Genomic DNA, 288,358 nt, shown 5'->3' with positions numbered 1-288,358 from the left:
GTCCTGAGAGATCAGGTGCGGTGGCTCATGCTTATAATCTCAACACACTTTGGGAGAGCAAGGTGGGTAGATTACTTGAGGTCAGGGGTTCGAGACTAGTCTGGCCAACATGGTGAAACCACATCTCTATTAAAAATTAAAAAAAAAAAAATTAGCCAGGCGTGGTGGCAAGCCCCTGTAATCCCAGCTACTCTAGAGGCTGAGGCAGGAGAATTACTTGAACCCCGGTGGCGGAGATTGCAGTGAGCCGAGATCAGGTTGCTGCAGTCCAGCCTGGGCGACAGAGTGAGACTCTGTCCCAAAAAAAGAATGTCCTGAGAATAGGAGAATTTATTATGTAAAGTTACTCTTTCCAAGCAGTATATAGGCAGATCTTTAAAAAGGAGATACAGGTGGGGAGAATATGATGGGCATATGAAGTTTACTATGTATGTTTTTAATGTGACCTAAAGTAGACATGGGAGTAGAGAATCCATAAACCCAGAAGGGTTCACATTGTGTGCAAGATTTTTGTGGTTATGATTTGAATTCTCACCAGAGCATGTCAAACTATGAGAAGCCTGGAATTTTTTCATATATATACATGAATATACATCTATTTGAGAGTTGGTAATTAATCAAGGGGTCTCTAGGGCAAGGTCAGTGTAGAGGTTAGAGATTGTATTGGAAGGGGTCAGGATATCCCTGAGGAGGACTGAAGCAGAACAGCTGACATTCAGGCAGTTAAAAGACTTTGCTTACTTCACAATAGGAAACTGAGCCAACTCTGCACCAAACTCTGGAATTCTGTGCAGTAACCTTCCTTGTGGTTTGAGAATGTTATCAGCATCAAGATTCTTTCCCCAAAGAAATTGGAGCCAAGGGACAATCTGATAAGAAATGGAGAATGCAAGCCCCTTGGGTTGGCAGGAGCAGATAATTAGCATCTAATTTTCTACCAGAGCTAATTAAGCCCTCTCACTTGCTGCATTTCTCTTCAGCGCCCTTCTTTCTCAGAACTATGGTGCCTGTTGAGCCTGAAGCTTGAAGGTTGTGCTGTAGATGTTGCTTATCTTTATAGAGGAGTCCCTTTCCCCCTTGAAGTTAATGGAGTAAGTTAGGTTCCAATAGTACTAGGAATTTGTATGTGAGAGATTCCATTTCCAAGGGTGAAGCTTCTCTCCAAGATACAGCTATTTTAAGGAGTATGTGGCAAGAATACATATTAAAGGCAAATTTTATGCATAACTAAGGTTTATTGAATGCTTATTAAATATATGCTATTTCATGCATAAAATGGGAATAAAACTTAAAATGTATATGTAATAAACACTGTAGTAAGAGTTTCACAATCATTATTTTATTTAAACCTCATGACCATCCCATGATATAGGAATTTTCACTGCTTAACACTGTAGGAACAAGTTTGGTTAGGAATTTGCATCTTGAATTCAACCCCAAATCAGGGTGAGCTCAGAGGCAGTGCTGTATCCATTACACTATTTATTCTTGGAATAATTTTTATGTTAAACTCCCTTTCTCTGTGTTCTCTTTAATCTTAGATGGAGTGTCTGTTTCTCCCTTTCACTTTCCAGCTTATGATAAATAGGGGTACAGGAATTAGTAAATCTACTCTATCAAGCCCCATTGAAATATATGCATATATAGATTACATATATAATATATAATAGTTATATTTATGTATATATATATAATGATTACAATTTTAGGAGCAAGAAGTGAGAAAAATCACAGCTACAACAACAAACACTATTTTATTTCTTCAGTATGATCCAACTCATTCATTATCGTGATGCTAAGGCCTTCCCAGATATTTAATCATCAATGATTATATTAGATTCCTCAGAACTTAAGTATGATAAGGCAATTATGATTGTCAATCATAATTATTGGCAGATTTTTATAATTATCTCTTTAATATCCATATAATCTAATTATCATACTCCATTTCTAAACCATACCAGAAAATTAAAGTCTTACTGTATATGATTTGAACAATATGCTTAAAAGTCTTTCCTGTTTCTTCAACTAAAATAGCTATGTAGTACACGGAAACAAGTACATGTGTGGAGATATAGATAAGTAATGTGTGTGTGTGTGCGTTTGTGTGTATGTGTAATAATGATCAATTCCAGCTATAGAGTCCTTCATATCTGTCAGGCCTCTGAGCCCAAGCTAAGCCATCATATCCCCTGTGACCTGCAGGTACACATCCAGATGGCCGGTTCCTGCCTTAACTGATGACATTCCACCACAAAAGAAGTGAAAATGGCCTGTTCCTGCCTTAACTGATGAAATTGTCTTGTGAAATTCCTTCTCCTGGCTCATCCTGGATCAAAAGCTCCCCTACTGAGCACCTTGTGACCCCCCACTCCAGCCCACCAGAGAACAACCCCCTTTGACAGTAATTTTCCTTTATCCACCCAAATCCTATAAAATGGCCCCACCCTTATCTCCCTTCGCTCACTCTCTTTTCGGACTCAGCCCGCCTGCACCCAGGTGAAATAAACAGCCATGTTGCTCACACAAAGCCTGTTTGGTGGTCTCTTCACACAGACGCGCATGAAATTTGGTGCAGTGACTCGGATCGGGGGACCTCCCTTGGGAGATCAATCCCCTGTCCTCCTGCTCTTTGCTCGGTGAGAAAGATCCACCTACGACCTCAGGTCCTCAGACTGACCAGCCCAAGAAACATCTCACCAATTTCAAATCCGGTAAGCGGCCTCTTTTTACTCTGTTCTCCAACCTCCCTCACTATCCCTCAACCTCTTTCTCCTTTCAATCTTGGCACCACACTTCAATCTCTCCCTTCTTTTTATTTCAATTCCTTTCATTTTCTGGTAGAGACAAAGGAGACACGTTTCATCTGTAGACCCAAAACTCTGGTGCCGGTCACGGACTAGGGAAGGCAGCCTTCCCTTGGTGTTTAATCATTACAGGGACGCCTGATTCTTCACCCAGGTTTCAGAGGTGTCAGAGCACGCAGGGATGCCTGCCTTGGTCCTTCACCCTTAGTGGCAAGTCCTGCTTTTCTGGGGAAGGGGCAAGTACCCCAACCCCTTCTCTCCATGTCTCTACCCCTTCTCCACCTTTCTGGGGGGCAAGAAACCCTCAACCACTTCTCCCTCACCCTTAGTGGCAAGTCCCGCTTGTCTGGGGGAGGGGTAAGTACCCCAATCTCGTATCTCTGTGCCCCAATCCCTTATTTCTGCACCCCGACCTCTTATATCTCTGCGCCCTGATCCCTTATTTCCGTGCCCCAACCTCTTATATCACTGCGCCCCAATCCCTTATTTCCGTGCCCCAACCTCTATCTCTGCACCCCGATCCCTTATTTCTGTGCCCCAACCTTGTATCTCTGCACCCCAACCCCTTCTCTGCTTTTCTGGAGGGCAAGAACCCCTCACCCCTTCTCCGTGTCTCTACTCTTTTCTCTGGGCTTGTCTCCTTCACTATGGGCAAGCTTCCACCTTCCATTCCTCCTTCTCCCTTAGCCTGTGTTCTTAAGAACTTAAAACCTCTTCAACTCTCACCTGACCTAAAATCTAAGCATCTTATTTTCTTCTGCAATGCCACTTGACCCCAATACAAACTTGACAGTAGTTCCAAATAGCCGGAAAATGGCACTTTCAATTTTTCCATCCTACAAGATCTAAATAATTCTTGTCATAAAATGGGCAAATGGTCTGAGATGCCTGACGTCCAGGCATTCTTCTACACATCGGTCCCTCTCTAGTCTCTGTTCCCAATGCAACTCATCCCAAATCTTCCTTCTTTCTCTCCCGCCTGTCCCCTCAGTCCCAACCCCAAGCGTTGCTGAGTCTTTCTAATCTTCCTTTTCTACAGACCCATCTGACCTCTCCCCTCCTCCCCGGGCTGCTCCTTGCCAGGCTGAGCTAGGTCCCAATTCTTCCTCAGCCTCTGCTACTCCACCCTATAATCTTTTTATCGCCTCCCCTCCTCACACCTGGTCCGGCTTACAGTTTCGTTCCGTGACTAGCCCTCCCCCACCTGCCCAGCAATTTACTCTTAAAAAGGTGGCTGGAGCTAAAGGCATAGTCAAGGTTAACACTCCTTTTTCTTTATCCCAAATCAGATAGCCTTTAGGCTCTTTTTCATCAAATATAAAAATCCAGCCCAGTTCATGACTCATTTGGCAGCAACCCTGAGACACTTTACAGCCCTAGACCCTAAAAGGTCAAAAGGCCGTCTTATACTCAAAATACATTTTATTACCCAATCTGCTCCCTACATTAAATAAAACTCCAAAAATTAAATTCCAGCCCTCAAACCCCACAACAGGATTTAATTAACCTCACCTTCAAGGTGTACAATAATAGAAAAAAGTTGCAATTCCTTGCCTCCACTGTGAGACAAACCCCAGCCACATCTCCAGAACATAAGAACTTCCAAATGCCTGAACCGCAGGGGCCAGGCGTTCCTCCAGAACCTCCTCCCCCAGGAGCTTGCTACGAGTGCCAGAAATCTGACCACCAGGCCAAGGAATGCCTGCAGCCCAGGATTCCCCCATCTGTGTGGGACCCCACTGGAAATCGGACTGTTCAACTCACCTGGCAGCCACTCCCAGAGCCCCTGGAACTCTGGCCCAAGCCTCTCTCACTGACTCCTTCTCAGCTTACCGGCTGAAGACTGACGCTGCCCGATCGCCTCGGAAGCCCCGTAGACCATCACGAACGCCGAGCTTCAGGTAACTCTCACAGTGGAGGGTAAGTCCGTCCCCTTCTTAATCAATACGGAGGCTACCCACTCCACATTACCTTCTTTTCAAGGGCCTGTTTCCCTTGCCTCCATGACTGTTGTGGGTATTGACGGCCAGGCTTCTAAACCTCTTAAAATTCCCCAACTCTGTTGCCAACTTAGACAACACTCTTTTATGCACTCTTTTTTAGTTATCCCCACCTGCCCAGTTCCTTTATTAGGCCGAGACACTTTAACTAAATTATCTGCTTCCCTGACTATTCCTGGGCTACAGCTGCATCTCATTGCTGCCCTTCGTCCCAATCCAAAGCCTCCTTTGCGTCCTCCTCTTGTATCCCCCCACCTTAACCCACAAGTATAAGATACCTCTACTCCCTCCTTGGCGACCGATCATGCACCCCTTACCATCTCATTAAAACCTAATCACCCTTACCCCGCTCAATGCCAATATCCCATCCCACAGCATGCTTTGAATGGATTAAAGCTTGTTATCACTCGCCTGCTACAGCACGGCCTTTTAAAGCCTATAAACTCTCCTTACAATTCCCCCATTTTACCTGTCCTAAAACCAGACAAGCCTTACAAGTTAGTTCAGGATCTGAGCCTTATCAACCAAATTGTTTTGCCTATCCACCCCATGGTGCCAAACCCATATACTCTCCTATCCTCAATACCTCCCTCCACAATCCATTATTCTGTTCTGGATCTCAAACATGCTTTACTATTCCTTTGCACCCGTCATCCCAGCCTCTCTTCGCTTTCACTTGGACTGACCCTGACACCCATCAGGCTCAGCAAATTACCTGGGCTGTACTGCCCCAAAGCTCCACAGACAGTCCCCATTACTTCAGTCAAGCCCAAATTTCTTCCTTATCTGTTACCTATCTCAGCATAATTCTCATAAAAACACACATGCTCTCCCTGCTGATTGTGTCTGATTAATCTCCCAAACCTCAATCCCTTACAAACCAACAACTCCTTTCCTTCCTAGGCATGGTTAGTGTGGTCAGAATTCTTACACAAGAGCCAGGACCTCACCCTGTAGGCTTTCTGTTCAAACAACTTGACCTTACTGTTTTAGCCTAGCCATCATGTCTCTGTGCAGTGGCTGCTGCCACCCTAATACTTTTAGAGGCCCTCAAAATCACAAACTATGCTCAACTCACTCTCTACATTTCTCATAACTTCCAAAATCTATTTTCTTCCTCCCAGCTGACGCATATACTTTCTACTCCCCGGCTCCTTCAGCTGTACTCACTCTTTGTTAAGTCCCACAGTTACCATTGTTCCTGGCCCGGACTTCAATCCGGCCTCCCACATTATTCCTGATACCACACCTGACCCCCATGACTGTATCTCTCTGATCCACCTGACATTCACCCCATTTCCCCATATTTCCTTCTTTCCTGTTCCTCACCCTGATCACGTTTGATTTATTGATGGCAGTTCCACCAGGCCTAATCGCCACACACCAGCAAAGGCAGGCTATGCTATAGTACAAGCCACTAGCCCGCCTCTTAGAACCTCTCATTTTCTTTCCATCGTGGAAATCTATCCTCAAGGAAATAACTTCTCAGTGTTCCATCTGCTATTCTACTACTCCTCAGGGATTATTCAGGCCCCCTCCCTTCCCTACACATCAAGCTCCAGGATTTGCCCCCACCCAGGACTGGCAAATTAGCTTTACTCAACATGCCTCGAGTCAGATAACTAAAATACCTCTTAGTCTAGGTAGACACTTTCACTGGATAGGTACAGGCCTTTCCTACAGGGTCTGAGAAGACCACCGCAGTCATTTCTTCCCTTCTGTCAGACATAATTCCTCAGTTTAGCCTTCCCACCTCTATACAGTCTGATAACAGACCAGCCTTTATTAGTGAAATCAGCCAAGCACTTTTTCAGGCTCTTAGTATTCAGTGAAACCTTTATATCCCTTACGGTCCTCCATCTTCAGGAAAAGTAGAACAGACTAAAGGTCTTTTAAAAACACACCTCACCAAGCTCAGCCACCAACTTAAAAAGGACTGGACAATACTTTTACCACTTTCCCTTCTCAGAAGTCAGAGCTGTCCTCAGAATGCTACAGGGCACAGCCCACTTGAGCTCCTGTATAGATGCTCCTTTTTATTAGGCCCCAGTCTCATTCCAGACACCAGACCAACTTAGACTGTGCCCCCAAAAAACTTGTCATCCCTGCTATCTTCTGTCTAGTCATACTCCTATTCACCATTCTCAACTACTCATACATGCCCTGCTTTTGTTTACACTGCCGGTTTACACTGTTTCTCCAAGCCATCACAGCTGATATCTCCTGGTGCTATCCCCAAACTGCCACTCTTAACTCTTGAAGTAAATAAATAATCTTTGCTGACAGGACTATGCTGAATTTCCTTAGGAACTCTCTAATTAGATGTCCTGGGTCCTCCCAATTCTTAGACCTTTAGTACCTGTTTTTCTCCTTCTCTTATTCCATTTAGTTTTTCAATTCATACAAAACCGTATCCAGGCCATCACCAATAATTCTAAATGACAAATGTTTCTTCTAACAGTCCCACAATATCACCCCTTACCACAAAATCTTCCTTCAGCTTAATCTCTCCCACTCTAGGTTCCCACGCTGCCCCTAATCCCCCTCAAAGCAGCCCTGGGAAACATCGCCCATTATCTCTCCATACCACCCCCAAAAATTTTCACCATCTCAACACTTTACCACTATTTCATTTTATTTTTCTTATTAATATAAGAAGACAGGAATGTCAGGCCTCTGAGCCCAAGCTAAGCCATCATATCCCCTGTGACCTGCAGGTACACATCCAGATGGCCGGTTCCTGCCTTAACTGATGACATTCCACCACAAAAGAAGTGAAAATGGCCTGTTCCTGCCTTAACTGATGACACTGTCTTGTGAAATTCCTTCTCCTGGCTCATCCTGGCTCAAAAGCTCCCCTGCTGAGCACCTTGTGACCCCCCCCACTCCAGCCCGCCAGAGAACAACCCCCTTTGATAGTAATTTTCCTTTATCCACCCAAATCCTATAAAATGGCCCCACCCTTATCTCCCTTCGCTCACTCTCTTTTCGGACTCAGCCCGCCTGCACCCAGGTGAAATAAACAGCCATGTTGCTCACACAAAGCCTGTTTGGTGGTCTCTTCACATGGACGTGAGTGAAAATATCTCAGCATAAATTTCACTTCTACTACTCACTTGCTATGTAAACTTTAAAAAATTACTTACTCTCTAAGCCTCACTTTCCTAACGCTGTCAGAGTTGCCAGAAAAATCAAATAAAATAACTGCATGAAAAGCACTAATCATAATGCCCAAGTCATGATAAGCAAACCCTGAATAGTTGCTGTTATTAATTATGATTATGTCCCTGGATTCACAGTTTGCTCAACTTATCCATCTTATTCCCATTATAAGAAGCTAGAAAGAAGTACAAACAATTCTGAACTTTTTGTTTGTTTCATGGTTGGTCGTATTTCCCCTCATTTCCTTTATTCATCATTACTTTTGGTACTGAGGATTTAAAAAATTAAGTATGAGTGTATTCACCTTGTTATTTATTTTCTGTATTTTGACCTTTTGACATTTGGGGCCTTTCTATTCCAGCCCCTCCTGTGGTTTCTCTAGTTCCTAATTCCTAAAGATAGTAAACAACTCCACCAAGAGTGAGCTTTTCAAATGCAAACCAACCAATCCAGAGTTCACACTTCAACAAATTCCCTTACTGGGCCCTCACACTCTGGGCCACTATCCCACTCTCTGCTTGGCTAATCATTCCAGGGCCAGGTGCCAGACAATTAAGGATAGCTCCTCTGGGCCCCAGAGCCCATGGCAATTAAATCTACTTACCAGCCTTCCCAGGGTCCTTCTTCTGGGAATCACTGTTAAGGCTCTTGCCCACACTTTCCACCCTCATCCCCACCCTCTGATAGACCCCAGTGCTGCCATGTGTGACCACTCTCAGTGTGAGTCTATTTCTTGGGATCTGTGAATAAAACCTGTGAGCCTATTTCTTGGAATCTGTGAATAAAACCAACTACCATTTCAATGGCAATTGTCTCTTAATCTGTTGGCCTTGCCATACCTGACTAATAATAGAATCTATATTTTGAAACACAAGTAATTCCAGAATAAATATAACTATAGCTCTATAGCTATCTCCTCCATTTGACTGTAGAGTTCTTGAGAACAGATTTGTCTACACTAACCAATTGATTCTAAGTAAATATTTTTGAATGAATGAATTTATTGCATATCTAAAATGCACAGACATAACTTTATTTGGGAGAAATATCTGCAGTTTTAAAAGTTAATGAATATATACTCATGAATGTCTAATCAGACTGTTCATATATATTTAAACAATCAAGCAAATTCCTATTAGGGAACATACAATATGACTCTTCATTTTATTGTGAGAACTCCCATGTAGATGGGAAATTTCTCCTCTGCCCTCTTAGGGTCTCCAGCCGGGCCTACGACTTAAACTGAAATAATTCAGATGAATATGAGAAAAGTATGCAAGTTTTATTAGGATAGTGCATGTATATGGGAGTCACAAGAAAATGAAGACCCAGAGAAGTGACAAGAGCAGAAAGTTTATATACCTTTTAGAAAAATAATTGATAAATTTGTGAAGAAATGGCTTGAAGAAGGGGTTTGGGCTAGGGGCAAAAAAAAATGTAGGTGAGTCACTAAGAGATAGGTGCAGAAAACTAATGGAAAATATGGCTTTCTCACGAAATTTGTACAGATTCATTTCAGCATCCATTTTAATCTCTGATGATAAGGATGTTTCTCTCTCCTTGGTACTAGGAAGGCACTTTTCTCACGGGATGTGTTACAGCCTGTTTTTAAGTAGAAAGGGGAGGTCAAAAGGCCCTTCCTGCATCTGCTGTTTCTCATGTGCCTTCAGCTCAACATAATCAATATAGCAAAGTGGCATATTTTGGGATGGCATGTCCTAAACTTCTACACCAGCGGAGAAACTGTTTCCCAGAGGGCACAGTACTGGAACTCTGCAACACTGACAATGTAGGATAAAGAAAGGGCTCCAGGTTAGGTGTCCTGAAAGTTTTGATGGAGGACAGAAGACACATTATATTCTGTCAGCCCCCTAAGGCTGCTGGGAAGCTTTGTGAGTCTTGTTTCATACTAATGTGTGATTTTTAAAAAGTTTTTGGCTCAAACAATTTCCTTGTTATTAGAGAGCCTCTTTAACAAGATAGAAGTATTTCAAATGAGTGCTTGGCTCATGAGTACCAAGGAATTAGGTAGAGGATGGATGTTAGCTACCTTGTTGGAGTGTCAAGCAGTATGAAATAGCCTTCAGACCTACTTTTAGAGATTACTGAAACAGGGAACCCTTTGAAATACTAGAGAATAAATCCAATAGATCTTTCTGCTGTAACTAGCATCTGCTCTGGCAGGCTAAGAAATAATATAAAATAAACTTATTTTGCCCAGGTTAATTCTGTTTCTGCTCGGAAGTGCATTATTTACAACCTATACTCAATAAATGTATGTTTAGCACATTAATCAATGTTTAGATGTAATTCTTCTAGCAAAGTCACCTAGACAATACTTGATTCATTAAGCTTTTCTTCCTACGAAATCAAAATGCTTTTGAAGAAGCCAAATCTACATTAGACACATTATTTTTTTAAAAGCTCACATATACATTAGAATGTTTTCATAATACTATAAAGTTCAATTAAAACAAGACTCTAGTATAGGAAAAAAATGTGAAGGGCTTCAAAATGGACCAAAAAGATTACTGAGTGTTCTGTCTAGTACTGTCTCCAGGTTATCCTTGCTTTTCAGTGTTTTTGAACTATTTTATAACCTTATAAATTATAGAAAACTAATAATTATATAAAAAGTCAATTTTATAACAATGAAAATAGTGTACAATTGATTACTGCTCTGTGGAGACTGACCAGTTTTGCCAGTTTCGCATCTATTTAGCAAATTACTTCAGCATTCCTGAGGTAGCATTCCTACAGTCACCTTCCCTTTAGTCTTCCTTTGAGAATCTAAGGAAACATCTTACTGGTTTTCTTCTTGACTGAGTTGAATACAACTTTTGACATGTGGTCATTTTGTATCTATATGATTATACCCTCTTTTTAAAAAAAAATAAAAGTTTTTTTTAACACTATTACTATAATAAACAAAGCAACCCAAAATCTCTTGAGAAACTTAGATAAATTAGAGAGCCAAATCCTACAGTACTCTTGCTTATCTAAATGGCTAATTTGTTGGAGGCATGATCTCTCCAAGAACTAACTCAGGAGTGTTTTCTACTAGTAAATAATGAAGGTTTTCTTTTTTGTCTTTTTCTTTTAATTCTTCCAAGAGAAGTTAATTGTTTCCTCAATAGTTTGTTTCTAAATGACTCTGGAAATGAGTTCCTACAGCATCCCTCCCAGGCTGCTAGTAGCTTCTTTAGTGCTGCTTGAATCACTTCCTTCCAACCATTTGAACAATTTCTGCATTTACCTTGCAGTTATTTTAGAGAATCCAACTTAAAAAAATACACTGCACGACATTGTTGTGTGCAGTATGGCCTTTTCTACTTAAAAACAGGCCATAATATATCCCAAGAGAAAGGTTCCCTCCTAGTACCAAGGAGAGAGAAACCCATCTTTATCATCAGAGATGGGAATGGATGCTAAAATGAATCTGTACACATTTCCTGAGATAGCCATATTTTCCGTTAGTTTTCTGCATCCATCTCTTAGTGACTCACCCACATTTTTTTTGCCCCTAGCCCAAACCCCTTCTTCATGCCATTTCTTCACATATTTATCAATTATTTTTCTAAAAGGCATATAAGCTTTCTGCTGTGGTCACTTCTCTGGGTCTTCATTTTCTTGTGAGGACTCCCATGTATATGCACTATCCTAATAAAACTTGTATACTTTTCTCATGTTCATCCGAATTATTTCAGTTTAAGTCTTAGGCCCAGCTGGAGACCCTAAGAGGGCAGAGGAGAAACTTCCCATATACATGGGAGTTCTCACAAGAAAATGAAGAGTCATATTGTATGTCCCCTAGATTGTTCCCTAATAGGAATTTGCTTGGTTGTTTAAATATATCTAAAGCTTTACAGGTAAGACAAGAATTGCTAAATCAATTCCTTCAGTATGTTAGCTTTAGAGATGAAACATAGTTGTTTTTGTTTCTGCTTTTTATGGAGTTTTAAAATTGCTATTGTATTCCACTCAATTGTGCTTGTTCAGAGTGACTATGATGATCATTAATGCTTTATTAAGTGGTACATTATTTGTTCAATGAAATTCCAAATCTCTTCCAAACAACTTCAAATCAGAGGTGCCTGACTATCTGGAACACTAACAAATATCCCTGCCCTTGGCTAGTTAAATGTGTAATGAATGAGACTGCCATCTCTTGGCAGAATACACTACATTTTCCTAAAATAAGATGAGTTTTTGCCTTAAATAGGCTCAAATAATTGAAGATTTAAAACTGACAAGATTAAATGGGAGAAATAACAATGACTGCTGAAATGATACCCTAAAATAATGTGACTTATTTATTAGGTTGGTGTGAAAGTAACTGAGGCTTTTGCCACCACTTTAATGGCAAAACCGCAATTACTCTTGCACCAACCTAATATTATATTTTGGTTGAGAGGTAGTAGACTTTGGCATCAGATAACCTTATACACCCTCCACGTATCACCTCTCTTGGTATAGACAAGTTTCCTAACAACTTTAAACATCAGATTCTTTTTGTGTAAAATTAAGATTACAATATTAAATTAATGATGTTTTATGAGGTTTAATTTATAAGCCCCGAAACTACTTTTTTGATATATTAATTAAAAATTCAGAGTTTGAAGTCTCTTATTAGCTGTCTTATTTATTCCATTGATTTCCAGTACCCAGTTTAATGTCTTGTTCATAGTAGACAATGAATAGTATTTCTTGGCTGAATGATCTATTTTATTCCTGAAATTTTGTAAGAGGGCTAAGCACAATGTCATAATGACTGTGACATTGAAAGAGAGAGGAGTGCGAATAAGACAAAGTACATGTGAGAGAAGCAAACCAATAGGTGGAAATGGGGGGTTAATTTTCCTCAGTTACCATCACGGTAATTTTACGCATCAGGAGGAGTATTTTCAGAGAGCAGATATCAACAACGGTAAGAAGTAGGTGAAGGAGAAAGGAGGGAATGGAACACAAAGCATTTCTATTTTCTGGGTGAAATACTGAAATAGGCAGAAAACAAGTAATTAATAAATGCTTATAGACTGCAAGTGGAACAACCTTTGTGATGTCTAAATGAATTCATTGGGTAAATGAGCCATACTCATTAGAGCTGACAGAGTTAACAACTACATGAAAAGCCTTCTCCTGGGTTGGTCTCATAGTCATAAACTGACCAGAACACAGGTAGGATTTTAAATAAAGTGTTAACAAATTAAAAGACAAAAAATGAAAAGGACTTAGAACATGGGAATAAAAACTATGTGTTTTAAGAGAAAGTTGATTAAATGACAGATATTTAGCTTGAAAAAGAAAAGACCTGGGAAGATACAAGGTAGATATCTCTAAATGCCTGAAGTTCTTGATGAATAAAAATTGAATATACTTATTCAATGAAACTCTTGAGGGTTAATTGTGAATCATGGATTCAAATTACAAACAGGTGAATTTTTAAGAAAAAACATTATCTGACACTGTAATAAACCACCTCAGGGCTCAATGAGTTTCTTCTCATCAGAATGACTTAAAGCAGAGGCTGGACAATCATATTTTAGGGATATCAGAGAGCTGGAATGAATACATTTCAAATTCATTTCCAATTCCAAGTTTTCATGTTCTATTATTCCTTAGTTCCAGCCAGTGTTGTAATTTGGCAAATTTTCAGAGCTCCAGGATGGTTCTGCATGCATCAGAAAGCTCTGAGACACATTTATTAGGTCAGAATTTCCTCTACTTATTTCATGAAACAACAGAATTAAGTGGCCCCAAACTATATGGCTCCCACTTGCTTCGCTCTTTGTGGCAAAAATCAAATTGTCTATTAACAATGCTGCCTGGATCCTCACTAAGATCCTACTGTCATCGTTTCAAAATAGATAAAGTCTTACCTTAATATGAAAAACTAAGTTTTCCTTTCTCAGTCCACCCAGACCACAACCATTTTGTTTCTGTAGTTATTATTGGTTCTCCCAGAATCACTCAGCACATGGCTTAACTGCTTCTTGCCTGTTCCATATATATGATATTGTGTCCAGAGTTTCTTCCTTCCGGTGGGTTTGTGGTCGTGCTGACTTCAAGAATGAAGCCGGTGATCTTCACTGTGAGTGTTACAGCTCTTAAGGATGGTGTGTCCGGAGTTTCTTCTTTCCGGTGGTTTTGTGGTCTCTCTTACTTCAAGAAGGAAGTTGCAGAACTTCGCAGTGAGCGTCACAGCTCTTAAAGGTGTTGTGGACCCAAAGAGTGAGCAGCAGCAAGATTTATTGTGAAGAGCAAAAGAACAAAGCTTCCACAGCGTGGAAGGAGACCCGCAGGTTGCCCCTGCTGGCTGGGGTGTCCAGCTTTTATTCCCTTATTTGTCCCTGCACATATCCTGCTGATTGGTCCATTTTACAGAGTGCTGATTGGTCCATTTTACACAGCACTGATTCGTCCATTTTACAAACCTCTAACTAGCCACAGAGCGCTGATTGGTGCGTTTTACAATCCTAGCTACAGAGTGCTGACTGGTGCATTTTACAACCCTCTTGTAAGACAGAAAACTTCTCCAAGTCCCTGCTGGACCCAGGAAGTCCAGCTGGCTTCACCTCTCAATATTTTTCAATTTTTACATTTAAACACAGTCCAGGCTATATCATAAAAGTTTCTGAGGTCCAGTAACAATGAAACATTACCAGATATTAACTGCTGGTGAATAATATGAAACAAATTTGTGGCAGTTGATAATATTTGTAATGACAGGTGCAAGAGAGAACTCTGACCCTAGATATTTGAAGAAACTTAGGGTCAGACATTTCAATTTTCTAAACCTTAGCTTGTTTCTCTGTACTTCAGTATTGTCCAGGCTTTGCTTTTCATCGTGGGTAATTTTGATGTTTAAATGAGCCAGTATATTTGAAATCTTCCTTTAAAGTGTCAATTATTGCCAAAACATGAAGGATGTAGAAGATGATGATGATCTGGAATAGCAAGAAAGTTTACAAATGCATTTTGTAAAGTGTATATACAATTTAACTCAACAATATGTATATGTTTAATATTGTTGCTTCTTTTGAGTTGGGCTTGTTGACGGGTTTACATTAGGAGAATTACACGCCAATCCTAGGCCAACATCACAAATTCACTTTTCTTAGATTTCTCGCCTGTATCAAGGAGAAATTTGACGTTACCTTACGCAATTTTTATAAAAGTTAAGAAAGTCAATGTGAAAGCATATAAGAAGCACCCAGAAAATGATTGTAAAACTTGAATCTGAAGATTTAGCAGCAATAGATATTATTTGCAGCAGTAGTTGCGTTAAGTTCTTTAAAAACCCAAAGTTTTTTCACTTGATTGGAGGCAAGATATATTGATGCTACCTTAACTATTCTTCTCTGACATCACTAGGATCCTAAGGTTTCTGCTACTGATGTTTCATTTAGCTGGATAAATGACGAGATGACTTCTTAGAAGCACAATTAGCTTACTAGGTAGTTTATTGTGTCAGCAGCTTTCAGAAGACAAAGAAACTGTGTCTTACACATAGCCTCTTGTAGACACAATACTATAACTCGTAACGTAAATCACTCTGCTCCTTCTCTCCCACTTCTACCTTTCAATGCACATTGATTTCAGAGAAGTCTCTGTCAAGCATCAGGCTTCAGAAAGAAATGGTAAAAGGCCATGTTAACAATGAAAATATTGGCAGGATGTAAGACTACACCCTATTGTACAGGTAGAGAGGGTGGCTGACCTCTTGCTCCCTCTACTTTACTTCTGTAAAGACTACCACAGGTTGGCATGGGGAGAACTTTCAGTGCTAATAATAACTTAAGTATTATTCCCTGAAATGTGTAGGTCCCTTGGATTTCTTCTTTTTTATGGGGCAGGTCGCCTAGTTGGGTCTCCATTATATTTCCATTGCGTGTGTCTGGGCCCTAGTAGGAATGTAATTTTTATCGAATAAGTGAATGAATGAATGAATGAATGAATGAATGAAATGACAGTGTTTTGTTTCAAAACAGATACTGCAAGAAGAAGAAAACCTGTTCCAAATGGGCTCCAATAGCCACTGTCTACCATCAAATCAATGTTATTGAGTGGAGCTCTCTGACAAATTAAAGTACAAAGGAAAAGCATAGGACCTAAGCAAAATATGTATTACAGCCCACAAAAAGAGAAATATCCCAAATAATCATGTAAAACTTTGTACCTGAAAAATAGTTTGTGTAAGAACAAAAGGGGATGATACATGTCTGATTTATGAAATTAAAGTAAGCAGATGTGAAGTGCATGAAATCTATAACTGAAAAATACATTTGATGAATAACATAATTACTAAATTAAAAATCAAGAAGAGAAATCCAAGTAAATATAGAAGACAAAATTGATATATTCACTGAGATCTCAGAAGATAAAAATAAAGTGTTATAATACAGTAGTTGGAAGACATTAATAGATACTGGAATTCTAGTTTCTCTGTATGAAGATTTGATGGGGTTTGATGGGGGGCTGGGGGGAAGAAATAGTTACTGAAATCACAGAGCACACTTAAAATTTTCCTGATAGGAAGATTTAAATATGCAGATCAAAAAGGCTCACACAGGTAAAAAAATAATCAAAGCTAGGTATGTTGTTTTAATTTTATTTTAAATTCAAGAATAAGGAAAATTTAACAGGATTTTGAGAAATAAAAAAAGTTATCTATGTAGAAGAAAAAGCTCTCTTAGCCTTTTCATATACAGCATGAAACATCAGAAGGCAATGCAATGATATTGACAGTCTTGAGAAAAAAGAACTATAAATAACCCAAGAAGTCTATATTGATATAAATTGTCAACTATATGCAAATGTGCATGTGTGTGTGTTTTCAGAAATCCTGGGGGAAAACAAACCAGAAAAAAACAGTATCTTTAACAAATACTTTGTGATGGAAATGCACACACACATGCACACACACATGGAAACACACACACACAGAAATGTCTAAAAATGAATTTAAAAATTCAAGATTAGGAAAGCAATGGTATAAAACAATTGATAATCCTCAAGTAAGCCAATTAATCAAAATGCAATGATACACAACTAAATCTTGAGAAGTAACTGTTTAAAATTCAGGAGGTGAATGGAGAAGGAAGTCTCATTTCAACTTCAAGCTTAAACCATCTTCATCACCATTATCAGAAGCCCTGCAATGAGTGAGACAGACAGTACTCTTCCAGATTAATAAAGTAACTCTATTTTACATTTGGATTTTCATCCTTAATTATATGCTCACCTAACTTTACAATCCCACAGAGCAGGAGGATTGAGTGGTGGCTCCCTTAGCCAATTAAAATGGGACTGTTTTCTTGGAAACATAAATACACTGTCATTATTGAGTCAAACTCTTCTCTATTTCATTCCAGTGTTAATAGAAAAGCATCAATATTTTTTTCTAAAACAGAGTTTTAAACAATGTGTTTTCAAAATGTAGCCTTCTCAGCCTCCCTGAACCTAGGAGTCTTGCTGAGAGAAGGGCAATTTTGAAGGGTTGGAGACATTGAAAATACTACATTGGCCCTGCCCTCAGAAGAGCTGGTTCACTAGAGGTTATAAAACTTAGCCCATCAACTTTTCCAAATGTTTTGCATTCATGGCAACACCTTTCTAGGCTATAGATTGTGAGATTTGAATCTTCTTTGGTTGTGTTAAGAAATCTCTTATTGTTTTCAAACAGCTAAATAAATAGGGAGAGGTACACTAATTTCAGAATCCCAAGAAAGCAATTACTGCAAGGCTTCTGGCTTTTAACAGAATTGTTTTTTGTGTAGAAAAGAGAGTTGGAGGCAGGGGAGAGAGAGAGAGGTGCTGGGTAAAGAATGACAAGTCTTATTGGTAAAGGTGTGTATATATACATATATGTGTATATATTTTTAATTTACTATTAGACTATGCTTAGCAACAATCCAAAATAAATATTTTATTAAAATCTTTTTCCAAAGGTAACCTTATGTTTTATTTTTAAATTCATTTTAATATTTAATTTTTATGGGTATGTAAGTATATATATTTATGGGGTACAGTGGATATTTTGATACAGGCATTAATGTGTAACAATTATATTAGGGTAAATAGGGTATCCATCACCTCAAGCATTTACTCTTTCTGTTACATTCCAATTATATTGTTTGTTATTATATTTTTAAATGCACTATATATTAAATTTAAATGTATTTAAATTATTGTTGGCTACAATCACCCTATTGTGCTATCAAATACTAGATCTTATTCATTCTGTTTTTGTACCTATTAACCGTCCCCACTCTCCCACCCCATTACCCTTCCCAGCCTCTGGTAACCATCATTCTACTATCTCCATGAGTACAATCATTTTAACTTTTATCTCCCACAAATGAATGAGAACATGTGAAGTGTATCTTTCCATGTCTGGCTTATTTCACTTAACATAATGTCCTCCAGTTCAATCCATGTTGTTGCAAAGACAGGATCTCATTCTGTTTTATGGCTGAATACTACGACATTGTGTGTATATAAATGTGTTTTTTTCCATTAATCTATTGATGAAAATTTAAATTGCTTCCAAATCTTGGTAGTCGGGAATAGTGCTGCAATAAACATGGGAGTGCAGATATCTCTTTAATATTCTGATTTATTTGGGGCACATACATAGCAGTGGGATTGCTGGATCTATTGCTGTAATTCTACTTTTAGTTTCTTGAGGAACCTCCACATTGTTCTCCATAGTGGCTAGAATAATGTACATTTCCAACAAAAGTGTATGAGTGTTCCCTTTTCTCCACATCCCTGCCAGCACCTGTTATTGCCTGTCTTTTGGATAAAAGCCATTTTAACTGGGATGAAATGATATCTCTTTGTAGTTTTGATTTGCATTTCTCTGATGATCTATCATATTGAGCATCTTTTTATATATCTGTTCAATATTTGTATGTCTTCTTTTGAGAAATAGCTCCTCAGATCTTTTGCCCATTTCTAATCAGACTACTAGATTTTTTGGAGTTGTTTAAGCTCCTTATATATTCAAATTAGTAGTCCCTTGCTAGATATATAGTTTGCAAAATATTCTCCCATTCCATGAGCTATCTCTTCACTTTGTTGATTGTTACCCTGCAGTGCAGAAGCTTTTTAACTTGATGTGATCCCATTTGTCCATTTTTGCTTTGGTTGCTTGTGCTTATGAGGATTATTCAAGAACTCTTTTCCCAGATCAATGTCCTCGAGTGTTTCTCTAAAATTTTCTTTTATTAATTTCATAGTTTCAGGTCTTAAACCTAAGTCTTTAATCCATTTTGTGTCAACTTTTATGTATGGTGAGAGATATGGTCTAGTTTGATTCTTCTGCATATGAATATCTAGTTTTCCCAGCATCATTTATTAAAGAGACTGTCCTCTCCCAATGTATGTTCTTGACACCTTTGTGGAAAACAAGTTCACTGTAAATTTATGGATTTGCTTCTGGGTTCTCTATTCTGTTTCATTGGTTTATGTGTCTATTTTTATGCCAATGTCATGCTGATTTGGTTACTATAGCTCTGTAATGTAATTTGAAGTTAGGTAATGTGATTCCTCCAGTTTTATTCTTTTTGCTCAGGATGTGTTGGCTCTTCCAGGTCTTTCATGCTCTGTATACATTTTAAGATTTTTTGTTTTCATTTCTGTGAAGAATGTCATTGGGATTTTAAGTGGTATTGCATTGAATCTGTAGATTGCTTTGGGTAGTATGGACATCTTAACAACATTTATTCTTTGAATCCATGTACATGGAATACCTTTCCATTTATTGTGTGTCCTTTTCAATTTCTTGCACCAATGTTTTATAGTTTTCATTGTAGAGATTTTTCACTTTGATTAAGTTTATTCCTAGGTATTTTATTTTATTTGTAGCTATCATAAATACGATTGTTTTGTTGATTTCTTCTTTAGATTGTTCATTGTTGTCATATAGAAACGCTACTGATTTTTGCATGTTTATTTTAATATCCTGCCATTTTACTGAATTTGTTTATCAGTTCTATTAGTTTTTTGGCAGGGTTTTTAGGATTTTTCAAATATAAGATTATATCATCTGCAAACAAAGATAATTTGACTTTTTCTTTTCCAATTTGTATGCCCTTTGTTTATTTTTCTTGTCAGTTTGCTCTGTCTAGGACTTCCAGTACTATGTTGAGTAACAGTGGTAAAAGTAGGTATTCTTGACTTGTTCCAAATCTTAGAGAAAAAGCTTTATGTTTTTCTCCATTCACTACGACATTAGCTGTAGTTTTGTCCTATATCACTATTGTGTTGAGATATGTACCATCTACATCCAGTTTTTTTGAGGGTTTTTATCATGAAGAGATGTAGATTTTTATCAAATGATTTTTGTGCATCAATTTAAATGATCATATGGGTTTTTTCTTCATTCTGTTGATATGATGCATCACATTAATTAATTTGCATATTTTGAACTATCCTTGCATCCCTGGGATAAATCCACCTGATCATAATGAATGATCTTTGTAATGTGTTGTTGAACTCAGTTTGCTAGTATTTTGTTGAGAATTTTTGCTTCAATGTTCATCAGGGATATTGGCCTATAGTTTTCTATTTTTGGTGTGGCTTTTTCTGGTTTTGGTCTGTCTCCCTGCTGAGCTACCTGGAGCTGGGGGAGAAGTGACACAAGAACCCATATGGCCACTGAGCTGGGTCAGACTTGAAGTCAGCACAGCTCTGGGTCTTGCTGAAGGCCCATGGTGGCCACTGCCTGACTACTGCTGATGTTCACTCAAGGCCCAAAGGCTCTACATCCAGCAATTGGCAAATCCAGCCAGGCTTTGTCCTTCCCATCAGGGTAACAAGCTCCTCACTCTGTCCCCCTAGACCAGAGCATGTCCATAAATGTCTGACACTTGAATTCTTTCCACCATGCGTTTCTTTCTGCTGGGACAGGCAGCACTGAGTTCCAATTCAAAGCCCCAGTCACCACGCTCACACTCCCTGAAGCACACAGATTCTCTCTTTGCATCAGAGTGCTACTGCCATGGGATGAGGGAGGGGTGGTGTTGACAATGTAAGAATGTCTTTCCTACCCTCTTCAATTCCTCTTTTCCTGCTAGAATGTTAAAACCTTGTGCTATGATTACTTACTTCATTTTTAGTTAGTTCTTAAGAGTGTGCTTTCTTTGGTGGATAGTTATTAAATTTGGTGGATAGTTATTAAATTTGGTATTGGGTGAGAGTGGGGGGGACAATTGTTACAAGGTTCTATTTGGACATCTTGCTCTGCCTCCTCTTCCACAAACTTGTCTATGGTTTGTTTTTGTTGCTGTTCTTTAGTAGAAGCTTGAATTCATTTTTGATACTCACATTTAAGTCAAAGATCCACTTTTAAATTTATTTTTAAATTGACAACTAAAATCTATATGTATTTGTTGTGTGTAATGTTCTCTTTAAAAATATGTACACATTGTGGAAAGGCTAAATTAAGCTAGCTAACATATGTGTCACCTCACATACATATCAATTTTTTTGTAATGAGAAAACTTAAAATCTACTCTATTAGCTGTTTTCAAGTATACAATATATTGTCATTAACTATACTCACCATGTTGTACAATAGATCCTTTGAACTTATTCCTGCTGTCTAACTGAAATGTTGTACCTTTTGATCAACATCTCTTCAATCCCCAATTTAGTCCCTAGTAGGAACCAGTGTACTCTCTGGTTCTGAGTTTGACTTTATTTAGGTTCCACATATAAATGAGTTCATATGGTGTTTGTCTTTCTGTGTCTGGCTTATTTTACTCAACATAATGTCCCCCAGGTTCATCTATGTTATTCCAAATGATAAGATTTCCCAAAATTTTAAAGGCCAAATAATATTTTATTGTTTATATATACTTCATTTTCTTTATACATTGATCTATTATGGACACTTAGATTGATTTCATAGTTTGGCTATTGTAAATAATGCTGCAATGAACACGATAATATAGATATCTCTTTGACTTACTGATTTTATTTCCTTTGGATATGTACCCAGTAGTGGGATTGCTGTATTATATAGTAGTTCTATTTTAATTTTTGGAGAAACCTCCATACTGTTTTCCATAAAGCTGGGTTTCATTTAACACTATGGCAACCAAAATTTACTTAAGAGAATACACTTGTACGTGTGCACCCGCATGTGCGCGCGTGCACACACACACACACACAAACCTGAATGAAGAATAATTACACTGCATTTCATGTACTTAATCCTGTTAGTTTTAAATGTGGACTTTGAAAATTTGTTATAAGTCTTCTCATAAACTAGAAGGCTACAGCCATTCAATTCTGTCTGTTAGCATCTGCTAGATTTAGTATAGCCAAGAAATGCTGAGCTCCATGGCAAATGATATTGAAATTCCTCAACCTTTGAGACAACTGGCAGAAGAGCTCAACTTCTTTAATCTGGTGAGGGCTTATCACCATACTCTGAGAGAGGAGACCATTCTTCCTTCCATAAGCTCAAACTAGATCTGTCTTTTAAGGTCCATATCATGTGCATCTTCCTTATGAAGCTCTCTCCTACTCCTCCATCACACATGGATTTCTGCATTCTTTTATCACTTAGTTGCGGGTATTATTAGACTGATATACTTTAACAAGCAACTGAGCTCCCATTAACTCACAAGCGTTAGCCTAGTACCCTAGATTTGAATTTAATTTCTCCCATTTTTTATTTGTGATCTTGGGCAAACAACTAAGGATTTCTTTCTTTTCTTTTCCTTTTTTTTTTTCTTATTTCAGTGTTCTTTTTAGAAATATATATGTATTTATGTGTATAAATTGCATTGAGCCCAGTATCTGCTCAAGAGAGTGCAGGCTCCCATCTCCTTTTTCTATTCTTCTTTATCTTTCCTTTATCCTCAATAAAATGATAATAATTTATATATTTTAGTGCTGGGTGAATTGGGTTATTGATAGATATTTAAAATATATTTGCAGATTAAAATCTGAATGAATAAAAGATAAATGGCATTTTTAGAACAGTGAATCTTTCAAAAAAGGAACTAAGAAAGAATAATTGTACTATTTTCACAATAGTTTTTGTAAAATAGAAAAAAGAATAGAAAAATGAATGGTTTTTCTGAAGTAGTATTGTAACAATTGTGCCAAGAAGGAAATATAGAAAACTGTAGCTTCTTTTCTCACTCTGCCAAGCTAATGCCATGTATTAAATGCATGACTACAATCTAATTTAAACTTGTGGTCAAGGGAACTCAATAGAGCTAAGAGTACACTTTGCAATTTTAAAGAATTAAGGTACCTCTAGAGCTTTTTAGTACGATTTCTCCCTTTTATAAATTGCCATGTTTATATAAAATCTGAAATTGAGACTTCTCTTAGAACTAGAATCCTATCTCCCCCTATAGAGCACCTTGTTTTTGGTTTCTTTTGTTTGTTTGTTTGTTTTTGAGACAGAGTCTCTTTCTGTCATCCAGGCCGGAGTGCAGTGTCCCTATCACAGCTCACTGTAATCTCTGCCTTCTGGGTTCTAGCAATTCCCCCACCTCAGGCTCCCAAGTAGCTGGGATGACAGGTGCATACCACCACGCCCAGCTAATTTTGTGTGTGTGTGTGTGTTTAGAGACAGGGTTTTGCCTTGTTGACCAGGCTGGTTTCGAACTCCTGACCTCAGGTAATTCACCTGCCTCAGCCTCCCAAAGTTCTGGGGTTCCAGGCATAAGCTACCATGTCTGGCCAGAGTACCCTGCTTTTAGGGAACAAATAATTTGCTAAATGTTTCTAGTGAGAGGAGAGACCCTGAAGGAGTTTGCTCAAATAATGATGGATGGTTACTGAACTGCCTGTTTAAGGAGGTGACTGGTTAACTATAGGGCTTTAGCCTTGCTGAGCTGGGTATGCCATCAGCGACCAGAGCAGACTTGCTTGAAGCAATAAAGGAAGTTTATTGGCTATATGGGAGAAGAGCCGGCATGGAAAGTAAACAATTGTGGCTGTGGACAAAAATATTATAGAGTGAACACACATATCAGATCTGTATTTTTAGTAAGTGGTCAGAAACATAACATATGAGTCTCTTAGGTAACCTCTATATTAACAAAGCTTGGTTTGGCCTCTGTCGGGCAATCAGTCATGAAGGGTTTTGATACTTATATCCAAAGTTGTCCCCTGATATAGGAGAATTATGACCGTTGCCGTCTCCTTTATGTCTCTGTTTTTCAGAGATATGACAAAATGCTACTACTTCAAGATCAGTGCAGGCAAAAGCAGAAGCTGGCAATGAGAGGATACCCAATGCTAACAACAATGTGTCCAGGTCCACAGAAAAAATATAACACAGAAAACTCTATATAGAGTATCTTCTAGTGATAATCCTCCTGATACTCTTAGCTGCTTTTCTGTCTTTTTTTCCTTGTAGGAGATATATCTTCCTTATATTATTACACTACAACTAAGGAAGCTATTGATGATTATTACAATTGTTGTTAGAAAACTATTACTTACCGTTTGCTGGATACTGTTCTAAATGTTCTCCATGTGTTCGGATGGTTAATCCCTACCATTCTTTATGCCATTCTGAGCATCCTTACATGGGGTTTGGTGTTACACTAGGACGTTTTCTTTACTCCTTCCCTTACCAGAAAATCTATGGAACAAAAACAAGAGTAACCCAGGAATACATTTCCCAAAGATAGAGTTATTCACTCAGGAGTAATAACCCACAGAAGGGTTCAGCAGAAACATCTGAGTGAGGCTTCGCATCTCAGGTCCTGCAGACTTAGCTGTTGAGATGGTAAGCAGACTTCCTTAATACTACTGAGGAAATTTATAACCAGAAACTTAGTGTTTCCAATGGAAATGTTAGACAACAGAAAATAAACTATAAAACCAAGCCTTTGTTTTATATTTATAGCTGTGGCATAACTATAATTCTACAAAGAGACAGCAAGTAAAATTATAAAAAACAAATGTAACACGAATGAGAACATTCTCGACTTCAAAATTTGGTCCATAATTTTTCCATGTTCAAGGCTTCTTAATTATTCCTTCTTTGAGTATTTTCTAAAACTTTTCAATAAACTCAAAACAAAATAGTTGAAAGTGTTCTAGGGGAAAGGGGTAGCCAAATAGAATCTGACACTGTTTGAATTTCCTGAAAGATGTAGTGGTTTTAAACAAAATGAAAAGAACATCTCTGCCCTAGGATAAGCTTTACTTAATTTGTCCTGGTAGAAAGAAGCAAGACATTGTAAAGATGTAAGAACACAGGATGAAAAGGATATATATAGAGAAGGAATAACTTAAAACTTGCTATGTAATAACAATAAATAACATTTGTTTTGTATTTATTACATGACAGGGACAATACACTGAATCAGCTTATGGTCTGAATGGAAACAAATTCCTCAGTGTAGGCCATAGGAAACATTGTTCATCTCCTATAAGTCAGAAGAGCCCTTCAAAGTTAATTCATGTGGTTAGTATTTTCCAGACTCAAAGGGAGAACATCTGACCTATTTTTGGAAATATATCACTGGTCATCTAATATAAAACTGGCAATATCCACCTTAAAATTCTACTAAAAACCAATGGATAAGAATCACATTTAGGAACTCATGATTATTCAATAGAAAATTGTCTCTGCCCCCAGTTCTAGTATTTTTGTTGGCATCGATTATCCTTCAATCATTGAGTGTCATCATTTAAAAGAGCCTGGTTTTCTTGCTCAAACATATTGTGAATATATAATATCTAGAGGTAATACTAACTTTACTAGGTCAGTTTTATAGAGCTATATGATATCTCCTGATGGTTAATTTTATTGCTTGGTGAGGTCTATGGTTTACTCTAACATGATAATCCTACAGAAAATGTTATTAAAATTGACCCAGCTCATCCAATGATATTCTTGGTGACGATAAATAGGTCAGCTAAGATGCCTGCAATACAGTTCAGGAGATTTAAGAAGGCATAATAGAATCACCCCACCACTACCATACACACATACACACACACATATAAGAAGCAGTCTTCAATAATTGCATTTTTTTCCTTAAGACTATTCTGTAAATAATTTCATACACAGTGCAGTTTTAAAGGATGGGAAATAATTAAGTACATTCATATGAATTGGTCCCCTTTTTGATTCATGAATTAAACTGTTAGATAGCTTTTGATGCCCTCCAGATCATCTTTTCTTATTAAATAGACTTCTCTCGGTCTCCAAAAGCCTGACCTTTATGGATCCCTTGCTTCTTTCACTGGGTTGACAACTGGAAAGAGAGAAAGAGAGAGAGGATGTTCAAGGTATTTATTCTCCCAGCTCTGGTTTCTCCTTGGCCTGGCTGCATTCCTCAACAAAAGGTCAAATCTCCTCTCCAGGTGGCAGTCTCCATATGACTGTCTTAAGGAATTTTTATAATTGCTGTGTCCACTCACCCCTTCAGGAGTGCAAACAGTCCTGGAGATCACCCTTCCACATCTTTGCAGAGTCCCTTTATTTAACTCCCTTGAGTTATCCTAATTGGAAAGTGCCATCTGTTTCCTGCTGACATCCTGACTAACATGCACATGATCAGATCTCAAAAATGAGTAGCACCATGTCACTCCTGATGATCGAATAGCTTGGTTTGAACAGTTCAGAAATTAATTGCAAGAGGCTCCTGCTATTGACAAGTCACAGCCAGTGCAGCAAAGCTCTTCTAGGGTGGATTGATCTTCCAGTTTGATACTATCACCATGTTTCCTTTATTCTTGTTTTCTAAAAGAAGCCAGTCAGCTTCCATTTGAGATAATCATTGCAGCTAAAAAGTAGAACAAACTGTGCTTCTTTTAGATATTCAATAATTAGAGATTGTGTGAGGCAAAGATGACCAGATAGGACAAGTGAAAAATTGAAGAAAAAGCTTCAGCAGCAGCTTCGGTCCATAGAAAAGTACTAAACAGCTGGTCAACCAATCTAACTAAAAATATCAGGATGTGTCCTACTTTAATTGATATTCTTCCTTTAAAACAAAAAGAATTGGGAAGCTCTACTTCATGCCTTCTTAGACCATCCACAGGCCTAAAACATGAACACTCACAATTTAACTTAGCTTCTTTCTTCAGGATTCAGTTTTTATGTCTCTATTTTTGAAAAACTAAGGCAGACTGTCACAATATTGGGACATGTGCTATTTTCTGTGTTCCTTTAATATCTCGCTTTTATTCCAATGTATCATGCATTTAAAATTCTCTAAATATTTCCAATGTAAACAAAAGTTAGAAAATTTTTGTAATTTTTTAGTGTTCTCTAAGACAGAGGATTTTATAATAATGCTACATTCGAATTTACATTTAGTTAGTATGAAGGCCTTTTATAGGTACCCCACAGAGAGAAAAAATACAGTTTTATCATTGAAGTAGAATAATTGTATCTGAAATGACAACATCTTAATAAATACTAGCTGATTGATTAAAATATAAATAAATATCATTATTAAACTAAACTTTACCAATCACATCTATAGGCCTCACTTTATACATATATTTGTTTCATTTGACTTATAGAACATTTCAAAATAAGCATTATTATTTCAGTTTTGCTGATTAGGAATTTAATATTAACAAGGTTAATAATTCTATTCAAGGCACAATATTGGCAGTCATAGTACCAAGGTTTGAAACTATTGTCTACCTAAGTTCAGAACCCGTGCTCTTCCTGTTATCCACACTGCCCCTAGAGCACTAGAAATGGGTCATAAACTGGAGAGGTCCTGGTATCTAACATAAACAATAGATGCAAGTAAATGTTTTCCAAAGGACAGATTTCTTACTACTTAATAATCTGGTGAATTAAGAGGTCAGGACTCAGAGGTATAGAAACAAGAATAATAATAAAAAACAGCTAACTGCCTCTCATCACCTTACCATTTCAATAATGTTAGGCTCTTTTTTGGAATTCAGCTTGGTCACAGGTACAAAAAAATTAATAGAACTAATGGCAATGATCAATTCTACCTATATTCTTTTAGTTAAGTATAGTGTAGAAGACTGAGGTCTAAAGAAAAAAAGTTGGATTAATCTTAATGTGTCTTCACTCACCTGAGCAGAAACATCTTTTTTCCATAATCCAGAGTATGGAAGAAGCCATCCATTTGGGTGATGTTCTAGTGCAATTGGAGTTATTTCGTAGGATGGGAAATGAGTGACAGCAAGAAAGGGTTTCTGCAAGGCCCTAAGCTGACACTATTCAGCTGGAAAATCTGCAGAAGAGGTTGTGTTAAACTTGTTTCTGAAAGCAGTTAAACAGGTTATAAGACAGAATACTGCAATCACCTTTGAAGTAAATGAGCCCAAACTTTCTAAATATCCATGATGTCTGAGTTGGTCCTAGATACAGCTGGTTAGAAAATGTCTTAGTAATCTTCAGTTGGTTGCCCAGAAGGAGTTAAGGAACTAGAAATTATTGCTGAAGTAGAACAGCATTTGTGTATCGGCTGAAAAAATATAGCACTAAGAAGAACCAGCAATAGAAGCTAAATTTATTTTAGAGGTATACCTTCTGGCTGAGACTAACTCTTGCAATAGACAGAGATCAAAAGACGATGCAATAAAAGATGTGGCAAAGAAATTGTAGACAGAAAAATTGGTTAAACAGTGTGGCTTATATAACTTGAAGATGATAGCAAATATAAATGCTGATTTTATTTTATTAGAAATCATCTTTTCAAGTGACAGATGCATGTCAATTTTATGCTAGGTAAACCTTTTTTGCCATTACATTTGTCTTTTGAAAAAGCTTTAAGGTCAGCAATTACTGGATTTGAAGATGCCCTTGTGTTTCTTGAAAATATAACACAGTGCATGATTTGCAGGGATTTTGTATTACTTATTTATTCAAGATAGTTAATTTAATAAATTTCCTGGAAACCATCACACTCTGTGAGCTCTGCAAGGTAAAGAATCATGTATCACTAGCCTCTCCTCAAAGCTTGACACAATGTTGAACATGTAGAAAGTTTGCTTAACTATAGAATACAGGATTAAAATGCCTAATATATCACAGAAACAGGGTGTGTTGATTATTTCTTTTTTGACTTTTAGCTAGTCCCAGGGCTAAAGTTCTTAAGGACCCATTCATCAGCAAAGTCAAAAGGCATGGAGAAAATACATTACTTCTCTTAACTACATTTGTTTCTGTACAACCTTCATTTTTTTTTTGTATGGGTCATCAATGCTGCAACTAGTCAACACTAGTTGACTTAAAATGCAGTGCTTACAATATTCTAGTCACTGTTTTGAGCGTTTATTTATATTATGAAATTTAATTCTCCTATAATCCTGTGGGTAAATATCATGTTTATCTGGTCTATATAGTGGAGTTAAGAAGTTAAGAAACTTGTTTAAGTGGTAGAGTCAGAATTTATACTGGATTCTTACTAGAGTTTAAGATCTTAAATATTACATAATACTACTTCTCAATGTTGTCAAATTTTATATTTTTCTTAAACTCACTATGCACATATTTTTTTCCAGAAAAACTTCATTCACTGTGCTTATATATATACTAGTTACACATTTTCTTATTACTTCTTAAAGTAAAATAGTTATTAAAGCACATTTTAATATATATACTAGTTACACATTTTCTTATTCTTAAAGTAAAATATTTATTAAAGCACATTTTAAAAATTCTGTCTAAAATTAAACTCACATAGAACTAATGAAACATGTACCATATTTTAGAGTCATTTGCTTGGTAGAAAACATGGATTTCTGAATCACAAGAACTTTTTATTCTAGACCAGGGATCACAAGCCCAGGGACATGCATCAGAGAGTGGGTTGCCCATTCCTTAAAAGGCCATTGGCAGACACCAAGCAATCCTCCATAGTTCTGCTTCCCACTGAACACAGGTGAGGCTGCAGATTATTTCTTAATTCATAATTCTGGGAAATTATCACACACACAACAAAATTCATATGAAAGGTGTAACAAAATTATCCGTATTTTAGACCCAGTTCTGTTATAAGTCATTATGTTACTTTAAGCTAGATTTTCAATTCTAATATGCGTCAATTTCTCCTGCTGTATAACTAGAGGTTTGGTTAGGTTTATGATCAATTCGAGTTGTAGAAATTTGTTCTGTGACATTTTAGTTAATGGTCAGTCAAGAGCGGCCATAAGAGTAAACAAAGAAGAGACTCAGAAAAATAAAGTTTACTATGTAACCACAGGTCCTAGAGAGACAGAGTCACTACACACCAAGAAAAAGCCATAAGAGGAACACCTATGGAGTTGGTTCAACTAAGCAAGTAGAGAGCCTAAAGAGATAGAGGACCTGTGGGCAGTTGCCATTATTAGGGGTCAGTGTGGAGGACATATGAAAAGGCATGAGACTTCATTGGGGTTTTTGAATATTACTAGATCATAACCAGGGAAGGGCAGGAAGGGAAACTTGTGGCAGGAACCATCATTATCACAGTGGGGAAGGGTGTTCCCAGCCTGTTTGTGTAGATGTTGAGGCTATAGAAAAGAAAAATGAATATGAACTTCAAAAAAATTTATAATATAAATCCATAATGTTATCACTTTATTTCTCTGCCCCTTCTGTGTACTTATTTCCAATTTTCACCACAAATTCTTTATTTTTATTTTTATTTTACTTTAAGTTCTGGGATACATGTGCAGAACATGCAGGTTTGTTACATAGGTATACCTGTGCCACGGTGGTTTGTTGCACCTATTAACACATCATCTAGGTTTTAAGCCCCGCATGCATTAGGTATTTGTCCTAATGCTCTCCCTCTCCTTTTCCCCCATCCCCAACAGGCCCCGGTGTGTGATATTCCCCTCCCTGTGTCCATGTATTCTTATTGTTCAGCTCCCACTTATGAGTAAGAACGTGGTTTCACCGCAAATTCTTAAAAGAAGTTGGATGTCATAAACAAACGGACCTAACAGACATAAATTGAACACCCCAACCAGTGACAGCAGAATACACATTTTTCTCGAGTGTACATGGAACATTCTTCAGGAGACATCACATATTATGTCATAAAATAAGTCCTGATAGATTTTAAAAGATTGAAAATTATACAAAGTATCTTTTCTGTTTGCAAAAGAATGAAACTAGAGATCAACAACAGAGAAAAAATTTTAAAATACAAAAATATGTGAAAATTAAAAAAACACACTTTTAAAGAACCATTGCGTCAAAGAAGAGATCACAAGGGAAATTAGAAGGTATCTTCAGACAAATGAAAACAAAAACATCATTTTCTAAAATTTATGAGATGCAGCAAATTTATAGCTATAAACTCTTACATTAAAAAAGGAAATATTTCATATCTACTTTAAGAAACTACAAAATGTTTACAGCTTAAGGAACTAGAAAAGAACAAACTGCACCCAGAGACAGTAGAAAGACAGAAATAAGGATGAGAGCAGAGATAAACAAAATAGAGAACAGACCAAACAGAGAAAATCGATGAAACCAAGAGTCAGTTCTTTGGGTGGCTAAACAAAATTGACAGACTTTTAGCTAGGTTAACTTAAAATTTTAAAAAGAGAGAGAGAGAAAAGATTAACATAACTAAAGTCTGAAAGAAAAAGGGGAGATAACTATAGATTTTACAGGCAAACTTGGATTTTACGACCCAACTTTGTCTATTTGCAATTGGTGGTGCTTCCTTTCTCAGCATTCTAGAAAGGAATGTCATCTGTTTAAAAAATTTCTGAGAAAGCAGTAACTTTCCCAAAATAGTTAACTATGAATGTCCTGAAGAATCACTTTATCTTGTTTATGTAAATATTATAAAAATTATCTGGGGTTTTAGGCTGAACACCTGTTCCATTCAAGAGAAAAAATAATCTGATATCTCCAGACATGTGTCAGTCATAGCCCTTGACACTGTTTCTCCTGTTTAGAAACTTTAAACAAACAAAACAAAACAAAGTCATAAGTATAATTCGATAGATCATACTATACGATGCATTCATGATGCATACAGTATGCATCATGATGATGCATACTGAGCTACCTATAGCTGAGTTAATGTGGTTGATGGAGTTTTGACTAACACGTTAGAAAGTTTTATTTATCATCCTGCTATAAACTGTGAAATAGTTTTCAGAATTTGGTGAATCCAGCTTTATGGTTTATAATTTATTACCATAACACTGGGGGGGGGGGGACACTACGTTAAGCCATTTGAGTCCCTAGAAAATGTCCCTTAAGCAAAACAAAACAAAAACAAAAACAAAACAAAACAAAACATAAAAAAGAACCCGATGATTTCAGTGACTGTAATTTGCATAGGCCAAAAATATGTCTGTTTAAAACCCAGAAACGAAGGAATTATTGAACACTTTCATGTCTACATTTTGTTACCTTTAAATTTTGACCATTTGTGCATTAAAATGTATCCTTAATCAGTGGTGTTCATATCTATAGAAGGAGACGAAAGGGGAAAATGTATTTGCACTTGCAGTTTGCAGCCCCACAGTTAAAATAAGCTATCGATTAGAATTACTTCTTTGACAGCTGAGAATAATTACAATTGCATGAGTTTTTATCTATGAAATATTTGCTAGTGAAACATTGTATAATATTTACAATGCATAAATTTTCTTACAGTTAATACTTGTTTTGGTTAACATTGCCTAATGCCAGCACCAGGGAAGAGCAATTAGCAAACTTCCTTTAGGGTTCAGTTTTCCTTTCTGGTGAAAAATAAGTTTTTAAATATATTACATCTATTTATTGATCAATTATGATGGTTTGTACCTGTAGTATTATTTTAGTAGTAAAGATCCAGATTCAGGCTGTGTTTCTCATGCTGATGCCTACAATGCAGGGTAGGGCTTGGCTTATATTCACTCTTCATACAGGGAGAAAATCAGATAGTGCTAGATTTGAATTCTCACTCAGGTACTTAATAACTGTACAATCTTGGTCCAGTCACTTAAACTGTCTGTCTTCATCCATAAGATGAGAATAATAAAGCCCACTTTATAAGATTGTTATAAAGACTAAATAACAGCATATATATAATGTTTATAGCATAGTGTCTGACACATTACTAGTGTTCACTAAAATATGACTGCTACTATCATTGTCATTTTTTTAACCACAGAGGCATAAATAACTTAATAGATAAAGTCACTAATAGTCACAATTTTGGATATCACCTACAGAATGAATATTATATCCCTCTATTGATGAATTCTATAAAGAACCTCACTGGAAAGAAAACATAATAGAAGATTTCTGAGCCTCAGATTCTTCAATACGCTGCTCTGATTTGAATAGCAGTAGGCATTGGTTCCTCACAGCATGTCACATTGTATCATTATATGCTCATGAAAAAAACGATATACTTCATAAAGTCCACTTTGAAGAAGGAAAAAATTAAGAAATCAAATGGCTCTTTGCTGTCCCTACAATTTTAATGTGACAAAAGAAAGATGCTACTGAGGAACATGACTAACTTCAAAAATACAAATTAGCGTACAACTAATCTTATTGCTTTAATTATTAATTCCTTTTGAAATGAATGCTTTTGTTACATATTTTTAAGTTTTATTACATGTTTTATGTTGGGTTACTTTATGTTGTATTTTTAGTTGGCATAATGAAACATCCTGTCATAATACAGCATAAGGAAAAGTGACATTTTTGTGGGTGTTTCAGAAGTAAATCATAAATGATTGAAGTGAACATCTTGGTAGTTCACTATATCAATCAATGGAGGTATCCAAAATTATCTTATATTTTCTTTATTTGAAAACATATGAATGTAAACAGTTTTGTCAAGAACTATTTATGAATGTCAATAAATACAAAAACTCTGTCCAAAGATCTTCATTCACCTTAAGACTTAAGAAATTATTTCAGATATTTTTGACTGAAAAAGAAATGAAAAATGAAAGTATGGATTTTGAGAAATTTTTTTGATATTTCTTTTTTTCTTTGGAAAAAAAATGTTATCATTAACAGCATGTTCTATCAACTCTTTCTAAAAGCTCCTTGGAAATATTGTAGCTTGGGAATTATAAATATGAGGCCTCACTACTCACATAAAGTAAAATTGTTTTTTATTAATACTAACAGAGTTTTATTTACTTGGAAAGACTTGTAGAAATTTTACAGAAGAGAAAATTAGAGAAAAATATGGGTAGCTAAGAAGTATATTTAAAAATGTATAATGAACTACTTAAAAATGAGACTTTATGTCAGAAAATACATGATTTTCTTTAGAATAAATTAGCTTTTCTTAGAGGTATGACTCGGAGGTGTAAAAAAAATAATAAAAATACGAACTTAATAGTAAATATCTACTTTTCACTGGGATGTACAAAGCTGTAAGAGACTATGGGCTCCACTTTAATATAAAGAGCAAGCTAAAGAAGCTACAAAGTCAACATTAAAACAAACAAAGAAAGCAAATAAAACAAAACATCAGAGAGCTGAAGATGAAAACAAAACAACATCAAAAGTGTATGAACTCCACTTCAGAAAGTGATGGACCCTTTCAAAGGCAGAAGAGCCTCCCAGCTGCTTTGATTTCTGGTGAAGAAAGAGGAGGATAAGACATCTTCCTTAGAAAGGCAGAAGGAGGAATCAGCTGAACATTTAATACAGTTTTAATGGACATTTGTGGGCTGGTTTGATAGATTAGAATACTGAGGAAACCCAGTCACAAATTCAGTTGCATTCTTCTACTAATATTTTTTCTACTAGTCTTTCCTTAATCAAGCTGAGATAGGACAGGAGAATTAAGGGGAATCCCATCCCTGAGGTGCTGTCCCCATTGCAAGGCAGTGGCTTACTTTAGCTAAGCAGGGCAGGAGAGCCAGAGAACAACTACCTGAGACACAATGTGTCATTGTCAAATGCAGGTAACCGCTGTCAGCGATGGTGAGGAGGACAGGAAAGCTGAGATAAATCCTCCTAAGCCACTCTTCACCGTCTCTGTGTGTATTGAGGAAACCCTCCAAAGGCCGCACCGGTGAGGTAGGAACTCTGAGAAAGAGAAATCCTTCTTGGGCACCCCTGGTGTTCACTGAAAGCATTGCAGCTCTGTTTCAAAGGGTCGAATGGAGACCAGTTGAGGGAGGGAGATTCCCAGAAACCTTCCCAAGGATTAACCTAGACATGAGAGAGGATTTCTCAGTGGCCCAAAGGCCTGGTGCCGAGCTTAAATTAGAAAGTGACTTCCCACGGCTTGAAAGCTGGCATCCGGAAAGGCACATGAAAATTATTGACATTTTGCTGATGTTCAAGTCCCAAGCTTGGATGAAGAAAATGTCGTTGTTCTTTTCACCAAATGGTGGAAGCCAATGGTGAACAAAAGGAATAAAGCTGCAACGAAGTCCAGACCCAGGTAAAATATGGCTATACTCAGCCTCAATAGTAGAGACCTTACAGAAATAAGGGTGTACCATTTTCTAGGCTAAATATTGTTTTGCAAATGTACTAGATACTTTTATATTCAATATCTGATGTACGGTAAAAATTACTAAACATGTAGAAACAAGAAACTGTGGTCCATAGTCAAGGCAGGAAACAGTCTGGGCGCTGTGTCTCACGCCTGTAATCCCAACACTTTGGGAGGCATTCCAACACGTTTGGGAGGCCGGGGCGGGTGGATCACCTGAAGTCAGGAGTTCGAGACCAGTCTGGCCAACATGGTGAAACTGTGTCTCTACTAAAAGCACAAAAAATTAGCTGGGCGTGGTGGCGTGTGCCTGTAGTCCCAGCTATTTTAGAGGCTGAGGCAGGAGAATTGCTTGAACTTGGGAGGCAGAGGTTGCAGTGAGTTGACATTGCAACATTGCACTCCAGCCTGTGCGACACAGTGAGACTCCATCACACACAAAAAAGAGAGGAAACAGAAAATTCAAACAGATACAGAGATAGCCTAGATTTGAAAAATGTATGCATGGATTTAGTTGAAAAAAAATGTGTAACATTTAATAATAAACTGGATATTTCATCACAGGGATAAAAACTATAAAAATAAACCAAATGAATTCAATTGACAGATTTAGCAGCATGCTAGCAACTAAAAAGGAAAGTGTCAGCGAACTTGAAGTCAATTCTATAGGAATTATCCAATTGAAACACAAAGTATAAAAAACTTTTAATAAAAAATAGTTAGAAAAACTGGTTATTTGAACGGAAAAAATAATCTCAACCCCTTTCTCTGTAAGTATACGAAGAAGATATAAAAGCTAAAGAAAAGTGATCCTCAAGTAAAATATGGAGAAGTTAAAGGATGCATAGAAAGATTCAGAAGCAGAAATTTCACTCACTATGTGTGCTGGCTCTATTCCATTTTTGTTCTGTCAGTAAAATTGATTATTGCACACTTTGAAAAAGTCCTTTATTCACTTGTATTGCGTTATTATATTAGTATAGTACTTTGTACTGAATGAGCCCTAAGAATGAGGATACTAGTTGTCCAACACTGTTGACAAAATTTTATATTGTAGTATTTCTTTTAGCTATTCCAGCATTTATGGAATTATATCTTTTTGTAGCTTTAATTTATATTTCCCTAATGACTAATAATTTGAGTACTTTTACATGCTTATTGATCATTAATTTATCTTTCTTTAGATGTAGCCAAGTCTTTTATCCATTTTTAATTGGGTTGCTTGCCTATAGAAGTTTGTTATATAAGTTTTCTGTGTATTATAAATTTGAGCTTTTGCCAAACGTATGTATTACAAATAGTTCTTTTCTCAGAATGTGGCTTGTCAACTTATTTTCTTACTAATGTCTTTGATGGGCAGATGTTTTTAATTTTGATGAATATGACTTATCATTTTTTCTTGTATAGTTAGTACATTTTGGTCAAATCTAAGAAATACATGTGTACTCCAAGATTATGAAGATATTTGCTCAAATTTTCATTTAAAGTCTTTACTCTGACATTTATATTTATGTCTACGATAAATATAAAGAAAGATAAATGATCAAAAAAGGTACTAAAAATCATTAGTCATTAGGAGAATAAAAATTAAAGCTAAAAAAGATATAATTCCACAAAAAATGCTGGAATAGCTAATAGAAATACTACAATATAAAATTTTGGCAAGAATGTTGGACAAATAGTATCTTTATTCTTACTCAGGGTTCATTCAGTACAAAGCACTATATTAATAAAGTAATACAATACAAATGAATAAGGGGTTTTTCTGGTGTACAATAAGCAATTTAAATGATAGAACAAAAATGAAATTCAGCCAGCACACACAGTGACTGAAATTTCTGCCTCTGAATCTTTCTATGCACCCTTTAAATTCTCCATATTTTACTTGAGGATGAGATTTTCTTTTGTTTTCTTTTTCTTTTTCTTTTTCTTTTTTTTTTTTTAGCTTTCATGTCTTCTTTGTACCTCTAAAAGTGTTATTTATTCTTGGCATTATTCTGAACAAGGAACAGATTCTGGCCTGTATCGTTCACTATGTCTTTGTTTAAGCTCATATCATCATTTAATTTTCCTGGTCTTCTCATGTCCAATTTGAAACACTCAGAATCTCTTCTCTGCTCAATTGTGACCACAGGGATAAAATATATATTAAACACAGCACCTAGCCTCATATCCTCATCTGGCAAATGGCAATTGCAAAGATGGGAGCATGAGCTACGCAAGAAACCCTAAATGTATTTATTACAAAATTTAACCTCATAAGGTTTCCATGTAGAATCAATGAGAAAATGCATATAAAATACAAAGTAGAGTACCTTGCACACAGTAAGAAAATAATAGATCTTTTACTATTATCAAAACAAATCTTATAATAACAAAAAATTATAATTACATGCATCTTATGAATATATTATTATAGATCTTTTATTATTATTATTTGAAAATGTACCAGGACACATAGCATGCTGTGAACACTTTAGTAAGTACTTAAGACTTGTTTTTTTTTTTTAGTAAAGGGATATGCAACGCAAAGGAAATTAAATTTACTAATCACTATGTCTTTATGTCAACTTGACATTTATATTTTTGTAACACCATTTAAACGGTGAAAAATTTCAAAGTAGAGTCATGTCATTTATTCTAAATATTCTTAGTCATGTCAAATATATTGTTTATATAATAGAGCAATTAATCTAGAATAAACTGAAAGTGCTTGAATCTCCAAAACTATATAGTTCTGGTCTGTGTTATCATCATGAGATTGATTTACATAAAATTTATTCCAGGATTTATAAAATAGCATTAATGAATAGCAAATTCATAGCTGTGCAGAAGATGGTTTCTAGCTGAGCTACAGAAAATATTTTGATTATTAGATAACAATTTTCTTGAGGGCTGGAAATACACTTGATCATAACTTTATCTCACTATTTATCAAAGTGCCTAGTATAGAGTAGGTATCACTAACTATATCATCGTCACATAATCTTCAGATAGTGCATTTTCTTTTGGTGTACTTCACCTGTTCTGTGTGTTCGGTATTTTAGTGATACCTCATAATATAGAAAATATGATTTTGAGAAACTTATGAGATGACTTAACCCCTATTTTCTTGTACATATACAAATAATTTAATGTATTTTATTCAATGTTAATCTACTAGTAAATGGAAAACCTGAGATTAGAAACAGATCTGACTGCATACTAAATTTGCATTCCAAAGTGATATATATATATATAGAAGCATGAACATCAATTAAAATAGTTCAGTTTTTTCTAAAAAGAAATGTCTCCATTTAAATTTAACTAACTTCCCAAGATACCCCATAAAGTTACATTAATTGTAAGGAAACAGGCTGAAATAGAAACTCTTAATTTGAAAACTCCCTTATTAATATTAAGTGTGCTCACGAAAGGACTCAGTCACAGCATGTAGCACTTTAGAATAGCCAGATTAAATTTACTGAGCTGTAGGTTTATTGCTTTGATAAGTACAGTGTATATTTACTATTTCTGTCATATATTTTCTGTAATTAGTGCAACTGTTATCTCATTTGACAAATAGCAGACAAAATGTTCTTCAAAAAAGGGTTTTCACCGAATCCCTTTTTTTTTCTCAGAAGCTTTCAGTAATACACTGTGCTTAAAAGCCTAGCTGCTTAGCAAATCAAATCATCTCATGTTTTATGCCCAGCATTCGATGTCTTTCTTCAGTTACCCTCTAATTCTCAACCTGTCTATTCTCACTTTGTAAAACCTCCTTTATCAAGTCAAACCTTCTCTACTTTTGACTATATTTTGTACATGTTTTATTCTTCCTCTACTCCATTTCATGCACACTATTTTGACGCTCAGATGAAAAGTTACCCAATTTGAGATGAATTTCCTTGTTATTATTTCCATAGCTTCGAATTTTCTTACCTTCTTCGAAAAATCCGTATTCTGATTGCCAATATGGCAAGAACTGAGCTCCTTCCTACTCTTGATCCACATATTTCTAGGGAATCTGGTGACATTGGATGAGGCAATCTAGAAGAAATCCTGGAAGAGGAAATATTTGGTCTGAGACCTGAATGACGAGAAGGACTAGTTCTATGGAAATCTGAGGAGAGCATTCCATGCAGAGAAAAGAGAAGGGCAAGAGTTGGGGGTAGAAACAGACTTTGCTTTTTTATCAGCTGAAAGAAGACATAGTAGCTAAAGTATAATGAACAATGGGGACAGGAGTAAGAGATGAGATTGAAGGAGTTTCCAGGATGAGATCCTAATAGGGCCTTATATGCATAGAAAGAGTTTGGATTTTATGTTAAATAAATAGCATAAAGCTATTGGAATATTTTAACAAGAAAGCTCATATGTTCTGACACATATTTTAAAAAATCATTTTGTCTATTAAGGGGAAAATGAACTAAGGGTGTTACAGAGTAAGTCTCCTCTGTGGCCATGGGAAAATCCGATATGGACTTCCTCAGCTGTCAAATGGGGATAATAGCTTCACAGAATGATGGCAAAGTATGCTTCCTCATGAGAAAAATTTAGACGCAGGTATGATGAAAATAAAGATATTAGAGAAGATCTTCAAAAAGGAACATAGTCTATTTGAGAAATCAGAAAAGTGGAGAATAACAGCAATAAGTTACGCAAGTAACTAAAGGAGAAAAAGAAAATGTAGTCTCCACCGAGCCACCTTCCTGACTCATTGGTTTTATTGTCCTTGTTTTTTTCATTTGCTTACTTCACTGGTTAGCTTAGGCCCTTTTCTACTCTCAATGTAACTTTCATTATTTATTAAATATGTTGGGAGACAAGTATAGTGAAAGTGGGGAGTCGAATACAAAAGAAGAGGGCTCAAAACAAGTGCAATGATGAAGAAAATACTTGTAGCAGCTGTTTCCAAGCTGCTTGAGACATTCATCTAGCTATTTCATGAAATCTGTCTACTTTTCCGTTTTCTGCTCACGTCCAGGAATAGTCAATGGAATGTGCAGGGCAAAGAACAAAGAATGATGCTGCTGAATTGTTCCACATATCCACAACCGTGTCTGTGAATTAACATTGAGATCTTAATCCAGGCTTTCTTTAACACTAGAAACAAGTGATGCACAAATTATTTTAATAATTGATACTAACTTTGCTTATTTTCTCTACTGTTGAAGTCACTATGTGTGACAGTGTTAGAGCATTCACATCAGAAAGAACAATAAACACATCCCTTATCTTAACACATCCCTTATATCTTAACACATCCCTTATCTAAACACATCCCTTATATCTTATCTCTGTGTCTGAGGAAGCAAAGGCTTTGTTTGTCTACTTAAGGGAGCATTCTTGTTTCTTCATGATCATTAATATGGGAAACTTGTGAACTTTTCTGTTTGTTATTTTGGCAAGTTATTTTCAATCCACCTTAACATGCAAAATGTGCAGTGTTGCATAATGCTAGTTTGGATGCAAAAATAAAGTCATTTCTTTGACTTCAGATAATTCATTGCTCATCCAAAAAACGTTCCATTTTGTATTATCATTTTATTGTGCAAACAATAGATAGATACAGTCTCTTTATAGGAATTTTAACTTGCTTATAAGGCTGCAGTCCACTTTCCTCATTGCCCAGAAATATTAGGCAACTCTCTTTTCATTGTGAGGTAACTATCCTTCAATTTGTGAAAACTTCCATCCATCTTTACTTATATTTACATTCATGCAGTATATTCATGGATACAAAAATAAAATCACAAAATATATAATATTTTTCATAAATGTTATCAATCCTACATGTTTTCCTGAACTTTTTAAATAATTTAACATGGTGTCTTGAAAATAATCCCGTATTTCTATAGATTATTTTTAGCCATTGTGTAGTATATTGTTAATTTTTTTTTGTAAATGAGAAGAACCTAAATGCTATGACTAGGAAAAAAAATTAATATTTTCTATCCATTTTTAAATCAATACTGAGGCATCTCTCTTCTTTTTATGTGGAATCTCTGGAAATAGCTCAAGTTTCTAGAAATAAAAAGAAAAAATCAAATGTAATGATTTACTTTCCAGTGATGTATGCCCAGTGATAATGGAATAATATTGGGCTCTAATTTAGTGTTTTAAAAATGTATCACCTAGTCATGAGAGTTACAAAAGAAATTCAGTGAATTTTGCAGAAACTTTGTCTCCTCATCTGTAGAATGAATGGTTGTGCTATAGGATCTGCTGCCTTTGATACAGGAGAGGGGGCAGGGAAGTGATGGGTAGAGAAAGGCAGGGTCCCTGGCGAGGGCTCCACCTTTGCACCTGTGCCCACGGACCTAGGTGAGGACAGGAACTCCTGTTTTCATGCCTAAATATTGCATTTTTCAAGGCCACCCTGGCCCTCCACGCCCTCCATCCGATGCCTATAAAAACCCTGAGACCCTAGGGGGCACACACACATGCCTCTGTACATTGAGAGAAACACACCAGCAGAAGAACACACAGGTAGCTGGACGTTGAGAGGAGCAGAGAAGCAGAAGAGCACACTGACAGGCACCAGCAGATGCCAGTAGGCTATCAAAATGAGACCACGTGGAATTCGGTGGGAGGCAGGGGTTGGAGGAGATTCTGGCCACCGGATGGCCTGATTCTGGGGAAGCCCACCTTCCCACTCCATCCGGCTTCTAGCTCCCCATTCTTCTATTGAGAGCTACTTCAACCATTCAATAAAACCTTACACTCATTCTCCAAGCCCACGTGCGATCCAATTTTGCTGGTGCACCAAGGCAAGAACACTGGAGTACAGAAAGCCCTCTGTCCTTGCAGTAAAGCAGATGATCTAATTGAGCCTATTAACACAAGCCACCTACAGATGGTAAAACTAAAAGAGTGCACTGTAACCCCTGCCCACTGGGGCTTCAGGAGCTGTAAATATTCACCTCTAGACACTGCTGTGGGGTCAGATCCCTACAACCTGCCCATCTGCATGCTCCCCTAGAGGTGTGAGCAGCAGGGCACAAAAGAAGCAAGCAACACTCTCATCACACGCCCTGTGAGGGAGATAAGAAAACTTTCCCATTTCACTTTCATGGCGGTATTGTGAAGATGACTTGGAGTAAGTAATAGATGTGAAATCATTTGGGTGCTTTGTAGGGATTTATTAAAATGGCTAGCAGACATACATTGTTTGCTTCTTATTCTCTATCAATTGATATTATGTTATTGCTACATAAAAAACAACCTCCAAACTCAGTGGCTTAAAATACATTTATTATTTCTCATACATTTGCAATTTGCTTGGGTTTAGGCAGAGCTAGGATGGACTCTGCTGAGGTGACTCTCTCCTATGTGTCTCTCAATCTCCTTAGACTATCAAGCTAGCTAATAGGTGTTCTTCTCATGTTGATGCAAAGGTGCAAAGGCAACAAGTGGAAACATGCAAGGCCTCTTAAGTTCTAGATTCAGCACCAGCACACTGTCACTTCTCATCTTCTATTAGCCAAATAAGTTACATTACCAAAATGACCTCAAGGGTCAGAGAAATGTTCATCACCCATTTAGGGAAAGAATTTGCAAAATCACATGGAAAGAGTGTACATACAGGGAAAGCTGAATAATAGGGGCTATAGGTGCAACCCACAACATCAAATTGGTTTTTCTTTCCAACTTAGTGATTCCAAATTCCAATCACATCTTAATACCCTTATGAGTGTCTCCATATCTCTATAGGTAGCTATGCCATTACATAATTAATAGTTTAACCTATTTTGAACAAAAGCTTCAAATCACTATTGCAAAAATAACCATAAAATAAATATATACTTATAAACATTTAAAATGTTATTACAAACAACACCTCTTATCATTTTGCATAGCAGCAGCAGTGTACTACACCGTGAGAAACCCCTAGTATATCAAAACATCATAAAAAGTGGTCAATCTTCATGTTAAGTGCTGTATTTGCTGCATTACTTTCATAACTAATTCTTGGCCACAATTCAACATCATCATGCTGGGCTACAGCTTAGATGATCTTGCTGTAGAAGAAATAATTAATTCAGTTATTATACTATCTGTATCAAATGCTAGATTGTCATTAATTCATTGTTGAATTATTTGAGGACTCCAGAACTTCTCTTCAAATAAATTGTATCTCTAGATGGAAAAAAAATATTCCTGTCAGCAAAGTTTCTTTGTGAAAAGACCAACAAATGAAGAATATGGTAAAAAAAAAAAAACTTGGTTTAAAATGTGTCTCCTTGAGTGACAGCAGGATAGGGGACTGTTTTCAGATAGCAAAATGATTACAATAGTCTCTCTCCCTCTCCCTCTTTCTCTGTCTCCCTCTCTCTTTTTCTCTCAAAACACGTTATAATTAAAAGGGCTGAAAATATTTTCCTTCTTATAAGAATAAGAAGATAAAACAAGGAACTTTTATAGTATCCTTTTCAACAGATTTCTCTACTACCTTTCTGTGCCCAAGAGGGCAACATCATGTTGAACAATATCCATGCAGATATTATCAAAGATACATCCCATGTGCTCTTCCACAGAGAGGCCACCAATGTGGTCTGTAGCCACAAGCCCTGAGCAGTCACAAGAAGGTGAGACTTGGGTTTGCTGTGTATATATTAGAGAAAAATATGTGAGCATCATGTTTAGGAATACTGGGGTCTTCCCATTCCTTCATATCAAGTGGTTAATCTTTCCTTTTTCATCCTTTTTTTTCCTGTGTTCCTATGCAGTCTACCACCAAGTCAACCTGTTCCCCACTCCCTGTCCCATTTTAAACTAGGAATTGTGTGGTTGCACAGGTTATCTGCTCTCTGTGCCTTGCAATGAAGTCATCAAGTCAGCAACCTCACAGAGACTCTCCATGTGGAGGGCCTTTCCTTCCATGAGGCTCCAAGCCAATGGGGAGCTGGCATTTCCAAGTTCATGTTTGTTCCAGGTAGATTAATACCAGAGACTTTGACAATTCTTAAGCTGCATCTCTGCTGTTTCTATGCTACCCCACCATCCCGTTGCTTACTACAGCAATATTTCCCAAACATATACCACCCACTGCAACCCAACATCTACCCAGTTCTGTGTCTTCTGGACACTGGTTAATTTTTCAAAAATGCAGCAGTCTCTGCAAGCTGAGTTATCCCGTGGAAAGTATGGAAAGCTGGCATTGGTCAGAGCTTAATTTTCATGTCTCTGTATGTGAAATGATTTCATATGCTTTGCCTGGAGCATGGCCTGAAATCTATTTGAACATATTTTAGGAAAAAATAGCTGTGCTTCTGCTGAAAACTGTATTTTGTCTATAGCGCACCTTTCAGAGTTTTCAGAATTTGATTCTATGGCATCTATTTTAAAACACTGTAAAAGTTGTAGATAATTGACAGCAATGCAAAGTAATTACTGTCAATAAATACTGACAGAAAAAATTATCCTTGAACTCAAAAGACCTTTTTTCTATTGTACATAGGTAGGACCACAGAAGAAAAGGTTGAAGAACCAAAGATTAACCAGTTGGTATGAAGAAATGGGAAGTTCCCAGCATCCCTAATCATGATGCTAGCACCTTTTCCCCTGATACATACACAGCAAACCCAGGTCTCATCTTCTAATAATTTCTCAGGGCTTATGGCTTTAGAGCACATTGGTGGCCTTTCTTTGGAAGAACACATGAGATTTATCTTTGATAGTATCTGATAATATCTGCATGGATATTACTCAACCTGGCGTTGCCCTCTTGGGCAAGGTGAAGTTGGTGTTTCCTCCAGCTGTGCTTGATGACAACATGTAATTCTCCTTTTAAATTCTACTCGTATCTCACTATGAGTATGTTGAAAGCTTTAACATAGATATTATACCTATATTAGAATCATACTTTTACCCTCCCTTTTTTGATAATTGCTTGTAACAATGTGAAGATATTTCTTGCACAGGCTGCTAAATAGTGTATCCTTCTTAACCTCCAAGCTTTTCTGACATTTTCCTCAGCCCTCCCTTTTCCTAGGCTTCCTATTTGATATGGTTAGGCTTTGTGTCCCCACCCAAATCTCATATTGAATTGTAAACCCCAGGTGTTGAGGGAGGAACCTGGTGGTAGGTGATTGAATCATAGGGGCGGTTTTCCCCATGCTGTTCTGGTGATAGTGAGTGAGTTCTCATGAGATCTAATGGTTTTATAAGTATCTGGCATTTCACTTGCTTGCTCTTCTCTCTCTTATCCCCATGTGAAATAGGTCCTTTTCCCCTTTACCTTCTGCTATGATTTTATGTTCCTGAGGCCACCCTAGCCATGTGGGACTGTGAGTCAATTAAATCCCTTTCCTTTATAAGTTACCCAGTATCCGGTATTTCTTTATAGTAGTGTGAGAACGAACTAATGCGCTATTGTTTGGTGGGGAGAGCAGATACACAAACAATAATTTGACTTACTATATTCAGCACCCAGGATCCCAAATGTCCTGCTGTCAACAGCTAAAAATCTCCAAACACAAGCTCTTAGCACCCTCTCTGGGGATAAGATAGGGAAGGCAAGTAAGAGAGTGGCATATCTCCTTTCAGGTAGAGCAGTACAAAATTCCTGCTCATGTGCACACACAGCAATTCCCTGCCCAGGAATACTCTGTAGCTTAGGTATAAGAAGAGAAAGAGATGGACTTCTTTGCATCTTCATTAAGACTAAGCTAAGAGGTTGGGGTGGCAGTGCTCACTTCCCAACTCTTTTTTGTTTTGTTTTGTTTCGTTTTTTGTTTTTGTTTTGAGACAGATTCTCCCTCTGTCACCAGGCTGGAGTGCAGTGGCATGACCTTGGCTCACTGCAACCTCTGCCTCCTGGATTCAAGCGATTCTCCTGCCTCAGCTTCCTAAGTAGCTGGGACTACAGGTGTGCACCACTGCGCCCAGCTAATTTTTGGGTGAAAACCCAACAGAGTTTCACCATGTTGGCCAGGATGGTCTCCATCTCTTGACCCCGCGATCCGCCCACCTTGGCCTCCCAAAATGCTGGGATTACAGGCATAAGCCTCTGAGCCCATCCCCCAACTCTTTACTGGGGAAAAAACGAAGGGTCATAGTGCAAATTGCAGCTATTTCCAGCAAAAGAATCAGAGATAGAGATTTCCCCCATCTTCAGAGCTCAGGGCTTAGCCACCCTCAGACTTCCAATTTTCCCATGTGTGATAGAGGAAGCTACTAGTCTCTTATCTCCCTGTAAAGACTGTCAGAGAATGGCATCTCCTCTTAGGGCAGTTTATTCATATCTACCCCACAGTAGCAGAGTTCACAGACTTCAGGACAGTGGGGGCAGGCATAAATGCTTGAGCCAGAACCTGAAATTGGGCCTGCAGTACACTTTTTAAAAGTAGATTTCAAAAGACCCTGAAGGATTTTATAGTATTTTTTCTACATATTTTTTCCTTATGACAATATTATGAAAATACTATGTGTTTTAAAAACAGGATATCTGGCCAGGTGTAGTGGCTCACATTTCAGTAATCCCAGCACTTTGGGAGGTTGAGGCAGGAGGATTGCTTGAGCCCAGGAGTTCAAAAGTAGACCGGGAAACACAGAGAGACCCTGATCCCACAAGAAAAAAAATAATAAAAGCCAGGCGAGGTAGCGTGTGCCTGTAGTCCCAACTGCTTGTGTGGCTGAGGCAGGAGCATCACCTGAACCCAGGAGGTAAAGGCTACAGTAAGCCGAGATTGCACCACTGCATTTCAGCCTGGGAAACAAAGTGAGACTGTCTCATAAATAAATAAATAAATAAATAAATAAATAAAATGGCAATAGGATATCTGAGGAGGTGCAAATAAAATAAGCCAAGGATGGTAGTGGTGTCAACACCACTGCCATCCTCCATCCATGAACAAAGTCTTCTTTAGAAGCTGAAGCAGTCACTCAATAAGAGCTGAGTTTAACTCCTTGGTTCCTTTTAGCCCAAATACTCTAATTTAGTTTCTGAAATACACTAAAGTTTGGCGGAAGGCATGGCAGAGAAGGATGACATCACACTCGTATTAGAAGAAACAAATATATTTCGAAAAGAAAAACGAGCTTTTTAAAAGTCATGTAAGAATGATTCTAATAGAGGTATAATATCCATGTTAAAACTTTCAACATACTCATAGTGAGGTATGAGTGGAATTTAAAAGGAGAATTACATGTTGTCACCAAACACATGTGAAAACACAGTAAAAACAGACACCACTATTTACAGAATTTCCCAATGTAACATCTTTTATTTTTATGACTGAATTTTTTTTTTTTTGAAATATATTTTCACTTTTAAAAGAGATGGAGGAGGACTTTCAGGCAGGTTAGAAGTGACAAAGAGCAAAAGGCACAGCCAGGGCAATGGCACACGCCATCCGATCAACCTGGCATCCTGGACACTGCATGGTCCTGCCTGGGACACAGGCTAACTGGGAGGCATGGAATGAGGATGCCTAGGACACAATTGTTTTTGTTTGCTTGTTTGTTTTTAACAGACTTTATTTTCTATAGTATTTTTACATTTATAGAAAAATTGTAAAGATAGTAGAAGACATTACATAGTTCCTATATACCCTGAACACAGTTTCCCCTCTTATTAGAAGCTTACAAGGCTGGGAGCGGTGGCTCACTCCTGTAATCCCAGCACTTTGGAAGGCCGTGGCGGGCGGATCATGAGGTCAGGAGACCCTGACCATCCTGCCTAACACGGTGAAATCCCGTCTCTACTAAAAATAAAAAAAAAATTAGCCGGGCATGGTGGCGGGCGCCTCTAGTCCCAGCTACTGAGGAGGATGAGGCAGGAGAATGGTGTGAACCCAGGAGGCAGAGGTTGCAGTGAGCCGAGATCGCAACACTGCACTCCAGCCTCGGTGACAGAGCGAGACTCCGTCTCCAAAAAAAAAAAAAAAAAAAAAAAAAGAAGCAAAGAAGCTTACATTAGAATAGTATATTTGACAATTAAAGAACTAACATTTTAAAATTATTCTATATAATTAATTTAAATACGCAATTAGTTTTTACCTATTGTCCTCGTTTTATTCCGGGATCTCACCCAGTGTACCCCATTACAGTTGTCAAAATGTCTTCATAGGCTCCTTTGGATGTGACAGTTTGACTTTCCTAGTTTTTGATGATCTTGACAGTTTTGGGGAGTATTGGTCAAGTATTTATATTGGTCTGTATTTATATTAAGCTAAATATGAGTTCACACACAGTCTTCAACTCCAGTCTATTATCACATGAATTATTCTGGTATCCTGCCGTTGTTTGTAAAATCCCATTCCAATGATGAGAAAACTGACTCCATCATTTACCATTTGTTTTCTTAATTGTTCAAGTCCAGTATAGAGTCACACATTGCATAACAATGTTTCAGCCAACAATACGCTGTATATACAATGTAGATCCCGTAAGATTAGAATACCATATTTTTATTGCACCTTTTCTATGTTTAGATGTGTTTAAATACACAAGTACTTACCATTATGTTACAGTTGTCCACAGAATTCAATACAGTAACATGCTATCCAGGTTTGTAGCCTAGGGGCAATAGGCTATAACATATAGCCTAGGTGCGTGTAGGCTATACTATCTAGGCTGGCGTAAGCACTCTATGTTGTTTACATAATGATGAAATTGACTAATGAAGCAGTTCTCAACATGTGTCTCTGTTGTTAAGCAACAAATGACTATATATATGAAACATCAGAATTTTTAACTTGTATCTCCATGGGAAATAACTTTATCAACCAAAGTATAGTGCTATGTACAGTTTCTTTCGCTTCGGTTTTAAGGGGTCCATAGGTTTCCAGTTACTTAGGTCAGCACCTTTTTATCATTCTTTCAATGAGGTTGTTTTAGATATTTGTAATAGAGTTAGCCTTTTTTGTCACATACTATGTCTCCTGCTGGAATACCCCAATCTCCTAAATGGTAGATATTTTAATTTACATACTTTAAGACTCTCTCTTTGCACTGTACATTTCTGATTTTGGGCAATTATATAGTGTCATGTATTAATAATTACAATATCATATAAAATAGTTTCAATACCTTAAAAACTCCCCCATGTTTACCTATTCATCCCTTTCTTCTTCCATCCCCCAATTTTCCAGAAACCACTTCAATAATTTTGCCTTTTCCAAAATGTTATTGAAGAGAAATCACAGTGTAGAGCCATTTCACACTAACTCCTTTTACTTAGCAATATGCATATAAAATTTTTTTGTATGGCAAAAGTATTTTTAAAATTTTCAAATTTTAAATTCCAACTGCTAATTGCTGGTATGTAGGAAATTGGTTAACTTTTTTATATTAAACTGGTATCTGAATCTTTCTATATTTGCTTAGTTCAGGAGATTTTTGGTTGACTTTTTCTGATTTTCTAAATACATTAACAATCATGTTATCTGTGAAAAAAGACAATTTTACTCCTTTCTTTTTAACATATATATGTTTATTTCCTTTTCTTTGTTATATTGCATTAGCTAGTCCTTCTAATAAGATGTTGTGTCTGAGTGATTAAACTGGGCGTATCTTTTTACTGATATAATTTCTCACCATTAAATACGATATTTGCTGTAGGGTTTCTGTGCATGTTCTTTAAGTTTAGAAAGTCTTCTGTATTTCTAGTCTGCTGAAAGTTTTTATTATGACTAGGTGTTGGATTTTGTAAAATGCTCTTTCTGTATCTAATAATATGATCATATGGTTTATCTTCTTTAGCTTGTTGATGTGATGGTTACATTAGATTTTCAAATACTGAATTAGCTTTGCATATCTGAAATAAATCCCATTTGCTCATGGTGTATAATTTTCTTTGCCAACTCTTTTCCTGTAGAGCAAATACACATTTTGATTGCTTCAAACAAGTCTGCTCTGCCCCCTCATGGCACACCCTGCTCAGCAAAGCTGAAGCCCTGTAGTTAAACAGTCACCCCCTTAAACAGACAGTTCAGTGACAATCCATTATTAGTTGAGCAAAACCCTTCAGGGCCTTTCCTCTCACTACAAGCTTTTTAGCAAATTCTTTGTCCCCTAAAAGCAGATTGCTCTATGAAAGAGATACGAGAAGGGGATTCTGGTGCCAAGAGGAAAAGAGTCTATATTTCAGATTTTACATAAATGTGACAATGTATTCAAAGAAACAGTAATATTTGAATAGTCTAGAAGTACTTTAATTCTTTAAAACTCCAAAGTGTATTTTTAGCTAAATTGATTTCCCTTGACCACAGGTTTAAATTAGGCTGTTGCGGTGTGCTTAGTATATGGACTTAGCTTGGCAGAATGAGAAAAAAAAGTAAGCCAAAGTTTTAAAAATATACCTTTTTGACACAACTGTTATAATACTAATTCAAGATAACCATTCATTTTTCTGTATTTTTCCACATTAATAGAAACTATGGTGAAAATAGAACAGTTAATTTTTTCTATTTCGTGTTTTTTAAGTCAACGGTTCTAGAGAAAACACCATTTCTCATTTTCATTCAGCTTTTAATCTGAAAATATATCGTGTTTGTCAATAACTCAATGCACCTGTTATTGAAATAGATGAACTAGCATCTTCTTCAATTGAGGGCAAAGAAAAAAACAAATGGGAACTAGCATTTTTTGAACAGGAACTGGGCTTAATGCGATATATAAATATAAATGCATGTGTTTTAAAACAGAACAGTGAGATAAGAAATAATAGAAAAGGCAATGAAGGATCATTTAGATTAAGTAGTTTTCCCAAAGCCATGAAACTGGAGAGTGGTAGAGATTCAAGTTCAAATCAAGGTACAGATAACCCTCATAAATTAGTATAGCTGAAACCACATGTCTCCAGCGCTACTTTTTGGAAGTAATTTCATAATATCCAGAATTTTTTTCTGATCTACATGATTCCCCTCATTAAATTCAGGTCTTCAGAACATGCTTGAATCCTGCAGGTTTAGCCTTTATTTCTCTGCTTTGCACAAGGAAGAAGGCAGCCCAGTAATTACAGGCATGTTTAGTTAGCTATGTGATCTGTAAAGTACCTCTTTGAGTTGACTGTCTTCCCTGCATGAAGTCCATGCCTTAGACCCAGTGCACGCTGTGGGGTCAGGTCCATGACTGACATTGGTCTTGACTTTCAATATCTTCAGTATCCCCAGATTGGTTTGGTTGGAATAGGCCTGAACTCTGCTCAGATAGTGACATTGATGTATTTTGTTTCAGGGGAGCTTACTGACTTTTTCATTTTTTTCCTGGGGCTAATTCACCCTAGTTAATGATGTGTTCTTTATCTGACTTTACTTTTCTGAGGAGCCCAATCCTTTTAGGAAAGGAACTGAGGACATTTTGCTCAACAGAATGAATATCTGTTTGACTTCCTGTCCCTGGCCAAGTTGCTTGTCTTTCCTGTGGTGTGTAAAGTTCCCCAAACTTGGATCCCTTTCTATAATATATCCTTCCCGAATAGATTGTCTCTCAAGGCCTTTTTCTTTTTGGAGGGTCTAAATTAATGCACTGTCTTTTTTTTTTGGACATGAAAGCAAAAGGATGCTTGTTCTCGCTGACCCAGTGTGCACCCCCCTGTCCTCCAGCTCTCTAGTTCAGTCTCGTTGTGCCTGGTTTTGTCTTTGATGTGGGGCATGAGGGGTTGGTCCCTGGAAATTCATGTTTGATATCAAAGTGGGACCATCTCAAGTCTTTCTTGTCTTCCTCATCTATAGGGGAAAGTTCAAATAAAACATTGTCAAGAGTAGATAAGAACTTTTTTTGTGGCCAGGAGCAGTGGCTCACGCTTGTAATCCCAGCACGTTGGGAGGCCGAGGTAGGCAGATCACAAGGTCAGGAGTTCGAGACCAGCCTGACCAACATGGTGAAACCCCATCTCTACTAAAAATACAAACATTATCTTGGCATGGTGGTGTGCCTATAATCCCAGCTACTCAGGAGGCTGAGGCAGGAGAATCACTTGAACCCGGGAGGTGGAGGTTGCAGTGAGCCGAGACTGTGCGACTACACTCCAGCCTGGGTGACAGAGCGAGACTCCATCTCAAAAAAAAAAAAAAAAAAAAAAAAAGCAATTTTTTTTGTAATCACCTGTTCTCCATGAAATGCTTGACATTTTCCTATTAGAAGCTGAGAAACCATGGTTATGGAGTCTGCCCCTAAACCAAGCATGTCCAGTATGCCCTTCCCCGAGAAATAGACCAGGTTTGGACTTTTCTCATCCGATACAGTTTTCTGGATTCAAGGACCTTGAGAGTTAGGCCTCACCTCTGCGAACCACAAAATTATATCAAGTAGGCTTCTAGCACCTGTTAAGTCCTGAGATCAAGGAATGAAAGCTCCAAGAGGTATTGAGATGATGTTATTGACCCAATAAAATAGCACATTTTTGATTCCACATGTATATGAGACTTCTTATGAAGGGAGAAGATAGAGAGGGCTGCTATCCATGAAGAATGTATACCCTCATTGACATGCTCTGTCTTTCTGACCAAGGTTATGTTCTGGATGTTTTCTGGATGATTTCCTCTGGTTCTCCCTTAAATCATGAAAATAAGTCATTCACTGAGTGAGTCACTAAGTCACTTTTTACCTCCTTCTCAGCATTAGCTCCCTGACTCTTTATTAGGTATATTTCCAAGAGCCTTGAGAGGTTATACTTTGGACTTCTTAGGATATATGCCAGGTCCTTACGTCATTCTTTAGGCAGGTGTTTCTGGGCCTTCTCCCCTAGAAGCTTCTTGGATGCATCAACCCAGTCCTTTGAATCTTACTGCTTTGGCCTTAAACACAGAGGGCCATGAGAGGCCACGTTTCCTTTTTGATTTAGAGATCTCTGGTCATTTGCTATAAGGCTGCATGAATGCCAGATTTTCTGCAATTGTGCAGGCCAGGCCTATTTTGAATGTGATGCTAGGATTGTTCCCATATATTCTTGCTGACAGCAAAATTTTAAGGAATGCTAGACCCCATCACATAGAACAGAGAGGCCAGGCCATCCTGGGGAAGGCTGTGAGCTGGAAGACTAAGGCTTCCTGAGATCTCTGGACCTCTTAGGGTAAACTCCTGAACCTTTCCAGTTGCTTCCACCATAAGCACCATTTTTCTTTTCCAATAGTAATCATCATAAGAGACTGTGCTTCTTTCTGGATTCTAGTGAGCAATACTCCACAGACTCTAACATGTTGGAGAGGATGTTAGTAGAATTGGGAGATAGGTTTGAAGTGGGCCTGTGGCTATAACAGAGACAAATGTCTGGGCTGTAACTGAGATGAAGAGGAGGCCACAGCTGGAGAAGCAGTGGGGATTCTTGATACATGTTAGGCCCAGGGTTGGGCCTGGATATTGCTCTGAATAAGACAAAGGTAGCCGTGAGAGGAAAACAGCTACCAGAGACCAACACAGTGGCCACCAGCGACTTGCTTTGTCTGAAGAGGAATTTTTAGAAGAACAGAATCCATTTCTGTTGCAAATTGTCTTTAGAGCTTTTCAGATTTGGTAGACAGTAGGAACTATGCAGCTACTCTGATTACCCTGCAGTAGTTCAGGAGAGTTGGGGTAGGTGTATTTCTGCACCTCAAGTTATGCTAAGATATTAAGAGTATTCAGTTTATAGCTTGGTCTCAATTGTTTTAGAAATTAGACCTTTTGTTTTCCTCCAACCCTATCTGGAAGTTCACCTTCTTCAGGACTCAAATCTTCAGGTTATCATGGATATTGTGTCTACACAGCGAGAGGCTTCCATCTTCTATATTGCTGGTTGCAGAATTTTCACAGAGTCAAGTCTTGATATATGGAGAGAAAGATGGCCTTGTGAAGAACACAGTGCGGGAATGTTGAAAAGGACAAGTCTTTTGCACATATCTGCCACAAGAATGCTGAAATGGGCAGTTGTGAGTAGTCTGTGGTTGATAATATCAGAATAGCTGAGGCCAACAAATCTAGACATTCTGGAGATAAGCTCTTTAAGACATTGTTCAATAGAACAAGAATCATATAAGTTTGGGTGAGACTTCATATGGTATATGGTAGTTGTGGTAGGCATAGTAATGAACCCCAAAGATGTCCGTTTCTTAATTCCTGGAACCAGTGAATATGTTATCTTCCACGGAAAAAGAACTAAAGGTATAAGATGGAATTAGGTTTGCTAATCAACTGACCTTAAAATATAGAGGTCAACCTCAATTGTTTAGTTGGGACCAATATAGTCACAGGGCTCTTAAATGGGGAAGATGGAGGCAGAAGAGTCAGGATTAGAAATATGTGATTTTAGAAAGACTCAAATGTCCATTGCTGGCTTTGAAGATGGAAAGGGACAACAAACCAAGAATGCAGGAAGCTTCTAGGAGCTGGGAAGGGCAAGAAAGCAAACTGTCCCTTAGGACCTCCAAAAATGAGGTTGCCCTGCTGATACATAAATTGTAGCCTATTGAGAACCATTTCATCTTTCTGTAAGATACAAAATCTGTGTCATTTTATGCCATTATGTTTGTGGTAATTTGTTACAGCAGCCATAGAAACACAGTATTAGTGAAAGAGAGAGGGTTGGTGGTGGAGGAAGACAGGCAAGTGAATTAGCTGAATTCTTGGGGTGGTTGAGACTATGATAAATTAATATCCTTAGAGAATGTGGGATCAGCTGAGGACTTTCTATCTTGCTTCTGTGTGAAACAAGATGGCAACAAAAGTGGAACCAAACTGTCACTCTTCTCTCCCTAGGCAAGGTACAGAGCTTTATTACCTATGAATTATATGACTTTCTACATTGGGTTCATGGACTCTGTGTTTCTTTTCTGTTATTTATTTGTAAAGGTAGTAAACACACTTTATATTGCACCTTCTTTGTAAAACTCAAATAAAGAAGTGCTTTAGGCACATGGTTCTCTATTGAGATTCCAGTCAGAAGCCTTCTGCTGAGGACAGCTGCAGAATCAATGACATACATAGGTGTGTGTGTGCTCTGTCAGGTAGGATTCTGCTCCCTGAGGTCAGAGTTCAGTATTTAGCATCTGATCGGAGGCTTTCAGACACTCAGTCTTTATCTCCACGTCATCACAAAGACAGAGGCCAGGTCCAGAGGTGCCTCACGTAGAAAACAGAGTGCTGAACAATTGTATGATTCTGCTTCCCCACAAGTATGCTGCACTCTCTTAACAATCCACTCCACAGACACTGTATCACAGTGTTTCAACCTCATCTTGGAATTTTTTACAACACCAAGATAGAATTGCCCGTGAGCTTTTAGATAGAAGATTCAGTAATCACTTTAATCACTGTCTTGTCCAGCCTGTTCTCCTAGTAGAAAATATTTCCTATTTATACTGAGATGTTCCATCTCACATGTCTGTTGATTTAGTAGAACTGGAAGAAAAACATGAAAATAAAAGCAAGAACAATAAAATACAGCCAACCTTCATTGGTGGGCAAATCCAGAATTTTTAAAAATCTTATTTCTGTCCACTTTTTCTAAAAATTGATTCATCTGGAGGGAGTACATAAAACAGAAAAGAGTCTCTCACACTCCACAAAAAGAAAAAAGAAACAGGAAATGTCCTAGGAGGTTGAGTTTGAACTCATCCGTGGGTACTACAGCTGTTCAAGAAATGAAAGTTTTCTCTATTTTATACAGCACACTGCTATCTCAGGCCACTGGGCCCTGAGCATGTGCTCTATGGCCTACAGAGCTATGAGGGCCTTGAGTGTAAAGAGGGTGAAGAGGGGAGAAAAAGAAGGTGCATCCCCAATCCCATCCACACCATTCAACCAAGCAGATCCAGCCACTTATCCTGGGCTACCATATTTCTCCATCCTTCTCTTGGTCTTGCTAATTTCCAACCCTAACCATTTAGAAATGTCATGTATACTTCAGTACATTTTTAATATTTTTGTCAAATAAAACCAGATATTAACTTGGTCTAACTTTACTCCTTTGAGTTCTCAGCTTTGAAATGACCAATTTCACAACCTTGAAAGCCTGGAGTTTTCCCAGAAATGTTTGCTTATTCTCTGATCATTATACTTTTAGGATCTTCCCTATTATTAACTCCAGCTTCACAATATAAACGGGTCCTGCCTTTGATCAACCCTGACATAGAACTAAGAAACTTTTCAAGTTTACCTAGAACAATCTGCTTAAACCAAAAAGCATGAGTGAGCAATATAGCCTCTATTAAATATCTTGCAAGAGTGCAAAATTATTGAGAAAAATGTTAGCATACCCTATGGCAAATAATTTGATCACCTCTCTTAATCATTAATCATCTTTGTCTCTTGTAGGCTACTATGCCTCTGAGGTCTATTGTGTCTCTTCTTGAAGGTAAACTTCCCAACCTGCTGGTCCTTCACTTTCAGGTCTCCTAACATTTTAATTTTTCCCCTGTTCTCACACTGAGCAATTCAATTCTCACATATAGAATTGGCATCACATCCCTATGCCAAGCTGCATACCTAAACCCATCTTGATGTAGAGAGTGGGTGAGAACCTCTCCTTAGCAAAATTCAGTCTCTAATGGGTGCACGTGAAGTTACATAGAGCAGGATGTAAGGTAGTGTTGAATCACATCAAAGTTTATTCCTCTGTGAATGGTTTCACTATTTTTCTCTTCTATTCTCTAAATTTTTAGTTTAACTCAAACCACTATTGGTGGTTTTAAAAATATCTAAAATTTTAAAACATAATTAATGAGGAGATTTACTTGATGGTATATATTGATATAGATGTAGGCAGGTAGGTGTGTAAGCATATTCCCATGAGTATTTCTCCCTGTGTGATGTATGCCTATGACAGTTATAATATGGACAGCTTCATCGCTGAGATTAGAAATTGCTGAAGTCAAGCACTACATGATTTACTTGCTTTGATTTCTTCAATTCTCTTCTGATTCTAAAGGAACAGTCTTCGCCCAGAAAATCAAACCTTTCTCATTCATATTACAGAGATTTAGCAGACTTGGCAGCTTTTTTCTTTTCCTAGCTTCTTCTGTAACAACAACTTCTCCTTTGTCAGGTAACCCCTAAAAACCTGGAATTTAAGTCATGCCTCCTTCCGTTATTTACTCTGCCTTCAATGCAGAGAGTCCTTCTGTGTGGAAAATTTTCTCTGAACATCCTGGCATGTCTGGTATTGCCATATCTTTAATGTCATTTATGATTCTGGCCCTGGCTGGCTCTAAAGGCCTCAGCACTTCTATATGTAAAAATACTCTTTACAGTTTGAACAAAGGTATGCTTCAAACACACACTATCAAGGTGATATAAGGGGCTATAAAAGTAGTCCATCAACTTTATTCTTCAAAAATGTCAATATCGTAAAAGGCAAAGAAAGCCTGGGGAACCTTTACAAATTAAAGGAGTCTAGAGGCATATGATAGCTAAATATATTATGTGACCATAGACTAGAATCTATGACTATAGACTATAATTCATAGCCAATAAAATATGTAGTAGAAGAAATTCAATGCTGTAAAGGATACTCCAGGATGAATTGAAATGTGACTGGCAGATTTGATAAAATTCTGTACAAATATTCAATATAAAAAACTTGATAATTGTACTATGGGTACAAGTCTGTATTTTAGAAAACATCCTCTAAAATATTTAATGATGAAGGGCGATGATGTACTCAACTTACTCTCAAATGTTCAGGAAAATCTATAACATGTATATTATGTAAAGAGAGCAGAGAACAAAAATATTATAATTAGGTAAATCTGGGTAAAGGTATAGAGGACAATCCTAACTATTCTTGTAAGTTTGAAATAACTTATAATTTTAAAAATTTGTATATTTGATTTTGCCTCTATTTTGAGATTCTTTTAGTTTATCACGAAGTCACCAGTGCCAACAATTCCCAGAATTGTGCTATTCCAACTTTAAATCAGTTGTATCAGATCCTGTCCCAGGAAAAAATTGTATATATTTATGAAAACTGAGGTTTTAACATTTCAACTAGGTTATTCAAAAATACTAAAAAAGAGCAAAAATCAATACATACAACTTACAAGAATACAAAATAAATAGAAACATAAAAAGAACCATGTTTCTAGCCTATAGGGTTCAAATCCAAAGATTCTAAGTGTAGATTTGGTGTCCAACACAACTAAGTCCAAATCTTTGTTTTGATATTTACAAGCCTTGCGACTTGAACATTTTAGTTCTTTAATATTTGGTTTCCTTATCTGTAATGCAATGATAAAATTCCCTAGTATATGAAAAAATATATATGCAGGCAGATGATGAAGAGTTATGATAAAAAGAAAATAAGGAGGAAAAACCAGCATTATCAGAAAAGAAAACATAATATCCAGCCACCATGGTTAAAGCAACGTGGTACCAATACAGCACTAAACCAAAAAATAAATAGAAACAGAATAGAGTCCCCAAATTCATCCCGATAACCAGACAATTTTATCTTTGATACAGGAAGCCACTTACATAATTAGGAAAGAGATTGATTCAACACATTCTATTGAGATAAATGAATAGCTGAGGAGAAATGAATTTTCAGAATGATGGAAAACTAGTTGCTGAGATGCTGACCAGAAGCACCAGGGTACTGACCTCACCTTTCCCCCATAGGGAACTGGATGCTTCTATCATTTCCACACATTTGTCTGAATGAATGACAAAAACAGCAAGTATAAAATACGAAATAACTCAGTTTCCATATCCAGGAGATGAGGTCATCATTCAAGACTGAACATCAAGTGAATAACCAGTGAGAAGCTTTTTGTCTCCTTATGAACCGAGTGGCCACCTCTTTTGAAAATATTGTTTTTGTGTTTCTGTTTATGTGCTGTTTCTTCTCCTTAATCTGTAGGCCACTCAAGAACCTGTAGAAGACATGAAAATATCAGTCAACTCAAAGATTTAAATGTGGACAAGGAATGCCATAAAAAAGCCAACAGGGAATATTTTACTATATTTCCTTTCCCTCCCTGCCTCCCTCCCTCTCTCCCTCCCTCCCTTCCTTCCTTCCTTCCTTCCTTCCTTCCTTCCTTCTCTCCCTCCCTTTTTCTTTTCTTTTCTTCTTTTGAAGATACAGGGTTTCTCTCTGTCACCCAGGTTGCAGTCAGTTGGCGTGATCACAGCTCACTTTAGCCTCAATCTCCTGGGTTTAAGCAATCCTCCCACATCATCCTGAGTAGCTGGGACCACAGGTGCCCACCACCACACTTGGCTAAGAGTTTTGTTTTTTTAAGTAGTAGACACAGGGTCTTGCTTTGTTGCCCAGGCTGATCTGAAACTCCTGGCTTCAAGTGATCCTACTGCTTTGCCCTCCCAAAATGTTGGAATTATGGATGTTGAGCCATTGACCCTAGGCTTCTTTTTCCTTAATAACATCAGAATGGGAAAGTCTGTCCAAGTATTTTCCCAAAGCTATTATTGAAGTGACTGATAAATGCAGGAAAAAACACACCCATTTCTCCCATCTCTGACCCCTGGCCACCCAGTCCCTCTACTCAAAGACCACCAACTGTCCTGATGTTTGAATACAATTTGAAGTTGTCTATGCATGTAGAATAACAGAGGGACATGGAGCACTTAACATTTAACACAAATGTTAACAGACTACAAATTGTTCTTCTTCTTACTTTTTAAAAAAAAGATATTCAAAGTTCTAGATCAACAAAATAAAATTACCTAGTTCTTTATATATCATAGTTTTCCGTTGTATTACTCTGCATAACTTACTTAACCAGGAATGATTGATGTGTATTTTTCTTCATTTCAGTGTTTTGCTATCACTAACATGCTTTGATGACATTCTTCAATTCATATCAGTGAGTATATATTTTGAGTAAATCTTTAGAAACTTTATAAACATTCTAGTTTTTAAAATTACTGAAAAATTTATCTTATGGACATTGAAATCATGTATCCTCCACACCAATCAAAGGTGAGTGTTCCTGCTTCCCCAATACCCCGAGGAAGCTGTAGATTTACTGAACGACTTTTTTATCTTTACCAATCAGGCAGTTGAAATAGCAGTTTGTGGCTTTAAATGGCATTTAAAAAAATATTTTAAGTCAGATTGAACATTTTTTCAAAAATTTTAAAATTACTTTCCTTTTAAGTATGTTTGGTTGTTACTCATATTTATTCTACCTGAATTTTAATATTTTTTGTCTTAGAACAGCCATTTGTATATTAATAATATAAGCCATTTGTCTGTAGTATTAGATAGAAAATACTTTTTCCTAACCTAATTTCTTTACCATCTTCAGTCATATTTATTGGGTTTATGGGTGTGTGCACATATGTGCACATGCTCGTAAGCATAAGTGTATTTATCGCTCTCCTTAAAAGTTTTTTTTTTTTTTGAGGTGCTGCTTCTTTTCTTTTTCTTAAATTTGAGACGAAATCTCACTCTGTTGCCCAGGTTGGAGTGCAGTGATGCAGTCTTGGCTGGCTGCAACCTCCGCCTCCCGGGTTGAAGCGATTCTTCTGTCTCAGCCTCCCAAGTAGCTGAGATTACAGTCATGTGCCGCCATGCTCTGCTAATTTTGTATTTTTACTAGAGATGGGGTTTCACCATATTGGCCAGGCTGGTTTCAAACTCCTGACCTCAAGTGATCCATCCACCTCGGCCTCCCAAAGTGCTGGGATTACAGGTGTGAGATACCATGCCTGGCTAAGGTGCTACTTCTTAAATTGTTTAATTAATGACAAATCAGAAAATCAGACCATTCAAAACAATTCTCTTTGCTTTGCTTTGCTTTTACTTTTTAGCTGCAGGGTTTTGCTCTGTTGCTCAGGCTGGAGTGCACTGGTGCCATAATAGCTAACCATAGCCTTGAACTCAAGGGCTCAAACGCCCTTCTCAGCCTTTCAAATAGCTAAGACTACAGGTGAGTGTCACCTCACTCAGCTAATTAAATTAATTAATTAATTAATTTTTTGTATTGGCAGGATCTCCCCATGTTAATTAGGATGGTCTCAAACTCCTGGCCTCAAACGATTCTACCGACTTGGCCTCCCGAAGGGCTGGGGTTAAAGGCACGAGCCACCATCTTTAGTCTAGAACAGTTTTCAAGTTCACATGGAACAAAACTTCAGTTTTCTTTGTTTTTTTTTTGGTAAATAAAAGGATAACCAAAGCAAAACTATATTCTATTTTATTTATTTATTTATTTTGGAGACAGGGTCTCCCTCGCTGCTCAGGCTGGAGTGCAGCAGAGCGATCATAGCTCACTGTAGACTTGAAGTCCTGGGCTCGAGCAATCCTTCTGCCTCAGCCTCCCAAGTAGCTAGGACAACAGGCGTGCACCACCACCCCAGGGTAATTTTAAATTTTTTTGTAGAGACAGGGTCTCATCATGTTGCTTACTCTAGTTTTGAACTTTTGACCTTAAGCAATCCTCTCTACTCAGCCTCCCAAAGTGCTGGGAATACAGACATGAGTCATAGTGCCCAGCCTATATTCTCTTTCATACTGAACATACTGTACCGATGTTTTGTTAAGATATGTTTTTCATTAGGAAAATGCTTAGATTCTATCAATGCTGTTAACTTCTGAATCATGTTTCCATTCAAGGAAGGAAAGATTAATTGGAGTTTTATATTCTATAATTTCCACCATTTGTATTAGAAAAATGTACAAAGAACAAATGTAACTTAATCAGAAATATTCAAAACTGTCTACTTATTTTAATATTTTATTTAATATTTTAATTAGCTCACTTTGTAAAAATATTGGCTACTTCAGACACAAAATATTCTTGTAGGGATGTAATTAAATTTTAGTGCTGCTCATTTTTATTCATTAGCAAAGAGGACTTCATTTGAATTTTTATTGGTGAGTTAACTGAGTTAGTCTATGGCAAATCCAGCAGCCAGACCAACATCATCACTTAAACATGCCTGTATATATGTTTATTTACAGTGCAGGTTCTGTTACTTGAAGTATATTCAAAGACATAATTATTGTTTGAAGAAAGTGTTAAGGACACTGATTTATTTAGCAACCAGCTCTATACCAAAAGCTTTGCAAATGCTCTCTCCTTCTGTACCTCTCTCTGACACTCTCTCCTCTTATCTTTTGCTTTCTCTGTATATTCTCTTTTTTGTGGGAGGAATTACAAGAGAATTAATCAGAATTTACTATTGGAAGAAGGTGAGAAAATACAAATTTAGTTTTTATATTTTATACTATCATGCTATTTACATTTTTCTTCATAAATATATATTCTTTTCATTTATTTCTAGAAAATATGTTAACAGTGGATTTCCCAGCAAAGAGATTATCCATCCCCTCCTTGATTTTTATTCTATAGTAGGGAGAAGACAGCAACAGAAAATATGCATTCTTGCAAAAATATTTAAAATCCTGGATCCTATGCCATCATGGTCCATATGGGCATTTGCAGACACGGAGACAAGGTTCAAGGAAAGTGGTTTATTTGGGAGGTGATCCCAGAGGCACTGGCAGAGGAGCAGGGGAGTGAGACAGAGAAGGAAAGTGCATTGTTTCTCCAATTCACTGGATTTTCATCCCCACTAGGATGAAGCTGTAAGTCAGTGTGGCACATGTGCCTCAGAGTCATCCCATAGGAGGGTACACTGGCGAGGGGTGTGGGGCAGGGAGCTGCTACCAAGGAGTGTTAACTCTCTGGCCCTTCAAACCTGCCAGAGGTTTGGGGAGAGCAGGCTCTGGCAGCCAGAGAGAATCCTCAGGGAGCAGAAAGCCAGTTGTGCGTGACAGTCATAATGCCCTAGTGGGTACAGGCAGGAAGCTTCAAATCAGCCTCGCATTTTCTGACATGTACCCAGAGCAATGAGCGCTCCATCATAGCTTCCCGTGGTCTGAGGTTTTCACTGAGTCTTCTCTCTCTACTGCCCTCATCTGGCCACTACTGACCGTTAGGGGCTGCTCAGGACTTACAGACAGATCCTCTGGAAAAAAGTAACTCCTCTGAGGCCAGCTTGCAGGGCAGATGAACCTCACTTCACCTATGTAGCATTCATTGTGTTTGCCTACACAGAGGAGTCCGGCTTCTAAAAAACCCCTCAGTTTTCACTGGGAGATGCTCCTCCCTCATGCAAACAGTCTCAGTTTATGTGAATCAGGATGGACACATGCAGATTTAAATCTGTACAGTTTAAATAACGGCAGGTAAGTTCTAAGGTCTTTGTTAAGAATACCAGAAAAGGGGTCCACGTCTTTGTTCTTGAGCTGAAGTTGGAAAGATTTTGCCTTTGGTGTCTCTGTTTGCCATTGGGTGACCACAGGGAGAGACTCTCTGAGTGTGGGTTAGCACAGTAAAAGAGAGCTGAGTTCGAGAGAGAGGTAAGGTCCTGAGCCATCATTTGGGGGTGTCATCTTTATTCCAGGATTGCTTAAATGTCACACCTACCCCTGTGTTTCTTTAACCTCAGTAGATAAATCAGTTTAAGTAATGCATTTTGTTCATTTGTGTAGATGAGTTTCTAAAGTGCAGCATTAGGTAATCAGATCATTTCTGAATAAGGGTAATGAGATATGGGAAAGACTGAAAACAGTATCAACACAATAATGACTGTGTTGAGAAACAGCACTCCTGGATTTGCCAAGGAATTAGAGACAGGAGAAGTCAAGTCCTCATTTCTGAAAGATCTGGAAAACACAAGAGGGGACCAAGGAATGCAGGGTTTCTGCTTCAGGAAATAAGCCTGTCGGTTACTTACAACACAGGGCCCTCAAGAGAAGAAATCCTACAAAAACTGAGCTACTAAAACCAAGGATGTTGGCAACATAGATCTTCCTTTCTATTGAGCCTCTCTTTCCGGTTTTCTTGTCATCCTTCTCCCCTTTTCTGCTCTCCAGAACATTATTTGTACCAGGCTATGGGGATGGGCAGAATGCACGTAGTTCATCAATATTATTCTTGAATTCTGTATTTATGAATTCATCTACTCTCCAAAATTGATATGTAATCACCAAATTGATACAGCACTTTTACAGTCACTGGAGATGTGAAAAGTCCAGTGAAAAATTTGTTACCAGAAGTTCACATTCCCAAATGAGATTGAACTCTTCCATTTTGTTTCAGCTCTCATTCTGTAAACAAGTTTTCTTTTAGTGGTCAATTTAGTGCCACATTTTTCCCATTTTTGACTTTCTGTTGATGATTTTGTCATTTAAAATGGCCCCCAATCAGAGTGCTAAAGTGCTGTGTAGTGTTCCTAAGAGTAAGAAGGCTGTGATGTGTCTTAGGGAGAAAATGTGTGTATGATAAGGGAGAAAATGTGTGTATAGATGGAAGCTATAGTGCTATTGGCCATAAGCTCAGTGTTAATGCATCAATGGTGTATTACATGAGTTTTCTGTAAATAGAAACATGTAAAACAAGGTTATATATTTATCAGTTGAAAATGTCGGCCAGGCATGGTGGCTCACACCTGTAATCCCAGCACTTTGGGAGGCCAAGGCAGGTGAATCACCTGAGGTCAGGAGTTCGAGACCATCCTGGCCAACATGGCGAAACCCCATCTCTACTAAAAATACACAAATTAGCCAGGCCTGGTGGCATGTGCCTGTAATCCCAGCTACTGGGGAGGCTGAGGCAAGAGAATCACTTGAACCAAGGAGGTAAATGTTGCAGTGAGCTGAGATTGTGCCATTGCACTCCAGCCTGGGCAACAAGAGTGAAACACTGCCCCCCATCCCCCACGCCCGCCAAAAAAAGAAAAAGAAAATGTTGTGACCAGAGGTTTGTAGAAATTTCACCCTCCATTTCCCCCAGAAGCAATGGTTCAGTCCTTGCTAATTACATTTTTTAGAATGACTTTATATAGCATAACTACCACAAATAATGAGAATCAATGGTGTCTTTGCTCCTTTATTGATTTAACCTAAGTGTCATTGTTCAAAGTGCACTTGTCTGGATTTAGGCCAACCTGCATCCTCATATGCATCTGCTCATATGTTACTCTATGCACCTCACTTTCCTACAAATATGAATAATGATACCAACCTGATAGATTTGTTTTGGAGATTAATGTTAGTTAACATAAAGTGCTTATTTCAGTGCCTTGCAATATAAAAAATGCTCAATGACATTATTTTCAGGTGATGCCTTTTTAATTCTAGCACACAAGTGTAAGTGCTCATTATATTTTTGCTTAAACAGATTTCAGGTAGATCAACGTAGAAGTGGTGCCCCAAGGCGGCTGCTGTTCCTCATATCTCTTTGACTTCTTAAAGGGAAGCTATTTTTTTAATGGAGAAGTTGGGTTCCCTTCTCCTGCATCCTGACTATTTTACACCTTTATCAGGTTTCTCAACTTCTTCTGACAGATTTAACTTGACACCGCTCCCCTTACCTCCCTGCTCAGAGCTGTGGGCTATCACGACTGTCATCACTTGGCAGCTTAACTTGCTGTCCTGGACTGTTCTTTAAGGAATAGTTCAATGAGACTGCAGTGAACTTTTCAGTTTTAGAAAAATCACTAAGTTTTCTTACATGGCAAAAGTAATTTTTTTAAATAAAATGTTTAGTAGTCACCTAGCAAATCCTAAACAAAATCAGGGTGGCATAAACATCTGCCTAGTTATTTTGTTTGGAAACTGCTTCAGGAAGTTTTCAGTCTCTTAGACTTTAATTTTAAAGAGGCCTCTGGCCATATCTCAGGCTGTCTGTGGGTAGAACATTCTCTTTAACCAACAATACCGAGTGTCAAATTATTATGCTTCTCTCATCCCCCCTTAGAGGCAGGGCCTCTAAGATGGGCAAAAACTTGAGGTTTTGTGACCCCTTTGCATGTTAATGCCTATTTTGCTTTTTATTTGAAGGAGGACAAAGACAAAAGGGCTTGGATTTTGCATCCCATGTGTTTTCTGAAAACAGCTTGATTGGAAGTGAGGTGAAGTTTGTCTTGGGGGAGAAATCATTTTTTCCTCTCTATGCATTCCTCCTCCATTTCTGTGGCTCCTCTCCTGTATCCCTCCCTGCTGAGAAATTTGGAAGCATCCTTGTCTCAGGTTTACCTGTAGGTCAGTGTCTTTCCCTGACACTCCTATCACCCCTACTGAAGAGAAGCTGTCTACTCTGTTCTATGACCTTAGGGTCCTGTTTCCCATCCCCCCATTTTTCATAATCTTTTTGTTCAGCTTTATTGAGATATAACTGAAGACAATAAAAATTGCATGTATTTAAGGTATACAAGGTGATGTCTTGATATATGTATACATTGTGAAATGATTGCCACAATCAAGCTAATTAACATAACCATCACTTTGTATAGATGCCATTTGTGTGTGCCTGTGTGTGTGCGTGTGTGTGTGTGTGCGGTGAGAACACTTAAGATCTACTCTCTTAGCAAATTTCAAGTATACAATACATTTTACCAGCTATGGTCACCATGCTGTACGTTAGATCTCCAAAACTTATTCATCCTGTATAACTAATAGTTTCTTTTCTTTGATCACCATTGTTGGATCTCCGCAATCCCCCACCCTACCCTGGCAGCCACTATTTTACTCTTGCTTCTATGAATTTGACTTACCACATACAAATGATATAATGCAGTATTTAACTTTCTGTGCCTGGCTTATTTCATTTAATATAAGGAACTCAAGTTTCGTCCATTTTGGTGAAAGTAACAGGATTTCTTTCTTTCTTGAGGTTGAATAATATTTCACTGTGTGGGTAAGGGTGTGTGTGTGTCTGTGTATGTGTACATATGCATATATATACATGTACATGTATATACATATGTACATGTATATACATGTACACATCGACATTTACATGAATATATATATTTACATATACACACACAAAATATATACATGTGTCTAATAAATATTATCTATGTATCAGTCCATGAACATTTAGGTTGTTTTCATACCTTGGCTACTGTGAAAAATGCTATAATGAACATGGGAGTGCAGGTATCTCTTCCACACACTGATTTCATTTCTTTTGGATATATACTCAGGAGTGGGATTGCTAGTAGTTCATTTTTAATTTTGTGAGGAATTGTTCATAATGACTATACTAATTTACATTCCAACCTACAATGCACAAAGGTTCCCTTTCCTCCACATCCCTAACAACATTGGTTTTCTTTTGACTTTTTGGTAATTGCCACCCTAACTTGTATGTGATGATATCTCACTGTGGTTTCAGTTTGCATTTTTTAGGGTCCTGCTCTTGCTGCCTAATGAGTCCACTTAATTCATGCCAGTTTTCATGGTAATGGACATGAACAGGTTTAATATGTTATCCCATCTGTCAACTTTGCATCTCAATAGGGCCTTTATGGCTAAACTAATGTGATTAACTAAGTGGTAAATTTTAGAACTATTTACAAAATAGTAAAGGAAATGTTTTTGCCCTGTCTGGAGAAGGGTGGTTCCCTCCCCGTCCCATACCAGGTTTCTGTTACACAACAAAATGTTTAGTAACAATGATATGGTTTTGCTGTGTCCCCACCCAAATCTCATCTTGAATTGTAGCTCCCATAATTCTCATGTGTCATGGGAGAGATGTGGTGGGAAGTAATTGAATCATGGGGGTGGGTCTTTCCTGTGCTGTTCTCATGATGGTGAATAAGTTGCATGAGAGCTGATGATTTTATAAAGGGCAGTTCCCCTACCCACGCTCTCTTGCCTGCCACCATGTAAGATGCTCCTCATTCTCCTTCAGCCGTGATTGTTATGCCTCCCTAACCATGTGGAACTGTGAGTCAATTAAACCTCTTTCTTTTATAAATTACCCAGTCTCAGGTATGAATTTATTAGCAGAGTGAGAACAGAGTAATGCAAGCAGAATGAGAAGGCCATCGAGTTCATGATCCCCAGCCTGGAAACTTTGGAGCAGAATGCAACTCCTTCTCTCCAAATTTTATTCAGAAGGGAAAGAAGAATATGATTTGAAAAGGCAGATTCAATAAAATAATTGCTTTGATTTGCTTTTAGAAATAGTATTTATGTATTCAATAATATATATTTTTTGTTATTCTAAAAAAGCCGGGGGAGGGGGTGATGGCATGTGTTGAAAAATAAAAATAACAAACAAAGCAAAATAATCAAACAAAAACCCGAAGATAGTCTTGACTAGTCAGGGCAACTGTGAGAAGAATTGCCACTGCACCATAGTCATGGGGGTACATTTTTTGATTAGGGAGCCCTGCAGCCTCCCAGACCCATCTCTTCTCTCTCACACTAGCAAGCATAAGACCCTCAGAAATAACTAAGAAAGAAAGAACTGAAGAATAAAGTGTCCAAATGCCTTGTGAACAGTGCAATTTAAAACAAGTAGTAGACTCAGCCGGGAAAGCAGAGCTAGATCTCTGGTCAGCCCTTATTAGATCTTCAGATACTGTTTACAACATTTGCACCTCAAGGAGTCCTTCTATGACTACAACTCTAGGACAGACCCTGTCTGTTACCATCTCATACCAGCTTTCATTTTCCTTCATAAGGCTTCCATTATTTGTATTCAGATATATAATTGTCTGTCTTCCTCAGTTGAGTGTAGGCTCTTTGAAGATAGGAACCAAGTTTTGTAGACCTAGCAAAATGCCGGAAAATACAGTCAGTATTTATTCAATAAATAGATGTTAAATGATGTAATGGAGGCCAGGTCACCAGATTTATGCCCTCAGTGGTGCTACTTGAAGTAAAGAGAAGATCATTTAGATTATTGGTGGGGTCTTTGCATCATTTGCTACTTAACACGTAAATCAGTGGTTGCCAACTTGGAGCAATTTTGCCCCTTTCCATGGGGAACTTTCTGGAATATCTGAAAAATCTTTGGCTGTCATGATTCAGAGGGTTGGGGAGTCTTATTAAAGATGTGTAAAATGCACAGGATGGCCCCTCACAGCAAAGAATTATCCAGCTCCAAATATCAGGGCCAGTGTTAACAAACCTTGACCTAAAAGTGCTGTCTGCTTTTTCTCTTGAGTTCTTGTTCTCCAATTCCATTCATTACTCTCCCTGTAAACTCTCCCAGGTGAGTTTTAATTATGTTATTGAAAAGTACTCAGGGCCATACCTACAGCTCTTAGAATGCATTCATACAAAAAGGGCCAGATTTGAGAATTGGTTTTCTTAAACCCAGATAGAGATAATGAATTGTTCACCTCTTAAAAAAATCTGTCAGGAAGCATGTAAAAGGAGGAGACAGTTATGGGGCCAGACCTTTATTTAGAGTCCCAAGCCATTTGAAACTGTCAATGAGGTTAAAAAAAAGTGGAAGCCTAGAAATTACATAAAAAAGGAAGCTTAGCTTCTGCCAATGATTAAGAAATTTATAGCCTCTTTGTAAGCTTGATCTTAACACTGCCAAGCAGTATAAATGTCTCCACCTCACAGATTGGGGTTTCTATTAATCAACAGTAAATCTAACATGTCTTCCTCTTAGAAAGAATATCACATATTTTTACAGGCAGTTCTTAAGGAAATTTGAGTAACTTCCGACCCATCTCATTAGTTCACATGCAAAGAAATGAAGCTAAATATGAAAGCTTGAGTGTATGGCTTCACTACACTGAGAGTTGCTCAACATCTGACATCATCATGTATACATGTATGCATGCACACATACACACACTGCAATTCACAGTGAATATATATAATAGTCCAAAATGTAGAATGGGGAAAAATCATACCACAGTTGACCCTTGAACAACATGAGTTTAAGCCATGCTCGTCCACTTATATATGGATTTTTTTCAATAAACCTAGAAAAATTTTTGGAGATTGTGACAACTTAAATAAACTTGCAGACAAACTGTGTAGCCTAGAAATATTGAAAAAAATCAGAAAAAGTTAGAGATGTCATGAATATATAAGATATATGTATAAGACACTAGTCTATTTTGTCATTTACTATCATTAAATATACACAAATCTATTATATAAAGTTAAAATTTATCAAACTTATACACACGCAAACCATTCATGGCACCATTCTCCATCAAGAAAAAATGTAAACAAACTTAAAAGTGCAATATTAAATCATCACTGTATAAAATTAACTGTAGTACATACTGTACTACTAGAACAATTTCTCCTTTTGTTGCTATTGCAGTGAGCTCAGAGTTGTGAGTATACACTTAAAATGCCATATGATGCTAATCATCTCTGTGTGAGCAACCCTTCTCTCTAGTAAATTGAGCATTTCAGTAAAAAGGTGATCTCTCATGGTTCTTGCATTTTTTTTATTGTGCTTAGTACACTATCATAAACCTTGAATAACACCGTGGGACTCATACAAAATGCCACTAGTGATGATGGAAGTGCTCCCAAGAAGCAGAGAAAAGTCATGACATTACACGAACAAGCTGAATTGCTTGCTATGCACCACAGATTGAGGTCTGCAGCTGTGGTTGCCCACCATCTCAGACAGATGATTTATCTTGTAAACAGATGACTTAAACTTATGGTATCAATAAACAGTACAGTACTATAAATGTATTTTCTCTTCCTTATGGGTTTCTTAATAACAAATTATTTTCTCTAGTTTACTATATTGTAAAATAAACTACATAATACTATAACATACAAAGTATGTTAATCAGTTTATGCTATTGGTAAGGCTTCTAGTCAATAGTAGGCTGTTAGTAGTTAAGTTTTGGGGGGATCTAAAGTTACATGTGGATTTTTTACTGTGTGTAAGGAGGGGGGTTGTCACCCTTAACCCTGGAGTTGTCCAAGGATCAAGTGCACTCATCTGTAAGACTCATAGTGAGTATTACATAAACACAGTCTAAAGAACTGCACAGTTGCATACCCACCATATCATTCCAGCGATTGGCATCACGTGGACAAAGCCTCCTAATGAGAGCAGGCCTTAATTATGCTTCAAGATGAAGCATTTATCACTATTTACCAAGTAGAAGGTTACTATGTACATTCTATGAAAGCTGTTTAGTTACCGGATTTACCATAGTAATTTTAGTAGCTATAGATCAAACAGTAGTATGATTATCACAATGTCTAAGGGAGCCACTGGATGAAACTTTACCTGTAGAAAATGTAGTCACTAACAGCAACTCATCTTATTGAATATTTATTGTGTGTGCCACAAGTTGAGTTCCCAGGAAGCAACAACTCTGAGAAAAAGATTAGTATGGAAGACATCAACTAGGATCAATACTTATGAAAAGAAAGGAGTTTTGATCAGAGGAAGAAGTTGAGCTGTGATGCAGTCTCAGTAGATGCCTCAGCCGACCCCAAGAAGCCGCTCTAGAGCTGGGATGGCCCTTTGGAGTCTTCACAAGTTAGAGCAAGGGAATGAACCTATATATCCTGTGATTGGTCACTGATGCAGGTTGTCCTTGGAAGAAGGCATGATTTTGGGAGAGGAAGTTGGCCTCCTCTTAGGAGGCCATCTCCTAAGAGAGACAAAATAATTGTTAGCGCTCTTCAGCCAGCAGCCGAGGGAATATATCCATCATTTCTTCTTGAAGATGCTCCTCAGAGAATCTACCATTATGTTCCAGGAACTGGGATGAAAAAAAAGCATGTGTGTGTGTGTGTGTGTATGCATATATGTGTGTATATATAAGCGTATGTGTGTGTATATATATATATATTTATATTTCTATAAAACCTAACAATTATTAATTATGTAAATAATCATTTGGAATAAAATGTATGTAGAGGATTGAGTCGAATCAAATTAGTGCTTTCAGGGCTTGGATATATATTCTTGTTTATTAAGACAATCCCAGTGTGGTAGTTATTACTAGTATTGCCTTCACTTTCAAAAGTGTCCCAGTTTAGATAATAAAATGAAAAACTACCCTCGATAGGGCCAGCGTTGAGGCTGGCCACTGTCAGTGCACACAAGCTGAATATCAAGTTGGGAAAGCCAAGGCCAGAGGAGGACTCAAGAAGCATAGAAACAAACAGAAAAATCTAGGGGTTCTCAAAGTCAGATCTCCAGAGAAGCAATGCCAGCACCATCTGGAAATTTGTTTAAAAATGCAAATTATTGGGCCCCACTGAAGAGCTGTTGAATCCAACAGTTTTTGGGGAAGGGGGTCAGGATTCTGTGTTTTAAAGAATCTTCAGATAATTTCAATACTTTCTCAAGTTTGAGAATCACTGGGATAATTCATAGACTGACTTGGAGAACATGTTTCTAACATTTGTTTGTCCTTGGCTATGCTTTTGACTGTAGTCAAGAAGGACGGGTTTCCCAGCAAATGGAGGAGAAATTCCAGGGTGAAATGCAGGTTTTAAGGCTCAAAATTTTCCACAGTACTGTGACTCATCACACCTAAAAAGTCTTCACAGTTTTCTCCTTCTTGTTTGTATTAACTTGGAGAGTCAGCTATACCACCTCAAAATCCTATTTTCTGATATGGGTTCTGTCAGAGGCCTGCTGTGTGATGATACTTGTTATTAACCTCAGTCTTCTATATTCTTCTCTCTCTTTCTCTCTCTCTCTTTCCCTTCCCCTCCCCCATCTCTCCACTAATTTATTCTAAACCATATTTAAGGTGGAAGTTATATGACTTTATCCAAGATACCAAACATCTGTATGTCTCTATTTATATGTACAATGGAGGGATTAAACCTATTTTACCTATCCCAAAGATTTTTCATGAAGATTAAATAAAATAGCATATGAAGAGTTATTTATAAACTGTGCAGTCCTGTGCAATCATAAGATGAGAATGTAATAGTATAATTATTACTAGTTTTTTTAGCTTCCAGGAAACACAGTTTTTGCTTGATTAATTTATGTGTCATTTTTATAAAGCAACCTTATTAAAATAATAGCTTCTGTGAATGTTTGGGGTCAGGGAAGAGAAAGGAGAGTGAGAACAGCATAGTGCTTCAAAAAGGCATTGCTTTTCATGTTTGATAAATATAGTTTTCCCTCTGTCTGTGAGAAGGGGAGGTAAAACTTTAACAAATATTTAACCTGAAAAGATGTCTTCTGGTTTTTGTTTCCCTGTGGAATTTAAGAAGAAAACCAGTCTGGACAGGCAAGGATAGACCAATAAAGGACTGAAAAACAATTTCATCATGTTTTTGGAATTGCATGAGTGTTAGTGAAACCATCCAAGAAAATGAAACTGATCTCTGTGGACTCCTAAATCGATCTCTGTACTCACCAGCGCATCCACTGAGGCTTACATAGCAGCTTCACAGCATTAACTGAGTACAAATACAACAGATTCTGGCCCAGTGATGGAATAGGTAAGGGACAGTTCATTACTGCTGGAAGCCAGAACTATAATCCCAACTTTCCCCCCATATTGAGCCATCTGTGAAGATTTTACAAATATGTCAACTAGGGCACCGTGGCTGATGCCTACAATCCCAGCATTTTATAGGCTGATGCCGGGGAATCACTTAAGCCTAGGAATTTGAGAGCAGACTGGGCAACATAGTGAGACCCAGTCTCTACCAAAAATAAAGAGAAATAAAACAAATTTTTTTTTAATGTCAGCAAATTCTTTGAAACTCCTTTCTTGAACAGGGCTAGACTTATTGTTTTATTTCTAACAAAATGGGATTAATGATGTGTGACTGAGACAGGGCATAGAAATGTTGAGACGTCAGTGTGCTCTCTCTCTCTCAATACTGTCTCTGGGTGAAGTAGCTGCCATGTGGGAAGCAGGCCTGTGGAAAGGCACATGTGGGAGGGAACTGAAGCTTCTGGCCAACAACTGGTCTAACCTTGAGATGACTGCAGCCCCTGCCCAGTTTTGACGGCAACCATGAACCAGAACCATCCATGTAAGCTGCTGGATTTCTGACTCTCTAAAACTGTGTGAGATTTTTAAGTTTGTTGCTTTAAGCTATTAAGTTTTGTGGAAATGTGTTATATGGAAACAGAAAGCTAGCACAAGGTATCTTGTCACAACGAATGATTATTTATGTTAAAGTCCGTTGTCTTCAACTGAGCCCTAGAAGACCAGAGGGGTATTACATGAAGACAATAGAGATGGACACTTGTTTGTACCCAGTTTAAAGTTTTGTGTCTATCCAAAGTGTGGCTATTTGGCTATTTGAATCTTTAAAGCTAGCTTTTTTACTAACTGAGACCTGAAAAAAAAAAAAAAAAGATTCTTCTAAGTCACGTGTCACAGCCAAAACTTGGGCCTGAAGTTCATGGTTGCATTGCTTCAGCCAAAGTTTTAATTTTCTCTTTATATCCTATTATGTGGGGGGCATGGTGCTGGGCACTCAGGATCAGGCTGTGAACAAAAGAGCTTCTCTCAGCCATTCTATGTAGGCCATGATGTCTGATTTTCTACTTACTCACTGAATTCTTAGAAATTCTAAAATTATTTGACATAGAATCTGTATCACAGGCCACCCCCATTTTCTCTAACCCTACCTTCTAAGAAAATAGTCTGCAAGAGAGGAGAGAGGCCATATTTGTGTTAGCTAGAGAAAATGAAAGTCAGATGATAATGGAAAATGCAAGATTGGATTCTTGTAAAATGTCTTTTTACTGAATAGAGATGAAATAACGTTTACTTGCTTATTTTGTTACAAAAGCAATGTATATTCATCTTAAAAACATAAATTCAAAATAAAATGTCACATGTAACCACACTGAAAATGGTAATAATTACAAGCTTTATTCTTATTAGTCTCTCTCTCTTTCTGTATCTTCCTCCCTCTCTCACTGTGTATTTCTGTATAGTATATGACACACACATTGAGAAGAAGAGGAAGATACAGACAGATAAATAGGTGAGAGTTATTAATTATACACACACACCTATTTATTTTAGATAAAATATTCTGGTGAATCTTTGTATTCATATAATGCTTTATATTTTCAATTGCTCAATAAACAGATGAACTATTAAACCTTTAGAGACAGTGACCACATCTTATAAGTTTAAATGTTTACCACAGTAACCAACATGTAGCATGGATCTAATAAATGCTGAGAGCATTCTTTCTATTTTATATGGAGTAAAATAATTCAAAGAGAAAGAAAAAGGCCTATTCAAGTCATGCAGTTGGTTCTCAATAGGTTTGGAATTGAAATCCGCTATAATCCTAGTATGGCTTCCTCTTCTCTAAGAAGGCACATCACTCTTGTCTAAGAAGGCACCTCACCGTCCTCTGAGAAGGCAAACTGCCATCTAGGAAAATGGATTGGTGAAGAGAATGACCACTCTGAAGATCAGGGTGAAGTTACCTTTGAGTTCAGCTTTCTCTTGCAGTATTGAAAACCACCCGATTGTTTTACCTACAGACGGTCAAAGACCAAGTCCGGTCATAAGTTAAAGATTGTGGGAGAGAGACCACACCAGTGGAGTCTGCAAAATGTGTGGCTTCTGGAAACTGTGGTGGTTTTCTTTACCAAGGTGTTGTCTGCAGATGGTATACAGCAGAAAAACTTTGACTCTTTAATGTTTCCTTGACAAAAAAGCAATTTCAGAAATCATCTCAGTCATTCATCCACACCAGGCAGAAATTCTGTCAGAACTTGTCACTTTTATTTGAGCAAGGCCCTGACATCGAGCAGCTTTATTCTAATCATGCTCACATTTGATTTGACAGTTTCAGAATATTTTGTGTGTCCATTGTACATGCTCAGATAGATAATTTATCACCAAGCATTTCTCTTTTGGCAGCTCTGATAGATTCTCACCTTCTTTTAGCCCAATTTCTGGGAAGCAAAAAAGCCTATATTAGAAATATCACAGTTTTTTAGTTCTCTGGAGATAGTGTGAGAAAACATGTTACAGAAACAAACACAATTTATTATTAGGAGGAAGAAAAGTCAGTGAAAAATATCATAAAAAGTTGAAGAGCCCACAGAGAATTGAATCCTGGACTTTTAAATTTTCTCTTTAAATCTTATTTTCCCAAATAAATAGATTATATTAACTCAGCTGGTTTTCTTGTAGTTTACACAAACATCCTAACATGTAAATTTTAAATTATATTAATAATGATCTGCAAACTGAACCTTTTAAACACATCAAGTGTATCTTAAAAAGACTAAAATTTGTAGAACATTATTGAATAATCTGTTTTAATTGGTGGTGCACAAAAACATTGCCATAATACTACCATAACTATTTTTTTATTTCTTTAACACGTATTATGGCTCAAACATTCTACTTGCTTTATGTACATTATTTCATATAATACTTTCATCCACTATGTGAGGAATTGTTATCTCTATTTTGCAGCAAAGGAGAATGAACCTCAGAGCAGTCAAGCTTCTCATTTAAAGTTATTGTAAAGAAAGTTCATCTCAGAAAGATGGCCAACTATGAATTTTCAGTGTAGATAATTAGGTAACTCTACAGCTATTTTTGGAGGTGGAGAGGCACAAATGTGTATCTCCTTATGGCCTGGAAGACTGACCAGGACAAATGATACAACTGGACTTTAACCAGAAGCCTTCTCACAAGTTCCAACCAGCAACACACTTCAATAGATAAGGAAAGCTACAAATGGGCAGTGCCTCAGCTATGGCAACACCCACTTTGCACAGGTTGTTGAAATTAGAGTCCTCTGGCTTTTACATATATATCTGGAGTCTCTGGAGAGATTAAGTGTATTCAGTCATATACCTGTCTAAAAAAATATGAGGAAGAGGTCATTTATTCTCACAAAATATCCATGTCCTCCTCTCTGTTCATATTCTCCTTTGCAGTTGATTAGCATTGTGTAATGTGTTCTGGTCAATGACTCTGCGAAGTGATTTGTTTCACTTCCAGGCTAAGGCAGTCAGAGAAAAAAGACATTAGTGAACAAATAGACAAAATTCTAATAAGATGTGTAGTTTAGTTAGTCATTTTTTTACCAGTGTAATTTATTGGTTTTAATAATTGTACTATAGGAGATGTTACCATTAAGGGAAGCTGTACAGAACCCTCTGTACTATTTTTATAGGGAACCCTCTGTACTATTTTTATAACTTTGTTGTAAGTGTGAAATTGGTTCAAAATGAAAAGGTTAAAAACAAGTAGTGTGTTTTCTCTGTCTTTTTCTTCTCCTGTTTTTAAGCTCCTGAAATTACAAGATGGAGAAAAATCCCACTGCCCATGTGAGAATTTAAGTGAAGAATAAATGGCACTTTTATGATGCTAACTCTCTGAGATTTGGGAGTTTGCTGTGGCAACAAATGATAATTAGATACTAGAGATTATACTATTGGTTCCTTACCCCAGTGCCCTTCCTAAAAGGACCACAATTGTGTTCAGGTTTCCATTCCCAATGTCTATGTGACTGATGGGTTCCGTCACGTATATGTGATCCAATCCTTAAGCATGAGGAAAGACTCATGCAGAACTTCTGGGAATAAAGTTGCTGTCTTCTCTTCCTTTTCCTCTTTCTCTGGGAATAAAGGTGGCTCTCAACTGATGGCAGTTTTGACCCATCTTCCCACCAAAGGCCATTTATCACTGTCTAGAGACATTTTGGGCTTCATAACCAGGGGATAATTTGGAAAGGGGCTAATGAATTCTACTGAATAGACATCAGGGTTGCTGCTACATATACTACCATGTACAGGACAGGCCCCATGACAAAGAATTATGCAGAATATTGATAGTTCTCAGGTTGAGAAGCCTTGCTCTTAATGTTGATGCATCAGGATAGGAAATACAGATCTTCTGCTTCCTATGACAAACAGTTCAAGAGTAAAACCAAGATTAAGGATGGCAGAGAGATAAGATAGAGGTCTTGGTTCTTGAAGGCAAAACCAGGTAGTTGAATGAATCAGGCTAGAAATCTGTTCTACCTTTAGCTATCCTGATGTTTGCAGTAATCAGTTTCCTTATTGTTTAAACCTGTGTTTAAACAATAGAGTTTTTCATATTTGCAGCAGAATGTGTCTTAATAAAATAATGTAATCAGGTAAATCAGTATTTATTTAACTAAATATGTATGTCTCATGACTTTTATCACGGACCTCAATTTATAACTCTTATAGTTGGTGATATAATCACAAAACTAGTAGATAGAAAGGCTGAAACCCAATGTTTACTTACTCTATAGCCTTCACAAATAACTATCACACTTAATTTTATTTCAAATTTAAAAGGCAGCATGCCTGATAGTATTAGAATAATAGCAGTAATTAGTATTGATGGTATTGGCAGCAGCAACATCAGTATTTACTATTTCAGACACTGCCAAGCACAACCCAAAAATTCTATTTTTAAATTCTAGCTTTAATCTTTTGAGGAAATGTAACTTTTAACAAGCGAGAAATTGCTTCTTAATTGTTCATGGTATAGAAACATTCTCAGTGGACATACTTGGTTCTCTAAAAAAGATCACCACCAGATTTGGCTGGCACTAATATACTTGGAGTTCATATAAACAATGCAATTATAGCATTGTACCTCTTTTTTGATTTCTGGAACTTGCTGGTTTGGACAAGACTCATCTTTCTCATTTGTGAAATGAGGGAGTTAGATAATGTGTACAGTTCCCTTCAGAACTGGGTTATGTAACAGTAATATTATACTGACCCGTAAGTAATGATTGCTTTTCCTCTGTGTGTTCATGAGTATAAATGAGAGCTAGACTGATGGGCACAATCCCTTCCATATTAGGGGTTTACAACTGCAAACCTAGACGGTGGCAGTCGGTCAAGATTTCATATGCGAGTTTGCAAAAATAATGACACAGAATAATAATACATACTCTGCCATGTTAGAATGGACCCAAGGAAGCTGAAGTTCTATGAAGACTTTGATGATTTCCTGAGTCATACTGAAGTGAAAATCAAAAACGTTGATAAAATCAGTTTCTTGGCCGGGCATGGTGACTCACGCCTGTAATCTCAGCACTTTGGGAGGCCGAGGCAGGTGGATCATTGAGGTCAGGAGTTCGAGACTAATCTGGCTAACATGGTGAAACTTCGTCTCTAATAAAAATACAAAAATTAGCTTGGTGTGGTGGCATGAGGCTGTAATCCCAGATACTTGACAGGCTGATGCACAAGAATCATTTGAACCTGGGGTCGGAGTCTGCAGTGGGCTGAGATTGCACCACTGCACTCCAGCCTGGGCAACAGAGCAAGCCTCTGTCTCAAAAAAAAAAAAAAAAAAAAGGTTTCTTGACTAAGAATCATATCTTATATCTTGCTTCATAGTCCTACATTCAGCAACATGTGACTCCTCTGAATTTATGGGGTCTGGGAGTAAGGACTCAGGAAGAGATAGGAAGGGAATTCTGAACATCCACAGCCTGAGATATATATGTGAATGCCATTTTCTGTGGTCTATTTATTCTCATTTTTAGGCCTTTTGACCTTAGGATTAACCCTTACCTATTGAGCAGAGTGTCATGGAACAAACCTTGTAGATTGTGCTCTGCCAAATGTATAGAATTCCTTGTGGAATGAAGAGTCTTAGGCCATTTTTTATGTTGATTGTTGACAGCCTTTAAGCCTCACCATTCCGCTTCCTTTCTGTGCAATGCCTGAGAAAGCTCATAAGAAAGGCTGGGTATTTTCTTCTTTGACACCATCAGAATGTTCAAGCCATGGAATCTCTAGACTGTGCATTGGAAAACAGAACCCAACCTAAGCAACTAACCACCATTAAAACCAAGCATTTCCCTACTCTTTCAAGCCATTTCTGGACCAGCTGGAGAGCTAACCCCTGCTCCCTCCTAGAATGTCTTATTATGCAGGTAATAGCCATTTTCATGCCCTCTTGGTGTATGTGTAGGTAGAATTATCAGTCTCAACATCCAAATCAAATTTTAGGTGAGGGATTCATCCCATCTCTATGGGGTAACCAAAACATCATCTATGTTTTCTCTTATAAAATAGGGGTAATAACTTCATCTTTGAAAGTTTGTTAAGAAGGTAAACAGTAATTTAGAAGAAGCTAATGCATTTGCTGAAAGTTACATTTCTTACTGCAAAGGGACATAGGCATATTCAAGATCCCTGGGCTTCTCTTCTACTTATAAATAAATTATAAGTAAATTTAAAAAGGACATTTAATATTTAGAAAATGATTGGCAGGAGGAGATGAACAGCACATAGTAGGAGTCAACAATTAGAGACTATTTTTATTTCATTTAAAACCATAGAATAGAAGAATAGTAAGAATAATAGGCAAGTTTCCAAATTATGTCTGCATATTGGCCTTTGATGAAGTCTTTAACATAAAATTAATTTTCCAAATCCAGTGGTTGATTTTTACTTTCCATTACACGTAAAATACATATGTAATATTGTGTTTTTCCATTAATTTTGTTATAAGTCTACACAAAACTCCCTTCCTAAGAAAAGCACTAGAATGAACCAGAGGAAAAACAGCAAAACCTGATTCCACACAGCTAGAAAGCTCAAACCTCTTTCTTAACACCCTTGGGAAAATTATTATAAGGAACTAATTATACAATGACTTTTCACAATTATCTTTTTGGAAATATTGTATTAGTGGTGCAAAATATGTTATAGTTAATAAGTGAGGAAATTTACAACAATCTACTTGAAAAGTGGGCAGTGTGTATTGCAATTCTACAAGGAACCGTTTGGAAATCTTCAAAATTTCACCCAATGGATCACGCTGTTATTGCATAATTTATGATGCTAAGTAATATCATGCTTAGTAGCTCTAAAAAGCTAGGAAAATAGACAAATAAGCAGGGAAACTATTATAAGAAATGCAATATTCTTAAGCTTATTTATCTAATTCAATTAATATACTCTGGTTTATGTGTAACAAAGATAAACAAAATGATTGAATATATGGTTAAAGTAAAAGACAAGAACATTGACTGTGATCCAATCAATCAAAATGTAGGTACTATGTTTTCTCTAACTCCTATCTGAAATTACTTTTCTCAATAGAATTACATTTAATCAACCAATTTGAGGAATTTTACTCTCTAGTGTGGCATTACTTGTGATGAAATGAATGCAATTGTCTTCTAAAAACGTAACCTTTGGTACTATACTTCTAAAAATAAAGCATAGTCCTCTAAAGTAGATGTTTTCATGCAGGTGGTATGCAAAATTTTAAAGTAACCATGGCAGGACTAGATTGCCACTCTTACTCAGACAGACAGAGCAGTGTGTGGAGGCTCTCTCCATGAATTACTATTCCAGAACAACTACAGGAATAAATTAAGAAATCTGAGAGGACCCACAGGCCCCTTTAAGAAAGTGGATTGATCCTGCAGGACCCAGGAGACACCCCAAATACTGTGAGTGTCCAAACTGTGGAAGTGGGAAACATCCACCCCTGAACATCCGCCACCCTCGCTGAGGAAACTGAAGGCCTAGATTATGGGAGAAGATTTTGAACTTACCTAGAGCTGAGTCAATTTAAAGAGCAAAGCAAAATACAGGGGTAGAAGAAGCAGTGGGAAAAGCCCTAGGATCTTGTAGGGTCCCCTATCAAGCTGTTTTTGCTCGGCCATACAGGAGTTCTTTAGGAGGGTGGCCAGTGGTGCTGGGAAAAGACCACAGGGAGAGGGAAATCTCCAGCTGAACTTTATAGCAATTTGAACTGTTTGAGAAGTCTCCTGGTCAGAACTCGGGGAAAGACATGAATCCGGTGTCCAGACTTCACAGGCGGGGAAAGAAGGAAAGCCATATATGCTTTTGCTGCTGGTAGGCAGGTAGTCTGGGGTAAGTTCTCAGCCCTGCTTGCCCACTGCCTGGAAACAGACTCGGTGCTGTTTCAGGGGATATGGTGGGAGTAAGACTGGTGCCTTGGATTGAGTGGGAACTGGGTGAGGCCTGTGACTACCGACTTTCCCCCACTTCCCTGACAACCTAAATGACACAGTAGAAACAGTCATAATCCTCCTACGTACCCAGTTCCATTGACCTGGGGATGTCATCCCTATCCCCCACAGCAGCTGCAGCGAAACCCACCCAAGGAGTCAGCTCAGACACGCCTAGCCCTGCCACCACCCAATGGTCCTTCCCTACCCACCCTGGTAACTGAAGACAAAAGGCATATACTCTTGGGAGTTCTAGGGCTCTGCCCACCACTTGCTCCTCCACACACTACTGATGCTCTCTGGAAAGCACCACCTCCTGGTAGGAGGCCAACCAGCACAAAAATAGCGCATTAAACCACCAAAGCTAAGAGCCCTCACAGAGTCCATTTCACCCACCTGCCACCTTCACCAGAAAAGGTGCTGATATCTATGGCTGAGAGAACCACAGAGAGTTCACATTACAGGACTCTGGGCAGACAACCCCCAGTACCACCCCGGAGCCTGGTAGAATTGCAGAGTGGCTAGATCCAGAAGAGAGATAACAATCGTTACAGCTCGGCTCTCAGGAAGCCACATCCATAGGAAAAGGGGTAGAGTACTACATTAAGGGAACACCCTGTGGGACAAAAGAATCTGAACAACAGCTTTCAGCCCTAGACCTTCCCTCTGACAGAACCTACCCAAATGAGAAGGAACGAGAAAACCAGCTCTGGTAATATGACAAAACAGGGTTCTTTAACGCTCCCAATAAATCACACTAGCTCACAAGCAATAGACCCAAACCAAGAAGAAATCCCTGATTTACCTGAAAAAGAATTCAAGAAGTTAGTTATTAAGCTAATCAGGGAGGCACCAGAGAAAGGCAAAGCCCAATGTAAGGAAATCCAAAATATGATACAAGAAGTGAGGGGATAAATATTCAAGGAAATAGATAGCATAAATAAAAAACAATAAAAACTTCAGGAAACAATGGACACAGTAATAGAAATGCAAATTGCTCTGAAAAGTCTCAGCAATAGAATTAAACAAGTAGAAGAAAGAAATTCAGAGCTTGAAGACAAGGTCTTCAAATTAACCCAATCTAATAAAGACAAAGAAAAAAGAATAAAGAAATATGAACAAAGCCTGCAAGATGTCAGGATTATGTTAAATGACCAAACCTAAGAATAATTGGTGTTCCTGAGGAAGAAAAGCAATATAAAAGTCTGGAAAATATATTTGTGGGAATAATTGAGGAAAACTTCTCTGGCCTTGCTAGAGACCCAGACCTCCAAATAGAAGAAGCACAAAGAACACCTGGGAAATTCATCACAAAAAGATATCGCCTAGGCACATTGTCATCAGGTTATCTACAGTTAAGATGAAAAAAAGAATCTTAAGAGCTGTGACAAAAGCACCAGGTAACCTGTAAAGGAAAACCTATCAGATTAACAGAAGATTTCTCAGCAGAAACCCTACAGGCTAGAAGGGATTGGGGCCCTATCTTCAGCCACCTCAAGCAAAACAATTGTTAGCCAAGAATTTTGTATCCACTGAAACTAAGCTTCATATATGAATGAAAGATAGTTTTCTTCAGAAAAACAAATGCTGAAAGAATTCACCATTACCAAGCCACCGCTACAAGAACTGCTAACAGGAGCTCTAAATATTGAAACAAATCCTGGAAACACATCAAAACAGAACCTCTTTAAAGCATGAATTTCACAGGACCTATAAAACAAAAATACAATTAAAAAAAAAACTAAAACAAAGAACAAAAAGCCAAGGTATACAGGCAACAAATAGCATGATTAATGGAATGGTATCTCACATCTCAACATTAACAATGAATGTAAATGGCCTAAATGCTCCACTTAAAAGATACAGAATTGCTGAATGAATATGAATTTACCAACGAACTATCTACTGCCTTCAAGAGACTCACCTAACACATAGGGACTCACATAAACTTAAGGTAAAGGGGTGGAAAAAGACATTTCATGTAAATGGACAACAAAAACGAGCAGGAGTAGCTATTCTTATATTAGATAAAATGAACTTTAAAGCAACAGCAATTAACAAAAAAGACAAAGAGGGACATTATATAATAATAAAAGGCCTTGTCCAACAGGAAACTATCACAATCCTAAACATATGCTCCTAACACTGGAGTTCCCAAATTTATAAAACAATCACTAATATACCTAAAAAATGAGACAGACCATGGCATAATAATAGTGGGGGACTTCAATACTCCACTGACAGCACTAGACAGGTTATCAAGACAGAAATTCAGCAAAAAAAACAATGGATTTAAACTATACCCTGGAACAAATGGACTTAACAGATACAAACAGAACATTCCATCAAACAACTGCAGAATATACATTCTATTCAACAGCGCATGGAACTTTCTCCAAGATAGATTATATGTTAGGCCACAAAATGACCCTCATAAATTTAAGAAAATTGAAATTATGTTAGGTACTCTCTCAGACCACAGTGGAATAAAACTGGAAATCAACTCCAAAAGGAATCTTCAAAGCCATGCAAATACATGAAAATCAAATAACCCGCTCCTGAAGGAGCACTGGGTTAAAAATGAAATCAAGATGCAAATTACAAAAATTTTTGAACTGAATAACAACAGTGTCACAACCTATCAAAACCTCTGGGACACAGCAAAGGTGGTGATAAGAGGAGTGTTCATAGCCCTAAACACCTACATCAAAAAGTCTGACACAGCATAGATAATCTAAGGTCCCACCTGAAGGAACTAGAGAGACAGGAACAAACCAAAACCAAACCCAGCAGAAGAAAGGAAATAACCAAGATCAGAACAGAACTAAATGAAATTGAAACAAAAAAACTCACAAAAGAGAAATGAAACAAAAAGCTGATTCTTTGAAAATATAAATAAAATTGATGGACCATTAGCAAGAAAAGAAGAGAAAAAAATCCAAAGAAGCTCAATAAGAAATGAACTGAAAGATATTACAACTAACACCATAGAAATACAAAAGATAATTCAAGGCTACTATGAACACCTTTACGTGCATGAACAAGAAAACCTAGAAGAGATGGATAAATTCCTGGAGAAATACAACCCTGATAGCTTAAGTCAGGAAGAATTAGATACCTTGAACAGTCCAATAATAACCAATGAGATTAAAATGGTAATTAACAAATTACCAACAAAAAAAAAGTCCAGGACAAGACAGATTCACAGCAGATTTTTAGCAGACATTCAAAGAAGAATTGGTACCAATCCTATTGACACTATTCCACAATATAGAGAAAGCAGGAACCCTCCCTAAATCATTCTATGAAGCTACTATCATCCTAATATCAAAACCAGGAAAGGACATAAGCAAAAAAGAAAACTATAGTCCAATATCCGTGATGAATATAGATGCTAAAATCCTAAACAAAATACTAGCTAACTGAATCCAACAACATATCAAAAACATAATCCACCATGATCAAGAGGGTTTCATAACAAGGATGCAGGGGTGGTTTAATATACATGTCAATGAATGTGATACACCACATACACAGAATTAAAAACAAAAATCACATGATCATCTCAATAGATGCAGAAAAAGCATTTGATAAAATCCAGCATCCCTTTATGATTAAAACTCTCAGAAAATTTTGCATAAAGGGATATACCTCAAGAAAATAAAAGCCATCTATGAGAAACCCACAGCCAACATAATACTGAAAAGGGGAAAAGTTGAAAGCACTCTTTCTGAGAACTGGAACAAGAAAAGAAGTCCCACTCTCACCACTCCTATTCAACATAGTACTGGAAGTCCTAGCCAGAGCAGAGAAGAGAAAGAAAAGGCAACCAAATCGGTAAAGAGTAAGTCAAACTGTCGCTGTTTGCTGATAATATAATTGTTTACCTAGAAAACCCTAAAGACTCCTCCAGAAAGCTCATATAACTGATAAAAGAATTCAGCAAGTTCTCTGAATAAAAAATTAATGTACACAATGTAGCACTTCCTTACACTGACAGCGACAAAGCTGAGAATCAAATCAAGAACCCAACCCTTTTTACAATAGCTGAAAAAAAAAAACAACTTAGGAATATACCTAACCAAGGATGTAAAAGACCTCTACAAGGAAAACTACAAAACACTGCTGAAAGGAATAATAAATGACACAAACAGATGGAAACACATCCCATGCCCATAGATGGGTAGAATCAATGTTTTGAAAATGACCACACTGCAATCTAAAAATTGAATGCAATTTTCATAAAAATACCACCATCATTCTTCACAGAATTAGAAAAAAAATTGTAAAATTCATATGGAACCAAAAAAGAGCCCACATAGCCAAAGCAAGACTAAGTAAAAAACAAACAAACAAACAAAAACAAAAACAAAAAACAAATCTGGAGGCATCACATTACCTGATTTCAAAATACATTATAAGGCCATAGTCACCAAAACAGCATGGTATTGGTATAAAAATAGGCACATAGACCAATGGAACAGAATAGAGAACTCAGAAATAAAGTCAAATACTTACAGACAACTGATCTTTGACAAAGCAAACAAAAACATAAAGTGGGGAAAGGACACCCTGTTCAACAAATAGTGCTTGGATAATTGGCAAGCCACATATAGGATAGTGAAACTGGATCCTCAGTTCTTGCCTTGCACAAAAATCAACTCAAGATGGATTAAGGACTTAAATCTAAGACCTGAAACTTTAACATTATAGAAGACAACACTAGAAAAACCCTTCAAGACATTGGCTTGGGCGAGAAGAACCCAAAACAGATGCAAGAAAAACAAAGATAAATTGCTGGGACTTAATTAAACTAAAGAGGGTTTGTACGTTAAAAGTAACAATCAGCGTAGTAAACAGACAACCCACAGAGTGGGAGAAAAACCTCACAATCTATACATCTGATGAAGGACTAATATCCAGAATCTATAATGAACTCAAACAAATCAACAAGAATAAAGCAAACTATCCTATCAAAAAGTGGGCTAAGGACATGAATAGACAATTCTCAAAAAAAGATATACAAATGGCCAACAACCATATAAAAAAAAGTCTCATCATTCCTAATGATCAGTGTAATTCAAATCAAAACCACAATGTGATAATACCTTACTCCTGCAAGAATGGCCATAATCAAAAAATCAAAAAATAGTAGATGTTGGTGTAGACACAGTGAATAGGGAACACTTCTACACTGCTGGTGGGAAGGTAAGCTAGTACAACCACTATGGAAAACAGTGTGGAGATTCCTTAAAAAACTAAAAGTAGAACTATCATTTGATCTAGCAATCCCACTACTGGGTATCTACCCAGAGGAAAAGAAGTCATTATACGAAAATGATACTTGCACAGGCATGTTTAGAGCAGCACAATTTGCAATGGCAAAAATATGGAACCAGCCAAAATGCCCATCAATCAACTAGTGGATAAAGAAACTGTGATTGAGATACACACACACACACACACACACACACACACACCCATATATATATGATGGAATACTACCCAGCCATAAAAGTGAATGAATTGATGACAATCAAAGCGATGTGGATGAGATTTGAGAACATTTTTCTAAGTGAAGTAACTCAGGAATGAAAAACCAAGCATAGTACGTTTTACTCATAAATGGGAGCTAAGTTATGAGGCCGCAAAGGCATACGAATTACACAACGGACTTTGGGGACTCACGGGGAAAGGGCAGGAAGGGGGTGAGGGATAAAAGATTACAAATAGGGTACAGTATATACTGCTCAGGTGATGGGTACACCAAAATCTCACAAATCACCACTAAAGAACTTATTCATGTAACCAAACACCACCTGTTCCCCGATAAACTATGGAAATTAAAAAAAAATTTAAAGCCAATAAATCTGAAGGAAAAAGTAGAGAAATTAAAATCAGCTGGATATTTTAACATTTTTTCTATTTTCAGTTGATAGCACCCCCCCCCAAAAAAAACCCTGAATTCAGTAGGCTACAGAAGTGAACAATACTATTAATCAATTTGCTCTAAGTGACATGTACAGAACACTATACTCAACAGTAGAATGTACATTTTTATAAGTGCACAAGGAATATTGACCAAGATAGATCACACCTTGGGTTATAAAATAAATTTCTGTACAACTCTAAAGAATAAAATCTTACAGAATATGTAATCTGACCACAAAGGAGTTAAACTAAAAGTAAAACACAGCTAGAAAAAAAAATCATGCCATATTTCCCTGTTTCAATTTCACTTAAGTCGTTTTAGAAAAATAGGTAAATAAGTAAATAAGCCAAACACCCACGAGAAGGACTAAAATCTTGAAAAATGACAACTAATATTTTATGGATATAAAGTAACTGTAACTATCATATATTTTTGATGAGACTGTAAAATATTGCAATGTATTTAGAAAAAGTTCTGGTGGTTTCTTATAAAATTAAACCTATATCTACCCTATGAAGCAGCAATTCCGTTATTAGTTTTTTACACAAGATACATGAAACCATATGCTTAAAGGGATTTGAAAGTGGTGTTGTGCACCTGTAGTCTCACCTACTCACAAGGATGAGGCAAGAAGATCCCTTGAAACCAGAAGTTTGAGTTCAGCCTGGTAAACATAGCGAGCCCTCATCTCTTAAAAAATTGGAAAAATAATATTCCCAGTGGCTTTATTTATAATAGTCTTAAAATAGATAAAAATTCATTTTCCATGAAAGAAGCATGGTTAAAATAAAACTCTGATATATTTATATGATAGTATATGACTCAGAGATATAGAAGAACAACTACTCATAATGTGCAATAATGTGGAAAAAGTCTCAAAAACATCATCCTGTGTGAAAGAAGCCATACACCAAAGAATACATATGGTTTGTTTCCATTTGTATAACATCTAGAACAGGTAAAACCCACCTATAGTGAAAAAAATAAACAACAACAATGATTGCCTTTTGGGAGTTGACATTAGGAATCTCCTGGGAAGGGGTAGAAGAAAATTCTCTGGGGATAATGGTAATGTTCTATCTTGAAATTAGTTTGCATTACACAGGTGTATGCATTTGTCAACTGTCAGATAATGGTACATTTGGGATTTGTGCATTTCACTCTATAGACATTTTACTCTTAAAAATGAAAATGAATTAAAAGAATAATGGATAGGTTAATAGATATGTGATAAAACACATACAGCAAAATTAAAAATGTACCTAACTTATGACTGTATTGGTCCATTTTCATACCACTATAAGGAAATACCTGAGACTGGGTAATTTATAAAGAAAAGAGATCTAATGGACTCACAGATCCACATGGCTGGGGATGTCTCACAATCATGGCAGAAGGCAAAGAAGGAGCAAAGGCACGTCTGACATGGCAGCATGCAAGGGAGTGTGTGCAGGGGAATTGCCCTTTATGAAATCATCAGATCACGTGAGACTTGTTCACTTTCATGAAAACAGCAAGGGAAAAACCTGCCCCAGGATTTAATTACCTTCCACTGGGTCCCTCCTATGACATATGGGGATTATGGGAGCTAAAATTAAAGATGTAATCTGGGTGTGGACACAGTCAAATTATATCAATTATATATTAATGAAGAAAATGACAAATGGTTTTTAACATGGAATTAAGTAGAGTTATTACTAAAAATTGTCTTTTGTGATTTTAGTATCATTTTTCAAATTAAAATTAAAGCCCAGTAATTTATAGTTATATTCTTTATTGAAAGCATAGGCCTGTGTTTGAAATGAGGATTTTGAACCACTAACTTCATTTTATTTAGATATATTTTTAAGAGATGGGAGTCTCACTATGTTGTTCAAAATGGACTCAAACTCCTGGGCTCAAGTGATCCTCCTGCCTCAGCCTCCTGAGTATCTTAGATTAAAGGCATGCTGCACATCTCCTGGCTTGAAAGATTAGCTTTAACCAGCAATAAGTAAATAAATGAATAAATAAATAAATAAATAAGAAGAAAATTCTGATATTTCTAAAGATTTTGATGAGATTCACCCTCATAAAGAAAAGTTGAGAACAAAGGATACTGTAATAGCATTACATCAATCATGGCAAGATAATTTGTCTTTGTTTTAATAGCACCAGTTTGAAAAAAAAGAAAGTAAAAGAAGACCTTGTATTTAAATGCTTATTTAAAACTGAAAATGAGTCTACATTTTCATGTATCTTGTACATGAGAACATACCATTCATCAATTGTACAAGCTCATTTAACTTCTGATTCTGACACAGTTCTAGCTACGAACATCTTGAAATTCTGAATAACACAAATTAAAATTATCCTGTGGACAAACTTAGGCTTACAAAAGAAAGGAAATCCACAGGTGCTAGAAATAAAGATTAAACAACATCCAAGCAGCAAGAGGGGAGTGTAAAAATATCCACCATTTTAATCTAGCGGTTAAGGTTTTAACAATGACCCAAGAATAAGAGACAAATGTTACTGTATACAGGAATTAAGCTTCCTGCTTAAAGCCATGTCACACAATGAGTTATTTTATTGGCTGCTTGGAAATCTATATGTAAATTGTGTTAGTCCCTGCGTGATCTCAGGCATCTTATCTTTCTCATCTAATTCTTGCCTTGCTTATTTACAAAATGGAAATTATAGCTACCAACTCTTGGATAGTTTTTTACTGAAAGAAAAATCTATTATATTGGAGAATGGAAATACACCGGGTTTTTTTCTTTATCATACTTTAAGTTCTAGGGTACATGTGCACAATGTGCAGGTTTGTTACATATATATACATGTGCCATGTTGGTGTGCTGCACCCGTTAACTCGTCATTTACATTAGGTATATCTCCTAATGCTATCCCTCCCCCCTCCCCCTACCCCACAACAGGCCCAGGTGTGTGATGTTCCCCACCCTGTGTCCAAGTGTTCTTGTTGTTCAATTCCCACCTATGAGTGAGAACGTGCGGGAAATACACCAGGTTTAATGGGAAGATATAGAATGACAAATCCATAAATTTGAGATATATATATATATATATACACATACATATATATGTTTATATTCACATAATTACTTTAATATATATTTAAATATATATTTTAAATGTGTATGTGTATATATATTTTAGCATATACATTGTATTTAAGCTTATTCTTTACATATAAATATTATAGCCATACTTTAAATATATGTATTTGAGCATATGTATATTTCAGCCTATCTCCATGCTTAAATGAACACCATTACTTTAGCTGTTGGATATAGCGCATTGCATAGATCAGCCATACTTATAATAATCAATCCCTTCTTAATGTCTGTTCTGAACTTTACATTATTAACAAAATCGTAGCAATGCATTTTTTTTTTACCTTTCCTTCAAGAACTTATGTGGACATTGTGTTATACTGAAGTAGACCAATAAATCAATGAATTAGAACGGAAATTTTGGAAAGATATTTTTAGATGTATGCAAAATCATTAAATGAGGGAGGTTGCATACACTTTAAAGGGGAAAATGATTAATGAATAATTTTTGCTGGATTAAATAATTGTACATATGGAATAAGTTAAATTAGGTCCTACTTATAAAAATATAAAAATATGTACATAAATCAGTAGCTCTGCTACACACCAACAATGACCAAGCTGAGAATCAAATCAGGAACTCAACCCTCTTCACAATAGCTGCCAAAAAATAAAAATAAATAAAAAACATAAACAAAAAATAAATAAAATAAAAACTTAGGAATATACCCAACCAAGGACATGAAAAAGTTCTACAAGGAAAACTACAAAACACTGCTGAAAGAAATAATAAATGACATAAACAGATGGAAACACTTCCCGTGCTCATGGATGGGAAGAATCAATGTTACGAAAATGACCATACTGCCAAAAGCAATTTATAAATTCAATGCAATTTTCATCAAAATACCACCATCATTCTTCACAGAATTAGAAAAAAAGAATCCTAAAATTCACATGGAACCAAAAAGAACCCACATAGCCAAAGCAAGGCTAAGCAAAAAGAACAAATCTGGAGGCATCACATTACCCAACTTTATACTGCAAGGCCATAGTCATCAAAACAGCATGGTACTGGTATAAAAATAGGCACATAGACCAAGGGAACAGAATAGAGAACCCAGAAATAAAGCCAAATACTTACAGTCAAATGATTTTCAACAAAGCAAATAAAAACATAAAGTGAGGAAAGGACACCCTATTCAACAAATGGTGCTGAAATAATTAGCAAGCCATATGTAGAAGAATGAAACTGGATCCTCAGTTCTTGCCTTATACTAAAATAAGCTCAAGGTGGATCAAAGATTTAAATCTAAGACCTGATACTTTAAAATTCTAGAAGATAACATTGGAAAAACCTTCTAGACATTGGTTTAGGTGAAACTTTATGACCAAGAACCCAAAAGTAAATGCAACTAAAACAAAGATAAATAGATGGGACTTAATTAGACTAAAAAGCTTCTGCACAGCAAAAGAAATAATCAGCAGAGTTAACAGACAACCCACAGAGTTTGAGAAAATCACAATCTACATCTGACAATGGGCTAATATTCAGAATCTACAAGAAACCCAAACAAATCAACAACAACGACAAAACAATCCCATCAAAAAGTGGGCTAACACTTTTGATGACTTAGACTATTCTCAAAAGAAGATATACAAATGGCCAACAAGCACATGGAAAAATGCTCAACATCACTAATGATCATGGAAGTGTAAATCAAAACAACAATGCGATACCACCTCACTCCTACAAAGATGGTCATAATCAAAAAATCAAAAAATAATTCATGCTTGTTTGGATGCCATGATATGGGTACACCTTTTACACTGTTCATGGGAATGTAAACTAGTACAGGCACTATGGAAAACAGTGTGTAGATTCCTTAAGGAACTAAAAGTAGATCTACCATTTGATCCAGCAATCCCACTACTAGGTATCTACCCAGAGGAAAAGAGGTCATTACATAAAAAAGATACTTGTATGCACATATTTATAACAGCACAAATTGCAATTGCAAAAATATGGAACCAGCCCCAATGCCTATCAATCAACAAGTGGATAAAGAAAATGTTTTTTACATATATATACACACATATATATACACACATATATATACATATATACGTGTATATATATATACACACATGTATGTATATACATAACATTTTCTATGGTATTCTATGGTGTATATTATATATATATATACACCATAGAATACTTCTCAGCTGTAAAAAGGATGAAATAATGGCATTTTCAGCGACCTGGATGGAATTGGAGACTATTATTGTAAATGAAGCAACTCAGGAATGGAAACCCAAACATCATATGTTCTCACTCACATGTGGGAGCTAAACTATGAGGACACAACGGCATAAGAATGATACATTAAACTTTGGGAACTTAGGGGAAAGGATGGGGTGTGGTATGAGAATAAAGTCCACACATTGGGTACAGCGTACGCTGCTTGGGTGATGGATGCATCCAAATCTCAGAAATCACCATTAAAGAACTTACTCATGTAACCAAACACCACCTGTTCCACAAACCTATTGAAATAAAAAAATCAATAACTTGTATGAATGCAAAAAATATATATACAAATTAATTATATCTGGAATAATTACCTTAATATTAAAACGATGAAAACTACAAAAGTGTTACAATAAAATATATGAATAGAGTTTTATGTGTGGGGAAGACTTTCTGAAGGAAAAGCTTGTAATTTCAACTACAATGAATTAAAAAATTCTGTATGCCATAGAAATCATAAAGTTTAAAAAACAACTGGGTAGACTAAGAGAAGATATTTAAAACATCTATATATCTCCAATACAAGTAAAATAAGCAAAACATAAAACAAACACTATTAATGAATAGGACAAAAAAAAACAAGAAGAAAGAAATAAAAAACAACCAATGGTATGGACAATCAATTCAAAGAAATCTGAATGATCACAAACATAAGAAAGGATTTTGAATCTCATAAATTTGTAAAAATGCAACTTAAAACAAAACAGCATAATTCAAATCCTATGAATCAGAAAGAACATTAAAAAGTTTTAAATAATATTCATCAGCAGGAGTATGAGAAACATTATTCCCTTATATTTTTTTTGGTGGGATTCTAAACTGATGTGACTACTTTGTAGAGAAATGTCAGTGGATAGGAAAACTGATGAAGGCGACCACTGAGCATGTCTTTCAAACTATACAGACTGTGGGTTCTCCTTTGATCTGAGTTGAAAACATAATGCGCATAAATTCAGAGGATTACAGAATCCCTGAAACCTATCCATGAGTATTCTAGAGTGTCCATTAACTTCTGCACCAGTGATCCTTTGTGTATAATTATGTTGTTTGTAAACTAAATCATATAATACGTATCTAATGACTAGTAGAGATCTCATAGGAGCTGAGAACAACTTAGACATCTCAAAACTACCTGTAGAGCAAGGAATGGACCTTTCCCTGTTATAAATTTTTTCCTTGGTAGAATTCAGGCTGAGAGGCAAATCAATGACAATAATATTAATAGTTTTGGTATTGATTTGACTTAGTAAATTTATAGATTGAGAGCTGTCTAAAATGTCAATTAAGAAAATAAAACCTAATTCCAGGAAATTTTATATTTTATGTGTGTGTGTATATATAAAATTATATATTATTATTAATAATTATAATATAATAATATATAATATAGTATGATAATTATATATAATTATTATTAACTATTATATATTATAAAATATATTATATGTTATATTATTATCATGAATAATTAATATATATGATAATGTATAGTATATATTATACATTAATTATTATTAATAATTAATACATGTTATATATAAATATATTATACAATATATTACATATTATATAATATGTAGTAATATGCAATATATTATATATGATATATAATATATATACAAAACACAATATACAATTTCCTTGAATTAGGTTTTATTTCCTTAATTGACATTTTATATATATATATTACAAATATATATGTAAATTATATAGAATAAATTATTTATTAAGCCCACCAGGATGGCATACAAAAGGCATGTGCTACATTAGGCATATGTAATACCAAGCCCACATCCTTGACTCCCTGTCGTTTCCCATGCAATGCCAATCTCTCGGGTCACTTTATTAATTCAACTACATTTCAAGGAATCATATTTAACTTGCTAAAATTGGCACGTAAGATGTATAGTGGCTTAAATGATGGCCCTGGAAAACTAATGCAAGTGGAAACAACTTAACTTCTGAGGGATAAAATCTCCCAGCTTAACAGAACAGGAAATCTGTCCATTAGATGCTGATTAACTTTGCTTCATGCTCTAATAACTAATGCCGTGCAAATCCAATCAACTAGCCCTGACAAATTTGACTACAATGCAAACTATCAGTCATGGCCAGAGAAGATTCTATTCTAGAAATTGCGTAGACATTAGCAAGATATTTTGGCAAGGGCACGATATTAAACATGTCTTCCCTTCAGCTATGTACTGGATCCCATCACATTCAGTGTCCTTAAGGGTCTGGGTCATTTAATACAATTTGTTTTATTTTTCTCAGCCTTTTCTTCTCTATTAACCCCTCTCAACAGTATTAAAACCAATGAAAGTTTCTCCCATATTTAAAATATAAAAATTTTCCTTCACCTCTTTTGGACCCCTTGAAGCTATTCTCTTATCTTTCTCCTTCCCTTTACAACCAAGTGTCCTAAAGAAGTTGTCTGCAAAAAAATTGGCTGTGTCCATTTTTTCACCCTCTATTTGTGTTTCACACAACCACAACCTGGCTTCTGTCACCTCTGCTAGGCTGAAATAGTTGTAGATAAAATCACCATTGACTTCTTTGTTACTTCATTGAATGGAAATGTCTCAGCCCTAGTTTTAGTTAATCTTTGCTCAGAATTTGATGTGTTCATCAACCTTTCCTTACATTGTACTCTATTTTGGTGGGTGAGGGAGCATGTCACACCACATCCTTCTTACTGTGTTCTTCTCAGCCTCCTTACTAGAATTTTCTTTTGTTTTCCTCATGGTTACAACCTCTTTTTATTCTAAACACTTTTACTCAGTGAACCTATCCATTCCCTGATCTTCATGTACTGTTTTATATTTTAATAATTTAAGCTATATTTCCAGTGTAAGTTTTACTCCTTATCTCCAGTCCACATTTCGATGTATATATGGAATTATAGCCTGATGGTAACACTGTACTACTATTAAATGTAAGAATCATAATAATTGTGAACTCACTGCGGATGAGTCTTTCTGATAAATCCATTTGATGAATTATCAACCTTAAAAGGTAGTTTTAAATATTAACTCCCTTTAAAGATAAGTAAACTGAAGATTAGAGATATTTAATAAATTGCTCAATACATACAATTAGAATTGAGATGTGTCTTACTCCCAACCCTATGCTATCAGCCACTTTTCATTCTGCTTCTAGTGATTAATATGCAAGGGCTTCTCCACAAAAACTAAAATCCAACAGAACCTAAATTGAAATTTTCCATTTGATTTGTTATTGCAATAATTTGCAATTATTCATCAATTTATACACTCAAGAAATTGGACATTTTCTCTTGCAGATCATATGTAATAAATCATAAGTTTTGTAGCTTATCCTTTCTTAATACCTGAAATATACAGCCCTATCTCTCTATCCCTACTGTTCAAAACGCATTAACCTGCCCCATAATCACTGCAGCAACTTCCTAACTGGTGTCTCTGTTCCAGTTCATGACCCTTCCAAACCATTTTTCACAACGCATCCTGAGTGATTTTCTCAAGTTAAATCTGGTCATGTCCCTTTCTTGCTTACTTAAAGCCTGTCAATGTCATTCCACTGCCTTCAGGATAAGATCCAAACTCCTTAGTAAGGCATGCAAGGTCATTCATGACCCAGCATTTGTCTAAATCTGTGGCTTCTTCTATCCAAACTACTCATTTCATTCTAAGTTCCAACCATTGGACACTATTTGTAGATCTCCAAGCAGGCTGCACTTTATTTCACCCTTAAAATTTACAAAAAGGTTCTTTTCTACTGCCTAACAATGTGACCTTCTCTCTCATTCAGTAGGCTAACTGCACATCATCCTTCATGATTCAGCTTAGATGTTAACTTCCTCTTGTAAGCCTTCTCTCCCTCCCCAAGGTCTCCCTATGATCTCCCAGAGGATATAATCATTACCCTGATCATAGAATTTATCTATATTATAGATATGTATTATATATATAATTATATATTATAATATATATTATAATATTAATAATATATATTATTATATATTATTAATATTATAATATATATAATAATAATATAATAAATATATTATTTAGCAAGCAATAATATATATAATATATTATAATATATATATGTTTTTAATCATATGTACAGGTATATATACCCCCTTTCCACAGTGTCCTCTATTATCTCATGCATGGGTGCTGTGGACAGCAAACACACTATTTAATCATTCTTAATCAATCCACATTAGGAGACAGGAATGTTGCAACTTTCTTTCATCAGCCTCACAGCAGAATAGCTGTGACTAATTGGAGGAGGGCCACCATGACCCAGTTTTGGAGCCCTGGCACTTCTGCAACGTTTAAAATATCACTGTGGGATGGTGGAACATATTGACCAATGCCACCTGACCTCCTCCAATAATGGAAATGTAGAGACAACTCCAGTCTCTAGAGCTATTTCTCTCTTGCTTCTCATGAGCACTTTCTGTATTTTTCAGGAAAAAAAAAAAAAAAAAAGGAACTAAAAGCAGAGGTGTGGGTGTGGGAGGGGCTGAGCCTTCAAATAGCTCCCTGAAATGCCATCTGAAACAGGAAGGGTTTGGAGGAAAGGACAAAAGGAATGTGTTTAAACAACAACGGAAAGTAAATGCACTCAACTTCTGGTTTTTAGAACATTTGACATTTTTAAAAAATTTTATTTTTTTTTTTGTTGAATTTTATACGTAGCACTGCGGTCTACTTTGCTGGTAGTGACTTTTTTTGTATAATTTTTTTCTTTATATATATATTTTTTTATTATACTTTAAGTTCTAGGGTACATGTGCACAACGTGCAAGTTTGTTTTTTGTATAATTTTTGATTTGCTGAGAACAATCTTTCCCACACTGACCACATATATTTTTAAAAATCCAGATTTTTAACATAGTCATTTTATAATTTAAGAATATATCCATTTTCTGCTTATAAAATTAATTCGTGTGCACAATTAAAGATTTTAGAAAGCTCGGAGGGATATTTTTAAAAATAAAAATCACTAATGGTCTCTAATGTTCCAAACAGCATAAATATTATTAGTATCTTTTTTTCTGTCGATCTGGCTATCTATCATCTCTCTATCTAATCTATCCACAAAATTTGATTTTCTGATTGAAAATATGCTACGTGGTGTACTCAAAATTTACTTCGGGGACCCACAGTTAGGTTCCCAGAGAAGTTGCAAATAATGATTTGTTTTGAACATGAGTGATTTTTTGTAGTTCATTCTCGGATGGTAAAGGCTTGATGTTTTCCTTGCAGAACTCTCTTTGGGAGTTGACCTTCAAAATAGCTAAGATCTAGGCACAGTTTAGCAAACCATGTGACTCTGGTCAGGAAAGACAGGCTTACCATTCATAAAACAGTGATTTCAGGTCATCTGTCACAAATATAACCAGTTTTTATGTGCCTAGTTCTTGATTGGCCAGTGATTGTTACACAGATGAGTGTAAATAGCATGAAAGATTTTCTCATTTGGTAAGAGTTAATGATTCTCCATGGATATACATATAGGCATAATTTTCACAACATTTGAATTATTCTGTTCATACAACTTTTCCAACTACTGAAATAATAATGCAATTTATTTGACTTCTAGTTATATAGTTAAAACATGTGGTCAACTTATAAAATGCATTTTGTAAAGTGAACGAGAATAAATCTAAATAAACATAACAATGATCTACTGATACTCTAGAAACTGCGTTCATTATCTTTACCCTCTTTCAAAGGCAGTATCAATACCTGGGAGATCGATATGAAATTTCACATATAGCTTATGGAATATAAGGAACAAAAGTTAAAATTGGAGTTAATATAGTTCAAGCCCCTCATGAGAAAACTCTGGATATGCTATACTTTTTCCTGAGGTCACAATGCTTTTTTTTGAAAAACCAATATTTGAAATAAAACTAATCTGATTTTCTTTAAGATCCCTTATATTATGCCTCATGGCTTCACAACTAAGGTATGTACTTTAATTTATTATAGATGTATATTGTTTGTTGATAGATATAAAGAAATATATAATATGTATACCTGCAAACATACACCTTTATGCATTTTTTTTCAGACAGAATCTCACTCTGTTTCCCAGGCTGCAGTGCAGTGGTGTGATCTCAGCTCACTGCAACCTCTGCCTCCCAGGTTCAAATGATTCTTCTGCTTCAGCCTCCCGAGTAGCTGGGATTACAAGTCCCTCCCACCACACCTGACTAATTTTTTTTATTTTTATTTTTATTTTTTTACTAGAGATGGGATTTCACCATGTTGGCTAGGCTGGTCTCAAACTCCTGACGTCAGGTGATGTGCCCTCCTCGCCCTCCCAAAATTCTGGGATTACAGGAGTGAGCCACCGTGCCAAGCCATCTTTATGTATTTTTGAAGTTTCTATTGAAATATGTATATGTATTGAAAAGGGTACTTATCATATATTTTTCACAAAATAGGTGCAACCTATCCACCTATGCAGAACCCAGATCAAGAAAGAGTTTAATGGTGTTATCAACATCCCAAAGGCCTTCTCATGCTCAGCCCTTCCCTCCCTGCTCTCCTCCACAACACACACACACAAGAATTCTCCTCACATCTACAGGTCTTTCTCCGTCACCTGATCTGGAGCAGTGGCATGATCATAGCTCACTGGAGCCTCCTGGGCTCAAATGGTTCTCTTCCCTTTGCCTCCTGAGTAGCTGGGAATATAGGCACACACCTCCAAGACTTTGCTAATTTTTTTTTTTTTTTTAAGTAGAGACAGGGCCTCACAATTTTGCCCAGGTGGTCTTAAACTCCTTGCCTCAAGTGATCCTCCTACTTCAGCCTCCCAAAGTGCTGAGATTACAGGCGTGAGCCACCATGCCTGGCTCTTTCTCAGTTTTATATGAATGGAATCTTAGTGTCTTAGATCAGGTTGTTATAACAAAATATAACCTGGGTGATAATGATAGGAATACATTCTCATAGTTCTGAAGAATGGAATTCTGAGATCTCGGCACTAGGATAGTCAGGTTCTGATGAACACCCTCTCTGGATTGCAGATTGCCAATTTCTCATTGTATCCTATGTGAAAGAAGGAGAACAACCTGGCTTTCTAGCCTTATAAAAGTACTAATCCCATTCATGAAAGCTTCACCCTCATTACTTACTTCCCAAAGGCCCCATCTCCTAATATTATCACATTGAGATTAAGGTTTCAACTTATGAATTTTGGGGGCACACAAATATTTAGTGTAGTGCAAATACGATGTTCATTTTGCTCTACATTACAGATGTGAGATTCACGCACATTTTAGCTGCTTGCTGTACATTCTATATTACAGAATGTTATTATAAGAATACACCACAGCTTTTTTACCCACTCTGTATTTGATAGGCATTTTAGTGTTTTTGGTATTTGAGTAATTAAAAAAATAATATTCCTTGTCTTGAATGTACAAGCTGATAAAAATTGTGCTGTGACGAATATTTGTGTAACCATATTTTCGGTGAATATGTTTATGCTTTCATTAGGGGAATTTATAGGTCATTGGATCTGAATAGTTTAGTCAATTTTTCCAACACTCTTCAAAAATATTGTGCAATTTACATTTCCACAAGTAGAGTTTGAGGATTTATATTACTTCACATGTTTGCAACACTTGAAATTTTTTCTTTTTCAAACTGGTTTCAGTAGTTGTACATTGATTTGGCATTATAGTTTTAATATGCATTCATGATAGTTAAATAGATTAGTTGGTATCTCATGTGTAAAGAACTCACTTAATATTTGCCAATTTTTTATTGGGTTTTCTTCTTATTATTTATTTGTAGGAGTTCATCATACAATTTTAGTGAGACCTTTTCCTACATATGTATCAAAAATAACTCCTAGATCCTCTGTGTGTTGCTTTCTTTAATGTGTCTTTTGAAGAAAATAAATAATCCAATTTATCACTTGTTAACATTATGTTTAGCATTTTTTTTGGTATGTCTTGAATAAGAACTCTTTTCTCCTTCAAGTACTTCTTACATTTTTTAAGTTTTTATAAGTTATATAACAACATAGCTTTGAAAGAAAAAAATGTGTTAGGAGAAAAATTGAATAACCTTGAAATATGGCAAATATCTAAAATATCAATGTCCACAAAATAAAATTTATTGGAAAAAATGTGTATAAACATATAGAGAAACATCTTTTCTTTTTTATTTTCAACTTTTAAGTTTAGGAGTACACGTGTGAGATGTGCAGGTTTGTTACATAGGTAAACGTGTGCTATGGTTATTTGCTGCACAGGTTATCCCAACACGCAGGTATTAAGCCCAGAATTCACTAGCTGTTCTTCTTCATCCTCTCCCTCCTCCCAATCCCACCCTTTGATAGGCCTCAGTGTGTGTTGTTACCTTCCCTGAGTCCATGTGTTCTCATTGTTCAGCTCCCACTTATGAGCAAGAACATATGGTGTTTTGTTTTCTGTTTCTGAGCTAGTTTGCTAAGTAAGGATAATGGCCTCCAGCTCCATCCATGCCCCTGCAAAGAACATGATCTCATTCATTTTTATGGCTATGTGGTATTCCATGGTGTGTATGTACTACATTTTCTTTATCCAGCCCATCACTGATGGGCATTTAGGTTGATTCCGTATTTTGGCTATTGTGAAAAGTGCTGCAATGAACATACATGTGAACATGTGCATTTTTGTCATAAAATGATTTCTATTCCTTTAGGTATATATCCAGTAATGAGATCGCTGGGTCACATGATAAGTTTGCCTCTAGGTCTTTGAGGAATCACCACACTGTCTTACACAATGGTTGAACTAATTTACACTTCAACCAACAGTGTAAAAGTGTTCCTTTTTCTGCACAACCTCACCAGCATCTGTTATTTTTTCACTTTCTAATAATGGCCATTCTGACTGGTGTGAGATGGTATCTAATTGTGGTTTTGCGTTTCTCTTATGATCAGTGATGTTGAGCTTTTTTACATGTTTGTTGACCTCATGTACGTCTTCTTTTGAGAAGTGACTGTTCATGTACTTTGCTCTCTTTTTAATAAGGTTGTTTTTTTTCTTGTAAATTTGTTTAAGTTCCTTATAGATGCTGGATATTAGACCTTTGTCAGATGCATAGTTTACAAAAATTTTCTTCCATTCTGTAGGTTGTCTATGTATTCTGTTGATAGTTTCTTTTGCTGTGCAAAAGCTCTTTAGTTTAATTAGATCTCATTTGTCAATTTTTGCTTTTGTTGCAATTGCTTTTGGCATCTTCATCATGAAATCTTTGCCCATGCCTGTGTCCTGAATGGTATTGCCTAAGTTTTCTTCTATGGTTTTTATAGTTTGGGGTTTTACATTTATGTCTTTAATCCATCTTGAGTTGATTTTTGTATATCATGTAAGGAAGGGGTCCAGTTTTAATTTTGGCATATGGCTAGCTGGTTCTCCCAGAATCACTTATTAAATAGGAAATCCTTTCCCTATTGCTTGTTTTTGTTACCTTTATTGAAAATCAGATGGTTGTAGTTGTGCAGCTTTATTTCTGGGCTCTTTATTCTGTTCCATTGGTCTATGTGTCTGTTTTAGTACCAGTACAGTGGTGCTTTGGTTACTATAGCCCTGTAGTACAGTCTGAAGTCAGGTAGCGTGATGCCTCTAGCTTTATTATTTTTGCTTAGGATTGCCTTGGTTAGTTGGCTCTTTGTTGATTCTTGTACCAGTACAGTGGTGATGGGGTTACAGTAGCCCTATAGTACAGTTTAAAGTCAGGTCGCACAATGTCTCCAGCTTTGTTCTTTGTGCTTAGGATTGTATTGGCTATTTGGGCTCTTTTTTGATTCCATATGAATTTTAACTTTTTTCTAATTCTGTGAAGAATGTCAATGATAGTTTAATGGGAATAGCATTGAATCTTTAAGTTGATTTGGGTAGTATGGCCATTTTTCATATTGATTCTTCCTATCCGTGAGCATGGAATGTTTTTCCATTTGTTTGTATCATCTCTAAATTTCTTTGAGCCATGGTTTGTAGTTCTTGAAAAGGTCTTTAACTTCCCTTCTTAGCTGTCTTCCTAGGTGTTTTATACTTTTTGTGGCAACTGTAAATGGGAATTCATTCCTGATTTGGTTCTTTGCTTGCCTTTTGGTGGATATGCTAGTGATTTTTGCATATTGATTTTGTATCCTGAGATTTTGTTGGAGTTGCTTATCAGCATAAGAAGCTTTTAGGTTTAGTTAATAGGGTTTTCTAGATACAGGATTATGTCATCTTCAAACAAAGATAGTTTGACTTCCTCTCTTCCTATTTGAATGCGCTTCATTTTTTTATCTTGCCTGGTTGCCTTTGCCAGAACTTCCAATACTATACTGAATAAGAGTGATGAGAGAGGGCATCCTTGTCTTGTGCTGCTTTTCAAGGGAAATGCTTCCAGCTTTTGCCCATTCAGTTTGATCCTGGCTGTGGGTTTGTCATAAATGGTTCTTATTTTGAGTTACGTTCCTTCAATATCTAGTTTATTGAGAGCTTTTAACATAAAGTGATGTTGAATTTATCAAAGGCCTTTTTTGAATCTATTGAGATAATAATGTGCTTTTTGTCATTTGTTTTCTTTATGTAATGAATCACGTTTATTGATTTGCATATGTTGAACAAACCTTTCATTCTGGGGATGATGCCTACTTGATTGTGGTGGATGAGCTTTTTGATGTTTTGCTGGATTTGATTTGCCAATATTTTGTTGAGGGTTTTTGCATTGATGTTCATCAAGAATATTGACCTGAAGATTTCTTTTATTGTTGTATCTCTGCCAGGTTTTGGTGTCAGGATGATGCTTCCCTCATAGAATGAGTTAGGGAGGAGTCCCTCCTTTTCCATTGTTTGGAATAGTTTCAGTAGGAATAGTACCAACTCTTCTTTGTAACTCTGGTAGAATTCACCAGTGAATTTTCTGGTCCTGTGCTTTTTTTTTTTTTTTTTTTTTTCAGTTTGAAGGCTATTTATTCCTGCCTCAAATTCCAAACTTATTGTTGGTCTATTCAGGGATTCAATATTTTTCTGGTTCAGTCTTTGTAGGGTGTTTGGGTCCAGGAATTTGTCCATTTATTGTAGATTTTTTTCTAGTTTATGTGCATAGAGGTGTTTATAATATTCTTTGATGATTGTTTCTATTTCTGTGAGGTCAGTAGTAATATTGCCCTTATCATTTCTGATTATGTTTATTTGAATCTTCTCTCTTCTTTATTAGCCTAGTTAGCAGTCTATCTATTTTATTAATTTTTTTCAAAAAATCAGCTCCGTGAGTTACTGATCTTTTGAAGTGTTGTTTTGTGTCTCTATCTCCTTCAGTTCAACCATGATCTTGGTTATTTCTGGTCTTCTGCTAACTTTAGGGATTGTTTGCTCTTGTTTCTCTAGTTCTTTTAGTTGTGATATTAGGTTGTTAACTTGAGAATTTTTTAGCTTTTCGATATGGGAATTTAGTGTTATAAATGTGTCCCTCTTTTTTTTTTTTTTTTTTTTTTTTTGAGACAGATTCTCACTTTGTTGCCAGGCTGGAGTGCAGCGGCATGATTTGCTCACTGCAACCTCCACCTCCCTGGTTCAAGCGGTTCTTCTGTCTCAGCCTCCCGAGTAGCTGGGACTACAGGCATGTGCCAGCACACCCAGCTAATGTTTGTATTTTTAGTAGAGACGGGTTTCACCATGTTGGCAAGGATGGTCTCAATCTCTTGACCTCATAAGATGCCCACCTCAGCCTCCCAAAGTGCTGGGATTACAGGCATGAGCCACTGCTCCTGGCCTAAATTTCTCTCTTAACACTGCTTTAGCTGCATCCCAGAGATTGTGGTACATTATCTTTTTGTTCTCATTAGTTTCAAAGAACTTCTTGATATCTTCCTTAATTTTATCATTTACCTAAAAGTCATTCAGGAGCAGGCTATTCAATTTCTATGTAGTTGTATGGCTTTGAGTGAATTTCTCAATCTTGAATTCAGTTTGATTTTTCTGTGGTCTGAGAGACTGTTTGTTATGATTTCAGTTATTTTGCATTTGCTGCAGAGTGTTTTACTTTCAATTATGTGATAAATTTCAGAATAAATGATGTGGTGATGAGAAGAATGTATATTCTGTTGTTTTAGGGGAGAGAGTTCTATAGATATCTATCTGCTCTGTTTGATTCAGAGCTGAGTTCAGATTCTGAATATCTTTGTTAATTTTCTGTCCTGATAATCTGTCTAATATTGTCAGTGGGGTGTTAAAGTCTCCCATTATTACTGTGTGGGAGTCTAAGCCTCTTTGAAGGTCTTTAAGAACTTGCTTTCTGAATCTGGATGGTCCTGTATTGGGTGCATATATATTTAGGATAATTATCCCCTCTTGTTGAATTGAACACTTTACCATTATGTAATACCCTTCTTTCTCTTTATTGATCTTTGTTGGTTTAAAGTTTGTTTTGTCAGAAACTCGGATTGCAACCCCTGCTTTTTTCTGTTTTCCTTTTGCTTGGCAAATTTTCTCCATCCCTTTATTTTGAGCCTATGTATGTCTTCACATGTGAGATGGGTCTCTTGAAGACAGCATACCAATGGGTCTTGGTTCTTTATCCAGCTTGCCACTTTATGCCTGTTAATTGGGGCATTTAGCCCATTTACTCAGAAATTCTTCCCTCCACTTTGTCCATTCTGCTATTAATACTTATGAATGCATTGTGAAATTCTTGTAGTGTGTTTTTAGCTCTATCAAATCAGTTATGTTCCTCTCTACACTGGATATTTTGGCTGTCAGCTCCTGCATTGTTTTATCATGATTCTTAGCTTCCTTGCATTTGGTTACAAAGTGCTCCTTGAACTCAATGATGTTTGCTTTTAGACACATTCTAAAGCCCACTTCTGTCATTTCAGCTGTCTCAGCCACAGCTCAGTTATGAACCTTTGCTGGAGATGTGTTGTGTTCATTTGAAGGAAAGGGGGCACTCTGGCTCTTTGAGTTTATAGAATTTTTGTAATAATTCTTTCTCATCTTTGTGGGCTTATTTACCTTCTATCTTTGAGGTTGCTGACCTTCAGATGGGGTTTTTGTGTGTGTTTTGTTGTTGTTGTCGTTGTTGTTTTGTTTGTTTTTCTTTTAAGAGTCTGGCCACTGTTCTGTAAGGCTGCTATGGTTTGCTGGGGGTTTGCTCCAGACCTGAGTTGTCTTGGCTCTTCCAGTATCTGGAGGTATCACCAGTAAAGGCTGTGAAACAGCAAAGATGGTAGTCTGCCCCTTCATCTTGGAACTTCACCCCAGGAAGGGACTGATCCATTGTTGGCTTGAACACACCTATAGGAGGTGGCTGGAGACCCCAGGTTGGAGGTCTCCCCAGTCAGGAGGAATGGGATCAGGGACCTGCTTAAAGAAGTAGTCTGGCTACATTTTGGTAGAGCAGCTGTGCTGTGTAGGAAATCTCTTCAGCCCCTGATCAGTCTGGGCTCTCCAAGGCCCAAAGTCTGGACAGGCTGATATGCCCAAACAGCAAAGGTGGTGGCCCACTTTATGCCCTCTGTCCCAGAGAGAAATTAGAACTCTGTTTGCCATAGAACACAGGCAGGGGTTGCCAGAGGCCCCAGCTAGGAGGACTTGCCCAGTGAGGAGGAATGGATCAGGGTCTCATTTAAAAAAGTAGTCTGGCCATGCCTTGACAAAACAGCCATGCCATGCTGGGGAACTGCCTCTGACCAAGTCAGCTTGGACTTTCCAAAACCTGCAGACTGGAATGATGGAGTCATCCAAACAGCAAAGTCACAGCCTGCCCCTTCCCCAGGGTACTCTATCCCAAGAAGAGATCAGAGCTCTGTTCATAGAATACAGGAGAGGGGGAGGGTGTGGCTGGAGGCCCCAGCAGGGAGGTCCCACCCAGAAGAGGGATGAATTGGGATCCCACTTAAAGTAGCAGTCTAGCCATGTTTTGGTAAAGCAGCTGTGCTGTGCAGAGGTGGTGGGGGGGTCCCTTCCTTGTCTAAACTGTTTGGACTCACCAAAGCCCAGAGACTGGAATGACTGAAGTCATCCAAACAACAAGCTGGTGGCCTGCCTCTCCTCTGGCTCTCCATCCCAGGGAGAGTTCAGAGCTCCGTCTGTAGAATACAGGCAGGCAGGGTTGGCTGGAGGCCCTGTCTAGGAGGCGCATCACAGTGAGGAATGGATCAGGGTCCTGCTTAAAGGAGCAGTCTGTCGACATTTTGGTAAAGAGGCTGTGCTACACTGGGGAGTTCCTTCCTTGTCAGGATCGTTTGGACTCTCCAAAGCTTGCAGACTGGAATGGCTGAGTCGTGCAAACAGCAAAGACGGTGGCCCACCCCTCCCCTTGGGGGCTCTGTCCCATCTCAGGTCTCAGGCAGGTTCTACCCTGTTGCCAGTGGCTGGCTGGAATTTCAAGATAATGGGTCTTATCTTGTGTGGTGCCATGGAAATGGGGCCTGCAGACCAATCCTGCCCAGGCCCTGGATTCAGCCCCCTTCCTAGGAGTACGTACAGATGATACAAGACCTAGAAATGATTTAGGCAGATAGCAAGGGTAAGAGAGTCCTCAGCAAGGTTTCTTTTTAATAAAAACAGCCCGCAAATCATTTCTTTTCTAACAAGAAGCTGCCTGAAAAATCAGGCTGCAAGCATGGATAAGCAAGCCAAAATCTTGCATAGGTAAATGCTAGCAGCTGTGGCAATAGAAAAGGGATAGCTGGAAGCCAGGTATATTCAATATGGAGGTTTTCTCTTCTGTTTTCTTTGTTGCTGTGTGTGCAGTAAAAAAGCAGGCAACATAACACCGCATATTCTCACTGATAGGTGGGAATTGAACAATGAGATCACATGGACACAGGAAGGGGAATATCACACTCTGGGGACTGTTGTGGGGTGTGGGGAGGGGGGAGGGATAGCATCGGGAGATATACCTAATGCTAGATGATGAGTCAGTGGGTGCAGTGCACCAGCATGGCACGTGTATACATATGTAACCAACCTGCACAATGTGCACATGTACCCTAAAACTTAAAGTATAATAAAAAAAAAAAATTATTAAAAAAAAAAAAAAAAGCAGGCAACATGACACCAGCCAGGTAGAGACCCCCTCTGCATAATAAAAGATTGGGGTGAAATGGACAGCTTCTTCACGTGCAATGCAAATGGTACACCTGGTCTGACCAATTTCTTTTTTTTTTTTATTATAATTTAAGTTTTAGGGTACATGTGCACATTGTGCAGGTTAGTTACATATGTATACATGTGCCATGTTGGTGCGCTGCACCCACTAACTCGTCATCTAGCATTAGGTATATCTCCCAATGCTATGCCTCCCCCCTCCCCCCTCCCCACCACAGTCCCCAGAGTGTGATATTCCCCTTCCTGTGTCCATGTGATCTCATTGTTCAATTCCCACCTATGAGTGAGAATATGCGGTGTTTGGTTTTTTGTTCTTGCGATAGTTTACTGAGAATGATGGTTTCCAATTTCATCCATGTCCCTACAAAGGACATGAACTCATCATTTTTTATGGCTGCATAGTATTCCATGGTGTATATGTGCCACATTTTCTTAATCCAGTCTATCATTGTTGGACATTTGGGTTGGTTCCAAGTCTTTGCTATTGTGAATAATGTCGCAATAAACATACGTGTGCATGTGTCTTTATAGCAGCATGATTTATAGTCATTTGGGTATACACCCAGTAATGGGATGGCTGGGTCAAATGGTATTTCTAGTTCTAAATCCCTGAGGAATCGCCACACTGACTTCCACAATGGTTGAACTAGTTTACAGTCCCACCAACAGTGTAAAAGTGTTCCTATTTCTCCACATCCTCTCCAGCACCTGTTGTTTCCTGACTTTTTAATGATTGCCATTCTAACTGGTGTGAGATGATATCTCATAGTGGTTTTGATTTGCATTTCTCTGATGGCCAGTGCTGATGAGCATTTTTTCATGTGTTTTTTGGCTGCATAAATGTCTTCTTTTGAGAAGTGTCTGTTCATGTCCCTCGCCCACTTTTTGATGGGGTTGTTTGTTTTTTTCTTGTAAATTTGTTTGAGTTCATTGTAGATTCTGGATATTAGCCCTTTGTCAGATGAGTAGGTTGCGAAAATTTTCTCCCATGTTGTAGGTTGCCTGTTCATTCTGATGGTAGTTTCTTTTGCTGTGCAGAAGCTCTTTAGTTTAATTAGATCCCATTTGTCAATTTTGGCTTTTGTTGCCATTGCTTTTGGTGTTTTGGACATGAAGTCCTTGCCCATGCCTATGTCCTGAATGGTAATGCCTAGGTTTTCTTCTAGGGTTTTTATGGTTTTAGGTCTCACGTTTAAATCTTTAATCCATCTTGAATTGATTTTTGTATAAGGTGTAAGGAAGGGATCCAGTTTCAGCTTTCTACATATGGCTAGCCAGTTTTCCCAGCACCATTTATTAAATAGGGAATCCTTTCCCCATTTCTTGTTTTTCTCAGGTTTGTCAAAGATCAGATAGCTGTAGGTAAGTGGCGTTATTTCTGAGGGCTCTGTTCTGTTCCATTGATCTATATCTCTGTTTTGGTACCAGTACCATGCTGTTTTGGTTACTCTAGCCTTGTAGTATAGTTTGAAGTCAGGTAGTGTGATGCCTCCAGCTTTGTTCTTTTGGCTTAGGATTGACTTGGCGATGCGGGCTCTTTTTTGGTTCCATATGAACTTTAAAGTAGTTTTTTCCAATTCTGTGAAGAAAGTCATTGGTAGCTTGATGGGGATGGCATTGAATCTGTAAATTACCTTGGGCAGTATGGCCATTTTCACGATATTGATTCTTCCTACCCATGAGCATGGAATGTTCTTCCATTTGTTTGTATCCTCTTTTATTTCCTTGAGCAGTGGTTTGTAGTTCTCCTTGAAGAGGTCCTTCACATACCTTGTAAGTTGGATTCCTAGGTATTTTATTCTCTTTGAAGCAATTGTGAATGGGAGTTCACTCATGATTTGGCTCTCTGTTTGTCTGTTGTTGGTGTATAGGAATGCTTGTGATTTTTGTACATTTATTTTGTATCCTGAGACTTTGCTGAAGTTGCTTATCAGCTTCAGGAGATTTTGGGCTGAGACGATGGGGTTTTCTAGATAAACAATCATGTCGTCTGCAAACAGGGACAATTTGACTTCCTCTTTTCCTAATTGAATACCCTTTATTTCCTTCTCCTGCCTGATTGCCCTGGCCAGAACTTCCAACACTATGTTGAATAGGAGCGGTGAGAGAGGGCATCCCTGTCTTGTGCCAGTTTTCAAAGGGAATGCTTCCAGTTTTTGCCCATTCAGTATGATATTGGCTGTGGGTTTGTCATAGATAGCTCTTATTATTTTGAAATACGTCCCATCAATACCTAATTTATTGAGAGTTTTTAGCATGAAGGGTTGTTGAATTTTGTCAAAGGCTTTTTCTGCATCTATTGAGATAATCATGTGGTTTTTGTCTTTGGCTCTGTTTATATGCTGGATTACATTTATTGATTTGTGTATATTGAACCAGCCTTGCATCCCAGGGATGAAGCCCACTTGATCATGGTGGATAAGCTTTTTGATGTGCTGCTGGATTCGGTTTGCCAGTATTTTATTGAGGATTTTTGCATCAATGTTCATCAAGGATATTGGTCTAAAATTCTCTTTTTTGGTTGTGTCTCTGCCCGGCTTTGGTATCAGAATGATGCTGGCCTCATAAAATGAGTTAGGGAGGATTCCCTCTTTTTCTATTGATTGGAATAATTTCAGAAGGAATGGTACCAGTTCCTCCTTGTACCTCTGGTAGAATTCAGCTGTGAATCCATCTGGTCCTGGACTCTTTTTGGTTGGTAAACTATTGATTATTGCCACAATTTCAGCTCCTGTTATTGGTCTATTCAGCGATTCAACTTCTTCCTGGTTTAGTCTTGGGAGAGTGTATGTGTCGAGGAATGTATCCATTTCTTCTAGATTTTCTAGTTTATTTGCGTAGAGGTGTTTGTAGTATTCTCTGATGGTAGTTTGTATTTCTGTGGGATCGGTGGTGATATCCCCTTTATCATTTTTTATTGTGTCTATTTGATTCTTCTCTCTTTTTTTCTTTATTAGTCTTGCTAGTGGTCTATCAATTTTGTTGATCCTTTCAAAAAACCAGCTCCTGGATTCATTGATTTTTTGAAGGGTTTTTTGTGTCTCTATTTCCTTCAGTTCTGCTCGGATTTTAGTTATTTCTTGCCTTCTGCTAGCTTTTGAATGTGTTTGCTCTTGCTTTTCTAGTTCTTTTAATTGTGATGTTAGGGTGTCAATTTTGGATCTTTCCTGCTTTCTCTTGTGGGCATTTAGTGCTATAAATTTCCCTCTACACACTGCTTTGAATGCGTCCCAGAGATTCTGGTATGTTGTGTCTTTGTTCTCGTTGGTTTCAAAGAACATCTTTATTTCTGCCTTCATTTCGTTATATACCCAGTAGTCATTCAGGAGCAGGTTGTTCAGTTTCCATGTAGTTGAGCGGCTTTGAGTGAGATTCTTAATCCTGAGTTCTAGTTTGATTGCACTGTGGTCTGAGAGATAGTTTGTTATAATTTCTGTTCTTTTACATTTGCTGAGGAGAGCTTTACTTCCAAGTATGTGGTCAATTTTGGAATAGGTGTGGTGTGGTGCTGAAAAAAATGTATATTCTGTTGATTTGGGGTGGAGAGTTCTGTAGATGTCTATTAGGTCCGCTTGGTGCAGAGCTGAGTTCAATTCCTGGGTATCCTTGTTGACTTTCTGTCTCGTTGATCTGTCTAATGTTGACAGTGGGGTGTTAAAGTCTCCCATTATTAATGTGTGGGAGTCTAAGTCTCTTTGTAGGTCACTCAGGACTTGCTTTATGAATCTGGGTGCTCCTGTATTGGGTGCATATATATTTAGGATAGTTAGCTCCTCTTGTTGAATTGATCCCTTTACCACTATGTAATGGCCTTCTTTGTCTCTTTTGATCTTTGTTGGTTTAAAGTCTGTTTTATCCGAGACTAGGATTGCAACCCCTGCCTTTTTTTGTTTTCCATTTGCTTGGTAGATCTTCCTCCATCCTTTTATTTTGAGCGTATGTGTGTCTCTGCATGTGAGATGGGTTTCCTGAATACAGCACACTGATGGGTCTTGACTCTTTATCCACCTTGCCAGTCTGTGTCTTTTAATTGGAGAATTTAGTCCATTTACATTTAAAGTTAATATTGTTATGTGTGAATTTGATCCTGTCATGATGATGTTAGCTGGTTATTTTTCACGTTAGTTGATGCAGTTTCTTCCTAGTCTCGATGGTCTTTACATTTTGGTATGATTTTGCAGCGGCTGGTACCGGTTGTTCCTTTCCATGTTTAGCGCTTCCTTCAGGAGCTCTTTTAGGGCAGGCCTGGTGGTGACAAAATCGGTCAGCATTTGCTTGTCGGTAAAGTATTTTATTTCTCCTTCACTTATGAAGCTTAGTTTGGCTGGATATGAAATTCTGGGTTGAAAATTCTTTTCTTTAAGAATGTTGAATATTGGCCCCCACTCTCTTCTGGCTTGTAGGGTTTCTGCCGAGAGATCCCCTGTTAGTCTGATGGGCTTCCCTTTGAGGGTAACCCGACCTTTCTCTCTGGCTGCCCTTAATATTTTTTCCTTCATTTCAACTTTGGTGAATCTGACAATTAGGTGTCTTGGAGTTGCTCTTCTCGAGGAGTATCTTTGTGGCGTTCCCTGTTATTTCCTGAATCTGAACGTTGGCCTGCCTTGCTAGATTGGGGAAGTTCTCCTGGATAATATCCTGCAGAGTGTTTTCCAACTTGGTTCCATTCTCCCCATCACTTTCAGGTACACCAATCAGATGTAGATTTGGTCTTTTCACATAGTCCCATATTTCTTGGAGGCTTTGCTCATTTCTTTTTATTCTTTTTTCTCTAAACTTCCCTTCTCACTTCATTTCATTCATTTCATCTTCCATTGCTGATACCCTTTCTTCCAGTTGATCGCATCGGCTCCTGAGGCTTCTGCATTCTTCACGTAGTTCTCGAGCCTTGGTTTTCAGCTCCATCAGCTCCTTTAAGCACTTCTCTGTATTGGTTATTCTAGTTATACATTCGTCTAAATTTTTTTCAAAGTTTTCAACTTCTTTGCCCTTGGTTTGAATGTCCTCCCGTAGCTCAGAGTAATTTGATCGTCTGAAGCCTTCTTCTCTCAGCTCGTCAAAATCATTCTCCATCCAGCTTCATTCCGTTGCTGGTGAGGAACTGCGTTCCTTTGGAGGTGGAGAGGCGCTCTGCGTTTTAGAGTTTCCAGTTTTTCTGTTCTGTTTTTTCCCCATCTTTGTGGTTTTATCTACTTTTGGTCTTTGATGATGGTGATGTACAGATGGGTTTTCGGTGTGGATGTCCTTTCTGTTTGTTAGTTTTCCTTCTAACAGACAGGACCCTCAGCTGCAGGTCTGTTTGAATACCCTGCCGTGTGAGGTGTCAGTGTGCCCCTGCTGGGGGGTGCCTCCCAGTTAGGCTGCTCGGGGGTCAGGGGTCAGGGACCCACTTGAGGAGGCAGTCTGCCCGTTCTCAGATCTCCAGCTGCGTGCTGGGAGAACCACTGCTCTCTTCAAAGCTGTGAGACAGGGACATTTAAGTCTGCAGAGGTTACTGCTGTCTTTTTGTTTGTCTGTGCCCTGCCCCCAGAGGTGGAGCCTACAGAGGCAGGCAGGCCTCCTTGAGCTGTGGTGGGCTCCACCCAGTTCGAGCTTCCAGGCTGCTTTGTTTACCTAAGCAAGCCTGGGCAATGGCGGGCGCCCCTCCCCCAGCCTCGCTGCCGCCTTGCAGTTTGATCCCAGACTGCTGTGCTAGCAATCAGTGAGATTCTGTGGGCGTAGGACCCTCCGAGCCAGGTGTGGGATATAGTCTCGTGGTGCGCCGTTTTTTAAGCCAGTCGGAAAAGCGCAGTATTGGGGTGGGAGTGACCCGATTTTCCAGGTGCGTCTGTCACCCCTTTCTTTGACTCGGAAAGGGAACTCCCTGACCACTTGCGCTTCCCAGGTGAGGCAATGCCTCGCCCTGCTTCGGCTCGCGCACCGTGCGCACACCCACTGGCCTGCGCCCACTGTCTGGCACTCCCTAGTGAGATGAACCCGGTACCTCAGATGGAAATGCAGAAATCACCGTCTTCTGTGTCGCTCACGCTGGGAGCTGTAGACCGGAGCTGTTCCTATTCGGCCATCTTGGCTCCTCCCCCCTGGTCTGACCAATTTCTTGTACCCTATGTAAATCAGACACTGCCTCCTCAAGCTCAACTATAAAACCCTGTGCATTTCACCACGGAACCAGAAGACCCACTCGAAAACTGCTCTCTGTCTGCAGGAGTGAGAGCTTTTCTCTTTTCTCTTTCTTTCGCCTATGAAACTTCTGCTCTTATACTCACTCCCTGGGTTTTTCCACATCCTTCATTTCCTTGGCATGAGGGAAGTAACCTCGAGTATTACCCCAAACAAATGACTCTGCTTCACACACCTCCTGCCTTGCCTGAGTTGCAGTCACCTTTGTCGGAACCCTAGGGCCACAGTATGTGCATGCCTGATTAGCTGCTCTGCTGAGACTCCTCCCAGCTTTGTGTGTCGGACCAAAGGCCCTGGTGGAATGGCACATGAGGTGATCTCCTGATCTGAGGGTTGCAAAGATCCATGAGAGAAGTGTGATTTTCCAGGGTTGCACATTCGCTCACCGCTTCTCTTGACAGGAGGTAGGGGTTCACTTGACTCCATGTTGCTCCCAGGTAGGCCATTATCCTGCCCTACTTTTCATCATTCTCCATGGGTTGAGTTGTTTACCCTATCAGTCCCAATAAGAGTACCTGGATATTTCAGTTGAAGGTGCTGTATTTTCTTGGCCCTTTCTTTCCCCTCCATGAGTGCCATGCACTGTAGCTGCTTCTAATCAGTCATCTTGATCCTCCCGTCACATCTTTCTTAGCATATAATTTTGCCATTATTGTAATTAAAGCAGATATTTATTGAGTACCAGTGATGAGCAGCGTGTTGTGATTAAACTTTGTCATAAACAACAGAACATTTGGAAAATTATAAATAGTATTTTCTACTCAATATACAAATATAAATATAAGTGCTCAAAGTGTTACTAGTGATAATATAAAGACTAATGTAACTTTTGCAAATAAGAATGTTGTATCCCAATATGAAGAAATTATTACATTTGGAATTTTAGTTAAATTATTTCTAATAGTAATGAATTAATGGTCAGAGAAGTGTAAATTCCTATATCCTTTCCCCACTGTGTTATTTATTCCTCATTATCTCATCTTGCTCTTGGCCTTGGTCTTGCTCTTACTCTCACCCACTCTAAACATGTAAAAATGACCTATTTCTTTCATTTTATATAATGTATATAAAACCATCAAAATAAGTTTTTGAAGGATGTAGACATTAAACAGAATAACCAGAAAATTATCATCCTTTTATTTTTCTACCTTGGATTAAGTATTAAGACATTATGCAAAAAATTACAATAAACTTTCCAAATTGGGTTCAGTGAGGGCTTAAAGAAGTTAAGACAATTACGAATAATTGCTAACTTGTTGTATTAGTCCATTTTGTGTTGTTACAAAGGAATACCTGAGGCTGGGTAATATATAAAGGAAAAGAGTTTAATTGGCTCATGGTTCTGCAGGCTATACAGGAAGCATGGTGCTGATATCTGCTTGGCTTCTGGTGAGGCCTCAGGGAGCTTTCACTCACAGAAGAAGGTGAAGCAGGAGCAGCACGCCACATGATGAGAAAGGGAGCAAGATACAGAAGGAGGAAGTCCCAGAATCTATACAACAACCAGATATTTTGTGAAGTAGCTGAGCGAGAACTCACTTACCATTAGGAGGATGGTGCTAAAGCATTCATGAGACATTTGCCTTATGATCCAATAGTCTCCCACCAGGCCCCATATCCAACACTGGGGTTCACATTTCCACATGAGATTTGTAGAGAACAAACATCCAAACCATATTATTTATCAAGAAAGAAAGTAATTTTAGTCTTGACCCTTGTTAGAATTTTACCTGGCAAAATCTCATTTAAGGAAATGTGTTTCTTGTTTCTCCCCAAAACTAATTGAGTTGATTGGTTACCATTGATAGTTAATTGCTAAATAACAAATCTCGGTAAGTTGTCTCAAATTTCATGGGGATATTCAGTAGATACTGCCTTTGATGATACTCTCACATTAACATCTGAGGATTACTTTTGATTATGTTCATCAAGTTAATTGTACTCTTCTGGGGGAAGATTTGTGAAAGGATGCTTTAGAATGTTGTGATTACACACACACACACATATATATACACACACATATATATGTATATATATTTATATATATACACACACATATATGTATATATATTTATATATATACACACACATATATGTATATATATTTATATATATATATTCCTCCTTAAAAATAAAAAAATAGAATGGGTATTTTAAACAAAAACTTTACAAATAATAGTCCAGCACCATCCATTTGACAAACTGTACTTTAAAAACTTCATCTCTCAAGTGGCTATTATGGGTCAGGCACTGTGTTAGGCAATAAAGATTTAGAAGTGTACACTTTGGCCCTCACTTTGAGAAGCTATAGCTTTACAAGAAATGTTGCATCAAGTATGTATATTGCAAATGCATGGATATGCATGGTGCATGTATATTAGCTTAAAATGTACAATTATTGCTTATCATAGATCAATACAAGTTTGAAAGCCCCAACTTTCATGGTAGCAGCAAGAATTTATTACTTTAATAATAGGTACTAATTCCACAATGCCAAACTAGGGAAGTCAACTATTTAATATAAAACACCATTGAGAGCACTTTAAGATTCTCTATCATTTAGTCCCTTGGTAAAAGATCACTATGCCTGAAAACCAATGTGTTTTCAAAAGAAATACATGTTGCCTGTGTAATTTCATATACATACCTGAAAAGACATTTATAATGAAAAAAAACCTGATTCAATCCTCTAGCAGATACTAGCAATTTTTAAAAATGAAAAAAGTATTATCCTAAAGAAACCCCACAATCCACTACTTTATAGGTTTATTTTCTATATCTAAGAAATAAATCTATTAATATTAATTGAAGAATATCAGCTTAAGCCTACCCCATACATTTATATATACAGAATTTGGGGAAGGGTGAGGCTTTTGTGATCAGATGTTTACCTCTGCATTAATAATACTAACCACCCACTGAATTTCACATTTCTCACCTCTTTTTGCATTATATTGTAAATTCTGTAAGGATAGGGCCTGAGCCAATAATTTTTACCAAGATATCTCCAATGCATAGGGCAGTTCTTGGCATATGGTAGGCACTCAACATACTTATTGAATTGAATCACATCTTCATTGCCTCACAATGACATCAAGTCTTTTTGAAGAAAAAAAGAGATTGAAAGAATGAAAGGGGAGATACAGAATCAATGGAGGTTTAGAAGAGAATAGCTAAATTTAAGTGCCATGTAAAATTGTCCTTCTTTTTTGTTCAGCGGGGTTCACAATCTAGCCCTAATAAGGACTCAGTTTCCCCCATGACTTTAAGAGGATGGGAAGGCTGTCAATGAGAAAGTCATAGTCTTGTACACTATAAGAGGCTATGTTCAGAGTGTCCGTACTAAGCTAGTCTGTTTTCCAAATGGTTTGCTTTAGTCACTTTAGTTTAAGTTGTCCAAATTAAGTCATAATTGTCCTTACAGTCATTGTGTTTACAGAAATAGATCTGTGGTTTTGCTATTTTCAGCCTTGAACCCAGTATAGAATTGTACCCTTGGGCTCTCAGTGACTCAGAAGCCCTGTCCCTTTTTAAGTTCCGCAATAACAGATGAGAAATATTGGCTCAGAAGGTCCACCCTTTGTGAAAATAGCTCGAGGGTGCTGTGGCCTGCAAATCACTGACTGAATTGGCACCTTTGCCACAGGACTCACCAGAAGGGCATGTCTATTAACCCACATTAACTCCCAGAAAGTGTTGTATAAAGGCATTTGCTTTATAGTTTTAAAGCCTATTGAAAAGTTGTTCAGGTTGAACAGATTACCCAATATAAAATATATGGATCTGTAATATTCCATTGTAATAACTTTTAAAGACTACTTTTTCCATGGCATAGAAATCTATTTGAAAACCCTAAATTTCTTCTTTATTTCAGAAATTTATGTTAAGTAGGGTACAAGTAAAGAAGCTTTCTTTTGTACCACTTATGCTGATTTTTGGAGAGGTTTTCTGGATAATTTCCAGTCATTTCTCTGGATCCATTCTTCAGAGTTCTTCACCACATGGTGTGCCCCATAAGGCTGACCTCTGGCCCACCCTATCTGCATTTCCCTGTCCACTAGTTTCCATTTGCTTTGACCAATTGGATATACTTTAGGTAGGAGAAGAGAGAATTCTGATTACTTATTCCTACTCTCCCTCCTTGACTGGCCGCTCTTGGGCAGTGGTTGTATTACTTTAAAGTCACGGCTCCTGTTCTATAGCTCTTTCTAGGTCCTGTAACTGTCCCTTCCTTTTGTGCTTTAATGACTAGGGTAGTGTGGTAGGCAAAATAATAGGTCCCCAAAAATGTCCTTGTTCGAATCCCTGCAAACTGTACATATGATATCTTACATGGTAAAAGGGAGTTTGCAGGCATGGTTAAGGATCTGAAGACAAGATCATCTTGGATCATTTGGGTGGGTCCAATGTAATCTCAAGGGTCTTTGTAAGTAGGAGGCTTGAGGTCAGAGCCAGAGGAAAGATGAAGGAAAGGGATTGAGTGATGCAGTTGCTTGCTTTAAAGGTGAAGATGAGCCACAAGCCAAGGAATTCGAGAGGCCTCTAGAACATGGAAAAGTCAAGAAATTAATTCTCCCCTAGATCCTTCAGAAGGAATGCAGCCTTGCTCACATCTTGACTTCAGCCACTGAAATTTCTCACCTTCTGAAATTAATTATGATAATGAATTTGTGTTGTTCTAAGTCACTGAGTTCATTGAAATTTGTACGATGGATATAGGTAACTAGTTCGGTTGATAACTGCTAGACCTGTTGTACTAAACCATCCTATAATTGGTAGACTTTAACCTTGCCTAATCTTTGTAAGTAACCCTTCATTAATTTTTCTTCAATTACTCCTTGGAGTATACCATTTGTTTTCTGCCAGGACTCTAATTGTTAAATGCTTATACATTTTAATTCAGCAAAGCTCATGTTTTAGGGATATATTCTATGAAAATAGAGGAATATGTATATATATATATATGCCTGTGACAAAAATATTTTTGTAATATTACTTATAGCAACAAAAACAGTTTTGTAATATTACTTACAGCAACAAAAATAAGAAATAATGCAAATTTTCAGAAATAAAGGATTGACTAAATAAATTATGACACAGTCCTGTGATATAATAATAGAAAGCCAGAAAATGTTATGTTAAATATACTCACACACACATATATAATAGTGTGGAAAAATCAGACTTCAAAGCAGATGTATGTCCATATCTATACTTCTATTCATCTGTCTAATCTGTGTGTTTAAATATATGTGGGGAAAAAACCCTCAGCTGTAAATACATATGAAGGAAAACAAAAATAGAAAGATAAATACTATTTTAGTGATTAACTCTTGCTAATGGATTAAGAACAATATTGTTATGTACATGTACATAGTTTTCAAATAGTCTATAGGATTTTTATTATTAATTATAGAAAGGGGGATTTTGAGCAGTGATGGGACCTCCTTACATGTAGAGGAATGCTTTTTATACAGAGAAACCCTTTTCTGACTTCACTCACAGTTAGAATATGACTTATTCTATCTACAACTACTTGTGTGAAGCTCCATTAGAGTTATTTGTATTCTTTTCTGACTCCTCTATCATATTATGGGCATTTCAGGGCAAAGCATACCTGAAATTTACCTCTTCCTGCACTCACAGGGCCCTATATTAGGCCCATGGCATGAATTTACTGAAAACTTTATATTAAGCTGAATGTATAGATGCTTAATTAAAACTTATTTGATGAGGAACTTAATTCCACACCCATAAAACACACAAGTCTCAGAAAAAAAAAACTGCGAGGCAAATTTATAGAGCATGGAGATAGAAGATAAACAACCTGATTTAAGATGCCAATTGATAGTGAATTATTTATAATATATTCTTGTCACAGCATTGTACATTTAATGTTTGTTTACAAAGAGGATTGGATGAATGTAAGTATTTAGCTAAGATAAACATTAGGATTAAGCCATTCAAAAGTCACATCAAGAACTGGAAGAGATAAAAGAAAATAGCATATTGAACTTTAGTGAAACTGGGAAGACCTTACAGACCAGGTAGAGTCTTTAATTAGAGACTGTTGAATCTGTTGAGCAGAGGATGACATTCTAGGAAAACTGTGCTTTTTTAGAGAAGTCTCAGGGTGGAAATAAGATAAATGAGCCAAGATACCTGTATGGAGGTAAGACAGAGTTTAATAGAGTCAGAATGTTAGATGGTAATCAATCACATCAGGCCATAGCAAATAGCAGAGAAGTGATCGAATAAAAGTCTGCTGGAGAAAAAGGGGCCAAATTCCCTTGTTTATGTAAGAAACTGAATATCATCAAGATAGAAATATTTGGAAATCCCCAGATGTTAAATGAAATTTCTATCCCTGGTCCAGTGACTTTTTTTTTTTTATGAGAGAAGAGAGTCTTCACAAATGATAATCAATATTTTTAAGCAAAGTAGATATGGTTCTTGTACCCTGTATTTTCTGAAACTTTATATCCTTACTGAGGAAAATTACTAGCATCCAGTAATTCTTTGGTATTAACTAAGTTTCTCCTTATAATAAAGTCTGAGATACATGCCAATATTATCTCCATTTTTCAGGTGAGAAAACTAAGGCAGACAAAAGTTGACAGGGCTGATATTTGAACCTAGTTAATCTGGAGCAAGAGCCTCTGCTTTTCCAATTAGTTACACAAACCATAATTAGAGGAAACTATTTCTTTATTATCCAAAATGTGGCAAAAGAAAGTTACAACTGGATTTTGCAATTGGCTTATAATCTGTAACCTTAGAAAGAATCATAATAGTTAGGTCATTCCCCACCACTTTGCTTAAATAGTAGAAAGAATGAGCCTGCAGATCCTAGCCATGGAAACTTTTTGGTTGTCTACTGCCACATACCCCAAAGGACAAAGGCTAACTCTAGGTCTGGAGTTGTTTAGATGTTTCTTTGAAACAGCATTCTGAAAGCAGTATGGGTAATATTAAATATCAATTGGTCATTTCACATGAGAAGGAATAAAATAAATACAAAACCCACTGACTTCCCTCTGTTACTAGGTATTCTCAAATTCCTGTCTCATTGCAATAAAATGAGTCAAAGTGAGGCTTAGATCAAAGAAGGAAAGCATCCTGCAGTTTGGCAGATCCTAAAATATTAACATAAAGATAAAGTATTCCAGAATTTTACTTCTAAATTCTGAAATACTGTGAGACACAGTGGAAAGAGCAATGCTTAGATGACCCCCTGGTCTGTCATTAACTAGCTGTGTGACCTTTGGCAGTTCACTGAGCAGAGGAAAACATAGCCGAGCTCTTGGTCTATGTCATTCCCCCATATTCTACACCTTTGACAAAGATTCATAGTGACAAAGCATAGAGATAGCAATTTTTGACATAATCCCTGAAGAGCACATCATTTGGTTAACTTAATTTGACCTTCATTGCAGACAAAAATTTTTGCTACTAGTCAGAATAATATTGAGACTTAATGCAAGGAATGAAGGCCATATAAAGATATGAACTCAGCTAAAGTTCAGGGCATTGAGTTAGACAGCAGACAACATCTAAGTGAAAACTATATTTTTATAGGTTTGGAAGGTGAGAAATAGATGATTAAATTAGATGCAGGAAGATATGAGGGGCCAAGAGAATGGGGACGAGGATGGTTAGGGCAGCTGTGTTGTGAAGATAATATTACATTCCTGGGAGAATTTCAAAAGACTTCAAGAAAACATGACATTGTCTCTGGAGTAGGGCTAATCAACTTCGTATGTTTGTAAATTTTGAGGGTACAAATAACAGTTCTTTGGCCTTAAAAATAACTAATGTAATGTGTAAGTTTTTTTTCCAATGAGACAGAAATTTCCCACATATAGTTTAAAAGACTTGCAATGCAAATATTTCCTAAAAATAAAAATAAAGTGATGTAGAGTCACTTAAAGGCTTATATGCCTAATGCTGGATTCTATCAGGGAAGCTAGTTTGATAGGATGAAGGGAGCATGACAGCAGTGCATGGAAGGCGTCGGAAGTGAGGGAGAGAGCTTTTGACCATTTGTTGAGTGTCACTACATAGGTTAGCATTGGTATATCTAATTTATAGCTGCTAAAATGGAGACTTCTAGCTGGGCATGGTGGCATGCATCTGTAGTTCCAGCTATTCAGGAGGCTGAGGCAGGAGGAATGCTTTAGCTCAAAAGTTTGAGGCTTCAGTGAGCTATGACTGTGCCACTATACTTCAGACTGAGTGACAGAGGGAGACCCCATCTTTAAACAAATAAACAAATACACAAATTATTTTTAATGCAGGATTCTAAAGTCTGAATTGACAATTGTCTAACAACTGGTAAATAGTAAAGCTGGGATCCCAACTTTGTCTGGCACTGGAATTAATGTTAACCACACCAAAATTCTTGAGGTAGAAAAGACTTGAATTTTTACTTACTTTATTACATGTCTGCCTTTCTTCTTCACTCTACAACCCACATGCCTCTCTTAATTTTTTTGAGGTGAAGAGTACCACCATGCAAAACACAGTCACACAGCTCACAGATAAGTCTCACTGAGAGGGGATTTGGGGAAATGAGACAAGAAAGAGAGGTCACAATCTCTAAGACAAACAATCCCACCAGACTACTGAGATGCCACCATGGATTAGAATGCAGCATTTTTATTGTAAAAGTCCACGTTAGGCAATTCCCTTTGTGAAAAGGTTTCCAAATACATAGACAGGGAGCAGCTTATAATAATTATTAGATTATATATAATATATATTCATATTGCCAATACTATGCACACATTGGAAAGCTAGCTTTTTGTAGTGTCCCCATTACAGAACACATTTCAAGTTGACAATAATATGTTTCTCACCATTGAAACTTGCCAACAACTCTCCCAAAGAGTCAACATTTAATATACTGACAATTCAAAACAAGAAAATAATTCATTCTATTTACATTTGTTTGAGGTTATATACTGGAGCACTGATATATTAAAGGTTTGTAAAACTGGCAGCTAAATGTGTTTCAAGATTCATCCAGATGACTTGATGATGACTTTACATGGTTTTATATTGACAAAGCCGCTCTCTCTTCTTTTCTATTCTTTTTAGGTTATCTGTAAAGTTATACTAGCTATGATTTAATTATGACAGAGTAATAATTTCCATAAAAATAATTAACAAAGGGTGCTATTTTAGAAAAATAAGGATTCAGGATGAGTACATGAAGATAGAGCTCAACTCATCATGTTTTAAGTCTGGAGAAATTGCTTTGTTTAACTACAATGTAATCTAATGAGGCCACAGTCATTGGCTCAACCTCTATGTGAGTCATTCATTTTTTTTTTTTTTTTTCAGTTTTTAAAAGCTAATCTTCAATACTTTTTCGCACAGAATGCTACATTCTGAACACTAGTCAGGTATGAATTTTGCTTATTCCTGTTATAAGTTCACAAACAAAATTGTGGATGGGCAAGGACTGACTCATCCCCAAACCTGGAAAAATAATACACAAACTCTAATTATGCCCTAGTAGAGTCATTTCTATACACAAACATAGGACATAAATATTGTTTTAAAAGGAGTATGGACTTTGCCTAAAATAATTTTTTGAAGATGAACATAAATAGCTAAAGTTCTTTGGATCCTACTGGTTATTTTTACAAAATCAAATATCACTTGACAACACCTATGTGAGAAGATGAATCACTGGTTTCAGGCCAGCACAGAGATTTGCCAGAAGCATGTGAGGGCAATTCACTTCAAACCATATTTATTGAGCACCAACTATGTGCCAGGCACTATGCAAGGTGCTACGGACCCAAAGAGGAAATGACAAGGATTCTGCCCACAAGGCACTCACAATCACTAGAAGCAGATCTTGAGATGGAGAATAAGTTCTGTTATGATCTATCATCCTAAAAGGAAGAAAAAAATAGCGGCAAGCACATACAATTACTTTATACTCTAGTTATGAAATTGGGCATATTTAGAGGTGGCAAATGTTGATTATCCAGTCTATATTTTACTTAAAGTGTTGTAATATGTCATACAAGGAAAAAATAAGCTGTTCGAATCTTCATGCATGAGGGAGAAGGCAATGAAAATTCCTCCCTCCATTTCCAAACCCAAATCCTTATAATTACATTCAGGATTCTTTTATAGCCCAAGGACACAAAATAAAAGACAATAGGATGATAACTTCAATCCATTTATTTTGGATCTAAAGAGATGCATGCACTAAACTTGAAGCATTCTAAGTTATTGAAATATTTACATCATTGTACATGAATGTGGAGGAAATTTTCTTCCTATCTTGAGATAAAGGTGAAATAGATTTCTGGACTAGGCTTTCATATTTAAAGTGAGTTATGATTTTTCTTAAATGAGGGAGGTATTCTACTGGGATCAAATTTATCACAACTTGACCCGGAGTGAACATAGGGTACAGTTTTGGACCTTTTCTATCTAATTGCATTATGAATCTAGTAAGGATACCACTACTGTAAATAGTCAGGGCTTTCACTGTTTCATTTGCTGTAGCTGAAAAATATCTTATTTGGTTTGAATGTTCTTGCTCTAATTTTACTTTGCCTTGCAGGTTTGAAACACAGCAAACATCGAAGTTCAAAGTACACTAACCAAAGGAGGGCTGGGCACAAACAATATGACATTATAAAATTTACCAGGTTTGGACATAGAAACAGATTCAGATCATTATCAACCACATAGAGGATTATTTAAGTGGACTTAGAACAGACATCTCTCCATGAGACTCAGTGAATAAGACCCATATCAGTAAAACCCATACCTCCTCACAGGTAGAGGTAGGAGACCCAATAGACCAGATTAAACAGGCAGAAGGCAGTGGGGAAGAAGATCCGAGCATAGGAGTCCATTTTGGCAATGCGGATATGTATCCTCCCATGTCTCCAAGCTCCTGTTCGACAATCTTCAAAACAGCAGAAAAAACTGGCACAGTCCTTGCCATCCAGACACTCATAGCCGTACTCTTCATCTCTCTCTTGAAGGTGTGTAGCATTATTCATTTGAATGGTTGCTGATCTTGGGCGGATATCAATGGTAGGGGCCTGGGACGAGGGTAGGGAAGGAGAGGGATCGGTTAGTTGTTCTCGAGAGATCCTAGGCTGTTTTTCCACAATGTCACCAATGTGATGATGAATCTGAAAATGGGTACTCAGGAAATTGCTATGACATCATGATCTACAATGGTAAAATTGAACTTAGAAAGATAGCACATTTGCAGATTTCAAATTTTGAGCTTAAGCAGTGCAGCTGAAAATAATATCATCAAGCTAATAGCTATAGCAAGGAGATTGAACACCAAAAGAACTCAAAGTTAAATATTTAAATCAAATTACATGGAATCTTATTCTAGTAAGTATTAGATGTGACGTTGGTTACATGAAGGCATTTGATGGTGCTGCATGTGAGTGGAACAGAGAAATAAAAATGCATCAATTCTGAAATCAAATATTGTGTCATGCTTAGTTATAGGCAAATAGAAAACCCATTACACTGAGCAAATGTATTAAATGTTAATAGAAAATGTTAAAATCTATATAAATACAGAATTTTCCTGATTGTATACCACAATGGTATGGCTTATGTTTTAAAGGACTATGATTCTTTTTCTAATATTCACCATCTATAAGCTTAAGAATGTCAACAATGTTTACCTACATGTGAACGGAAATTGAGAAAAGAAGGTTACTACTTGTCAAATTTCCTGCTAGACCAGTTGGTAAATTTCTATACAACTAAATGATATATTTAATGTTAATTTGGATGATTTCATTTTAGGATAATCTAAACAGAAATTCTAACGTCTCAGGATCAGCTATTATATTTGAATAGAAATCTCATTGCAACACATTATAGTAGAGCCAACAGGCTTAGGGATCACTCTGGAAATAAGGAATGGATATTTTAACTCAAAGCCTTTCAAAAAGAATATTGTTCTTACAGAACTTACAGGTAGTGTTCAGAAAAACAGAAATCATTAAGTTTACAAACAATAATGAACCAATACATTTTGAATTAAGATTTACAGAGTTAAATTTTAGTTTTAAAAGAGTACAAACTTGGTAGTCGTAATCAGTAAGACTCAATCCCATTTTCATCTGAAAAGAGGAAGCTCACTTTGGCTTTGATGGATAAAGCAGCCTTCTTTACCTATGACATCTCACAGGGATTATAGCTTTTGAGCTTGGTGTAAGATTAAAACCTATGTGAATTAGCGTATAGTTGCTGAATCAACTCTAGAAGTCTGTAGAACTTTCTCCAACATATTATCTCTAGTAGAATGCTTAAATGTCTACTCATAAAACAAAATAAAACACCATGTAAGCATTAATAGTTAAATTTAGCAGTTGCATGCAGTGAATTTCCATTCCAAAAACATTATACCTTGAAGGAAAACATCCGAAGAAGCTTTGGGTTTGTAGACAGAAAAGAGAATTGCATTTGTTTTTAATAAAAAGGAGAAAAAAAGAAACGAAAAAAAAGAGAGAGACAAGATAAATTAAAAATACATTTTGAAAACACAGTAAGTGAAATGAACTGAAATTATAAACACAGAAGGAGAGTTCTGAGCTTGGGATAAAGTATTTGCTTAAAGTTAAGTGTAATTTTGTAATTACTAGTGAAATTTTTAATAAATTAATCTACAATTATTTGACTGAAGAAGCCAGAGTTGTTCAATTGCAAGGAAGTTTTCTATTGCCTGGTTCCCCTGTTTAAAAATATCATGATTCTATTTTCTAATTATCATCAAGGATAACTTAATAGGTGAGTCTTGACACAATTATCCAAAAGGCATATTAAACAGGAAAATAAACTTTCAGCTTCTCATTCCTTGTTTATTTTCTTGCTAGTTCTGATAAATCATCTAATTGCCTAAAAAGAAGTACATGAAATTCTCAGGTAATTTCATTTTCTCAAATTTTTATCCTGTTCTCCTCTGCCTTTTCTTCTTCTGCCATTTCCATGACCCTGAATAAGGGAATCTGCCTCTATCTTTGCAACAAAATCTACTCTGCAATGGCGTAGCTGACAGAGAGGGCCAAGGGGCTTTTTCCAAAGGACTCATCAGAACTTGTTTGAAAGCCACTCCTCATGTCCTTGTTATAGCTGGCAGGTAATATGCCAACTCTCAATAGAACCACCTTCTTGAGGGAGAGTGAAATGGAAAGTGAACAAGAGGGAGCAAACAAAAACAACACAACAAGGAAAATAAAACAAGGATAAAGAAAATGGAAAGTCAGAGAGAGGCAAAACAGACAGGGAAGGGAAGGACTGCATAAAGCATTGTAAATATTTGAGCAATTAAAGAAAGCATTTTTTAAATCAAGAATAATGATGTTTCTTTCTTTCCATGTTCCAAAGTCTTACATTCAAATAAACACATTACTCTTGTAGTACTTCACTTGGGTTTCTGCAGCTGCATCAGAATACAACCTAGAATCAGCTAAATTCCTTCCTTACAATTCAACCTCCAAAGTCTCTGGGTTGGATAGGTAGAGCGTATTATGGCTCTCAAAGCAGAAGGCCATGATCCAGGATTGTCAGGTGATTTTCTTTGCCCATATCCTGGAAGGGAATGGACCTTAACTTTCATGGGGATTTCTATGAGCCAGCCACTTTGTTCAGGTGTGTAAATGGGTAACTATGTGCTCTCCTCAACACTCACAATAAAAAACAGTTGCTTTAGGCATTTGTGTTTATGCCTCATCCTCACTATTTAAAGTTTGGTTGCAAGTAGAAGTCATCCTCCCTGTTTTCAAATTGTGGCACTGAAGTCAATCCAGGCTGGAAACCGTATAAATCATCAAAATCAACTATCATCACCAACTACTAATGTTAAGTACATTCATGTGTACAGTACTATGTAATATTTTGGGATTTTTTGTTTTGCCCTTCATTGCCACATTTATTTCTCATAGCAGCCCCATAAGACGAGTGTTTTTAAATAATACACTATATATATATATATCACACACAAGGAGGCTAACTAACTTGCCCATATAATAGTAAATCATTTGTTTTAAAAACAAAAAGATACATTTCAAGAATGAAATCAATAGAAATTATCTGGTGACAATACCCACACTCCACCTCCATACACACACTAAATCATTTGCAAAAATGTAGTCAGCCTTGAAACTTCAAAGACCTTATAGCTTCCTAGTGGAATGCCTTAAATGGAAGTTTTAATTTAAAACATCAGTAATTTAATAATATTATCATGGCCAGGCGCAGTGGCTCACGCATCTAATCTCAGCACTTTGGGAGGCCGAGACAGGTGGATCACCTGAGGTCAGGAGTTTGAGACCAGCCTGACCAATATGGTGAAACCCCATCTGTACTAAAAATACAAAAATTAACCAGGCTTGGTGGCATGTGCCTATAGTCCCAGCTACTCAGGGGGCTGAGGCAGGAGAATTGCTTGAACCCAGGAGGCGGAGGTTGCAGTAAGCCGAGATCCCACCACTGCACTCCAGCCTGAGCAACAGAGTGACACTCCATCTCAAAAAATCAGTGAAACCTGGAATAATAGCAACAAGAAGAAGGTCGCATTTCTCAAAAATGGCTCTAGTCTCCACAAAATAAAGAGAGCAGGTAATTATATTTGCATAAGAACCCTGACATAGAAAATAGAAACAGACTTGAGTCTCTCTCAAGTAACTAATGACCATAAATGAATCATTATGGCCTGGCTAAACTCATACATGCTGTTTTCATCTTGGAGCCCAAACTGCTGAGCCTTAGCCTGCAGATAGGCTAATGAAAACAAACTAAACTGAAATCATAAAAATTTCAATGGTCCCAATGGAAAATGATACATACAGGGTTTTTCTTCTTTTTATCTTTGTCCTTGCTTGGTTTCCGGTTGCTGACAAAATAATGCAAGGTGCCATACTCCACCAGAGCAGAGAAGACAAAGATGAAACAAACAGATACAAAGAGATCCATCGCTGTGACATAGGAGACCTTGGGGAGCGATTTCCGGGCAATGGTGCTGAGGGTAGTCATTGTCAGGACAGTGGTGATACCTGAAGAGAGGTGTGATAATACAGGTCATGTGATTGCATAAGCAAGTTGGGTAACTGAGTCACTCATGAGACTACATTGTTTCATGACTTCTGATGGGCAGTTTCAGCAATGGGAAAGGAGGTATAAGTGGATTTAATTCACTCTATTTACAAATATTTATTGCCTGTCTACTATGTATCAGTTGAAATGACAAACACTGATGAATAGATTTGGTCTGGCCTTTGTGTACCTTATATTTTAGTGAGAGAGATATACTGTGAATCATGTCAGCAGAGAAAAGTATAATGTTACATTATGGTATGTGCCATGGAGAATATAGGGATGGTGAGAAGCTAGTTAGATGGAATGCTCAGAGAAGACCTTTTTGAGGAGTTGATGTTTAAAGTAAAGCTTAAAATGTAAGAAGAAACTAACCTTTTGATCATTATTAAATTAAGGGAGGGTTCTGAGAAAGAGAAATCTTGTCTGTTATTTAAATTTTTAGAAGACCTGGCACCTGGGAAGGGACAAGGGGATTAAAATTATTTTGATAAAAAGGAAGTTATAAAATGTGGCACATGCAGAAAGTTTACATTTTATTCCAATTGCAGGGAGAAATTATTCAAAGATGCTAAATAGAGGAGGTGGGTTATGTGTAAGTGGCATGCTCTGATTGATGGATTCTTTTTAGATTATTATAGGATTAAAATAAGTATCTCGGAAGTAACATAATAGGTAATATTTACTGAAAACTTCCTTCTGCCAAGGGCAATGATAAGTGCTTCATATACATTGTTTCTTTGAATCTTCACAGCAGGTATTTTCATTCTGAATTTATAGATAAGAAGAACAAGGCTAAAGGACCAGTACCACATCCAATAGTTGGTAAGTAGCAGACAGAATTGAACACAGAAATTACATGAGTGATTTCAAAGCTCATACTTTACTAATTATACAACAGCACCTATCCAAACCTGTCCTCTCCAGCGGTTGTTTAGTGACAGGGAACAATGTCAAGACAACCTATATTTATCAACCAGAGAAGGATGAGGAGCTCTCTTATGTAAAAGTTGTGTAATTTATACTAAAGGCAAAATGGATTCAGTATTCAAATAGGTTCTAGCTCTTGCTATAGGAACTTAAGTTATCTTAACACTCTAGGCGTCAGTTTTCTCATCTGTGGGACTAACTCTTTGAAGGTCCACCTATCTTACCATTCTACGATTCTAGTTTGGCATTTCTAATCCTGAGTGGAGGCATCTTTCTGTACTCTAAAAGCAATAATCCCAACTTTTACCAGGTTTTGTTATTTATATTTCTTACGGGGGACAGAAAAGAAAAATAAAGTTTGCATCATTTAATGATGTGCAATTCTGACTATTACTGCTAACCAAGAGACTTCTAGGGGACAGCCAGATTCTCCTCTGTCAAAAGGAAGTGCTAGGGAAACTTCGAAACAGGTCGGGCCAGGCATGGTGGCTCACACCTGAAATCCCAGTACTTTGGGAGGCCGAGGTGGGTGGATCAGGAGGTCAGGAATTTGAGACCAGCCTGACCAACATGGTGAAACCTTGTCTCTACTAAAAATACAAAAAATTAGCTGGGCTTGGTGGTGGGTGCCTGTAATCCCAGCTACTCAAGGGGCTGAGACAGGAGAATCACTTGAACCCGGGAGGTGGGGCTTGCAATGAGCTGAAATCGTGGCGTTGCACTCCAGCCTGGGTGACAAGAGTAAAAACTCTGTCAAAAAGAAAGACAGACAGACAGAAAGAGAGAGAGAGGAAGGAAGGAGGGAAGGAAAGGAAGGAAGGAAGGAAGGAAGGAAGGAAGAAGAAAGAAAGAAAGGAGAAAGAAAAAGAAAAAAGAAAGAATGAAAGAAAGAAAGAAGAAAGAAAGAGAAAGAAAGAAGGAAGAAAGAAAGAGAAAGAAAGAGGTAGAGAGACTTGGAGGGCAAGAGAAGAGGAAGATACTGAGAAAAGCACCAGTGTCATACAGGAAAAGATGTAAAGCTGTTATTCTCTAATAAGTAGGTAACTGGTAGAACATGCTTAGAAGAAAATTGAGAAAAGCAAAAACACTCTTGAATAAAGGATAAGTAAGAGGAAATAAAATTACTGTTATCTTCCTAATCAGTTCAAGTCTTTGTCCGAGCCATTTTTGAAGAGTTCAGCTACATTTCCAAGAACCATGTGGTTCTCTTGGGTCATTTAGTTGTAGCTTAGTATGAAAGTTTCCTAAATACGTACTTGTTATGAAATTTCAGACAGTGGAAAGACTGGTGTTGGTTTAAACAGCTATGGAGGAAGAGTAGCCTTTAATACAGGAAAGAGATGATTTATTGATCTTTTTCTTTGACCAGATACTGTGCCAAGCACTTTCTATTATCTCACAAGATCCTCATAATGATTCTATAATGAAAGTATTATTATTACTATTATTATTATTTTTACAGGTGACAAACACTGAGCATTGGAGGAATAAAAACTTGTTCAAGATAGTAAGTGGTAGAGATGAGATACAAACCTAGGCAGCCCGACTTCAAATGCTGTGCTCTGAACCACAGTATTTTAGCTCCATAAATACATGAAAAATACATGGCATGAAGTGCCAGACAGATGGGACCTATTGTAGATTCCTGACTGGGGAGGTGATATGGGTCTGGCGTCTTCCATATTATCATGGTAGAACCTTAGGGAGGTTTGAGATCCTCATCTACAAACTGGGAGTGGTGGTGGTAATGATGGGGAACCTTATAAGTCTCCAGTGAAGATTAAATTTAAAAATGTGCCTAGGGTACCAATACCTAGTAAAATCCTAATAAATATTAGGTATTGATAGTTTTTATTTTAGAAAAGAAAGTTCTATTTCTTAACTAAAAAACATTTAATTCGGTTGTCTATGCATTAATTCATGTAAGTTTCTCATTGTGCCTAATCACAACTGATATTTTTGCAGAGGACTGAAAAACTAAATTGGCACTGTGGACTTCATTTTACAATCAGGCCTGAGGCTATACTTGACCCTCGACAAGTGAAAATGTCAGTATTTATGGTAGGTACTGTAGATGAGTTAATTTTTTAAAAATGTGGCATGTGATAATTTGGGAGAAACAAATTTTGACATGCAAGTTAAATACTGTTCCAGCAAATTGGGAAAATGTTATTTAGGCTACATAGGCATTCATCAAAGCTATGTAGAAGTAGACTCTTGAAGAATTGCCTCATGATATTTTCAGGGCTCTGCCTGGAGCCACAGGAAAGAGACTGCAACGACATCAATAGTGAGAGGCAGAGTAGGCATGGTTTATATTGTCTCCTCAACCAACAATAAGACAGCTTCCATTTTGATAAGTAAATAAGTTAGACTTAGCTTACCTGGGTAGATGAAATATATCCATAGCTTTTAACAGTTCCTCCAGTCTTGGCATGAAGTAAGCTCTTCAGGGATGTTACCTCACCTCAAAGCAGTTAGGTGAAAAGTACCAAATGGTATTTTCATTTCATTCATCGTCACTACACCAGAAATAAGCCTCACCAACTACCACCTGGGCACCAAACTACATTCACTTTTATATGCTCCAAGATGGTGGCTGCCCATACTCTAGGACTCTGTGCTCAGAAAACAGCCAGTATCTCTGAGTCAACGTGGATAAATTTATCTTGCTCATCAAACAAAATGGCCTAACTGTTCTGTGGCAAGAAGCTTAAGGTCTGCGTGTGCTTAAGGTCCTCTCATTTAACTCTGGATTGTAAACATTGGGAAAAGTAATGGGACTCAATGAAGTCTAGAGCAGGGTTCTAAAAGGTGACTGCACATTTGAATCACCTGTGGATTTTTTGTTTGTTTGTTTTTCAATCCTAACACCTAAGTCACGTTCTAGACACATTAGATAAGCATTTCTTGGGGTTGAACTAAGGAATCTGCACTTCAAAAAGTCCTCTAGTGACTTAAATGTTCAATTAAATTTAAGGAGCACTGATCTAGAAAAGTGAGACAGCAAAGTTAAAATAGAGAAACTGGCTCCGCTCCGCTCCTCACCTGTACCTACAATTGGTCTTCACCAAGGCCTCCTACCCAGAGCAAACCTATGTCTCATCAGCTGAGGTGCAGATCTACTACCTCCTTATGCTGTGACTTTGTGTATGTCATCTAACCTTGTAGCACCTCTACTTCCTTAGCTCAGCTCTAAAAATTGTGATAATAATGATCATTACAGCAACTTCTACATGCAGGTGTTGTGAAGAATAGAAAAGACATAGAGACCATATTGAGCATTCCTGACTTACAAATTACAAACAAGTAGAAGCACCTATCTGCTATTTGCTCAAGGGCCTCTTGCTCATTCCAAAACTCACTCACTTTGATCCCTTCTTCCACCATGATCCTTTGCCAGTGAATACTTATTTACTGAGTGGGTTAAATGAGTTACCCAAGAAGTCATGAGAGAGATTTTGGCCAGCAAGAATCCAGGCTTCAAGAGGAGAGATTGATTGGAAATCTCTTCCTTAAAATGTTTTTGGGAAGAGGGTGGATTAGAATACATCAAGGTATTTGCTCCAGCCATACATAAGTGTATACATCAATTGAACAATTATTTGAGGTACCAGCCATGTTCCAGGCACTGTACTAGAGATGTACAAGACTGACATTCTGATGACAGACATAGAAGCTTGTAATGCAGTATGTATCTGTTCATAGTGACAAGTAATAGTCCTAAAGTAATAGGCTAAACATATTTGGGGTTTGTTTCAGCGTGTAGCATTAGACAAGATATTTTCATTTTTGAGAAGGACTTGTAACACAAAGTACCACATATAACAGGAAAAATCAAAATAACTTTCTTTTGAAACAGATGGGAAACTAAATTAGGTTTGGAAGAGGACAGATATGCAAATGATGTCTTTTCCCCCAGTAATCACTTCTGCCCTCAGCTTAATAACTTAGTACAGACCATTTTGTCAGAAAATGACTATAGTAGCCAACGTCTCTGAGGCTTTACTATTTATGTGCAATTTGCATCGAATACTTTATTTAACCCTAGTAGAACCCAATAAGTTAGGTACAGGAAATTATACTTGTTTTATATATGAGGAAACTGTGAATTAGAGATTAAACGACATTCTAATGTTATCCTAAATGTGTGATGTCAAACCCATATTTGTGGGACTCCAAAACCCAATTTCCTAGCTATTACACCCTACTGACTCTTTAGACAGTTAGCAAGGGATGTGGTTCTAGGTTTTACATAGCTGATGAAAGGGTGTTGAATTTTGTTCACGTCTCACTAGCTTTATTTTTAGTTAAGGTTTTAAAAAGTTTCATGTGTTGGGCTTTGTTTTAGTCTGTGTGAGTCTTCTTCCCCATGTGAAGAAACAGATGTGAAAATTCAAGACAAAGATCACCATATATATTAGACTGAGCAAACTGCAAATAATCTTAAGAGTCGCTTTTCCCCCAAAAATTTCACAGGTAAATATGTTTTCTCAAAAATAATTTTTTCCATGGCTGTTCTGTAAAGAGCCAATTACTTCAAATGTTATCGCAATAATTACTCATGTGGGGAATAGCCAACAGCCAATGGCGTGCTAGTGAATGTGTAACAATTAACTCTAGAAAAAAGAAGGCCCTGACTTTTGTTTCCATGTTGTTAATATTTCCTCCTTGGGTGATTTCACATTAACAATGTGGCATCACCGAATACCAAGTTGGGAAGAGATAAACACAATCAACTTTCACGAGCTGGTGCAAGCAGCTTCAGCATATTACCCAGAGAACTAAACAAACACATCTGTTAATATTAAAACGGTTTTTAAAAAATAGTTAACTAAAATTTCTTAAGAAAAGTTACTCAAGAAAACCTATCAAGGTAACTAAGGAGAACCCAACTATAGAAGTAAAAAAATCTTTTTTTTTTTTATTATGCTTTAAGTTTTAGGGTACATGTGCACAACGTGCAGGTTTGTTACATATGTATACATGTGCCATGCTGGTGTGCTGCACCCATTAACTCGTCATTTAACATTAGGTATATCTCCTAATGCTTTTCCTCCCCACTCCCTCCACCCTACAACAAGCCCCGGTGTGTGATGTTCCCCTTCCTATGTGCATGTGTTCTCATTGTTCAATTCCCACCTATGAGTGAGAACATGCAGTGTTTGGTTTTTTGTCCTTGCGATAGTTTGCTGAGAATGATGGTTTCCAGCTTCATCCATGTCCCTACAAAGGACATGAACTCATCATTTTTTATGGCTGCATAGTATTCCACGGTGTATATGTGCCACATTTTCTTAATCCAGTCTATCATTGATGGACATTTGGGTTGGTTCCAAGTCTTTGCTATTGTGAATTAAAAATGCCAGTTCTCTTGAATATGAAACAAATGGTATTTCTATGCAATTGCAGGCTAAATTTCAAGCAGATCAACATAGAAATGGACATAAAAATTACTTGTATTTGGTACTTATCTTGAGAAACTGCAACATAAACAAAGGTGTCTCACCTAAAGATGTTCTGGCTGGAACAGCATCCTTATTGATCCAGAAAGACACCCAGGATAGGACGACAATGAGTGTGCAGGGGATATAGGTCTGGATGGTAAAGTATCCCATTCTTCTGCTCAGATCAAAGTAGACAGACATGACCACATAATCTCCTGGAACAGACCAAAGATAACACCATACAACCCTTTATCAATCACTGGAGAGCATTAAAACTAAGCATGTATTTAATGGTCATGCACACACATTTAAATTAAGAGTTTTCTACAAGTGGTATGTTGAAAACTATTTTTGCCCGCTTGGGTTAAAAAACAAAAATGAAACACAACCTGAACTGAATCCCAACTCTTTTAGAAGCAATTTGTCTACTAGATCGAAGGAAACATTTTTAGCATACTGATCATATTTTCTTCTTTCTGTGCTTTCTGACGTCCTCTCTTCCTACTTCACAAACATTATAAAAATGTTTGGTGAGGAGGGTAGGGAACAGTATTTCTACATTGTGCGTATCTTGTCTGCAATTCATTCTAGGTTTTGTAACAATTTCCTCTCATTTCTTAGGACGAAATCTTTATCTATAAAAAACATACAAGGATATCCTGGTGCTTGACACTAATAAATGAATATTTTACTCAGAATTTATAACTAAATTCCTATGATGAGACATTTTTTCACATGTTCATTGAATCACATGGTTTTCCTTTATGGCAGTTACTTTAAATTTTAAGTGTATATTCATTTGTGTGGTGATTTTTGCAGTATCTTTCCCCCTACTGGACTTTATCTGCATGAGTCTACAAACAGTTCCCATTTAAGCTCACCATTGCAAACTAGTACTTAGCATTCTGCATGACTCCAAACAGGCATTCAGTAACATTTGTCAAGTAATTGTGCAAATGAATTAATGCCTTTATAAATCGTACACATAAAATTCTCTAAAAATCAAGAAGATATATTATGGAACATTTGAATTAAAAAGCAAAATTTGGCTGGGCGCGGTGGCTCACGCCTGTAATCCCAGCACTTTGGGAGGCCGAGGCAGGCGGATCATGAGGTCAGGAAATCGAGACCATCCTGGCTAACACGGTGAAACCCCGTCTCTACTAAAAAATACAAAAAATTAGCGTGGTGTTGTGGCGGGCGCCTGTAGTCCCAGCTACTCGGGAGGCTGAGGCAGGAGAATGGCGTGAACCCGGGAGGCAGAGCTTGCAGTGAGCCGAGATTGCGCCACCGCACTACAGCCTGGGCAACACAGCGAAACTCCTTCTAAAAAAAGAAAAGAAACAAACAAAAAAAAGAAGCAAAATTTATGTAAATAATCCAGAGAATATATGAAGAAAAACTACCTAAAGAATAAAGGAATAACCATGTAGCAATGCATGAGAACAATTTATTGTGACACAATTTGAAGTCTCTTTTTAAAGTCATGATGCATAAGTTGCTCTTAAAATTTCACGTCATTCATTTTGAATCATCCCAAGTAAAATTTTAAAGCATTTTAGTTTTTAAAATCAGAAAATATATTACAGAAACACATCCCAGTTACTACACCTTTTAAAAATATTCTTAGGGAATATCTGTTTCAAATATTGTATCTGCACTCACAATGTGAGATGAATAAATGAGATAGCTTTTCAAATATTGCTTCTTTTTTCTTTGCTAAATTATATTTTGCTCTAAAATACATAGATAATTAAATTCAAATCATATCTTTTAGCTTGATTAGTTGGCTTTGTGCCTACGTTTCCCTACTTACTTGGCTGATTTAATCTGATTTGAAAATAAGGTGCCCTAGAAGCCTCATGCAGAGAAGATTGAATTAGCAGGGTGAGTTATTACTACTCAGTCTAGTTTTTCTTTCCCACTCTCAAGCTTCACCCCATACCCCTCAAAGCTGCTGAAATAGAAAGGCCTTTATTGGCTGCTCTTTGAGGGAGTAGACTGTCCCCTAACCTTGCAATATTTCCTAAGTGGGGTTTTGAATGCCTCTTAACACTGCCTTTTGTTAGATTGGCATACAGTTACTTGTTTAAGTCAGACCTGGCTGAGGTAGTGATCATGACCTAGCACTGATCAGGGAATTAGGCTTCCAATGGGACATCAGTTTCCTCCCAGAGATCAATAAGTAGCAATTATCTAGCAACTGTGCCTAAAGACTTGAAGGTAGAAATTTTTTATCAATGATAATAGATTTTATCTAATTCCCACAGCATATGCTTCTCTGTGTTAATTTATTGAACATAAGCTATTTAAAACCATAGCATTTCATAAACAGTTTGGTCCCTGCTTTTGTCCTAATTTAGAATATAACAGGCACAGGCTATGACTGAAGAGTAAAAAGATTTAATTTGAGATGACCTCTATTAACATCCATCTTTTTCTTTCTCATTTCTTTGATCAGAATATTAAAGGCAAATGCATCCTCTCTTATTCCAGATAGGAAAAGCAAAGTAATAAAGGAAGGTTTTTCATTTAAATAATAATATTCAGGGGTACCTTTTCTCCTATTTTCCCAGTCCTTGAGCTTTCTGCACATTTTAAATGTGTTTAAATAAAAAAAATTATGAATTATCATGTTTTAAATAAAGCTAGACAATTTTAGTAACTTCTTTTTACCTTATCATGTAAGTGAATGAAGATCTGCACTTGGGTATTAATGATCTGGCACTTTTAAAGGTGAACTTTAATTTTGTCCAAAGTTAACAAGATAATTACCTCAATTCAATTCTCCACTTCCCTTTAGGTCAGAGTCTAAACTTCCATGGTCCACTTATCTACCAATTTCTATTATAAGGTAATGGCTTCTGAGCATCTCTCATCTTTGCCAGCAAGTCTACAGCTTTTCTACCAGTGGATTATGGATTCAAATTTGAGAACAAGCCATTAAAAGCAAAGCAGCTTCACAGTGACAGCCTGATACCTGTCATATCTCCAAGGCCACGTCGCTTTTTGTATTCCTGAAAACTCTTGGGCTAAAGAGCCTATAAAATCAAATCCCCTTAAAGTGCCGCATCAGTGGATTTCCCAAGCCCAAAAGGTTTAAATGCCAAGCATGTCAAAGGTGGTTACTTCTGCCACTTCAGATTTATTCCTCCTATTGATTTATCCTAACATATGACATTAAAGTTACAGTATTTTATGTATGAGTTTCATTCCTGCTTTGGTCTTAATTTAGAGTTTATAGATGAAGGCTATGATTGAAGAGCGGAGACATATAATTTGAAACAACATCCATTAATGTTTATCTTTTTTGTGTGTGAGATTCTTATGTCTAGTTTTAGGAAAAGACTATCAATGGCAGGTTTTTTTTTTTAAGTTGTAGTGGTAAATAACCATACGATAGTTTTAAAATTTAATATTTAGTGGTGCGTTTAGGTTCTCATTTTCCACATGAAACTATCTCATCTTAAAAACTTGAAGATTCCATGGTAAAGAAGTCTTTCCCTCTATTGAACCCCTGAAATAATAGAAAATAATTTTCAAGTTACCAGTCATGAAAGCCTACTATGTGTAGACACTGGGCTGAATGGTTTGCATATATTATCTGTAAATATCCTAAATGCTTTATCAGGATGGTGAAAAAATGAAGTATCAAATATATCTTCACTTTGTGCCTCTCTCGTCACTCTTATTCAACTAAAAGATAGTTGAATAAAGTGTATCTTATTCTACTAGGTTAACTTTGAAGGCATAAATAGTGTTGTACTCTTCTTTACATTCCTTTTTCTAGCTCCTTTTTTAAGTCCACAGATATTTTGAATCACTGCTATGCATAGAGCAGTGTATTAGGTAATGCGGAGATTAAGACATAGGGGGCCTCATAACTGATTCTAAATTAAATGTGTTAAAAGGACATAAGATTATTCTTTTTCTACAACCCAGATAGACAGAGAGATGTTCTGGGACAATGCATTTTATCTAGCTTTTGCATCCCTCATTAAACACTTGAATTGGGGACATAATTCCATGAGGCTGATTTTGACCAAAGGCTTGCAGGACAGTTGATTGAGTTTTCATTTGGGAAAATTGTTTTCTGAAATTAGATCTGTACCTCACTCTAATACACAAAATAAATTTAAGATGGAACAAAGATCCAAATTTATGAGCGAATATAAATACTACAGAATGAAAACTATAGAATATCTATATAATCTTAGTGTGGAAAAAGCTTTGTCAAGTATAACATAAAATTTAAAAGGCATAAAGGAAAAAAGTTATGGGGTTGACTGTGTAAAATGTAAGACTTCTGTGTTATCAAGACTGCAGTGAGGGCACGGTGGCTCGCACTTGTAATCCCCTCACTTGGGGAGCAAGAGGCACATGGATTGCTTGAGTCCAGGAGTTCAACACCAGCCTGGGCAACATAGTGAAAATCTATCACTACAAAAAAAAAAAAATACCAAAAATTAGCCGGGCGTGGTGGCATGCACCTGTAGTCCCAGCTACTCCAGGGACTGAGGTGGGAGGATCCCTTGAGCCTGGGACGTGGAGGTTGCAGGTTGCAGTGGGTGGGTGGAGATCTTTCTACTTCACCTCAGACTCCTGCACTCCAGTGTGGGTGACAGAGTGAGACTTTGTTTCAAAAAAAAAAAAAAAAAAAAAAGAAAGAAAGAAAGAAAAGAAAAGAAAAAGAAAGAGTGCTCTAACTAGTTTTAAAGGGCAAAACACCACATTTGAGTGTGGTGAGATATTTCCAAAATAAATAAGAATTCAAAGGCTAATATCACCAGTACATAAAGAATTCCCATTTGTCATTGAGAAAAAAAAACCCTAAATTTTTAACTAAGCTAAAAAAAGGAATGAAGAACTTATAAATACAAAATATTTGAAAACTCAACTTCAGAAGGGATCAGTGAAATCCAAAGTCAAATAATAGTATTTCATTTTTAGCCTGGCAGATTGAGGAAAAAATAAATTCCTTGGTAATGTTTGGTCCTGAAAAGATGTGGACAGGGATCAGAGGTACACACTGTTGGTGGGGATACACAATGATGTGAACTTTTAGGAAGATAATCTGAAAGTATATAAAAAACATATTTTACTTTAAAATTTCTTGGATAAACACTACAGAAACAAAAAGTTTTCAAATATTTCCATGCAATTGGCACCAAAATTTTCTCATGGTTTTTTATGTGCCTAGAAGTCTAGGTAGAATACTCAATCTTTTGGCAGAATCCCAATCCCTGAGCTTAAGGGATCCAGAACATTTTTGTGGATAAAAGATTTCCAAATTAATCAGTTGCAAACTTCTATAAAGGCTACTCTCAAGCAGTTTCTGCATTCATCACCTGCCCACCATTCTCGGGGTTGTTTATTCTCTCATTAACTCTTCTGGAGTACATTCAATATCTCCTGCCAACCAGGTCCTGTGAGGTCAAGAGAGGGAAAACATATATAGCTAAGCTCTAGCTTTTGCCATCAAGGAGTTGTCAGGCCAAGAAAGTCACTGCTGCATAATGGCACAAGAGTTCTCATATAATAGATACATGCTAATTTATCTTACACACCACAATTAAACTTTCTGACAGGCACATTTTTGAAAATTCTGAGTAAAGAAACCTATGTTCACTAAACTTAAATAGGTCCACGCTCCTCTTCAGAGAAAGCCCAGTCTTCTAAACCTGGCATCAAGGCTATGGGTAATCTAAATTTAACCTAGGTCTTTCTTTCTTATTATTCTATTTGTGTCCTCTGAGCCCTAGACAGGTAAATTAAATGTTTTTATTTCTTGCCTCTATGATTTTTCCATCTTTATTCTTCCTGCCATCATCTCTCTTCTAGATTGCTGAATAATCTCTTTACCCCTTTTCTTCATTCCAACTTTCTGACCACCACCACCACCGCCACCCCACACACATATATTCCACAATGCGACTACACCTGTCCTATCTAAAATGGTAGCCATATTAAACACACTTTAAAAAATTAAATTTACTTTCTTAGTTACACAAACCACATTTCAAGTGCGCGAGAGCTACATGTAGCTAGTGACTGGTGTATTGGATGGTACAGATTATAGAGTTCCTTCATCATGGAACATTCAATTGGACAGTGCTAAACCAAGCTTTTCTTTCTAGAGTACATATTTGTTCAGGTCATTCCCCTTGAGCACCTCAGTATGAAATTCGCACTGCTTAACATGTGATTCTGGCCCAGTTTGCTTGATCCATCCTGAACCATCCCAGCTTTATAATCTCCCCACTTTTAGCTCAGCCATATGATTTATTTTCTGCTTTTCCAAGGGGAAACTTCTCATTATTTTGACCTTGTTTGCAATATGTTGCTCTCAACTTCTGAAATGTTCTCTACCCTCTGATCATGCCTATACATATAAATACCTCCAGACTCTTCAATAATTGCCCATTGATATCAGGACACACTAAAATTCTTTAACTTGTTCTCTAGGGCTTCATATGTTGTTTTGTTTTGTTTTGTTTTTCCCTCACTATATTCCCGGACTCATATTAAATAGTGATTCTTCACTGATTGGGGTTCTTGTAGTTCTTTACATGCCTTCCTCACCCTGCTTCCTCTTCCCACAGGGTTCTTTCACCTGCTGCCTCCTCTGGCCTCAACTCTAATATCCCATCTTTCTTTACTCACTTAACTCCATTTATTTTTCAAACGTCAATTAATGTATCTCATCGTGAAAGAAGCTCTTATTACATCAAATGTCCTCAGTAAGACATCATAGTAAGAGCTCAGTAAGATCACAATAAAAATATATGATGGTGAATACTGGATTATACTCTAGATTATAATTATTTTATGAGTTCCATAAGGGATGTAGCTCTAGCTATTTTGCTCACTATTTTATTCTGAGCATCTAGCACAGTGCCTGGGACATAGAGGGAATTCCACAATTATTTGTTACATAAATAAATGCTTTAGCTCTGTATGACATGAAGAAAATTCTAGATGAGCTATACACCAAAAGTCTTTAAGACCAAAGTGGAGATCAACATTGGCTTTTAAGATATTAAACTTTTACATTACAAATTATTGCTTCTGGAAAAATTTTTGCTGAACTTAATGTCAATGGATATAAGGTCACAGTGAGCTGTTAGCAATCCTAACTGCTTGCCAAGAAAAAAAAAAAGAGAGAAGGGAAATCAGCTTTATCAGAGTGGCTGCATTATGTTTAGTAAAGTATTATTTAGTGATTTGAGATTCTCAGCCAGATCCAATTAGTGAAAGAAGAGAACAAATGGGTTTGGCTGCTAAAACACAAGCACCACAGTGTGCCAAGTCTACTAGGTGTGTTTTTGTTTAAAAACTTTGCCGTTCTGATTTCATCTATTAAGTTCGTGAAGAACAAAATAGCAATTGAGGGAAATATAATTTTAAAAAGTGCATTCACATAATTTTTCTGGTTTAAATTTATCCTTTAAAGACTCCATCTGAATATCCACCGAGGGCAGGAGTGGAGAACTATACTGAAGAATGGGAACTGGTTTGAATCATTTTCCCTAGAAGGAGAGCAGTAATGTGTTCCCTGCAGGCTGCTGAGGAGGGATGGTCTTAGTCTCTTAGCTGAGATGGCTTTATTTTGGCCAATGGTATTTCTCTAGAAAAAGTGGCAAGTAGTGAGCTGTCAGCAGCCAACCCCTAAGCATCTGAGAGATGGGTGTGTGAGTTCAACGAAGGTGATAGGGTGGCAGGGGCATCAACAGTGTCCACTGCAAGGGCAAATATCAGATTAACTGGGTTCAAAATTTGAATCCTGTCACTAACTGGTTGTGTGATTTCAGGCAACTTTTCTATGTATCTAAGTCTCAACTTCTTTATCTGTAAAGTAAGAATAATAATAGAATCCACTTCACAGTGATATTGTGAACATAAAAAGAGTTAATATACATACCATTCTTGGTACAATTCCTGGCACATAGGATGGTAAGTTAATGTCAGTTATGACAAAGCAGAGTAATCTATGAAATATGATTAAACACTGTTCCGACCCATAATAAACATAGGAGAAACTTACTAAATATTCAAAAGAGAGAGTTAGAAAGTGTCTTAGAATAAATCTATACCAACCAATTCTATCCTCTTAAAGATTAAGCAGTTGACGTTCATCAAAGAAGGATGCTTTATCCAAAGAGACAGAGCTACCTACTGGCAGGCCCAAGAATCCTGCCTTATAAACCCATACTCCTTCTGTAGAAAATAGCCTCTGCGTTCTAAATCAGTGGTTAGGACTATGATGATAAATCCAAAAAAACAAACAAAAACAATGTGGAAAACTGACTAATTGTTGAATGTCAAGAATGTGGTTAATATAGAAAGCTGGTTTGGATAACTGGGGCCCTCAATGACAAACAGAGCCTTCATTTACTCTTGAACATTATATAATGCACGTATTAGCTTTAGGAAGCTGAAAACTCATTTGTCTGGAATACCAGCCTGCCTCTGACTCAACAAAAGCAGACATTTTCTCTTGGCGGATAGCTTTAGATGAAAGAAAGCTCAGTATTTGCAAAGCCTCCAAATGTAGTGGTTTTCTCTAGGTTCACGGAGCTAGGTCTTTGCTAATATCCCAGTTTTCTGCCTTCCTTTACTAGAAAATTCTCTTTATGCAAGAGGATCCCTTTCTCACCCTCCAAAAAAGCTACCACAGATGCCTAGCCCAATGTGGAATTTTGAAATGCAATTCATTTGTCTGAGTCCATAATCCAGTTCAAAAAAATGCAGCAAATATGTTCACCTTGGGATATACATAAATAAAACAACTCCAGCTCAGAAATCTAAAACTACAGCTACAAATGAATATATTTGCTACTTTGATCCATCAAAAGAGACAGCAATTTCCCAGTATAATTAACTGTAACTCCTGCAAACATCTAACTAGATATTAAAACATGTTTTACATAAACGCAGGGCAATTCACAGTAGCAGATCTAGTCCCAGGATTAAAGCACATGCAATCATGGTAGTAAGGTACAGAAATGCGGGTAAGTTGTTTAAATTCTCCCACTTAAGTAGGAATAAACAAACTTATTGCTAAGGCTATTGTGAGAAACACATTTGCTAATAGTAGGCAAAGTGTTTTGTCATCTTTTGAACACAGAGTATAGAAAAAGTGGTACATAGAGCTTTTTGAGGACAGTCGATTTGAAGAATAACTTCTGTGACATTGGTAGGTGATATTCCTGTTGAGTGATTTTTTTTTTCCTTTGTTAAAAGGCTACCTTCAGCCTTCAGGAGTAATAGTAAAGTAGCCAATCTTATGCTTGTTTCTACTAATATTAATGCATCCATGAAAGCCAGTAATACACTATTACAGTCACCCACTGTTAGAGCCAGTAATACATTATTAGAGCTCACATATTTGCATTAGTAAAATTATGCTGTTTTGTTCAACTCAGATTCTGAGGAACAGACTAATTACATACCAACAGGTTTTGTCAGAAGGTAACAAAATATTCTTTTATATGTAGTTAATGTTTGTATAGAGTATGGTTGTGACACTAACAGATCTAATTTACCTTTTGCAGAAGTCCCATTTCAGGAGAAATTTTAAAATGTGAATTCATATTCCATTCTTAGCTCTCATGGTTCAATGGAAATAGTTTCAGCACTTCAGAAGAGAGGTGCCAATAAGAAGCAGATATAATAGTCTAGTTGCATCTATTAACTTTGATGAGAAAATTAGCTTTAATAGAGAAAATGGGATCTACAGAGGTGTCAGTGAAGACCTGATAAATTCTGAGAAATGTTGCAGTCATTTACTTCTACTCAACCATATATAGTTAGGTAAGTGCTAGATATGCTCCTTTGAGTAAGAGAGTATAATTGATTTGTCAGAGTTGTAATCCCAGAGCCACAGAGTTGGGGTTGATATGTTACATTTTGCCCTTCTGACATAGAAATGATGAGACTGCATTTCACAGAGAAAATGAGTAGAAATTCTATTTGTGATGTGTTGAAAGAACAAAGAATTCTCGACAGAAAAATGCCTGGTCCACAGGTCTGTCCTGAAAAACAGATGCCTTATCCACGGGGAACAACTTTTTCTATCTACTCTGGAGACAGAATCTTGTTCTCCTTAAAAATTGCTTGGTATCCATCAATTTATAAAAACAGGACAGTATATTTAGTAAGAACCAAGTTCGTGTCCCAAATTGGTCAAAAACTAATTTGTGATATTAAGAGGTTATTTTAAGTAACCAATCTGAGACTCAGTTTCCTATTTTGTAAAATAGAGATGACAAAATTCTCCATAGCAACCTGACAGAGTTCTTGCAATACCTGTTGCAATAACTGGTTGTAATTAATCAATACTTGTTGTAATTACCACCATTTTTTATTTTCTCCTAGGTGCTGAAGGCTCTACTAGGAACCCTGAATGCCACCCAAAACGTAAGTTTTACTATTAGAAATATTTCACTGACTAGTATACACAGATTCAAATTTGTGGTAACTTCCTTATAGCTACTAATATTGGAGTAGGTGTCTCACCACATTTTGACCCTAAATCCAAGGCTTACCAATTATTTTTCAATAATTCTAACAAGTTAACAGCTGCAAAGTTTGGAAGGGCAGTACGAACACTGGGGGACATTTGAATCATGGCACGTGGATTCAGATTATATTCAGATGGATGCTATCTTGTGGATTGATAGTATGCATGTTAAAAGTCTTTATAAATATTTATTCTATATAAGTTTAGTCTTTATAAATAATTTGTATTCTTTAATAATTATAAATCTTGCAAATTTTTGTTCTTTCAGCTCATAGCTTATTTCATTCCTTGTTTAATATTCCTACCAAAGTTTGAGAACCACCAGAATTTAAAATATTACAAAAAAGAAAGAAGAGAATACAGTGGAGGAGAAAGAAGAAGAGTATAGTTGGGAATACTCTTAAAGTGATGTTTCTAAGTAATATTTTTTATTGAACATTGATTGGTTTCATAATATGCTAAAAATAATGACTTCTTCAATCAGGAACATTTGATTTTTGTGGAACAGCGTGCGATACCACTGGAGGTTCACCATGCACATTAGCACATATGTGCTTCTGCACTAGAAGATGTTTGCCTTTAACTTAGCATTTTCCAAAGATATATTGTCACGAAACTAGGCTTTTAGGAAACATTTACTATAGTCTATAGTACACATATTCAGCTGGACTTGCTGTGGGGGACACTCCTCTTTAGGAGTCATAATGTCCTTTGTCTTCCCTCATTTTTTCCTGACCTGTGAACAGAAATATACACCCTTTTAGAAGTATTGGAAAGAAAAGATTCCACTGCTTCTCCTCTCACTTTACTCATTTTGGTTATCTAACTGGTGAAATTAAGACACTTCATCACTTAGGTGTTTTCTTATTGAATGGATCTCATAATTCCTTGCTCTTGTCCTTCATTTGATAAGCTCTCTTGAATCAAGGCATGGATCACTGTTTAGATGATGACCTCATGGTCTCTCTCCATGCCTTCTATGGGGACTCAGTGGGTGTCAGCCAGCTATTCCAAGCAAGTGTATGCCCTACCACATCCACATCTCTCTTGAGCTGGTTAATACCAAATATTAGCCTTGGAGGAGAAAAAGTAAGAATCCCAGCTGTAAATAAAAACGAGTCCTACAAACCAAGGTTACCTGCAATCAAGATGATATTTGAATACTATCTCTTCAATTTACAATTCTATCTCACGAATGGGTCAAAATCAAGAGATAAAGAGAGAAATGTCATTAATAAATATAACCCCAAACCCAGAAACCTATTTTGGAGAAATAAGCGTATTAGTAGAAGCGCTTTATTTTTCTTGTCATTTTCACACTTTTGATGAGCCTGGGTAACTTTGCATTTGAAGCCGGACCTGATTAATCTAACCCAGGCACTGACATTTTCTTAAAGAAAAGGCTCCACAGAGGTAGAGAAACCTAATGTTATCAGAATACCAAGCTTTCTAAAATGGCTTTGAAAGCAGCTAGAAAAAAAAAATAATTGTTCAAATTCAGGCAACTGCAGGCAGTGGTTGCAAAAGGTCAAATCACAAAATGTTCCCCAAGATGTCAAATCACTCCTGGGAATATTCTGCAAAATTATAGGTTTAAAAACTTGACCTTACTTGCTCTTTATTCTCAAGCACTCGATTTTAAACTATCACACCCCTGCCCCCATGGAATTCTTTCACCCAGGAAGTTTTTCATTTTGTGAAATTCAAGGATATTTTTAAGATATCTGTTAAAAATCATTGCCAATATATATTTTAAAACCTCTGTACATTTTACCATACTATATAGAGTTGGTTCGAAAAAGCTCAACTTCTCTGAAAAAGGAAACTTTCTGTGTTGGTGGGCAAAGTACTAGATTCAAAGTCAGCAGACCTAGCTTCCAATTCCTGCCTATATGTGACTTTGTGTGATCTTGGGTGAATCCAATATCTTCTCTAATTCTCTTTCTCTTCCCTATAAATTATAACAAATTCAATTAAATGATAGATCTCTGAAAACCCTATGTAAACATTAAATATAATTTTAATATTTAAAAATTCATAGTGTTGTTATTTAAATTGACATATGTAATATATGTGTCAAATTTTAACAGTGGAAGCTCTAAAATTTATTTTTGAAATTTAAGGAATACAACATTTGATGAAAAATTTAAAAAAAACCTGTTATTTCTTAGTTTGACCTTTATTTGCTTTAAAATATTGAGCAAGAAATGTTACTTTACTTGTCCGGTCTGTTTTTTTCGCAGATGAAAACAGAAAAAATTATCATCTGTACCTCATAGATTTGTTGAATGGATTAAATAAATGATTCCTATGGTGTTTTAGCACAAGGACTCAGACCGGGTGCTTAACAAATGTTATTGAATGTTACTATCATTTTTTTTTTCACTTTTTAAATGTTTTCACATAACTCATAGGGTCTTATAATCTTGAGAATCTAGTTGTGTATTTCAGTTCTTTGTTTGGGTTTGCATTCTAATCTTTTTCACGTTAGGAAAGATACCCTTAGTGATGTTTTAAGAACAAGGAGAAAAACAAACTCTCCCTTTTCTTGTTTGCCATGTATCAACTTTTGCGGAAAATCTGTAACCTTACCCAATGTCAAATTCACCAAGATTTCATGTAGCTTATCTTCTGCAGAAAGGCAAAGAAAATTCTGGTGACATAAACATTGATCACAAACTTTCTTGCTTTCCTATGCCAGTTTGGCTATTGTTCTTGTTAAGAAAATACACCGATCAACAACTAATAAAATTTGAAAAGGCTTCTTGTGTTTTTAGTTCTAAAATTATTTCTCTAAAATATTATCACTTTAAAGTAAATAAAAGATATGCCAACTGGAAAAAAGAAAGTATATAATAGACTATTTGCAGTTAGAAAGAATATCAAGGATCACCTAATCCAGCTGTAACTGCGACTCAGAGTTGAGATTACATACCCAGGGTCACATAATTAGTACCAGATCTAGATGTAGAATTTTAGTTGCTTGATTCTTAATTTAAAAATTTCTCACAATGGCATTCCATTAAAAGACATGCACAGAGATTTTGGTCCATGATACTGAAATAATAACAGGATAACCATGACCACAGAATTATGCACATTTAGATACCAACTTCTTCAATTCTTCCATCTTAGAAATGATGAAACTGAAGCCCCTTGCTTTTCATCCTGCCTCCTCAAAAAGTCGAAGTACAGTATCAGAGCTTCACTGTCATAGATAACCATATGATAGAAGAGGGAGAGGAGAGGAGAGGAAGGAGCTCAGCATGGAGGAATATTTATTATCTGCCTGCTGAAAGCTGAGTTTGGAGCAACAGCATTTTGCAAATGCTCATGTTTCCCTCCTACATATCAGGAGAAGGGAAGCCAGGGGCATTTCCAGCATTGTTCCTTGAAGAGCTGTGGCATGCTGTTATGTAAAACAAACCCAGACAAGGGAAGGGATGCCAGCAAACAGTCTTACCACACTTAGTCAACTGTCCTCCAGGGAGAGACTGACAGTGTCTCTCTGCCTCCAGCAGTGAAAGAATGCCACTTGCTGAATGCGGGTTGAATGACCCAGATGAGAATCTGAGCTGAAATCAACACACCTCCTCACTGTATCTCAGCCAGAAAAGAGGACTGGGGAAAACTTAAGCAGAAGAGATGTTTGGCTTGGCGTGCAGCCACCTTCTGTGATCTCCAGGAAAGGGAGGGTATTCAGGAAATTGGGCCAGCAGGCAAAAGAAAAGAGGAGTTTCCCTTCTTCTGAATAATTTGAAATAAAAGCATGATAAATACTGAATTTATATATCACACATGCTTTCCATTTCTCTGGGAAATGGTCTCTTGATACTCTCTGTCCCATGTGACCAAAGCCTTGCTTTCCACCTCCTGCATGACTTCACACACGGCACCTGACAGACCATTTACCCTGAGCAGCACTCTGTGCTCTCACTACGTCCATGTGGTTTTCAGAACAAATCTGGATTCACACCCTGACTCTGGTTCTTACTAAGTGTATGACTTTAAGTTACTGAAATCCTTGGATCGTCAGTTTCCTCACGTCTATGCTCAAATCTTTTTGTGTTGCATTCCCTCCCTTTGACTGATCTGATAGAAAGCATAATATACTAGTTGTCTAATGATTACCTTTCTTGGGCATTTGCATTGTGGAGGGGATTCCTGAAGACAAAATACTGTGAATTCAGGAGACAACATATTTAATAATGGGGTTTTGGTATCATGGTGCATAGGAGGATAGGATCATATCCAGAGCCCTCAAATTCATTGTCATTCATTCATTCATTGACAAAACAGAATCTCTAATCTGCCCTAAATACCCTATCTCAGTGTTGCTCACATATGGAGATATGAGCTTCCAGTGATGGTTGAACTATGATACAAATATAGATACCCCAAATTTTATAATCTTACATAAATCTTAGATTTAGTCATATATTAGAGCATACCATATAGGTGATTAGATGAAGAAAACAAACTAGAACAATCCAATATAAACCTAGAATGATCTTAGTTTTTTTCTAGCATACTTTTAATTTTGGGGAAAGGCCATTAGCCACAAATATCTAAAGTACAGGCACTAGTGAAAAGATGATTTTCATGAAAAAAACTACATTTATATTCAAAACACATAGGTTTTCCACTGTGCAGAGATTTGATAACTTTGCTTTAAAAATTCTTAACAAGAGTTATGAGCTTCCGGCAATCCTGCTATCTTAATCTCCATTACTTACGTGTCTGTACTTAAGACTTTTATTATCTTTCTTTTCATCCTTAAGAATGCCACGGTTGAATTCTAATGATGGTAGATTTGCAGAGGTAATGGTGCCTGGAAATTACCTCTGGAATTTTCTAATTGTAAATTTTAAAATGTTCAGGATGATTAATTACTATGGGAAATTAAATGAACTTATAACAACCAGAGTTTGTTGATCACCTGCTATAAGCCACTCCCAGTGGTAGGAAATGTAGATACAGGATAAATAAGAGAGTTCCAGATTGCAAAGTGCCTTGCATGTACAATGAGAGACTTCAAGGACAAACAGGAGTTTTCAAGTGAAGAACGTTTCAGGGAGAGGAAACAAGTGAAAAGTCCCTTGGGCATGTGGCAGCCTGAGTTATTTGAAAAACTACAAACAGTTCATGTGGCTATAATGTTGACTGCCAGAATTAGGTGAAGGGGAAGGTGGAGAAAGATGGGCTCGGAGAATTGAGTGTGAAGTGTCATGTATGTCATGCTAAGGTATTTGGAATTACTCCTGGGGACGATGTGAAGCATTTCTTAGGCCATCTACCACCTTTGGTGTGCAGAGGGAAACCTCATGCTGGGATAACATCTGCCTTTCCCAAAGTTTTAACTCTATCTAAAGATGTCAAGTGGAGTCTCACACTTAATATAATTCCATCCCCCCACAATAGAGGTCAAAAGTGAGTTCACACACTACTCTAAGACAATGATTTCCATAGGCTTTTCCATTTATCAGGGACCCACTGGTGGGTGGAACACTGGATTGCACACTGTGATAAACATCCAATCCTCTAGAATGCCTTTCCTCATCTGTAGGGGTGAAGATGAAATCACAAGTACGACTTCTTCAGTCATACTCTCAATAGCTGCACCAACACTAGCTGACTTGAATCTACCATGTCTAATCTTAATATGAAATGTCATTACCCCCTCATTTCTTGAAGATTTTAACTACTGGCTCACTATCACATACTCCACATCTTTCGTATTAATTCTTGAGGTTTCAAAAATATGACCCACAAATCTCTGTCTTCTAAGTTTCTTAAATTTCTCTAGATGGATGGTGTATGAGGTTGACCTCAATACTATTTCATTCACCCTCTTCAATGGCATACTCAAGACATTACTATCTTTAAATTAATAACTGTAACCTTTCCATAATGTCTATTTCATGAATCTTACTATGGAACAACATCTCTTATTTGTTTCCAATTAAGCCCCTCTTATACTCTTATACTCTAGCATTCCAAATCTTTTTACTTTATGGAGACCTTTGTCTATTGATTCTATGACCTTATAACCTTCCCTCATCCCCTCAGTGGTCTCTCCTTCCTTACTCTGTGTAAGTTCTTTGGTTGGTCATTACAACCACTCCCTCAATTATCTTGTCTTTCATTACGTTCATCTGACAAAACCACCACTTTGATTAAACCAAAATTTTCTTCTGCTTAATGCCTACTCTCAACCAACCTGAACTTCTTGCTGTTCTTTGGACAACTGACGTGTCTTCTTGCCTTAATAACTTTTCAGCAATTAGCAAGTAGTGTTTAAAAACTGGGAATCCTAACTATCAAAAATGGCACAAGACCTCAAACCTTATGCATCATGCCTTAAAGTGAAGCTGCTATCTACATTTGCCTTGAGACCTCAATGATTATATCACCCAAAATCTTGGTGGGAAATGACTTAGCCACTAGAATCCAGACACTCTTTGATTATATTTCATGATAAAATTTTAAAACGTATATTAAAATCAGACACTACAGAAAGGAGAGATGAGCAAGCAACAGGGTAAAAATGAATATCCAGAAGATTAAACAGAACACTCACACCAAATAGAGTTTGCTCAATGATTCAACTGGAAATAAATAAATATAAATGTTGGAAATTAAGAGAAAAAAATAGGCAATAGATTTATCTAGTTGTTTCTCTATCAGAAAGTGAAAGTTTCTGTTTTCTCAGAATATAGCATATTTGTCCCAGGGTTCTATTTTTTCCGACATAATTATATGAACTATTGAAGACAGATGAGGTATGGTCAAAGAGACATCATCTAAGCTGAGAAACCTTTCATTCTATTCGTTTTTGATATGCTTAGTTGCAAATACACACACACACACACACACACACACACACATCTCTTTATACCAGAAAGAACAGCAAAAACTGCATCTTATTTATTTTGAGACTGCTCTTATGTGTAGGTAATGCCCTTTCTTGGTGACTTATGAGATTCCTTGCATCATTTTGCAGAAGCGTATTTTAATTCTTCTATTTATTAGCTATTAGGAATATTTAGAAAGAGCTAGGTATAAAGGACTGGATCTCCAGCACTGTGTGTCATGCGGCACATTAAGAAATAGTGCTTTTTTGAGATTCTAAATGCAGATTTTCAAGTCTGGCCTAGGTGGAGGGATGCTTTTTCTTCACTCCTCATGTTTCCTTCCCTGTGAAGGAACTTCATTAGAATAACACTACCAGCCTCTCTCTGTCCTTTAACTCCACCCTCGAGGAAAACAAACAAATAAACAAACAAAATCAAAAAAACAAAACAAAACAAAACAAAACTGAATGTGCATTGCCGCATTCCTTCCTATTCCTTTTTCTCGGGAGGGCCTCTCTAAAGGGCATACCTATTCTGTGCTGTTTTTCTAGGGGTGAGTAACTCTGATTCTGCTAGATAGGTAATTCTAGTTCTGGAGTTTAATATTATAAAGCAATTTCTCTCATAGGTATATGCAAAATGTTTCAGTATCAGGAATATCAGTAACAAAGATGATGCTTTGGTCACTTTCTACTCACTTTATTTGTTGTATTTTTCTATTGTTTTAGAACATGGGAGGCAAGAAGACGGTGTTGCCAATTGGACTCTTAAACAAAAACATTCACAATCACTTGAAAACACTTGGTCATTCCGCCATATAGCCTTTATTTATACTACTATCCTGGCCTAAATGCCCCTTTTTTCTCTTTAGCTATTTGAAATCTCATGATAAGACCCAGCTCAAACACCTTCTCTTTGAGGAAGCTTCTTTGTTTCCTCATGCCTCTCAGGCCCTCTACTGAGCATTGCTTTAACCCTAGTTATTCCTCACCTTGATTCATCATTCATTGCTGCATTTTGCTTATATGGATAAAAGAGAATCACTTTTCTTCCAGATTTCCTGATGACCAGTCATTTGAAGATGTTGCTTCTATAGTTATAATTATTTTAAATGTTTCACACACAAACAAAAACATTAACACAGTGGTTATGGACACATTCTTTGGAGGTAGACAGGCCCATTTACAAGTCTTGGCTTTGCTACACACTATGTGACCCACTGGTACATTTCTTAACTTCTCTAAATCTGCTTCTCTCCTATAGAATAATAATAACACAAGTCCTCATAGCTACTACAATGATCAATAGAGTAATGCCATAAAACACTTAGCTCAGATCCTGACACATAGTAAATGCCCAATGAAAAGAAGCTACTGTCAGTCTTTAAAAATATACATGTGATTATATGTAAACAGACACACACTTACACAAGTATGTTACTTTTTTCTTTTTGCTGTAACTCCCAAGACAGGTTGAGCTCAACTAAATTTTTTTATTTGTTTTGAGAATGCATAATTATTTTTTATTGGTTAATGCTTATCAAGTTCCATATGAAAATTTGTTTAAATATAGATGTGTGCTATGACAATACCATCATCATGCAAAAATAATTAGATAAATAATAATCATTAGATAAATAAAGGTTTCATATGCCTAGAACATTATTAGAGTCCAATAAAGATGATTATATCTTATCCATGACTAATTCCAAACAAATGCATCTTTGACTTTTAATGTTTGAAGTGTGAAGAAACAGAAATTAGAAAAAAATAATATCAGGAGGATGATTTTCAGATTTTATTGATAGAAAGCAAATAATATCTATCCCTTCTTTTTTCTCAGATATGATTAGTTAACTCTTTATAGAATATTAAAACATTTAGTCATCTTTTAATTATCATTAAACACTTTGTTTTCAAATACACAATGATTTTCCTGTTGAATATATTCTAAGCTGTTTTCATATTGGTACTTTCTTGACTGTGCCAGAAGCTACTCCCAGATATATAGTGCAAGATATTATAGCATTTATTCTTAAATGTCTAAATTTTAGAGTTATTAAAATGAAAAATAAACATAAACTTAAGAATCAACAAAATAAGGTAATTTTAATGTTTTCTTTTCTTTCCTTTCCTTCCTTTTTTTTTAATTTTCTTATTTGCTTTACAAAGTCTTTGACTATTATGTTAGGTTTTAATGGGCTCAAAATTCATGCTCTATCTTTTCCATTCTCAAGTAGTTTGTATAAGAATAATATTTTTCTTTAATGTTTAAATATATTTACTGATGAAGCCATTTATCTGGAGATATTTTTGTGAAAGTCTTTCTTTTTTGCTTTATTTGATCTTTCATCTTTTCTCTCTTTTTAAAATTATATTTCAAGACAATTGAAATATAATGGGTGGTCTGTCATGAAGATAAAAAACATTAAATAATCTGAAGTATAAAACAGACTATTCCTGAATGTCTCAATACTAGTGATGGAACCCTTCAATAATATGTGTAACAAATGGTTTATATAGATTATCTATTCCTTTAATATACTCAGTGGAAGTAAATTCTATAATCATTTAATTTTTTAAATGTATTCGGTTATTTTTGTCTGTTTTAAAATTTGTGTATGTGTGTTTTCATTTGTCCAATTTGTTTATTTTTGGCTTGTTTTGATTTGCTTTTAATAGGTGCAACACCGCAGCAGAGGCCTAACTCATAGTTATTAGGATATAGGTTCTATGAATTGCGTTTAAGTATTCAACTTCCTCCCTAAGTTTAGCCAATGCAACTTTTGTTTTGGTTCTAAATAATTTAAAATTAGTTCAAGTTACATAAATATATATCTTGTCAAATTTTAAAGTAAGCATTTATTTTTATGTGTTTGTGTGTATTCTAGAGGAATTAAGAAATATATGTCTGAAACTCTTCCAATTTCACAAATTTTCTTATGCTTCTTATGTAATTTAAAGTTAAGAATGTTTTTAAACCTGACTTTTGCCTTCAGTGACACTAAGACATTGGAAAGTTAATGACAGCACTGATTTATTTATGCATGCATAGTTTCTATATGACCCTTTGACTGCTAGCTATTCTACATTTTATAGATATAGAAATTCAAATGCCTTCAATTACATTAAATGATAATCCCTTGATCTTAAGAGGACACATTGATGCTCTTTCTGTTCTGTCCACAACACTATCAAACCCAATTTCTCCCTATTTGCAAGATTCATTTCAAATGCTTCCACTTCATGATCTTTCTTCTAGTTACCTCCTTCAACTCCAGCATGTCTTTAAAAAGCACCTACTATGTGCCAGGCACTAAGCTAGTTGCTAAGGAGATAAACATAAAATTGGATGTTCATGGCATTATATCTACAGCCAGTCTTATAAAGGAGAAACCTTCTTATCAAATACAAAAAGAGCTTGTACTAGGTCAGTTGGTGAAAAGGAGTCTTTTATAAGTTATTAATGAATATAATTTATACAATGTTTCAAAATGCATTTTAACTAAAAATCTACAAAATGCGCACTTTGTCCACCATTTAAAAAAAATAGATCCAAAGCTCCTTTGCTTTGAACTAGAGTCTGCCAACTGGTTATCCAAGTGTCATCATTCATATACAAATCACACTCAAATTCATCAATTTTAAAAAGATCAAGTGTAAACATTCTTTCTAATATGCACTGTTTTATAAGCATTTACAAATAATTAGCTCACACCTAATTATATGGCCTTATGTAATATTTAAATTGTATCATTGAAATAATAGTTCAACATTCATTAACAGGTTTGGACAGAAACACAACTGACTGTAGATGAATATTAAACTCAGCAGAAGTATGTGGACATGCAATGGAATGACTCACGAGCATCTACTGTTCAAATTGCCACAGACATTGGTCCATACTTTTGACAGAGGGAGGTTTCTGTAAAAAGCGTAGAGCTTCTACAGTTTATAATGATTTGCATGAATAAGTAAGAATTTAAACTTATTAACACTGGAATCCTTGCCTTGTTTAACTTTGAACTTGATATCCCTTGATACAGTCTTTTATATACAATATGTGCTCAGCAAATACTAAACAAATAATGAACAAAGTATCTAATTGAATAATATCTTGGTTAAAGAAAGCAATGCTGGCTTTTACTACCAGGTTTTAATGGGAATTCTTAACCTAAACTGGCTAGTTCTCTTCTTGTATAATGCAGTTTAAATGGTCCTGTAAAGTTATATAGTGCTTTGCAATTGCAGAGCCATTTTCATATACTTTAATCTCATTTAATAATTGCAAGGATCCTATATAGTCAGAGAAATTGAATACTTATTTTCTATTTATAGGCATGTAAACTGTGGCTAAGGTAGATTAGAAACTGCCTGAGTTCATGCAGTTTGCAGAGGTGGCATGAGAGCTCACATGCCATCTCTATTATCTGATGCTGCATCCAGAATCCTCCCAAGTCTACATCTTAAGTTGAAAGATGAATAGTCAAGAAAAAGCTATAGTTCTTGAGTCCTAACTGCAACTCTCTAATATCTCCACTGTACAGAGAATTCAAGTAGGCATAACCTCAGGTTTAGACATGAAACTTCAATGCTAGAGTAATAATCTCAAAAAGAGCATAATATTCCCTTTGAGTGTGATCTACTATATTATATTCTCCTAGGCCTCAGAAAGAACCCCTGAGAGAATGAGGGAAGATGGAATTGTTGGACACAACATCAAATGACTATCATATCTAGAATTACAGACAGATGACAGATGTATGGGTGCAAAGGTTGTGCCTGGTACTTCCATGGGCCAAAAATTGAATGTAAAAGACAGGGAAAGGCAAGTATAAAACATATAGCACCTGATTTAATGTTAAGTTGGCACAGCTATGGAAACACCACCTTTACCACTGTCTGAGGTTTCAGCAAAGGCTGCTCAAGTAAACCCCAGTTATTTCAGCATGGAGCTGGCAGATGGACGCTGCAGATACATTTCTCCCACCAGCCTCTGTCTGAGAGGCACTAGGCATGGCAAGCATGGGGGCGATCATTCCAAATGCCAGGAAGAGGAGTGGGTGGAAGTAGGCAACTTGCTAAAGAAAGCCCCTGAAACCGTCACAATTAAGAACTACAATAGCTCTTAAACCGCATTATGACTGTACCAATACCTTCAAATTATATTCCAAACATATCCTAAGGTATTTTGAGAAGTTAAGGTATATTTAGGACAATGATTTCTTCATTCAGAAAAAAATAAAAATGGGAATGACATGCTATTGAAGCACGTAGGCATTGATGTGCTCCGTTGTAGTAAAAAGCATAGACTTTGGTGTAAGGTAGGTGCTTCATCAGTCTCAGCACATAGAGATTCATATAAAAATTATTTAAAGTTCAGTTACATCTCGATCATTGTCATTTCATTGGACTGTGGGCTGCTCAAGGAAAATTTACCTTCTTGAACCCTATTTGGGAACATGGGAGGCCCAGAATAAATAATCAAGAAACTTATCTCTAAAAGGAGGGTAGTGATCATATATCTACTTCAAAGTTCTTAAGAGAATTATGATATACTATAAATGAATTGCTATGGGTAGTTTGCTGCACACAGTAGTTTTCAACAAATAAAATATGTTAATAATTATTACAACATTGGGTAACTATGAACTCTTGAAGTAAACAGAAATTATCTGGAGAGAAATTTGGAAAGTTGAAAATAGGTTATCAGTTTTCTGGAGGAAATAAGCATTTGTTTCTCTCAGCCCCAGACAGAATAGAGACTAGAGGCAATGCAGAGTTTTGTAATTCTCCTTGCGTCCCTACATATAGACAAGAGAATGCACTGAATGTTTTAATATGAAAGGATAATTCTCTTAAATATTTCTCTATATCTCTGTGTGGAGTCTAATTTCAAATTGACTTTCATCCTATATTTCTTATCTGAAAGTTTAATTTTCAATTCCCAAATGACTTAAAGGACTGCATTTAACTGGGTCCAGCATTCTCAAATGCCCCTGGGGACTTCAAAACGGTCCAATGCTACAAGTCCCCTTTTCACTTTACATTAAAGTGCATTAATCCTAGGGGCCATCCCAATACCACCTTCCTCTGTCTTCCTCTGAGTATAGCATTCTTTATCCTTTCCTTTCCACATTTAGCCTCCATCTTTTAATAGCAATTTTCCACCAAAGTTGCAGAAAAGTCAGAATTTTGCCTTTTGTGTCGCTTTAATAACACCCTAGATTGTTATCAGCTTGTCATCCTTCTTAAGTCCCAATGACAAAATCTGATCACAGGAACCCAGGAGTGAGAAGTAGGAACTTGAGTCACAATCTCAGGCTTGTTCCTTGTGGAGTTGGGAGAAATGATTCATTTATTTCGTGTGTCAATTTGCTTACTGGCATAGATATAGATATAGATATGTAGAGAGAGTTTTGCTCAAATATATTCACATGTTTATAAGTTTACCTGGGACTTAAAGCCAGATCTTTTTACTTCTGGCCTAGTTTTGCTATTACAGCACCTATGTAATTATACCCAGAGTTTTCCTTTGAGACGGAGATAATATGTCCAGTTATGGGAAGGATTTTAAATGTCCTTGATCAAGATACACCTGTTACCGCCTCATTCTTGTTTCTATAAAAAGAAAACTAGACATATTAGGTTAGAGTTAATTATCAAAACTCTTGCCATTAACTGCAATCAATAAAACCTATCAGGCAGTTACAGTATATAATTGGCATGAGTACCTTGAAAATACGTGTTTTTATTATGTTTATTACAGATACACACACACACACACACACACACACACACACACACTCCATCAGAACCTCTATGAACATCAATAGTTTGGGTTTTTTTTCCTTGATAAAACTACTATGGATGGCAGAAAAAGAGTTGAGGAGAAAAAATAAACAAAACTGCTATACCAAATCACCACTACCTACAAATAAGACTCAACAAAAATTCTGGGGCTGAGTCTAAAATCAAATACTGGCTCAGGATTTGAATCCATAATTCAAAAACCTGCAAAAATTTGTCGCAAGTTTACAGTTCTAGTGAAGCGCATAACACGGTGTCTTTCATATGTGAAATGCTCAACAAAAGTTGGCTTTAGCATCTGTGTCATCACCATCATCATTATCATCACCATATCATTGCCAACACTACTTATCTGTGCATATATTAACAGTGGCAGATTTTTAGGACCAAAATATCTATTAGTACTCAATTATTCAATGTCAACCAATGAAACGGCAATTCTGTTTTGTACTAATTCAGTCTTGGGTAGAGGAGAGAACAGTTGCTTGGGGTCCCCTACACTTGTTAATTAGCTTTAGTTCTACTCATAACTAGCCATATGGCAATGTTTTAAATTATTGTTAGCACTATGCTTCATGTACTTTATCTATAAAACAGAGGAACAAAATTAAGAATGCTTCATTAAAGAAATGGTTAAATCGTAGCTCAATTGTTAAGATTAAATACAGGAAAAGATTTTAAAAGTTGCTTGAAACTACTCTTTTTGACAATATCTTCCTCTTACACAGGACTGTTAGAGACATTAAGGATTTTTTTTTTCCATGCAAAGAATAATAACCATCAAGACAATCTGACCTTTACATTATTTTGTAGCCATTCTTTATTAAATCGTTTTCAATTACTTCCTCCTACTGACAAGGAGATGATTCTGGTTTATTGCTTCTTAGAAGTTAACACCGACTAATAACTGTAAAATTGAATTTAGTACAGGACCAATATTTTGGACTTGTAATTAATAAAGCTGTCCCAGCAGTACAACAAAGAAAATTTTGCTTATGTTTATAAAATGTGACAGTTCCCATCACCCTACAATCATTTTCATGTTAATATCATGTGTTCTCACCTGCTCTTCTGAAACCAATTTTACATAAATTAGAAATCATGCTATAGGTCACTGACAGAGTGAGACAGTCTTGACCCAAAACAATCTCTTTTTGAGAGGATAATTCTCAGACAGACATTTTCATGCTTGGGCAATATTTTCTCTGAGAGTATGGTATTCCTTTCTCTTTTTAAAAGTAACTTATCCTGGCACATGATCTTGGGATCTGAAAACCAACAGAAACTAAAACTGGCAAATCACAATCCTGGGACTCTATTCCCCATTCACATGATTAGGAATTCCTTTCAACCTCCCTAAGGTCTTTGTCAAAGTTATGGTCCCATACTGCAGAATTAAATGTCACAGAGTATTGCCTGCTCCACTACTTCTAGAGAAGACTCCATGAGATCTCGTGACTGGGCCCCTCCGACATGGCCAGGTAGGTGAGTCATGTATAGTATAAAGGATTATACTATTGTTTATTGTTGGTGACAGTTTTGTAATCCAGATATTTGCTTCCCCTGCCTACAAAGTCCATCCCTATAGAGGCCTTCCCTGGTGCCCCTTTGTGTGAAAGCATTGTGCATCTTATTCCATGGACATCAGGCTTGTTCTTGGGATTTGCTTTGGTCAGTAGAATGTGAGTCAAAATTACTTAAGACCCGCAAAGCAGAGGTTTTAAGGACAATTTTACTCTTCTATTATTTCCCCTTTTGGCTATGAGAATGATATACCACAGAATAAAGAAACACTGGAGGTAGAACAATTGAGATTGTTCTTATTTAATCCACTGAGATTTTGAGGGTTATTTGTTACCATAGCATTGTCTAGATTAAGCTGACCAATACAGACTGACTGTACCATACTTATATGCAATCAGCTTAAGATAAATAGATAAAGGATAGATTAGATAGATAGATAGATTGGTAGATGGATAGATGCCAAAACAATAACAGGAACATAAATTACACACTAGATAAAGAAATAGGGCCAAGAGTAAGCCTTTCTGGAACACACACACACACACACACACACACACACACACACACGCACACCCCTTGGTGTTTAATTCATAATTGGAATCAGACTGTCAGTCAGGAAAGATGAGTGTCTATTCAGTAACTTACACCATGATATTGCACAAGGTTCTTACCCTCTCTGTCAACTTTTCTACAAGGTTGGTTGTACCTGGAAATTTCATCTGGAAAATGAGCATCATATTATGGAATGGCTGTGAAAAATGAATGAGCTGATGTATAGAAAGTGCTTCACAATGTTAGCACATATTGTTATTATTATCATTATTATTTTTAGAGGTAGTGGTGTCATTATTATGTTGACTGCCGACTCACAGGACTATACAAGTTCAGCCAATTTATACAATTAAGATATTAAAAACAAAATAATAGGCTAATAAATTAAGGTCCTTTTATGCACTCTTGATTGCAAATCTTCTTCCTGTTTGAAGACCTGAGTATCTTTTCCTTCCTCTCTGAAAGCCATGTCACAGCCACTGTCCTACCTTCACTCCATCCCCAATTTCTCATTCACAGTAAATTCAGTTAGCATCCACCCTTGCTCCTCCCACTCAAGGCAGGTCTATGTTTTCATGCTGAATTCATTTTATCAGACCTTAGCTAACTTATCAACCATCTCTATGGCAACACCCTGGTCCCCTTCCCTCACCTAAGATCTCCACACGGGACAGACAAAGTAAATCTGTTAATTTCTGAATGTGACATAATAAGAAAACATGATAAAAGTTTTGTTAGGAATTCTAGGGGACATAGAGAACGCAAATACCCACCATATGTTTGCTTCATAACAGAGATGTTAAATACCAGGAAATATGACACAGTGTTTTAGGAGTGAAGTAAACCTTCAAAATCAGTCTAGTCTGATTTTTATTTATTTTGAGATGAAGAAATTGCAGGTTCAAAGAGAAAATGTCTTCCTTAAGGTCATTCAGCTACATGATACCACAACCAAAATGGAAACCTTTAAATAGGAATCATAGGGTATGCAGAGCTCTATACACAGCTGCCTCATTTTATCAAAGTAAGTAAAGAATAGGATTTTATTGCAGAACATTAACTATGTAGATCTTCAGAAAACTACAAAGGGACAAAGTATCAGTTTGATTGACAATGCAAGACTGCTCATGTGCAAGAAAATGGCAACAAAGCAAAATGACAACAAAGCAAAACGACAACAAAGCAAAACGGCAACAAACCAAAAATGGCAACAAAGCTTTTAGCTGCTTACATGTGAGTTGGAAAAGAAACTAAAAGACAGTGAAGACTACAAGCACAGATGTCCATATATAGAACTTTGCAATTTTATTTTTATTCAAAATCCATCTTCCATGAAAGTGGACAGTAGAGATAAACTGAATGAACTTAGCATTGCTTATGTTAGATATTTATGATACATAAGCCCAGTTGCAGAATGTCAAAAGGTGAGATCTAGATTGACAAAATTCTGGCACTTCTTTGCAATTCACCTAATCTTTATTTTCAGGCAAACTTTGGTTGAGTCATGGTTTTAGCATTCATTTTTTAGAGTTTCATTTTGTGATAGAAAAATCCTCTTTGCCCTTTATTTATCTTATTTATTTATTTATTTTTGAGACGGAATTTCGCTCTTGTTGCCTAGGCTGGGGTACAAATGGCGCTATCTCAGCTCACCACAACCTCTGCCTCCTGGGTTCAAGCGATTCTCCTGCCTCAGCCTCCCGTTATCTTTTATTTTAAAAGATAAAATAATATTTTTCATCTCTACAGATACATATGCTATCTCATATTAGTTATCTCTAATTTTCCCCATTTTTATAGCGATACACCTACACATTGCTTTCCAAAATATGAAAACAGTAACTCAAAAAGAAAACATAACTCCAAAAATAGGAAATAGGACAGGGAGTAGTAGAGACTTTGGTAAACTGGAGATTGTATTACCCACATGTTGAGACAGGTGATAATTCAGCTCTACATAAATATTTTTACATGGGAATGAGGGCTTTCTCAGATGTTTAGGATATAAGAATCTTTTAAATTTCCCATGAAAATTATCAGTTGTTTAATATTAGTTGAGAAATAAAATGAAATTTAACTCTGTCCATCCTAAAGACCCTGCTATAGGCAGGAGTCAAATAACGGGCTGTCAATTCAGAAGCTCTGACTTTACCTCTTTGGAGTAATTTCCCTGTGAGTGGAATTACAACTGGGCTTGGTCTTTAAGATTTAGCCCTAAAATTTTATTTTTATACCAATTCTACTTCACTCTTAGTCACTAATACTGGTAACAAGAAACCACCCATAAGGAAATGTGATCAGTAGGCGATTACAATTGGTGTCCATGATTGCATTACCTCTTTAACAAGGAACCGTTACCCAGTTTGTGAATTACACATTGTCTTTGATACTACATAACTCTTCACCACTTAGCAATGAACAATAGATGTAATGATGAAAGTATATCATTGGTACATGGTGCTATTAGTCATGTGAGTATAGGCAGATTACAAATTATGTTTGGAAACTAATCCAGTAAACTCACTTGTCTAAACTGAAGCTTTCATCTTTGAGTCTTGTTGGCAATGTAACTTATTTATTGTACTCCAGTGTTTCTAAAGAAAGATATCATCTTATAAAGCTGCTAGTGAAGTGCTTATGGGCAAAACAATTAGGTTTGTAGTGGGCATGGAAGAAGAACTAATTTTAAGAGAATAGAACTTTTTAGTATATCTTCTTGTCATCATTGTGGAACATGGTGCACTGCAAAGAGTAGTTAATTTTGGAGTGGATAAATTGGAAAACAGAGAAATGTGAAAAATTAGACATCTATGATGTGTTTTTCTATGTTAACTGTAAAGCACTGTCAATTTCTTGAACAGCAGAGATACCCTTATACAAAAACAAACCAGGCTGGGCATGGTGGCTCATGCATTTAACCCCAGAACTTTGGGAGGCCTAGGCAGATGGATCACCTGAGGTCGGGAGTTTGAGACCAAACTGGCCAACATGGTGAAACCCCGTCTCTATTAAAAATACAAAAATTAGCCGGGCATAGTGGCGTGCGTGTGCAATCCCAGCTACTTGGGAGGCTGAGGCACGAACTGGGAGGTGGAGGTTGCATGAGTCGAGATCTCACCACTGCACTCCGGCCTGGGTAACAGAGCGAGACTCTGTCTCAAAATAATAATAATAATAAAATGAAATAAAAAATAAAAGCAAACAAAAAAGTGACATTGTAAACCATGTTTAACATATTGGTCAATCCTTTTTCCTTGGGGTTTTACTATCTGTTTCTGTTTTGCTGGATGTACTACTAAAATTAGATGTTCTTGATCTCTTAAATGAAATATATTACATGAATGGCAGGTGAAAATGGTAAATAAACTCTAGTCAGCCCCTAATCTGTATGCCCAGCAAATTCTTTTCTAGAACGTTGTGCAACACAATGTTGTGGCCTTCATAAAAATCTCCTTTTAAAGAAAAGAAGGTAAAATATTTTAAAAAGAATACATTTTCCTTATTGCTATTTGCTGCCCATTTCCAGTCTGCGATATGCTTAAAAGTGCGTATCTGCAATGCTGAATAGCATTATTTTCTGAAACTGCAAGAATAAGATGAAGGAATCATTCACTTACATCAAATAGGGTAAAAGTAATCTTCAATTAGTTTATGTGTAGAGTATCATCTCTGAAGGCTCAGTCTTCATTCTCTCACATTTTTGCATTTTCAAAAAAAATGTCTTTCAAATTTATTTTGGGGCAGTAGCTGTTTATTAGAGATCTATTAGTTATATCAGTCACACTGATGTAAATGTCTCTTAAATGTAGCAAAATAGGATTTTCAGCTGGGTTAGAAAATACCAACAACTTGGATTAAAAAAAATAATGCTTTTTTGATCTGGTTGGTTTTGATAGACTGTCAAAAATATTAATCTTAAAATTTATCGTAAATAGTAGTCATGCAAACCTTTCATTATATATTCTCTCAAATTGATTTTTTTCAAAGAACAAGTTTTCACAAATACACTGGATTCAACAATTTTTGAATTACAGTCAGATTTGAATGGTCATGTGCAGATCCACTTAACTTGTGAGTAGTAATGACCACTTAACTAGTAAATAATACTATCTCATAAGCAGTAAATAACTTTTATGAAAAATGAAATGATATAATTGCTAAATTAAGTTTCTCACTTTATACTTTTGCTGTATCTAAATATAATTGGTATTCCTACAGGTTAACATATTGTTGATTCATATATATGGCTACCATATTAAGTGCTAATACTTCATTGTTGCATGTCTCTGTAAAAATAGCTATAATCAAGCTTAGGAACAGTTTTTATTTTAATTCATTTCTTTATGGAGTAAAAATTGTGGATCTGAATAAATAACTCTACCCATTGAATATCCTTGAACAAATAACTTAGCCCATCTAAACTTTAGTTTCCTCATCTATCAAATGGAAAAAGAATATCTTTCTCAGAAGCTTCTTGTGAGAAATAAAATACCATTGTGTATATTGCATAGATGCTAGAAAGTCATAAAATCCATTGTCCTTTCCTAACCCAAAATTGAGCTACATTTCCCAACCTCAGTTCATCTCTATGGGAATATGCAACTAGTTCTCGCCAATGGAACATAAGCAGAAATGACATGTGTCACCTTGAAACCAGACAAGTTTCCTTTGATTTCACAGAACTTCTCTATGCCGTCTCCCTCTGCCCCTTAAAAACTATCTCCCTGCTAGATAGTGTGAACACAACCTTGGAATTTAAAATCCAAATGTATGATTTTTAACACAGCATACAAATGTTCCAGAATCACAATGGAAAGAAAATAGGTTATCATTTTTGGTTAACATTTTTGTTTAATGTGTATAATAACATATCACTAAGAACAAAATAGATAGGGGGGAAAACTGCTTCCTCTAAATTAAAAACCTAAACCCCAAGCAGTGTGTTTTTGTATTTGTTTTGAAATTTTATTGAAAACTTGATCAAGGAAAAACATTCTAGAAAAATATTCATTTATAAAGAAAGTGGCTCTTAGATTAGGACATTGACAGTGTAACCTTGGTTATATCAGGGATTATGAATAAATACTGAGGACGAGGACTTTAGAGAAGCATCTAATCAAATGTACTCCTTTTATAGATAAGGAACTTTCATCCCAAGGAGGGAAAGTGACTTCCCCATGGCTGCTCTAGGCCCAGCTCTATTTACATAATTCATACACTTTTCTCTCCTGAGACCAAAGCTAACTTTCTAAATTGAAGCTTAAAAATAAAATTAAAATCTATTACTGTGCAATCATCCACTGGTTTATTTTAAGATATTACGCTGCTTCAAGTAGTTTGAAAAATTTAGTATTGACTAAAATAGGCTCACAACTCACTGAGACTCAGGAGTAACAAGAGACTGTAGGATTGGTGCTGTAGTTGTTTATTTCTCTTTTTTCATTTAGGTTTTATTTTCATTTAGTTTTTGTTGTTGTTGTTGTTTCCCTTCCAACCTCTTCAATTTAAAAAGTACCATTAACTTGTAGTTTTTTAACTTTCCTTTTTTTCTGCCAAAATATATCATCTAAATCATGAGTCAAGTTTTACGCATGTCTCCTTAGTTTACCAAGGACATTTAAATTAAAACAGCCTAAAAGGTGGAAGCTATTGTTCTCTATTTCAGGAAGCATTTTATTCATATGTAAACATTAATGTAGACAGAGAAGTTTGGACTTGAACTTGGTATTAAATAATAAAATAAATAGGAGCAGAGACTTTGGGATAGGTGTAACATAGTAAGAAAATCTCAGGGAAGGGAACAGTATGATGGGAGAATGATGCCCAACACTTAAAGATACAGTATATGTATACTTTAGAAATCAGGCAACAAGCATGAACTTCATCCATGGAGCTGATGTTTTGAAATTGTGATCTGCATGTCACTGGTGGAAAGGAAGATAAATTTAGTGGTACACAGATTTTTCATTTTCCTAGTTATATATTCCTTGTGATAAAAATCAGGAAAATATAACTAGAACATGGAATCTAAGAAAAAATTAGGATTAAAAACAACAAAAACAGAAAATAATTTACATGGTTATGCCAAAAATAATTATGAAGTTGTTTCATGAAACCTTGGTGTTTTGGATGCATTGCTAAAGACAATATGACAGATTTAATGGTATTCTGATTTGGGAGAAATGTGGTATATTTCCTTGTGATTCATTATGATGGCAGGAGGATCCCACCAATGTAAGTTTCCCGTAAGAAACCCATTTGTCCACTTTTCTAGCCTACATCTCAGGATGACAACAGAGAAGAAAAAAGAGTCAAAAATTATGGATAGAATTTGATGAGCTGGCCGTGGCAACATGACAAAAAGAATAATCTCTTCTAGCTTAGAGTACACAATGAGCCATGGAAAATATATATAATAGCATTCCACATTATGTATTTCATTGACGAATGATATACTGTTGTATCAATGTAATTGTCACAAGTGATTAATACCACCATTATCTATAATCACCTTTAAGTCAGCCACCAGGTTAATAGTCCATGATGACTATTAGTCTGGTGACTGGCTTAGAGATGATTAAAAGAAGGTTTCTGTTGTGAAGCTTATGTAGTGGAGTAAGGGGTCAGGGACTGAGGAGTAAAGCAAGTGCCCAAGCAACACAAGGCAGAAATCATGTTTTCATTTTATATAAATATAAATATATATATATATATTTTATTACACTTTAAGTTCTAGGGTACATGTGCACAACGTGCAGGTTTGTTACATATGTATACATGTGCCATGTTGGTGTGCTGCAACAACTAACTCGTCATTTACATTAGGTATATTTCCTAATCCTATCCCTCTCCCCTCCCCCCACCCCACAACAGGCCCCAGTGTGTGATGTTCCCCTTCCTGTGTCCAAGTGTTCTCATTGTTCAATTCCCACCTATGAGGGAGAACATGCGGTGTTTGATTTTTTGTCCTTGCGATAGTTTGCTGAGAATGATGGTTTCCAGCTTCATCCATGTCCCTACAAAGGACATAAACTCATCATTTTTTATGGCTGCATAGTATTCCATGGTGTATATGTGCCCAGCCATCCCATTACTGGGTATATACCCAAAGAAATATAAATCATGCTGCTATAAAGACACATGCACATGTATGTTTATTGTGGCACTACTCACAATAGCAAAGACTTGGAACCAACCCAAATGTCCAACAATGATAGACCGGATTAAGAAAATATGGCACATAGAAATCATGTTTTCTTAAGGTGGGTGAAAATGCTCTTGGAGGAGTTAATGGAATAATAATGATAGTGATAATAATAGTAATATTGTTGCCTTCCATTTGCCAAGTCCTTCCCACTTGTCAGGCAGATTTTTAATGCAGTATGTTTCTTAATCCTTGGAGCAACCCTGTTGATACTGGTGATATTGGGCTCGGATATATTAAATGATTTATATAAAGTCACACCACTAGTAAATGGCAAAGCTGGTGTTAAAACCTGAGCTGTCTGACTCCCGTGGTGAACATTCTTAAAAATCGCTTCAAGTTGTTTTGGTATTAAGATCAGCAAAGGCACTGTTGAAGAGATGCCACTGATTTAAGCCTTAAAGTCATAGAGATGAGATGGTAGTGATGCAGTAAGAAGTCATTCAAAACAGAAAGAGATTGAGATTCAATGTGAGTGTAAGACTGGTTAGTTAAACACAGAAACATATTAATAGTTCGGTTCTCTCACAAGCTGGGAAATTGTAGAAAACAAGACTGGAAAGTTCCTGAGACTAGATTCTTATATACTAGAAACAATAGCTTGTGCTCAATTGAACCTACTGAATTATTGAGACATGATGAAGGGATATATCAGGAGCTCACTGGGCCATGATGGGAGTCAAATAGTGTTGTGATTAAGAGTATGAATGTCAGAGCAGACCACTTGAGTTTCTGTCCCAGTGCTTGCCCTTGATTTCTGCAGGAAAATGAACCCCTCGAAGTCTCAATTTTCTCATCTGCAGTGATACCATCTGTGTTAATAGTAAATGTTAACTATGGTTATGAGAAAGCAGATCATTTACATATAGTGCTTGCTATGGTGCATGTAGTTAGTGCTTAGTAAGTGCTAGCTTTTATAATTAAGGTGAAAAGCATAGACTGGAGATGAGAGAGAAATTGACAGCAGGCACATAACTTAATAAGCTACTGACACATTCCAGATGAGAACAGACAAAATCATGAACTAGGACAGTGGCAATGGCAACTGAAAAGAGGACAGTTACACAAGATATTTCAGAAGCATAAGTGCCTTCATGATTCATTAGATGTGGGAGGCAGAGACATGACTCTGAGTGTTCACGCCTGGCTCACTGGGGCAATGGTTGTTCTTCTACCAGATATAGAACAATCAGGAAGGAATTATAGTTTGAAGAAGAAATCATGGATCCAGAATCTGTTCTAGCATATTGACAATGAATTAAAAATATTCTTCAAATCTTATCGACCCACTACAGGGGAAATATTTTTCTCAGCTGTAGTACAAATAAAGTAGTAATAAAGGAGATGATTCAGGTGGTGGATGCAAGGACTCTCCCATAGCAGCATTAAATTTCCTGGTGAGCAAATTCTCTCATATGAAATGCTTCTATTCTTCTGTTTATATCAAAGGGAATGTCTGGATTTGGTACTAATTGCTCTTTACTCAAGCTCTAATATCCTTTTCTCTCTCTCTCTTTTTCAACATATTCAAAGTCTAGGGAACACAAATATATGCACTTAAAGTGTAAGAGTATTCACTTGTTTTTTAATCATATTTTTATATCACTTATATTTTTGTTAAATGTCCTGGTTTTCCAATTATGGTCCTTATATTAACTTTCCTTTAAAAAATTAACTTCATTAAAAAACCATGTATCAAGGAATACTATGCAGCCACACAAAATGAGAACATGTTCTTTGCAAGAACATGGATGGAGTTGGAAGCCACTATCCCTATCAAGCTGACACAGGACAAGAAAACCAAATACTGCATGTTCTCACTTGTAAGTGGGGGCTAAATGATGATAACACATGGACATATAGAAGGGAACAACAGACACCGAGGTCTTTGGGAAGGTAGAGGTTGGGAGGAAGGAGAGGATCAGGAAAAATAACTAATAGGTACTCGGCTCAATACCTGAGTGACAAAATAATCCATACAACAACCCCCGCCATGACACAAGTTTGCCTGTATAACAAACCTGTACATGTACCCCCAAACTGAAAAGTTAAAACAAAATAATAAAATTCATTACGCATTCAAGAAAAAAACCCACATGAATCAATTTAAAGAAAAAAATTAGGAATCAGAAGTACAGTCACTACTTGGATATAACAAAGCTTGAATGAATAAAGGTTGGAAAATCCTTCACTAAGCTATGTCGCAATTTGGCAATATTCTCCCCCAGTTACAAAAGAGGCATCTTAAAGGGAGATACATTTACCACAAGTCTAAAAGAAAGTCACATTATAATTGGCTAAGATTGAGCTCCTGATAATTTCCCAAGAAAGTTGTAAACATAACTTCCTTGTAGACATTCATTAGTTACACAGCTATGCTTTGAAGATAAGAACAGCATCAAAAAAAAAAATCAAGCAAATATCGAGCAAAAACTTCCAATCATCAAAAAATCAGCTGTCACAGAAATCAGGCTGCCTTTCGTTATCAACACTAATGTTCAATTCAGCCCTTTCTCGTCACCGAGCCCGTTGAAATAGTACTACACACAAAATACAAACCAGCAGGGTGAGGAGTGGAAGAGAAGGCCAACTGTGAAGGCTATTCACAATATTAGGACGCACAAAGGAGTTGATGAGATCAGTTACATGATGGTACTCAGTGTGAAATGTAGTATCTTTTCAATACTGTTTTGCTGTGATTTCCTTAGGAAGATTAATAGCCTTGTGAGACCTTGTTAATTATTTTTGCTATGCTTAAAGTAAGTAGATAATTTTCTCCCACAAGTGTCTCCTAATAGATAGTAAATCCCCTAGATCATCCTCCACATGAGACATTGGGGAGGTGGTAATGTTAGGCTCTGTGATGTAAAATCAACCCTTCTGTCTCCACCATTAGTTCTTCATACCACTCTTGGGCTCAAAACAACTAAACAAGAAATCTTCTAGTCACGAGTTTGTGGGTTCTGTTTTAGAGTGCTGGAATAATTATAGAAATATGAATATACAACAGAACTTAATGCCCAATTTCTCATTCTGGAAGCATGAAGAACTGGAGATTAATTTTACGTGGCATGTGTGTGTGTGTATGTGTTTTCTTTCGCCGATGGAAGACTTCAGTTCTAAGGCAATCCTGAACTTTTCCTTTTTGAACCAGATGAAAGATTGTTCTAGGCCGGGCGCGGTGGCTCTTGCCTGTAATCCCAGCAGTTTGAGAGGCCGAGGCAGGCGGATCACAAGGTCAGGAGATCGAGACCATCCTGGCTAACAAGGTGAAACCCCGTCTCTACTAAAAAATACAAAAAATTAGCCAGGCGTGGTGGCAGGCGCCTGTAGTCCCAGCTACTGGGGAGGCTGAGGCAGGAGAATGGCATGAACTTGGGAGGCAGAGCTTGCAGTGAGCAGAGATCTCGCCACTGCACTCCAGCCTGGGAGACAGAGCGAGACTTCTTCTCAAAAAAAAAAAAAAAAAAAAAAAAAGATTGTTCTACTAATACTTGATGGTCAGGTTTCTTGCGAATAATGGAACAGAAAGCCACTTTAAAATAATATACTCAAGCATTACTATGACCTTCTTTCAGATTCTTTTTTCCAAATAAAAGGACCTTTAGGAGACAGTTGCAAATGCTCAAAACAATGTTACAGCCAGATAATTCTTTGATTTGAAGGATGGTACTTTTGAAAGTAGAATCGAATCATAAATTTCCATCTTTGTGTAGGTCCTTTATTTGCTTCTCTCTGTAAAGTAGATGAAGGCCTGATTCCAAATTATTCCACACGCAAAAAATATTTCCTATGAATTCTAGATAATAATCAGGTGTTTGTGACTAAATCAACAGCAAACAGCTCAACTCTTGGAAATACGTTTCAAATGACATCTTAATAGTTGGTAAGCTGAGAACACAATGTTTGTATTTGAAATTCGAACATATGTAAATTAACATAATTTTAAAAGGAGTAGTTGGATTAATCTACATAGAGGATATAACCAACATTGCTGAGAGTTCAAACTGGCCACCCATGAGACAGATCTGGTCTGGAAACATATCTAACTTGCCCGACAGAGGGTTTTAAATCAATAATTGATACTATTACAAATCATGAGATTTAATATAAAAATATTTACTTTTAGCTTGTCTTAAAATAAATCTCAATTCCTGACCATATTATCATGCACATCTGATAATCATAATTAATATTAGTAAGAGCTACTACTGACCAAGTGCTCACTGTGTGCCAGCTATCATTCTAAGCATGTCATTTCATTTATATTTTGCATACACACTGTCTTCCTGTGATGCAATTTTTTTTTTTTTAATGCACATTAGGTATCTGGAAAAGCTGATCTCAGAGATTCAATACATTTGCCCAATGTCTATAGCTTATAACTGATGCAATTGGAATTTGAACCCAATCCTGTCTGATACTCAAGGCTTGTTCTATTATCCACTGATGGATAAGTTTAAAATATTAAACTACTGAATGGAGAATGGATCCATATCCACTATGCTTACTTTTCTGCATTTGTAAAAAATTCACTCTTCCTGTGTGAAATGTAGCGATTTCACTACATTATGAAACGTACTTTCTAAAACAGGTACATCTAATAAATATTTTATTTTTTCATAATTATATTCATTTTTCCTTAAATAAATTAGGGAATAATTTACTAATCCAATTTGAATCCAATTTTCCCAAATTGGTAGAATATATTTATATTTATCTATTCTACTTGAATTTCAATTATAATTTTCTCTAGAAAGTTAAAACACTTCATTTAATTTTCTGATTATCATTCATTGAGAGGTATTGAAAAACCTTCTAATTCATATATACCAAAATTTCAACTCTGGAAGGGTCACTTGAAATTCTTCGCAAGTGCATCTTACCGGAAGTTGTCTTCACTACTTCGGTGGTATTTCTTAGACCAACAAATGAGAATTGATAAAGCCTCCAGGATCTTGTGTCGCCCACTTCAACAGAACTTCGCTTCCATTGATAAACAATTTCTTCACGTGGATAGCCATCTGCCGTGAGATAGGAAAGCTCACATTAAAAATGATTATAAATTAGCATATGTAGCAACCATCTTCTATGAACATGACACTGAGGTAAAGACTGAGAAAGATAGTTACAAGCTAAATGAGGATCTTGGCAATATTCTCCCCCAGTTACAAAAGGGCATTGCAATGAGGACATAAATTACAATGACATTGCATCCTAATGGAAAGTTAGATTCAAAAATCCAAAGGTCAAATTTACTCTTGAAAATAATTTAAATGACATAGAAGGTATACTACATGTGATTTTATATATGCCATATGCATACTTTACATCATCTGGAATAGTGCATACCAAGTGACCAGTCTATAATAAATAGTAGAAATACAAAGTCTTGTATCACAGTGAAAGGCAGTTAACAGAGCAAGATTTTGAGTCACACAGAAATAGAAAATAATAAGACAGTACAGACTCAAAACTTCTCCAAAGAATGCATTTGAAGTGGAAGATAGTTGGAAAAAATAACCTAAATTATTTATTATCTTTCTTTCTCAATTTGTTGGGACTCCATTTTAATATACACAGAAATACACAATTCAAAGCAGTAGTAGGTAGAAATGCTAAGAGGAAGACATCAATGAGCTTGTACTAATAGAACAGAGAGTATTCATTGAAGACATCACACTGGGGAGGTGAGATAAAGTAGTGGTTATGAGTACCATTTCCCAGCCATTCTACCCTAGACAAGTGTATATTTTTCCTCCTAAATTGTTTGTCCTCTTATAGGGAGGATAATAGTACTTATCTCACGGAATTGATGGTCAATGTATATTTGTTGAATGGATAAACATTATTATGAAGTCAACTGCAGAATTAACTTTTTCAAGAAAATAAATAAAAATCAGAAATCATTTTAACAGTTTGTCTACTAATAATACTAATTATTATGTGATAATAAATAATAATGCCATTTAAAGATTAGTTTGATTATGAACACTGATTGAGTACTTGGAATAAAATCCCACATAGTTTCCCCTTTCTGTTCCTTTTGATGCAGCTTTATCTATTATATGTTTATATTAATTAAAGAGGGAGGAAAAAAAAGAGAGAGTCCCTAGAAGAGATGGAGGGGATGGAGAGAGATATGATAGTATGTGATGAAAATTGAGGAAAACAGTGATAATATCCAGATTAGGCAACATGGCGACGCCCCATCTCTACAAAAAATACAGAAATTAGCTGGGTATGGTGGTGCGTGCCTGAAATCCCAGCTACTCTGGAGGCCGAGGTGGGAGGATCAGTTGAGCCCCAGAAGCAAAGGCTGTAGTGAGCCGAGATCACACCACTGCACATTCCAGCCTGGGCAACAGAACGAGACCCTGTCCAAAACAAAACAAAACAAAACAACAACAACAAAAAAAACAATGATGATATGAGGCAGAGAATGTGCTGGTGACTGAATTATTCTGATAGCAATGAGTAATATTAAATTGTGTTTGGGTTCAGAGGACCATTTTCAACTGGCCACCTGATGGCAGAGAAATCAACAGTTCTTGAATTTTAGCTGACGCAAGAAAGAAGTAGTCCCAATTGGAGTATTAAAAGAAAGGAAGGCTTGTCTCTCTAAAGCACAGGGAAGCTTTAACTTTATAATTAAACATATTTCATTCTTGGATTCAGGAAAACATGAAATAAGTTTTATAATGAGAATTTTTCTAGGTAAATATGATGTCCAGTGATGTTTTTCCTCTGGTTTCCTCTGGTATTGATGAAGTGATAAACAGGTGATTACTTCTCTGATCATCAACGTTTTTCAAACTGTGATTGCTATGACTTGGTGGACTCCCTGGTTGAGAAATTACATTTCTACAAACATACTTTTAAAATCTATAATCAGATTTTTATTCTGTCCAATATGTACAACTGGCAGACAAAAAACGTAAAAGAAGCAATTGACCTTTCATGGATGCTGAACAAATAGTAAGGAAAATGTTTTGGGAAATTTAGGTTTGCTTGGCTTTGATTCAGGCAGGAAATATTTGTAAAGGTTACTAAAGCATAATCTGTGTTAGATCATCATGGATCTTCTTGCTACATTCTATTATCTATCTGATAAAAATAATAAATGTAAAAATAATGGTTTTATATTTGATCTTATGTGTGTCAAGTAGTAGTTCACATATATTTTATCAATGAAATAATTGTCCTGTGGGGCAGGCCTTAACTAGCAATGTGCTGCTATAGTCCCTTCCTAGGCCCATAGGAGAGAAAGGAAGAGGATATATAATTAAAGACTGCACCTTTTCTATTGAGTCCAGGGTTGGCTTTACAATCCCTTACAGAAAAAAAAAAAAAAAAAAGGCTCTATGCAACCAATATATTAAAAGTTTGCAACTCAAGGAAACCTATTGTAATTCTTAATAAAATCAGCCCTTCTTTTGCAGGAATCACCCTAATAGGAGCCAGCTGGGATTAAGATGAAAGAGATGGTCAAAATCATCGAAGTCAGTAACATAACTTAATACAACTTTGAAATTTGTTATGCTTCTTTCAATTAATTAACATGGCAATCAGAAAGACTGTAGGTGAGGGAGGATACAAATGGAGAAGGAATATTACTTACAACTGGAGAACTCCAAGGGGCAGGAGTGTTCATCCATTGGAAAGTTGTGCAATTGTAATTGGCACTCAGCATCAATTGTCAACCTAAGTAGAAAGATATTAAACATAAGATGGATTTTAGACATAATTTTAAATTGTAAATTTGCACAATTTTAAATGATTTTTTTTCTAGAGAATATCTCACATTCTGATTGAAAACACAGAGTGATCCCCAATGAAGAAATCCACCAAGTCCAGGAAAAAATTACGTAAGACTTAATGTAGTCTGTTCATTTTCACAGACCAAATAATAGCACCTCACTTACCTCAACTATATTTATTGAAAATTTATGATCACTTAAGTTTTTGGTTTGGTTTTTCTCTTTGCAAATTAATTGCTCAAGTGAAACCACTCAGTGAATATATTTAACAGAGCCAACTGTTTTAAGAACTTAAGCTCGTTTACTGTTTGCATGTAAATGAATGTTGATAATTCTAAGATCTTAACTGCTAATTAAAGCAGGACCTTCTGCTTGTAAGAACTTCTTAGCTGTTAGCCTTAATTGCTAAAGGTGAGTGTAAAAATACCTGTGTTGCACAATGGTGTGGCATTAATTCTACACTACACTGTCACTAAATAGGATCTTCCAGAGGATGTCATTAAATAGGATATTACAGAGTAGAAGAATATCTAATGGAAAACAAGAAATGTTAAAAGCACATACGCAGACATATTTGAAAAATGTTTGCCAGTAAATCTTAATTAGTTTATGTCTTATTAGTTAGTTCTTATTAAAGTATACAGATTTTCTCAGTCTCAAGTCCTGGGCTGGAACTCCAGGAGGGAGAAGATTTGAAAGTCAAATGTCTTGACCACCTTTGGGTAAATATGAATATAATCTCAAATTGTAATGGTAATGGGTTGATGATTTTTAAAATTTCATATTTTTAGCTATATTTCTTACATTGTAGAGATATTGTTGATGTGAGGAAAGTATTATTCTAGGAAAATTTATTTTTAAGAGATTTTCTAATTAGTATAATTTTTAATTGAACAGAATTAAGAATCTATCATTCTATGATATAACGGAGCAATTACTGATGTTAAAATGTATCTAATAATTATTGAGCCCTTAATTAACTATGAAGCACTGGGTAGAGTGAATTGTTTCCTCATTTAATAAGTATTGTTATGCATTTATTGTACCTGAACTTGTCCAAAGTCACATAACAAGAGGCACAGCTGAAATTTGGACCCAGGATTATCTACCTTCAAAGCTGGAGGTTTTAATCATTGTTACTATATATTTATATGCTCTTCAAAGGGAAGAATAGTTTTATTCATAAAGGAAGCTACAATTAAACTTGATATTTTATTAGTATTATTACTCCAAATTAAACTGGAATTATTAAAATTGAAAATAATATAATTGCAGATACAAACATAGATACAGATCTAAATGTCTTTGGGCATGCACAAAAACACACAAACACACTCATAGCTCATTTTAGATAGCCAGAACAAAATCATCTCTCTATGTAGACTGGTAACCATTCAAGCTTTGATTGAATCTCCATTAGTGACACTTTTGAGGTGGCTTTCATAATTAACTAATGTAATGATTCCATAAATTAAGTCCCAAAATGACTACAATGTTATAAGAACAATAAAGACACTTGAGATAGTATGATTGGCTTCATATTTCAAAAGCTGGACTGAGCTCTGACGTATCAGGCGAATTTTGTACCCACTAGATTCTACATTCAGGCATTGGCCAGATGCCTTGGCTGGCGCCTATAATCCCCAGACTTTGGGAGGCTGAGTTGCGGACTGCTTGAACCTAGGAGTTCAAGACCACATGGGCAACATAGTAAGACTATATCTACAAAAAAATACAAAAAAATTCTTAGCAGGGTGTAGTGGCACGTGCCTGTGGTCCCAGCTACTCGGGAGGCTGAGGTGGGAACATCACTTGAACCTCTGGGAGGTAGAGGTTGCAGTGAGCCCAGATCATGCCACTGCACTCCAGCGGGTGACACAGTGAGACCCTGTCTCAAAATAAATAAATAAATAAATAAAAATAAATTCAGTTATTACTATATCTCTAAGTTTACAAAAGCCATGATAAATATAAAATGCCTGGAATGAATTTATTTTGGAATTGTGGCTTTTTCTAATAACTGATATAATTAATAAAGATTTTGGAGCCTATTCAAGTATTATATTTTGTATGTTGAGCAAGCACATTTAACATGAATCATTTGATATGAAGATTTAGAATTGCATTATTCTTATTTTGATTGAAAATGTATAAATAATTTTAATATTTTCTATATTTACTATATATCAGGCTCTATGTTAATCACTTTACTTATCACCCTATTTTGTCCTTATAGCAACTCCGTAAGGTCAGAAGAACTATATCTGTTTTATAGAAATTAAAGAAATGAAAGGTAAAAGAGTTTGCTCAGTTGTGATGTCAAGGTGAGGGGAGAGGCAGTACAGGGTGGGACAGCATGGTTGTGCTTTCTTTCCCAATAATTTCCATCAGTTCTCACTTAATTTTTCTAAATAAAAACATAACCATGTAAAAACATCATGCTTACTATGCAAACAAAGCTTCTAACACTAAAAGTCCTGCTACCAGATAGCTGCCCCTAAGTCCCTTTATATAGAAATGCTGGAGCGTTGCCCTAGTTCCTACAGATAGTAAAACAGAGAGCTAAGAACCAAAGTCAGATGTCTGATTCGTAAGACTATGTACTTATCTATTATTCTGTCTAATAATGTACTCCCACCAATGAGAAACTTCAATGTAAAAATGTTTTAAATGCAAAATATGAAGTGCTAAGATAATGGCATAAAATAATTATTTTATTAAGGTAGCATTTTACTCTAATTTCACAATTTAATTTCAGAATTTAATTTCAGAGGCTGAACCATAGCTCCTTCAACTTTCTCCCATGTCTATTCCCAAGATAGACAATAAATTAATTTAAATAGCCTATTAACATAATGGGAAGTGGGGTGCCAGGAGATGAAAGATAATAGATTCCAGGTGCCTGCTATTGTGAAGCTAAAAAGAGAAGGATGTATGGAGACATACACCTCAAAAATTCTCTTTTAGCAACTATTTCCTTGGAAATGAAGATATTCCCAAGCATAAGAGTGCAAAGCGTAGGTGCAAAGGTCAGATGATCTTGCAAGACAAAGGAAATTTCAGGTCAGTTGTGACAAAAAATAGTTTTCATAGCAGTTGTGGAAAATAAGCTTTGTCTATAATTAGTGCTTTGAAAAAGCTCATTGATAACAAAAAGAAAAAACTAATGTTTTGATGTCATATACTAATTGATAGCATGCCAACCCTGATGCAGTCTTGAAATTTATTTCCTTTTTTTTTTCTTTTAGAGACTTATGGTTGATTTTTGTGTTTGTTTGTTTTCTTCCTAACAATTACTCCTTTCCTTTTGCAAAAGAATACCTTAGGGTGTAGAGCACTCGACCATCATTCCAAATTCTCAGCATCCTGTTGGGGGTGGTGATCCAGTGTGCATCAGCTTTTTTGGAATTTCTGAAGAAAGTGTCTGGAATCCAGATTTTCCCCACCATGTTGCTATTCAATCGGAGGACTTTAATGGTGCTGTTAAATTTCAAACGTCTGTCATACCATGTTTGCGCAAAAAATATATCAATAGTGTATTCCTGTTTTAATAAAATGATAAACAGAAAATTTGTACACAGTAAGATTATCTTTTTAAATATTGGTATATTTCATTCCTGTTTTCTTTGCCAATATGAAGCAAAGCTATCTTGGCTTTGAATAGTCCAAAAGAAACCTAGAGTTTTGCTGAGGAGGTTACTGTCTCACCCATCTTTTGTAGCTATGTTTGATACTTTTATGAAAAAGTAGATCTGTCTAAGTGAGTTCTGGCAAAAGAGCATAGCCTTGATACAATCCTTTACTTTCCATGTCTATAGAGCAGAGCATTGTGTTGTTTTGAGCCAGCTAGTTTCTTGCCATGAGGGCTGTCCTGGGCATTGTGGGATGTTTAGAACCATCCCTGGCCTCTACTCATTAGATGACAGTAGCAAACCCCAAACCCATACTCAATCCTGCCAAGTAATGACAACTAAAATTGCCTCCAGACACAGTCAAACATCCCCTGAGAGGGAAAAAGAAGTCCAGATTCAGAACCACCACTGTAGAGTGAAACAAAGTACAGAATATGCAAAAAAGTCATAAGCAGGAGATCTGGAAAGTCAGTTGGCCTATATTAAAATAGGGATCATGAAGAATCTAACTGGGTCGGCCGTGTTAGGATAGAAAAGGGCAATCAACAAAAGGTGCTTTGCATCATGCCTGGCAGAGAACAAACCCCCAAGAAGAGGGTTTTTTTCACTATTTACTTACACTATTTACTTGTTCTTTTCTCTAAACAAGATGAAATTAACAATTAAAAATAATTTATAATACTCTGCTAATCTCTATCATAAAATGCATTCTTAAATGCTATAGTGACAAATTACTGTAATTATTTCCATCAAGTATACATATCACTAAACTGGAGAGTGGTTGACTTCAGTAAAAAAAAAGCAGATATGGTGTGAAATTCAGACCATTAGGCCTGAGTCTTTTGCCTCAATTACATTGTTCTGTTTTCTTTCCTTGCACCACCTCCCACTGGGTGTCACTGTGATTAGCTACATTTCTACCCTGTAAGTCATTCCACCCTTGTTCATCATTTAGTTTCATTTTTACAGTCTACAAGTAATGAGAAGAGAACCTGTTTTATGAAATCCTTTGTCAACCAATTAGTGATGTGCCAGTAGAAAGAAAAATTAATTAATTTATATTCTCCATTTTGGCAAGAAAAGCCATGAATAAAAAACTTTGATTCTTCAAACTATTATTTCACAAACTTTGATCCTAGAACAGTTCTGGGGACTGTTATTCCTAAAACAAGAAAGTTCTGCATTTAAATAAACTATCTATATAGCCTCTACTTCTTAGATATTTAGAATTTATTTCAGAACTCTAAATATTCTGAGAATTATGGTTATAAGGAAGTTAGAATTTGTTTAATGACTAAACAAGCAAACTTATTAGCTTGGAGTATGCAGGTGATGATATATCACCTCAATTGGCACATCAATCTCTCACTTAGCAGAGCATCTTTATTGCTAGCTTGGTAAACATGATTTTAAACTTATAGTTTTACTATATTATATCATATATAATATTGTATAATATAGAATACTATATTACCTTATGTTATGTTGTACTCCATTCTGCTCTACTCTATTTTACATTCTCTATTATATCATATTTTGGACTCCAGTCTAGTTTTGTATTTCACATTTGGGTAGAAAGTGTTACATAAGAACAGAATTATATTTATTATTACATCTGACACACTATTTTATCTGAGAAACATTTCTGATTTGAACCAAACTATCAATGTTCTAATAAGTAGTTGAGTACTATATCCTATTTTGTAGTAAGTAGCACTCGGCAAGTAAACACCGATTGTTGAATTTCAACAGCATAGCATATTTACACAAATTAATTATATATATGGTCCTATTTAATTCTCATAAAAATACTTAACATTTAATTATCTTCATATTACAAGAAAAAAAGGATCTGGAAGACTATCTTTCACTTCTAAAGTTTTAAACTTAAATTTTTTGCTGGCATGTCTTTTGCTATTTCCATGACATCACATTTTCTCTCAAACATGCTAATAAAATAGACAAAGAATTTTATTTGGAAACTCACCATATTGATAGCGTTCACTGGACCAATGCTATTCACATACATGTCTGTGTGAATTAATGTTGGCTTCACTGTAAAGAGAAACATAGAAATGTGTGCACATAGAGAGGTGCAAGATTTTAATGTTTTAATCTTTGTTTTCTAGAATAGATTTATTTAGCTACATTAGAAGTAATTTATTCACAACTAATTTGGTACCAGTTACTAATTCACCACATTTGAATAACTATTTTGTTTTCAAAGAAATATCTTTTTTAAGCATGCACATGCACCAAGCACGCATAGTACAGTTTTGAAACCAATTATCCTTTTAAAACTAACATAAAAATGAATAAATTAGAAAATGCTGCTCTTAGCTTTTCTCCATCTTTCTCTCAGATATCTTGAATTTTACCATGTTTCCTTCAAGCTCTGAAATTGACTTGAGCATGTCCCTGACTGGACCCATATAGAAAAATAATTGCTTAATAACTCAGAAAAAAATATGCATTCAGAACATGAAGTGAACATAAACAGCAAACTGGTAATATAAATTGGTTTTGGATCACAGTTCCCTGTTGATTCCTTTAATGACCACATTATCCTCACACTCCTCTCACCAACACAAAATTAATCTTCCCTGATGATTTATTGTACCCTGTGATACCACAGATACTATGAGAAAACCATATGGAAACCCATTATGTACCTATTTTTCAGAGAAGACTGATATTAAAAATCTGTAGTATAATATCCATGACCAAATGCATGGTCTCCATCTTTATTTAACTCTTAATGAACAACAAGAGCATTAGTCTTTTCTTTATTTTTTTCCTTGAAAGTGTCATGTCCTAACTCACTGTGGTGGACTGAATTCTCTATAACTGGCATTCACATCCTTGCCTTCTCCTGGATAAGGCTATTCCTCTGCCTCTCAACTTTGGGCTGGATCATCTGATTGGCTTCGGCTAACAATATATATACAAAAGCGAGTGTGCCAGTGCTAGGCCTAAGCATTCAGCCTCATGAGCTTCTACTTACTCTCTGGCTGTTTTCTACCACTGTGAGAAGGGTTGTCCTAGCTACCTGCTGGTCCCAAGAGTAGAACGAGGAACACATAAAGTACAGTTGCCCTAAATAAGCAGCTCCAGCTTGCTTTAGCCTAGATTAGTATATCTCTGAGGGGAGTATTATATACATGTTTACTGTCATATGTCATTGAGATTTTCCGGTTGTTTGTTACACAAAAACAGGCAAACAATATATCCTCTTTTTACTATTATTGTCTTGTTTGATTTGTTTATATTGCTTCATAAAGGGGTCATTGTTTTTTTTTTCCTGCAGCTTCTATCTGAGATATCTAGCAATATGTGAATTTCTAACTCTAGCTCTCAAGCTTCACTTGAAAATAATATTTCTTCGTTTTGCATGTATTGACACCTCTCCCACTCATAGGCCTGAATGCTACTTAAACACTACTTTTACAACATATAAAAAAGTATAATTTAAATCTTCCTTGCTCTTGAACTACACTGATGTTTTATCTAATAAAGTAGACATGTTTATGTGCTCCTATCTATAGCACAACACAAAAGACTTTAACAAACCTCCTATATCAGGCCGAAGTTTATTGTCATATCCTTCCAGGAGGTTGTTTAAGATGACAGTGACATCACCCTCAGGAACTTTTGGAGTCAAGACCCATGTTTTGTTAGAAGCATAATCTTCATAGTCATCATCAGATTTCTGGCTAGTGAAGCTAAGAAAAAACATATTGGTCAAAAAACACATAGATTACACACAAGTTGACTTTTATCCACAGACCACCAGTGGAAAAGAAGAAATAAAACAGGATAAAAGCAATGTTTAAACTGAAAATTCTCCCTTGAGGGTTGTTCTAATTAAACTGCATAGATGGAGACTAACTGTATTCAAGTGTACGCTTCAGGTTTTCAGAATTCTTTGCCCTCCCATGGACAAATAAACCATGTTTTGCCAGTTATTTTTACTTTTCCCATATTTGATGTTCTTTCTGCCTACTTCCCAGTCTCCTGAAGGAATTATAAGAAAACTATTTGTGTGAAAATGGTGGTTAAAGGATCATATGTAGTCTAAGAATTCAGGTATAATGTCTGCTCTTTCCTTCTTTGAGGAGTTCACTTGCCCCAACTTATTAATGAAAGTAAGAGACTGATAATTAGATTCCCTCCCACGAACTTCCAGACGTGCCTCTCCCCGCTAACTTGAACACTAAGGAGAGAGCTCAATCTCTTTGCTTTTGCTTCCCCCAGGGTGTGTTTATGTGTATTTTTTCCCCTCACTTGCACTGAAGGCAAAGGTGGATCATTTATCTTTGGTTGTTAAGAACCTGGTGCTATGAAGAAAAATGTTACAGACTTTAAACCACCCTTTATCATGGCAAACGCAATGGTTAATGTGCTATAATCATAGAAATGAAATGACTTGTTATAACAGATCAAAAAGCCACGTAATATTCTTTCATTATATTCGCTATGCCCAAACCTATCAGAAACCCTTTCAGCAATTGGGCTGGAAGCCACCTGAGAATGACTCTGGAAGGGGACTGGAATTCCTATAGCTTACCTCTCCCCCTAACCCAAGTCCCAAGGCAACCCCGCCAAGATGATGATATTTTCCAGATCCAGGGGCAACACACACACCTGTGCAAAAGCTGCCATTTCCATTTTTATCAGCACTGAATGAATATTGGTTACTTTTGTAGTTTAGAGTAAAATTTTTTAAAAATACAAACTTAAAATATAACATTTCCCACCCCTGCCCCCATCTTTACCTTATTTTTCTAAACATATAGTATAGAATGAATTTTGTCAGCTATGACATAATTGCCACACTTACCTTGAATAAATAAATATATATATTCATATATTCTCAAGCCAGATTTATCACCTTTCTTCAGTCATACTCGGTCATCAAGTATATATACATGTACAATGTAGTTAAATATACATACCTGTGTGTGTATGTATGTGTGTACACATGAATGCACATATGTTTTATGTACATCATATATATAGATCTTGATGACTAAATATTGCAGAAGATGATTATGTAATTAATCTGGTTTGAGAATAAGGATAGAGGATGAAGTCTTAAGAGTAATTATTGTCATGGGTCAACTTAATGATTACAGTAACCTCTTTTTTCATTCCTTTAAAGCTGTATGACTAGGAAACATCATAAAAATACATCTGCAAAAGGCCTAACATACCCAGTGTCTTACATCTCGCACTTTAGTGAGCATAGGAAGTTTAAAGGAGCATTAATTTCACAGAGTGCCCATAGTGGGTATAATGGGCTGGGCAATGCTTCTGTCAGCTCTCAGAGAGAAAAGCCTCCACGCAAGCAGAGGCCAGTGTACTACTAGAAAAAAAATCCCTCTTGGGCTTCAATTCATCATTTCTCCAGAGCACTGCTAAACTCTGCCTAATAGAGCTTTAATCCTCTGACCCAAATCTTACTGGTTTAGGGAAAGAAAATAAAAAAGCTCTCTGGTAAAGTAATTTTCAAATCCCTTCAATAACTCATGAGAAAAGCATATAGTAGTTTCGTCAGATGCCATAATAGAATACATTACGGTTTAAATTGTTCTTGCAAAAGTGCCTTTTCAAAAAATCTCTCTCTCTCTTTCTCTTTCTCTCTCAAGACACATGCACCCTATTAAATTTTCTTCAAGAAAAGGGAATATGTACTAAATTGCTTAGTTTGTTTGTTTATGGCACCTCCTTATGCCAACAAATAAATGAGTCAAGTATAATGGTGCTGTATTACCGTTATTACTATTATCTGGCAGACCAGGAGGGAAAATACATAAAGTGAAAAGATAAGGGATACTTTTTTAGAAGTAAGACTAATTTCCAGAATTGCTCCAACAATTCCCTCAGAGTCATCACCTAGTTTTTTTTCACACTTCAGGAGTCTACTTAGCCATCCAGAGGTAAAATAGAGTACTTAAGATTACCTGTTTGGGAATCAGGAAATGCTAGTTCTGCTTTCTGGATTTGTGGCTTGCCTGGAACTTACTGTTAACAACTTTGGGGAAGTTATTTAACCTTGATAAGCCTCAACGTTTTCATCTTATAATAGGCTTAATATTAGTTCTCATATTACATTCCCGTGTAAGGTTAAGACAACGCTTAAGTGCTTACCACAGTGCCTAACACACAGTACTGAAAATAAGTCCATGACAATTATTATATTATTAATTAATCAATAGCAAAATTCCTTAATAATGGAACAAATATTATTATAAATATTATATTAATCATTTTATAAAGTGACCACTGATAGATTTATAACACCAGCTTCAAACATGTAACAAAAACCTACATCTATGTATGCTGCTTCAAGGCTTTTAATGCAATATGGGCTGAGGAGAACTAAAAACAAATGTTTTTCAGGAAGAAAAATAATGGCCATCTACATTATAAATAAATGAACTTTTTCTTTTCCTCAGCTTTTCTGGCTGAGGTCTAAATTAAAGGAGCTGATGCATAACCTGGGACTGTTTCCAGATTTGTCTTTAAAAAAAGGAACTTCTTTTATTAAAGCTATGCTGTTTCTTTCTCTAGAGTGCTTTGGACATAAAAACCTCTACATTCACAGGTAGGCTATCTAGGAATAATGAAGTCTTACCATTAGATGAGACATTCTATGGAACTGTAGACTCCATAAGAATGTCTGGGCAGAAACAGATTGATAATGATTTGAGGAATTCACTCAACAGTTGAGTGGATAGAGAGCAAACATATTTGATCTTCTGGCTAAAGGTGCCTATCTACATGGAATGGCCTTTAGAAGTTATTACTCCTCCTGGTACCATATAATTAAAAATACTTTTTTACAGAGGAAAATAACTGAAATTAAACTTATCCTTCAATTAACTAACCATAATAAAAACATTTTTGTCATCTGAGTGATAGTTTCTGAGTGATAGTGTCAGAAAAGAATGTGAAGTTTTCATCTTTGTAAATATTCATGGTTATAAAATCACCTTAGTGAGAGCCTGGGGCCACAGCAGCAACATCGCATGGGAGCTTGCCAGAAATGTAGAGCTCTGGGACCCACTCAGACCCCGGAATCAGAATTGCTACTTTAACAAGTTTCACAAATGATTCATATACATATTAATATTTGAGGATCTCAGTTATAGAGTGGTTAGACCAGTGGCACATATTCCTGGTCCTGTATGTATGTGTATGTGTATGGTATGTGTATGTGTATGTGTATGTCTATGTGTATATGTACCTGTAAGTGTACGTGTACGTGTACGTGTATGTGTATGTGTATGTGTTGGGATGGGTTTTTTTTAAATAAAAATTCTCACGTTCCTGCTTTAGATCTAAATCTGAATCTCCATGTTGTATATTAGATTATTCACTTTTATTCTCATCATTACAGTTTTTTATGCATAATTTGAATTTAGGCATGATTACAAACAGGAATTCACACTTGTAATTAGAAGTAAAAATCAATCTTATTTAGAAGAATAAAAGTGGCTTATAAAACACAACAAATACTGCATAGAGACTGTTCAATGAGAGGTTGCTCACAATTTTAACAAGATTCTAGACATTTTAATTTTGGTACATATTCTGGATATTTGCCATTGTGAAGATTAGTCATGCAGTTTCTGGAATTTTAAATTTCCACCTAGGTATTTCAGATTTCGATATATTTAATAAAGCTCTAAGTTTAGGGGTAGAGGAGGAAAATCTAGTCATTGCCCAGGATAGTAGAACAGCAAATATTTGGATGAGAAATAAAGGCATTTGTCTGTTTGTTCAGGTGTCCTTAAATCTATTGATGTTTGACATAATAAAGACTGAATATATATTTATCCTTCTCTAACACAGGTAAGTAGTTGGATTTTAAAAATTAATTATTTGTGTTTTTAAACTATTTTTATATTTTTAATGTTTCCTTTCATAACATTGGTGTCACTAATATTTTCTTGGTACAATTTTTGGTTTACTTTTTTATAAGTGCAATGAGTTCATATGCAAAGTATTTTATAGGTCAAAATAAATCTATCAAGACATACATGCGGGAAAATGATATCTTTGACCTTTTCTAATAAAAATTCCCATGCATTGGATTTTCTGCTCCATTGTCACCTCTAAATTGTGAATATCCACTACTTATATCTCATAAATATTCCTTCCTTTACCGCATGCACAGGGACTCACTGCTACTCTAGATTCTCACAAGGCTGTAGGGTCCACTGGGAATCCCATGCCCCAAAAGTATCATTAATACAGGAATTTCTTGTTCTGTACATCATCATGTTACCCGAGAATTAATTAAGTTCTGGAAATCAGGCCAAACTCCAGAACCTTTGCATGTAACTGTCCTTTCTGCCTTCAACCTTTCCTCTGCTCCACTCCTCAATCTACTAATTAGCATGTTTCAATACAAACATCCCATCGTAGAGACCATTTCTGACTATCTTATCTACATTTGTTGCCCACTCACCCATCACATGTTCTACCAAGAGATTGTTTCATAGAATTTATCACAATATGCATTTGTTGACTTCTCTATTGTCTGTCTTCATTACTAAACTATAAATTTCATGAGTATGTGCTCAATGAAGATTTGTGGGAATAATTTTTTGCTCACCAGTTTTCCTCGGAGAAGTCATAATATTAAAAATATTCGCTATGTTCTAGGTATAACTTTAAAGATTTCACATACATTCTCTCACTTAATCCTCAAAACACTGATATTCCCATAATTATTCCTGTTTTACAGATAAAGAAGCACTGTTACAATCATAATAGTCACTTTAGTTGGCCAAAACTAAACATTTAACCATTATTCTTCATGGCTTTGAGAAAGAAATTAGGACCAAAGAATCTACAGCTATACATGCATTAAACAATAAGATCATCCAAAATAAATGATTGTTCCAGCTCATTTTCCCTTAGGACAATAAATTAATTTATGCCTGAGTCCAATAAAAGACATGATGCCTTTAGCACAAGGTTAATAACATTCAGGTTTCATAAACTTGCCACTGCAGATACAAATGATTTGCTCTCCCCACACTGAGGAATAAAAGGAAAGCTTGCAATTTAACGTAATGGATGTGATCATCTGCCTCATTTAAACTCTTTCCTCTGTTTGGACAGCAATGTATATAACAGAGACAAGGCACACATATAAGCTAGTTCAATTTAAAGGATGTCCTTCAGCCACTGCAAAAGGTGGGCTTTGGTAAACAGTGTAGGAACAGGCAGAGTAGGTGAGTGTACATCCTCAGAAGGCAAAGGGAACTCAGTATATGATCATGGGAAGGGGGACTCCACTCAGTACTATCTAGGAGGACTGGCTACTGTTTAGAGACATAGTGGTGTTCAATGGATGGGGCCATTGGGGCGCTAGTTGCTCCTTCATATAGGTCCTTCAATGGCCTGTGGGATTTTATTCCTCCCAGTAAGGACATGCAAATTCTCTATGCAGAACCTGTTCAGAGGGTGCTCTATGCATGAGTGTGTACATATGAGTGTATACATGCAAAGAGGGTAGAATTAGAGCAGGAAAGTAAACCATTCTGCTAACAAATTGTCCTACTTAAAATTACTTTCTCACCTCACATCCTGTTTAATTTTTTTTTATATTAGGCTAACAGCTGTTGGTGTGTTTGGCTGAATCAATTAACAGACACTTAGTTTGCAATATATAAAATGCAAATTGTTTACTTTATTAACAGCCACAAATGATGCATATCAAATAAATGTCTGTGGGATTTTATTAGCTAAGATGAATTCAATTGTAAGTATCACAACATTCAAACTAAATTGGGAGACACTGACAGTTATAATTGTAAATCCTAAGGTAAGATGAGCTTCTGGGAGTTTCGACTCAGTTCCTTAACTATGTATTCAAAACCTTAGAATTTTTTCTATCTCTCTCTTCTATCTTCCATGGCATTGACTTCAACCCAAAGAAGTATCTATGTGGTCACAAGATTCTGGCAACAACTTTTCACTTCTATGCTTCTTTGTATGTATCCACAAAAACAGAAAGATAAATTTTTCCAAAAGCTCTCTCTAAAAGAGGAAAATAGCCACTTTTCTAAAAGCCCCCCAAAAGCCTCCTGTTTTCTAATATCACTAGCCTAAATGAGATCAGCCACATGAAACTGATATCAGTGGCTAGAGAATGAGAAAATGATAAATATTTAACCTTCATTATATAAACCTACCACTAGCATAAAATATGAAAACAGCTTCCCCAAAAGCGCATGAGCTTCACAGATACCAAATTAAAATTATGGTAGTTCAGAAGGTGAGGAGGGAAAACGTGGAGAGGCAGTGACTATGCTCATTGTGGGGAACAGAACAGAAAAAAATAATCAATGTCAGGTTATGTTCTGAAATTATCATTAGAGTCCATTTTCTATGGATTACACCTCCCTATCATAGTTTATTGTTTTTATTCTTTGCTTCAACCCTTCTTAAATAAAAGGGAAAAGAAGTAGAGAAACTAGGACTCTATACTGCTGGAGGGAAAATATTTTGGCATTATCTGCTAATAATGAACATTTTCTGTACTCTATAACCCAGAAATTTAATCTATTGATTATTTCCAAAAGAAAATGCATTCACACGTCTACTTAAAGACACGTACAAGAAAGTACACGGTTGCATTATTTGTCACATACAGGAAAAAACAGAACTCAAGTCAACAGTAAAATTGATAAATAAAATATGGCTTATGCACATAATGAAATATTGTACAACAGTTCAAATTTGTGAAATATTGCTACATGCAGCTAAATAAATTTGAAAAATAAAAATCTGAGCAAAAGATGTCTAGATATTATATACATGGACAAATATGTAACACTTCTGTTACATAAAATTTAATGACAAGAAAAATTATCTGTAGTGCTCAAAGTTAGGACAGCAGTTATTTGAGGTAAGAGAAAGAGGACAGAAACTAGGAAGGAAAGAAGACGTTTTCTGGGACATTGGCAATATTTTATTTTCAGACACATTTTGCAATTACATGGGTTTTTATTTCAATTTTTGATAATGCATTGAGTTATATTTTAATCTTATATGCTTTTTATAACATTAATACTTCATAAGAAAACAAACTAATCAAGTTTAGCTATGGAGGTTAAAAGCAGAGCATTAAGCACCTAAGGACAAGAACTGCTTCTGTCTTCAAAGGTGTTGTTTTCTAAAACTTTGTAAGTGTTGGGCATTTGGCAAGACACCCAACGAATAGTTTTCAAAACATGAGTATGAATTTTTTAAAAGAAGATTCAATATTTGTGGAAATTAACTTAGTAAGTGGCTCACTCTCTTTATATATGTGCCCATGTAACAATTACAGTTAATACTAAAAGGAGCTGCCTATGTAACATGCTATTGTATGGTTGCCATTGCTCTCTTCAAGTGCTGATGATTCTCTGCATGGGAAAACTCAAATGACATGTATTTAAAATATTTTTTAGACCATAATGAAACAAAGCATGCACGAGTATGTTTATTGTAGCACTATTCACAATGGCAAAGACATGGAATCAACCTAAATGCCCATCAGTGATAGACTGGATAAAAAAAAAAAATGTGGTACGTATACACCATGGAATAGTATGCAGCCATAAAAAAACAATGAGATCATGTCCTTTGCAGGGACATGAATGGAGCTGGAGACCACTATCCTTATCAAACTAACACAGGAACAGAAAACCAAATACCACATATTCTTACTTATAAGTGGGAGCTAAACAATGAGGACACATGGACAAATAGAGAGGAGCAACACACACTGGGGCCTTTCAGAGAGTGAAGGGTAGGAGGAGGGAGAGGATCAGGAAAAATAACTGATGGGCACCAACTTAATACCTGTGTGATGAAATAATCTGTACAACAAACCCCCATAACACAAGTTTACCTATGTAAGAAACCTGCATTTGTATCACTGAACTCAAAATAAATGTAAAAAAAGAAGAAAAAAAAGTACTAAAAAAAAAAGAAACAAAGCAAGCCAAGGTTAACACAAGAACAAATCCTAAAGTCATGTCAACTGTCCATGGCTGCTGGGTAGGACACAAAGAAAAATGTGCATGTTAAATTGTGGTTAGAAAGAAATGTTAACAAATGATTATTAAACTGGAATATTTCTCATTTATCTCTTTATAAAGCACTTCAGTAGAATTATTTACAACATGTTAAAAATAGTATTTTCACTTTCTCATTTGTGTATACCTTGCTACAGAATAAAAGCTAAGATGACCTCGTTCCACTTAATATATGTACAAGGAAGCTCACAGTTGCATTATTTGTCACATACAGAAATAAAACTCAAATCAACAGTAAAATGGGTAAATAAAATATGGCATGTACATATAATGAAATATCGTACAACAATGCAAATTTGTGAAATATCGCTACATACAATATTGACGGCCTCATAACCTGCATGACCTTGGGAAAACTGGGACAGCTTGTCTTGCACACTACACACTAACATGGAAGTTTTAAAGGCAGTAACCTGAAGTGGGTTCATAAATACGTTAGTCTCATGCAGCATTTTTTTTTATCAAATGGTAGAACTTATACACTATACTTGTTATTGGACTGTAATGATAACATGGTGACAAAGTCAGTGTAATAAAGAAGGCTTCCTCTCCTTCACTCCAGAAACACACATGGACTGCATTTCTTGCCATGTTCTGTGAAAATCCAAGACCAATTTTAACCAGAGAAGATATGCAAACCATAAAAGAGAAGGACATAATTATTTACCATCAAGAAATGTATCAAGTAGGAAATACTTTGTATTTCTTCATTTATATGATGACTAACATATTACAAATATGCAAGGTGCGGCATATACTGAGTTTTCAAAATAAGACATACGCTAGTCATTCTTATCCCTGGCTGTATGTTAATATTAAGTGGAGGGCTTTAAAGAAATGCCAGTCTGAAATCCTACCTTTTATACTGATTTAATTGGTCTCTATGAGACCAAGACTTTGGTATTCAGCTAATTCTAAGGTGCAGCCGTAATTAAGAGCTACTGCAAGAGAGTATGATAGAACCACCTGGACTTTCTTTTCTTAGAGTAAATAATTACTTTGGTAACTGCTTTTAGGTAAGTCAGATGTCACTTGCTATAGTGTTTCATGGTAAACTGAAAATTCAAAATAGCATCATCTTCAATATTTTTGTGACATTAAGATAGCCCCGTATTAGCATTTCCTAAAGCTTGGGACATCTGCTCTAGTACACAGACAATTTTAATCAAGTGTCACATAGGTACGGTATTAAAAGACATTGAAACATATAATTAGAAAGTTTTTCCCTTTTTAATTTTCCTTCAGCATATCTAATTATATTGAGGGCAAAGTCTCAGTTTATTTCTAATTTGTCTTTAGCCACTCTTTTCAATTTGCTAATCTGCCTTCTGAAGAGAGCAAGAGCAAGCTTGGCATATCTGGGAGACAAAATACATAATTAAAATTTGATTACATTGTTCTGGTACCATTGAATTTATTTGCAGTTGTCTTCTAATATGAAAAGTGACACTGATTTCCAGTTTGTATTGTTTTTATTAAATGCATTAAATAAAATAATTTTACTGAAAAAATACTTTGTTTTATGAAAAAAGTTCAGTCATAAATAACCACGTATTACTTAGATGTGGCAAAAAACGTTGAACTTGGGAAACAGTGACTTACAGATTTAGATTTCTTGATCCTTCATTAAACGGCTTATATTTGAGACTCTTTTTTGAAAACAGTGCAGATGGAAAGAAGTACAAAGTATAATGCTGATATCAAAACACTCCTCATCTATTTAAGGAGACAAATACCTGAACAGCTAGGAAAAAAACAACGCTTAAATAACAATGCAAGACAATACTAAAAGCGTTCTCACAATGTAGAATATGACTTAGCTCTGTCAGGATCTCCAACTTGATATTGAGGTTATTTCTATCAATGTTTTTCTTAATTCATTTTCAAATCTCAATTTACGTGGGTAAGAAGAAAGTTTTCTTCTGGAATACAAAATATTTTGAGGAACCGATAAAACTTTTGATTTTTTCTGTAGCAAAAACGTTCATATATACAAACATGCATAATTTTTTAAATATTTGCAAGGAGTCCACAGATGGATAGGAGATTTTCTGTGCACTTTGACATGACACATGAACAAAAGATTAAACTGTCTCAGATTTAGAATCATTTAAAGGTCACTGAGAACAAGTGTATGAAAATGAAGGCTGGTTCCATATTTAGGCAGATATTCAAATGTATCGAATGTATTTGAAAATTCATATTGATCTATGGTGACAGGAAATGAAATATTCCAATTTTATTTTCATGTTTAGATATTTGAAATGGTGGAGCAAAATTTTTCAGACAGTTGATTAAATTTTCATTTTCATACACTAGTTTTAACAACATGTGTACATACATCTGAATGACCACAATTCTGGAAATTTTTCTTGTTCGTCTTTTTTTATACTTTTCTGTTTGTTTCTTTCTTTTCTAAAATTGTGCTAAAAATTCATCTTTAGATTCAAGGTAAACAAATGCCAAATCTGCCCTCGTGGTCATGGCCAATTCTAGAAGACTACTACTAAGTTTTCATCGACTCTTTATAGATAAAATATTTTCTCAAAATCAAGGTTTTATTGTTCGCTTTAAAAGTTAATCAAGTCTTTTCTAATTTTTTCTTCTTGTTGTTAGTACTGTTCTTGTTCCTCCTTCCTCCTACTCTCGTTATATAAATAGCTTATTTTTATCTCTATATAATATGAATTTACATAACTAGGAATTATGAATACTCCAGATTATAGAAATTTGTGTTCATTCACTCATTTGTGTTTATTCACAGACATCTCTTATGAGCTAAGCACTATTCTTAGCACTTAGAATTATTACTTTTTTTAAAAAGTTCCATATTGAGAGTGAACAAATTAGTTCTTCATGAACCCATTTTGGAAAGTCCAAAATTACATTTGTTCCTGGAATTCTGGAACAATATAAAAAATCCCCAATGAAATCTGAAAACATTCTAACTTCACACCAATTTTAAGCATGTGTTACGTCAAAAAGGTTTATATAATAGAAGAGGGCTGTTTGTGTAATTTACAGATTTACAAGTTTAGATCTTTCAACACACAATAAGGCTAAAAGCCTTAAATTATTATGAATTCATATTACAAAATGAGAGTTCCTTAATGAAATAACAAAATAAAGTACTGTCTTTTCTGGCAGTATATTATCATCTCTTACAAACGGCTGCAACACTAATGTGCATATTGTAAAATTAGGCTCTTATAGAATCAATGTTTCTTCCCCCACCTTCCCTATTATTACTTTCTCTAGTCTTTCTAATATCCATTGGGTACATAATCACCAGTAGTATCAAGGCAGAACACATAAGCACTGAAAAGTTCATAATTAATTCAATCAAGTATGTACTCTCAAGGGGAAAAAAACTCCATTTTGTCTAGAAAACTGAATGTGATCATTTTTTATGTTAGCGTTTCTGGAAAAAAACTTAGCTAGATAGTCACTGTGTTTTAAAATCTGTTATTCTGTAAGATAAGTTTTTAATTATCCCATGTAAATATTTAGGCATGGAATTACTGTGTAATATGTTAGGTGTATGTTTAACCTTATAAGAAAATCCTAAACTGTTTTCCTGAGTAGCTATACCATTTTCACTCACACTAGCTATGTAGTTCGAGTTGCTTCACATCCTCACCATACTTGGTCTTGCTAGAGTGGTTTTTATTTTGCCCATTCTAATAGATGTGTAGTGATATCATATTATGATTTTAATTTGCATTTGCCTAATGGGTAATGGCTAATGATGTTGAACCTCTTTTCCTGTGCTTATTTGACACCTCAACAACTTAGATGAATCTCAAAAGTATTATGCTAAATGAACTGTATGTGTCTCTAATTATATACTTGAAAGAAAAATCTTCAATGATGAGTAACAGATCAGTTTTAAGGAGTAAAGGATTTTGTAGTTGTTGTTGTTGTTTGCTTTTGTTTTGTTCTTGTGATACCATAAGTACCACTCAAACCAAGAATACTGATTTGGGCTGTGCTTATGGTACTCAAGAGAACTAATATATGTGTTAAAATATATGTAAGTATATACTAAGAGGTCAATTATGCTGTATGATAACTTAAAAATACAACTATTATTCTGTAACCTAATCATTAAACTTTAAAAAATATTCTCTGCCATTAGATATTTGTGGAAATTTCCTAATAATAAAGTATGAGATAATTGGGCTTAAAATTTTAAAAACTTTTTTGGGAGAAATAAAATGTCATTAATGAACTAGTACTCTGGTTTCCTATTAATTTTGTATACAATTTTTAATCTCTTTTTTACTATTTGCCTGGATGTATACACAGATTAAGTTCAATAACAAATTTTATCGGTAGGAAATAAGTATACTTTTGTCAATGGTCTCTATGAGAATCCCTTAAAATTTTAAACATTCAATTAATGCACAAATCATAATAATTAAGTTGGAATTTAGCAAGTCTTTGCCATTTATTAGATGCAAAGTATTTAGCTCTGTAAAAACAAATCTATTTACACACATTAGTTAAATATAATGCAATAATTTCATTACAATGCCATAAAATAAGTATGTTTTAAATCATTGACATAATAGTAAAATCAATAACTGATTCTTGGTCTCGCTAAGATTTTGCAGTAGGATGTAGAACAACACGTTATATAACTCTGATGAAGCTACAAGTCAGCACTTGAGTTAATTGCCAAGCAACTGAAAACTGGTAGGTAAAATGCAACCCTCACCATTCCCCAGATCATATAGGTACACTTTTCCCTGAGAATGAAATTGATGGTATTAGTGTATGAAGTCTTACCCCTCATCCAAACTCCTTACCTAGAATGCAATTCAAATTACTTACAATGGTTTTGAGACCATACATTAGGAAATAGCTTTCTGCCTCCCAAGTTCTTCCCCCGGACTTTTTCATTCTCAATCAATCTTCCAGTCACCTGGACCTTCCTTTCATTCTTAAATTACACCAAGTGCTTATTTCTTTGGGGATCCTTGTACCTGCTGTTACCTATGATGATAATGGTCTTCCCTTCAACATTTTCATGCTGGGCTCCTTTCCTTCTCTCATAGTCTCAACTTCTTATCCATTATTCATAATTGCCTTCCCTGGCCAGTATATGCAAAGTAAAATTTATTTGATTATTTTCAACACACCACACTTGTAAGTTATTTCCTCAACACTATCACAATTTGAAGCTTATTTAGTTTGTTTGTTTACTGTCTGCTTTCCCCCAGACATCAAGGTCTATTTCCTAGTATAGTGGCATGCAAGTATTAGAAACTCAATAAACATTTATCGAAGACAGGAAGATAGGAAGCAGGCGGGAAGGAATTTGTCCACCTTGCATTTATATTCATTCTACATTTAACACAGTACTTCAGAGCTCAACAAGGGCCAAATGGTATCTTATGTTAGCTTATTTCAGGGGAAAAATGAACAGAATCATGTGCGTTTATGGGTTTAAAAATGCAAAAATTAGCTGAGCATGCTGGTGCACCCCTGTAATCTCAGCTACTCAGGAGGCTGAGGTGGGAGAATTGCTTGAACCCAGGAGACAGAGGCTGCAGTGAGCTATCGCACCACTGCACTCCAGCCTGGGCGACAGAGCGAGACCCTGTCTCAATAAAAATAAGTAAATAAAATAAAAATAAATAATGTTTGAGTATAAGATATATATCTGGGTACACAATTACCTTGTATCAGAATCAATAAGGGAAGTAAATAAATATATAGGTATGACATTGTCTACAAGTAAATTTATAAAAGCAGTGTTATATATTATCACATTATATATAATATATTATTTTTTTAATTATGTCCTTCTCCTAGAATATAGGCTTTACAAGAGCAAGGATTATGTTTGCCTTGTTCAGCACTATATCTTCAGCAGCTGGCATGGTGCTAGCAACATAGTGGGTAGGAATTAATAAAACGTGATTAACAAAATAAATAGGAATTCAGGAGAGTATAATACAGTGTAGGTCACCTGAATCAGAGTATAAACTACAACCTCTAATTTTGCGCTTTACATGCATGTGCACTTTTCTGATATATTTTATTGAAACTTAAACAACTGCTAAGAATCTGCTTGGTATATATCACTTACAACCTGAAGTAAAGGAGACTAAAATTGAATCAAGAAATCTCTCCATCTTCATATGAGTTTCTAGAATTTACTGTGATGCTTGGTCATCAGAGAAATTGAGCTGCACGTGCAAAGGGAAGTCAGTCTCCCAAGAGGACTTCCATCATGGACCATGGAAACTGTAAATGGCCTGTTGACCACAAGAGTACCTGGAAAATTACAATCAACTGTAATAGATGTTTTGAGGAGTATGTGAGTACTCACATATTTTTGTTTTTATGACACTGAGTTCATTTTATTTCATTTTAAATCATTAATTATATAATATTAATCTATTTAATTTAAACAAAGTAAATAAATTTAATTATTAATATATAAAAGATTTTTTATGAAGTGACATGCAATGTGACTGAAAGGTTGTAGACTTTTGTTTATCTAGACAAAGTCACTTTTATTATTTCAGGCTTTAAAATACAATAATCCACTTAGTTAAATATCGTTCCATGTATGACCTCGCTTTTTAAACTTTAAATGGAAAATATCTATAACAAAATTATATCTAAAATCCTGAGCCATCACACTGATGAAAATTCTGTATTGAAGATGACATGCTTAAAAAATAATAGGTCAGGGGTGGCCGGGCACGGTGGCTCATACCTGTAATCCCAGCATTTTGGGAGGCGAAGGCGGGAGGATCACGAGGTCAGGAGATTGAGACCATCCTGGCTAACATGGTGAAAACTCGTCTCTACTAAAAATATAAAAAATTATCCGGGCATGGTGGCAGGCACCTGTAGTCCCAGATACTCAGGAGGCTGAAGTGGGAGAATGAGTGAACCTGGGAGGCGCAGCTTGCAGTGAGCGGAGATCAAGCCACTGCACTCCAGCCTGGGCGACAGAGAGAGACTCCGTCTCAAAAAAAAAAAAAAATTATATATATATATATATATATATATATATATATATATATATGCGTGTGTGTGTGTGTGTGTATGGTAAGATGCTCTTAAAGTAATGCCTGTAAAGGTGACAGGAAAATAAACCCAGTGTTTAAAGGGATCTGATTAAGTTTAATGTGGCATAATACTATTTGTGAGGATACAATGAGAAGAGCAATTTGCAAACCAGAAGAAGGCCCTCACCAGAACCCAGCCATGGTGGCATCCTGATCTCAGACTTCCAGCCTCTAGAACTGTGAGAAACACATTTCTGTTGTTTATAAGCCATGTATTCTATGGTGTTTTGTTTTAGTAGCAGAAGCTACTTCCTACTAAGTAGGAATCAGCTTCATGTAGATCCCTCCCATTATGCATCAGGATAGGTCTGTATCACCAACAGCATATGACAGAAGCGATGGTGTATAATTTTTGACACTTTCTTGTAAAGACTATGGCTTTCATCTTGAAAGCCCTCTCTCCCACTCCCTTCCTCCCTCCTTCTTTCCTCCCCCAATCCTCTCTGTCTCCTCTCTCCAACTCTCCAACCCCATGTAGAGCTCAAAAGACAAGAAACGGGAACTTCCTTTTAATAGCCACACTGGAGTGAGCATGAAAGTTGATTTTCTAGCACCTTAAGATGGCCAGGACCCTGCTAAACAACTTGACTGCAATCTTATGAGAGATCCTAAACTGCAATTACCAAGCTATCCATTATTGGATTCCTGCTCCTCAGACACTGCAAAATAAGACATGTTTCTTATTTTAAACTGCTAACTTTTGGATAACTGGTAATGTAGACATAGATAACTAATGCAAAGACAGATGATATCTAAGGTTGCAATGACTTAAAGTAACTTAAACTGTCATACACTGAAATAGTGTTTTGCTAAGTTTCTTATAATAAAATACATCTATGCTACATCCTAGACATTTCATCAAGAATAATAACAGATGCCTACAGCAACACTTGTACAATAACATTCATGACAGTTTGTTTTCAATTAGCCTAAAACTAGAAGCATCAAGGGGATACTGGGTAAATGCACTGTAATTCATACCATGGAATTCATAATAATAAGAACTCATATGCATAAGTATTATATCTCAGAAATATTATGTTGAGCAAAAGAAGCTGGGTTAAAAAGGTAAAGCACATTGTTAATTTCATTATTATGAAGTTGTGCAACAGAAAAATATAATCTATGGTGAAAGAAATTGGAAAAGAGGCTACCAGGGGCAAGCAGGGATTGGAGAGAGGAAGAATGATGATTATTAAAGAAGCACAATAAAATATACTGATGTGATAGAAACATCACACACACACACACACACACACACACACACACACACACAGGGGTAGTTGTTATAATACTGCATACATTTGGAAAACACTTCATCTAACTGTATATTAAATTCTGAATAATTTATTGAATCTATATTATGTCTTTATTTAAAAATAGTTGCAGGGGAAAAGTCTATTATGTGGTGAGTGAATTGGAAGGTAGCAAGAACATATTCAGAAAGGTATTTTGGGCAGTGTTGTAGTGACCCAGGTGACAGATGATGTTGAATTTTGTTATATGATCAGATGTATGAAGCACAAAGAAAAATGAAAAGTTAGTCATGACCCTGAATAGCAAAATACCAGCTTAGATTGTTTCCTTCCTCATTACTCTCCAGATTCCACAACCACTGCTTCCACTTCATGCTGTCCAATATAGACCTGACCATTAAGAGTAGCAACCTGAGTTTGCTCTGAATAATGAGTTGAATAAATTTGCCTAGCAACTCAGGGATAATGTTTTACAATGTCTTTGGGAAAATATCCTTCTTTACATACAGTAACAAAATTATCTTCAGGAAGGAGTCTTGTATGACAGGATGTGTTTTCTCATTTAAACAGAAGCTATTTCACATTGTTAGAGATATTATTAAGTTCAATGTTTACACAGGCATTCTCAAAATTCAGGGACCTCTACCCAATTTGTTTATCTCATGCAAGTCAAAGCAGGAAACTGAAGAATTAGAAAAGTTGTATTTAAAAAAGTCCCTCTTCTACACTCCCACAAAGTTCAGAGTTTAGCAGGGATGGGGAGCCTACTTGTGCCTCTGGTGATATATCAGGGGATAAATAATGTCCTGTATTAATAACAAAAAACAATAACAATAAGAGTAACAAAAATAACACCACGTAAAGGTCACTAACTATGTGCCCCTTAATATGTATTATATCAATTCCTACTCAAAATAAACTTAAGAAAAATTATTATCTTCCTTTTTATTTGAGACGGGGTCTCACTCTGTCACCCAGGCTTGAGTACAGTGGTGCAAACATGGCTCACTGCAGACTTGAACTCCTGGGCTGAAGTGATCCTCCTGAATTAGCCTCCCAAGAAGCTAGGACCACAGGCGTGCACTACCACACCCAGTTAATTTTTTTTTTTTTTCTTGAAATAGGGTCACACCATGTTGCCCAGGCCAGTTTGGAATGCCTGGGCACAAGCGATCCTCCTGCCTCAGCTTCCCAAATCTTCCTTTTTTAATATGAAAAGACAGAGTGAAACTGGTTGACTGAGTGTCATCAGACCGAACCCTGATCAAGTGTGTCTGAAGAGCTTATGCTATTAACAAGTATACTATGCTGTGGAAACGGTTTGTTTGTTCATTTTCTTTTATTTATTTTTTCCTGACAGCCATATATGCTGACTTACAGTGAGATACTGTAAAAAAAAGTTGAAAATATATCCTTTTTAGGAAAAGAATAAAATTTGGGAGGAAATGAGTGCAATTTTTATTACTTAATTAAGCATATAATTATTGAACATCCGTTAGAGGCTAGGCATGCTATGAAAGGTGAGTTGTATCAATGGCATCTCTTCTGTTGTGGGCCCTGGCTTCTAGCTGAGAGAGATAGAAAATAAAAAAGTAAAAAGAATAAACCAATAAATAACATTTTTTTTCTGATTAATTACTAAAGGCTATAAGTAAGTACTAGGGCAAAGTAAAGCAGAGAGGATTAGAGGACTTAGGAGTACAGGGTGGAGTGGAGTTTGCAATATTACACTGAGTGGTAGGTGCAGGCTTTATTGAGAAAGTGAGATCTGAGCAAAAACTTCAAAAAGGTGAGTTAATCAGTGGATATGTGAAACACATTGCACAGGCAACACAATATTATACAAAATTTTCCCTATGTTATCATGACTAATTTCCCGATACTGAGAAAAGAAGATGACAAACATCATATTCTCATTTAATATAGATGTGGTACACTGCTAAGAAGGAATAGAACTTTCTATAAAAGATTAGTAAAACAGCCCTCAGTGCCTTTTCTTTCCTTCCCCCTCCTCGCAGCTAGGTGATAGAAGTTTAAGGATTAAATGACAGAGGAATACTTGTGGAAGAGGGTTATTTGCTTAGCAATAGAAGGAACTGTTCAATTACTTATCTCCTACCATAGTGGGAGGTAGCTCCACTTCTGCCTATGGAAATCAGGTAATTCACTCTTAAATGTCCACCATAAAAAAAGACTAAGAGGCCAATTCTTATCTCTACTACAAACACAAAAACTTTTACAACCTCTTAGCATTCTCTAAACAAGAGTGGTTAGAAAATTCCTGGGGAAATTTGGCCTGTATTCTCTATAATGCAAAAATCCCAGAATTGGCTCAAATGATATTCGTTTCATAAATTAATTAAGAAATTATACATTAATTTCTACTTTTATGTTTAGAGTTGCTTTCCTCAATTATGTATCTCAAGTGTGTTTTCAAAAGCAATTTATAAAAAAGAACTGATAACCAACAAAAAAAGAACACGTGAAAGCATCAATCATTTTTTCCTATCAAGATTATAATGACATATTATATTCAGCTTGTTTTTGCCACTTTATTTATATAAATATACAGTAAGTTCTGCAATTTCTTTAGATGTATTTAAGCAAATACACACTGTATATTTGTCTTACTAGGTAGACTTTGGCTTTACAGCAACACTTGGGTTCATGGCAGGGTTTCAATTATAACAAAGGATCTTTGCTTTAAAACAACCCTTGTTTTCTCCGCGATTATGTTGTTTGGTACTTACATGGTTTTCTTTATGAATGGGTGGAGAGTGTTGTATCAGTGCTACTTATTTAGCATTTACATGGTATTTTATTTATGGAGAGTTATACAATGATTTTTATAATAATATAGAATTATTGCCGTAGTTTGTGCTCTTATATCACAATACTGTAGGGATTAATATGATTTAGAGTTAAGTTTTATTTTTACCCTAAACCACTAATGTGTAACTTAAAAGGAGCTTTTTATTTCATTTTTTAAAGGAAATTTATTCTCTAGTATGGGGGACAAATGAATGGGAAATAACCGTCCCTAGTAATGCAAGTTAGAGAGGACTTTTACATCTCTAAACAACCAAAGTATTTTCTTACATTTAGATAAAAAAAGCCAGGGGGTGACTATACTTGTGCAATGTGATGTATTGCGCTATGAATTCAAGGAGGGGGTTTTAACTCTGTTCTACAGCCAATAGTGAAAGATCCTTGAAGAAGTCCCTTAATCTCTCAATATCTCATTTTCTACAGTTGTCAGAAGAAAATATTATCTTTTTCATCTAATTCATGAGTCTACTGAGAGAATAAAACTGTGAATGCAAATGTTTCTGTAAAACTGTAAAATCCCTATTACTTTCTAGAAATTATAGCTTCTTATTACTCTAGAAATTAAAACATAAGAGCTTTTCTGTTGTTACCACATAGTAACATTAATTAACCAGTTGCTAGTATGATTGGGGTGATTAAAAATATGTCATCTTTGAATATCTATATATTAAAACTATACATATCCAAATATGAAGTTGTAATATTATTTCTACTTTAATATTGAGTATCGTTGCTTCACTTTTGTCTTCCACTTTTCTAAGAATTTTTGTAAGAAAACTGGAGGACAACATTGAGCAAGTTTCCTATAGATTTGCTCAATAAAAAGCAAGATCTCCTCTTTAAAAATGGAATGACATGCTATAGTTAAGTTTCTGGATGAATAATTAAGTGCAGATTAAACTATGCTTTACTTACATAGACACAAACAATGAGGAAATATATATTCTAAACATAATATTTGTTCAGCTCTAAATAATTCCATTTAATATGCTCTTAAGTTAAAAAAAAAAAACCTAATTTCAGACTGCTGCTAAGCATTTCTGTCTAGACCTTTCAATCAAAACAATAAAACATAATGTAATAGTGATGTTATTGGTGGAGACTGAGTATCTTAAACCATGTCCTTCTATAGATTCGACATTTTGATTTATTCAGTGGGCTGAATGGATGTAAACTATCTGTTGTAGATTCTATTAACTGAAGACAGAATGAGAGAATCATGAATATTAAAACTAGTAAATAACTTATAGATAATCCAGTCTACCTATTACACTTCTAGGAACACTATTGATGGATTGAGACCCCAAACTGATTATAAAAACACATAAGATAATATTGACAGATCTAAAAACCCGAGTTGTTATGATTCATATGTATACACATATATAAACATCATTATATATGTATACATGTTTACTTATATCCACATTCATACTTATTATAGTATGTTGCTTCTAATTATCTATTGTGTTTAAGTAAGTCATTTAATCTATCTATAATCTTGTTTTCCTAGTCTCTCAAATGTGGTTGATGATAAATACTTTGCGGAGTCACAGGATTGTGTCTGTGTATGTGTGTTTGTGTGTGTGTGTATTATTTGATTCAGCGTGTATGTATAACATGACACAAGCAGGGCATAAAATTGATATTATCTTATGGCTATTTGGTTTCTGGCTTTGAAGAGGTCACATAGGTGTCTGATCCCCTGGCAGCAGAAAGACGTATTGTCTTCTGCATGTCTACCTGAATAAAGTATCACATCTGGAATATTCATCTCAATTGAAATCATGAATCTTTAAGCATTTGAATTGTGCTGACACCCATAGTGGTCAAACAATCTCCAAACTACTCTGATTATAACTTTTAGTTATAATTCAATCTTCTTAATCAGCCAATTTGGCAGAAGTGTTTGGAGAACAATAAGTATGTATAATTCCAGTAAAGCCTACTTGTACCTAAACTGAAAAGCCTGTCTTGGAATGGCTGGGAAATTGTAGTAGAGAGGTAGCCAGGACCCTAGTAACATAATATTTATAGCAAAGAGATACAGTATCTAAAATTAGTCTTAACTTCCTTCCAATTTGAACGGAAATCCTTGGAATGAAACAATTTTTTGAAGTATAGAACAGAGACCTCTATCATTAAAATATATATGCTTTAAATCAATTATTTTGAGGAAATTACCTGATCTAAATGAATCTAGGACGTGAAAGAGACATTTATATAACTCATTATTTAAATTACAAGCCAATTTTCAACTTCTGCCTACAATTCAGGTGTTTTGTTTAGGTAGTAGTGGGCGACTGGGTTCTGGGAAATACTGGGTGATGAGTATTTACATTCTGTTTTTCTTTATTTTTTTTTTTTCAGGTTAATGGCCTCAGGGTAACCTTTTGAATTTGAAAGGTAGAGTCCCTACCATTCAAATAGTCTACCCAGTCTACCTCAGGATAGACTATTTGAAGTGTTTTGTCTACAACTAAAGCAATTTAGTACGCTGAGGAAATAAAGATTTTTCTAGTGGATACCAGATGGGGCATTTAGAAAGATAGGGAATAACAAGCTTGTCTGTAGAGATTAATTCTGTAAACAAATAAGGGTATATTGAAGAATCAAAATATTTTTTTCTACATGCATAGTCCTAGCCAGTTAAAGAAACATGTAAAATAAAATTATGGAATACAAACACTTTAGCAGCTCATAAGAAACATCATCAAAAGCATCTTTGTTTAGGCAACAGATAAAAATAGAAAATATGTATAAACCATTAACTGTATTTTCTTTTTAAAAATTCAGAATGAGCACTTAAAAGTAAAGTTTAGACAGATCATCAAAAATTCAGTCCATTTTATTTCTGCTCAATTTATCCTTGAAAAATAATTATTTGTCACTCTAAGTATATTACAAAATCTTGTTTTATTCTAATAAAATAAAAACATTTTATGTTTCAGTTATTCTTATTTACTCTAAATTATTTTTTATGTTTTTCTATATATTTTTTTCCCTTTAGGGTATTTTTACTCTGAGATGGAATAAAATTACACTGAAAAAGTTTATAAAGTTATAAGATTTGTTTTAAAATCTCTATGCATATATATGTGGTATATATATATAGTTTTTCAATATAATCACATACACATTTATATGTGTATATATGTTTTATTTTTTTGGAGCCAATATCTTCTTATAACTAATGTTGGTGTATTCTTTATACTATTCCTTGTGCTTTGTTATATGTATAATATTCTCAATGATTTACATACAAATAAAAGATTATTGATGTTAAATTGATTCATTCTGCCCAACTGAATAATAAAGTATGAATAATCAAAACACCTTTAAATATTAAATATGATGATAAACTTTTGGAAATCAGCAAAGTATAGACCACTTTTCTTCAAAGTGAGGTCTAGGGTACTTGTTGAAAATATTCCTGTTGAATATTCCTTTTCTCCCCAGACATAATGATTCAAAAGCATTCAGTGTATAGTGTAGGAATCTCCATTTTAGTAAGTTCCCCAGGTTATTTTTTATGACAGCACAAGCTATGTGAATGTTTCAAAAATTTTGGGTTTCAGAAATTAACTATTTCACTTATAAGAAGAGATATTAGTTATTAATATTCTCACTACGATGCTTTATTTTTCTCTTTGTTCCACTTTTGTAAAGACATAGACTAATAAATTTTGTCACTTAATGAGGGCGAAAACAATCTTTTGAGTTACATAAATAGAAAACCAATTTTTTTTTATCTTTAACTTTCTAGGTGGTTCTGCTACTACTGTCTACCACAAAAGTATTATTTCATAAGTACCATTTCCTATGAGCTCCTCATGTCTCAAATATTTCCCAGTTATTTATTGTCCTTCCTCAGGATCAACTTTATAAATCAGAGCTTCTATTTACCTCCAGTCCTACTCAACGATTCAAATGACTTTTTTTATGGGATTGCAGCAGACTGAAACTCTGATCACATTCTCTGCACCAAACAGCAATGACTCCATTCTCTGTCACTATGAGAGAATGTAAAAATTACCACTTTTGGGAGTTTCCATTACAGATAGCTCATATTTATAGAGCTCTTTTAAAAAACTCATCTAAGATAGTCTGTTACAAATTGAAAATTAAAATGTATCATCAAATTTACTTTGTATAAGACATTGAAATGGAAAAGGTGGGGCTGTGGCAACAAGAAGACATCTTAAATACTATTTTCTTATAAACTATAGTAAAGTTAAACATGTTTAGGTTAAAATAGGGTTACTGGAGAGAAAATACATAATATTTTATCTATTAAGTTAGACAACTGTTTACTAAGATGGAGACGAGTCAAAAAGAAAGACATTCCCTTGTGTCTTGTCTAGATTTTAATCCACAGGTTTCATTAATGGTAGAAATAGGGGAAAGATATTTTCTTTTAGTAAGTAACTGTTTTCTAATTTCTGAAACAAATTAATAGCTATCCACAACCTTAAGTATAAAAATGAGTTCAAATTTTGAATCAAAAAATTACTTTTTTCAGGATTTCACCAAATTGTATTACATATAAGACTGTTTCCAGTAAAAGGCCCTCTCATATTCTGAGAAAGCTACTGAAATGTTATAATCCTAGTGAAAATACATTCTATTTTTATAGTAAATTAGTAAGGTACAAAAAGTGCTGGAAGAGTTAAGCAGACCCTCTCTCTGTTTAGAAACTCCAAAGTGAGGCTTTCACTCTTTGTTTTGCCTGGGTCTCTTTATCATAAATCTATCTGTCTTATTACCCATCTTACAGAAGAGGGGGCCAGAGAAGTTGCCTAGTTTCAATAATTTTTTTAAAAACTAGTTTAACCTCCATCCTTTTCAGCTGCTTTTGTTACAACTACCATGTAAGATTGTCGACCCACAAAAAAATGTTAGGGCACTGTCTTGATATTTTCTATAGCTAGTTTTTGTTTGTGTCTTTCTTTATATTGGTAGGATATGAGAGGTATATTTATAGAACTTTATTTCAAAATGAAAGTATAGAAGAATGCAAGTAATGTAAATAGTGGACCTCTAACATGGCTTTGGTCCTAGTTAGAAAGCTTGGAGAGCGGGGGAGATGCTTAGGTAGGTAGACGAATAGTCAGCTAGGCTGCATGGATGGTTGCTCCTCTAATACTCTTAGCTCAGGAAAGTTCAAGTAAATTTAAATGCTAGGCACTTCAGGGCATACACATTCTCAGGGTTTTCAGGAGTCCAGTCTCCAGCCTTACCTTTTTTTTCTATTCAGTGCAGCAAGGTTTTAAAACATTAATGTGTACTTCACGATTTTGGCATCACATTCACCTGGTTCAGCATATTTTCCAACACTGCAGCAAGGCCAACTCTTTTCCACACGTATATTCCCCTATGCCATCATTTAACTACGTTCTCCACCCTATGCCCAATAGTCCCCTTCCCATATCAAGGAGGGAGTAGAGGTAATCAGATCAGGATCTCTATATTTCATTAGTGCCCCGTGGCTTCATTGGCCTTCTCTCTGACTCTGTGGATGCCCCGAGTATATTTAGAGACGTTCTATCAGGTTAGACAAGCCTCTATCCCTTTGGCCCTCACCAGGACTGCTGTCCCTGGTGCTGAACCATGTTTGCACACGGGTAGTTGGCTGTTGGGTCAATGGGACTGGATGCAAAACCTGGCTGACTGACCTTAAGAATGCCAGGTGCAGAAGCATGCGATGCCTTAGTACACAGGAACAGGGCCGCCCGCCGCCCCTCCCCCCAACTCCCTCACACATATCTCTCCGGTGTGCGCCAGGACCCATTTGTAAATTTCTCCATCAGACCCCCACCCAAAATGCTTGCAACACGGCCTCAAATGCCGGCGTGTATCAGCACAGCCCACTCCGATATCAGATTGCAATAATGTCAAAATGCTACTCCCTAAATATTTAGTCTTTATGAGGTTACCTTTTCCACTCTAAAACCAAACAAAAAATAAAATAAAATCCAATAAATGAATACATTAACGAAAGTGACCTTCCACTTTCCTCCCTCCAGTCCCCGCCCCATATATTCGCTCTCCCCTAAATTGTAAAGCCTCACATCCTAGGAGAGTGTTTTAAATCTGGGTGGTCTCCCGAGTTACCCCTCCCCACACCTTCCCCCCACCTCTTCAGAACAAAACGACGCCAAAAAGGGCACATCTTACCCAGGGTAGAGCGACAGCAGGAGCAGAATCCACACCGTCATTTTCTGTGAAAATACAGGAGTCGAGTAGACTGAGCTTCCTGTGCTCCATATATTTGGCGAACTCATCGCTTTTTTTTTTTTCCTTCTCTCGCCTCTTGCCTCTTGGTTGCAGAAGAATCCCTCCCCTTTGTATTATTCTTATGCTTATGATCTGATGGTGGCTCCCCCCACCTGCCTCTAGTAGGTCCTTCACTGGGGAGATGGATTGCTACCAGATTAGGGAATTAATATTCAGGGGGCAGAGATAAGATCAGCACAAACGCTTGCAGATACCATCAAAGCGTCACTCTGGCAGCGGCTTCCAAGTCTGGGGGAGTAATATCATCGAGGCAGGGGGAGGGTACAAGGAGAGACTCATACGGAGACAAATAAGGGAGAGGGAAAGACACGCACACTCGTGTAGACTCATGCCCCTCACACTTACGCGTTCTCCCCTGGGTCCATCTCTTTGGGGTTATTTGTTTGTTTTGATTTTTTTTTCTTTTACAGGGGGCAGAACCCTGTGGTGTGTGTATTTAAAATAAATAGGAAAAAAATCACTAGAGACTCTGTGTGATTAACTATCACGCAGATTAACTATGAGGTCAAAGTGGAAGTGATGCACGCTGCTGCAGCACGAATTAACACATGCGTGGTGTCTTTCCAAAGCTTTTTAACCCTTTACTGCACACACCAGCATGCAAGGACTGGCATTCATGGGGACAAGAGATGCTTTAGCAAGCCCAGAAGCTACATCATCAATGACAGAAGGTTTGTGGTCGTCAGATCTGCCAAGAATCCTTATTTTAAACTCGTACAGTCTTAGAAATCATGGTTGCATTGTTAGAGCTGGGGGAGCAGACAGTGGGGGAGGTGTGAGTGTCTCAGTAAGTCATCCTGTAGGCAGACAGATTTGGTGAATTCAATTTGAATGAGAGAAGAAAACATTGATAGAATTAAAGGACACGGAGAAATTCTATGCTACTCAGGATTCATTCCTCCCTTGTCAGTTCTCCAACCCCAGTGAAAATGCACAGACACAAAACTGCTTGAAGTTTGACAAATGTAATTGCGTGGGGATAGCTGCTTGAATAAAGATTACACATCACAAAATAGGAGGGCTGTTTTTTGAAGGAAGGGTGGGCAGAGGGGTATAATCAGGAGGTCATTTAACAATGCAAAGGGATTTCTGTTTGTCATGTGGCGGGTTGATTTTTTGTTCTTGGTAATAATCCCGAAAGTTTTTAGGTTGGATGAGTGGTATTAGTATGCTTCTTTCTTGCCTAGAATGTTACTATAGATACTAATATGTAGAAGATACCCCCTTTATGCCAAACCAGTTCATCCACCACAGAGGAAATCCCTTTCATTAATCATGAAAAATAAAGTGGGGGAGTGTTTCATGGTTCTTTATAGTCAAGATACCACATTGAAAGTATGCAGGAAGCAGTAGTAGTGATGAGGAAAAATCTTAGCCCTTTGTGGAAAGTGACAAGGAGTTGTTTCAAAATAAGTGCCTTTCTTGCAAGAAAAAAGTCTTCCAGGAACGGAACTTGGGTAAGGAGTCCAGGAGACATAGGAATAGAACATGAGAAAATCAGGTCCACACTCCATCACTAACACTAAAGTATATCCAAGGAGCAGAAAGAATTACCAGTGGCTGCTGCCCATCACATGGGCTGAGGAGATGCATCCTGACAATGAAGCAAAAAAGGCCTGACAGACCCACCTGGAATCCTGCATGGCTTCATAATTCTGCCTTAGGCAGAGTTATTCTTAAGGCATTTAGACAAAAATCCAATGAAAACCATGTTCAAATGCAGTTTTGACTTCTTTCCATTGTGACTAAAATGGAGGCAGAGCAAACATAATCCCCTTTTTATATAATGCTCTTGTTCTTTGCTGCACCGTGAAGGTATTTTCCCCTTCTTTGATTTTTACTTATTTGTTTATTTATTTAATTTAGTGACAAGGTCTTGCTCTGTTACCCAGCCTGGAGTACAGTGGGACAATCATAGCTCACTGCAGCCTCGAACTCGTGGGCTGAAGCAATCCTCCTACTTCAACCTCCTAAGTAGCTGGGACTATAGGACTACATCACTATGCCTGTCTAATGTCATGCCCCTTCTTATGTTCACAATTTTTATTCCAAAGAGCCTAGTTTGTTTATAGCTGTATATATTTTCTTAGTGAAATTATTCAATCACACTTTTGTAGGCTAAGATGTATGTGTGTGTGTGTGTATGTGTGTATTTACTTAAGTGCCTACAAAACCCAAGCAAGTGAGATAAATGGAAGACATTGGCAGTTTATGAATCAGTAAAGTGGTGGAAACCATGCACACTGAAGTGCCAATACTCCATCCAAATGGAGCTGCCACTGTTCAGTTCCAGTCAGAATTGCCAGAAGAAATGGAAATAAGAATTGCAGAATAAAATGTTCTAATTTTTAAAATGCAAAGGAGGCCAAACCAAGTAGGCATCCAGGCCACAAGGTTGCAATTTTTGCAGACTATATAAAATATCTACCATACATGACATTTCCAATTTTTTTGTGTTAAGTTTCTCAAGTGAGTTTATTTATTGTCAAGCATAATGAAGCTGTGAAAATGAATGCTGTCACATTCACAAATAACTGATTCATATACTAATCCCTTATCGGTCTTATAATGGCCCCTATCAATTAGAAGCTATTGAATGATGGAATTTTGCCCAGCATATTAAGAGAAACCATAGAGGTAATTTTACTATTTATAGTATCTGAGTACAAATTTAATTGTGCCATTCATAGCTAGTAGGTGTCAGTATGCCTCTGTGGATCTTTCTTATTTGCTGACTGCTGTCTGAAAAAAAAGTATTTTAATATATTTCCTAAGATTTTACAACATGTGTTATATTCAATGGTGTTTATAAGAGATCTAGTAATTACTTCTGTTATCAACTTTGAGGTATACTCTTGCCCCTTTTTAAGATTATACTTATAATCAATAAAGTAACCTTTATTTGATAAACATGATGCTACCTTCTCATTGCACATAGTATATATGTATATATTATAGAGGAAATATATAATATATTTTCCTATCCGATACAAATTTTATATCTGAGATCCCTATAACAAATGACAGATTAACAATAGAAAGGCATAAATATTTACTTCATACAAATTTTATGTGACATGGGAGCCTTTAGAAATGAAAGCTCAAAAGAAACAGGGAAAATTATATATTTTATGCTAAATCAAATAAAGAAGTGGATAGTTGTGCAGAAACATTATTGGACAAAAACAAATATGATCTAAAGGGCATAAACGGGGGAACTCAGAGAGGCCTGCTAGTTCAGATTCTTCTCCATGTCTCTGTGTCTTCAGAGATAAAGACATTGTTTTTCTCCAGGCACAGGGAGGACATCCCTTGGTTGAGGGCCTTATGACCTATTTTCAGTGGAAGGTCAACTAGGTTTTATGGCCCACTGCAGGGGAAAAGGAGCGAAGGAAATTCTCTATAGTTTCCATGGCCTGATTCAGGAGAGAAGGGGTGCAGAAGAAGGTCAGAAAGACCTTCTTGCTTCTGTGGTCTTCTCAATTTCCTTCAGTTTAAAATCCTCAGTATGCCAAGTTGCTGCATATATGTGTATATGTGTGTGTATTTATTTAATTATACTAACATTTGAAAAACATTGGAAAGTAAAAGAAGAAAACTACCACCCAAATCCACTCATCCAAAGAGGCCTTGCCAATATGTTGGAAAATTGTTTTACAAGTTAATTCTCTATGAATAAAGTTTTTTTTTTTTGCTTATAATTTGACATTGTATTATTACTACTATTTTTGTGATAGTTACTACACCCAGAAGTGAATTATGAGGTTATAAGTTGGACAAGTTTGGTTGTTGATATCAAATCTCTCATTACTTGGAAAAGTAAAATATATTATTTATATTCTACTTCTGGTAGTGACAAAGTTGACCATTTTGTAGGTAATAATTATTACTATTGGACAAAATATTAAATAAGCAAATATGTGAAGTAGTAGGATGCTACTGAAAGCAGGCAGAAAGTGTGACGATATGGCCAATAAGAGACGAAATTGAGGCTGGGTGAGGTGGCTCAGGCCTGTAATCCCAGCACTTTGGGAGGCCGAGGTGGGCGAATACCCTGAGGTTCAAGACCAGCCTGGCCAGCATGGTGAAACCCCATCTCTCGTAAAAATATGAGAGATGCGTGCCTGTAGTCCCAGCTACTTGGGAGGCTGAGGCAAGAGCAACGCTTGAACCTGGGAGGGGGAGATTGCAGTGAGCTGAGATCATGCCATCGCACTCCAGCCTGGGCGAAAATAGCAAAACTCTGTCTAAATAAATAAATAAATAAATAAATAAATAAATAAATAAATTGAATTGGATGAGATCTAAGATTTTGTTGCTTTTCCCCTGTGGAAACTTCCCGGTTTTTAGCACAGAAAGTCCAACATCCAGAAAGTCCTTCCATCCCAAAAATGCAGGATGGTTAGAATCAGCAGAAGGCAGCAATCTTATTGGCTTGAGGTTTAAGAGGAAACTTTGGGGCTACCAGAGCTGCTCACTTGAGCAGGAAAATCACAGACAGAAGTATAAGACTTCACATCTGTATGTAAACTTCCCTTAAATTTTGTTTGCTTTTGTGTGGAAAAGGAGAAAAGACTTCAAGAAGTCCAGATGAAAGCAAAAATTGAGAGACTTAAAACGTTGAGCAAATATTTCAGCTGCCACTCACTGCAGGAGACACAGAGTTTGAAGTTTGAATTCCAATAAGTGAGGGGGTCTTCATAAACCTCTCTGACATTCCTTCAAAACCCTAGAAGGACCATAACTTTTCTCTGTTCTATAACAATGGATTTACTCTAAGGACGAAAATGAGATTGACCAACCTGAAAAGAGTATAAAATGAATCCTCCCCAAGATTAATTTATCGATAATTTAACTCATAATATTGATAATAAAAATCAACAGGAATCAATCAGAGGAATATAACAAATCAGAATGTCATTGATATACAAAATGTCTTGTACATTGTTTAAAAAAGTCACAAAACAGTATAAGATAATAGGATAAATATATATACATATACATATATATTTGTATATGTGGGTATGTATTTTTTTAATACAGTCAATAGAAACAGGCAAAACCTGAGAAGTTCCAGATACTGCAGTTGGCAGATAAGGATATTCAAGCAGCCACTATAAAGTAGTTAAAGAACTTAAAGAAAAATTTGGTAATGATGTTTTTATGGTCAAATAAGTTAGCAGTAGTGAATCTCAGCAGATAAATGGAAATTATTATTATTATTATTGTTATTATTACTACAGAGTCTTGCTGTGTCACCCAAACTGGAGTGCAGTGGCATGATCTTGGCTCACTGTAACCTTCTCCTTCCAAGTTCAAGTGATTCTCCTGTCTCTGCCTCCCAAGCAACTGGGACTATTAGTGCATGCCACCATGCCCGGCTAATTTTTGTATTTTTAGTAGACACGGGATTTCATCATCTTGGCCAGGCTGGTCTTGAACCCCTGACCTCAGGTGATCTGCCGGCCTTAGCATCCCAAAGTGCTGGGATTATAGGATTGAGCCACTGAGACTGGTTGGAATGTTGTTTTTTTTTTTAAAGCAAAATAGAAATTGCAGAACTGAAATTTATAAGGCCTGGAAGGAACAAGTCACTGCATAAGTTTTCATAGCAGGTTGGCAATTACAGAATAGCAGTTGAAGAAAGATCAGCAAAACTTGAAGACAGATTAATAAAAATTATCCAATTAAAAAATATGAAAAACAAAAATAAGAGATACTGGCTGTGAGATAGCATCAAACATCCTAATGAAGTTGTGTAGAGGGAGAAGAAAGGAAGAATTAAGCAGAAAAATATTCAACATAATAACGGGCAAAATTTTCCCCAAATTGCTGGAAAATATTAACATATAGATCCAAGAAGCTTAGTAGACCCAAAGCAGAGTCAACACTGTAAAATCAACATGTAGGGACTTTATAGTCACACATCCAGAAACTAAAGATACATTGAAATTTTGGAAAGTACCCAGAGAAACATGAACCATTACAATTGCTAGAGAGGCCAATAATATAGTGACTTACCAAAACAAGTGAGCCCTGGAAATAGTGGATGACAACTTCTTTTTTCTTCTTTTTCTTTTCTTTTCTTTTCTTTCTTTTCTGTCTTTTCTTTCTTTTCTCTTCTCTTTTCTTTCTTTCTTTCTTTCTTCTTTCTTTCTTTCTTTTTCTTTCTTTTTTTTCTTTCTTTCTCTTTCTTTTTTTGTCTTGCTATGTTTTCCAGGCTGGAGCACAGTGGCTATTCTTAGGCACAATCATTGCCCACTACAGCTTGGAACTCCAGGGCTCAGGCGATTGTGCCTCAGCTTCCCGAGTAGTAGTGATGACAGGCATGCACCACCATGCCGGCTTTTTGGATGACAACAACTTTAAAGTGCTGAAATAAAATGTATACATAGAATTCTATATCTAGTAAATAAATCCTTCAAAAATAAAAGCAAAATAAAGACATTTTCAAATAAATGAAGGCTGAGAGAATTTGTCACCAGTGAAACTGAACTAAAAATAATGCTACAGAAATTCTTTATGCTGCAAGTGAGACCAGATGGAAACCCAGATCTAGAAAAAGGAGTGAGGAGCACTGAAAATGGTTAATATGTGAGAAAACAGAAAAAGAGGATATATTTTATCTTGATATCTTTAAAAGGCACCTGACTTTTTAATGCAAAAACCGTAACAGTGCATTTTTGAGTTTATAACACATATAAAATATATGTTAACAATAGCACAAAGTAGTGCCACAGGATGAAATTACAACGAATTTAAAGATGTCAATTGGTTTTATTGTGATTCTAGAATTAGGCAATGCTTCATTTCATGAAGTAGAATCTGTTCCAATGAGAAGAGATTGGTTTCATAGAGAGGGGCTGAAGGAAGCAGAAGTGAACAATGAGTCCATAGTCCTTTCAAAGTTTACTTTTCTTGTAAGGTGGGGACAGGGGGAAAAACAATAGAAAAATAACATTATTTAACATCAGATTACTTGAAGCTAACTCTTTTGTTTTGTTTTATTTTTTAGAGACAAGGTCTAACTTTATTGTCCAGGCTGCAGTGTAGTGGTATAATCATAACTCACTGCAGCCTAGAACTCCTGGGCTCAGTTGATCCTCCCACTTCAGCCTCCCAAGTAGCTGGGACTATAGGTACGCACCACCACACCTGGCTAATTTTTATTTTTCTTTAAAGAGATGCAGCCTCACTATGCCGCCCAGACTGGTGTCATACTCCTGGCCTCAAGCAATTCTTTTGCCTAAGCCTCCCAAAGTGCTGGAATTACAGACATGAGCCAGTACATCCTGCCTTGGTTACCTTTTTGTGTGTGTAAAGATTAAAGTAGAGAAAATGTCATTATCTTGTCACCTGAAGATTTCAATTGGCCTCTTTGAGAAATTGGCTGTTATCTGTCTCTTCTCGTTTCTCTAAAGGTCAGATAACAACTTAGTTTAGGTTTGGTAATCTGGAACTTTAGCATAAATTACTCCAATTTGATTTTTATTCTGGTCTGTTAGGGCCTAGTGTAAGAGCTTAGTCCAAAATAATAGCCTCCTATAATTTGTACTTAACATTTTCTGGAGTTGGAGACAAATAAAATTCTACTGTTTTAAGTTTCTTGCTTATCTCATGAAGTGATACAATAGTAACTATAAATAGACTTTGATACATTAAATATGAAAATGGCAATCCTGAAAGTACCAATAAAAATAATACAAAAAAGATATATTTTAAAACACAGAAATTAAAACATAAAAACTAAAAAATAATTTAATATATGAAAAAGAAGGCAGAAAGTACAGAGCAGAGGAGGAAAATAATGGGACAAACAAAATCCAAATAGCAAAATTGTGGCTGAAAGTAGATATGAACCTAAGGGGTATTATGAAAGATAATGAGAGGTTTATTATAATGATAAGATTAACTCACCAAGGAGACATACAAATTATAAGAAATTATATGTCTGATCATAGAGCTTCAAAGTAAATGCAGTAAAAGCAGTGAGAGCAGGAGAAATAGACAAATCCCATAATCATACTTGGAATTATTAACAGAAGTTTTCTGACTTGACATGTATAGAATACTACATCCAATAATTGCAGAGTAAACTATAAAATGTGCATTATTTTCAACTTCTTACAAAATAAGCCTCATGATTTGGCTCTCTATTTGTCTGTTATTGGTGTATAGGAATGCTTGTGATTTTTGCACATTGATTTTGTATCCTGAGACTTTGCTGAAGTTGCTTATCAGCTTAAGAAGATTTTGGGCTGAGACGATGGGATTTTTTAAATATAAAATCATGTCATCTGCAAACAGAGACAATTTGACTTCCTCTCTTCCTATTTGACTACAATTTATTTCTTTCTCTTGCCTGATTGCCCTGGCCAGAACTTCCAATACTATGTTGAATAAGAATGGTGAGAGAGGGCATCCTTGTCTTGTGCCAGTTTTCAAAGGGAATGCTTTCAGTTTTTGCTTTTTATATTCACTATAATAGTCACAATGAACAAAACTGGTAATACCAATTTTATTTTGAGGATATAGAGTAACAAAAACTGAAACACTTCTGGTGAAAATGTAAAATGGTACAACAAATTGCAAAATATATTGGAGCTTCTAGCAATGTTAATCACTCATTTATCATAAAACTAAGTGATTCTACTTCAAGATATTTATTTTTTAAGTCAAAATACATATCTCTAATAAAGCCCTTCTAATAAAGATTTGTATAGATATATTCAAACTGGAAGTGTCATCAACAGGAAACCAAATAATCAGATTCCAGGATACGTATACAATGGAATACCATTCAGCAATAACCTTATGAAAAACTCATTAATATTACACATTCAATCACATTGTTCAATATCAAAAATATTATGTTAAACAAAGAACAAAAACAGTACATATTGCCTAATTCCATTTATATAATCTTCAAGAGTAGCAAAATAAGTCTATGTGATTAAAATCAGCACAAAAGTTGCCTATAATAGGTAGCAATTCACTGGTTGAGGCACAGGAGAAATTTATTGAGTGAAGTAATGTCCACATTTTTATAGGAAGTTATAAATAGGTTTAAATACTTATAAACTAATTGAATTATATACTTAAGATCTAAGCATTTTCACTATGTGTCAATTTAGTCTTGATTACAAATTTGATTAATAAATATTATCTTAATCATTAAGCATTTTTTCTATGCCAGGCTGAGTGCTAGGTGACAGACCTTATTTGATCCTTATTTAAAAATTCCTACAAAGCAGATACTATTATTATTAAAGTTTACTATAGAGAAGATTAAAGTTTATGAAGGTTAAATTGCTTGCCCATAGAATTCATATAGTTCATGGTAGAGCAAGTTTGAAACCTGGAAAATCTGATTTTAAAATTTGCACACTTAAGCATAAATGTATACAGTGTTTTAATAATATGATTGTAATAAATAGCATTTTTGTCAATTCACTTCTCTAATCATTAGCTATAACAAAACTTTAGTGAAAAGATGCTATGATACAGAAAGTATGTAATTCAGAGTCAGGAATCTTGATTCTGTCATTAACTCTGTGACGTTGAAAAAATTACTGCATTTTTCAGATATGATTTTCTCATCAATACAATGAGGGGATGGTATAGGAGATAGACACAAACCTTAAAATTATAGCATTCACTGACCATGAGACAAAATATCTATAACTCCTCCAGATAAATTAGCTTGTTTAATTAGACCATGACATTAATGGGGTCAATGTCCATGTTATTTCACTAAAAGAAAAACTGGAAAAAATGCTTTGCTTACTCATCTTAAGCTTAGTGTTCTTAAATTTCATAGGAGAGTCAAAGTACTTCCCCATGGCTCAGGAGAATACTAGATGAGCCAGATTGAGAGGTCGACTCACTTTTTCCATGCTTTGAGCTTGGGCTGCCCTCATGATTTGCTTTGTTCAAGAGAATATACAGATATGTAAGTTCTGAAGTCTGGGCCTCCAAGGCCATTGCCTCTTCCATCTTTGTTCTCATGCTCCTGCCATCATGTGAGAATGTTAGTCTTCTGTGACAACAGGGGCTTTACTTGTCTTCAATGCAGCACCTACAGCAGGGCCTGGCACAAACTGCATATGCTCACTGAATATTTGTCGAAGTCTAAAAGTTGACCCATAAAATATACTCCAGAAATATTGTCCATATACATTTGAAACAAATGTGTGAATGCCAATTTGACTATTCTTTTGAAATCACCAGGTTTATCATTTTTTAAAATGCCAAAAATATAGTCTGAAAACTCCTAGCCACTCTCAATATTTTACTTGGTATGGCACACAATGTAAAAACTTGATCAATGCTGTGAATTACCTTGTAATGATTCTAAGATGTTCTGGGCAATTACTACATACTTAAGCAAATTTTTCCCAGGCTATCATCTTATTGCTAATGATATTCCTCCAAAGGACTTCCTTGTAGACATTTGAGTCACAGAAGTGCCTGTGGGACAGACAGGCACTGGAATTGTAGTGTGAATTACCTTTCTAATGGCTTGATACTGTATCAAACCTAATCACTTTTTCTGTTAACTAATTTTTTTTATTCATCCATGGACTATCTTATAATACAATTCAAAACCACCCCAACCTAGCCAATAATTTAAAAATACTTTCCTAAGAGTAATATAATGTAAAATAAAAGTAAAGTAATATATAATACAAATATATTTCCAACTTGTAAACACCAAGGCATGACTATCATAAAAGATATAAAGAAATCAATATTTGTAAAAAATAATAGGTTTATGTTTTACAGCAGCCTTTTGTTCACCGTAAAATTGACCAGCAAGTAAATAGTTCCCACATACCCCTTTTTCTTTCTTTCTCTTTCACAGGTAGCCTCCTCAACCATCAAGAGTCTGCACCGGTGTGATACATTTGTTACAACTGAGGAACCAACATTGACATATTATTTATTTATTTAGAGACAGAGTCTCGCTCTGCCACCCAGGCTGGAGGGGAGTGGTGCAATCTCTGCTCACTACAACCTCCACCTCCTGGGTTTGAGCGATTCTCCTGCCTCAGCCTCCCAAGTAGCTAGGATTACAGGTGCCTGCCACCACCCCCAACAATTGTTTGTATTTTTAGAGACAGCGTTTCGCCATGTTGGCTAGGCTGGTCTCAAACTCCTGACCTCAAGTGATTTGCCCCACTCAGCCTCGCAAAATGTTGGGATTACAGGCGTGAGCCACTGTGCACAGCCGACGTATGATTATTATTATTATTATTATTATTATTTGAGACTGAGTCTCACTCCGTTTCCTAGGCTGGAGTGTGGTGGCTGAAATCGGCTCACTGCAACCTCTGTCGCCAGGCTAATTTTTATATTTTTAGTAGAGATGGGGTTTCACCGTGTTGTCCAGGTTGGTCTTGAACTTTTGACCTCAGGTGATCCGCCTGCCTCAGCATCCCAAAGTGCCGGGATTACAGGTGTGAGCCACTGTGCCCAGCCCATATCATTATTAACCAAAGTCCATAGTTTACATTAGGGTTCACTCTTTGTGTTGTATATTCTATGGATTTTGACAAATGTATAATGGCATATAGTCACTATTACAGTATCATAAGAGGTGTTTCACTGTCATAAAAATTCCTTGTGCTCTACTTATTCATTCCTTTCTCCCCCCAAAACTCCCGCAGTCCCTGATCTTTCACTGTCTCTGTAGTTTTGCCTTTTCCAGAAAGTCATATAGTTGGAATCCTACAGATGGGCTTCTTTTTCTTAGTAAAATGTGTTTCCTCCATGCCTTTTTGCTGCATGATAGCTCATTTCTTTTTAGCACTGAATACTATTTCATCATATGGATGTACTGCAGGTTACTTATCCATTCACATACTGAAGAATATTTTGTTTTTTCCAAGTTTTGGCAATTATGAATAAAGTTAGTTTAAAAATGATGTGCAGGTTTGTGTGGACATAAATTTCAACTCACTTGGGTAAATGCTGAGGAACACAGTTTCTGGATGATATACTAATCGTACATTTTGTTGTATAAGAATCTGTCAAACTCTCTTCCAAAGTCTCTGTGCCAGTTTTCATTCCCACAGGCAAAGAATGTGAATTCTTGCAGCTCCACGTCCTTACCAGCCTTTCTTCGTGTTGTCAGGGTTTTGGATTTGGATTTTCACCATTCTAATAGGAGTGATAGTATCTTATTCTGTTTTTAGTGTGCACATTCCTAATGGTGTTGAGCATCTTTTTAAATGCTTACTTGGAATTTGTACACCTTCACTGGCGAGGTGTCTGTTAAGATTTTTTGCCCATTTTTTTTCAGTCTGATTGAAGAGAAGGGAAAAGAGAAAGGAAAAGAACAAAAAACACAGGACTGACAAGAAAAGAACTTAAGACACCATGTAAGAATTGTGTGGAAGACAGTGTGGCGATTCCTCAAGGATCTAGAACTAGAAATACCATTTGACCCAGCCATCCCATTACTGGGTATGTACCCAAAGGATTATAAATCATGCTGCTATAAAGACACATGCACACGTACGTTTATTGCAGCACTATTCACAATAACAAAGACTTGGCACCAATCCAAATGTCCATCAATGATAGACTGGATTAAGAAAATGTGGCACATATACACCATGGAATACTATGCAGCCATGAAAAAGGATGAGTTAATGTCCTTTGTAGGGACATGGATGAAGCTGGAAACCATCATTCTCAGCAAGCTATCACAAGGACAAAAAAACCAACACCACATGTTCTCACTCATAGGTGGGAATTGAACAATGAGAACACTTGGACATAGGAAGGGGAACATCACACACTGGGGCCTGTTGTGGGGTGAGGAGAGGGGCAGGGATAGCATTAGGAGATATACCTAATGTAAATGACAAGTTAATGGGTGCAGCACACCAACATGACACATGTATACATATGTAACAAACCTGCATGTTGTGCACATGTACCCTAGAACTTAAAGTATAATAAAAAAAGAAAGAAACATAAAACACACATACACACACACAAAAAAATTGTGTCAGTGAGGATAGGAGCAGGTAAGACTAAAAGTAAGCAAAAACCAACAACAAAATTATATTTAAATAGAATTTTAGCATGTAACTTTAGTGATGCATATCTTTTGTTTTTGGGGGGTCCACAAAAATTAACTGTGTGAGAAAGTATAAAACAATTTTAAGACAAAAAAATATTGCTAAAGTCTAATAAGATTGAAATGTTGCATTTGTCACTACTAACTTAATCATTGGATCTAATTTTCTTTTAGGGGATCGATGTCATATTTGCAACGATGCAATTAGTTTCCTTTTTCAGTTATTGCACTATTGCGCTGCAATATTGCCAAGTAAATATGGAGTTAGAAATGTTATATTGTAAATTGTCTTCAGCATTAATAATATGCCCCATGAACAAATTTTCTACATCATATCTTCTTTCCATTAAGTTTCCATCTCAATAAATTTTTTTTGTTATTTGTTTGTTTAATAGCTAGCTTTTCATGTAACCTAAAAGGTTATAGTTTTTTGCTTTTTTAGAGATAAGGTCTTACTCTGTTGCCCAGGCTGTAGCTGGAGTGCAGTGGTGTGATCATGGTTCACTGCAGCCTTGACATCCCGGGCTCAAACAATCCTCCCTCCTGACCTCCCAAGTAGCTAGGACTACAGGCATGTGCCACCACACTGTGCTAATTTTTAAATTTTTTTTCTGGAGAGGAGGTCTCCCTATGTTGCCCAGGCTGTTCTCAAACTTCTGGTCTCAAGTAATCCTCTCATCTTGCCCTCCCAATGTTCTAGGATCACAAACATGAGCCACCATGCCCAGATGAGATTCTAGTATTAACATTAAGAAATATGATTTCTATTGTTAAAGCAAAGTAAACATGGCCTGAGAAGGACTCCATACTTCCATATTTGAGTCCTTGTGGATGAACTGTGTAACCTAGTTTAATAGTCAGATAAAATTGAAAACCTAACTTAATAGTGTGCACCTATAACAATAGTCGAGTGTTGGGCAATCCCAGCAGCCATACTTCAACCACTCACAGTCTTCTGAGCGTTCAGACTGCATTCAAATATGGCAAACACTGAGCTGTAACCAGTCTCGCTGTTTCTGTACCTCATGTTGATTCCTGTACGTCACTTTACCTTTTTTGTCTATAAATATGTTCTGACCACGAGGCACCCCTGGAGTCTCTGTGAATCTGCTGTGATTCTGGGGGCTGCCGGATTCACAAATAATTCATTCTTCCTTTAAACTCCTTTAAACTTAATTCGACTGAAGTTTTTCTTTTATCAATATATATAGTAGTTTAGTTTTGTGGGATGAAGAATGACTCTTCATAAGGTTGTATCATTTAGCACACAGCAGCATATATAGAGGCATTCAAATGGTTGTAATAGCCAGAATCATCCCACACATTTCCAAAATTGCCCCTTTGAAAAATACTCACTGAGGATTATAATATTAGTTTTACTCCCCCTTTTTTTTTTTCAGTATACTCTGCAAAGGAGGTCTGAAACTCTTTGTATTTTATCAGCTTTGGGACCTCAGCCAGTTTCAAGACAGATGATTGCTCATATAATATTAACTAGCAAATCAAGGCATAAACCTGGAGTCATCTTTGATAACTCTTTCCTTCATCCTTCACATTCAAACACAGTCTTCTCAATTATTGTTTTTAAATTTAACTTTAATCCATACTACTCTCCTTCCCTCTGCAAATCCCCTAATATGGATCCTCGTCATTTTTTCACCTATTATTGTTCAATATCCTTATATATTGACCACATATCCATTGCTGCTCTTAGAATACTTAGTGTGATCTTGTAAAAACACAAATTGTATGAAATCACATACTTTGCTAAGCTAATTTAATACATCTCCTCTGCCATAGTAAGATAAAATTAAGGACTCTTAACATGCCCAAGTCCCGAATGAGCTAACCCTACCCATCTGTCTATTTTTAGACCTCTTTTGTAATGGCTTTCTCAGACCCATTTTGTAATGGCTTTCTAACCACACTGATACTTTACAGTACAAAAGGCTTTTCTAGGCCCTGGACCTTGGCTCATGCTGTTGTCTCTGCATTATAATGTTTTCCTATTTGCCTGGTTGTCTCCTACACACTATGCAGATGTCATCTGAAACATATTTTCTTCAGTGCAGCCTTCCCTCACCCACAAATTAGGTTACGTCTCCATTAAACATGCTTCATATCATCCTGGATTTATCATCATTTCAAATATAAATGATTATAATTCCATACTTAATTAAATGTTTATTTAATGCTTGTCTCTCCAGTTAAAACATACATTCTGCAAAAGATGGTCTAGTAGCGTTTCCTTGGTGGCCTAATAGTTAAATGACTGCGTGACTCATGTCCAAATCTCACTGCTTGTGTTTTCCCCAATTTCTTGATTTTCTGCTCTTATTTGCACATTAAATAAGTTTCAAGTTGATCGCGTTTAAAAGATAATGGCAAAATATTGTACGATTTATGTGTAGTTATATCAAATAATCTTAACACATGGAACATTTTAAACCAAGGAACATTATATATCATAGGGTTATTATAAGTTTTGTAATAAAATAGTAGAAACTATTTTAATATTCAATTTCTAACAGAAAAATTTTTCAAACCTAGTTCTCCAAAAACCTGGGCAAACCAGTGTGCTTTCAAGTCAGGTTATCATTCATTCATTCATTCATTCATTTATTCATTTTTATTCATTCATTTAACAAATACTGTTAATTGTCATTAAGGTGTCAGACACTGCCAGGTGCTGGAGAATGCAGAGGTGAGTAAGTCATGACATTTGCCCTCAAGTCCCTTATAATTACATGAGAAAAGCAGTGTGGTGACAAATTTTTTGGGGTACTGCATTTTATAAAAATGATTTAAGAAGATGAAATATTTATTGGCATTCTAAGAGATTATTCATGGCAGATTGTGGGGATTAGATATTAAATAGAATTGCAACTAAAACTTTTAAAAAAAATTCTGGAGTCCATCAATATAATTCCTATAGAATTTGATAGTTTATCAACTTTCTTACTTTCTGCTCATTTTCCTTAATCAATATCAAATGGATTACTCAGTGTGAAAGTTATCAAATGTAATTCCAGACCTGAACGTGACCTTAGGAAAATGCCTGACCAAAGTTTTTCTGTGAATAAAAAATATATAAATTTGGCCCAGAGAGGATAAATGACTGATTGAAAATTACCCAGATGACTAATAACAGAATTAAGATAGGAAATGCAAATTCACTACCAGGCCTCATTTTGTCTTCACATCCCTGTAAACGACTTCAATTTATAGTTTAAGACAAAGGTGAATATTATGGTCATAAAGTATTTGTGATTCAATTCTTCTTACTAAATACTCTGAAATACATAAAATTGTTTCTTGTTTATTTAATTCAGTCTTTAAAGGATGATATGCTTTTAGTTAAGTCATGATATTTAATTATTCAATGTAACAATATTCCATTTATCATTTTACAGTATTGGGGATGAAGAACAAAGGATTGCTTATTAGTGCAATGCATAGGGTGGGGCTTTCAGTTTGGGAGTTTTGCTTGGCTAAGAATTAAGTTTAATGATGGAATTGGTTTGAACCATTGAGCTGGTGGCATTCTTTTACTCATCTCTTCAGAAAGATAGCCTTCATTTTATTTTCCTTTCTTGGAATGTTGATTGCATTTCTTGGAATCTTACTCAAGTGACAACCATTTTATTTTAGCCAAATTTTAAACAGTACTTTATATACCTGAAGTGTACGAAAATATAAGTGGTGATTTTAAGTTTTATTTTCATTTGAGAAAAATATGCTTGTTTCAACTAGGCTGGCATAAAGCATTTAGTATGAGCAAAAAAAAAAAAAAAACTAAAAAAAAAAGAAAAACAAAATGTTCCCTTTCAACACAAAAATTCATTTTTCCAAATATTTTTCATTTTCATTTAGACCATCTTAGCCTTGTCATCTCCAGTTGCCTTACAGAGAACCCATGTAGTCATTTAGCATTTTATTTTAGACTTTTGGCTTCAGACTTTAAATGAATAAAAAATTGCTGGAGAATTCAAACTCCAATGTGATACATAGCTAATTGACTAGACTTTTTGAATAATAATTAACTCATGAGTACATAATTAAATTCAGGGACACATCTGACTTATCTTATGAAATATTCTTGAGTAAAATGCCATTTTTCTAGGGTATTTTTAGGAAGCTAAAAGCTTAAGTTGTGTTAAGATATAGATTAAGTAGCAAGGAAATAAAGATTTTTTTTTAAAGAAGGAGGTAGATAGTGTTAAAAACAGAGGGAAATATATGTGTCATTAAGACAATATTAAAATACTTAATGATGTAAAATATGTTGATAGTATATTGCTAAATAAGTAAGCAGGATTTAGAAGATATACCTTACATGATTTTAATTAAGTTACAGATTATAGATAGATGGACTGATGCAGACATAAAGAACAGATAGATGGATGGGTGGTAGACAGACTGACACTTAGAATAAATTGTAGCTGCTAGAATTACACAGATTGTTTGAATATTGGCTGAAAATTTACTAGTTCTAGGTTATTTAATTGTGTATTATGGTTACATAAAGTCTCTCTGAGCCTTATTTTTCCCATTTGTAAAATGTAGGTAATACCAATAACTAGTTCGTAGGCTATTATGAATAAAATAAGGTAATTCTAGTCAAGTGCTTAGCATACTGGCAGGTACATAACTAGCCATATCATAGCAGTAAGTGTTCACTTGTGTATTATTATTATGCAGTATTATTACATGTATACATGTATAGGCATTTTATTTAATATGATTTATACGTACATTTTTATATTACATATTTAATTGCGCCTCATTGTAAGCATAAAATTTTAAATTTTAAATTTGATTGTTGTTTCAATAAACATTTATTAATCCCCAACTATGTGTAGGTTTGTGAGAGAGATACAGACATCTGCAGGTATTGTGATACTTATAAAGTTACAGAGGAAGGCAAGTTTAATTACAGTGGGTGAAAAGTGCAAACCAGAGAGGGTGAGTACAAATTCAAGAGTTAGATAGTGAAAGATCAAAGAAGAGAAGGTAGAGTCCAGGAGATTTTTCCCTTAATCTCTGCCATTGATTCCAAGAGGAAGCAGAGAATGAATTAAGTGAATTGTTTACTGCCTTATTTATCTTCATTTCCCACATGCTGCTCACAATGTGAGCATTCTACCTGATTTAATGTCAGCATATATATTTAAATTTCATGGGTAATTTTGGTATTTTTAAGGTTATTTTAACCATTCTTAAAATTTAACTTACATGCAAAATTGAAAACCTATTATCCCCACAATTAAATAAAATGAATTGTAAAATGTGTACTTTTTTCTCGAATACACCCACACATGATTGTTTGTTGAAGGAATCCTAGTGACAGATAATTCAATTCAACCTTTTTTATTATACTAAGAAACAACTTGAATTCTGAAAATGCTAAATGATTTGCCAAAGACTACACAATAAAAGCATGATAGAAGCAAGCAACAGCCTTCTGATTTTTCTCTAATACCATGCTTTGAGTACCTCTTCTTTGAAGCCATGCCTACTTTCTTCTCATAATTTTAAAGTTTCCCTCTTCTGGGACTATACTGCCTCATGGCAGATATCATTCAGATCCCTTTGTCTGCCTGTCTCTCTCATATTAACCTATACACGGAAGTGAAAAATAAGTATCTTTGAACCCTACAGAAAATTATATTTTTTGCATATTTAAATACCTCAGTCTGTAAATCTTCAAGCAGTAATATCAAAGATAACTTTAACATGTTAGTAATATTAAAAAACAATGTGCCGGGCACAGTGGTTCACACCTATAATCCCAGGACTTTGAGAGACCGAGGTGGGTGGATCACCTGAGGTTAGGAGTTCAAGACCAGTCTGACCAACATGGTGAAACCCTGCCTCTACTAAAAATACAAAATTAGCCGGGTTTGGTGGCACATACCTGTAATTCCAGCTACTTGGGAGGCTGAGGCAGAAGAATCACTTGAACCCAGGGGTGGAGGTTGCAGTGAGCTGAGATCCTGCCATTATACTCCAGCCCGGGCAACAAGAACGAAACTTTGTCTCAAAATAATAGTAATAATAATAATAATAATAATAATGTGTTTCTGTGACTAGAGAGTTGTGTGTGGGTACATTTGTGTACATATGTGCATGTGTGTGTGAAACCTGAATACACTGTTAAAATTATTTTTTAAGAAATACTACTGCGTCAATATAGTTTCTCATCTTACTAAGGAAACTTTAAGCTTCTTAAAAATAGGGACTGTACCTTATAGTTTTTACAATTTTTCATTGTGATAAGAATAGAATTCTCCTTCTTGTATTCAATATATTTTATCTGAGGTAGCCATATTGCCAGTTATGAGCAAATTGTTCAATATGATACCTTGTTTGTGACCTCAACTATTCGCAAGCAATTGTTCCCTTTTACTTAAGAGTATTAAGCCAAAAAAAAACCCACTAAAAATTGTAATTAAATAAAAGTAATAACTATAGATAATGATACTCCTAATCAACCACCACTTATAAAAAGCAAGAATCAGAATGACTCTATATTATATTTAGACATTTTTCGGAAAAAAAGGAATATTGTGAAAATGGTTGCTCCTAGTGTTGCTGGACAAAATGATGGCAGAAAAAGATGAGCTCAGGGATTCAGTTTCCCAGTTTGAGTGCCACATAACTAACCTGAAAGATTCTCTGAGTGCTCTAGAGGAGATCCTCCTCTTCTATAGCCACAAGTCTGAGGTGACTGAAAATTACATGCAGCATCTCATACTGTGACTGGCACAGTTACAACCCTTAAGAATCTACTAACCCTCCAGCCCTATGTCCTAATTATTTCACAGAGATGTGGGTCACCTTTTCCTTCTGCAAGATATCACACTGGTCCCTTATATTGATAATATATGCTGATTGGACCTAGAGTGCAAGAAGTAGCAACTATTCTGGACTTATTGGTAAGACATCTGCACGTAAAGAGTAGAAAATAAATCAGATAAAAATTCAGGGGCTTTCTACCTCAGCAAAATTTCTTGGGGTCCAATGATATAGGGCATGCTGAGATAAAAAAAAAAAAAAGGAACAATGTCTAGGGACCTATTTGAATTTTTGAACATATTCTACATTTGGGTGTGTTACTCTGGTCAATTTACTAAGTAATCCAAAAAGGTGCTAGTTTTGAGTGGGACCCAGAACAAGAAAAGGCTCTGCAAGAGGTTCAGGCTGCTGTGAAAGATGTGTTACTGCTTCGACCTTATGATCTAGCAAATCCAGTAATGCTTGAAGTGTCAATGGCAATAGGGAGGCTGTTTTTTAGCAGGCCATTTGAGGCAAATTGCTGTGCGTGCCCTTGGGGTTTTGGAAACAGGTAACTAATCTGGTTTCACAGGTTCACAGATGAAGAGGATCTTTGTCTCTGGAAGAATTATATGAATTATACTTGGAGTCTCACCTATATCTTATTTAGCAGTATTTAGAAGAGACTTTAGACTTTAGAGTTGATGCCAAAATGAGTTAAGACTTTTGGGATTGTTGAGATGAAATGAGGGTATTTTGCATGTGAGAAGGAGAGGGCTTGTAAGGGCCAGTGGTAAAATGTGATAGACCAAATGCATGTGTCCTCTCAGAGTTCATATGTTAAAGTTTGAATCCCCGACGTGATGGTATTAGGAAGTGGAAAGCTTTTTTAATTTTTTATATAAAGTTTTGATTATATTATACATATTGTTTTGTAGTTTTTAATTTTTTTGCCTTAAAAGCACTATTGCTTCATGACAAAATATAAACTTATCTTATTCTAGGTAAGTGCAGACTAATATCACAAGGAATGGATATATCATAATTTATTTAACTCCTCTTCCCCTAGGTTGTTTTCCATTTTTCACTATAGTAAACCTCCACAACACGGATATTTGAGTGTTGTCACACAAATATGCAAAGAAAAAAAATTGCAAGTAGTTGTTATTTGCAATCTTTCCAAAAGGTATTTTTTGCTATAATCAGAGATAAGGAATTAAGAAATTAAAATATGTTTAAAAAGAGGTAACAAGAGGTTAATAATAGTGCAGTAATTCTCAAATAATTTTTCTAAGCTATAAAGTTAAAAAAACATTTAAATTTTATTTAAAAAGAATCCTTTTTTTTTCCTGTAGCTGCCAATTTGTTATAAATCCTCTAAGGTGAAAGGAATAAAAGTTTAAAAATAGCCATTTTGTATGTTATTTATTATTCATCCTTTACAAAGGAAAGAAAAGTGAAGGAAAAACATGCAGTAGGGAATTAGCTGGGGGATGCATTTAGTCAATTCTCCAACTTCTGAGATGTTGCTCTTCCTGAATTTTATTTTCTTCCTCTTTCTTTCTCATGTCTCACTTCTCAATATCATGTTCTTTAAAACATTAATTTTGTTTGCCACTCTAGATAAAAATAGAAATTTGAATATGCACATGAGAACTGGAACATTTTCTTAGTCTTGTACTACTAGTTGAGGTTCTTTTAGTTACAAGCTACAGTAACTAGCATGTACAGCAGTTTTATACTATTAATAATTGAGCCTCTTTGAGTTACAAACTCTTGTTGTCTTACCTAAAACAAAATATTAGAGGATCTTTTCTTTTTTAAGAGTTGGGGTCTCTTTCTGTTGCTCAGGCTGGTGTACAATAGTGTGATAATAGCTCACTACAGCCTCAAACTTCTGGGCTCAAGTGATCCTCCCACCTCAGCCTCCTGAATAGCTGGCACTACAGGTACACATCACCACACCTGGCCAATATATTTTTTTTATTCTTTTTTTGTATAGATGGGGGTCTTGTTATTTTCCCCAGGCTATTACTGAACTCTTGCCTTAAGCAATCCTCCCACCTCAGCCTGCCAAAGTGCTGGGGTTACAAGTGTGAGCCACCATGCTCGGCAGAAGACTCTTAATACATCTTATAGATATAAAGACTTGAATAACTAACAGCTAGAAAGAAAGGAAAACAGACCAGTTCTGGAAACCTCATAATGCTTGCTAGATCCCACTTTAATATGATACTTTCTATGGCTCCGTGTTGCTGTGTTTCTATTCTAAAAATCGAATTTCTGAAAAGTGAAATACATAAGACAATATGTCTAAGATATATGTCATTGTGAAATCAAGGCATTTGACCAAATGACTGGGTCATAGATACAGAAATAGTCACAGGCATAGACTTTTAATATCACCCGCCTCAGAGAAGGAATTGGAGAATGCTTTGTGCCAATCACTCGGTTAACTGATTCATATGCACTGTTTCATTTAAGCATCACAACTTAATGAAGTAGGGAACAGTGTTATATTTAATATAATAGTGAATAGAAAACTGAGGTTTAGACAGATTATATTGCCAAGACAGTAGTAGAGGTCGGCCGAGAAACTAAATCTTCATGATGTCAGACTGTGTCCCTCACCACTACTCCGTACTGTTAGAAGAAATTATTTCAGATCCTTTGCCACACACGCTATTACTCCTTTCCCTCTCCTTCTTCTGCCCTTTAAGTTGTTTCTACGGCTAGATCCTGAAGAAAAAACACTAGCCTAAAAACTGCCTGCATTTCTAATTTAATCCATTCACACCGTCTATGCATTAATAAACAAAAGTTGTAAGATTAAGTGAAATCATCAAGGTGTGGTTTTTTTGTTTTGTTTTGTTTTGTTTTGTTTTTTTGAGACAGAGTCTTGCTCTGTCACCCAGGCTGGAGTGCAGTGGCACTTTCTCTGCTCATTGAAACCTCCACCTCCCGGATTCAAGCAATTCTCTGCCTCAGCCTCCAGAGTAGCTGGGACTACAGGTGCCCGCCACCACGCCCACCTAATTTTTTTGTATTTTTAGTAGAGATGGGGTTTCACCATCTTGATCAGGCTTGCCTTGAATTCCTGACCTCGTGATCCACCTGCCTCAGCCTCCCAAAGTGCTGGAGTTACAGGCCTGAACCACTGTGCCTGGCCTTATCAAGGTATTTTTTTACTGCTAACTATATTTAGTACTTTAGATGTTTTGCTAGAAATTCTATAAATACTCTTTAGAAAGATACTTATGTGCTAAAGCGTTCAGCTTGATACTTAAGGGGTACCACAAATTTTAATAGAGTATTATACTTTAACTCTCCAATCCATATAACAGAAAGACTGGTACACTTAAGATCTTTTACATTTTGAGGTTTTTTTTTTCATAAAATTGTATATTTCATTACTCTTTGACTTTGTGTCCTTTTGAATAGGTCTATATTTGTATAACTACCTTCTCAGAATGTTTATCTTTATATAAAGATTAACAAGTGGCAAATATCATTGCTGCTTTATGTTGTTAGAGAATAGAAATAAGTACTAGAAAGATACATTTCAGAAGTGAAAACAAAAGGAAATTGGTCCAGTTCTGATTAGAGGCTTACTCCTATGAGGGCCTTCCTTTGTGTTTGGTCTAATATTCACAAATCTTTTAAAATCTAACTAGTTGTTTCTTATCTTTATTTTATGCATCAAAGGTGAGAAAAAATGGAGACTTATATATAATACATATTTTAATTTCCTAGAACTATGTGGAACATCTTGAAGAAAATTAATTGAGTGAAATATTCTACTTGCTTCATGTGCCTGCATTTAGACAGAGGTCTTCATCTCTCTCTCTCTCTCTCTCTCTCTCTCTCTCCTTTTCCTTTATTAAATACAGTTATTGAAAGTAGGGTGATAAAAAATCTATATTAAATATCAAACAGAATGTGAGAAACAATACCACTCACTGGCAGGAGATTAGGGAGATTCGAGTGAACTGGATGTAGTTGAGTGGGTGGGCAGGAGTGGAAAACAATTACATATAATTCCCTGCTTTAGAAAAACCTGGCTATGCCAGTGTTATTTCTGAGAAATGTGTCTTCATACATTTTATAATATTTACTTTTTACTGATTACAAAAAGAACCCATGATACAGGTGGAATATTTGGGAAATATAAGGAAAATAAAATTTAAAAATTTTATTATACACAAATCTTTGATTGTCACTCTACTCATTCCCATAGGATAATTTATTGTTACCAAATTATTGAGTCAAAGGACAAAAGCATTTTTATAATTCTCCATTTTTAAGCTGTACTGTCAAATTGCAACAATTTGGCAACTAGGTCTCAGAAAAGGCCTCTCCCAGGAGAATGGCGTGAACCTGGGAAGCAGAGCTTGCAGTCAGCCGAGATGGCACCACTGCACTTCAACCTCGCGAGAGTGCAAGACTCCGTCTCAAAAAAAAAAAAAAAACCAAAAGGCCTCTCCACAGTAGTATCTCCATTCTTGCATTTGCTTGCAATGCAGGGCTCACTGTCCTTTCTTACCTTTCCTTACTTAACTTTGTTTCAATTAATTCATTTCATCACACTATTGAACATTTACTGTGCATTAGGCAACAATCCCTAGGTATCCTGAAGACTGAGCAATGAATAAAGCAATGTAGTCCTTTTCTTCTTTGGTCTAATTTTCTAGTTTGGGAGATAGATATTAAACAGAAAAACACATAGTAGTAAATAAATATGAGCTAAAGAATTATTATAAGAACTAAATAAACTAAGTTGTAATGAAAACTAGTAACATGGTAGAAGACATGTTTACATTGAAGTTGGGCTCAGGAAAGGCCTTATTAAATCCTGAACAAATCCTGCTTTCTAATCCTTCATATATCTTGATAAATAATTGGCTAACGCAACTTCCCTCAAATTTATCATAATACTTTTACGTCAAAAGAGATGAAGATCAAAAAATGAATAGCTTAGATTTTACTTGCCCAGTCACAGGAAAATATTTTTATAACTTATGGTTTCTTAAGCAAGACACATATCCAAAATTCATAAAGGAAAATGATGAGATAGAAATCTTCATGAAAAAAATGTAAAAGAAATCAACGTCTAACTACAGACTATGAATTTTTTGCAAAATATTTAACACAAAAAGTCTGAAAATATTATTCTTCAAAGAGCTCCTATTAATTGACAAGTGTTTCTTTTTAATATAATGATAAAGGGATACAAAAAGAATTTTAACCGAGAAGAATTGATAAAGGTCAATAAATATATGAAAAAAAGGCTCAAGTACACTAGTAACCAGGGATATGCATATTAAAACATCTACCATTATGCCCATGATATAGTTATAAATCCTTTCCTCAAGACCAAAAATATCTGTTGCAGACATTATTGCTTGCCTAACCACAACCAACTACATCGTTTCTAAAAACAACCAATTTTGTTCAGTTTTTTTCTCCTCTTAGTATACTCATACACTTTAGAATATGCTGGCCATAGATCCGAATCTGGGTTAAATCCTCATGAGTCATTCCCTTTCCCAGTAATTGGTTTAAGCATGGATTTTTCACATAATTCAGGGAAATAAGAGAGGAGAAATCTGCTAAAAAAAATTCTGCAGAAGATTTGCACACTCTTAAAAAACAGGTCAAGAGGCCCATTTCTGTCTCTGAATGGTGTCAGGCCTAGCATGGACACCAGGAAAAGCTGCAGCTGTCATCTTGAAATCACCTTGGAGAGCTCTATGAGAATAGGATAACAGGAGGAAAAATAGGCCACAGCACAGCCCTCTTCATCCTCTGAACTTTCTGTTACATGACAAAGTGAATTTTCTCATTTAAATAAACTTAAATTGACATTTTCTTTTATTTGCAACCCAAAGTAACCTGATACAATACCTCAAACAGTGGATGGTAATGTAAATTATTGTAACATTTTTGGATAATTATCAGCAAATAAATGTAAGTAAATTAAAGTGTTCATCTCTTTTGACCCAGCTACTAATACTAGGAATCTTAGGAATCTATCCAAATTAAATAGTGCATATAAATAGATAGATGAATATATCTATGTCATATATTTGATACATATATATATATTGCATATATATGGTCTAATTTCACACAACACATGCACACATCAGCCTTACTTGTAAAAGCAAAAAGAAAAAAAAACAGAAATAAAACACTGGAAATAATAATAAATACCCTTGTATGGAAGTATATCTAAATAAACTTGAGGCACTGTGACATGTTTAAAATAGATAAGACAGATCTATAATATATAACTTGGAAAGACTTATTTTAATGTCAATGCAAATTTATTTATGTATTTATTCATAGTACAATTCCATTTTACCAAAGAATTATGTATTAGAAGAGTTCTAAAATCATATTCTTAGGCATAAAGGAAAAATGATGATGGAATTTTGAACAGTGCTTAATATAAAAGGGACCTTAAAGATCATAGTTCCTGCCTTTTTATTTTATTAAGGCAGAAACTGAGTTCTGAAAGGGGTATGTGACTTGCCCAGTTCTCACAGGTAGAAAAGAATCCAACATTCTGAATTTTACATCTATATATCGCTAAGTTGCTCTGCATTTTGAGATATGTGAGATAAAATGGGAGTGACACACAATTGTCTTTTCAGTTAGTACAAATTAGAATAATACAATTTCAGAGTTTCAGAAAAGTCCTCCTCTACATTATGTGAGGCTTCTCATTTATTTAGGGGCAAAAACCTTAGTGCTTAAGACACTGAGGTTGCAGCGATGTTCACAATACTCAAAATTTGAAAGCAACCTGGTCCATCAGCAGATGAATGAATAAAGAAAATGTAGTACTTATACACAATAAAGTACTATTCAGCCATAAAAAAGAATAAGATCCAGTCATCTGCAACAACATGAATGGAACTGGAGGGCTTATGCTAAGTGAAATAAACCAGGCACAGAAAGACAAACATCACATATTTTCACTTATTTGTGGGATCTAAAATTCAAAACAATTCAACTCATGAAGATAGAGAGTAACAGGATGGTTACTAGGGAGGGTAGTAGGAGGTGGGGGAGAGGCAGGTATAGTTAATGGGTACAAGAAGTAGCCAGAAAGAATGAATAAGACCTACTATTTTATCATACAACACGGTAACTATAATTAATAATAACTTAATTGTGCATTTAAAAAATAACTTAAAAAGTGTAATTGGATTGTTTGTAACTCAAAGGATAAATGCTTGAGGGGATGGAAACCTCATTCTTCATGATGTGCTTATTTCACTGTGAATGCCCATATCAAAATATTTCATGTATCCCATAAATATATATACCTACTATGTACCCACACAAATTTTAAAAAAAAGGTAGTGGGTGTTGTAGTAAGAAATATTTGAGTTAGAATTCTGGATTTGCCATTTTTGGTTTGTAAATCTTGGCTAGGTTACTTAACCTGTCTCAGATTTGGCTTCCTGTACTACACAATGGGAATAATAGTTTAGAACTGTTTTAAAGGCCTAAAAAACATAAACACATGAAAATACTGGGATGTATTATTCTCCATTTTTATTTTGGCAAAATCTACCCAATCTTTTCAAGAAACGCACTTTGTAACCAAAGACTTGCTTCCAGTTTTCACTCTGCAGAGCAGTTTCTGAACAGGCTAAGAAATGGAGACATGTGAGTCCCCTATATTTTTTATACTTTTCCCTTCTTGACACCGGATTATCTGGTGCTCATCTGTACAGACAATTCAAGCAGAAATTGCAATAGACATTATCAAATATCCATGCCAATTGAGGTTAACAGGTGCCTGACATTACCAACAAACTTCATTTACTAAAGACTTTAGAGCACATATTTGGTCTGATGGTGGATAAGTGGCAAGGAGTCATTTTGTGTGTTAGTTTTCCAGTTCTACAAAGCTATCAATCTTTCCCAATTGATATTCCAGGAATTATTGAACCAAACATTCCAATTATTGAACCAAACAAACCAAAAATATTTGCTTGTTTTACATATTGTATATTTATTTAATCTATTAAGCACCTGCATGCCATTGTATTTTCGTTCATGTACTGGTAACAGGCAGAATTCTACATACCACTATTGCAGACCAGCAGTGCTACACCGTCTGTCTGCCTGCGTGCAGGCAAGTAGGGCAGAAGCAATGGACTCCAGCTCAGTCACTCCATACTACCATATTTGACCCAAAGATGAATGGTTGATTTAGAAATTAATCAAGGTGTTGAGTGTGGTTAGTATTGAGACTATTCATGAGAAATAACCTTGATGTGTTTGCTGTTGTCATCCTCCTTCATGTTGCTGAAAGCAAGATGTGACTGGAAGAAATATCGGCACATTATAGAATCCAATAGTGTTAGATCTTGATCAGCTCCTGATACACATCTAATCCTGCTCTCTCACTGTATGAATGTCATAGTATTCCTTGTGGCTTTATACAGGTAATCTAAATGTTTTGTGTTTTGACATTTATCATCCTTATGTGGGAAAAAATTATAATCCCATAAGTATAAGTACAATTTACATAAAGTTTTGGAGGAAAGTGGTATGTGTAAATTAGCGTTGAAACTTCTAAAATCCTACAGGCAATCATAACAACATTATACGTTATTTTTCTCTCATTTTCACACTTAAGGAAAACTTAGTTCCATATGGAGTGTTAGATTCTTTTTATTACATTCCATTCAGAACATTCACCTGACTTTTCTCACCTTTTGGTCTTGTTCTTTTATGGAGACTAATAATCTAAAAACAACCAAGTAGGATATGGGTCACATGATATTTGTAGAGAAACTTGAGTGAGACCTTCTTCTATAATTAAGGTGAAAATTCTTTGGCCTGATTAAAGAGAAGTTGAATCTAACTAGAATACCATTTTTTTAACCATTAGATGCCAGATTAATTTTGGGGGATTTAGAACAGGGGAAAAAAGCTACAAGTAAATATTAAAGGCAAAGGCTGTCTTTAATAGTATCCTCAAAGATCATGGGGGAAGTTACATTTTATAAAATACTTTTTAAATATTTTATATACTACATATATTCAAAGTTTTATATATTTTATAGACTATATATATTTATATATTCAAAGTTTGAATATATATATATATATATTGAAACTTTTGCTTCAGCTTACTTCTGCTCACTTCTGTCTAAGTCTGTTTTGCACTGCTATAACGGGATACTTGACACTGGGTAATTCATAATAAACACAAATTTGTTGGTTCATACTTCAGGAGTCTGGGAAGTTCAAGATCAAGACATCTGCATCTGGCTAAGACTTTTGTGATGTGCCATCACATGACGGAGGGCTGAAGGGCAAAACCCCAAGAGGGGGTTGAACTTGTTTTTTTATAATGACATTAATCTATTCATGAGGGTTCTGCCCTCATGACCTAAACACATCCTTTTAGGTCTCACTTTCCAACACTATTACATTAGGGATTCAGCTTCCGACACATGACTATCTGTGGGACACATTAAAACAATAGCAGCTTCTGTGCCCATTCTGCTACTCCATGATATATGCTAATATTCTATTAACACATCCTGGATTTTCTAATTACCATACCGTTTTAGAGACAGGTACAGAATAGAATAGAATAACTTGTAGCAGCATTTCCCAAAGTCCATTCCACAAAATCACTAGTCCTTTGAGGTAGATCTTTGAGGGAGGGGAATAACCATCAAAATCAAATGAATTTGGAAAAAAATGTGTATAATGTTCCCCATTTAATGAAGAATCAAAATACAGTTTATTGTTTTACATCCTCTAAATCAGTAGTGAAGGAACTTGTTACCTGTGGTTGACAAGGTATTTCCAAAATTTGTTTGCCCCTGAAAACATGTTTGCAGAATTTGTGTTAAGTGAAATCGATTAGTTAATGAACTGAGCTTGGTTAAATCTCTAGCCTAGGCTAGACACAGAGTGTTGAAGACATAGTGAGGTGGACCTTGGTCATATGACATGTAATACAGAAAGGAGAAACATAAGCGTTTTTGACTGTAATGCTTTCTACTTCCCACAACTCTATTTTGGGGGCCTGATGACTTGACTCTTCTTGTAATTGATAATTTACAATGCAATGGTAGTGATATATTATCAAATAATATGGTTATAATTTATGAAACACATTTCACAGCTTCTGAAGGAAAAAATGATAGCTCAGATAGATAAAAGTATTGAGCCAATTTCAATGTTATTCCAAGTCCTTGGATGGTACCAGTAGGCAGGTCACATGTGTGCATGCACACACACACACACACACACACACAGATGTGCATCTACTCGAAATGAAACACAGTCTTAGATTTGGCTGGGGATCTAGCTATGTGAGAATCAAAATGCAAGCAATTCTTCTTCTGAACAGGTTTTTAAATGCAGTATATGCCAGAAATAAAATCCAGAGTTAGCCAAATTTTTCTTCATGTCAACTACACTGTAGGAGATAAACAGGTCATCATAGTAGCTAATGCCAGGAGTCCAAAATTATTCTCTTTTTTTATTACTTCTAAAATTTTGTTTGGGGTTTAATTTTTTAATTTATTTTCTTTCTTTTTTATTTCTTCTTCAATGCTTAAGGAGCAATAATATGTTTTAATTTAATTATTATAAATACCTATTTAAAACACAAGCATTACACAATTACCTATCATTTTTCATTAAATATTGAGTAGAAACAAAAGGAAATTTATAAAATATGTGTAAAGGATTAAGAATAAAGATATGGTGATGCTCTGTGGGCACAACACTCAGTGTAATTAAAAAATTATTAGCTTAAAATTCTTTGTGTGCCCAATCCCTTTCCCATCTCCTTCTCTCCATGTTCAGGGTACTCATCATATTGAGTTATTTATTGTTCCTTTGCTTCTATTTACTTATATATATTTTTATCTCTTAAAGTTTCCTGTTTTATTTGAAATATGCAGCAATAGAATTAAGCTGTATATTCTTCTTCAATTTTTCTTTTCGCTTGATTTACATCTTGCAGCTCATCCATGTCATTTCATATAGCTATTATTCAGTTGTTTTCTCTGCTGTAGAATAGTCTGTGGAATTAATATATCAAACATTACTTACCGGGGAGAGGAGCCAAGATGGCCGAATAGGAACAGCTCCGGTCTACAGCTCCCAGCCTGAGTGAAGCAGAAGATGGGTGATTTCTGCATTTCCATCTGAGGTACTGGGTTCATCTCACTAGGGAGTGCCAGACAGTGGGTGCAGGTCAGTGGGTGCTTCGGTGCGAGCCGAAGCAGGGCGAGGCATTGCCTCACTCGGGAAGCGCAAGGGGTCAGGGAATTCCCTTTCCTAATCAAAGAAAGGGGTGACAGACGGCACCTGGAGAATCGGGTCACTCCCACCCGAATACTGCGCCTTTCCGACGGGCTTAAAAAATGGCGGACCACAAGATTATATCCCGCACCTGGCTCGGAGGGTCCTACGTCCACGGAGTCTCGCTGATTGCTAGCACAGCAGTCTGAGATCAAACTGCAAGGCGGCAGCGAGGCTGGGGGAGGGGCGCCCGCCATTGCCCAGGCTTGATTAGGTAAACAAAGCAGCCAGGAAGCTCGAACTGGGTGGAGCCCACCACAGCTCAAGGAGGCCTGCCTGCCTCTGTAGGCTCCACCTCTGGGGGCAGGGCACAGACAAACAAAAAGACAGCAGTAACCTCTGCAGACTTAAATGTCCCTGTCTGACAGCTTTGAAGAGAGCAGTTGTTCTCCCAGTACGCAGCAGCTGGAGATCTGAGAACGGGCAGACTGCCTCCTCAAGTGGGTCCCTGACCCCTGACCTCCGAGCAGCCTAACTGGGAGGCACCCTCCAGCAGGGGCACACTGACATCTCACACTGCAGGGTACTCCAACAGACCTGCAGCTGAGGGTCCTGTCTGTTAGAAGGAAAACTAACAAACAGAAAGGACATCCACACCAAAAACCCATCTGTACATCGCCATCATCAAAGACCAAAAGTAGATAAAACCACAAAGATGGGGTAAAAACAACAGAAAAACTGGAAACTCTAAAAATCAGAGCGCCTCCCCTCCTCCAAAGGAATGCAGCTCCTCACCAGCAACAGAACAAAGCTGGACGGAGAATGACGTTGACAAGCTGAGAGAAGAAGGCTTCAGACGATCAAATTACTCTGAGCTACGGGAGGACATTCAAACCAAAGGCAAAGAAGTTGAAAACTTTGAAAAAAATTTAGAAGAATGTATAACTAGAATAACCAATACAGAGAAGTGCTTAAAGGAGCTGATGGAGCTGAAAACAAAGGCTCGAGAACTACGTGAAGAATGCAGAAGCCTCAGGAGCTGATGCAATCAACTGGAAGAAAGGGTATCAGCAATGGAAGATGAAATGAATGAAATGAAGTGAGAAGGGAAGTTTAGAGAAAAAAGAATAAAAAGAAACAAGCAAAGCCTCCAAGAAATATGGGACTATGTGAAAAGACCAAATCTACGTCTGATTGGTGCACATGAAAGTGATGGGGAGAATGGAACCAAGTTGGAAAACACTCTGTAGGATATTATCCAGGAGAATTTCCCCAATCTAGCAAGGCAGGCCAACGTTCAGATTCAGGAAATACAGAGAACGCCACAAAGATACTCCTCGAGAAGAGGAACTCCAAGACACATAATTGTCAGATTCACCAAAGTTGAAATGAAGGAAAAAATGTTAAGGGCAGCCAGAGAGAAAGGTCGGGTTACCCTCAAAGGGAAGCCCATCAGACTAACAGCAGATCTCTCAGCAGAAACCCTACAAGCCAGAAGAGAGTGGGGGCCAATATTCAACATTCTTAAAGAAAACAATTTTCAACCCAGAATTTCATATCCAGCCAAACGAAGCTTCATAAGTGAAGGAGAAATAAAATACTTTACAGAGAAGCAAATGCTGAGAGATTTTGTCACCACCAGGCCTGCCCTAAAAGAGCTCCTGAAGGAAGTGCTAAACATGGAAAGGAACAACTGGTACCAGCCGCTGCAAAATCATGCCAAAATGAAATGACCATCGAGACTAGGAAGAAACTGCATCAACTAACGAGCAAAATAACCAGCTAACATCATAATGACAGGATCAAATTCACACATAACACTATTAACTTTAAATGTAAATAGACTAAATGCTCCAATTAAAAGACACAGACTGGCAAATTGGATAGAGTCAAGACCCATCAGTGTGCTGTATTCAGGAAACCCATCTCACATGCAGAGACACACATAGGCTCAAAATAAAAGGATGGAGGAAGAGCTACCAAGCAAATGGAAAACAAAAAAAGGCAGGGGTTGCAATCCTAGTCTCTGATAAAACAGACTTTAAACCAACAAAGATCAAAAGAGACAAAGAAGGCCATTACATAATGGTAAAGGGATCAATTCAACAAGAAGAGCTAACTATCCTAAATATATATGCACCCAATACAGGAGCACCCAGATTCATAAAGCAAGTCCTGAGTGACCTACAAAGAGACTTAGACTCCCACACATTAATAATGGGAGAATTTAACACCCCACTGTCAACATTAGACAGATCAACGAGACAGAAAGTCAACAAGGATACCCAGGAATTGAACTCAGCTCTGCACCAAGCAGACCTAATAGACATGTACAGAACTCTCCACCCCAAATCAAAAGAATATGCATTTTTTTCAGCACCACACCACACCTATTCCAAAATTGACCACATACTTGGAACTAAAGCTCTCCTCAGCAAATGTAGAAGAACAGAAATTATAACAAACTATCTCTCAGACCACAGTGCAATCAAACTAGAACTCAGGGTTAAGAATCTCACTCAAAACCGCTCAACTACATGGAAACTGAACAACCTGCTCCTGAATGACTACTGGGTACATAACGAAATGAAGGCAGAAATAAAGATGTTCTTTGAAACCAACAAGAACAAAGACACAACACACCAGAATCTCTGGGACGCATTCAAAGCAGTGTGTAGAGGGAAATTTATAGCACTAAATGCCCACAAGAGAAAGCAGGAAAGATCCAAAATTGACACCCTAACATCACAATTAAAAGAACTAGAAAAGCAAGAGCAAACACATTCAAAAACTAGCAGAAGGCAAGAAATAACTAAAATCAGAGCAGAACTGAAAGAAATAGAGACACAAAAAACCCTTCAAAAAATTAATGAATCCAGGAGCTGGTTTCTTGAAAGGATCAACAAAATTGATAGACCGCTAGCAAGACTAATAAAGAAAAAAAGAGAGAAGAATCAAATAGACGCAATAAAAAATGATAAAGGGGATATCACCACCGATCCCACAGAAATACAAACTACCATCAGAGAATACTACAAACACCTCTATGCAAATAAATTAGAAAATCTAGAAGAAATCGATAAATTCCTTGACACATACACTCTCCCAAGACTAAACCAGGAAGAAGTTGAATCTCTGAATAGACCAATAACAGGAGCTGAAATTGTGGCAATAATCAATAGCTTACCAACCAAAAAGAGTCCAGGACCAGATGGATTCACAGCCGAATTCTACCAGAGGTACAAGGAGGAACTGGTACCATTCCTTCTGAAATTATTCCAATCAATAAAAAAAGAGGGAATCCTCCCTAACTCATTTTATGAGGCCAGCATCATTCTGATACCAAAGCCGGGCAGAGACACAACCAAAAAAGAGAATTTTAGACCAATATCCTTGATGAACATTGATGCAAAAATCCTCAATAAAATACTGGCAAACCGAATCCAGCAGCACATCGAAAAGCTTATCCACCATGACCAAGTGGGCTTCATCCCTGGGATGCAAGGCTGGTTCAATATATGCAAATCAATAAATGTAATTCAGCATATAAACAGAGCCAAAGACAAAAACCACATGATTATCTCAATAGATGCAGAAAAGGCCTTTGACAAAATTCAACAACCATTCATGCTAAAAACTCTCAATAAATTAGGTATTGATGGGACATATTTCAAAATAATAAGAGCTATCTATGACAAACCCACAGCCAATATCATACTGAATGGGCAAAAACTGGAAGCATTCCCTTTGAAAACTGGCACAAGACAGGGATGCCCTCTCTCACCACTCCTATTCAACATAGTGTTGGAAGTTCTGGCCAGGGCAATCAGGCAGGAGAAGGAAATAAAGGGTATTCAATTAGGAAAAGAGGAAGTCAAATTGTCCCTGTTTGCAGATGACATGATTGTATATCAAGAAAACCCCATTGTCTTAGCCCAAAATCTCCTTAAGCTGATAAGCAACTTCAGCAGTCTCAGGATACAAAATCAATGTACAAAAATCACAAGCATTCCTATACACCAACAACAGACAAACAGAGAGTCAAATCATGAGTGAACTCCCATTCACAATTGCTTCAAAGAGAATAAAATACCTAGGAATCCAACTTACAAGGGATGTGAAGGACCTCTTCAAGGAGAACTACAAACTGCTGCTCAAGGAAATAAAAGAGGTTATAAACAAATGGAAGAACATTCCATGCTCATGGGTAGGAAGAATCAATATTGTGAAAATGGCCATACTGCCCAAGGTAATTTACAGATTCAATGCCATCCCCATCAAGCTACCAATGACTTTCTTCACAGAATTGGAAAAAACTACTTTAAAGTTCATATGGAACCAAAAAAGAGCCCGCATCACCAAGTCAATCCTAAGCCAAAAGAACAAAGCTGGAGGCATCACACTACCTGACTTCAAACTATACTACAAGGCTAGAGTAACCAAAACAGCATGGTACTGGTAACAAAACAGAGATATAGATCAATGGAACAGAACAGAGCCCTCAGAAATAATGCCGCATATCTACAACTATCTGATCTTTGACAAACCTGAGAAAAACCAGCAATGGGGAAAGGATTCCCTATTTAATAAATGGTGCTGGGAAAACTGGCTAGCCATATGTAGAAAGCGGAAACTGGATCCCTTCCTTACACCTTATACAAAAATCAATTCAAGATGGATTAAAGACTTAAACGTTAGACCTAAAACCATAAAAACCCTAGAAGAAAACCTAGGCATTACCATTCAGGACATACGCATGGGCAAGGACTTCATGTCCAAAACACCAAAAGCAATGGCAACAAAAGCCAAAATTGACAAATGGGATCTAATTAAACTAAAGAGCTTCTGCACAGCAAAAGAAACTACCATCAGAGTGAACAGGCAACCTACAAAATGGGAGAAAATTTTTGCAACCTACTCATCTGACAAAGGGCTAATATTCAGAATCTACAATGAACTCAAACAAATTTACAAGAACAAAACAAACAACCCCATCAAAAAGTGGGTGAAGGACATGAACAGACACTTCTCAAAAGAAGACATTTATGCAGTCAAAGCACACATGAAAAAATGCTCATCATTACTGGCCATCAGAGAAATGCAAATCAAAACCACAATGAGATACCATCTCACACCAGTTAGAATGGCAATCATTAAAAAGTCAGGAAACAAGAGGTGCTGGAGAGGATGTGGAGAAATAGGAACACTTTTACACTGTTGCTGGGACTGTAAACTAGTTCAACCATTGTGGAAGTCAGTGTGGCGATTCCTCAGGGATCTAGAACTAGAAATACCATTTGACCCAGCCATCCCATTACTGGGTATATACCCAAAGGACTATAAATCATGTTGCTATAAAGACACATGCACACGTATGTTTGTTGCGGCATTATTCACAATAGCAAAGAATTTGAACCAACCCAAATGTCCAACAATGATAGACTGGATTAAGAAAATGTGGCACATATACACCATGGAATACTATGCAGCCATAAAAAATGATGAGTTCATGTCCTTTGTAGGGACATGGATGAAATTGGAAATCATCATTCTCAGTAAACTATCACAAGAACAAAAAACCAAACACTGCATATTCTCACTCATATGTGGGAATTGAACAATGAGATCACATGGACATAGGAAGGGGAACATCACAGTCTGGGGACTGTTGTGGGGTGGGGAGATGGGGGAGGGATAGCATTGGGAGATATACCTAATGCTAGATGACGAGTTAGTGGGTGCAGCACACCAGCATGGCACATGTATATGTATGTAACTAACCTGCACAATGTGCACATGTACCCTGAAACTTAAAGTATAATAATAAAATAAATAAATAAATTAATTAATTTAAAAAACATTACTTACCTCTTCTAATGTTGGTGGTCACGCACTATTTATTTAATTACAAGCTGTTATTTTATATATAATTTTAAATATCTTAGAGTTCCCTGGAGGGACAGAACAAATAGAATATATATATTTATTTATATATAAATATATTTATATATAAAGGGGAGTTTATTTAGTATTAACTCACACTATCACAAGGTCCCACAGTAGGATGTCTGCAAGATGAGGAGCAAGGAAAGCCAGTTCGAGTTTCAAAGCTGTAGAACTTAGAGTCTGATGTTTGAGGGCAGGAAGCATTTAGCATGGGAGAAAGATGCAGGCTAGGACAGTCTAGTCTTTTCATGTTTTTCTGCCTGCTTTATATTCTAGCCATGCTGGCAGCTGATTAGATGGTGTCCCCCCAGATTAAGGGTGGATCTGCCTTTCCCAGACCACTGACTCGAATGTTAATCTCTTTTAGCAAGACCCTCACAGGCACACCTAGGATCAATACTTTGCATCCTTCAATCAAATCAAGTTGACACTCAGTATTAACCATCACAAGTCCAACCCTTGTGAACTTAAACCCATACACATCTCCTGAGATCATACATAATCTTCAAATAAAGACAACAATAAGGTCATAATTATGCCTAACATCATACAACTATCCTTTGTACAACCGGAAATGAACCAATCCCCAACCCAAATACTATTACATAAAGATAACAATACTTAAATGCTGATATGAAGTCAATAAATCTTATGTCACATGATAAAGGAGAAAGGAAATAAAATAAAGATATTTTCTTAGTACAAGTGTATACATGCACAAACATGTATTTAACAAAACAATGAGGAAATACTCATCACAATTACAGTCCTCATTTCTGCAGCTTGTCACGTGGTCATAGCTTGTATTGATGACTACCTTCTTCTGCTACCCATTCTGTATTCCCTTTGCCTTCAGCAAGCACCTCATCAGATCGTGGCTTTTTTGTTTTGTTTTGTTTTTTTCCTGGTGGAGTGACCCAAGCCTTCATTCCTGAAGGGTCTGGACCATTTGTAGTCCTGCCTGGATTGAGCTATTGTAGTTTCCCATTGACCTTAATCTCAGGGCACGGTAATAATAAGAGACAACCTAATGGATCTCCTATATTCCATGTATACTCTTCCTTACCTCTGTTGTGTACTAGTAGACTGATTTCATCTTAATAGTCAAGGTCAATCACTCCAGCCAACACTGTAACTTCCTCTTAGCCTGTTGACTGAAAGGTAGGAGGAGCCCAAAGTGTCCAGGTGGCAATCTTAACTTCCTGTTTAATGGGATCATTGTTGTGTCTCCTGGTGGCAGCGTTCCTCCCTCTGAAGCTAAGACCTCTAGGCCATCAGCATGTAATGTTATGGGAACATATCTCTTCTAGAAGGTTTGAGGATATATATATTCACATGCTTAGGAATGAAATTGCTGGGCCATAAGCTGTGTGCAAATTCAACACTATCAGGTCATACTAAATTATTTTTTGAAGTCATTTTACCAATGTACTCTTTCAACCAGAAATATATTTCAGTAACTCCACACCATTCCTGACATTTGATATTACCTACTTAGGAATTTTTAAAAGACATAGTAAGATTACCTCATTAGTGTCTCAAATAATTATTTAAGTACATAATATTTATAATTTCTGATTTATGATTAAGTACATAATCCTATCTACCATCATTTAGAAAATATTTACATTTGTCCATTTACATTCCTCACAAATGATTCAAACATAAATAGTTGTGAGTGCAAGGGAGCTAGTTTCCTATAATATATGTATAACCTTTGTTAAATTAATCAATGCATTTATCACATATAATTGATAGCCATTCAGCTATCAATCACTAAATATTACTTGACAGTCAAAAGATACAAAATGATGAATGAAAATGCAAGGTCAACCACTATGTATAGTTCACACAGAAAAATCACAATCCATGAATATTTCTTTCCATTTGCTGTTAAAATCTCTGCATTCAAATATATTGAAAATCATAATTAAAGAGAAAATACTTATCAAGTTTTAGCCAAAGATATGTTTTTAAATGAATTCATGATTCAACTGTAGCTTGTATACCTTGTGAATTATTGCATGTTAAGTGTCTCCCTCCCTCCCTCCTTTCTTTCCTTCCTTCCTTCCTTCCTCCCCTCCTCCCATTTTTCTTTCCTTACTTTGGTTAGGATTGCTTTTGCTTTTTTGGTTCCATAAATATTTTAGGTTTTTTTTTTCTAATTCTGTGAAAATTACATTGGTATTTTGATAGAGATTGCATTGAATCTATAGATTAACTTGGACAGTAAGTTCATTTTAACAATATTAATTCTTCCAATTCATGAACATGGAATGTCTTTTCATTTATTTACATCCTCTTCAATTTCTTATAAGAGTGTTTTGTAGTTTTCCTTGTAGAGATCTTTTATCTCCTTGGTTAAATTTATTCCTAGGTATTTTTTTATACCTATTGTAAATAGGTTTGTCTTCTTTGTTTCTTTTCAGCTATTTCATTATTGATGTATGAAATGCAGCTGATGTTTGTGTGTTGATTTTATGTTCTGCAACGTTACTGAATTTGTTCATCAGTCCTAAAAGTTTTTTTGTGAAGTCATTTGTTTTTTCCTAGACATTAGAATAAAACCGCAGTTACGTTTGCACCAACTTAATATAAAATTATGCCATCTGAGAAGATGAACAATTTGACTTCTGCTTTTCCAATTTGACTGTGTTTTATTTCTTTTTATTGCCTAATTGTTCTTACTAGACTCCCTGTACTTGTTGAATAGGAGTGGTGACAGTGGGCATCCCGTGTTGTTCCAGTTTTTAGATGAAAGGTTTTCAACCTTCCCCTATTCAGTATGGTGTTCGTCATATATGGCCTTTATTATTTTGAGGTGTGATTCTTCTATGCTGAGTTTCTTGAGAGTTTTTGTCATAAAGGGATTTTTATTTTTGTCAAATGCTTTTTTTGCATCTATTGATGGTCATATGTTTTTTCCTTTATTCTGTTAATGTGATGCATCAAGTTTATTGATTTGCAAATATAGAGCCATCCTTGCAACCCTAAGATAAATCTCACTTTATCATGGTGTGTTATCTTTTCTTAACCTGTTGTTGGATTTGGTCTGCTAGTATTTGTTGAGGATTTTCACTTCTGTGTTCATCAGGGATATCAGCCTGTAGTTTTCTTTTTGTTGTGTCCTTCTCTCATCTTGGTATTAGAGTCATGCTAGCCTCAAAGAATGAGTTACAGAGAATTCCCTCCACTTCTGTTTTTTGGAATAGTTTGAGGAAGTTTGATGTTGGTTCTTTTTTACATCTTTAGGAGAATTCAGCAGTGAATTCATCTGGTCCTGAGTTTTTCTTTGTTGGCAGACCTTATTACTGCTTCTTGATAGTTGTTATTGGTCTGCTCAGGTTTTCTATTTCTTGCTGATGCAATCTTGATAGGTTGTAGGTTTCCAGGAAAACTTAATTATTAGAACATTCTCAGGAGGAAAAGCATCACTATTCAACAACATTTCAAAGAGACAGCAAGTGAGAAAAACAGGACACATTTATTATTTAAACAACTTTCCCTAATGGAGCTTACAAAGAAAGTCCTAGAGAAAGAGGACTGAACATCTGTGGAACGAAAATTTAGAAAGACATATTGATTGTTCAGACAAGATAACAATAAAAAGTTAACAAAATAAGAGTTTTGGTAACAGAATCTTGCTTTCAGCAAGAGTCCATCGAGTAGGACATCTGTTGTATCATGCCATTTTTACAGATTCTCAGCTTTCTTTTGGAAATTAGCCCATTGAAAAACCATGTACACAAGCCACAGGGCACTCAGATTTTGCCATGTTTAAACAACAGGACCTAGGCTTCAGTGCAGTGAAATTGTTTGCAATAAATCTCCAGTAACACCTTGTCAAAGCCAACACAAACTAATTAAAGGAAGAAGAAAGAGCAGATGGCTCTATTCTCGCGTTTAGAGATTATATAGCTTCAATTAATAGGAGGCAAAGTAAAAAAAAATGTGCTGTACCTTTTTGGTAACAAGAATATAAATATTCTTTTAATCATAGTTTGGCCATAGTGAAACAATATATAATTACAATTTACAATGCTATTTCAGAGTTTTAATAGTTGTTGGCTATCTTGTCCTCTAAAAGAAGAATATTATTAAAGTATTTCTCCTCGGTGATACATTTTCCCCAGTGAAAGATAAGTTTCTAATTGCCTCTGTATACAGAGGTTTTATTTTGGACTTTCAGATGCTATCAGGAAATATTACAAACAAAAATTTAATTCAGAGATTGCCTTAGTAAAGTGAACAAGCAATAAATATTGTGGTGTATTATGAAAGTGATAAGAATTTTGTGATTAAAAAAAATTTAGCCTGAGTTCTTTTTTGTTATATTTTAAGGTAAACATGAGGGAAGCATTTGGTTCATATGAGTAGTGACAGTTATTCAATTTAGGAAACTAAAAAAAAGATAGTGCCCAAATGACTGTTGGATATTATCACTACATTTCCCTCATTCGCCTAGTTGGTTAATACTTTTTCTAACATTAGAAAACAAAGAAACTCACTACCATCTCATGAATTGATATGCCTCGTTTACTAAAGCAGATTGTTCTTTGCTCACTTATTAGAGCCACCTTCAACAAGACTAACAATGGCAAAAGAGGCCCTTTGAATTGTTAAGTGACAAGCAATGGGAAAAATAATCACCTTTTCCTCAAAGTTATACTATTATACAAGCTCATTCTTTTCAAAAAATGTTCTTACTATGAAGCAGTAACTGTGATTAAAAAGAAGAATGTTAGCAACAGAAGGAGACATTTCCATCTAAGGAGCTCTGTGACTTTTCATCTGAAGTAATTTTAAAGAAATGGAGAGAAAAAATTGAATTTGAATTAATCAAAATTAAGACGACAGATGTGAAATCTTGTCTTCAAAATGCTGTTGGAGGGTTGTGCATTTATAAACTCCAATGTTTCTTCTGTGAAAATGGTCTCATATTACCACTCTAGCTAATTGTAACCCATTTCTATCACATTTTATAATTTTCATAGAACTTAGCACTAACAGAAATTATCTTATTTATTTTTCTTACTATGCTACTGTCTTCCTTACTAGAATATAATTTTCATGATACAGGGATTATTTTCTGTCTTGTTTTAAATTTCTAATGCCCAGGGGATCTTCATTAAATAAACATTTGTTAAATGAATTAACAAATGAGTGAATAAAATAATCAACAGAAGTGCTCTCAGCCTTTCTGAGCTTATAGTTTAATTGACTAAAACCCAAAAGAACTAATTTTTCATAACTGTCATGTTAGCTCAGAGGCAAAATGTCAAAGGCATTGAGAGTCTCGGCTTTTAACTGAGAGACCTAGGGTGACACTGCTTTGACGCTGACTAGTTTGCGGAATTGTGAGTCACTTGACCATCTTGGGCACCTAGTCATTTGCACATAATGGACATAACAATTTATAATGTATTGGGAAAGCTAAAAATATAACTTATGTGTAGTGTTTGACACTGTTTTAAGGGTTCAGTAAGTGTTAGTTAGTTCTTAGGATTTTTAGAAATAACTCTTGGGTTTCTTGCTGCATAAAGTGAGTCTATCTGTCCATAGGTCATCAGTTGCAATAAATGTCAAATAGAGCTCTCCTCAACGCCCTTTAATTTTTAATTCCACATGTTACAATTTATATTTAGAAGCTGGGCAAGGCTGCTTGTGCCTGTAGTCTCAGCTACTCAGGAGGCTGAGGCAGGAGGATCATTAGAGGCTTGAGGCCAGGAGTTTGAGACAAGCCTGGGTAACATAGTGAGACCATCTCTCTAAAAAATATATTAAAATATTTTAAAAGTTCATATTTAAAGTGAGAACATTAGCTATATGATAAGTAAGGAGTTAACACCATAATTAGAGAGATTTTAGGTACTTTTATGGGCAATTTAACCACACTATATTTTGGAATTATTTCAAATCTTTCTTCTACATGCATATATACCTTGAGCAGTTACAGCAAAGAATGTCTTTGTAACAATTTAGAATTATTTACTTCATGTTGGATTTAGCTAACTTGAGGTAAATATAAATCAAGGACATTTCTATGCAAAGGGGTTTGTGATTTTACAAATGCAGTGCTGGTCAATACAAACGACTTGGTGTTAGTTTTAGTATTTGCAAACATCACTTCAAGTGGAGTGAAGGATTTGAGCTGAATTATGCTCAGAGTTTGAATACCTACATTACTTGAGACATAAGTGTTGCCTCTAAATAAGTTTTCTGGAGTTTTTTCCCCAACTTTTCCTAGCTACTTAGGAAAAAGTGTCACTTATTTTCATTTCTTTGGGTTTGAAAAATGTCTTCCTTGAAGAATTTAATTAATATTCAAGAAATTTGAGCCTCAGGTTAAAAACTTTATTAGGTAACATTTCTTCTTAAGTAACATTATTATTTAAGCTCCAGAACACAACTTTCTCTGAAGGCATTTTGTAATGTATTCCCTTTCACTGTTTGTATTTTTAATTTTTGTGGGTACATGGTAGGTATATATATTTATGGGATACATGAAATGTTTTAATACAGACATGCAAAGTGAAATAATCACATCATGGAGAATGGGGTATCCATCTTCTCAAGCATTTATCCTTTGAGTTACAAACAATCCAATTACACTCTTTAAGTTATTTTAAAAAGCACAATTAAATTATTATTAATTACAGTTATCCTGTTGTGTGATCAAATAGTAGGTCTTATTAATTCTTTCTAGTTATTTTTTCTTCCCATTAACTATACCTACTTCCCCGCCACTTTCCACTAACATTCTCAGCCTCTGGTAATTAGCCTTCTATTGTCTTTGTCCATGAGTTCAATTGTTTTGATTTTTAAATCCCACAAATAAGTGAGAACATGCGATGTTTGTCTTTCTGTGCCTGGCTAACTTCACTTAACATAATGGTCTCCAGTTCCATCCATGTTGCTGCAAATTACTAAATCTCAGCCCTTTTTATGGCTGAACTCCATTGTGTACTTCATTGTGTATATGTACCACATTTTCTTTATCAATTAATGTGTTGATGGACACGTAGCTTGCTTCCAAATCTTAGCTATTGTAAACAGTGCTGCAACAAACACAGGAGTGCAGATACCTCTTCGATATACTGATTTCCTTTATTTTGGGTAGATACCCAGCAATGGGATTGCTGATTCATATGATAGTTCAGATTTTAGTTTATTGAGGAACCTTCTGTCTGTTCTTCATAGTGGTTGTACTAATTTACATTTCTACCAAATGCAGAGAAGTGTTCCCTTTTCTCCATATCCTCGCAAATATTTGTTATGGCCTGTCTTTTGTATATAAGTCATTTTACCTGCATGATATGATATATCTCATTGTAGTTTTCATTTGCATTTCTCTGATGATGTACCTTTTCATATGGCTGTTTGCTATTTGTATGTCTTCCTTCTGAGACATGTCTACTCAAATCTTTTGCCTCCTTTTTGATCGGAGTATTAGTTTTTGTTTTGTTTTTTTTTTCCTGTAGGTTTGTTAGAGCTCCTGTTATATTCTTGTTATTAATCCCTTGTCAGATGGGTAGTTTGCAAATATTTTCTCCCATTCTGTGGGCTTTCCCTTCACTTTGTTTATTGTATCCTTTGCTGTGTAGAAGCTTTTTAACTTGATGTGATCTCATTTGTCCCCATTTTTGCTTCTGTTGTCTGTATTTGTGGGGTATTGCCATAGAATTCTTGCCCAGACAAGTGTCCTGTAGATTTTCCTCAATATTTTCTTTTCATAGTTTCATAGCTTAAGGTCTTAGATTTAAGTCTTTAATCCATTTTGATTTGATTTTTGTATATGGTGATACATAAAAGTCTAGTTTAATTCTTCTGCCTATGAATATCAAGTTTTCCCAGCACAATTTATTAGAGAGACTGTCTCTTCCCCAGTGTATTTTTTGGTAGCTTTGTCAAAAATGAGTTCACTGTGGATGTGTGTATTGGTTTCTGAGTTCTCTATTCTGTTCCATTTGTCTATGTGTTTGTTTTTTATGTCAGTACCATGCTGTTTTGATTACTATAGCTCTGTAGTATAACTTGAGGTCAGGTAATGTTATTCTTCCAGTATGTTTTTTCTTTTTGCTTAGAATAACTTTGGCTATTCTGGGTCTTTTGTGATTCCATATAAATTTTAGTATTTGTTTCTTTTTCTCTGAAGAGTATGATAGGTATTTTGATAGGGATTGCATCAAATCTGTAGATTGCTTTGGGTAGTATGAACATGTTAACAATATTGATTCTGAAAATCCATGAACATGAAATATATTTCCGTTTTTTGGTGTTTTCTTCAATTTCTTTCATCAGTGTTTTATATGGTTAAGTTAACTCCTACGTATTTAATTTTATGTGTGGCTGTCATAAATGGGATTACTTTTTAAACTTCTTTTTTCACATTGTTCATTGTTGGAATATAGTGATACTACTGACTGTTGCATGTTGATCTTGTATCCTGCAACTTTACTAAATGAATCAGTTCTAAGAGTTTCCTTGTGGAGTCTTTAGGTTTTTCCAAATATAAGATAATTTCTTCTGCAAACAAGATAGTTTGACTTCTTCCTTTCCAATTTGGATGCCTTTATTTATTTCTCTTGTCTGATTGCTCTAGTTAGGGCTTCCAGTAATATGCTGAATAACAATGATGACACTGGGCATCCTTGTTGTGTTCCAGATCTTAAAGGAAAGGCTTTCAGATTTTTCTCATTCAGTATGATACTAGCTGAATGGTCTGTCACATATGGTTTTTATTAAGTTGAGGCATGTTCTTCCATCCCAGTTTTTTGAGGGCTTTTATCATGAAGGGATGTTGAATTAATGAAGGGATGTTGAATATGATGAAGGATGTTTATCATGAAGGGATGTTGATGTCCTGGAATCAGGGACACCAAGAGCCTGCTTGGTGCTCTACCCACTGTAGGTCTCCTGATACCTAAGGTGCAAGACAAAGTCCCCTTTACTTTACCCTCTGCTTTTCTTAAGAAGAAGGACTTTTGCACCATAACCACTACAGCTGAGAATGTGCTGAGTCTCACCTGAAGCCAGCAAATCTCAGAGGGTCTTTCAAGGATCTAGATGTAATACCTAGGTATTGCTGCTGATTATTCAGGGCCCAAGAACTCTCCAGTTAGCAACTGAAGAATCCTTCCAGGACTGGGTCCTTCCCTTCAAGGCAGAGAGTTCCCTTCTGGCCGAGAGTGTGTCTGAAAATGTTATCTGCTAGCTAGGGTCTGGAATGGGAGCCTCATGTCTCTGATCATTGCCTTATCCTACTATTGCTGAGCTGGTATCCAAGATGCAAGATTAAGTCCTCCCCACATTTCCCTCTCCTCTCCTCTCCTGTCCTCTCTTCTCCTCTTCAAGTAGAAGGAAGGGGTCTGTTTTGGAGCTATGTGAGCTGTGCAGCCTGGGTTTAGGGAGGGGCAATGCCAGCACTTTCTCAGTCACCCCAACTGGTGTCTCAGTATGTTGCATGTCACCCAGGTCCACTGTCTCTGGGCGTACTTCAGCCTTAGGACTCATCTAGGTTTTGCCGTCCTTGTGGTCTAGAATGCCTTTCAAATTTACTTGAAAGCACAGAACACGGTAGCCCTGGGTGGCAAGGTTTGCCGGCACTCAAGTTTGAACCTCTAGAATCGGCGATTCCCCTATGGCTAGGGCTGGTTTAAATGCTCCCTCTGTGGGCAGGCATCACCTCAGGTTGGTCCAGTTTTTCTTTCAGCTCTAACAGGACAGCACTGAGTTCAATCCCTCAAAATTGCTGTATTTTCCACCTCTCAGCATCCAGAGAAGCTCTCTGATCACACAAGTGATGCTGGGGGTCGGGGAGGTATGGTGTTGAGATTCAAGACTGTTTTTTCTATCTTCTCAGTGCCTCTTTCAGTGATATGAAGTTAAAACCTAATACTATGAGTACTCACCTGATTTTTGGTTTTTACGAAAGTGTTTTGTGTGTGTGTGTGTGTGTGTAAATACTTGTTAAATTTGTGTTTTTCTGGGGGTGGAGGTAGGTGATCAGTGGAGAGTTCTATTCCTCCATTTTGCTCTGCCTCGCTCTCTAATGTATTCTTAATGCAGACATTCTTTTATAAAAAAAGATGAGGAGATTCTAACAGCCTCTATCAGTTATATATGTTAATGGAAATGGGAAATAGTTAAGAGAATTTCAAACTTCAAGCAAGCTTCCTATTATCCACATATTGCTCTGAGATATTTATGTTTAGCTCTGATCAGAGTATGTGTAAGATTGATGCTAATTAAAGGAGAAATGATTCAAAACAAATAAAAGAGCTCTAAGAAAAAGGACATGGTACTTGCTTATATCTTCATCTTTTGAGGCAGAGGGACAGAACTGTACAACTTCTCTGGTTGATCAATACAATATATGAGAAAGAGCTCACCCGCCCTCCCATTGTTTTATTTTGCCTTCATCCTCACCTTCTACCCTCTCTAAACTTTATGCCTTACATCTGTCTTCCTTTGAAGTAATCAGAGAACATGTAGAATTACAGCAAGAGTCATATTTATCTTTTCTTATAATTTAACTACAAGCTTTATGTGAAAATAATAAGACCACACAACTGGTTCTATAAAAGATGGCATAAAATGACATCAGACCAAATCACTGTAAATCACACACACACACACACACACATACACACACTTTAAAAAACTATAAAATCCCGGCGGAATATTTGCAAGCAATCAGGTGTCTGTTTTGTATTTTCTGGATAATACGTAAAATTATTGAAATAAGGGAGGTACAAGAGTTGAACTTCACTTTTACTGTGGCTTTTGTCCTGAGAACCCACGAAAACAGGGATCAGCAAACTACATTCCCTACTAAAATATTTGTCAATCCCTGCTCTAAAATGTGGTGTAGGAAAATAGGTTGTTAAGCAGAGAACAGTGGTCTCTGCAGGCAGGGAACATAGATTTAGTATTGAGCACGGCCAGACAGTTGGGATTTGGGAAACCTGGTCCTAGAGAGAAGGAAGCAAGAAAGAGTCTCCAAAAATCTTTGTAAACAACCTTGTTAATGTCTTTACCAACTCCTACACATCTACAGGGGAAAACTTCAGGAGGTCTGGAAGGCAGAACCACTGGGAAGCTGGAGATCCAGGCAAACATTTCAGAGCTTATACAGTATTGGGGAGATAGAGCTTAAGTTATTGTTTTTTCTATTTATATGCCTCCATTTTGGATGAGAGAGCTTAAGTTCTGTGCCCAACTAAAGAGACATTGATAGACACTGTGGGGTTCAGTTGAAACTCCAATGAAGGCATAATCTAGGATTAGGATCATGCCATATTTTTAAGAAAAAAAAATAAAATACTCAACAAAGCCTAAAACCAAAGTTTGATACAAAGTGATTCACTTATAATTGTATTACCTGACTGATCACTGTCCGACAGATCTCTTTTGGAGCCATGTGAGCTGTGCAGCCTGGGTTTAGGGATGGGTGATGCCACCGCTTCCTTGACTGCCCCAGCTGGTGTCTCAGTATGTCGCATGTCCCCCAGGTCCACCGTCTCTGGGCGTACTTCAGAATGCTCCTTAAATAAAGGTTATATAATATATACCCACCACATATCTTCCATGATATCCAATGCAATCAAAAAACTACAAAAGAAAGAAAAAGCAGCAGGTAATAAAGAGGAAAAAAAGACAGTAAAATTATGACCGAAGATGTTCAAAACACTGGATATTGTAGACAAAGGCATCAGCATAACTATAATCCTATGTTAGAGACAACTGAGAATCCATTTAAAAAGTCATATGGACATTTTTGGGATGGCAAAATACAATATTTGAACTTAAGAACTTGGGTGGTTTTAAGAGGAGAGTGGAGATAGAAGAAAAAATGATTTGAAAAGTAAAAGACAAATTAATGGAAGAGATCCAGAGTAGACAGAAAAGAACAAAAAATAGTTTCTAAGAAATGTGAGCTATGGTCATATATATAATATACATTTATTTTTGAGTTCCTAAAAAAGGGAATGTTAACACTGAGCATAAATAACATTTGAAAAAATATTGTTCAGTAATTTTCTTAATATGATCAAAACATCAACCCACAGATTCAAAAAATTTAGCAAGCCCTGTACAGAATAAATAAATACAAACAAACCATACCTAAGCATATGATAGTCAAAAAGCTGACATCTTAAATGTAGCCAGATTAAAAATTTTTTAAAAAATTTAAAAGGAAGTAATAATAGACCAATGATAAACCTTTTAAAAAATCTAAAAAAATTCAGATAATCTTTAATGAGATAAAAGAAAAAAGTGCTGCCAACTCAGAATTATATGCGGATAAACTATTCTTCAGTAAGTAAAGTTTTTTGAAAGGAATTGTGTTTTTTTATTAAAAAGCTCATATTTTTCAATAGTTTCTTGCCAGCAGGATGAAATTATTTAAATTAAAGAGAAAATTATCACAAATGAAAGCACAAAACTCTAAGAAAAAAAAAAACACAAAAAGACTAGAAAGTTAAGTACAGCGATAAATATAATTGAATATTAGCTATTTATTAAAAGAAAAATAATAATATCCTATGAAGTTTATAATATATTAAAATTATATTTAGCACAAAAGATTAGGAAGTGGTAAGTGAAGTTATAATGTTGTAAGTTTCTTACATTCTCTGGGAAGCAGCAAATAAACGAATTTAATCAATAGTGTGAATAAGCCTAGGACACATAATTTCATCTATAGAGTAACAATTAAAAGAATAAAATGAGTAACAAAATAAAATGTGATTAAAGAGCTAATAAAGAAATAAAATGAAACAATTAAAATACTTAATCTCGAAGAATGTGACAAAAACGAAAGAAATGAAAACATATAAAAAAAGAAAAATAGTAGACTTGATTGCAACTTGAACAGTTGTCATATTATATGTATCTGGCAGAGAATTTCCAATTTCAGTTCCAATATATAGAGTTGAAAGTTGTCACTGCTATCCTGAGAACAAGAAAAATCAAGAGAAACATTTAGCAATAATTTTCCTATAGCCATCACAGAACTAAGTTCACAGAGCAGACCGCCACCTCAAATCAGAGAAGAACAGCTGAGATATGCTCTCCTGGAGTCATAAATTTGTAATCACCTAAGTAGCAATTTTGATAAATGGCTGAAGGTTGAGTGTGAACAAGCTATACGGTGTGAAACTCCCATTGCAGTCTTGAGGGACGTCCTACATTATGGTGAGTTTTATCATCAGGATTCCCACCAAGTTCTCATAGTGAAAAGCCAGAGATCCCCTCATATCTCTAGCAGGGAAGGTGACGAGTAACCACTGTAAAATATATCTAGGTAGCCTAACTCATTACTCACATTCAGTGTTGTACTGGAAGCACTAACTAATGCGAGCTTAAAGAAGAACCAAGTTGGAAAAGTTACACCACTAGATTTCTGGACTTTACATAACCCTACAAGTAATTAAGGCAGTATAAGATTAGGGTAAGATAGCACAATTAGACCAATGGAATTAAGTAGAAATCCCGGAAATACACCTACATATATGCATACTTAATATTTCATAAATGAGATATTATTATATGTAAAGGGAAAATAAGTGGATATTCAATAAATGTTGCTGGGGTAAATGAAAAAAAATGGAAAAAATTAACTGATGCCTGTCTTATACCATATACAAAAATAATCCAATATGAATTGAAAATGTATATGTGAAAGCTAAAATCATAAATCTTCTGGGCGAAAATGTTAGAGAATATCTTCACTACTTGGCAAATACAAATATTTTTATTTCACATAGCATTAAAAAATAAAAACTGTACTAAAGAAGAGAGAAAAATGACAAAGCACTGTAGCCAAAGAGATAAAAACATAAAAAAACCCCAAAACCCACTACTTAGAAAAAACAAACAACTCATTTTAAAAAAAATTGCCAAAGCCACAAATGGGTTATCATATCAAGTTCATCAGCTGAACAACTAATAAAAAATGAGCAGGATTAATCACCAGAGATACAAATCATTAACAGAATGCCATACAACTATGCATCAACAGAATAACTAATATTAAAAAGATTGACAATACCAAGGGTTACCAATGTGGTGTCAATTACATCACTAGTACATTTGTACCGTCACTTCGGAAAACAATTGGAAAATTTCTAAGAAAGCTAAAATATGTATACTCTATACTATATGATTTCATTAACATGGATTTTATAGAGGGCAAACTAAGCTGTTGTGTTAGTGGCCAGAATAGTGATTACATTTACAAAGGGGATAATGTTTCGAAGCAGAATAATAGATCCTTTTTGGTCTTGAAAGATGTTCGAAATTTTAATCAAAATAGTAGTTACAGGTACTAATCATATTTAAAAGTTTATAAAGCTATACATCTAAGGTATACACACATTATATGTTATTTCTTAATTTAAAAACAATAAGAAAAACAGATAGTAGCAATCGTAATATAGGTAAGCTGTGTAGGTGATGATAAAAATTGAAATGTGAATTAATGTATGTAAATATCAATGTATATAAGTCAGCTGCTAATGATTCTTTCTATACCTGGGTCTCTGCTTTTATCTCTCACAATTAACTTTTCAGTATAGATACACAGAAGAAAAATAAGGTGAAATGATAAGCATATAGTCACATAAGTAAATTTCTAATTTTGTTCCTTTTATTTTTAGGTGACACATAATAATTGTACATATTTATGGGATACAGTGATATGTTCATAGATGCATACAGGATATAATGATGAAATCAGGGTAAGTAACATATCCATCACCTCGAATATTTATCAATCCTTTGTGTTTTGAACATTCAATATCCTCTTTTTTAGCTTTTGAACATATACATTATTGTTCACTATATTCACCATGCAGTGCTATAGAGCACTAGAAATTATTCCTTCCATCTAGCTACAATTTTGTTCCTATTAACCAACCTCTGTCTCTACTTGTCATTTTTATGCTTCCCAGCCTATAGTAACCATAATTTTAATCTCCCTTCTATAAGCTCAACTTTTTTTTAGTTCTCACATATGAATTAGAATATGCAGTATTTTTATTTTTGTGCTTGACTTCTTTCACTTAACACAATGTCCTCCAGGGTTATCCATGTTGCCATGAATGACAACATCTTATTTTTATTGTGACTCAGTACTATTCAATTGTGTATGTACACCACGTTTTTTATCTATTCATCTGTTAATGAACTTTTAGGTTGATTTCATATATTAACTATTGTGAATAATGTTGCAATAAACATGGGGTTGCAGATATTGCATCAATATACTGATTTTCTTTCCTTTGAATAAGTACCCAGCAGTGGGATTGCTGCATCGTTTGGTAGTCTGAGTTTTTCAAGAAATCTCCATACTGTTTTCCATACTGGTTGTACTAATTTACATTCCCACGAGCAGTGTGTAAGAGTTCCCTTTTCTCTACATCCTTGCCAGCATTTGTTATTTTTGTCTTTTTTATAATAGCCATTCTAACTGGAGTGATATAAGATCTCCTGGTTTTGATTTGCATTTACCTGATGATTAATTATGGTGAAGATTATTTCCTAAATGTGTTGGCCATTTCCATATCTTTTTTTGAGAAATTCTATGCAAATTCTTTGCCCACTTTTAAACCAGATTATTCATTTTTTCCTGTTAAGTTGTTGGAATTTCTCACACATTTTGGATATTACTCTCTTGTTGAATGTATAGCCTGCAAACATTTTCTCTTATTCTGTGGGTTGTCTCTTTACTCTGTTGATTGCTTCCTTTGCTATGTAGAAGCTTCTTAGCTTAATATAGTCCCATTTGTTTTTGCTTTTGTTGCCTGTACTTCTGAAATCTTAGCCATAAAATATTTGCCTAGACCTATGTCTTGAAGAGTTTTTTTCATTTCCTTCTTGTAGTTTTATAGTTTTAAGTTTGACATTTAAGTCTTTAATTCATGTTGAGTTGACTTTTGTATACGATGAGAGATAGGTTCAGTTTTATTCTTCAGCATATGGTTAGTCAGTTTTCTCAGCACCATTTATTAAAGAAGCTGCTCTTTCCTTAATGTAGGTTCTTGGCAGCTTTGTCAAAAATAATAGGCTGTAAATATGTGGATTTATTTCTGGGCTTTTTATTCTGTTCCACTTGTCTATGTGTCTACTTTTATAGTAATACCACTCTGTTCTGGTTACTATTGCCTTGTAATAAGTTTTGATGTCAGGAGTGTTATGCCTCCAGCTTTGTTCTTTTTGCTCAGTATTGCTTCAACTATTTGGGGTCTTATGTGGTTCCATACAAATTTTAGGGTTATTTTTTCTAATTCTGGGAAGACTGTCATTGATATTTTGATAAGTATTTCAATGAATTGGTAGATTACTTTGGGTAGAATAGTCATTTTCATGATATTAATTCTTCCAATCCATGAACATGAGATGTTTTTTCGTTGTTTTTGTGTGTCTTCTTCAATTTCTTTTATCAGTATTTTATACTTATCCTTTTAAAGATTTTTCAACTCCTTGTTTGAATATTTTATTCTATTTGTCTGTAACTACTGTAAATGGCACTGCTTTCTTGATATCTTTTTCAGTTGGTTTTTTATCTGCACATTGAAATGCTACTGATTTTTTTAGTGTTGATTTAGTATCATGCAAATTTACTGTATTAGTCTATTCTCAAGCTGCTAATAAAGACATACCCAAGACTGGGTAATTTATAAAGGAAAGATGTTTAATTGACTCACTGCTCAGCATGACTGGGGAAGCCTCAGGAGACTTACAATCATGGCAGAAGGGGAAGCAAACACATCTTTCTTCACATGGCAGCAGCAAGGGGAAATGTTGATGAAAAGGGAGAAAGCCTGTTATAAAACCATCAGCCCTTTTGAGAACTCACTCACTATCATGAGAACAGCATGAGGGTAATTGCTCCATAATTACATTACCTTCCACTGGGTCCATCCCACAACACGTGGGGATTATGAGAACTACAATTCAAATGATATCTGAGTGGGGACACAGCCAAAACATGTCATTTACGAAATGGTTTTATCAGTTCTGAGAGTTTGTTGATGGAGTCTTTAGGTTTCTCTATGTATAAGATCATGTCCCTGTGAATAGAAACAATGTTACTACAGCTTTTCCAATTTGGATGCCCTTTTTTTCTTTATCTTCCCTTATTGCTCTGGATAGAACTTTCAGTACTGTATTGAATAAGAGTGTTGAAAGTGAGCATTCTTGTCTTGTTCCAATTTAGTATGATGTTAGCCATACATTTGTCTTATATGGCCTTTATTATAATGCAGTATGTTCTTTCATTACCTAATTGGCTGAAACTTTTCATCATGAAGGGATGTTGAATAATAATTTCTTTGATTTACTGATATGATCATGTGGGTTTTGTTCTTCATTTTGTTGATGTTATGTATCACCTTTATTGATTTGCTTATGTTGAACCATCCTTACATCCCTGTGGTTAATCCCACTTGATCGTGGTGTATTACCTTTTTGACGCGTTTTTGAATTTGGTAAACTTCTTTTTGGGCTCTAGTATCAGAATGTCAGAATTCAAATAAAAGTTCTGCTTGATTTTGGATGAGTGATTTTCTAAGCTGCAGTTTTTCCTTTATCTGTTAAATAGCAACAACAGAGGATAGCCTTCCTAAAAATTACTGAAACATTTATTTGGCTTAGACCTGTAACATGTTTGACAAATAGAAAAGTTCCATGCAGATTAACTGTAATTATAATTTGCTAAAAAGAGAGCACAATTATCATAGTTTTGATTTGGATAGTAATTTGTTAAATGAATCATTGCTTTTATTTTTTTCTCTGAACAAAGCAACAAATTGAGTAGAAAACTCGATGTCTGAAGTAATTTTCCATTTGATTTGGCTTATCAAAAATGCAGAAAAGGGACAATTTTTCCTACCCTGACATCCATCTTTATTCAAAGCATTCTTATATTTCTATTTTATAAATGTTGGTGTATTTATTTATTTATTTGAGACGAAGTCTCACTCTTTGTCCCAGTCTAGAGTACAGTGAGTGGTGCAATCTAAGCTCACTACAACCTCTGTCTCCCCAGTTCAAGTAATTATCCTATCTCAGCTCCCCCAGTAGCTGGGATTGAAGACATGTGCCACACCTGGCTAATTTTTGTATTTGTATTAGACACAGGGTTTCACCATGTTGGCCAGGCCAGTCTTGAACTCCTGACCTCAGGTGATCTGCCAGCCTTGGCCCCCCAAAGTGCTGGGATTATAGGCCTGAGCCACTGTTCCTGGCCAGTGTATTCATTATTGATGTATGCTTTGCTAAGTTATGCTTTGTCTTATTCCCTTATTTTGGTAAAAATAAGTGGCATGCAGATTTGATCACAATATCAATATAACATGTCCTGTTCACAGCAATTTTACCTTTAGTTAATTATTATGTGGAAATCAATGAACAGAGATGTAAGCTAATATTTATATAAGATAATCATTGCAGAAAATTTTATGATAACAAACTGAAAAATTATAAGTTAACTATGTAAAAGTAAGAGATTGTTTAAGTCATTTCCTTGTAACTAAATATTATGCAACTGTTAAAAATCAGAATGTATGAGAATATTTACCACTCAATAAGCTGATTTACCATGTTTAATTAAGAGGGATAAAAAGCAGGCTGGAAAACAGAATTTGTGATATGAGTAGATAGATAGATAGATAGATAACTTGTATATACACACATACATCTGAAAGTGAAAACATCAAAATGTGAATGGTGGCTTATGAATGATTTCTGAAAATTAAATTTCAGTATTTTTCCTGTGTTTCTTAAGTTTTCTACAATGAGCAAGTATTACTCTTTAAAATTTGGAAGACACATACAATCCAAAAGATGCTGTTAAAAACAAACAAAAACAATGAAGTGATGTTTTCCTTAGCAAACACTTGACTTGATCAGTTTTCAGGAAAAGACTTTAGGAAACAAGAAATGACACCAAAAAAATCACACTTACCCTTACCTGTTAAGTCATACAATTGCTGTTTAGCTTTGGACAAAATAAAAGACCTGAAAAAATTTTAATACAGATCATTTCTTTCCTGGAGATAGAAATCCTCAAACCCATTGAATGCTGAGGTATTGATGTCAAGCTATAGTCACCCTAAGTTAGTTTAGACCCATTATTAATCGGTAACTACCAAAATTAGAATCTTTCCTTTGGAGATGACACAGTGACAGCCTGACATGATTTGGCTGTGTTCCCACCCAAATCTTATCTTGAACTGTAGGTCCCATAATTCCCATGTGTCATGAGAGGGACCCAGTGGAAGGTAATTGAATCATGGGGCAGGTCTTTCTGTGTTGTTCTCATGGTAGTGAATAAGTCTCACAAGATCTGGTGGTTTTATAAAGGGGAGTTCCCCTGCACACATTCTCTCTTGCCTTCTGCCGTGTAAGACATGCTTTTGCCTCCCCTTTGCCTTCCACCAAGATTTTGAGGCCTCCCCAGCCACGTGGAACTGTGAGTTCGTTAAACCTCTTTTAGTTATAAATTACCCATTTTTGGGGTATGTCTTACTAGTAGTGTGAGAACAGACTAATACACAACTTAAGTAAATTTTCCTCCTCCTTGAGAATATTCTGGGCACAAGGTGCCATCTGTTAAGAGTGTATACACATGTCAATGTAGAAGATTTCATCATGTCCTTTTGAGAACAATTAAGTGGCTGCAAAATCAAAAGTTCAAGTTTTAAACAATGTCTTTCACATGTCTATTTACTTTACACCAAATGCTCTTAATGCTTTCTGGAATTAGCATTAGTCCAACAGGAAGATATTACAATCCTGAATTTCTATGCACCTAACACTGGAGCTCCCAAACTTATAAAACATATACAAATAATTATAAACATATAAAAATTATTATAAAATTACTACTAGACCTAAGTAATGAGATAGACAGCTACACTCTAATAGTCAGAAACTTTAATACCCCACTGACAACACTAGACAGATCATCAAGACAGGAAGTCAACAAAGAAACAATGGACTTAAACTATACCCTAGAACAAATGAATTTAACAGAAGTTTACAGAACATTCTTTCCAACAAGTGCAGAATGTACATTCTTCTCATCAGCACATAGAACATTCTCCAAGGTATACTACATTATAGGCCACAAAACAAGTCTCAATCAATTTAAGAAAACTGGAATCAGATCAAGTATCTTCTCGGACCACAGTGGAATAAAACTGGAAATGAACCCCAGAAGAAACCCTCAAAACTATACAAATACATGAAAATTAAATAATCTGCTGTTGAATGATTTTTGGGTTAACCATGAGATCAAGATGGGAATTTAAAGTTTTTGAAATGAATGATAATAGTGACACAACCTATTAAAATCTCTGGGATACAGCAAAAGGAGTGCTAAGAGGAAAGTTCATAGCATTAAATGCTTACATCAAGAAGTCTGAAAGAGCACAGATAGACACATAAACAGAATTAAAAACAAAAATCATACGATCATCTCAATAGATGCAGAAAAAGCATTTGATAAAATCCAGCATCCTTTTATGATAAAAACCCTCAACTAAACAGGCTTAGAAAGGACATACCTCAATGTAATAAAAGTCATGGCCAGGTGCGGTGGGGCTCACGTACTTGTAATCCCAGCATTTTGGTAGGCTGAGGTGGATGGATCACAAGGTCAGGAGTTCAAGACCAGCCTGGCCAAGATGGTGAAACCCCGTCTCTACTAAAAATACAAAAATTAGCCAGGCATGGTAGTGGGTGCCTGTAATCCCAGCTACTCGGGAGGCTGAGGCAGAGAATTGCTTGAACCTGAGAGGCGGAGGTTGCAGTGAGTCGAGATCGTGCACTGTACTCCAGCCTGGGCAACAGAGTGAGAATCCGTCTCAAAATAAAAATAATAATAAAATAGAAACTAAAAGTCAAACCCACAGCCAACATCCTACCGAATGGGGAAAAGTTGAAAGCATTCCCCCTGAGAGCTGGTATGAGACAAGAAATGCTCACTTTTACCACTTTGATTCAACATAGTACTGGAAGTTCTGGCCAGAGTAATTAGACAAGATAAAGAAATAAAGTGCATCCAAATTGGAAAAGAGGAAGTCAAATTGTCGCTGTTCACAGATCACATGATCATATAACTAGAAAACCCTAAGGACTCAACCAAAAACCTCCTAGACCTGATAAATGAATTCAGAGAAGTCCCAGAATACAAAATCGATGTACACAAATCAGTAGCAGTGCTATACACCAACAATGACCAAGCTGATAATCAAATCAAGAACTCAATCCTTTTTATAAAAGCTATGAAAAGAAAAAAGTACTTAGAAATATAATTAACCAAGGAGGTAAAAAATCTCTACAAGGAAAATGACAAAACACTACTGTCAGATATTATAGACAACACAGACAAATGGAAACACATCCCATGCTCATGGATGGGTAGAATCAATATTGTGAAAATGACCATACTGCCCAAAGCAATTCTCAGATTCAATGGAATTCCCATCACAATACCATCATTATTCTTCACAAAACTATAAGAAACAATCCTAAAATTCATATGGAACCAAAAAAGAACTTGCATAGCCAAAGCAATACTAAGCAAAAAGAACAAATCTGGAGGCATCACATTACTCAACTTCAAATTATGCTACAAGGCATTAAGTTACCCAAACAGCATAGTACTGGAATAAAAATAGGCATGTAGACCATTGGAGCAGAATCGAGAACCCAGAAATAAAGCCGAGTACTTATAGCCAACTGATCTTTGACAAAGCATACAAAAATATAAAGTGGGGAAAGGATATACTATTCAATAAATGGTGCCGGGATACTTGGGAAACCCCATGTAGAAAAATGAAGCTGGATCCTCATCTCTCACCTTATATAAAAATCAACTCAAGATGGATTAAATACTTAAATCTAAGTCCTGCAATCATAAAAATTCTAGAAGATAACATCGGCAAAACTCTTCTAGATGTTGGCCTAGGGAAATAATTCATGACTAAGACCTCAAAAGCAAATGCAACAAAAACAAAAGTAAATAAATGGGACCAAATTAAACTAAAGAGCTTCTACACAGAGAAATAAATCATCAGAAGAGTAAACAGACAATCAACAAAGTGGGAGAAAATCTTTGTAAACTATGCATCCAGCAGAGGAATAATATCCAGAATCTACAAGGAACTAACTCAAACAACTCAGCAAGAAAAAAAACAAATAATGCCATCAAAACGTGGCCTAAGGACATGAATAAACAATTCTTAAAATAAGATATACAAACAGCCAACAAACATATAAAAAATGCTCAGCATCACTAATTATCAGGGAAACGCAAATTAAAACCCTAGGGAGATACCACCTTACTCCTACAAGAATGGCCATAATTAGAAAGTAACGATAGATATTGGCACCAATGTGGTGAAAGGCAAACACTTTTGTACTGATGTTGGGAATGTAAACTAGTACAGCCACTATGGAAAACAGTATGGAGATTTGTAGAACTACCATTCGATCTGGCAATCTCACTACTGGGGTATCTACCCAAAGAAAAAGAAATCACTTATGAAAAAGACCCATACACACGCATGTTTATAGCAGCACAATGTGCAATTGCAAAAATATGGAACTAACCTCAATGCCCTTCAAACAACAAGTAGATAAACAAAATGTGGTATATATACACCATGGAATACTACTCAGCCATAAAAAGGAACTAAATAGTGTCTTCTGCAGCAACTTGGATGGAGCTGGAGGCCATTATTCTAAGTGAAGTAACTCAGAAATGGAAAATGCAAATATTGTATGTTCTCACTTATAAGTGAGAGCCAAGCCCTGAGGACACAAAGGCATAAGAATGATATAATGGAGGCCAACGAGGGTGGATCAATTGAGCCCAGGAGTTTGAGACCAGCCTGGCCAAAATAGCAAAACCCTGTCTTTACTAAAAATACAAAATATTAGCAGGGTATGGTGGCTCACACCTGTAATCTCACCTACTCAGGAGGCTGAGGCACGAGAATCACTTGAACCTGGGAGGTGGAGGTTGCAGTGGGCCGAGATCATGTCACTGCACTCCAGCCTGAATGACAGAGCAAGATTCTGTCTCTTAATAATAATAATAATAATAATAATAATAATAATAATAATGAAATTTGCCAACTCAGATGATAAGGGTTGGGAATGAGTGAGGGGTGAAAGATTACATATTGGGTACAGTGTACACTGCTTAAGTGACAGATGCTCCAAAATCTCAGAAATTACCCCTAAAGAATTTATCCCTGCAACCAAAAACCTCTGTACCTCCAAAACTATTGAAATTAAAATAAAATTTAAAAAAGACAATAGGCTATAGAATATATTTTACAACATTCTGATTAACTATCTTAGTAAATTTGAGTGAAAGTTATCCACATCTTAGTTAAATATTAAATGGAGTTTCTTTATATGGGTAGCTGCACAAGCTTCCCAAAAACATTTAATTGACACTTTGGATAGCAAGGTGATAAAGAGTGATATATGAGTTTTAAAATTATTTATGTTCCATAGAAAAGTAAGAAAAATATTTACTTTTATATGGAGATAATTTAGATAGTATTTGGCTACATCTATTTTTTCAACTTGGTCTCCAAGATACTCATAAAAATCACTTGCTGTTATACTTTTGCCTTTTGAAGCAGGACAGCTTGGACTGCTGTTCAGGATGTCCTTATTAAGTATATAGAGGAGAAAAGATAAATGAAGAAATTTACAGCCTGCTTGATACCTGTCTTTCGAATATCTTTAGAGTTATGCCACCTGGAATATCTTGCAAATTTTCATAGAGAACTCTTTAGATAGAGTATGAAATATTGGCTTGAGCTGAAATGAGCTCATTTGTTTTAAGAAAAGATATATAAACTACAAGGAATTTAAAAGAATATTATCTCATGTCAAATCAAATTTTAGTTTTCTTTCTTCTTACTATTATTGTTAATGTTTTATGTAAATATATGTGTTTACCTGGAAAATGTATAGTAGTATTAGAAAAGAAACAAGTAAAACATTGCATAACATGTTTTTTTAAATTTTAAAGTTATGAAAATATAGAAAAGGTTTATAATTCCTGATAGTTTGATGACATTTGCTTATCTTGAGATATGAGATTGTTTTGTTTTTTGTCAATGCAGTTTTGAAAAGAAAAGCAATTGGTAAGAAACCCGTAAGGTGCCCCTCATTGTTTGCTGCTTCTTGTTACATATTCCCCTTTTTCTCAGGATGGGCTGGATTTAGGAATGCTCTTATGCAATAGCGTATGATAAAAGTGATGGATTTTTACATCCAAGATTGGGCTACCAAGTACACTACACTTGCAGCTTACACAAGTTTCATATTTGCTGGCTCACCTCCTTGGCATGGGCTACAATCAGCCTGCAGCTGCCTCTTCTGTTCGTTCCCCCTTCACCATTTTCCTTCAGCTATTCCAACAACTGGGAAAAATGCATGTTTAACTCCATGATGCAGAGTGTTGCTTTGTCTTGCAGGACATCCATATCTGCTGAAGTTAAAGGAGGTGAAAGGCAGAAATATTGAAACATCTTAGTGCATCCTTATTGGGTCCACCTTCTACTTATGGGTTTCAGCTTATCCTCATTGTTTCTGGTCATACATCAATCTTTCCTTCCTGATTTCCTACTCTGCAATTTAAAGCTCTAGTGCAAGACACAGATACAGCATCCTTACAGAAACTGTTTGTTTAATCAACTCCCATGATTGCATAACATCAAATCCATATAATCACACACACACACATATGCACACACACAAAGTCAACAACTTAAAATAATAGATAATAAGCAAGTTACAGAAATCCTGGGAAGACCAGGGAGGTGGACTAACATTAAACAAACATATATGTTTAATATGTCTAATGTTCATGTTTTATGAGTGGACTCTGGCTAATATAAATGAAAAAAATAAATAATAAATAAATGAAAAATAATTAATCAAAAATAAATTTCATAAAGTGCAAAAGAGAAAAATGCTTGAAAAAAATAGAAGCCCAAATAGTTAATGACAAGAATTAAAACAAGACACACTACAGAAATTGCAAGTTTTAAAAATATAAAATAACAGGACATGATTTATGCACGTAAATTTGGAATTTAAGGAATATAGACAAAATATTTTAAAGTATATGTTAGCAAATCTTATTCAGAATAAATATAATAAAAAAATGAATAAGATCTACTATTTGATAGCACAGCAGGGTGACTATGGTCAATAATAACCTAATTGTACATTTTAAAATACTAGAAGAGCATAATTAGATTGCTTTAACACAAAGAATAAATGCTCAATGGGATGGATGCTCCATTTTCCATGATGTCGTTATTACACATTGCATGCCCATATCAAAACATTTCACGTACCTTATACACATATGTACCTACAATGTACTCACAAAAATAAAATAAAAAAGTAAAAAAAGAAGAAATAGGTAAACCTAAATTATCACATAACCATTAATAAAATTGAGTAAGTAGTGAAACATCTTCCCACAAAGAAAACTCCTGGCTCAAGTGGCTTTACTCATAGCTTCTACTGAATGTTTTAAAAAAAAAAAAATTTCAGTTACACAAAAATGCTTCTAGATAATATAAAAAGAAGAAAAAAACCTTAGCTTATTTTATAAAGCTAGCATATTTGTGATTCAAACCTCAAAATTGAACAGCATGAAAAAGAAAAAATATATATACACACACACATATATATGTACACATAAGAATAAAGATAACTATATATATATACACTATGTATGTATATATATATGTATATATATTTCTTTCTTTTTCATGCTGCCCTATTTTGAATTTTTGTATCAAGCATATTCTAGCTTCATACATATATTCATTCCAAGTTCCTTTATGAATGTAGCTGTATCCTAACAAAATAGTAGCAAACTAAAACTACTTTAAAATGGATAACAAGGAAGTTACAGGCATCACAGAAGGCAAGGGATGTTGTTTAACACTACAAAAATTAATTCATGTAATCCACCTAATTAAGAGATTAAAATAGAAAAATCCCCTGATGTAACAGATTCAGAAGAACAATTTGACAAAATTCAGCATATTTTGTGATTATTTTTTAGTAAAGTTGTAAATGAGGAAAGTCCTGATACAATCAATTTACAAAATTTTCATCAAATTGTTGCTTCAAGGGAGAATGTAATTGCTATAGGCCAGAGCTCTTGCTGTATCAGGAAGATATAGCCAAATATTATACAAATACAATGCTTTTAAAGGCACTAGAGGGCAGATGCAATGAACTAAAGATGGGGATGTAATGAGAACAAGTAAAACAGATAAATACTAATTTTTAAAAAGTAAAAATAAAACAAATAATGTAGGTTATAATAAAAATTAGAAATATAATCAATCTTAAGTCACTTACATAACAATTTCAGATAACTTATAGGTAACAGGAAATAATGTTAAGATTTATGTGAATTCTTAGAATTTTACAGATAAAAACTCAAATTTGTGGTTTTGCAATACTCTGACTTACATTTTCTCTTCCAAAATTACTTTCAAAGAATAACACAAACTAAGAACCATACTGTAATACCACTTAATTATATACTAGAAAAAATAAATATAAAATTAACATTCAGAAGAGGTAGTTTCTAATTGTCATCAGCCTAACCATGCCTTTTCTAAGTAGCCTAAGATTACTTGGTATTAGCAAGTGTATTAGTCTGATCAGGCTGCAATAACCAAATACCACATGCTGGGTGGCTTAGGCAACAGAATTTTCTTTTCACAGTTATGGAAGCTGGAAGTCCCAGATCAAGATCTGGACACTGATTTTTGTTGAGAGCTCTCTTCCTGGCTTGCAGATGGCCAATCTCTTCTCATATGGTAAGAGAGCTCTTTGGTGTCTCTTTTTTTTTTTTTTTTTAGACAAAGTCTCACTCTCACCCAGGCTGGAGTGCAGTGCAGTGGTGTGATTTCGGCTCACTGCAACACTGCAACCTCCACCTCTTAGGTTCAAGAGATTCTCCTCCCTCAGCCTCCTGAGTAGCTGGGATTACAGGTGCATGCCACCAAGCCCGGCTAATTTTTTTCTGTTTTTAATAGAGAAGGAGTTTCACCGTGTTGGTCAGGCTGGTCTCGAACTCCTGACCTCGTGATCCATCGGCCTCAACCTTCCAAAGTGCTGGGATTACAGGCATGAGCCACCAAGTCCAGCCTGGTGTCTCTTTTTATAGGGACAGTAATTCTATCAGATCAGGGTTCTACCTTTATTACCTTATTTAACCTAAATTAATTCTTAGAGACCCCATCTACAAATACAGCCACACTGGGGGTTAAGTCTTCAACCTATGAATTCTATAAGAGACACAACATTCAGTGTGTAACAGCAAGATATATATTTTTTCTTTGAGAAAATTAGTACACAAATAAAAGATGAAAACAGTCCTTAAACCAAAGTATTGGTCTATACTTTATGAACAACTAGATGCACGTCTGTCTTGAGGAAAGATGAGTGATATTCTTCCTTTGGTTAGAAGTATGCCTGTCTTGTGCTTTTAGTACATATATCTCCATAAATATATTAGGGAGGTAGTTCATGGGGATTTAAAATACTATAAAAAAGAAACTGTAATTGGATTTCATTATGGAGTCATAGTTCAACCAATGGGATTGCAGTGCAGTAGAACCTGCCAGTCTCAGATGAGAGGCTTTGGCAATCTGTTCTTCCCATGCACAAATGCAGTGCACCTGTGAGGTTCTTAATCTTCCAGAAAATTGAAGCTGTCCACCTTCAAGTAGAGATGTAAAACCTCTAACAGTAATCAGTGGAAATGAAGTGGGCATTGCAATTGATAAGGCGTAGGGGTCACGTAAACCTTTTGTCCACTCTGTCATATGGAGTCCTAAAATTTCTGTCTCTCTGTGATTAAAATGAATGATCAATGTATGATCTAATTTAGAGCAAGGAGGTCTCCTCATTGTTAAATTATCTCAATAATAAAAGTGAATTCTGAATGTTTTCCTGGGATTTAATGTTAATCTTTTATTTTTTAAATTTCCATGCTTCTTTTTACTGTTCAAGATGAATGAAGAGGAAGATTATAAATTTCGTGTAATACTAAAATGGTTTTATTTTGTATTTTGTGTTTTTTTTTTTCTGTGGGAGAAAGAGGGGGAGTAGATTGTGACTTTATGATGAAACGAACAGTTGACCCCCTTAAAAAATCATTTTTCCCTCCAAACTTTCAACTACTTTGGAATTTCCAATTCAATTTTTAAAATGTGAAAAATGCTTTAGGTAATTTCGTTTGAGTCAACAAAACTCTGGCTTTTTTTTTTTTTTTTTTTTTTTGAGATGGAGTTTCACTCTTGTGGCCCAGGATGGAGTGCAATGGTGTCCTCTGGGCTCATTGCAGCCCCCGCCTCCCAGGTTCAAGAGATTCTCTTGCCTCAGCCTCCCAAGTAGCTGGGATTACAGGCACCCACCACCACGCCTAGCTAATTTTTGTATTTTTAGTAGAGACGAGGTTTCACCAAGTTTGCCAGGCTGGTCTCGAACTCCCGGCCTCAAGAGATCCACCCACCTCGGCCTCCCAAAGTGCTGGGATTACAGGCGTGAGCCACTGTGCCAGGCCAACACTGGCATTTTCAAATGATGTTTAGAAGCCTCGATAGCTTGTGACTTTAAAAATGAACCATCAGTTTTAGTCTTGTTTTTTCAGAGCTGCAGTTAAACATGCCATATGTTGACTAATCTGCAAATAATATATCTGCGATCTTTTGTGGAATTTCCCTCCTCCAGACTTCTATTCCAAGCTCCACATGAGTTAAGAAGTGTCTTGTGAGTTATAGTTACTGTGCTTTCCTTCTATGGGCTGAAGATTTTGAAGACCTCTCTGTAGCCACATGTGATTCACATTTTGCATAAAGGAATTAGGTTCAGCAACAGGCAAAAAAATAGCCTTTGTTAAGTATCTACAATCTATTAAATTGCTTTCTTAGGAATAATAAGTAAATGTAATACATAATTTTACCTTCAAGAAATGTGTAATATAAGGAAAGAGACCGTGTACACTCAGACACCACACACAAACACAAGTTGTAATAAATAATAGTTGCATGGGAGATAAGTCAGGGTTAGAAGAGTGAAGAGAAGCAAAAAGTCAAGAGTGGTGGCTCATACCTATAGTCTGTGCTTTGGGAGGCCAAGGCAGCAGGATCACTTGAGTCCAAGAGTTAGAGTACAGCTAGGCTAACATAGTGAGACTCCATCTCTACAGAAATAAATAAATAAATATTACCCAGCTGTAGTAGTGTGGAGCTGTAGTCCCAGCTACTCAGGAGGGAGAGGTAGGAGGATTACTTGAGCCCAGAAGTCCAAGGCTGCAGTGAACTATGATCATGCCACTGCACTCCAGCCTGGGCGACAGAGTAAGATCCTGTCTCAGAGAGGGAGAGAGAGAGAGAGAGAGAGAGAGAGAGATTGAGAAGAGAGAAGTGCAAGATCACACTTCTGCAGCTCTTTTTTTCTCCTTCTGGCACATTTTTCATTTTCAAGACCCCACGTCCTCCATATATGCTTTCCTGGCCCACCCATTTCCCTCCTCCCCTTACACAGATGGAGAACTTCCTTTCTGGTGTTCTCTCAGCACTCAGCACAGACTGCTAGTGCTTTCATGTGCTGAGCCTTTCCCTTCAACCTGGACGGATAGAGGATGGCAATCTCGCTGAAGCTGTTTCTTTTTCTTCACAACATATAGGAAAGTGTTGCCCCTTTTTGGAGGTAAGCCCTTTTGTTCTTAAAAATTCTATAAGAAAGAATGAGGGGAAAAGGAAAAGAAGTTATTAAACCAAATTGAGGAAGAGATATGTATCTCTCTCCATGCTTGAAAATTAAAAGGAAATATAAGAAAATTTGCTAGACAGTTAATGATTTGGACCATCTGTAGTGGCCTCCGTAACATATAAAAGAATAGAATCTCCTTTTAATTAATTTTCAGTTGTAAATCATGCTGCAAAATAGCAACCATCCTTAGAGACTAAATCTTATGAGTCATGGCTTCATAATAATGTGACCCAGGTTTCACAGACATACAACACTGAAATATTATATTTTTTCCAATACTTTGAAATAATCTGTTTAAATTTGTAGTGAGGGAATATTTTGATATAATAACTACTAGGGATTTATTTCCCTGTCAACTACTACCACTTATTTTACATTGCTATTCACATTAAAATAGATCAGAGTGATAAATCATATGCACAGAACAGAAGTAAAAATAAAAACAAACTTCTTTAACTTTTTGGAGAGAATTTAAGCTTGAAAGCATAAGGTTTTGGCTTGTACAAGCTTGTTAACTGAGAATTTAAATGGCGAAGCCCCAAAAGGAGAAGCTTATATTAGAAAGAATACATTTGAAAGAAAATAAAAACAGATAAATCTGACTTCACTACTATAGACTAGAAACAGGTCCCAAAAGATTAGAAAGTTTTGTGAGACCCTGGGGAAAACAAACAAACAAACAAACAAAAAATACACACACACACACACACACACATAGACTGTCCAGGACCATGATCAGCAATGATTGATTGCCTCAAAGAGTGAGTGGGAGCTATGGCACAATCACAGACATATCACTGAGTGCTACCTTTGTGGAGGTTATAGTCCATCTCAGGCTGACATTCACAGGTTCAGCAGAAAGGATGTGCCATCTGCCAAGAACATCACTCAACCCTGTTCAAATTATTACTTGCAAATAAAATCCCTCTTTTTGCCCATAATCCAGGACATTAAAACATTAAACAGGTGCAATTTTGTCTGCTCCTCTTGGAAACATTTGACCACTTCTGAAGACAATTTTGGTTGTCAGACCTTGGAGGGAGGGGTGGTGTTGATATCTAGTGTGTAAATGCCAGCATTGCTGCTAAATATTCTACAATCCTCCATACAACTCTCCTACAACAAATAATTAGCCAGTTTTCTGGCCTAAAATGTCAATAGTGCTGAGGTTAAAAACTCTGACCTAAAGCATGGCCCATAGTGAAGCAACTTTTGTTATGCCTACTCTATATTAAGACCATGATACACTAACATAAGACTTATAAAAAAGATAAATAAGACATTTTAGCAGTCTTTATCTAGAAATTAAAGTGGAAAGAGGAGCATGCTCTGCAAATGAGAGATAAAATTCCCAGAAATAATTTTCTGTTAATTATTTTTAATAAAAACATTTTTGCTTCTTTTTCTTTTTATATATGTATTTTTTAAGAGGGAGGATCTCACTCTGTCATCCAGCCTGGAGTGTAGTGGTGCAATCTTGGCTCACTGCAGCCTTGAATACCAGGGTTCAAGCTGTTTTATTAAAATAAATATGTATGAGGAGATACTTATACCTCTATGTAATACAATTAAACTATGTTTTGCTGAATAACAAACTACTCCAAAACTTAACGACTGAAAACAACCAAGATTTATATTCTCACACTTTCTGTGGTCAGAAATTTGGAAGTGGTTTGCCTGGATTTCTGTGACTCAAAGTCTCTAATGAGGTTTCACATAAGCTGTTAGCGAGAGCTGCAGACATATCAAGACTTAAGTGAGTCCAAAGGATCCACTAAGGTCACACACATGATTATTAGGCTTCAGTTTTTTTACTGGCTGCTGAACTGACAGCTTCAGATCTCAGCCATGAAGTATGGGCTTCTCCACAGGGCTGCTCAGGATATAGCAGCTGGCTTCTTCTTCATGGCAACGGAGCCAAGGAGAATGAGGGAGGGAGGGAAGGAGAGAAAGAGCGAGAGAGAAAGAGCAAGCAAGTGAAAGATGGAAATGATGGTCTTTTGTGAGCTAATATTGGAAGTTGATCTTATTTAGGTGATTGTTGCTGTAGTTGTTGCTTGTTGTATATTCCTAAACCTAACTAAAGCTCATGTCTTAGATTTTGGCTTCTCTACATATACAAATGTAGATATAAATTAGAACAGAATAGAAACAATAATTGCAGTCTGTACTCAAGGGGAGGAATACACAAGAGAATGAAGGCCAGGAGATAGAGATCAATGTGGGAACTGCACACCCTGTTATATTGAATAAGACACTGAGATTCAATAGATGCAGTAAATTCATACTGCTGTGAAAGGTGGATTTGATATTGGAAGCTAGGAGTCCCAGGACTGAATAATTAGCTCTTTCTTCTTACAAATAAATTATGTACATCATTTGTGTGCTGATTTATGTGATCATAAATTATATTACTTTAAATTATTAACAACATTATGATGATTTATTTTTTACCTCCCTGCGTTAGTTAGGTTTAGGCTTCTCTGCATATACAACAAGCAATAACTAGAGCAATGATCACCTAAACAAGGTCAACTTTATTTTCCATCTCTGGAAAAAGAGAAGTGAAGTCTGGAGGTAGATAAGCTGAAGCAGATAAGAAGGCTCCACGCTGTGATTCAGGGCCCCAGGCTCCTATTGTTCTGCTCCATCACTCTCTTTAGTGCTTCTATTTTCAAGTTCACTTCATGATCCAAGATGGTTGTGGGAATTCTAAAATATCATTACTTGACAAGGAAAGATGGAAGATAGAAGAAAAAGGTCCTTTTTTTTCCAGCCAATTTTAGTTCCAAATGATCCAACTTTCTCAAAATTGTATATACTATTTCCCTTTACATCTCATTGGCCATAACTAAGTCACATGGCCATATCTAACTGTAAAGCAAATGGGAAAACATGGTTATTTATTCTGTGCAGCAACATGTTCAAATATTTTTAAAAATTCCAATGCTAAGATGGAAGAGAGTAGATAGCAAAGTAAGAAAATGGCTGTTTTTTTCTTTTCTGTGTTATAAAAGAAATGCTTTCCCACTAAAAACTGTAAACAGTAGAGAAAAGTAGAAAAATGATATAAAATGATACCTACACTCCCATTTTCCCCAAGATAAGCATTTTTTCTTTCTTTTTGTAAAAATTTCTATTTTCAATTTTTGTGTGTTCATAGGAGGTGTATGTATTCATGGAGGTGTATGTATTTATGGAGTAAATGAGATATTTTGATACAGTTATGCAATGTGTAATAATCATATCAGGGTAAATGTGGCATTCATCACCTCAAGCATTTATATTTTGTGTTACAAACCATCCAATTATACTCTTTTAGTTATTTTGAAATTCACAATTAAATTATTATTATTGACTGTTGTGCTTTCAAATACTAGATCGTATTAATTCTATATAACTACTTTTTGTACCCATTAACCATCCCCACTTTCCCTCTAAACCTCCAACTACCTTTCCCAGCCTCTGGTAACCATTGTCCTCTCTCTATCTCCATGAGTTCAATTGTTTTAATTTTTAGTTCCCGCAAATCAGTAAGAACATGTCAAGTTTGTCTTTCTGTGCCTGGCTTATTTAAGTTAACATAATGGCCAGAAGTTCCATCCATGTTTTTGTAAATAACAGTATCTCATATATTTTATGGATGAATAGTGCACCATTGTGTATTTGTGCCACATTTTCTTTATCCATTCATTTGTTGATGGACACTTAGGTTGCTTCCACATCCTGGCTATTGTGAATAGAGCTGCAATGAATATGGGAGTGTAGATATCTCTTCAATATACTGATTTCCTTTTTGGGGGGGTATATACCCAGCAGTGGGATTGCTGGATCATATGGTAGCTCTTTTTAGTTTTTCGAGGAACCTCAAAACTGTTCTGCATAGTAGTTTTACTAATTTACATTTTCATCAACAGTGTACAAGGGTTCCCTTTTCTCCATATCCTCACCAGCATGCATTATTGCCTGTCTTTTGGATACAAGCCATTTTAACTGTAGTGAGATGATATCACATTGTAATTTTGATTTGCATTTCTCAGATTGTTGCATCAATGATGTTGAGCACTTTCTCTTTTACCTGTTTGCCATTTGTATGTCTTATTTTGAGAAATGTCTATTCAGATATTGGAGAAAGGACAATCTCTTCAATAAATGGTGCTGGGAAAATGATATCCACATGCAGAAGAATGAAACTAGATGCCTATATCTTGCCATATACAAAATAAACTTGAAATGGATTAAAGACTTAAATCTAAGACCTCAGACTGAAACTACAAAAAGGAAACATTTGGGAAATTCCCCAGGACATTGCTCTGGGAAAAGATTTCTTGAGTAATACCCCACAAGCACAGGCAACCAAAGCAAAAATGGACAGATAGAATCACATCAAATTAAAAAGCTCTGCTCAGCAAAAGAAACAATCAACAAAGTGAAGAGACAACCCACAGAACGGAGAAAATATATGCAAACTATTCATCTGACAAGGGATTGATAGCCAGAATATATAAAGAGCTCAAACAACACTAGAGGAAAAAATTTAACTTATGAGTTAAAGACAGGTAAAATATCTGAATAGACATTTCTCAAAAGAAAACATACAAATGGCAAACAGGTATAGGAAAAGGTGCTCAACATCATTGATCATCGGATAAATGAAAATCAAAACTACAATAAGATATCATCTCACTGCAGTTAAAACAACTTTTATCCGAAACATGGGCAATAGCAAATGTTGGCAAGGATGTTTAGAAAAGGGAATCCTCATTCACTGTTAGTGGGAATGTAAATTAGTACAACCACTATAGAAAACAGTTTAGAAGCTCCTCAATAAATGATAAATAGAGCTACCATATAAGTCAGCAATCTCACTGCTAGGTGTACACCCAAAAGAAAGGAAATCAGTATATTGAGGAGGTATCTGCACTCCCATGTTTATTGCAGCACTATTCTGAAGTTAAGCACTTTGTAACTTCACTATGTATTTTCTTCCCTCGCTTTCCTCAATACAAAGCTTGAGGGTTATTTCTTTTTATATTTAATATGAGGGGATGTGCTGGATTTACAAAAAAAAGAGAATAAAATAAAAAAGTGTGGAGCGAAGACAGGAAAGCTAGACTCATTTTGAGGATTTATATGAGAACAAAGATGGCCAATTATGTCCTAGAATAAAGGAACTTGAAAGTAAATAGGATTGTTTATTGCAGTCAGCCGAGTGTTTTAGGATCTTTGTAACAATATATACATTATGATATATTCCGGGAATTTCATTTGGATGATTAGAATATTCTACAAAAGGAGAATACTAAAATAAAGTTTGATGACAGACTAATGTTGATTATCCAGTCATGAGATAATGACATCCTAGAGAATGGTGGGTAAAGTGAAATGGAAGGAAAGGATGCAACAAGGTAACTTTGCAAAAGTTGGAAATGATGGGATGTGTGTAAGCTGGGATAAATAATTGACTATAAGATTTGTTTTCCTTATTTGAGGGTATGGATAAAATCAAATAAGTAGTAAAGGAGGGATAAGAGAGTAAGCTATAAATAATATTTAAGGAGATCTGAGGTTCATATAGATGAGAGTCAGGATCCCCACTAGAGATGGGTATGCACTGCAGCCATGTTTGTTTGCTTGAGTAGTTTTGTTTAGGTTTTTGCTCTCAGCTTCAACTTTATTGTTGCTTCAGTACTCTTTGTCTATGAAAGGACTAGTTCCATGATGAAGACCACTTGAAAAGTGACTGCAGCAATTTTGGTAGTAAGACAATTGGTGTCAGTTGCTGGTAGGATCCAGGGTGAGAAACTGAGTTAGCAGGGATATTATTTCATCTATGCAGAATACTGGCTTCTTGGTTTGTAATGTTCTTCAGATTCCTAACATTTCCCAAGAGTTGCGTGAATGAATTTTTCTTCTCTTGCCAAATGCCAAATGGTCAGTGTCTCATGTGGAATTAAAAATAATCGAGTAAATTACACTCAGATTGTTTTGCCCATCTCTTAACTCAGAAGTTATTCCAGGTGTTGTTGTGGTTGTTGTTTTTCCCTCCAACAATGGATAGATAAACAATTGCTAAAGTTTTGTTTTTGTTTTTTGAAACAGAATCTCAACATGTTGCCCAGGCTGGAGTGCAGTGGCCCAATCTCGGCTCACTTCGACCTGCACTTCCGGGGTTCAAGCCATTCTCGTGCCTCAACCCCACGAGCTGGGATTACAGGCATGCACCACCCCTCCCAGCTGATATTTGTATTTTTAGTAGAGACTGGGTTTCGCCATGTTGCCCATGCTAATCTTGAACTCCTGACCTCAGGTGATCTGCCCACCTCAGTCTCCCAAAATGTTGAGATTACAGGCATGAGCGATCACGCCCAACCGCAAATGCTGAAGTTTTGCCTGTCCTTGTTAAAACTCCAGAACTCAAATTAATCCTGCAATCGGAATTTGCAAGTTTTCCAAAAAGTCACTAAACGGCTGCCATAGATCTGGTCTTCTCCAATACTACCGGGGGCGAGGGACCACAGTATGATTATTTCACTATTAGAGATGTAACTCTTTTAAAGTTGTATATTCTAGAAGTCTGAAAAAAACTGAGTTTGAGTCCCAATTCTCAAATAGAAAATTATATTGCTGTGTAACACATGGAACTTTGGGAAGAATTAAAGAAAAACATATAAATAACCCAGATATCTTTTACATTTGGAAGGAGATATACATACAGATATTCATTGCAAGATTATTTACAATAGAAAAAAATATGGTAAAATTCTGAAGTTCAATAGAAAGGCAAAGGGTAATTATGTGTGATTAATGCTTTGGAATAGTTTGGAGCAGTTACAAAGATGAGGAAGATTTATACAGAAAAAATGCTAAGATATTGTTGAGATAAGAAAGTCTCAGAAAAAGTATTGTGCCAACATTTGTTTGAAAAACAGAGTAATGTATTTTAACTTCCCCCGTTTGCGAAAGACGAAACAATCTGCATAGAGAGGTTAAATAAATTTCCAAGGGTCACACAGATACTTGAATTCAAACTTAGATCTATCTGATAACTACAGACCATACTTCACTAAAAAGGAATCAGAGTTATTAGAAATGCAAAGAATATCAGACATTGTTTAGTTCAGTGGCTTGTTCCCTGTACATCTAACGGCCTGAGAAGGAGTTCCTTTGGTTTTTGCTCTTTCCCCCACAATCTCTTTATACTTTAACCAGAGAAGTTGCACATTTTTATTGCTTTTTATTTAAGAGTTTGATGAAAAAAATGTTTCAGGTGTTCTATTGCTAACTGAAATCCAGTACTTCAAATTAAAAATAAGGGCCCTGAAGCCCAGAGAGAGTGAAACAAGTTTCCCAGAGTTACAAAACGAAGAACTAGAAATCAGAACTTTGTCCTCCAAAGCCAGGGTGACTTCTAGGGTACACTTCTGACTCTATACATTCTTAGATCTTAGCCTAGGTGCCTCTGTGAACAATAAGAAGAAAATTATTACTAGAAAAACAATGACATGCAGGTAATTATCTTAGGGAGGCATCGGGGACCGAACAAGGGGAAGTTGGGCCTAAAGAGGGAAAACTGAAACGCCAGATGGTTAAGAAAGGGTGAGGAGATTTTCTTCAAAACAATTTGCTTTCAACATCCATTTTCAGAGGTTCTGCTATTCTCTTGGAACAGGAATACATTTTCAAAGGGGACTAATTGCACTCTCTTAGGGGCAAAAAAATTAAGTGCGTCGTAGTTTAATTGAGTGTAGATAGATTAGTTTCTGTCCGTGGTTTATTTGTCTTCTTTTAGTAATGGAGACTCACTGAAAATGAGCAGCCAATGAGCAGAGAAAACCGGCTCTTAGATCCCAAACTGATGGGTGCTTGGAATGTAAACACTGGTCTCATGTCCCCTATTACAATTTCAGGACATATCTGTTTTCTTTCATTCATGCCTCATTATTAGTTCCTGTGGCCTTTGCTGGCCACCAGTAAGTTTAAATTCAGAAATACTTTATTACAGTGTTGTATGAAAATACTGGACTAGAAAACAGGACACCTGCTTTAAATCTGGGGGAAAATCTCTTTTAACCCCACAGCATCTCCATTTTGTCATCTGTAATGAGTTCATGAAAAAATTATTCAAAGAATATTTATTGATTTCTTATTTAGGAGATATCACTAATTTCTCTCTTGAGACACTTCTTTCCAGGTGAAAGGAGGTCAGTTAATGTACCTATTGGCTTCTCTCCACCTCTTGACATACTGACCCTCTAGGACAGCAGAGTGATCTCATCTGATACCAGAAGAATAAACTGGTCAGTCTCAGTACAGCTCCTTCTTTTTTCATTGTAAGTCATGAATTCTCATTTGATCCTCCAGCAGTATATTTTTCTGCATCAGGCCTGACCCAGCTGATATTGACTGAAACAGGTAGAGAGAGTCAGCCTAATTCTTGTGTTAATTAGTTGACCTATTTGTTTATCACACTGTACTACAGCCAGTGATGTAGATAATACTTTGACCTTCATCTTCCACTCCTTTTTTCTCTTTTTTTCCCCCATCTCTGTTTCTCAAACACTTATGGAGAAGATGTAAAGATGTGGACCTTTGCACCACCAATGTGTCAGTCACTCTTCTAGATTTGGGGTGCCATTGACAGATAAGAACTCTTCAAATACAGCTTTCCATCTTGTGGAAGAGACAAACAACAAAAGCAATAAATCTATAGGATGATTGTTTTAAGATAATATTAGGGACAGAATCATTGACTGGACTTATCATCTGCCACTCCTTTTTTCTCTTTTTTTTTCCACCTCTCTGTTTCTCGAACACTTATGGAGAAGATGTAAAGATGTGGCCCCTCCAAGACCTTTGCACCACCAGTGGGTCAATCGCTCTTCTAGAATTGGGGATGCTATGGTGCCATTGACAGATAAGAACTTTTCAAATAGAGCTTTCCATCTTGTGGAAGAGAAAAACAACAGAAGCAATAAATCTATAGGATGATTGTTTTAAGATAATATTAGGGACAGAATCTTTGACTGGACTTACTTCAGATTGAATAGTAATGGGCATTTGAGCTGATGTCTGAATAGGGAGAAATAGTCAGGCCTGTGAAATTTTGAAGAAAGAACATTTCAGGCAGTAAAAAGAGCAAGTGAAAAATAATTTGGCATGTTCCAGGAACAAAAAGAGAAAGGCTAATACGACTGTGACAAAAGTGATGTGTGGGAGAAAATGTAGGGAAATTGAAACCAAGTTGTAGGCAAAACCTTCCTACTCAAATGGAAGAAATGAAAAATAAATTATTTGAGAAAATATTACAGGCATGCTCCTGTTTTAGGTGATCAAAGAAAGGGAGGGAGGTAGAGAGATAGAAAGATAGACCGACAGACAGGCATTCAGATCTTTCCTTAAAGTACTTTTGAGGCTGGGCGTGGTGGCTCACGCCTGTAATCCCAGCACTTTGGGAGGCCGAGGCGGGCAGATCACGAGGTCAGGAGATCGAGACCATCCTGGCTAACACGGTGAAACCCCGTCTCTACTAAAAATACAAAAAAAAAAAATTAGCTGGGCGTGGTGGCAGGCGCCTGTAGTCCCAGCTACTCGGGAGGCTGAGGCAGGAGAATGGCGTGAACCTGGGAGGCGGAGCTTGCAGTGAGCCAAGATAGCGCCACTGCAGTCCCACCTGGGTGAAAGAGCGAGACTCCGTCTAAAAAAAAAAAAAAGTACTTTTGGAATGTTTAGAAGAACAATGAATTTTATTACTGAAAGAATGATATCTATTCTTTTTGGTTTTGTTTTACTTATGTTTTATGCTCAACATCAATTCTCCTTTCCACATTTTAATATTTTCATATGATCAGGCACAAATATAAGCAGCATGTCTCTATCCATTTGTCACCTCACTGTGTAATACACACACACACATTCACAGAGAGAGAGAAAGAGTGAGAGAGAGAGAGAGACTAAAAGAGAGAGAGAACCTGAGTATCTCTGGGGATTTGAAAGAGCTAGACAACTGATAGCTGGAAGTCACAACAATGTCTGGGTTGTTCCAGGTACGTCTCTGTCATCAATCAGGGATTTGAACAAGCCCTCCTGACCTTAGTATTTTTATGAAGTAAAAATCAGGGAAATCCCTGTGATATGGTTTGGCTGTGTCCCTACCCAGATCTCATCTTGATTTCCCATGTGTTGTGACAGGGACCCAGTAAGAGATAATTGAATCATTGGGGCAGATCTTTCCCATGCTGTTCTCATGAGAGTGGGTAAGTCTCACAAATCTGATGGTTATTGTAAGGGGGAGTTTTCCTGCACAAGCTCTCTTTGCCTGCCACCATCCACATAAGCTGTGACTCACTTCTCCTCGCCTTCCACCATGATTGTGAGGCTTCCCCAGCCATGTGGAACTATAAGACCAATTAAATTTCTTTGTTTTGTAAATTGCCCAGTCTTGGGTATATCTTTATCAGCAGCATGAAAATGGACTAATACAGTAAATTGGTACCAGTAGAGTGGGGTGCTGCTGAAAAGATACCCAAAAATGTGGAAGCGACTTTGGAACTAGCTAACAGTTGGAACAGTTTGGAGGATTCAGAAAGACAGGATGATATGGGAAAGTTTGGAACCTCCTAGATACTTATTGAATGGCTTTGCCCAAAATGCTGATAGCGATATGCAAAATAAAGTCTAGGCTGAAGTGGTCTCAGATGGAAATGAGGAAGTTTTGGGGTACTGGAACAAAGGTGACTCTTGTTATATTTTAGCAAAGAGACTGGCGACATTTTCCCCCTGCCCTAGAGATTTTTGGAACTTTGAACTTGAGTGAGGTGATTTAGGATATCTAGTGGAAGTACTTTCTAAGCAGCAAAGCATTCAAGAGGTGACTTGGGTGCTGTTAAAGGCATTCAGTTTTGTAAGGGAATCAGAACATAAACGTTCAGAAAATTTGCAGCCTGAAAATGT

General features: G+C 36.1%; 1 protein-coding gene and 1 long non-coding RNA gene across 5 annotated transcripts; one reads left to right on the top strand and one right to left on the bottom strand.

Moving 5' to 3' along the window:
• The first annotated feature begins 2,625 nt into the window (after positions 1-2,625).
• LOC129144039 (uncharacterized) lies at positions 2,626-8,257 on the top strand. The gene is made up of 3 exons (XR_008548125.1): positions 2,626-2,714; positions 4,429-4,708; positions 7,525-8,257. It is a non-coding gene; the product is annotated as an uncharacterized LOC129144039 (long non-coding RNA).
• A 116,456-nt stretch (positions 8,258-124,713) lies between these two features.
• Positions 124,714-241,462, bottom strand: GABRG2 (gamma-aminobutyric acid type A receptor subunit gamma2). 4 transcript variants are annotated; one of them, XM_063811654.1, is made up of 10 exons: positions 241,412-241,462; positions 216,463-216,814; positions 184,438-184,589; positions 182,855-182,922; positions 180,557-180,777; positions 177,097-177,179; positions 174,362-174,499; positions 136,073-136,225; positions 129,388-129,593; positions 124,714-125,609 (listed from the first exon to the last, which is right to left on the bottom strand). In XM_063811654.1, the coding sequence occupies exons 4-10, from the start codon at positions 182,894-182,896 to the stop codon at positions 125,334-125,336; spliced, it is 1,119 nt and encodes a 372-aa protein (XP_063667724.1). In that variant the 5' UTR covers positions 182,897-182,922; positions 184,438-184,589; positions 216,463-216,814; positions 241,412-241,462; the 3' UTR covers positions 124,714-125,333. The 4 variants fall into 4 exon arrangements, with proteins under 4 accessions (XP_063667724.1, XP_054540736.1, XP_016809644.1 ...); XM_054684761.2 differs by lacking the exon at positions 241,412-241,462 and adding an exon at positions 126,949-126,972 and having other exon boundaries at positions 216,463-216,548; XM_016954155.4 differs by lacking the exons at positions 216,463-216,814; positions 241,412-241,462 and adding exons at positions 126,949-126,972; positions 210,322-210,655.
• Between the last annotated feature and the right edge of the window lie 46,896 nt (positions 241,463-288,358).

This window comes from Pan troglodytes, chromosome 4, assembly GCF_028858775.2.
Source record: "Pan troglodytes isolate AG18354 chromosome 4, NHGRI_mPanTro3-v2.0_pri, whole genome shotgun sequence".
In the NCBI taxonomy this organism is placed as follows: domain Eukaryota; kingdom Metazoa; phylum Chordata; class Mammalia; order Primates; family Hominidae; genus Pan; species Pan troglodytes.
This window is presented reverse-complemented; position numbering and strand designations above follow the sequence as displayed.

Excerpts from the sequence above, each read along its gene's own strand:
- GABRG2 (XM_016954155.4), bottom strand. The coding sequence starts at position 210,428 with ATGAGTTCGCCAAATATATGGAGCACAGGAAGCTCAGTCTACTCGACT. Across the intron at positions 174,500-177,096 it reads CCCCTTGGAGTTCTCCAGTT|ATGGCTATCCACGTGAAGAA; the intron begins GTAAGTAATATT and ends ATCTCACGGCAG. Across the intron at positions 129,594-136,072 it reads TCCAGCCAGAACATCTTTAG|GTATCACCACTGTCCTGACA; the intron begins GTGAGACACCTT and ends ACCTCTCTTCAG.